This window comes from Melanerpes formicivorus, unplaced genomic scaffold (assembly GCF_026170545.1).
Source record: "Melanerpes formicivorus ecotype bairdi unplaced genomic scaffold, bMelFor1.0.p_v2 SCAF_22, whole genome shotgun sequence".
Taxonomy (NCBI): Eukaryota; Metazoa; Chordata; class Aves; order Piciformes; family Picidae; genus Melanerpes; species Melanerpes formicivorus.
In genome coordinates this window covers 4,405,013-4,678,716 of record NW_027142374.1, presented here as the reverse complement: position 1 = coordinate 4,678,716, position 273,704 = coordinate 4,405,013, and the positions used below count along the sequence as shown (strand labels likewise).

Genomic DNA, 273,704 nt, shown 5'->3' with positions numbered 1-273,704 from the left:
ATCAGGTCCATGTACTTCCTACATTGAGACCACAGTCCTCCTGCCAGCAGTTAGGAGGTTGGGCTGTGCTATGAAGCTGAGGGTATTTTCTTTCTGTCTGTTTGTGGCTTAGGGAGCATGGAGATCACACTGGCTCAGGTCTGACCTGGACCAACCCTGCCACTGAAAGCCCTGGACTGCCAGGCACTTTGGGCCATGGTTTAGTGGCCCTGGTGGTGTAAGGTTGATGTCTGGACTCAATGATCTCAGTGGTCTTTTCCAAGTGAAACAATTCTCTGTTTCTAGATCTTCCAGGGTATTTTCATGCCATTGATCTTCTCTGCAGCTTTGGACAAAGAACTTGATTTTCCTTTGGGCTATTTTTACCTGACAGGATGCATTGGGTTGGAAGAGACCCTGGAAGGGAAGCTTGTCATCTCACATTCGTGTCTCTTCTCAGTGAGAGCTTCTGTGGGGCCTGCCTCTGCCTGGCAATATGTGGTGTAGATAGAGTAGGCTGAGGAGGGGATCTCATTAGTGCTGATCAATACTTCAAGGGTAGATATGAGGAGGATGGGCCCAGGCTTGTTTCAGTGGTGCCCAGTGACAGGACAAGGCACAAGGGGCACAAACTCGAGCGTAGGAAGTTCCATCTAAACACGAGGAGGAACTTTAATTTAAGGATGGTGGAGCCCTGGAGCAGGCTGCTCAGAGAGGTTGTGGAGTCTCCTTCTCTGGAGAGCTTCCAAACCCACCTGGATGTGTTCCTGTGTGACCTTCTCTAGGTGAACCTGCCTTGCTAGGGGGGTTGGACTGGATGAACTCCAGAGGTCCCTTCCAACCCCTACCAAACTGTGATGCTGTGAGGGTCCTAAGACATCTCACTGCTCTTGGGTGCTCAGTTCCTCTGAGCTGGGAGATCTGTTCTGTAGGCTGATTTTTCTCATCCTATTTAATAGGGTTTTTTTTTAGACTTTGCTGCTTCTGTGACGCTTTTCTCAGCTTCAGAGCATCAATTAAGGGGCAGAAGTGGCACTTCCGAGGCAGCCCCATGGTGCTGATGGGAGCCCTGCTGAGTGCAATTAACGGGCATGAGCTGGTGCTTTGAGGGGGGAGCACACACTGTCCCAACCCCTTGCTGCTCTTCTGGAGAGCATTTCATTATTCCAGAGTGTCTGAGTCCCTATCTCCATGGGGAAGAACTCACTGTGTGCCAGGAGCTCAGGCTTAGGCTTGCATTGTTTGGTTTGCTTCCCCGTGTTAGGGCTTCCAGATGAAGTGGGATGATGAGAAATGTTTGACTCTGAGGGTGGAGAGAGGCTGGGCCAGGCTACCCAGAGAGGTGGGAGCTGACCCATGCCTGGAACCATTGTAGGTCAGGTTATTTGTGGCTCTGAGCAACCTGCTCTGGTTGCAGACGTCCCTGCTGGCTGCAGGGGGTTGGACTGGATGAGCTTTAAAGGTCCCTCTCAACCTAAAGCATTCTGTGATTCTGTCAGAAAGTCCTAACACAAGCAGGAGAAGAGCAGCAGTTCACTTCTGGGGGATCTTCAGCTCAGAGTCCTTTGGCCTCAAAGATCATTTTCCCTTCCCCATCACTGGCTCTAGTGACCCAAATTTCCCCCAAACAGAAAAGGAAACTCTTCTCTCTGCAAAGAAAATCCTTCTCTGAGCCTGTAGCAGGCACCCAAGGAGAGAGCTGTCAATCAGAGAGAGAGCCTCCCCATGGGGAGAAGCTGAACTTTGTGCATCTCAGATTATTTCTGTTTATAAAATCATGGAATTATGGAATGGTTTGGGTGGGAAGAGACTTTTAAAGGTAATCCAGTCCAACCCCCCTGCATCTGCAACCAGAGCAGGTTGCTCAGAGCCCCAACCAAGCTGACCTGCAGTGGTGCCAGCCATGAGGCATCTCCCACCTCTCTGGGCAGCCTGGGCTAGGCTCTCACCACCCTCACAGTAAGGCACTTGTTTAGTTTGTATATGTGTGTGCCTGGAGAAGGGGCTCAGGGACTTAAACACTTCCCTTCAAAGTTTTTCTTGCCCTAAAAGTGTGTTCAAAACCCAGGTTTGCTCTTCATCAAGGACATTTCTCATCAACTCTTACTTGAGAGCCTGGGGACTGCCCTGGGAGGTGGTGGAGTCACCACCCCTGGAGGTGCTCAGGAAATGTGTGGACATGGCCCTTGGGGCCAGGGTTTAATGGCCATGGTGGTGCTGGGCTGATGGTTGGACTGGATGATCTCAGAGGGCTTCTCCAAGTGAAACAGTTCTGTGATGCTGTGCTGCAAAGCAGCTCATTGACCTCCATCCATTCAGGTATTGCTCAAGTCAAACTGAGCCCAAACAACTGGTGCCTGCTCTCCTAGTTATCTCTAATTTCCCTTATTTCATCAAAGAAGGTCAAGATCTGGCACAGATAGAGTGTCTTGGGCCCTCTCTGCCCTCAGCAGTCCTCTGCATTCCCAAGAGGCTCAGTCACAGTGGCTGTGCCAGCAAAGGCTGCTGCTAAATCTGTGGTGTTGGGGACGGATTAACTGCTATGGCAACCCCAGCAGGACCTGGACAGACAAACAACCTTTGATTTGCAAGTGCCCTGCTCAGACTTGAGGCCCTCTCTGTACCCTGTGGAGCAATATGTAGATGTTTATCAGCACAGATGATGCTTTTGCTTTGCAGAGGCTAAAAAATGTCTCTTGAATGGTATTTATCCAGCTGGAGAGCACTGGGAGCTTCATGTGCCACTGTGCCAAAGCAGCTCATCCATGCTGAACTGGCTCTTCAGGGAAGCCTGGGTCCCTTGGGAGAAGGGTGGTTGGACTCAGTCTTAGAGGTCTTCTCCAACCAATATGATTCTAAGGGACCAAGCTCAGCAGGAAGCTCCAGCTAGGCTGGTTAGCTGGGATGTGCAGGTGCAGAGAGTGGCTTGAGCCCAAAACTCACTGCATGGGTGGCAGGAAAGCTGGCTTGGCTCTCCCTCACTGCTGGTTTTCATGACCACTTCTGCTGCTGCAACATCTCAGCAAGAGCCTCTTGAGAGCCCCAGCCCTGCAGCCTTAAAACATAGAATCCAGATTTCTCTCTGTCATTCAGGATGTCAGGAGGAGGCAAGGTGGGTTCAGGGGAGATCTCTCTCTACAACTCCCTGGAAGGAGGTTGGAGCCAGGTGGATGTTGGGCTCTTCTCCCAAGGAACGAGTGACAGGACAAGAGGAAAAAGCTTCAAGTTGCCCAAGGGGAGGTTTAGTTTGGACATGAGGAACAATTCCTTCCCCTTAAGGGCTGTCAAGGGCTGGCCCAGGCTGCCCAGGGCAGTGCTGGAGTCCCCATCCCTGGAGAGGTTTCAAAGCTATGGAGATGTGCTGCTGAGGGCCACGGTTTAGTGATGCCCTGGCAGTGCTGGGGTAAGGGTTGGATTTGATGATCTTAAAGTTCTCCTCCAACCTAAACAATTCCCTGACTCTGTGATGCTTTGCTGGGCCAGGACTTGGCAGGATTGCTTCATCTGCTCCTGCTTTTGGAGTGCAACAACTCCAGCTTTATGGCAGGGAGGGGAATTCTAACACATTGTGGCTTGGCAAAGCAGAACCTTCTCAGACATGAGAGGTCACATTCCGGGGACGCTGCAGAGCCAGGCCCTCAGCTGGCACTGAAGCCAGCAGAGCCATGCTGGCTTCCATCAGCAACACATCTGGCCCAGGGTAGAGGTTTTCATACCACATGAAGCAAAAGCAGTGCAAGATGAGTTTGTCCAGGCACTGAGGACAGCAAACTTGGGGGTTTCCCACCTGGAGGTGCTTCTGTCATGTCTGTCTTGAGATCCAGGATGGGCTCAGAAGAAGATGTGGGCTTTTTGGGGCTGTTCTCCATTTCTGAAGGCTGGGGGATAGGCAGGTTTAGCCAGGAGTTACCTGCAAATGAAGACCCAGAGAAGAAAATCTTAGAAGGCAAGTGAGTGTGAGAGGAGGTGGTGTGTGGTGGCCACTCCCCACAGCTGGTTGCCCGCAGAGCCTAAAGCATCTCCCTGAGCACCCTGCTGGGTACCAGGGGTAGGGGAGTGATCTGGGCAGCATCTGCTTTCCCAGTTCCTCCCAGAGCCCTTCTTAGGGTGGTATTTCAGCTTTGGGCAGTGCCTGTAGCCACCTCCCACAGTCTCCCACCATGTGTTGCCTTTCTTTGAAGCTCTTCTTGTGCCTCTTTCCTAAACCTCTGCATCTCTGGCTTTCAAGGTACTGCTTCATTTGCACTGGATCTGCAAACACCAGGCAGTACCAAAGAGTTTCTCCTAAGCCTTGTGCTCCAGCCCTTCCACCTATCTCCCTCCTGACATTTCTGTGCAGACACTTCAATCTGCCGCATGGCACAGACATAGCTTTGGACCTAAGTGTAGCTCCTGCCCCATAAAAGGGGTTGTCCTTTCCATGGCTGAGCCTCAGAGCTCAATCAACCTCTTGGCATGCAGTGTGATAAAACCAGCAGTGCATCCAGATGTGCTCCACCTCACCATGGGAAGCAAAGGGAGTAACTAGGTGCCCCAGGCTCTGAAAGATCAATGGATGATGGCTTGTGGTTGCCAGAAGGACATCAGGATCCTGCCTTGCGTGCAGCCTGGCCGTGCTGAACCTCCACCATCCAGGACTCCTGGGCCAGATTAGGATGTTGCCTCCAGGAGAGGGCAGCAGAATCCCAACCTGCTCCATACCGGTTGCCACCATCACTAATTGTGGTTTCTGACTCTTTTCTGAACTGCAAGCATGGCCTTCTACTCCCCATAGCAGTAACCTTCACACACAGGCTCTGGGAAAATCCTTGTCGTCACCACCTGTCAGGGGGTCTACAAAGGGTTCTCATTAATGTCCCAAAGGAGTTATTTTTGCCTCTCCCCTCCCCCCCCAGTTGGGCAGAGGAACTGTCTGCAGTCCCAAAGTGAGATGTGAAGGAGCAGGAGGAGGAGGTCTGAGCCAAATTCAATGCCACAGGACCTTGGCAAACCACTTTGGGACCTGCATGGGATAGACAAGGCAGACCTCAGCCAGCAGCAGTGGCAATCTCAAGTTGTTCCAGGGGAGGTTTAGGTTGGACATGAAGAACAATTTCTTCCTGGAATTGGCTGCCCAGGGCAGTGGTGGAGTTTTTATTCCTGGAGGGGTTTCAAAGACATGGATATGTGATGCTGAGGGACATGGTTTGGTGGTGACCTGGCAGTGCTGGGTTAAGGCTTGGACTCAATGAGCTTTAAGGTCTCTCCCAACCATCACAATTCACTGATTCTCTGATGTCCTGTGTTGGCAGACCTGTCCCCTCTCTCCTGAGGTGACAGATGACCTCAGTCACAGGGATGAGGGGCCAGAAACTGTCACCTCCACATGGGACAAAGGAACATGGTTTTAAATTGAGGTCTTGGGACAAAAAGGAGGAGTTTTTGGTGGAGTAAGAACCACAACATTGACAATCACAGAACGGTTTGGCTTGGAAGGGACCTTCAAGATCATCTCGTTCCCATCCTCCTGCCATGGGCAGGGACACCTTCCAGTCACCCAGGCTGCTCAAGGCCTCATCCAACCTGGCCTTGAACACCTCCAAGGAGGGGGCATCCATGACCTCCCTGGGCAACCTGTTCCAGTGTCTCCCCACCCTCACTGTGAAGAATGTCTTCCTAATTTCCAGTCTGTCTCCCCTCTTCCAGCTCAAAGCCATTGCCCCTCATCCTGTCAATACCAATGACAGATGTCCTATCAATTCAGTTGCTGCTCCTAGCCCATAACAGTGGCTGAGTTTCCCCAGGTGCCTTCCAAACACCTGCCCATCATCCAGCAGATGTTTCAGCACATACCCTGGTGGAGTCACCATCCCTGGAGGTGCTCAAGAAACGTGTGGACAAGGCACTTTGGGACATGGTTTAATGGCCATGGTGGTCATTATGGTGGACTCAATGATCTTAGAGGTTTTTTCATAGAACTCTTTGGGTTGGAAAGCCCTCCAAGACCCTTGGGTCCAACCCTCACCCCACCACCACCGTGGCCGTGAGGCCATCTCCCAGAATGCATGTCCACACGCTTGTTGAGCACCTTCCAACCTTCCTGACTCGATTCCATGAATCAGCAGGGGCCAGGTCTGTGTGCTGCTGGCCCCAGAGGCCAGCAGGCAGCAGCTGCCAGCGAGTGGCTGCGCATTAAAGCTTTAAGAGCCAAGCTGTCGGCGCGGCGGCCCAGGGCGAGCTGTTCCCCTTATAGCTCCAGCCCTCACTAATGCTAATAGGATTGGGAGCAGCAGGAGGAGAAACAGCACCAGCTGAGGGGGTAGGGGAGGGGGGCTGTTCTCCCTGCAAGAAGCTGTGTACAGCTTGGGGCACCTATCAAGCACAGAATCATAGAACGGTCCGGGCTGGAAGGGACCTCCAAAGGTCATCCAGTCTGACCTCCCTGCAGTCAGCAGGCACATCCTCGACTAGATCAGGCTCCCTAGGGCTTCATTAAGCCTCACCTCAAGAATCTCTAGGGATGGGGCCTCATCAACCTCCCTGGGCAACCTGTTCCAATGTTTCACCACCCTCATAGTGAAGAACTTCCTCCTGATAACCAATCTAAATCTGCCCTTCTCTAGCTTGAGGCAGCTTGGTTGTTTCCCAGCACCTCTCCTTGTTTCTTGGGGTGGGGGGCTGGAGTGAATCACTCCTGATCTGCAAGGGGAGGGTGCTGGAGCCCTGAAGCAGGCTGCCCAGACAGCTGTGGGACTTCCTCCTCTGGAGAGATTCCAACCCCACCTGGACATTGTGATCCTGAGCAAGCTGCTGTGGGTGCCCCTGCGTGAGCAGGGGTGTTGAACTGGAGGATCTCCAGAGGTTCCTTTCAACCCTTCCACACTGGGATGCTGGGATTCTGTGCTCTGTGTCCTCTGCCAGAAAAACCATATCAGTCCCTGTTTTGTTTCTAATCACAGCTGAATTTCCATTTTTAAAAGGACTTTTCAGGATCAGAATCCTGGATTGAGACCAGACTGGCACAAAGACAGAGTCTCATCTCTTCTATGCAAAGGAAGATGTCAAAATCAAAACCTGTGCCAGTGTCACTTCTTGAATCCCAGAGTCCCAGTGTGCTGGGGGTTGGAAGGGATCTCTGGAGATCATCCAGTCCAACCCCCCTGCTCAAGCAGGGGCAGCCACAGCAGCTCGCCCAGGATCACAATGGCCAGCTGGCTTTGGAAGCTCTCCAGAGAAGGAGACTCCACAACCTCTCTGGGCATCCTGCTCCCGGGCTCCAAACCTCACACCAAATAAGTGTCTCCTTCTTTCAGGTGGAGCCTCCTGGGTTCCACTTTGCGTCCATTGCCCCTTGGCCTGTCCCTGGGCACCACTGAGAAGAGTCAGGCCTCAGCCTCTTGCCTCCCCCTCCACTCCCCCCAGGTCTTTTAACTCTGACTGAGCATTGAGAAGATCCCCTTTCAGGCTGCTCTTCTCCAGGCTAAACAGAATTCTTTTGGTTGGAAGAGACTTTTAAGTTGATGAAGTCTAACCACGAACCCAGCCCTGCCAGGTCCCCGCTAAACCATGTCCCTCAGCACCACATCTCCAACAGCTTTGAAACCACTCCAGGGATGGAGACTCCACCACTTCTGTGAAGAGCCCTGAACCCCCATCTTCACCCACACCCTCACCCATCCCAGGTGTACCCCAGGCCATCCCTTGCTTTGTTTTTACCTGCAATGCTGCAGTGCCTGGACAGCTGCCTGGAGAGTTGGCCTCGCACGACAGGACCTAGAAACAGAGGAGAAGGTGTGGGTCTGACTCTCTGCTAGCAGAAACCCAGGGGTTTTAGAAGGGAATCTTTCCAACATGTCCTGTAGATGCAGGGAGAAGGTAAGGAGTTTATCACAGAATTACTGAAACATTGAGGCTGGAAAAGGCCTCTGAGATCATCAAGTCCAACCTATGACCTAACACCACCACATCAGCTAAACCATGCCACCAAGTGCCACATCCAAGCTTTTCTTAAACACCTCCAGGGATGGTGACTCCACCACCTCCCTGGGCAGTCCATCCCAGTGCCTAATCAGCCTTTCTGTCAGGAAGTGCTTCCTAAAATCCAACCTAAACCTCCCCTGGCACAGCTTCATTCCATGCCCTCCTGCCCTGTCACAAGTTGCCTGGGAGAAGAGCCTGACCCCCACCTGACTGCAGCTTCCTTTTAAGTAGTCATAGGGAGTAGAGTAGAGTAGAGTAGAGTAGAGTAGAGTAGAGTAGAGTAGAGTAGAGTAGAGTAGAGTAGAGAAGAGAAGAGAAGAGAAGAGAAGAGAAGAGAAGAGAAGAGAAGAGAAGAGAAGAGAAGAGAAGAGAAGAGAAGAGAAGAGAAGAGAAGAGAAGAGAAGAGAAGAGAAGAGAAGAGAAGAGAAGAGAAGAGAAGAGAAGAGAAGAGACGAGACGAGACGAGACGAGACGAGACGAGGTTGGAAAAGACCTTTGAGATCATCGAGTCCAACCTATCACCCAACACCATCTAATCAACTAACCCATGGCACCAAGCACCCCATCCAATTTCTTCCTAAACACCTCCAGGGATGGTGACTCCACCACCTCCCTGGGCAGCACATTCCAGTGGCCAATCTCTCTTGCTGTGAGAGTCAGAAGGTTCCCTCTAAGTCTCCTCTTCTCCAGGCTGAACAACCCCAGCTCCCTCATACAACTTTTCCTCCATCCTGGACTGCCTTGATCAATGGAGAAATGATAACCACTTCAGTCTGTAATTAATCTGACCTGGTTTAGGTATCTGCCTCATGCTGCTATAAATTGCTTCCATTTCTCCACAGCTGATGGATCTCTTCCTTTGAGATAAGGCAGATTTTGGAGCAGACCAACTCGGTGGCTTAGGATCTCTCTCCTGGTTCTCTCGAGGAGGTCACAAGCTTGGGGACATCACTACAACCACCTCTCTACTCGAATAGAGTAGATTAGAGTAGAGTGGAGTGGAGTGGAGTGGAGTGGAGTGGAGTGGAGTGGAGTGGAGTGGAGTGGAGTGGAGTGGAGTGGAATAGAATAGAATAGAATAGAATAGAATAGAATAGAATAGAATAGAATAGAATAGAATAGAGTAGAATAGAATAGAATAGGACAGGACAGGACAGGACCAGGTTGGAAGAGACCTTTGAGATCATCGGAGCTGCCCTCTTGCTCCTTGGAGCGCTGGAAGACATCCTTTGGCTCCCACTCCGAAACCCTGTGCTGTAGAAGGGTACAGGCAACCTGTTTTCTGCTTGCAAGGAGAGGAGAACTCTGAGGAACAACCCCAGATGGTTTACTCCTTCATTTGGTTTCACTGCAGAAGAACAGTGGGCTGGAAGATGACATCTCCCCCTTCCCCTCCCTTCCCCCCCGCCTCTTTCTGCTTTCAACTGGTTGCTATTGAAATCTTTCCCTAGAAACCCATTGATGTGAGAGGCAGGTGGAAATTACACTTAATCCTGAAATATCATTTGAAAAGGGGAAATTAGGACCATTTGATTCCAAAGCTGAAGAAGGAAATGCATTTTTCACATGCAAAAAAACAACATAAGAGGATTTTCCCCCCTTTCCCCCCAGCTCTATTTCCTTCTCTTCATGAGAGATTTGCACCTTGCCTTAATTAACCTCAAACCTGCTTGCTTTTGTTTGTGGGAGTTTTTTTTCCCCCCCTCCTTTCTTTCAGTGAATAAATGGTTCACCTGAGCAGGCTTGCAAAGGTCCATTTAGGATTTGTGGCTGGCTCTGCAGCCAGGGAGCAAATGGAGATGATAATTAAAGGCAGAATTAAAGTCTGCTTGGGAGGAGAAAAAAAAGAGAGAAATCAAATTAAACACCCTCCCCCCCGCCCCCATCTTGGGTTAAATCAACAAATTCCTGCAGACTGGAGGAGAGTTAAACACATTTTCCTGAGGGCTTCTTGATAAAGGCCATTTAAGAAAACTCAATAGCCAAAGGGGGGTTGTTTAACTTCCACGGAGCATTAAGGGGCTTATTAAGGCAGCCAGGAGAAGAAATGGAAGCAAAGGTTCATTCTCCACACATAAATAATACAATAATGGGACAGCCCCCAGGGTCCAGCTGAGGAGGAAAGAGTTTTATTAGGGAGAAAAAAAAAGCCAGGAGGGGGCAACCAGCCAAGTGGAGAGAGTTTTTCAGGGAGTGGAATCAGAGAAGGGTTAGGGTGGGAAGGGATCTCTGGTGAGCATAGAATCAATGAGGTTGGAAAAGACCTCAAAGATCATCAAGTCCAACCTGTCACCCAGCACCTCATGACTACTAAACCATGGCACCAAGTGCCACGTCCAGTCCCCTCTTGAACACCTCCAGGGATGGGGACTCCACCACCTCCCTGGGCAGCACATTCCAGTGGCTAACAACTCTCTCTGGGAAGAATTTCATAGTATCATAGTATCAGTCAGGGTTGGAAGGGACCACAAGCATCATCTAGTTCCAACCCCCCTGCCATGGGCAGGGACACCCCACACTAGACCAGGCTGGACAGAGCCTCAGCCAGCCTGGGCTTAAACACCTCCAGGGATGGGGCCTCAACCACCTCCCTGGACAACCCATTCCAGGGCTTCACCACTCTCATGGGGAAGAACTTCCTCCTCACCTCCAGCCTGAATCTCCCCACCTGCAGCTTCATTCCATTCCCCCTAGTCCTATCACTACCTGAGATCCTGAGCAGTCCCTCCCCAGCCTTCCTGTAGCCCCCTTCAGATACTGGAAGGCCACAATTAGGTCACGTCGGAGCCTTCTCATCTCCAGACTGAATTTTCTCCTCACCTCCAGCCTAAACTACCCACAGCAGCTTGCCCAGGATCGCAATGGCCAGCTGGCTGTGGAAGCTCTCCAGAGAAGGAGACTCCACAACCTCTCTGGGCATCCTGCTCCAAGGTGCCAGCACCCTCACACCAAAGAATTTTCTCCTCCTGTTCAGGTAGAACCTCCTGGGTTCCAGTTTGTGCCTGTTGTGCCTTGTCCTGCTCCTGGGCACCCCTGAGAAGGGTCTGGCCCCATCCTCTTGCCCTTCATCTTTCAGCTCTTGCTGAGCACTGATCAGATCCCCTCTGAGGCTGCTCTTCTCCAGGCTCAGCAGCCCCAGGGCTCTCTGCTTTTCTTGCCCCTCACACCTCTTACAGCTTTTCAGTTTTCCTCCAGCATCACTCAGGTCTGATGTGACTACAGCAAATGCCCAGTGCTGAGTTGATATTTCTGAGAAAACAGAAAGAATCAGACAGCATAGGAAGAAGTTCTCCACTATGAGGCTGGTGGAACACTGGAACAGGTTGCCCAGGGGGGTGATGGAGGCCCCAACTCTGAGGATATTCAAGGTCAAGCCTGCTGGGACTCTGAGCACCCTGCTGTAGCTGGGGACATCCCTGCTGACTGCAGGGGGGTAGGACTAGATGACCTTTAAAGCTCCCTTCCAACCCAATGCACTCCATGATTGTCATGCAGCCTGAAAGATGCCTGGGGAAGAGAAAGGGCAGGTGAGGGGTGGCAAAGTCCCAGCATCAGCACAACCCTGTGGGCCAGCCTCTCCTGCTTCTGCCCATCCTCACAGGCTCTCTCCCTGCAGCTTTAGCAGGAGCAGAGTCAAGGCTGGGATGGTTTTTGGTACCTTGTGTGTGTGTGTGTAAGAATTAATCAGAAAATTGCAGCCCACCAGGCTTTAGGGTTGGAGCTAAATCCCTTGCAATCGGTGTCATGGAGCAGCAATCCACCCCTCATTTAAATAATGGCTTGGCTTGGTGATTTTATTTGATATCTGGTCTTCAGAAGAACAAAACCAACACCCCCACATCCTGGGGGTTTGGTTCAGAGCAGATGTAAAACGGCCTGAAACAGCAATCTTGGCTTTGCTGGGTTGCTTCTCCTGGCAGGCAGGGCAAAGCCAGGCTGTCTAAACTCACTTCAAGGCTGATTTTGGTCTAGTGGTGGGTGAAGGGCAAGAAGATACTGCTGGTCATTGAGGGGTGCCCTCAGATGGTCTGGGTTGGGTGGTCCTGTGGTGAGTTTCTCTGTGGAAATAAGGGTGTAGGTGGAGACAAGCAAGGTTATATTGCAGTTATCACCTTATCTTGTGAAGGCATGAAGGAGAAAGTGCCTGGCTCAGAAGAATTCCTCCTTCACTGCCCTTTCTCATGAGCTGGAAAGACCAAGCCATGGTCTTCACAGAACATTTCTTCCCAAAAATGGGTTCTCAGGCATTGGAACAGACTGTCCAGGGAGGTGGTGGAGTCACCATCCCCGGAGGCGTTTAAAAGCTGTGTGGATGTGGTGCTGAGGGAGGTGGTTTAGTGGCAGCTTAGCAGCAGTGGTGAGATTGTGAGCTCTAGGCAAGAGGCTGGATTTGATGGTCTCCAAGGTCTCTTCCAGCCTCAACAGCTCTGTGGTTCATGGCTGCTGGGTGATGGTGGGGTTGCAGAAGATGCACAGAGGAGAGCACACCACCACTGTCACAAGCTGTTCAGCACTTGCAGACCAGGCTGAAGGTCATGGGGGCTGAAAAGCCAGCACCATCTGTGACCCCTTGCAACTCCACTTACAGACATCAAGGCTCTCATTTAGGTGCTTGCAGCTGCCTACAGAGTCCTCCATCCTCTCTTTATTATGTGGCAAGCTGGTTAAATTGAGGTGCTGTGCACACAACCCCCCACCCCAGAAGCTCATTTCCTGCAGGAAGCCAGCAGAGATGCCAGTTCAGATAGGGCTGTGGGTGGAGGTGTGGGCTAATGAGAGGACCTCCTAGGCAGCAGCAGCAGGTGGGTGGGGGAGCACAGGTAGAGAGGAAGAGGAGAAGATGTGAAACAGCAAGAGCTGAGATAAGGCTGAAACAGGAAAGAGTAACATCCTCTCATGGGTCATGCTGCAGGCTGGCCTAACCCAGCAGGGTGGTGGGGACAGTGCTGGGTCTGAGGGGAAAGCACTTCAACTGTTGGACCTGCTGCTTCTCCTCTAGCAGCACTTAGCCATGTCAGGAGATTCAGACTAGATGTTAACATGAAATGTTTGACACTGAGGGTGGTGAGAGCCTGGCCCAGGCTGCCCAGAGAGGTGGGAGATGCCCCAGCCCTGGCACCATGGCAGGTCAGGTTGTTTGGGGCTCTGAGCAACCTGCTCTGGTTGCAGATATTCCTGCTGGCTGCAAGGGGGGTGGGACATGATGAGCTTTAAAGGTTCCTTGCCACCCAAAGCAGTCTGGGATTGTGTGATTGATTCCAGGCTGGGGCTGGCATCCCTTGATAAAATATTGGTGATGCTTCTCCCCTTGGGACACAAAGATCTGACCCCTGGTTTTATGGTCAATAACTCCAGGCAGCAGGATTAGATGGATGGATGATGAATCCTCCCTTCCTCAGTTCACAGATGCAGGATCCTGAGGGATCATCTCAGATGGAGGTGGGGGTTGGTCTGTTCTCCCAGCCAAGCAGCACCAGAATGAGAGGACACAGGCTCAAGCTGTGCCAGGGGAAGTTTAGGCTTGAGGTGAGGAGGAAGCTCTTCACAGAAAGTGATTTGCCATTGGAATGTGCTGCTCAGGGAGGTGGTGGAGTCACCATCCCTGGAGGTGTTCAAAATTAGATTGGATGTGGCACTTGGAGCCATGGTTTAGTTGTCCTGAGGTGTTAGGCATTAGGTAATAGGTTGGACTTGATGATCTCTGAGGTCTTTTCCAACCTGGTTGATTCTATGGTTCTGTGTTTGTCTAACCTTCCACCTTACAGGCAGGAGGTACCAGTCCGACCCCAGAGACTGCTTCCCTGGAGCTGCACATTACTCCTGAAGCTGAAAGGAAGCTTTTAGTAGTGTCCTACTCAAGCCTTCACCACAGTGAGTTAATTGCTTTGAGCCTCATCCTCTCTCCAGTGGCCTCCCAGTACAATTGATTAGCATTTAATGATTAAACTTTGCTTGATGATGGACTGTTTGCACATCCCCTGCTTTCCAGACAAAACAAACCTCTCTAATGTCTCCTAACAAGCTGTGGTTGCTGAACCTCCTCTTATTCTTGCTTCTCCTCTGGACTTCCTCTAGTTCACCAACATCTCTCTTAACCCATCACCCCAAAGCTGCAGGGTGTCCCAGGCTGAGAAGAACAATCTGCCCCATGCCTCCACAGTGCAAGCTCCTGCAAACCCAACAGGCATCATCTTACAGAGCCTCTATCCTTCTGAACCCAGGGCCTTACTCAAGCATGTTGTTCCAGTCCTGCTGCAGAAGCTTCTTGCTGCCTGCCCAGCCCAGTTTAGAGCAGGAAACCTCAAAACAGCAGTGAGACAGCTGGGGAGAAATAGTGAAGAGTGTGTGGTCAGAGAATGTTTGTGTGAAGAAGGCTGCAGAGCTGGGGTCATGCTCTTGGGATGCTGGTATCAGGATGGGCTTTGAGCTAATCTGCTGGATGTGCTCTCAGCTCCATGCTGGGATGCCTTGACTGGGATGGGGTGGGGTGGAAAAGGATGGCTTTTCAGTTGGCACACTTGAAAGGCTGATAGTCATGGTAAGGAGGAGTATGGAGCAGCTCAGGAGCAAGATAAAAATCCATACTCTGGACTTGTGAGTGAGGATTGCCTGCTCCAGCTCTGGACACGGCTCATGGAAGCATCTTGGCCTGGCCAGGGGACTAAAGATCACTTCTCAGAGAAGGGAGAGCCTGAGGATGCAGTGAGCTGATCTTACCCAACTTAAACCAGAGTCCACCTGGAGTACTGTGTCCAGTTCTGGGCTCCCCAGTTCAAGAGGGACAGGGAACTACTGGAGAGAGTCCGGCATAGGCTATGGAGATGATAAAGGGACTGGAATATCCCTCTCATGAGGAAAGGCTGAGAGCCCTGGGGCTGGTGAGCCTGGAGAAGAGCAGCCCCAGAGGGGATCTGATCAATGCTCAGCAAGAGCTAAAGGACTTGGGTCTGGCCCCATCCTCTTGCCCCCCACTTCTCAGTGGTGCCCTGTGACAGGACAAGGGGCAGTGGGCACAAAGTGGAACCCAGGAGGTTCCACCTGACCAGGAAGAGAAACCTCTTTGGTGTGAGGGTGCTGGAACCCTGGAGCAGGCTGCCCAGAGAGGCTGTGGAGTCTCCTTCTTTGGCCCTTGTGATCCTGGGCAAGCTGCTGTGGATGCCCCTGCTTGAGCAGGGGTTGGCCTGGGTGATCTCCCTTATTCTATGATTCCAACAGGTGAACAAGGAGTGAGCAGGTGTTAGCAGACACCTTTATCTTGGAGGAGCACATCCACAGTCTCCTCTATCTGCTGCAGCTTGGGGTGGCTGGCCAAAGAGCCAGGGACTCTATTCTTGCCCATAAAAGCTGCCCCAAGCAGACAGTGTGGTGTGCACTTAGCTGGTGGCCAGAAGTTCTCAAATCTCTGTGCCAAAGAGTTTTCTGGGCATCTGCACAGTCCCAAACCAAGGAGTTTTTAACTTGACTCTGTGGTCTGGGATGGCTCCAGGGACAGTGAATGGGACAGAGCAGTGGTGACTCCTGCCAGATCACTCTGGGAAGCCACCCCCCTCTAGGTGCTGTTTTGTGTTCAGTGCATAAATTTAGCTCTGTTCTGCCTCGTCTGGGATTAGCTTTGGCTGGCAGCAGGCTGGCAGGCTGCCCAGCTGTGGGAGCCACATGTGCCACACAGTGAGACACACCTGGGGCAGAGGGCAAGCCTGGAGCAGTCATCCCATCCCAACCCACTCCATCCCCCTCAGAATCATATAAATCATTAAGGTTGTGAGAGACTTTGGAGCTCATGAAGTCCACCCCTTACCCAGCACTGCCAGGGCACCACTAAACCATGGCCCTCAGCACCACATCTCCATGGCTTTGGAACCCCTCCAGGGATGGGGACTCCACCACTGCCCTGGGCAGCCTGGGGCAGGCTTTGACAGCCCTCACTGAGAAGCTGTTCCTCATGTTGAATCTAAACCTTCCCCTGGGGCAACTTGTGGCCATTTCTTCTTATCCTATCACTTGTCTCTTGGCAGAAGAGCTGAATCCCCAGCTAGCTTTAACCTCCTTTCAGGGAGTTGTGGGGAGGCAGAAGGTCTGCTCTTGTGACAGGGCAAAGGGTGATGGGGTCTGAATCTCAGAGGGAGAGTCAGACTGGAGAGAATGGAGAAATGTTTGACCCTGAAGGTGGTGAGAGCCTGTCCCAGGCTGCCCAGAGAGGTGGGAGATGCCTGGCACCACTGCAGGTCAGGTTTGGGGCTCCAAGCACCCTGCTCTGGTTGGAGATGTCCTTGCTGAGTGCAGGGGATTGGACTGGATGAGCTTCAAAGGTCCCTTCCTACCCAAACCATTCTGGGATTCCTGGAGCAGGGATGAGCCCCAGAAACTCATTTCACCAGCAGCCCAGCTGCTGACCCCAGGGTTTCCAGATTACCCAGGGCTGAGCTCCTGCTGGAAGCTCCCAGACAAAGCAGCTTTCTCAGGAAGTGGTGTCCTGGAAAACGGAGCCAGAGAGAAAATAAACTCCCCCGAGCCACAGCAAAAGAGCCCCAAAGCTGCAATTTCCTCCTGGCTGTCTGGAAAGGGCTGGGGCTGCGCTTTCCCAACAGCTAAAACCACAGGGTAGGGATCTGAGGAGGTTATTTTAGTGAAGGGCTGAACCTCTTCAAATCTCCCCACATGGATCTGTCCCCTAGCCCTGTTTGTGCCGATGAAGCTCCGGGCTGGGCTCCAGGTCACATCCTCCCCCTCGCAGGGAGGGCTCCAGCCTGTAGAAAAACTCTGGGAGAGTGGAAGAGAGGCTGTTTGGCAGGTGGTGCTGAGTGCTTCCAGACACAGAATCAGCTTCAAAGACCTCTAAGATCAGCAAGTCCTGCCTAGGACCACCATGGCCATGTAACCATGTCCCCATGTGCCATGTCCACACCTTGGACATCTCCAGGGATGGTGTCTCCCCCACCTCCCCAGGCAGCCTGTCCAGCCCCTGGCCACTCTTGCAGGAAACTGTTCCTCACTTCCAGCCTAAACCTCCCTTGGGGCAATCTGAGGCCAATTTCCTCTCTTTCAATCCCCTGACAACTAGTGAGAAGAGACCTCACCCCACCTCACTCCAACCTCTCTGCAGGGAGCTGTAGAGAGCCAGGTTGGATAAGAGGAACAATTTCTTTGCCTGGAACTGTTTCACCACCAAACCACAGCCCTCAGCACCACACCTCCACGGTTTTGAAAGCCATCCAGGGATGGGAACTCCACCACTGCCCTGGACAGCCTGGGCCAGGCACTGGTAACCCCTAGTGCTTTACAACCCAACAGTCCTTTTCCTGCTGCAGTGTTGATACATGGAGAAGGCAGTGACCAAGCTCCTGGGACACACTGCTGCTTTCCCACCTGGCAGCTTCCAAGGCATGGGCCATTCTTGGGCATCTCAGGACCTGAGCTCAACATGAACACATGTCACTCTACAGCTGTTCTTCACCCTCTCCAAGCTCTTTATCCAAGATCTTGCTAACATGCTGGAGTGTGTCCAGAGAAGGGCCACGAGGATGAGCAGAGGACAGACTGAAGGAGTTGGGGCTGTTCTGTCTGCAGAAGAGAAGGCTCCCAGGTGACCTAATTGTGGCCTTCCAGTATCTGAAGGGGGCTACAAGAAGGCTGGGGAGGAACTGCTCAGGATCTCAGGTAGTGATAGGACTAGAGGGAATGGAATGAAGCTGCAGGTGGGGAGATTCAGGCTGGATGTGAAGAGGAGGTTCTTCACCATGAGAGTGGTGAAGCCCTGGAATGGGTTCAGGCCCCATCCCTGGAGGTGTTTAAGCCCAGGCTGGATGAGGCTCTGGCCAGGCTGATCTAGTGTGGGGTGTCCCTGTCCATGGCAGGGGGTTGGAACTAGATGATCCTTGTGGTCCTTTCCAACTCTGACTGATTCTATGATACTGAGGTACACAGAGTTATTGATCTTATCACTTCTGCATCCATGCAGAAGGTCATGGTGACCATAGGCTAGCTGGGAGATGCTTAATTTTGGCCATGTGGAACCTCTTCTGCCCTGGAGCTGGTCAAGGCCAGCTTGGATGAGGTCTTGAGTGACCTGGTCTAAGTGGAAGCTGCCCCTGCCCATGGCAGGGGGGTTGGAACTGGATGATCTTGAAAGTCCCTTCCAACCCAAACCATTCTATGAATCTATGATGGGCTGCAGGAAACCTACAGCCCCTCTGTGGTGACTGGCATTAAACCCCCTCCTTCCCTCATGTTGGTAATGCTTGTCAAAGCATAATTTAGTGGGAAATAATTGCTTTTGGTGGAGTTTTTAGTGGATTTTTAATGATTAACCACTCAGAGAAACCCAAAGTGAGAATGTTCAAAGCTAGAGCTGATGGTAAGTAGATGAATGCTTTTAAGTTCATGGAGACTTCAGTGTTCCTGCATCTCCTGCAGGCTCTGCCTGTGTCTTTAAGTCACCTGAAACCCCCTATAGCCTTGCTTCCAGCAAGTCCCAGTGTCACAGAGGGCCAGGGTTGGGATTTCTGGCCCCCAGGACTGGCTGAAGCTATGAAACAGGGCAGGTTAGAGATTGAGTGTGCCCATGGGCCTTCTGAAGCAGGATCAAAGCAGAAGCAGCTGCTGCAGCAGCATTCACTGACTATAGGGAGCATGGCCAGAAAGCTCAGGGGAGGTGAAGGTCAGTGGAAGACCCCTGTCTGTGGAAGAGATGTCCAGCCAGCAAAATACCTTGCTCCAGAAGGAACCAGCACTGCTGGGTGTCTGCCAGTAAAACTAAGAAGAGGAGATTTCCTGGCTCCTGACAACCCTCTGCTTGACAGGAGACAGAGCAGTTTGTCCTTCATATACATCACGCTGATGGATGACCTCAGCTCCTGCAGAGGGAGGAGAACTGCCTGCAGTGAAGGTCCCTGGTGCCAAGACCTCATCACTCTTGGCAAATACAAATAGAACCCTTCAGGGGGAAGCTTCTCTGCTGTCTATGGTCAGCCAAAGCATCTGCTAGGAGCTGGATTTAGCAGCAAAACTAAACTGGGGAGGAGGGGGCAGGGGGGATGTGAGAATGGAGATGTGGTCAGGCATTGGAACAGGCTGCCCAGGATGGTGATAGAGTCACCACCCCTGGAGGTGTTCAAGAGACATGGGGCCATGGCACTCTGGGACATGGTTTAATGGCCCTGGTGCTGTTGGGTTGAGGGTTGGACTCAATGTTCTTGGAGGTCTTTTCCAACCCAAATGTGATTCTGTGTTTGGCAGGAAGCACAAAACCCTTATCACAGCCTCGATGTGCCTTCAGCTTTCCAGCCTGCTGAGCAGTACTTTCCTGGCCTGCTTTTTGCTAGTGTGACTTCTAGAAGACTGGGAATCCTTCCAAGTCAGAACCTGGGGACTTCAGTTCCCCTGGAGCAAAGTGGCAGTTAAAAAGCTGCAGCCTGGGGAGCTCAGTTCAAAGTTTTTTCTACTTTTTTTCCTGTTCCCCTGAGCTTTTGTCCTAAATCCTCCCCAGACCTGCAAACAACAATGGTATTTGGGGGGGAACACCCATCAGGAAATGTTGGCTGGACCTTCAGTTTCTGCAGGTTTGGAGCTGCTCCATGAAAGCCAAGTCAAAAGAGAGCTTTCCATCTGGAGGAGCTGCAAACCCAGCTGTATTGGAGGTGAATTTACACACAAAAAAAACCCCAACCCACAAGCTGTACAGAATCATAGAAACAGAGAATTGTTTGGGCTAGAAGAGGCCTCTAAGATCCCTGAGCCCAGCCTTCAACCCACCACCAGCACGGCCGTTAAACCCTGTCCCCAAGGGCCAACCTCCACCCATCTCTTGAACACCTCCAGGGATGGTGGCTCCACCACCTCCCCAGGCAATGAAGCTGAGTGGTCTCTAGAGGTCTTTCTGCCTGCTCCAAAACTGCAGGATTGCTCCTGGATGGCCCAGGGCAGCTCCCTCCCCATGCCAAGCCAGCTGTGAGATAAAGGAACGAGCTGGCTCCTGGCTGAGCCATGGCCTGGAGTTTTCAGATGCCAGGCTCATTTCTGCAATGGCTACAAGAAGGGCACATGCCAACCACATCCTGTGTGACTCCAGACAGCCAGGAAGCCAGTGGAGACATCCCATCCCTGGGGAGACCTTGGGACAGGCAGTGGCAAAGGGCTGAGCAGCGTGGGGCAGGGGAAGCTTTGGTGACCAGAGGGTTGTGAAACAGCTTCCTGTTTACTTCTCTCTTGCTTCTTTTCTGCCTGAACTACAGACTACCTACCAAACCTCAGCCTACACCAGCAGTGCTGCCCTGTGAGCCCCATTCCTCCTCCCTTGACCACAGAATCCCAGCAGGGAGATAGATGGGGCCCCAATCCTAGAGATATTCAAGGTGAGCCATCACAAGGCTCTGAGCAACCTCATCCCCTCTTCCCCACCACCATCCCCCTTCATCTCCCCACAGCAGCTCCTGCTCCCTCTGCACCATCCTCCACCCTGCCTAAACTGCTCCTGCTCCACCACCCCCATTTTGGCACCCATCCCACAGCCTGGGGCAAGACCCTCAACCAGCCAAGATACCACATAGAGGAGCTCAGCCCCAGTGAGGAGAGTGAGGAGACCCAGCCAGCACCCATGGCTGATATTGGAATGGTCATCAAGTCTCTCCCTAACAACCGGGGGGCCACCAGGCCCCCCGGCCTTTGTTGTCACCACCACCATCACCCAGTGTGCACCAGGGGCACTCACCAGTGGAGAGAGCAGGATCCTCAGCCCAGAGGGGCTCAGCTTGGGGCTGCTGCCCTTCCTGGGGGGGATTAAAAAGGGGAGTGGGTGGGGAGGGCAAAGTGGCCACACCTGGGGTGGGAGGAGACTGCAGCAGAGCCCAGGGGCTCTGGGATTTGAGGGGAAAAAGGGGAGAAATGGGGCAGGTGGGGGGGGGGAAAGGGAAAGCTGTGGTGGGAAAGGAGAGGTGGTGCTGAAAGGAGGGGATTTTAAAAGGACTTTATTTTCCATACATCTTCCACAATGCACAACTGCAGCTCATGGCTGGCTTTGCCTCCATGCAAAGAGAGCAAACCCAGCAATGCTTCACAGAGCAGAGCACAGTGGTGCCTGGGACAACGAAACCTTTCCATAAGTAGCATCTTGCTTGGCAGGAAAAGCTGTGCACCACTGAGAAGAGCCTGGCCCCATCCTCTTGCCCCCCACAGGTCCTTTATCTCTTGCTGAGCATTGATCAGATCCCCTCTGGGGCTGCTCTTTTCTAGGCTCAACAGCCCCAGGGCTCTGGGACCGTTGCTGCCCTGCAAGGACACCCCTGCATGCATGTCCCCATCCTCAGCATCCCTTCCCAGTCCACTCACAGCTGTAGAAGTCCTCCTGGCTCCTTAATGACATTTAATCCTGTGGGTTGATTAAAATAGTCTATTAACTGGGAGCCTGGGACGTAATGGGAATAATGGATCCGGGCCGGGCGGAAGCAGCCAGCGGGACCTGCCGGAACGAGCTGTAATCCCTTCTGCTGCTGCTGCTGCTGCACAGGGCAAGGATTAGAGCATTAGCCTGGGTTTTTTTTTTTCCCCTCTTGCTGAAAGCCTCAGCTTTCAGCTGAGGAAGTGATCCCCAGCTGGGGCAGACCTGTGCAGCTTGGTGGGACGGGACCATGAGCTTGTACCACCACAGCGTCCTCCTGAGTTGGGGCACAGCAGCATCTTTGCAGATCAAGGAGGCTGAGCTGCACCCCATGGCTTTGTCCTCTCTTTAGGGAGTCTCTGTCTTTTAGGAAAAGAGAATCCTGGCTGTCTCATTTCTGCCTGGTCCCTGTCCCTCAGGGAGGTTTTTGGAGGGGGGAAACCATGGCTTTGGCTGGAAGAGACCTTTAAGAGGAAGTTCAGCCCTCCAATGAGAGTGAAGGATGTGTGTGTCTCTGTGGAGACTAAGTGAGAGATCAGGCATCTCTCCCCAGGAGCAAGGATGTTCCTTCTGCCCCTGAAGGGTCTAACCAACCCAGCAGCACCCAAACCTGCTCCTTGTTATGTGGTTTGGAGTGGAGACAGAGATATTCTAAAATGCTGGGGATGAAAGGGCACTGTGGCAGAGAGGTTCACCAGCCCCTGCAGAAGAAGGAAATCAGCCATACCCCATTCAGGTGTTTAAGAGGGGATTGGATGTGGCATTTGCTGCCAAGGTTTAGTAGTCATGAGGTCTTGGGTGACAGGCTGGACTTGATGATCTTTGAGGTCTTTTCCAGCCTTATTGATTCTATGATTCTATGGTGCACCCTCTGTGGTCCTGCTCTGGGACATGGCTGATGCTGAGTGTGGAGAGGGGAACAGCAAAGTCTCAAGCTGGTCATTTTTGTGGCTTCTTTATATGGGAATGTTCCCTTGTCCTCTTCTGAGAGGTCCCAGAGCTGTTCCTGCCCACCCCTCCTTCGTGTCCTGCCCTGCTGGGAGCTCCCAGTGCTGTTCCTCCAATCCCTCCTTCGTGTCCTGCCCTGCTGGGAGCTCCCAGTGCTGTTCCTCTGATCCCTCCTTTGTGTCCTGCCCTGCTGGGAGCTCCCAATGCTGTTCCTCCAATCCCTCCTTTGTGTCCTGCTCTGCTGGGAGCTCCCAATGCTGTTCCTCCGATCCCTCCTTTGTGTCCTGCCCTGCTGGGAGCTCCCAGTGCTGTTCCTCCGATCCCTCCTTCGTGTCCTGCCCTGCTGGGAGCTCCCAGTGCTGTTCCTCTGATCCCTCCTTTGTGTCCTGCCCTGCTGGGAGCTCCCAGTGCTGTTCCTCCAATCCCTCCTTTGTGTCCTGCCCTGCTGGGAGCACCAGTGTTTTACAGCCTTCTCCACAGACTATGGACCACGAGGACCTCTCCAAACCCTCTCAGGCTGGAGGTGATGCCCAGTCCCAGGCTCTGGTGGCCCTCCTGGCCTGGCTGTGTGGTAAGGCTGTGGCTGCCTGCCCTGGAGCTGACTCTTTGGGATGGCTCAGCAGCGATGGGATGTGCAGAACTCCCCGAGGTGCTCTCGAGGCTCCCATGCCCTCCCATTGAGCTTTACTCTGGATTTCATGTTCCCTTGCCTTAAATAAAGGGAAAGTTCTTGTTTGTAGCAACCCAGCCAGTTTGTCCCAGGAATTCTCCTGCTGCCTTTCCACTGGGGACTCTCGTGGTTTAACCCCCAGCTGACAACAGCACAGGAACTTTCCCTCTGCCAGAGGTACCACCACCTCCCACCAGACCCAGGCAAAAAGCAGAGACTTGCAGCAGGGTTTTGTGGCTGAAGCAGCTCTTCTGCAGGCCCACAGCTGGTTCTCCTCCATTAGCACCATGGTGTGGTCACATCTGCCAGGCAGCTGCCCATTCCAAGGTAGATTTCTGGCCCAGATGCCTTGCCAAGCTCTGAGTATTACCTTTAACCTCTCTGATGGTTACCAGTTGGACTTGGGGATCTTAAAGGTCTCTTCCAACCAAAAGGCTTCCATGATTCTATAATCTTGGGGGCCACTTGACCACATTTCTTAGTCAAACAATGGTGGGACGAAGAAAAAGCAAGGGAGCTGCCACCCAAGGCAGAGGTGCAATGAATGCTCTACAGGCTGAACAGATAAGCCTCAAGCATCTCAGCATCCTTCACCATAGAACTGTTTTGGCTAGAAGAGCTCTAAGATCATGGAGTCCAACCATCAACCTAACACCATCATGGCCATTAAACCATGTCCCAGAGTACCTTGTCCACAGGTTTCTTGAACACCTCCAGGGATGATGACTCATAGAATCATTTTGGTTGGGAGAGACCTTTAAGGTCATCAAAGCCAACTGTTCATCTTCCAGCTCTGCTCAGTCCCCCTATCTGCCTCCACAGGGGACCTGGAACTTGACTGTGAACCTGCCTCTGGTGTCAGCAGGCTGCTTGCCCATGGAGCTTGCAGAGGGCAAGGAGCCCACAGAGTCTGTTTCCTTGGCTGGTTTTGTTGCTGTGGGCAGGAGAAAGAGGATCTGAGAATGTCTGGTAGGGTCTTCATGGTTTAAATACTACCAGGGTGGAGTGAAACTGGCCCACAGTATCACCAAGGTTGGAAGAGACCTCCAACATCATCAAGTCCAACCTGTCACAGATGCAGATCCTTCAAGAAAAGGGAGGGAGCATGCTGTCTGATGTCACACAAAGCTTTCTGCTTAAGAGACTGAGCTAAAACCATCTAGACACTGGGAGCAGCTTCATCAACGTTGAAGGGCCCTGTGCTTCTAGAGAGGGGTGAGCAGCCTACAAACTGGGCTTGCTGGAGGCTGGGAAATGGAGACTGGGCAGCCCCAGCTGCACTTGTGAAATGGCCCTCAAATTATACAGCTCCCTTCTGTATGCTTGTGGTGGGAGGGAGGCTGATCTTCCCAGCCCCAAAACCTGTGGTGGGCACCAAGGAGTTCACTATCAAGGTCTCCAAAAGCACCCTGAGCTGCTGTGGTCTGGGCAGCTGCACCAGTCTATGTCTTCTGCTCTGGTGGCTTTGATATGGTTCCTCCCATAAGGCATGGGGGGCTTGGACTGAGTTGTGGCATCAGCTGGGGATAACATGCCAGGGACCTTGGGTCTAGGGAAAGAGGGTGCAATGTTCTACCCCTCTTAGAGGACAGAGGTCCTGTGAATGATGATGGGAGAGGACCATGACAAGGTGAAACACTGGAACATGTCACCTAGGGAGGTGGGAGATGCCCCATCCCTGGAACATGCCCTGGTTGTTTGGGGCTCTGAGCAACCTGCTCTAGTTGCAGATAGGATAGGGATAGGGATAGGGATAGGGATAGGGATAGGGATAGGGATAGGATTAACCAGGATGCCCCAGGCTGGACTAGATGAGCTTTAAAGGTCCCATCAACCCAAACCACTCTATGATTTTGGACAGGGTCTAGGAAACCATGGGGCTGTGTAAAGTTTTCTGTGCTCCAGAGGAGTTTGTGAAGAGCAAAACCTCTCTCTGCTGGCAGGTTTGTCCTGTTGCCCCAGCGTGCTGGGGTCTGGATGGGCTCTTTGGGGGTCACTTCTAGGACACTATTGGCAAAATGAACTCTGCACCACAGAAGTGATGGACGTGGAGGAAGAGAGCTCTCCTCCAGAGCTTGGAGGAGGAGGGAGGGTAAGGAAGGAGAGGGAGCAGCCATCTGGGATGCAAAGGCTGTGCTGAGTACTCCAGTATGATTTAGATGCTATCTGGCTTGGTCTGTTTGCAGGAACATATTTCAGTCAGACGTGTTCTGCTCTGCTCCCAGAGGAGGTGGGGGATGATCATTCCCAGCCATCCCTCACCTCCAGCTAGGCAAAGCTCTCAGAACTGCAAAAACCTTTTAAGCAAACCATCTGCACGTTACCAAGTCCCCAAGTCCAACCTGCTTCAGCTCAGAACAAGCTGTCAGCCCAGGCTGAACAAGCTTCATCTGGCAAAGCGCTCCTGCAGCTCTCCTCCTCCTCCGGCAGCTGCTGGAACGTCTCACCCCACCCAAAGCATCTTCTTGGCTCTCACCACTTCCAGCAAACACAAACACTGAGTGCTCAGCTGTGTTTCCTCTCCTGCTTCTCCCCAGGAAGGAGGCCCAGAGGTCTCTCCAAGGCTGGCCAGAGCAGTACTCTGTGTAGCGTCTCACCTCCTGCACGTTGCAGCCAGCTGATGTCAGATGCTAAACTGAGCCTGAAAACCTGTGTTTTGTTAAACTCCTTCCCACAGAGACCATCCAGGCTGCAGTTTCTCCACCAAGAACTGGAGAACATCCCTCTCTTGGGATAGCTGGCTATCCATGTCCTTCCTGGTAGCTTTGGAAGGTTTCTTTTTCAGATTGGAAGTTCCAGCTTCCACCTCCTGCTATTTCTGCCCTTCCTCTGCTCCTTCATCAGGAAGTCCTCCATCTACTGCTGCTTCTGCCCTTCCTATGCTTCCTCATCCACAAGTCCATTATTTCAACACTGCCATCAAATCAGTCTTCATCTTTGTGGTGTGCTGAGCTACCTGAGCTTCCCAGGTCTCCCATGGGTGGGATTTCTGGGCTGGGGATGAGGTTTTCTGTTCTCCCCTCTAGCCTCTCTTAGCTGGACCCTACAGGAGCCTGCTTGTCCTCTGCCCAGGATCGATCTCCTCTATCCTTATTGTCTCCTGGCAGGATGGGGAGAGCTCAGCTTCTGAGCAGGGCAGGACTTTTCTGCCCCTTGAGGTGGTCCCCCTAAAAGAAGGGTTGAAGATAGACCTAGGAGATTAAATGTTTTCATATGTCCTCTCAGGGTGACGGAAGAGTTGGAGGCAGCTGGGGTTTGGTTTTCCCTTAGGAGGAAAGCTTCATTCCTGAAGTTGTTTTGTGGAGATCTGAGATGCTGAGTGAGCAACCAGCAATTTGTGGGCAGGATGCTCTCCTGGGAAAACAGACCCAGCCCAAGCTCATGTTCTGCTTCGTTGGAATGAGGGGTACTATTTTGGGATGGATGATTTTCTGGAGATCTCTAAATGAAAGGGTGAATCCCATCAGCCTTCCGAGGGAAAACAACCTCTGAAAGCTTAACTGTCCTTATCAAAACATTCACAGAATCACAGAATGGTTTGGGTTAGAAGGCATCTTCAAGATCACCCAGTTCCAAGCCCCCTGCCATGGGCAGGGACACCTCCCACTAGCCCAGGTTGCTCAAACCTAGCCCTGAACATCTCCAGGGAGGGGGCATTCACAGCTTCCCTTGGGCAGCCTGTTCCAGTGTCTCACCACCCTCACTGTGAAGCATTTCTTCCTGACAGTAGGGTTCCTTGGTCTGCGGTGAGCTCAGCAGCTGCTGAGCTTCCCAGCAGGACCAGACACCTTCCTGAAGGACACTCACCTGCACTGTGGTCTGTGCACTTCCATGAGGGACTTGCTACCACACAGAGAACCCCTTGAGAGCTTCTCACACTGCCCTACAAACCACCTTCAAAGCCGAGGCGGTGGTAGGCGGTGTGGGGATGGGCCAGCTCTCAGACACAACCCCCACCTCTCATTCCCAGCAGGACTCCTTCCAGAAAAGCTGATGACTGCCCAGAGCAGGTCAGATTAAAATAATCCCGGGATCCTTCCTGGCCCTGGGCTTTGGCAGCCAATGTGACTAATCCCCACCACACATTCAGCCCCATCCGGGGCTCCTACAGGTGTGTCCTGCAGACGGCCTGCCCGTGAACTGTCCTCATGTCCTTCCTGGGAGGCACTAACCTTCCTACACCAGAGCAAAGCCACCCAGGGCTGAGCTCACATCCCCTCCAAAGCCCTGGGCTTCACATGCACATGGAGGATCTTCACTTACAGCTCTTACATAGGAGCAGGAAGCCACCAACACCTCTACTGCAGGTAGAAGAGGAGGCTGAGGGGAGAACTCATTGTTCTTTGCAGCTCCCTGAGCTGAGATTGGAGTTAGGTGAGGGTTGGTCTCTCCTCCCTGGTATCAGGCTCAACACAAAGTATTTCTTCACAACCTAGCAGGTTCCTGAAAACCATCAGCCCCTCAAATGCTCCAGATGAAGTCCTCTGCTCTGATCCTATTTCACTTGGGGTATTGGGTTAACCAGCCTGGATCACAGAACCCAGCAGATCAAACCCACCTCCAGCCTGACTTTGCCATTATGGTTTCTCCCTCTGGTCTCCTCCTCTGTGATAATTTTTTTTTTGGGGGGTCCAGTTACAGAGAGGAAAAAACAAAGGTCACCTCCCCCCCTCCTCAGCCTTTCTCACAGGGCAGCAACTTGTTCTTCTGATCACCCCCAGGGAATGATGATGAGGAAAAGCATTATTTTAAGAAAACACAAGTTTGTGCCCCCTCCCCCTCTGTTTCAGAGGTTTTAAGGTTGTCCTCCAGCCTCTCTCTCTCTCCACCCAGAGCTCAAGTTCCTTTTTTAGTCTTTTGGTTGTCATTTCCTCTCTGAAAAGCTGTTGCAAAGAGGAACAAACCCTCATGCAAACACCAACTTCACCTTCCTCTTCTTCAGGAGTAGAGGCACTGCCTCAAAACCCAGCTGCAAACCATCCTCCCCAGTGACCTCCCAAAGAGAAATGTCCCTTTGGCTGGCAGCCAGCTGCTGAGGAGATCTTTTTAGCTCCCTGCACCAAGAACTTTGTGGGGGCTGCCTGAGAAGCACCCAGAGGTGGAGGATCAGGGATGCTTGGATGGTAGCTGTAAGTGGTGACTCAAGCTTGTAAAGCAAGCGAGGAAGCAGGCAGGTGCAGGCAGTGGCTGGGGGCAACCTGCTGTAGCTGCAGATGTCCCTGCTGCCTGCACAGTGGTTGGACTAGATGACCTTTAAAGGTTCCTCCCAACTCAAACCATTCCATGATTCTATCAGGGCCAGCTAGTTCTGCAGGTGTTGGCACCAAGAGCTGTAGGCTGACCTCTTGAGCCAGAGCTGGCAAGGTTCTGCCTGAGTGATAGATGGGCAATCATCTACAAGCAGGGCAGGACTGCAGGATATGCACCTGTTGGAGCAGCAGCAGAGGAGGCTACAGCAATTACAGGAGGGTTGGAAGCCCCCTGCCATGAAACCAGGGTGAAAGAGTTGGTGTTGTTCAACCTGGAGAAGAGAAGGCTCCAGGGAGACCTTCTGGTGGCCTCTCAGGACTTCAAGGGGACAGAAGCAAGCTGGGGACAGATTTTTAGAGCAGGGCCTGGGGTGATGATTTGAACTCAAAGAGGGAGATTCAGAGTGGAGAGAAGGGAGAAGTGTTTGACACTGAGGGTGGTGAGAGCCTGGCCCAGGCTGCCCAGAGAGGTGGGAGATGCCCCATGGTTGGCACCATTCCAGATGGGGTTTTATAGGGCTCTGAGCAACTTTCTCTAGTTGCAGATGTCCCTGCTGACTGCAGGGGGGTTGGACTGCATGAGCTTTAAAGGTCTCTTCCCCCCTAAACCCCTCCATGATTTCATGACTTGAATCCCTATACTACAGCAAGTTGCTCCTTGGCTGTTGCCCCACTCAAGCATCACCTCTGGGCTCCCCCCACACCTCCCCAGCCCTGCCACCCTTGCACCACCAGGGAGGAAAGTTGCTTTTGTTCCTTTATTACATATTGTCCAGGCATGGTGAAGCAGCAGCAGCCAGCCCCAGGCCCTACAAGTGGGGCATGGAGAGCTGTGGTTGCAGAGGCCTTCACAAGATTTTGGGGCAAAATTGCCTTGAATCTGTGAAGTTGGGGCTGCAGCTGAGCCCAACCCAGAGCAAGCCAAGCCCAGCCATCTGAAGCCCATGTCATTGTCATTCTCCACAGAGAAGATGGAGGATGAAGGAACTTTCTTTTGCCAGACCTCCAACAGGTCTGAGAGATCTAGAAGCATTTTACACCCTACGGCATGTCAAACCTTACCACCTTCCCTCCCACTTCACAGCCACAAACACAGCATCTGTTCATACTCCCCTCCCACCCCTCCCCAAAGGACCCCCCCACCCAGCAGTGATACCTCAGATCAGGGCTGCAAACACAGGGTGAGCCTTTCTCAACCCTTCCCAAGCTCTGACAGCCCAGCACTAAGCTGCTTACATGGGCTAATGGCAAGGTATCTGCGCTGAGAGGCTTCATCCTTCCCCCACCACCCACCCCCCTCCCTGCTTCCCACCTTTCTCCATGTCCTTAAACCCCTCAAAACCCCACTTGAACCCCTTGGTAGATCACATAGAGCATCTGCAGCACATTCCTGAGGAGCTGCACAGTGTACAGGGCATGAGAGCCAAGTTCAGTGTCCATCCTGGACAAGCTCATCCAGCTCCAGGAACCCCAGCTCAGAGTACAGTCCGGCGTCCATCCCTCCCACCATCACCCACCCACCTCCCTGCTTCCCACCCTTCTCCATGTCCCTCAACCCCTCAAAACCCCACTTGAACCCCTTGGTAGATCAAATAGAGCTTCTGCAGCATGTTCCTGAGGAGCTGCACAGCGTACATGAGAGCCAAGTTCAGTGTCCACCATGGACATGCTCATCCAGCTGCAGGAATCCCAGCTCAGAGTCCAGTGTCCATCCCCCCCCCCACCACCTCCCACCCAAAACATGTACACAACAGTGTCCAAGTCCACACATCCAGGGAGGGTTGGGAGCTACAGGTGGCTACTGCAGACTTTGGAGAGAGGGGAGAAGGTTGGTGGTCAGCGGCTGCGACAAGGAAGAGCCCAACAGGTTCAACGTGGAGGAGGAAGGAGGAGGAGAAACTCAAGAACAAACTCAAAAGGAGGCAAAAAGAGGAATGCTGGGATTCAGGGGGCGGATGTCTACCTTCTAGGAAACAGCCAGCAGAGGGAAGGAGAGGGATAGTCGCCGTTTGGTCGGTGGGTTGGGTGGGTTTGGGGTGGTTTGTTTTGGTGTCACTCACGATAGAAAACATATTCGGTGTAAGAGGTCCAGATCCTGTCGTCTGTCTGGTCATGGGCAAAGGCACAGGTGCCTGTGGAGTTGCAGGCCACCATGTGGAAGCCAGCGTCGGCCAGTTTGTCAAAGGCTTGCTCCAGGAAGGTGAATTTGAGGTAGTACCTGGAGGTGTACCTCTCCGGGGGCCTGTCCGGGTCCCTGCTTTCGTTCAGGGTATCTCCAAAGACCTCCTTGGCCAGCGACGTCTTGCCACAGACCATGATCCGTGCCACCCTGCGGAACTTGGCGTCCGTCTGGCTGTCCCTGCCCAGGGTGTAGGAGCCCCGGTAGCCGATGGTGATGAACCCTGCCCTGCGGGCATCGGCTCCCGCGCCGGCGGGGCCGGCACCCCCGGAGCCAGCAGCAGCGGCGGCGGGAGGCGCGGCGCCGGCAGAGCTCAGGCTGCGGCCGGCATCGGCGCCGGGGGAGAGCTCCTCGGGGTCGCTTTGGCACGGGTCATCTCCCAGCGAGTTCTGCTTGCTGAGCTTGGGGGCCAGCAGCTTCACCAGCTCGGGCAGCATGAAGTACTCGGCCTCCCGCTGCAGACGGCTCCTCTCCGGGAAGTGGTCGGGCAGCACCAGCTGCTGGTCCCTCATGTAATCCAAGATGTAGCGGAAGAGGAACCCGTCCCGGTCCACGAAGAACCTGCCCTTGCTGTCGCGGGCCAGGGAGCGGACGTTCTTCTGGGTGAACATCTCCCAGAGGAGCGACCCAGGCACGCTGACCAGGGTGGGGTGGCGAGTGATGTAGACTTGCCCACCCACATTGAGTTCGATGATGTCGGGGAAGGGGAAGTCCTCGCTGGGTTTGGCACAGCCTGTGTTGTCTGCCAGGGCCATGGTGAGCTGCTGCTGCTTTCCCACCTGCCACAGAGAGCAGTCAGGTGCCAAGGTTGAGACCACCAGCAAATGCAGCCCCAGCATCCCACCCATGCCACTCACAGAATCAGTTTGGTTGGAAAAGATCTTTGAATCCAACCATTCTCTAACTCACAGAATCACCAAGGGTGGAAGAGACCTCATGACTAGACCATGGCACCAAGTGCCACATCCAATCCCCTCTTGAACACCTCCAGGGATGGTGACTCCACCACCCCCCTGGGCAGCACATTCTAATGGCAAACAACTCTCTCTAGGTAGAACTTTCTCCTCACCTCCAGCCTAAACCTCCCCTGGCACAGCTTGAGACTGTGTCCTCTTGTTCTGGTGCTGGTTGCCTGGGACAAGAGACCAACCCCCTCCTAGCTACAACCTCCCTTCAGGTAGTTGTAGACAGCAACTCTACCAAGGCTGGGGCTAAACCATGTCACTCAGTACCTCATCTGTCTTTTATACCCCTCCAGGGATGGGGATTCAAGCACCACCCTGGGCAGCCTGTTCCAGACTTTGGGAAGCCTTTCAATCAAGAAGCTTCTTCAACTATCCAACCTCAACCTCCTCATGTGCAGCTTGAGGCCATTTCCTCTTGTCCTATCACTTGTCCCTTGGGTGAAAAGGCCAACCCACACCTGGCTCCAACCTCTGTTCAGGGAGTTGTAGAGAGCCAGCTCTCCCTCCAGCCTCCTCTTCTCCAGACTAAACCACCCCAGTTGCCTCAGCTGCTCCTCACAAGACCTGTTCTCCAGACCCTTTGGGTCAGTGAGCAGTACAGGATGAGGTCCCTGTATCTCCAAGAGTCTGGAAGCTCTCTTCCCCAACCCTTGGCTCTTGGAACAAGCATCATTGTCTCCTGCCACCTCCCTTCCCTGACAAAGAGGGAAGAGCTTTCCCTGTGGTCTCAATGCACCATGCCCACCTCCACTCTCCCCACAGCCAGCTCCTGGGGCTGGTGCTCAGCACCTTTGCTGAGGGAGGTGCAGTGATGTGTCAGTGATGTCAAGAAGAGGAAAGGCAGGTCTGTCACAGCTGTCCCTGCCTGGGCCTGTGTCCTGCTGAGCATGCCAAGGGAGGTCTGCATTACCACGGGGTGTCTCCCACCCAGCTGGAGGGAGTTTATGGTCCTGTGTACCAGGAGCTCTGCCAGCAAAGTAATGCCAGATACCACCATAAAGGACAAAGGGATGGTGCCCCTTGGCGCTCCTGCTCCATCCTTGGTGCTGTAAAATGCTTGAGGCCAAGCTGAGAGCAGGTGAGAGGTGGCAGCATCTCTCCAAGGATCTGGGAGCAAGACAAACACTGAGCTGCTGGCACAGCTTCGGGCCAGGAGCCACGTTTTGGGCCATTTTCCAAAGATGAGCTGATTCTCAAGCATCTCTTGACACTGCAAACCAGCACTTACATAAACCTGGCTCAGCAGATGATGGATTTCTGGATCCAGCCTGGCCAAGCCATGCAGGAATCTGGGAGACCACAGAGAGAAAGAGGTCTCCTGGGCCACTCCTGACAGGGTTGGTGTTGAGCTCTGTGTGATGTTAGTGCATCCCTGGAGCTGCTTTGAAGTTGGCAGCAGCTGCCTGGACACCCCCTCCCCAAGGAACTGGTCTTACAGCCAAGAAACATCCCTGGGTCTCTTCCTATCCTCGTGTCCTGCCAGGTGGCTTCACAGAGGCAACATGGACAGGTCCTAACACACTCCAGGCAGGTGGTGGAGTCACCATCCCTGGAGATGTTGAAGCAAATGTGGCCATGGCACTTTGGGACATGGTTTAACAGCCATGGGGGTGTTAGGTTGATGACTGGACTCGATAATCTTGGAGGTCTTTTCCAACCAAAAGAATTCTATGACTCTATATGTTTTGGAGAAGCTCAAGAGCCAAGACCAGACTCTGGGGGCACTTTTGGGTGGTGGGGAGGGCTGAGCTGCCCTCCACAGCCACAACCTTCTCCCAGCTCACAGGAATATGCAAGGGTAATGGGTTCTGAGCAAGGATTGACTTGGGTGAGCCAAGGCTGGGACTGCAAAGCTCAGAGCATGGTCCAGCTGGCTTCCAGCTTCTCCAACCCTCTCCTGCAGTGGCTTTCACTGGAGATGCGCCCATTCCCCTGCCACAGGGAGACCAGGCAGCACAACCTTGCCAGGCAGGAACCACCACTCCCCTTTGTCCCTTTTGGGGGGTGGCAGCTAGGGACAGCTGCTGGACAGCCCAGGGATGAAGGGGACCCCTAAGAAATCTCACTCCCCACCCCTACACCCCCTGCACACACACCCAGACTGCAAGCTGGGAACAGGCACAAAGCCAGTGGGGCACCTCGGGGGCAGGGACAGGGGCACCGAAGTGGGGGGTGAGGGGCAGGACAGGGAGGTAGGGAACTGATGAGGACACACCACAGGGACACGACATAGTGGGGTGGGGGGAAACACTGACACCCCGGGGAGGGGACAAGACCCGGTGGGGACACACGCCGAAAGTGTGTGTGTGGGGAGGGACAGGCACCAAAGCAGGCAGGGGGGACAGAGATGGGGACACTAGGGAGAAGGGACACAGGAGGGGGGCGGGAGGGCGCGAAGACATGGGGACACACACCGGGGAGTAACGCAGAGGGGCAGAAACACAACGAAGGCGGGGGGACGACGACGGGGGTCAAGACATGGCGAGGGACACACGCAAGACATGGGGAGGGGAGACATGACACGGGGTGGGGGGTGAGAGAAAACGAAGGGAGAGGACAACGCTGGGGGGACACGACATAGGGACACACACTCACTAAAGGGGGACAGGACACGAGGGGTATAAGGCACACCAGAGGGGGGTACCACGTGGAGGGGGAACCCCGGGGCTAGACGACATAGAGAGGACACGCACGGGAGGAGGAATACATACGTCAATGAGGGGGACAACACACACCGAGACGGGGGACACGCCGAGCTCCAGCAGCCCTCCCCGGTACTGCACCGACCAGGGGACCCCCACCCCTATCCTCATCCCAAACGGGCTGGGCCCCCCCACCGAGATCCCTCCGTTACCTCCGCGGGGTGGCCCGGCCGCTCCGTACCGGTCCCTCCCGACCCGTGCCGGCCCACGCCAGCCTCCGCCGGTCCGGTCCGGTCCGCTCCGTACCCCCGCTCTGCCCGCCGGCTCCCGGTTCTGCCGTTTTATAGCCGGGGGAGGCGGTGCCGGTCCCGACCACGCCTCCCCCCCCCCCCCCGCCCCCGTCACCGACTCGGTGTCCGTCACCCCCCCCGCATCCCTCCCCCCCCCCCCCGTATCGGGGCCAGGCGAGGCCACAAGGGGATTCCTGGGAGGGGGTGGTGGCTCCTCTCCCTCCCCCGGCAAAGCAGGATTTGGGCTAATGCCCTTGTCCAGCTGGGAGAAAGCCTGGAAGCATCTCGGCTTCCCCCGGTAGTTCCCACTCTCACCCCCGCGGCACGTCCCGCTCTGACTCCTCCGGCAGATCCCACCCCACCTTCCCCAGTAGGTCCCACCCCAATCCCCCTATCTGGTCCCACTCAAGCAGGACCCACCGAACCTCCCCAATAAGTACCACACCCCTCCCCCCCATAGGTCCCACCCCAGCTTTCCTCTATGTTCCACCCTGACCCCCTCAATAGGTTCCACCCTGACCCCCTCAGTAGGTCCTTCCCGGTTCCCCCCCCCCCCCCAAGTCCCTGCCCAACCTCGCCCTGACCTCCCCAGTAGGTCCTACTAAGGCCTCTCAGCAGATCCCACCAAGATGCTACTTGGCAGGTCTCACATTGTCCCCCCCCTAGGTCCCACCCTGACTCCTCTGGCAGGTCCTGCCCCTATTCCCCCAGCAGGTCCTGCTCTGTCCCCTCACAGCAGGTCCCACCATAACCCCCTTTGCAGGTCCCACCCTGTCCTCCCCAGCACATCCCACCCTCAACCCTTTAAGCAGGTCCTACCCCAATCCAGGTGTCCCCAGCTTCAAGGTGTCCCCAGCTTCAAGGTGTCCCCATGCCAACCTTTACATAGGTGAAGACAGAGCAGAAAGGGCTCCAGCCAGCAGCAGCTCTCTGGCCAAGGATCTGTGGTCCTTGAGCACCTTGCCCTGAATCATTTCACCTCCCTCTCCCCCAGGTACCTGAGCTGGCCAGCCAGAGATGTTGCATTCCCCTGAAGGCCTGACCCAACATGACTGCAAGTTCACTGGAAAATTCCCAGTGAACCTTCAGCTCTACTGGGCTCCAACTAGCTCTGATCCCAGCCATAGTCAGAGGTACCTCAGCCCTTCAGCCCATCCTCCTTTCCACCCAGCCTGACCCACTGGGGACTTGCAGAGAAGCAAAGGACATGGAAAAAAAGACCTGTCTGTACCAGCTTCCATGCTTCTCAGAATCACAGAATCAACAGGGTTGGAAAAGACCTCAAAGATCATCAAGTCCAACCTGTCACCCAACACCTCAGGACTACTAAACCATGGCACCAAGTGCCACGTCCAGTCCCCTCTTGAACACCTCCAGGGATGCTGACTCCACCACCTCCCTGGGCAGCACATTCCAATGGCTAACAACTCTCTCTGGGAAGAACTTTCTCCTCACCTCCAGCCTAAATTTCCCCTGGCACAGCTTGAGACTGTGTCCTCTTGTTCTGGTGCTGGTTGCCTGGGAGAAGAGACCAACCCCCTCCTGGCTACAACCTCCCTTCAGGGAGTTGCAGACAGCAAGAAGGTCTCCCCTGAGCCTCCTCCTCTCCAGGCTAAGCAACCCCAGCTCCCTCAGCCTCTCCTCACAGGGCTGTGCTCAAGGCCTCTCCCCAGCCTCATTGCCCTTCTCTGGACACGTTCAAGAGTCTCAATGTCCTTCTTAAATTGAGGGGCCCAGAACTTCTCCTTGGCCAGCAACCTACTGCAGTCTTGTAAAACCTTGTCTGGTGCCACCATGGACAGATGTGGAAGGAGGAGTCCTCAATGTGAAGGAAGGGAAAGCTGGAAGGGGCCAGTTGATGAGTCCACCAGCATTTATGTGCTGGAAGCACCTCTGTCCAGTTCACCATTTTGTCCTGCTCTGTGTTGTGATCTCTTTGAGATCTCTGAGTATTCCATCAAACTTGAAGTTGCTCCAAGAATTCCAAATACATAGAGAGGAGCAGATGCAAGGGCCAAGGTCTCCTCCTCAATAACCTGGCTTTGCTAATGCATTTGGAAAGCTACAACAAGAAGCCTGCCATGAAGGGGCTCACCAAAAATGCTCTGCTGGGTGTCCTTGGCAAGGCAGCATCTCTGCCTGGAGTGGGAGCTGTGGGACTGGAGGGAAGAGAACCCTTACTTTGGGGTCAGTGGAGTTTGGAAGCTCTGCAGAGAGGAGAAAGCTCTTCCCAGAGAGAGTTGTTAGCCATTGGAATGTGCTGCCCAGGGAGGTGGTGGAGTCCCCATCCCTGGAGGTGTTCAAGAGGGGATTGGACGTGGCACTTGGTGCTGTGGTTCAGTCATGGGGTCTGTGGTGACAGGTTGGACTTGATGATCTTTGAGGTCTCTTCCAACCTTGTTGATTCTGTGATTCTGTGAAGGAGACTCCACAACCTCTCTGGGCATCCTGCCCCAGGCCTCCAGCACCCTCACTCCAAAGAAGTTTCTCCTCATCTCCAGAGGGAACCTCCTGGGTTCCAGTTTGTGCCCATTGTCCCTTGTCCTGTCACTGGGCAGCACTGAGAAGTGTCTGGCCCCATCCTCCTGCCTTCTGCCCTTTATCTCTTGCTGATCATTGCTCAGATCCCCTCTCAGGCTGCTCTTCTCCAGCCCCAGTTCTCAGCCCCTCCTCACAGATCTCCATCATCTCTGAAGTCAGTGGTGATGGCGGTTTCAACATTGCCTCAGACAATCTGCCTGTAGTGACACCACCAAACCCAAACCACCATCCTCATCAACTCCCACCTTGGGGGAGGAGCTTGCAACCCTGATCTTCATCCTGCTGCTGACTTCTGAGGGCACTTTGCTGAGGAGTCATCTAAGCTTTCATAATGAAAAGCCAATTAAAGCGCACCATTAAGCAGAGCCTTTTTCCTTCCTTGTCCAAACCTATCTGGCAGCAGGAGGGGACAACAACTCTAGTGCAAGCTGGCAGATGCTGCTAAAAATGGGAAAGATGAGATGTGCAAGTAAATTATTGAATGCCCAGTCTGAAGTCTCCACCAGGACCATGACAGCTGGGGACACATCCACGGGGATCTTTCCCCTCAGATCTGCAAAGCTAGCTGAGCTCCTCGCTGAGCAGAAGTTTCCCCTTCAGATCTGCAAAGCCAGCTGAGCTCCCAGCTGAGCAGAAGCAGGTGAACTACTTTCTATAGAAGCCAGCAGTGGTTGAAGTTTTCAGGCTACTCCTCTGGATGCAGCAAGTCTGGTTGATCAATGGTGCAGGGTCTAGTTGGGGGCCTGAAGCCAGTGGTGCTCTCCAAGGGTCAGGACTAGGAGCAGTCTTCATAGAATCACAGAAGGGTAGGAGTTGGAAGGGGTGTCCAGAGATCATCAAGTTCAACCCCACTGCTGAAGCAGGATCACCTAGGGCAGGCCACACTGGAACACATCCAGGTGGGTCTTGAAAGTCCCCAGGGAAGGAGATTCCACAACCTCTCTGGGCAGCCTGCTCTAGGGCTCTGTCACCCTCACACCCAAGAAGCTTCTCCTCCTGGTCAGGTGGAACCTCATGGGCTCCAGTTTGTGCCCACTGCCCCTTGTCCTGTCACAGAACACCACTGAAAAGAGACCAGCACCCACCCTCCAGGTATTGATAAGATCTCCTCTCAGTCTTCTCTTCTCCAGACTAAACAGCCCCAGGCCTCTCAGCAATATTGTTCAGCATCTTCATCAATGACATGGACATTGTGATCCTGGGGAAGCTGCTGTGGGTCATAGGAACATAGGATGTTAGGGCTTGGAAGGGACATTTGGAGGTCTTCAAGTTCAATCTCCCTGCCAGAGCAGGACCACAGAATCCAGCAGAGGTCACACAGGAACACATCCAGATGGGTCTTGAAAGTCTCCAGAGGAGAAGACTCCACAACCTCTCTGGGCAGCCTGTTCCAGTGCTCTGTGACCCTCACAGTGAAGAAGTTCCTCCTCATGTTGAGGTGGAACCTCCTGTGCTGGAGTTTCTACCCATTACCCCCTGTCCTGTCCCACGGTGCAGCTGAGCAGAGCCTGTCCCCTCCCTATCAGCCCCCAGCCCTCAGATATTGATAAACATTCATTAAATCCCCTCTCAGCCTCCTCTTCTCCAGACTGAACAGCCCCAGGGCTCTCAGCCTCTCCTCACAGGGCACATACTCCAGTCCCTTCAGCATCCTGGGGTTGTCTGCTGGCACCCAGGGAGAAAATTCACTCCTGGAGAACTTCTGGTGGTGGTGGTGTTGTTAAAACTTGTTCTCTGGATCTGCAAAGCACAGCTTTTCCTGCCAGGCAAGATGCTACTTATGGAAAGGTTTCGTTGTCCCAGGCACCACTGTGCTCTGCTCTGTGAAGCATTGCTGGGTTTGCTCTCTTTGCATGGAGGCAAAGCCAGCCATGAGCTGCAGTTGTGCATTGTGGAAGATGTATGGAAAAGAAAGTCCTGTTAAAATCCCCTCCTTTCAGCACCACCTCTCCTTTCCCACCACAGCTCTCCCTTTCCCCCTCAAATCCCAGAGCCCCTGGGCACTGCTGCAGTCTCCTCCCACCCCAGGTGTGGCCACTTTGCCCTCCCCACCCACTCCCCTTTTTAATCCCCCCCAGGAAGGGCAGCAGCCCCAAGCTGAGCCCCTCTGGGCTGAGGATCCTGCTCTCCCCACTGGTGAGTGCCCCTGGTGCACGCTGGGTGATGGTGGTGGTGACAACAAAGGCCGGGGGGCCTGGTGGCCCCCCGGTTGTTAGGAAGAGACTTGATGGCCATTCCAGTATCAGCCATGGGTGCTGGCTGGGTCTCCTCACTGGGGCTGAGCTCCTCTGTGTAGTATCTTGGCTGGTTGAGGGTCTTGCCCCAGGCTGTGGGATGGGTGCCAAAATGGGGGTGGTGGAGCAGGAGCAGTTTAGGCAGGGTGGAGGATGGTGCAGAGGGAGCAGGAGCTGCTGTGGGGAGATGAAGGGGGGTGGTGGTGGGGAAGAGGGGATGAGGTTGCTCAGAGCCTTGTCAAGTCTCGCCTTGAATATCTCCAGAGATAGGGCCCCAACTACCTCCCTGGACAATCTGTTGCAGTGTTCCAGCACCCTCCTGGTAAAGCATGGAGCTGGGAAGTGGGAAACCTTTGCAACCTTGCTTCTGGAGATGCTCTCTTAAAGAGCTTCCCTCAACACCAGACACACTTATGTGCTGCTCCCAAAGGTTCCCCCCTGTGGCTGTCCATAATTGCTCTTACCTTGGAGGAGGAGGTGCAAGACCAATCTGTTCACCATCATCCAAGTTGGGGTCCTAGGACTTTTCCCCATCCAGCATCAAGTCCTGGGTGTTGGACCCCAGGTGGTAGGAGCTCCCATCAAGGGGGGCTGCTTGGTATCACAGTGGCATTGGAAAAGATGCTTTTGGACTGGGGGGGTATCTCCAAAGGAGGCAATCATAGAATCAGCCAGGTTGGGAAAGATCTCAGAGATCATCAAGTCCAACCTAACACCTCCTGACAACTGAACCATGGCTCCAAGTGTCACATCCAATCCCCTCTTGAACACCTCCAGGGATGGTGACTCCACCACCTCCCTGGGCAGCACATTCCAATGACTAATGACTCTCTCAGTGAAGAACTTCCTCCTCACCTCAAGCTTAAGCTTCCCCTTGGCACAGCTTGAGACTGTGTCCTCTTGTTCTGGTGCTGCTTGCCTGGGAGAAGAGACCAGCCCCCACCTGGCTACAGCCTCCCTTTAGGTAGTTGTAGAGAGCAATAAGGTCTCCCCTGAGCCTCCTCTTCTCCAGGCTGACCAACCCCAGCTCCCTCAGCCTCTCCTCACAGGGCTGTGCTCCAGACCCCTCCCCAGCCTCATTGCCCTTCCCTGGACACATTCAAGTATCTCAATGTCCCTCTTAAATTGAGGAGCCCAAAAGTGGCCACAATTAGGTGTGGCCTAACCAGTGCTGAGCACAGGGCAGAATGACTTCCCTGCTCCTGCTGGCCACACTATTCTTGATCCAGGCCAGGATGCCATTGGCCGCCTTGGCCACCTGGGCACCCTGCTGGCTCATGTTCAGCTGGCTGTTAACCAGTACCCCCAGGTCCCTTTCTGCTGGTCACCCTGCTTTAGGAGGAGGGTTGGACTAGGTGATCTCCAGAGGTCCCTTCCAACCCCCCCCACGCTGGGATTCCAGGATGCTGTGGAATCACACTTTGGGCACTCATTTTCAGCCTCCACAACGTTTGCTGATGGTGACCAGACCCTGTGTATCCACTGAACTCATTTCATCATCTGGAGCCAGGAGCTGGATGACCACTTTGAGACTCTTCATCCCTAAAGCACAACTGTCTCACATCATGTCTTGATGACCTCTTTTTATCTGGCAAATTAAAATCCCAGCAGAATCTGAGTGGTTTGGGTTGGAAGGGATCTCCAAGATCATCCAGTTCCAACCTTGCTGCCATGGGCAGGGACACCTCCCACTAGCCTGGGTTGCTCAAGGCCTCATCCAGTCTGGTCTTGAACATCCCCAAGCAGGGGGCATCCACACTTTCCCCTGGCAATCTGTTGCAGTGTCTCACCCCTCTCACTGTAAAGATTTTCTTCCTAACTTCCTGTCTGAAACCTCCCTTTTCCAGCTCAAAGCCATTGTCCCTTGTCTTAGCAGTACAAGGACTTTTAAGAAGTCCCTCCCCACTTTTTTTACAGAGGAGCATGCTGGAGTAGGCCTGGAAATACTTCACCACCTCTTTATTTCTGGCCATGGCAGAAGCATCTCCTGGGAAGCAGCAGAGCCCCTCTGAGCGAGGGAGACATCGGTAAGCTCAACACTCTCAATGCATCTTTGCCTTGAGATCTCTCTGGAGGACTTTTTTGCCTCCAAAGTGAATTCTCCAGACCAAATTCTGCCCTCAGCAGAGCTGATAAGCCAACCAGTTGAACTTTTAGCTGTAGCATGGCCTTTGTCTTGCCATGATGTCACTCTCCAGGAGGTGCCTGGGTGCTCACTGCCAAAGCAAACACCCTGCCCACCCTGTTTCTAGGCTGCAGATCGCTTGGACAATGAGATGGAAACAACCTGGGCAATAAAACTTACCACGTACACCTTGACTGCCACACACAGAGGGCGTGCCTAGGTGCTCTCCAGTAAGCCCCAAGCCTGCATCATGCAGCAGGGAGACATAAGAAGAGGAGCTGAAGCCCAAAGCGAGGTAGCTAGCAGATGGGCTGCAGGAGGAACCTGTGCCAGGCTCGCTGCAAGACGGTCTGGATGTCTGCACCCATTACTGTACAGCCTCATCTAGGCAAACCTGCTTTAGCAGGGGGGCTGGGCTGGATGATCTCCAGAGGTGCCTTCCAACCCCCACCACACTGGGATGCTGTCAGCCTGGGTGCAGACGGTCTGTTCTCTAGGCTCTGCCAACGCGGTGCCCTGGGGTGAAGATGCCATCTGGCTCAGCAGAGCAGCCAGCCTGAGGATGGGGCTGGCGTGAGGAGGATCTACTCCAGCACATGCCTGCTTTGGAGCCAGCATTTCTGCAGCCCTGACTGGCTGGTTGTATCCCAGCATGGGGCTGAGGCTGGATCAGGGCAGGAGAACATCACATCAGACAGTTTGGGTTGGAGGGGACCTTAAAGATTGTCTAGATCCAACCTCTACTAGACCAGGTTACTCAAGGCTCTGTCCAGCCTGGCTTTTAAACACTTCCAGGGCTGGAGCTTCCACAACCTCCCTGGACAACCTGTTCCAGTGCCTCACTAGCCTCATGGCAGGGAACTTCTTCCTAATGCCTAATCCAAATTGAGCTTCTTCCAGTGTGAAGTCATTGGCCCTCATCCTGTCACTTCATGCCTTTGTGCAAAGTCCTTCTCCAGCTCTCCTGTAGCCCACTTCAAACACTAGAAGGCTGCTCTAAGGTCCTGGAGGTTCTCTTCTCTAGGCTGAACACCACCAACTCTCTCAGATAACATGGGGGAATCCAGAAATGCCAACCCATCTGCTCTTGGAAACATTTGAGTGTTGTTCTTGAAGGAATTAAGCTGATGCAGATCTCTGTGGACCATCAAAAAAGGCTGCTTGGTCCGGGGTGCAGGGCAGCAAGTCACAGCAATAAACCCTGGGTATCCCCAAAGCAAGCTCTTGTGATTGTCCTGCTGAGACACCTCTGCACATGGGAAAGGTCTTGACCCCAGAGATCTCCATGTCTCCCAGCTTAGACAGCTCTCCAGTGCTGTATTAATATTGCAGATAAGCCCCAAACCCCTAGGTGCTCAGCATGGCATGAGGACACCCTGCAGATCATGTAAGGACAAGAGGAGCAGAAGACCAGAAAGCTCACTTTCAATGTGGGATGCAAAGGAAATGGCCCCAACACTCTGAGATCCACCTGGAAAGCTCTTTGTCTATGTGCTGCAGACCCTTGGAAACTGGAGACTCCAAGGTTTTGGTCTGCCTCTGGTAGCAACATCATCTCTCCCATGGTGACAGCAATGCAGTGCTGTAAATCTGCCAGGAATATGACCTCCAAGGTCATCTAGTCCCATCCTGTGCTGTCACACCAGCCTCAGCACTCCAACCTGAAGGTATCAAATTCCACCTAGACAGTGGCCAGGGTTTTGACCTTCACTGAAAGAGGTCATGTGAGAGCCTTCTCATCTCCAGCTCACACCACCACCAGCCTTCAGCTCAAGCAGGTCTTGGCCCTTCTGCCCCTGTACAAGAGGCCTGATTCAGCAGGTCAAAGCCAAGTCAGGACAGAGACCCAGAGTGACCTACCAGCCATGGGCTAAAACAAGCCAGAGCTGGAGGTGTGCTGGAAACATCAGAAGGTTTGGTTCCAGCCCTCTTGACAGTGCAGGGTGGATTTGCTGTCCCTGGTTTATGAGAAGACAGAGGCTCAAGAGCATCAGTTTGACTCTGCCAACTGTGGGAGCCAAGGGTCACTTCTGGCAAGCACAATCTTACTCCAGCACCATGGTGAGGAGCCTTGCTGGCCCTGTGCTTCTGGCTGTGTGCCCTGCATGCCTCATGACTTGCAGTGTGCTGGTGGTGCCAAGGCTCAGCAGAGAAAGATGGGCTCTGAAGAGAGATTTCCTCGTGCTTAAAAGCAGAGCACAGCTCTGACTTCTCCAGCTCAGCTCCTCAGATCTAACTCCAGGTCAGGAAAGCTCTTCTCATGAAGCTGGTTTTGAAGACCAGATCCTGCTGAGGACTTAGAGGCTACCATGCAGGGCTTCCAAGCACCCTTCAATGGACTGCAGCATGGCATGGGGACAGGGTGATGGAAACTGCCATCTGAACAGTCAGTTTAGCCTTTCAAAGCTGCCAGGACAGAGGGTGGGCATGCAGGTGACACTCAATGCCATGAGGCTGCTCTGGCAGCTCAAAACCCAACACTAGGAGAAGTTGTGCAGGAGAATGTTCAGCAAGAGGATAGCAGAGGACTGGTTCCAGTTCCTGCAGGCTGCTGGAGCCTCCACACCATTCTCTTTGCCATGGCAGGGACCAAAAGCAGACAGGATGAGACCAAAACATCAGCTTCCTTCCCCTGTGGAGTTAAACCACGGAGGAGCTGCAGTTGCTCTCTTGCCCTAGCAGCACAAGCAGAGAGCAAAGTGGAATGTGAAGTTCACAGTTCTTTCCCAGAGCTTTCCACCTGGGAACCTCAGATCTTCCCTCCTTCAATGGATGAATCCATCTTCCTTATTTTCCTCTCTGCAAGCAGGAGCTGATGGAGAACATGGAGCCTCACCTCTCCCAAGCCCAAGCTCAGTTTCTATTCACCCTTTTCCCATCCAACCTTTGGGTTCCTCTATTAGCAAAGTGCCCCCTGAGGGCTGTTTGAGTGGATTCCCCTAGAAGTGATCAAAGCCCCAAGAGATCCATTGCCAATGTGGAATTGTTTGTTCCCTGCCATCTGCTGACTGCTTGCCATCGTGTTTCCATAGCGAGCATGGTGACAGCCATGGGCCGTGCTCCCACTAGAGCAGGTGACTCACACCTTGCCCTCACGTTACCTGCTGCTGCCTCTCAGCTGTCAGCCCTGCTGTGCATTCAGCTTGAACTAGGGCCAGGAGTGGTGCCATGGCAATGCCAAGGCAACCTGGAGACAACTGTGAGGGGTAATGACGACCTTCAGCATCTCCCATCCCCCAAATGCCAGCAGGTTGCCCAAACACAGCTCCCTGACCTCTTTTGCCCTCACAAACAAGAAAGTGGGCTCACCATTTACACCTTGAGGGCAGATCATGCTTGATCAAGCTGAGAGCCTTGGACAGTGGTGTGAGTGGTCTGGCCCAAATCTGCTCAGTAAAACTCTGACAGGTGTGGAGGGCATGAAAGGCTGAGAGCCCTGGGGCTGTTCAGCAGCCTGGAAGGGGATCTGAGCAATGCTCAGCAAGAGACAAAGGACCTGTGGAGGGCAAGAGGGTGGGGCCAGACTCTTCTCAGTGGTGCCCAGCAACAGGACAAGGAGCAATAGGCACAAACTGGAACCCAGATGACTCCATCTGAAGATGAGGAGAAACTTCTTTGGTGTGAGGGTGCTGGAGCCCTGGAGCAGGCTGCCCAGAGGGGTTGTGGAGTCTCCTCTGGAGAGCTTCCAAAGCCAGCTGGCCATTGTGATCCTGGGCAAGCTGCTGTGGCTGCCCCTGCTTTAGCAGGGAGGTTGGAGGGGATGGTCTCCAGAGGCCCCTTCCAACCCCCCCCTACCATACTGGGATTCTATAACTTCTCCAAGATCTCACAGTCTGCTGGACAGGTGAAGGAGGATGCAGGAGAAGGCCACCGAAGCTACCAGCATCTCTCTTGTACCCACAGCATGCCCACTCCAGCTCTGGCTGGGAAGAATATTTTTGTGTTTTTCTTATTATTTCCCTCCTTCTGAAAATCCAAACTCTGTGTCTTGGGCAGAAGCCTAAGCTGACACTTGAACTATTTAAGGAAGCTTGAGAACAAACACGCTCAATGGCATCTGCATCCAGAGGAGAGTGTCAGGCGTCAGGCCAAAAGCACAGCAGCTGTTGAGGCCACAGAAGTGTGACCAAGGAAGCATGGAAAAATGCTGAATGGGCATTAAATGGGAGGCAGGAGTTGAAAGGAAGCCAAATGTGATTGCCCTGCAGCACATCTGGCTGTAACAGCTGGCTTTACCCTCCATCGTCACTTAGCTCCTGGCATACCCTCGTTCTGTGAGCTCTTGTCTCCTCTTGTCCATTTCAGCTGAAAAGGGGTTGGAGTGAGGTGGGGGTTGGCCTCTTCTCCCTAGTATCAGGTGACAGAGTGAGAGGAAATGGCCTGAAACTGTGCCAGGGGAGGGTTAGGTTGGCAATTAGGTAAAACATTCTTTGCTGCAAGAGTGGTCAGGCACTGGAACAGGCTGCCCAGGGAGGTGCTGGAGTCCCCATCCCTGGAGCTGTTCAAGAGGTGTGTGGCCATGGCACTTGGGGGCATGGTTTGGTGCCCATGGTGGTGGTACATTGAAGGTTGGACTCTATCTTGGAGGTTTCTTCCCATCTAAACATATCTATGATTCAAAGTGGTGCTCTCCTCCCTCCCAAACTTTGAGCTCTGCTTTGGGGTGACTGCAGCCTAATGGACAACCAGGATCACTGTCCTTGTGCTATAAACAGGCACTGAGGGCACACACCACAGAGGTCACAACTTCAGAGGCTGTGGAATGTCCTTCTCTAAAGAGATTCCAAGCCCACCTGGCCCTTGGGATCCTGGGTAAGCTGCTGGGGGTGCCCCTGCTTGAGCAGGGGGTTGGACTGCGTGATCCCCAGAGGTCCCTTCCAACCCCCACTATGCTGGGATTCTGGGAATCAGGATGATGGAGGAGGAGGAAATGTCTGGCAGTCCTTTGGGGATTGAGAAATGTTGCAGTTCAGCACTGAGCAGGAGCCAAGATCATGGACTCATGGACTTGTAGAACATTTGGGTGGGAAAGGACCTTTAAAGCTCATCTAGTCCAACCCCCATGCAGTCAGCAGGGGCCTCTGCAACAGGAGCAGGTTGGTCAGAGCCTCAGACAACCTCACCTGGAAGGGGTCCATCTCCCACCTCTGTGGGTGACACATCCCAGTGTTTCACCATTGTGTTTTGGATTCATCCAGGCACAAAATGTAAGACCTTCCCAGACTGAAAGCTTCCATCCTTGATGTGAGCCAGTTCTGATAAGCATCTGGGCCTGGCTCTTCTGCAGGTCCAAAGTAGCAAAGGATCAGCTGCCTACAAGAGGCTGGTGCTGCTCTTGAGCAGTTCTTCCACTCTGAGTCCAAGACAGCTTCACCAAGGAGATGTCCCTCAAAACTTCTGCTCCAACATAAAAACCTTGCTGTCTGTGACTCATTTGCTTGAATAAGTCCCAACCACCTCAGAAAATGGACCAGGGCCACCACCTGAGCCACAAGGCTCTTATCCTCCCCTCCTTCTCTCATAAAGTTCATCCCTTGCTGCCAGTGAAGGTTTGGCATCACAAACGAGCCCCAGCAATGCTGATGGCAGCAACTGGAGCAGGAAAGCAAGGACAGAGAGGCTGTCCCACTGCAGAGGGACACAGTTTGCTGCCCTCTGGCACCACGTGGACCTCCTGTCAGAGAACAGCAAAGCAGCTGCTGTCAGGGATCAATGGAAGCTTAATGAGCAGGAGCAAAACTCCATGGATGGGATGTTGAATATTGTTTAGCCTGAGGAAGAGGAGGCTCAGGGGAGGCCTTACTGCTCTCTACAGCTACCTGAAGGGAGGTTGTAGCCAGGTGGGGGTTGGTCTCTTCTCCCAGGCAAGCAGCACCAGAACAAGAGGACACAGTCTCAAGCTGTGCCAGGGGAAGTTTAGGCTGGAGGTGAGGAGAAAGTTCATCACAGAGAGAGTGGTTTGCCACTGGAATATGCTCCCCAGGGAGGTGGTGGAACCCCTGTCCCTGGAGATGTTCAAGAAGGGATTGGATGTGGCACTTGAAGCCATGGTTTAGTAGTCATGAGGTGTTGGGTGACAGGTTGGAATTGATGATCTTTGAGGTCTTTTCCCACCTTTATTGATTCTATGATTTCCTGTCAGTGGTTGAGCAAAGAAACTGATTTTGCCATGCTGGTGGAGTCCCCATCCCTGGAGGTGTTCAAGAATCATGTGGACATGGCATCTGGGATGTGGTTTGATGGCCCTGGTGGTGTTGGGCTGATGGTTGAACTCGATGACCTTAGAGGGCTTTTCCAACCAAAGTGATGATTCTATGAAGTAGCTTTAAGGCAGATGTGATCTTGTAGTGATTGCTTGGCTGGGAGGCACCTGGGGTCATGGCTACACCACCTCCATCAGCTCCTGCACATCCATGCTCTCACCTTGACCTGTGCAGCCGACAAGGAACCATCTCTAAAATGCAGCAGGGATATGAAGGGGGCTTTGCACAAGGCAGCCAGTGGTGAAGGACATGTGCTAGGATGTGTAGGCCCAGAGGTGTCCCTGGGATCCCACCGCTTGCCCTTGTGCTGTTGTCATTCACATGATGTCAGGCTGGAGCAGACAGCCCTTGGTGTGGGGTAGACCCTGTGTCTGGGGGCAGGGTCTGCTTCAAATGCTCCACAGGGATCTTTTAAAAGCCATGGAGATGTGGTGCTGAGGGACATGGTTTAGTGGTGACCTGGTGGTGCTGGGTTAACAGTTGGACTCCATGGTCTGAAAGGTCTCTTCCAAACAAAATAATTCTGTGAGTCAGTGACCAAAAGCTGCCAGTGGTCAGCAGCTGGACATGGTGCTTGTTCCTACCAGGAAGAGGACAGCAACCTGGAGCCTCCTAAAGCCCTGGAGCAACCTGCATGTGTGGTCCCTACCACACCTGGCACTTCAGAGCAAAGGCAAGGATTGCACCATGAGGCAGACTCCCTCCAGCTCCCCACAGGACATCTAGGTAGGTCTGTCAGGTCATGGGAGACGTGTAGGACCTCTGAGTCTGTCTTCTAAGATGGTCCAGAGGTGGGCAGAAGCCTCACTGTTGCTATTTGGTACTGAAGTGGAGAAGGAACTTCTTGATGAGGGACAGGCTCTCATTTTGCTGGGGGTGAAGTGGGTTGGGGCTGTGGCTGCTCCGTAGCCTCCATCCCTAGCTCGGACTCACTTGGCTCCTTGTGTTTACTCAAGGGCATAAAGGAGGAGCAGGTTCCTGAGGTCTAGATGAGCTTGTTTGTCCTGCTGCTGGGGACAGCCTGTAGCAGCGACACAACACTCACGGTGCTGGAGAGAAACCAGCAGGGAAGGGAAGACAGAAAGGAAGCAGAGAGCACCAAGAGCTCTCAGGGATGTTTGGAGGCCTCGGAGCAGGCAGAGCCTGTTGGTGTTTCCCAGCAGAGTTGGGCAGCACCCTCTAGTGGGATCTCCAGCGAGGCCAGCTCTGCACAAGCATCCTCTATAAACACTGTCCAGGGAGGAGGAGGATGTGCAGCCTTTTCACCCCCTGCTGACTTGAAGTCCCCCTCAAGAACTCACCAAGCTCTTGAGTGGAGCCTCGAGTCACCAGCAGTGGGTGAAAAGGCTGCACATCCTTGGGATGGCATGTCCCAGCTTCTGCAGCTTCTCCATCTGCCTGGGCATGTTTCCTTCTGGCTGCAAAGCAAGAAACACAGAGGACTCAAAAGCCACCCTCCAAGGATTTGATCCTGAAGGACATCAGGAGAAACTTGTTTAGTGTGAGGGTGCTGGAGCCCTGGAGCAGGCTGCCCAGAGAGGTTGTGGAGTCTCTTTCTCCACAGAGCTTCCAAACCCAGCTTGGCCATTGTGATCCTGGGCAAGCTGCTGTGGGTGACCCTGCTTTAGCAGTGGGGTTGGACTGGGTGATTTCTAGAGGTCACTTCCAACCCCTACCATTCTGTGACATGGGACAAAATACATCCCCACTCCTCCCATAGCAAACCAGGGCCTCACTTGGTCTGATGTTCTCCATCACTAACATATTACAGACTCCTACAATGGATTGGAAGGGACCTTATAGATAGTGTCATTCCAACTCCACTGCCATGGGCAGGGACACCTCCTACTGGACCAGGTTGCTCAAAGCCTCATCCAGCCTGGTCTTAAACACTTCCAGGGATGAGGCATCCACAGCTTCCCTGGGCGGCCTGTTCCAGTGTCTTACTATGCTGACAGTGAAAAACATTTTCCTAATGCCTGATCTAAATCCACCCTGCTCTAGTTTCAAACTGTTGTCCCTTGTCTTATCACTGTGCTGGGTGCTGTCCTACCATCTTGAGTCCTGTGTCCAGTTCTGGGCCCCTCAGTTTAGGGAAGATGTTGAGTTGCTGGAAGGTGTCCAGAGAAGGGCAACAAAGCTGGGGAGGGGTCTGGAGCACAGCCCTGTGAGGAGAGGCTGAGGGAGCTGGGGTTGCTTAGCCTGGAGAAGAGGAGGCTCAGGGGAGACCTTCTTGCTGTCTACAACTACCTGAAGGGAGGTTGTAGCCAGGAGGGGGTTGGTCTCTTCTCCCAGGCAAGCAGCACCAGAACAAGAGGACACAGTCTCAAGCTGTGCCAGGGGAGGTTTAGGCTGGAGGTGAGGAGAAAGTTCTTCACAAAGAGAGTGGTTTGCCATTGGAATGTGCTGCCCAGGGAGGTGGTGGAGTCACCACCACTGGAGGTGTTTAGGAGGAGGCTGGATGGGGTACTTGGTGCCATGGGTTAGTTGATTAGATGGTGCTGAGTGATAGGTTGGACTCGATGATCTCAAAGGTCTAGTCTGGTCTAGTCTAGTCCACTAGATCAGTATGTCCACCAAGGTCAGCTTCCAGAGAAGAGCCTGCCCACACCATCCATCCCTACTGGGTTATCTGGGACAACTGAGGAAATATTTCTTCCCCTTGAGGGTTGTCAAGGCTGCCCTGGGCAGTGTTTGAGTCCCCATTCCTGGAGGGGTTTCAAAGCCCTGGAGATGTGGTGCTGAGGGCTGTGGTTTGATGGTGACCTGGCAGTGCTGGGTGAATGTTTGGGCTGCATAAGCTGAAAGGTCTCTTCTAACCAAAACAATTCTATCATTCCCTCTTTAGGGACACTTGTACTGATCTTCCTAAGCTGTGGAGCAGTTTCCCTGAGCAGAATCCTGAGGCATCAAGTTCCCTGGGGCAATTAGATGTGCCCTACAAAGGGGGTGGTTTGTGTCCTTTAATGCTTTGCCTCTTTGTTCACCTTTTGTTCCCAAGCTGCTGCTGAGCACCGCTGCCACATCGACCCACAAATAACTGCTGGAGGTTTTATGGGACAGAGAGCAGCCCAAATGGCCTCACCTAAGATACTTTTCACCTGTCATAAATCTTGATTATGTCCATAGGTCCCTCCTGGACACGGCCAACTGCTCTGAACCCAGAGAAAATGGCAGCTTTGGTGGCTTTGTTCTTCAATCCTACACGAAATTGCTCTGTGGGGAAGGGAATGAAGCAGAGCTGCATCAGCCATGTGATGGCTTTGCAGGGACAGCCCTTGGCAGAGCAGCTGCTGGGGTAGGGACCTGCTCTGCTGGGTCTGGACATCCATCACTGCAAGGAGTACAGGAATAAGAGGTGCTGGTGGGGCTGCACCTCAAATCCCAGGCTCAGTTTGGGGTCCCTCACTTCAAGAAGGACATTGAGGAGCTGGAGCAGGTCCAGAGAAGGGCAATGAAGCTGTTGATGGGTCTGAAGGACAGATCTGGTGAGGAGCAGCTGAGGGAGCTTGGATTGTTCAGCCTGGAGAAAAGGAGGCTGAGGGGAGACCTGCTGGCTCTCTATAACTCTCTGAGAGGAGGTTGGAACCAGGTGGGGTTTGGTCTCTTCTCTCAAGGAACAAGTGACAGGAGAAGAGGAAGTGATTTAGATTGGATATTAGGAACAATTTATTTGCTGCAAGAGTGGTCAGGCACTGGAACAGGCTGCCCAGGGAGGTGCTGGAGTCACCATGCTTAGAAAGATGGGGGTTGGTTTCTTCTCCCAATGTCACTCCAACCTCCTCTCAGGGGGTTGTAGAGAGCCAGAAGGTCTCCCTTCAGCTTCCTCTTCTCTAGGCTGAGCAGCCCTAGGGCCCTCAGCCGCTCCTCGCCATACCCTTCACCACCTTTGTTGCCCTGCTCCTGCCCCTCAATGTCCTTTTGGGAGTTAGGAGCCCAAAACTGACCTTAGGATTGGAGGTGTGGCCTCCCCAGTGCTCAGCAGAGAGGCAGAGTCCTTTCCCAGCCAGCAGCGTGTGTGTCCATCCATCTTCTTCGAGAGACGGTGCCAGCTCGGCGTGCAGGAGGGTGATGAATTAAACATCATGCCCTGCTTTCCCCCACTGTTCTCACCTCCTGTGCTCTCCTCTCACATTTTTGCTGGGCTGATGGGTTTCTTACATGCCCCAGATAACTCATGGAGCTTCATCTCCCCTGCTCTCACCACCCTCCTGCTCTTCTTTCATTTTTTATGAAGCCTCTTGCCTGCTCTGCTAACATCCTTTTAATCTCCCTGGTAAATCAAGGGGGCTGTTTGTCTTTAGCTCTCTATTTGCTTTCCTGAAGATGAAGATAAATTCAGGCACTGTGCTGGAGCTAGACCAAGACCAAGAAGGAAGCTGAGTTGCTTCCCCTCTTCCCTCCCCAGCTGTGCACCAGGCTGCGTTTGGCCTCTAGGAATGCTCCATTTCCTGGGGTGAAATTGTTAAATGGAATGGCCAAGAAATGACCTCTCCCAGGTTCTGCTGGGGGAAAGCAGGCTGCAGGAGGCTCTTAGAATCACAGAACTGTAGAATTGTTTTGGTTGGAAAATACCTCTAAGGTCACCGAGTCCAGCTTTCAACCCAGCACCACCATGGCCATCAAACCAAGTTTCTTGAATGCTTCCAAGACTGGTGACTCCAGCACCTCCCTGGGCAGCCTGTTCCAGTGCCTGAGCTCTCTTGCAGCAAAGAAACTGTTCCTAATCTCCAACTTAAGCCTCCCCTGGCACACTTGAGGTCACTTCCTCTTGTCCTGTCACTTGTTCCTTGGGAGAAGAGACCAACCCCACCTGGCTCCAGCCTCCTTTCAGGGAGTTGTAGAGAGCCAGAAGGTCTCCCCTCAGCCTCCTCTTCTCCAGACTGAAGAACCCCAGGTCCCTCAGCTGCTCCTCACCAGCCCTGTTCTCCAGACCCTTCACCATCTTCATTGCCCTTCTCACAGAATCACCAAGGTTGGAAGAGACCTCAAAGGTCATCAAGTCCAACCTGTCACCACAGACCTCATGATTAAGCCCTGGCACCAAGTGCCACATCCAATCCCCTCTTGAACACCTCCAGGGATGGTGACTCCACCACCTCCCTGGGCAGCACATTCCAGTGGCTAACAACTCTCTCTGGGAAGAACTTTCTCCTCATCTCCAGCCTGAACCTCCCCTGGTGCAGCTTGAGACTGTGTCCTCTTGTTCTGGTGCTGGTTGCCTGTGTTGAAGGGGGACTAAGGAGACAGCATCTGAACAGGTTTTGGACCACAGATGTTCTTCACTCAGCACGTGGAGTCTCTTGAATGGAACAGAGAGGAGATGGAGGATGGTTTGACCTTGTTTTGGTTTAATCAAGCCCCACTTCATCTCCTGCTGCTCTCAGCCCCACCTGAGCTCCACAGGGTTTGCACCAGGGATTTGCTACCCTGACCTCAAGCTGGGTGGCTTTGCTCAGGTTCTTCAGGTGCTTCCTGCTTTTCTCCTCAGGCTTTCATTTTACCAGCCAACTGCTTCCTGCCCTGAGGCTTCTGCAGCTGCAATCCCATGCTTCATCCTCAGCAAGACATGGCTGGTAAAGCCTTGGGATGCTCTGCCTTCCTCTAGAGCTCTACTCCTGACCAGCAGCTCCCCTGATGGATGAGGTGAACGTTTGAGGAGGCTTCACTGAGATCCTGAAAGTGTCTCAGGGAAGTGGGGGGTGATTAAGCAGCTCTGCTAGAGACATCTTCTCAAGGACAGTGGTGGGAGGTGCTGTGCTCTCTGCATTAATGCCTTTGGCTTTCAGTCATTGTCCTGTTGTTCAGGTGCTGATAGAAAGGAATTAGGGAGGTGGGAAGCAAGAGCTGGTCAGGTCTTTGGGCTGGCATCTGGAGCTGATGCCATTAGGGACTAGTAGGGATGGAGAAACCAAGATAGAGAGGGACCATTTGTAAGAGTGGTGCTAGGACAAGGGGCAATGGTTTGAAACTAGAGCAGGGTCGATTTAGGTTGGACATTAGGCAGAGGTTCTTTACTGTGAGGGTGGTGAGATACTGGAACAAGTTGCCCAGAGAAGCTGTGGATGCTTTATCCCTGGAGGTGTTTAAGACCAGGCTGCATGAGGCTATGAACAGCCTGATCTCTAGTGGGAGATGTTCCAGCCCATGACAGGGAGCTGGAACAAGATGATCTCTAAGGTCCCTTCCAACTCAAGGAGAGAGTACCTCCAGAGAGATGCTGCTGGGGCAGAGCCATTTCAGCAGCCAATTCATTTCATTGTACTTTTTGGGTGGGGGTCACAGATGTGGTAGAAGAAGGTGAAATAACTACAGATGGGACTTGGAGCTTGGTAACTACCTGGCTGAGCTGAAAGCCCCATGGCTGTGGGGAGGAGCTGCTGGAGGTTTCAGCTGGTGCCAGTCAGTAAATTTCAACAGCCACAACTTCCTGGTGGCAAACTGTCTCCAAGTGCCTCTCCCAAACATTAGTCTTCCCCACAGGCTGGGGTTTGATTTAGATGTGATTATTTTCCACCAGTCTAGGTTACCATCAAAATATTATTGTTGCCCTGCGCTCCACATTGTTACTTATTCTGCAAGTGTTGGTGTTAAAGGCAACCTTGTAGCTGGAGCCCCCTGGCTTCTCCCATCACCACCTGGATGAGCCAGCAGTGTGCCCAGGCAGCCAAGAAGGCCAAAGCATCCTGGCCTGGAGCAGGAACAGTGTGGCCAGCAGGAGCAGGGAGGTCATTCTGCCCCTGTATACTGCACTGGTTAGGCCACACCTTGAGTCCTGTGTCCAGTTCTGGGCTCCTTAGTTTAGGGAAGATGTTGAGATGCTGGAAGGTGTCCAGAGAAGGGCAACAAAGCTGGGGAGGGGTCTGGAGCACAGCCCTGTGAGGAGAGGCTGAGGGAGCTGGGGTTGCTTAGCCTGGAGAAGAGGAGGCTCAGGGGAGACCTTCTTGCTCTCTACAACTACCTGAAGGGAGGTTGTAGCCAGGTGGGGGTTGGTCTCTTCTCCCAGGCACCCAGCACCAGAACAAGAGGACACAGTCTCAAGCTGTGCCAGGGGAGGTTTAGGCTGGAGGTTAGGAAGAAGTTCTTCATAGAGAGATGAAGATGAATAAAGTATGTGAAACCTGTGAGTGCTTTCACACTCTGCATGGGGTCCTCTCCTGCTGCTGCTGGGTCCAAGCCTCATGGATTGAGCCAAGGTGGTGGGGAAGGCAGGTCAGCTGTTTTGGGAATACATCTGCTCTGATATGCATGGCTCCAGGAGAGTAGTGGAGGACCCACGGTCCTTCTGGCCTCAGGTCTACAACAATTCCTTCATGTTCGTGATGTCTGCAAGACAAAACCAGTGTGAGGGTAATGTATCCTACAGGAGGTTGTGTGAAGACCATGTCTCCATCTCCTCTTGAGTTTCACGGGAGGTGACAAGGAGGATCAGTAGGGGGCTGCTTCAGGTCTCCCCATGGCTTCTCTTTGGAGCTTGCTGGAGAAAGGTCTGTTCAACCAGCTGGAAACCATTCATGTTTGGAAGGCAAGGAAGAAGAAGATGATGTTCATTCTTTCCATTGTGGGTGAGAATCCTAGGGGTTGATGGGACACAGTTTGGGTTGCAGACCTAGGAAGGTTTCCTGCAGCTCTGGTCAGAGGCTTTGGGCTCTTTTTGTTCCTATTTAGCAGAAGAAAAAGGACCACTATTGGAAATGAAAGATGAAATGAAGGACTTTTCAGTCACAGATTAGTTGCTGTACCAGGTCAGTGTGACTTCTCAAGATCTGGCAGTGTGACTTCTCAAGATGTGGCAGCAGAAGCACAATTTCCCTCTTGAGGGGGGCTAGAAGAAAGCTGGACAGGGACTTCTTAACAAGAGCTTGCAGTGATAGGAAGAGGGACAATGGCTTTGATCTGGAAAAGGGAAGATTTAGACTGGAGAGTAGGAAGAAATTCTTTGTAGTGAGAGTGGGGAGACACTGGAACAGGTTGCCCAGGGAGGCCATGGATACCCCCTCCCTGGGAGTGTTCAAGGCCAGGTTGGATGAGGCCTTGAGCAACCTGCTGTGATGGAAGGTGCCCCTGCCCATGGGGTTGGAATGAGATGATCTTGAAGGTCCCTTCCAACCCAATCCACACTGTGATTCTAAGACTGTTGGCTGATTTTGGGTGGCTAGGGTGAGCTGTGGTCTGCAGGGTTGCTCCTTCCAGCAGTGTAAGATCACAGGGTTTACCCTTTGCATCAAATCCGTCATTAGAGGTCAGCAACAACCCATTCTGACAGGACAAGACATTGCAGCCTCACTCTGTCTCTACAGAGCTTTGGAGACCAGACATTGTCTGCAACCAGACAGTTCAGGAGCATGGAGCTGCTGGGTTAGGATCAAAAGGTGCCACTGCTCTGGGACATTTTCCATCGCTTTCGACCCAGACTTTTCCTTTACCCCTCAGAAGCTGCTAGCATGGATTGCTTGGAGAGTCTTGCAGTGCAGAGAACTTCCTGCCAATGAGCTCCTAGACAGGGTAGTCACCTTTCTGACAGCCTTAGCAATAGGGTTTGACCTGCAAGATGTGCTTCAGCCTCCTCTGTCGTCAGTGGAGAGCAGGACTATCTCCAGGGGATCCCAGAGTCCCAGTGTGATGGGGTTGGAGTCTGCTTGAAAACAGAGAAGGATTCTCACTCCTAGGGAAAACACTTGACATTTAACAGAATCCCAGCATGCAGAGGGTTGAAAAGGGACCTCTGGAGATCATCCAGTCCAACCTCCCTGTTAAAGCAGAGGCACCCATAGCAGCTTGCCAGGGTCACATCATTCAGGTGGGTTTGGAATACCTTTAGAGAAGGAGACTCCACAATGTGCTCCTGTGCTCCAGCACCCTCACAGTGAAGAAGTTTTTCCTTATGATGATGTAGCCACCTTGTAAGTGGCACCTAAAGCATGAGTTGCCCCTGGAACTCTCCTTCCTGGAGATGTCTAGCTCATGTGGAAGACCTGAGTGATAACAGCCAGAATGATGCCCAGTGAGCACATCCCAGATGAAGCAGGAGGTGGGGGTGAGCTGGCTGGCACTGATTTTTGATGGGATAGATCAGTGTGGCTCTCTGTCAAACAATGCTCTTGGAGCCTGTTTAGGACTATCAATGTGGAATTTAACCATCAGAGCTTGTAGTGATAGGAAGAGGGGCAGTGGTTTTGATCTGGAAGAGAGGAGATTTAGACTGGAGATTAGGAAGCAATTCTTCACAGTGAGAGTGGGGAGACACTGGAAGAGGTTGCCCAGGGAGGTCATGGATGCCTCCTCCCTGGAGGTGGTCAAGGCCAGGTAGGATGAGGCCTTGAGCAACCTGGGCTAGTGGAAGGTGTCCTTGCCCATGGCACGGGGATTGGGACTGGATGAGCTTTGAGGGTCCTTCCCAACTCAAACCACTGTATGAATCTGTGATACTGCACTAGGTCACCCTGATCCCATCATGTTTGGATCCTGCTGAAAGGTCACTTGCCCCGTGCCAAGTGACCTGGTTTGAAACTCATGACATTGTTTGGAATCCCTCCATGGGCTTCAAACTGCTCTGGATTGGAGTCTGGAGAGCACATTCCATGTGTAAACACTCAATGAAGGCATAAATCAGGAGAAACCCTGTAGCATCCACCTTGTGAAGTCAGTGTCTGTGAAGCCACCTCTTCCTGACCACTCACTCTGACCTCCTGGTGAAGTTCAAAGTGGAGCCAGGAGAGCAGCAGCACAGCTGTCTGCTGGTGGCCTTTAGACCAGCTGAAGCTGGGGGATGGCAAAACTCTCAGTCAGGTAGGGTTGATGCTCCTTCTGTGGCAGTGGCCAGAACTGATCACAAATACAAAGCTAGAGAGACACAAGCCAGGATCTGCAGAGGGATTTGTGTCTTCTGGAGCTCAGCCCACATGTTTAGGTGGTGGGAAGAGCAGTGTTGTGTGTGGGGGGTGTGTGATGTCTAATATAGAACGGGACCAGCCTGAGTGACATTGTTCCATAGACTCATAGGATGGTTTTGGTTGGAAGAGACCTTTGAGATCATCAAGGCCAACAATTAACCCAGCACTGCCAGGTCAAAAATGGTCAAAGCTTTCTGCCTAGGTTCAATGCTCTCTGCTTTCCCTCAGAGTCCTTTTCCAGACTATGGTCAAGTGAGGTCCCTCCATCCTACACCAGTGATCTTAGGCTTCTCATTTCCCTCATTTATCCCAGGGAGGGGCCTGTGCCCATGATGCTGAGGCTGGAGTGATTGTCTCTCTCCTGAGTCATGCCTCCTGAAGTACAGAAATACCAGGCTGGCCAAATTCCTGCCCAGGGTGAGCAGTGGGTGGGTGACCATTGTGTGGACATAGCTTCTGTCCAAATTCATGACAATAAGGTGCTGGAGTGGGTCCAGAGAAGGGCAACAAAGCTGGGGAAGGGTCTGGAGAGTAGATCTAGTGAAGAGCAGCTGAGGGAACTGGGGGTTGTTCAGCCTGGAGAAAAGGAGGCTGAGGGGAGACCTTCTGGCCCTCTATAACTCCTTGAAAGGAAGTTGGAGCCAGGTGGGGGTTGAACTCTTCTCCCAAGGAAGAAGTGAGAGAATAAGCCCCAAGGGAGGTTTAGGATGGACATGAGGAACAATTTCTTCCCCTTGAGGGTTGTCAAGGCCTGGCCCAAGCTGCCCAGGGCAGTGGTGGAGTCTCCATCCTTGGAGAGGTTTGCAAGCCCTGGAGATGTGATGCTGAGGGATGTGGTTTGGTGGTGATCTGACGGTGCTTGAGGGCTGGTTGGACTTGATGACCTTAAAGATCCCTTCCAACCATTATGATTCTATGCTTCTGAAACTGGTGGTCAAACTCTCCTTGCTCCTCAGAGGACATGCTGAAGCTCCCTGCAGCACCCTTCAGAGGCTGCAGAGATGAGCTGTCAGGCTCTGCTGTTGTCAGGTCTCCAGCTTTTGCAGAGCACATTGTCAGACCCATCTGTCAATCCACGTTGACAAAGCTTCCTGACATGCATTTGCTTGGGGTATTTCAAGATGCATTGGAGGTGTTTACCCAAAGGAGGACTGTGGAGAGCTGGAACCAGCTATGAGTCTGAGCTTCTAGGGTGATGTGGAAGTTTTGGGGAAGGAAAGCATGAACAAGACATTCCCTTTGTGCTGCTGGGGCTGGCAGAGCGTTGTTAAAGTTGTCCTAATGAGTTTTTTGTAATGAATGTGGATGTTCCAGGGGCTTTGGCACGGTGCCTGGGCTTTCACAAGCATGGAAATGAAAGAGGAAAAGAACAGCTTTCCACTTCTCCATCCAGGACAAATAAAGTCCATCTGCACAGCCTGTCTGAGGGGGAACATCAGCACTGCAGGTCTGCAGAACATCATGATCCTACAGGCAGAACTGAACTGTGTCTCCTTGTCCTGCATTTCCATGTCCACAAGGAAATCCAAGATTTGATTCTGTAGGAGCTTGCTTCCAGCAGACAAACCTGGTCCTCCACCAGGTCTTCTAAACCTGGTCCTCCACCAGGTCTTCTACTCTGTTAGAGGGGAGGAGAGCTCTGCAGAGGGACCTCAACAGGCTGGGCAGATGGGCAGAGTCCAAGGGCATGAGGTTGAACACATCCAAGTGCCAGGTTCTACACATTGGCCACAGCAGCCCCATGCAGTGCTACAGGCTGGGGTCAGAGTGGCTGGAGAGCAGCCAGGCAGAGAGGGACCTGCAGGTACTGGTTGATGGTAGGCTGAACATGAGCCTGCAGTGTGCCCAGGCAGCCAAGAGGGCCAATGGCATCCTGGCCTTGATCAGGAACAGTGTGGTCAGCAGGAGCAGGGAGGTCATTGTGCCCCTGTACTCAGCCCTGGTTAGGCCACACCTTGAGTCCTGTGTCCAGAGAAGGGCAACAAAGCTGAGGAGGGGTCTGGAGCACAGCCCTGTGATCTGGGGTGAGGCTGAGGGAGCTGGGGTTACTTAGCCTGGAGAAGAGGAGGCTCAGGGGTGACCTTATTGCTCTCTACAACTCCCTGAAGGGAGGTTGTAGCCAGGTGGGGGTTGGTCTCTTCTCCCAGGCAAGCAGCACCAGAACAAGAGGACACAGTCTCAAGCTGTGCCAGGGGAGGTTTAGACTGGAGGTTAGGAAGAAGTTCTTCTTAAGAAGAAGAGAGAGATTTGCCATTGGAATGTGCTGCCCATGGAGGTGGTGGAGTCCCCATCCCTAGAGGTGCTCAAGAGGGGATTGGATGTGGCATTTGGTGTCATGGTTTAGTCATGAGGTCTGTGGTGACAGGTTGGACTTGATCTTTGAGGTCTCTTCCAACCTTGGTGATTCTGTGACCTTCCCCTGGGGGCCACTGGAGGAGCTTGCTTCCAGCAGACAAACCTGGCTCCACCAGGTCTTCTAAACTTCTTTGGCTCCTGAGGACTTGGGATTAGAAGATACCTCCAGAATTTTGCAGTCCTTTGCCTCTCCTTCGCCATCCTAGTGAGATAAATGGATTATGCTCCAGATGCATCCCAGGTGGATCATTCTCCATCTTCAAGCACTGGAGCTGTCTCTTAATGGGAGGCAAATGGAGAGCTTGGCTGTCCCCACAGCTAGAGCTTTCTTATGACCCCCCAGCCTGTGTCCTCATGTCCTGCCCATTTGTGCTTGTGCTGTGGTTGTCCTTAGGTTGTCCAACCCAAGCTCTTCTCCTCTGCAGATAGCTTTCAGATTGCAGTCACCTCCACTGTCAGCCTTCCTTCTGGCAGGCTGAGGAGACTGACCTCTTGGTCTCATCTTCTGCATTGACTTCTCTCTTCCCTTCATCATGCCTGGAGCCCTCTTCTTTGCCTCTTCCAGGCTGAATTCGAAACCATAATCAATCCATATCATTTCTAGAACAGGATCTATTCATCAGCTGAAGCTGCTGCACCAGGTGGCCTGGCAAAGGAGAGGTTGAGCCAGCAGGTTTCAGCCAGGGCATGTTGACATGTCTCATGGTCTTACCACAGAGACCCCAGCAAGCTCCCCAGTGCAATCCAGTGCTCCAGTCAGTACTGTCCTCTTGTGTTGCATAGCTCTGGCAGGCCCCTGGGCAACAGCCCAAGGGCTCTTCTGTTGCTTAGCAGACTGTGTTGACTAAATACTGGAACAGGTTGCCCAGGGATGTGGTTGAGTAAGATCAGACTTACTGTGGGCCTGGGCAGCCTGATCTAGTTAGAGATGTCCCTGATCACTGCAGTGGGGTTGGACAAGATGACTTTTGAGGGTGCCTTCCATCCTGATTCATTCTGTGACTGCAGCCAAACCCCTGGGAGGTGCCAGGCGGAGCAGAACCCATGGGAGGTGCTAAGTGGAGCATCTGTGATATTACAGTGCAGCTGGGACTATTTCAGGGCAGCTCCTGGGAGCCTATTTCTGGTTTTTTGTTTGTTTGGTTTTTCCTCTGGCTGTTCCCACTTCTGGATTGAAGAGAAGTTATAGATTTCAGGTTGAACAAAGATTGCAGAGGGGTCAACATTCAGCAGAAGCAGCGCGGGCTTGGTCACCAGATCCGCTCTGGGAAGCCCTCAGCTCCCTGCCACCAGCAAAAGCCTGACACTGCAGGGCCAGCAGCTCTTGGAGCTACAGCTCCCTTGACCAAAACATCATTAATATTTATGAAGCAATTAACAGCTGCCTCCCTGCTTTAATAGCTGCTCATAAAGCACGTTAGGAACCACGCGCCGTAAATTCCCCTGCCCTGCGCCGCCGCAGGGGCTGCAGAGCAAGGCAGAAGGAGGGGCTGGGGATGGATTTCTTCCAGGGGTTTGGAAAGCAGCCCTGGAAGTATCCTGGGACTGCGTCAAGCCTGTTGGGATGATTGGTAATAGATAATTAAAAGCTCAAGCTTCTGAGTGCTCCAGAAGGTGAGAGCAGGCTGTGCTGCAGAGCTCGTGAGGTGCTGTGGGAAGGGATCAGAGAAGCATAGAATTGTTTGGGCTGGAAAGGGCTCTAAGATCATCAAGCCCAACCATCAAGGAGCTTCTTGCTGTGGGATGATCCCAGTTCAAACCCCCTCCCTTATTTAATCCACATATATCTCAGGATCCCAGCATGGTGAGGGCTGGAAGAGACCTCTGGAGATCATTCACTCCAACCCCCTTGCTCAAGCAGGGGCACCCACAGCAGCCTGCCCAGGATCACAACCTGGTCTAGCAGGAGGTGTCCCTGCCCATGGCAGTGGAGTTGGAATTACATCATCTTTAAAGTCCCTTCCAATCCACTCTAGGAGTCTATGATATGTTAGTGATGGAGAACATCAGACCAAGTGAGGCCCTGGTTTGCTATGGGAGGAGTGGGGATGTATTTTGTCCCATGTCACAGAATGGTAGGGGTTGAAAGTGACCTCTAGAAATCACCCAGTCCAACACCATTTCTAAAAGCAGGGGCAGCCACAGCAGCTTGCCCAGGATCACAATGGCCAGCTAGGTTTGGAAGCTCTCCAGAGAAAGAGACTCCACAACCTCTCTGGGCAGCCTGCTCCAGAGCTCTGGCACCTTCCAAGTGAAGAAGTTCTACCTCTATCACTCTATATATCCATACACTGAAGAAGTGTCTTGTGGCTGGAGCTACCCTCCATGGGGCCATGTCCTTTGATTCTATGATACATCTATCCATGCTCAATAAGGTTGGAAAAGACCTCAAAGATCATCAAGCCCAACCTGTCACCCAAGACAGAGGTGTTAACTCTTATTGTGGATTAAAACAACATGAGGAGGTGCCAAGGCTGCTTTTGTTCCAGCCCATGCTGCTGTTATCTGGGGTGAGGCTGAGGGAGCTGGGGTTGCTTAGCCTGGAGAAGAGGAGGCTCAGGGGAGACCTTATTGCTCTCTACAACTCCCTGAAGGGAGGTTGTAGCCAGCTGGGGGTTGGTCTCTTCTCCCAGGCAAGCAGCACCAGAACAAGAGGACACAGTCTCAAGCTGTGCCAGGGGAGGTTTAGGCTGGATGTTAGGAAGAAGTTCTTCACAGCAAGAGAGATTGGCCATTGGAATGTGCTGCCCAGGGAGGTGGTGGAGTCCCCATCCCTGGAGGTGTTCAAGAGGGGATTGGATGTGGCACTTGGTGCCATCGTTTCGTCATGAGGTCTACCAAGTCAGGTGCTAAACCCTGCCCCTCAGCACCACATCTCTGCATCTTTTAAACCCCTCTAAAGACAGGGATGCAATCACCTCCCTGGGGAGCCTGTTCTTTGAGAACCCTTCCTGTGAAGAGTTTCTTCTAATGTCCAATCTAGGCCTCCCCTGGTGCAACCTGAGGCCATTTCTTCTCATCCTAGCTTGAGGAAGCCTCTTTCTGTTGCTTTTTCTCTGGGTATTCCCAGTTCCTGAGTGACTCAACGTCCAAGTTTTCAGGTTGGATGAAGGTTGCAGAGGGAAACATCTGCAGTGGGAGGCAGGGTGGCTGCTGGGCTTATCCCAAATTCTCAACCTTAGCTGATTGGAGCTTTCTCAACAGCTCATCATTACCCTGCAGAGCTTATTGCCACAGGATGCTGTAGACGCCAACACTATGAATAAGTTCAAAAAGCCATTAGAGGAGATCAGGGACAGTAGGCCCTTCAAGGGCTGTTGAGCACAGAACTGTGGATACAACCTCTGGCTAAGCAAGCTGCTAGATCAAGGGCTGCTGGAGGCTGGCAGAAGGTCCTGAGGGCAGCATAGCTCTGGGTTTGCCCTTTGAATGCTTTCTCTCCCAAGCATCTGCCAGTGGCCACTGTCAAAACTCATCAGTGCTCACACCCCAGGAGCTGCAGGAAAAGGTGGGTGGGTGAGGGGGGGGTGGTTATATAATCCAAACAGAATCCATCATGCTGGAGCAGGACGCTGGGACTGCTTGGTGGCTGTGTCTGACTCATAATGAGTGTTGTGGTGTCCACTTCTGGGGTCAATATTGCTGACCAATCCTTTACTGTCAGTGCTTTTATCCCATCTGGGATTGTTTACCCAGTGCCATGACCATAATACTCAAACCCCATCCAGTTGCTTTGGGATGGCAGCAGAAGTCCAGGGGGTGACTGTTGGAGTCATAAACTCAGCCAGACATGGCTTGGGGCACATTCACAAGGCTCTGGAGTACTGGTTAGAGACAGGAGCTGTGTTCCACTCCTGATCAGCTGCAAAAGACTTGGTGAAGAAATTATATATCCTTAGAATGGTTTTGGCCTCAGAAGACCTTTAAGCTTATCAAGTCCAACCCTTAACCCAGCACTGCCAGGTCACCACTAAACCATGGCCCTCAGCACTACAATTCCACAGCTTTGAAGCCCTCCAGGGATGGTGACTCCACCATTGCCCTGGGCAGCCTGGGCCAGGCCTTGACAGCCCTTTTGGAAAAGAAATTGCTCCTTGTGTCCAACCTAAACCTCCCTTGGAACAACATGAGATCATTTCCTCCTCATCCTTTCAGTTTATCTGCAGGGGGATGGATGAGTTGCAGTTATACAGAGAAACCACCTGCTGTCAGGGTGGGAAACCATAGAGTCTTGGAATTGTTTCAGCTGGAAGGGACCTCTGCATTGAGTCCCTGGAGACCATGTCAAGGTCTCCCTCGACTGAAAGACTCAAACTTCTGACAAGTTGCCCTGGGCATGGTACAGTTGGTGTCTATCACTTCAGGAGCTGTGAAGGTGCAGGGAGATTTAGCCCTTTTTAGCTCTTCCTCAGGCCAGAATAAGAGGACACAGTCTCAAGCTGTGCCAGGGGAGGTTTAGACTGGAGGTGAGGAGAAAGTTCTTCCCAGAAAGAGAGATTGGCCATTGGAATGTGCTGCCCAGGGAGGTGGTGGAGTCACCATCCCTGGAGGTGTTTAGAAAGAGCCTGGATGGGGTGCTTGGTGCCATGGTTTAGTTGATTAAATGGTGTTGGGTGATAGGTTGGACTTGATCTCAAAGGTCTTTTCCAACCTAGTTAATTCAATTCTGCTCTGCCCTGCCCTATCCTATCCTATCCTATCCTATCCTATCCTATCCTATCCTATCCTATCCTATCCTATCCTATCCTATCCTATCCTATCCCATCCCTTAAACAAGTTGAGTTGCTGGTGCTCTGCAGGAACTGTCCCTGGGTGGTGGTGGGAAGGCAGTGATGATGCCCATGCTGTTTGTCTTCCCCTCCATTTCTGCTGTGTCCTGTGGTGAGGGTTAGTCCACCAGACACCTCATGACTGTGAGAGCCCCCTAGGTTGTCAGCTCATGACATGCCTGGTGTGGTGTGGCCAGCCAGCAGCAGCAGGACTGGCAGAAGCAGTGGGGACAGGTCCCACCATGCTGCCACGAGGACCACAACATATCCATCTCAAATGCCTGCTACTTCATGTGGGTTTATGTGAACTTGAGCCTGGGAAGGGAGAAGAAAGAAAGGTTGGGTAGGAAGGACAAAAGCTGCTGAGTTGAGATGAAAGTGGGGGGGTGATGAGGAGCAGAAAGGGTCCTCTGAGAGATGGGGATGTCTGGAAGAAGAAGAAAGGGCCAAAAATGATCCCTATGGAAGAAAAAGCATTAACAAGGGGGGGGGTGGAAAGAAGAAATGGCACTGGAAGGACCCAAAAAGCAAAGAAGAAACTGTAGCTAGAGACCCAAACTCCTGTGGTCTTCTCCTGCTTGCTGCTGGCACTTTGTGACTGTTTCCCAGCTGTGAATATGGGATGAGAGTCACCAATCAATCCCCATTAAGTTGCCTGAGACGAGAGGTGCTGCTGAATACATTGCTTTAATGCCCTCTGATGAACAAAAGTCACTCATTGCTAATAGAAATTAACTAATGAGCTGTTTCCATTTCCCAGGTTTAATCTGTGCCATTAAGCACCATTCATCCTGCTGAGCTGGACCAGCACAGGAATATATTGAAATGGTTTCCCCTCCATCCCAGTGATCACACCTTGTCCTCCTCTCACAGCTCCAATGCCCCTCTGCTCAGCCAGCTCTTCTGGGTTCCCACCACACCAGCAGCAAGAGAGCTCTGACCTGCTCTGGAGGCGTGGAAATCATGGCCAAGGCACCTGGCAGGCTGCAAGCTCTGATTCTCACATTGGTATTCCCATGGACTTGCAGCATCCTAGCACCTGCTGGAACACCAGCAGCTCCCTCCAGCTCTGCCCTGCTTCCAGCAGCACGGTTCTTACCCACCAGAGGTTCTCCAGAGAGCCCTTTCTGCCAGCACTTGGTCTTCCTGGTGTCACCAGTGATGCCTGGCTCTGGCAAAGCCCTGTGGGGCTGTTCAGCACTAATGAGATGATCTTCAGGCGTGGTGGTGGCAGGCTTGCAGGAGGTTTATGGCTGTAACTGAGGAACATTTAATAAGCTGTGAAGCTCTGGGCAGAGCTGGGGTCACTGGTGTGAGGCTGGAAAGCAGCAGTCCCAGAGCAGGGCTGTTTGCTCCTCCCCAGGTCCCTCTGGCCAGCTTTTGAAGGTTGGTTGGGCTACAGGTGAAAGGAGCACTTGCTTAGGAGGGTTTGGGGATCAAAAGCAACATGGGCAGCAGGGCAAGGCTGAAAGGGTTGGGGTTGTTCAGCTTGGAGAAGAGAAGGCACCAGGGAGATCCTCTGCTGGCCTTTCAGGACTTCAAGAGGCCAGAAGAAAGCTGAGGACAGACTTTTGAGCAGGGCCTGTGGTGACAGGACAAAGGGTGATGGTTTGAACTCAAAGAGGGAGATTCAGACAGTGGTTCTAAGCTGGCCTGAAATGGCCCTGACAGCTCTGTGGTATCACACATGCTTCACCTAACATCTCCCAGTGGCCCCATTCCCTACCAGGGGAAGGTCACAGAATCACCAAGGTTGGAAGAGACCTCAAAGATCATCAAGTCCAACCTGTCACCACAGACCTCATGACTAAACCATGGCACCAAGTGCCATGTCCAATCCCCTCTTGAACATCTCTAGGGATGGTGACTCCACCACCTCCCTGCGCAGCACATTCCAATGACTAACAACTCAGGGAAGAACTTCTTCCTCACCTCCAGCCTAAACCTCCCCTGACACAGCTTGAGACTGTGTCCTCTTGTTCTGGTGCTGGTTGCCTGGGAGGAGAGACCAACCCCCTCCTGGCTACAACCTCCCTTCAGGCAGTTGTAGAGAGCAATAAGGTCACCCTTGAGCCTCCTCTTCTCCAGGCTAAGCAACCCCAGCTCCCTCAGCCTCTCCTCCTAGGGCTTGGGCTCGAGACCTTTCCCCAGCCTTGTTGCCCTTCTCTGGACACATTCAGGTCTCTTCTCCCAGTCAGCCCATTGACAAGCTGTGTGCACAAAGCCATGGACTGCACCATGAGGAACTGCTGCCCTACACCCCTCTCATGGCCTGGCTGAGGAACACCACCCCAGCTGTGTTCTGTGATCTCCCCAAGGCATGGCTGAATTCATGAACAAATGCTGCAAAGCATCCAGCAGCATCAGCTTAGGCAAAGAAAGTACTTATTAGAAATTATTATATCAGAGAGAAATTCTTCACAGTGAGGGTGGGGAGACACTGGAACAGGTTGCCCAAGGGAGGCTGTGGATGCCCCATCCCTGGAGGTGTTTGAGGCCAGGTTGGATGCAGATTTGAGCAACCTGGGCTAGTGGGAGGTGTCCCTGCCCATGGCATGGGGGGTTGGAACTGGGTGATCTTGAAGGTCCCTTCCAACCCAACCCACTCTGTGGTTCTAATAATCTATACATTTATGACTAGAACTTGCTTTCACCAAGTCCACACCACCCACAGGCTCCCAGCCTTTGGCCCTTCCAGGGTAGCACATGGCCAATTTGACCACAGGAAGCTGGTCCTCTGTGTTTGACAGGGAGCAGCCTGGGATGGGGTGGCAGGTCTTGTGTTGCAGGAAAAGGTCTGAAATGCTAACATTTGCTCTTTTTGCCTCCATCTGGCCATTTCTTTCCTTTGCAGGTTCATGGCCAGAACCTCAGCAGACTCTGTGATCAGGAAATCAAACCCTTCTTTGAACGTGCCCAGACCTTCTTGTTAGGAAGAAGCAAAGGAAGTGAGTGATTTACAGACATGACCTTTGTGTTCCTGCCAGTGATTTGGTTGCAAGGAGGGAACATGGCAACCAGCCCCTCTCACAGGTATCTGCCCCCAGCTTTCCTGCCACCAATGTGCTTTCTCCTCCATGGGTTGGGCCTGCAGTTGGCAGCACAAAGCCAGCCTGGCTTTGCACCAGGCAGTGTTTGTCTGAGTCTTGGCTGCGTGTGTCAGCCAGTTTGGCTGCTTCTCAGAGCTGTAGCTTTTGTGCACCTTCCCTTTAGAGGACTCAGCAATCACAGAATGGGTTGGGCTGGATGGGACCTTTAAAGCTCATCTAATCCAAGATCTGGAGGTGTTTAAGCCCAGGCTGGATGAGGCTCTGGCCAGCTTGATCTAGTGTGGGGTGTCCCTGTCCATGGCAGGGGGGTTGGAACTAGATGATCCTTGTGGACTGATACTATGATACTGACAGGTTGGACTTTATGATCTTTGAGGTCTTTTCCAGCCTTGTTGATTCTATGATTCTATTCTATGATTCTATGATCATAGATGAGATTATAGGCTGGAAAAGAGTTCTAATACCATGGAGTCCAACCATTAACCCAAAAATCAGAATTACAGAATGGTTTTGGTTGGAAGAGACCTTTAAGATTGAGTCCAACCCTTCACCCAGCACTGCCAGGTCACCACCAAACCATGTCCCTTAGCACCACATCTCCATGGCTTTGAAACCCCTCCAGGGATGTGGACTCCACCACTGCTATGGGCAGCCTAGGTCAGAACTTGACAACCTTTCTAGTGAAGAAAGGATCATGAGGAGCTGTAAGAGAAGGGGATGTGGAACTGCCTGGCTAAGTCTGGTCCAAATTTCATGCAAGCAGAGCTCATCATGAACTCCTCAGAGACACTTTTCCCTTAAGATGATGGCACCAAGCCTGACCCTGAAGACATGGGCATATTCACAGGGATATTTGTGAGGGCAGAATGATTTCATGGTGAGCTGACTGTGGGGCTGCATGGTCCCAAGGTGATCATTGCAACAGAAATCACTGCATCTGACTCCAAATATTCCAGTCAGGTGTTCCTGAAGATAAAAAGAGAAGCTGATCTGTCTTCTTTGGAAGCTTTTGACTGCACAGGAATCACATTTTCCTTCGGCAAAACAAAGCCCTGTAATGGAAAGTTCCATGCCAGCTTGGCCCAGCTTGAATGTCATAAACCACTTCTCCTGGTGTGTTTAGTCTATCAGAGCCTTAGCTCAGCTCCTTCCAGCTTTGCACCTACTTCATCAATCTTGTCCAGACTCTGAAGCCAGAGGATGAAGGAAACAGGGCTGCAGGATCATAGACTCACAGAATGGTTGGGTTGGAAGGGATACCTTCCACTACACCAGCTTGCTCCAGGCCCCATTCAACCTGTCTCAAACACCTTCAGGGAGGAGGCATCCATGACCTCCCTGAGCAACCTGTTCCGGTGTCTCCCCACCCTCACTGCAAGGTATTTCTTCCTAATCTTCAGTCTAAATCTCCCCTCCTTAAGCTTCAAACCATTGCCCCTCGACCTGTCACAAGCAGCTCTTGCAAAAAGACCCTGCTGAAGGAGCTTGGCAGCAGTGGGCACTGCAAACCAGCAGGGCCCCTCCCAGCTCCTGGGGCCCTTCAGAAACTCCTGCTGAAATGTTTTTCTGCCAGACTGGTTGCTCTCAGGCTGTTTTGCATAGGTTAGGTATGATGAAGCTCTGCAGGAACCTCATCCAAGGTCTCCCCTGACGCTTCACCTGCTCACTGGGGTGAGCTGCTGCATGGATGAGAGCCCAGGCTGCAAGGACACTTGCTTCAGAACATCTCTCATCCCCCCCCACTCTCCCTGCCTCTTTCCTTTCTCCTGACAGTGATGGCAGTGCATTTTTTGGGTTGATTCCCTGTCCTCATAAAGGATTATTTAGGTGGAACGCTTCAGAATGCACCATCTGATGATTTATTGCCTTGTTCCAGCATTAGGGGAGAGCTTAGAAGACAAATCCCAAGCTGGTTGTAATTAATTAAGAGCCTCGTTTGCTCATTCCCTTTGCAGCACTAAAATTTACAGCCTCATAAAACTCACAGAATCAGAGAAATTTTTTTTTGGTTGGAAGAGACCTTTAAGCTCATCAAGCCCAACCCTTAACCCAGCACTGCCCCAGCAGCACCAAACCATGGCCCTCAGCACCACATCTCCACGGCTCTGAAACCCCTCCAGAGACGAGGACTCCACCACCGCCCTGGGCAGCCTGAGCCAGGCCTTGACAACCCTTTTAGGGAAGAAATTGTTCTTTATATCCAACCTAAACCTCCTCTAGTGCAACTTGAGGCCATTTCTTCTTGTACCACCACTTGCTCCCTGGGAGAAGAGCCTGACCCCCACCCTGTCTCCAGCCTCCTGTCAGGGAGTTGGAGAGAGTCAGGTCTCCTCTCAGCCTCCTCTTGCTGTTTTGTGTGGGGGGGGAGATATTTTCTCCTGGTTTTCCAACTTCCCAGCTAGTGAAATGATCCTCACCCATCATGTCAGGTTGGGAAAAAGAGATGGAGAAGCAGCTCATTAATTTTCTCCATGGCTTCAGCAAGGCTGAGGTCAGGAGCAGGGCTTGCTGTCATCTCTCATCCCCGCTCAGCGTGTGGAATGTCTGACAAATCCTTTCCAAAGGTAAAAAGCCCTGCAGGTAGTGGCTCAAATAAGAACATTTTTAGATGGTAGGAGACATGAAGAAGTGGCCTGACTCAGATGGGATCTCTGGGGTTGGTGGAATGCTCCCAATTTTGAGCGTTAATTAGTTCACGAACTGGAGGTTTTCCCACCGGTGTCCTTCCACACTGAGGTTTTCAGGCACATTTCAAAGGGATTTTTCAGCTTTCCCACTTAAGCTGGTGGTGTTTGAAATGGATCCTCCTAGAGAGGATCAGACAACAAAGGAGAACAACAAGTCTGTCAAAATGAGCAACAGAGCGGGCGAGGACAAGAGGGATGGAGATACCTAACCACCTACCACCATTCCAGGCAGGGCTTCAGGAAAGCTTGGAGAAGCTGCTGGAGAGCAGGCAGCAGTCTCACTGGAGTCTCCCTGGGAGCAGGGGATGGGATGGGATGGAATGGAATGGAATGGAATAGAATAGAATAGAATAGATTAGACCGGACCAGGTTGGAAAAGACCTTTGTGACCTTTGAGATCATCAAGTCCAACCTATCACCCAACACCATCTAATCAACTAAACCTGTAAGACCATAATCTGAACTTAGATGTGATGATCTGAACCTACAGACCGTGGTCTGAACTCAGAGACAATAGTCTGGACTCAGAGACCATGGTCTTTAAGTCAAGCCAGGGAGGAGATGGCAGTTGATATCTCTATGCAGTGAATGGAATGGAATGGAATGGAATGGAATGGAAGGAATGGAATGGAATGGAATGGAATGGAATGGAAGGAATGGAATGGAATGAACCAGCTTGGAAGAGACCTTTGAGATCATCAAGTCCAACCTGTCATCCAACACCATCTAATCAACTAAACCATGGCACCAAGCACCCCATCCAGCCTCTTCCTAAACACCTCCAGGGATGGTGACTCCACCACCTCCCTGGGCAGCACATTCCAATGGCCAATCCCACTCTCTATGTGAAGAATTTCTTCCTAACATCCAGCCTAAACCTCCCCTGGCACAGCTTGAGACTGTGTCCTCTTGTTCTGGTGCTGGTTGCCTGGGAGAAGAGACCAACCCCCACCTGGCTACAACCTCCCTTCAGGTAGTTGTAGAGAGCAATGAGGTCTCCCCTGAGCCTCCTCTTCTCCAGGCTAAGCAACCCCAGCTCCCTCAGCCTCTCCTCACAGGGCTGTGCTCCAAACCCCTCCCCAGCTTTGTTGCCCTTCTCTGGACACCTTCCAGCAACTTGGTTAATTCTGTTCTATTCTAAGAAGGGCATTAAGGGGGTTGAGCAGGTCCAGAGAAAGGCAATGAAGCTGGTGAAGGGTCTGGAGAGGAGCAGCTGAGAGGCCTGGTGTTGTTCAGCATGGAGAAAAGGATGCTGAGGGGAGAGACCTCCTGGCCCTCTGCAGCTTCCTGCAAGGAGATTGGAGCCAGCTGGGGCTTTGTGTTGTCCTGCTTCTTGTGTCTTGGGAGAAAAGAGGAAACAACCTCAAACTGGAGGTTTAGGAGGTTTAGGCTGCACATGAGAACCAATTTCTTTCCTGTGAGGGTGGCCAGGCACTAGAACAGGCTGCCCAGGGAGATGGTGGAGTCCCCATCCCTGGAGGTGTTCAAGAAAGGTGTGGACGTGGCACTTGGGGACGTGGTTTAGTGGCCATGGTGGTGTTGAGCTGATGGCTGGGCTTGATTGAAAAGCCCTGCTCCAACCAAGCCCCTTCTGTGATCCCAGGCTGGGCTGAGGCACCGTGTGGTGGCCTTGAGGACCTGTTGAGAGCCCACCCTGGGTTGCGTGCCTGCTCCTGTCAGGGGCTGGATCCTCTTTGCATGGCTGTCTGGGTTAATCAGCCCAGCACAGCTTCACCCTTCCCCAGGGGCTGCTCTGTTAACTGAGCTAAGAGCATCTGGCTTTGCTAACTCCAACAGACATCCCTCTTCCTCCCAGAGACGATGGCTCCTCAGAGCCCTCCTTGCTCTGCTCCAATCTGGTCTAAAACACCTCCCAGACTGGGAGCAGCCTCAATTATTTATGGAGCCTGTTCCTTTCAATTTGTTTCCAGTCTTCACTGTCAAACATCTTGTAGGCTTGCCCGGATCATCATCTTATCCTACCTGCAGCCCTGCTGTGTTGATGGCCTCAAATTCTTCTGCTGGGAGGGAAGATATCATTCCACAGCTCCCAGCAAAGCAAAGCATGTCAGCTATGAGGATCCTTGGATTAAATTCTGCTCTGGGACTTCCAGAGTCCTGAGATGGCCTCCTCCAGCAGACCATGTAGCTCTTCAGGTTTGAAGACAAATCACCAACATCAGGTGATGTTGCAAAGGGGCTTAAGTATGTAGGAGCCCATTTCTGGTCTTGAAATCAGCTTATACACTCAGGAACCTCTTTCTCTCCCCAAATCCTTGGGATTTGGAGTATTTCTCTATATATTGCAGCAGAAATACCCAAGGCAGCAGATTTTTGGGCTGCAGGCACAGGGAGGTGGACAGGAGCCTCTCCTCTTCTCTCCTCTCTTCTCTTCTCTTCTCTTCTCTTCTCTTCTCTTCTCTTCTCTTCTCTTCTCTTCTCTTCTCTTCTCTTCTCTTCTCTTCTCTTCTCTTCTCTTCTCTTCTCTTCTCTTCTCTTCTCTTCTCTTCTCTTCTCTTCTCTTCTCTTCCCTTCCCTTCCCTTCCCTTCCCTTCCCTTCCCTTCCCTTCCCTTCCCTTCCCTTCCCTTCCCTTCCCTTCCCTTCCCTTCCCTTCCCTTCCCTTCCCTTCCCTTCCCTTCCCTTCCCTTCCCTTCCCTTCCCTTCCCTTCCCTTCCCTTCCCTTCCCTTCCCTTCCCTTCCCTTCCCTTCCCTTCCCTTCCCTTCCCTTCCCTTCCCTTCCCTTCCCTTCCCTTCCCTTCCCTTCCCTTCCCTTCCCTTCCCTTCCCTTCCCTTCCCTTCCCTTCCCTTCCCTTCCCTTCCCTTCCCTTCCCTTCCCTTCCCTTCCCTTCCCTTCCCTTCCCTTCCCTTCCCTTCCCTTCCCTTCCCTTCCCTTCCCTTCCCTTCCCTTCCCTTCCCTTCCCTTCCCTTCCCTTCCCTTCCCTTCCCTTCCCTTCCCTTCCCCTCCCCTCCCCTCCCTTCCCCTCCCCTCCCCTTCCCGCTGTCTCTTCTCTCAAGAAACAAGTGACAGGACAAGAGGAAATGGCCTCAAGCTGCACCAGGGGAGGTTTAGGTTGGACACAAGGAACAATTTCCTTCCCAAGAGGGTTGTCAAGCCCTGGCCCAGCTGCCCAGGGCAGTGGTGGAGTCCCTATCTCTGGAGAGATTTCAAAGCCATGGAGATGTGCTGAGGGGACATAGTTTGGTGGTGGCCTGGCAGTGCTGGGTTAAGGGTTGGACTTGATGACCTTAAGGGTCTTCTCCAGCCAAAATGATTCCATGGTTCTCTATTGGCTAGTGGCATGGCACCTGCATCTCATCCAGCTGTGACTGGTGGGACCTTGCAGTGCTGCCAGACACAGAAATGGCCTCACAGGGCAGCAGGACCTCAGTGTGTTGCCTGGTAGAGAATAATCTCAGAGGCAGAGGTCATCAGGCACATTGCCTGCTGCCAGGGAGGTGGGGAACCTACTGCAGCTGCTTGTCACAACTCCTCCTGGGACATCCTTGCTGCTTCTTCCCAGTAAGTCACCCCAGCCTGGGCACCGCCCTTGGCTGTGCTTTGAGAGAGAAGACTAACACTGAGTGGTTAAAATATCCACACTCTTAGTTGTTTGGGGTTTGGTTTGTTGGGTTTTTTTTGGAGCAGCTCCAAGTAGTTGGACTTTTATGTCCTTGAGGTCAAGGTACAGCTGTGCTGGCAGCTCTGGTTTCTAATCTCCTTGGCTTTTCACCCTCCTCCTCCTCCTGTGACGCTGCTGTTCCCACAGCTCAGCTCCAGGCTGCAGGAAGGGGATGGGCATAAAGGAACCACCTGGCACCAGCTTGCCCAAGCTCTTGGTATTCTCTTGCAGGTACTCAGCTGTCTTTATGGTGTCTGATCTCCTTGCAGTTTGCTGAGGGGCTGGTGTGGGAGGAGAAGGTTGGGAGCTACAGGCTTTGCTGTGAGGGCTCTGCAACTTGGGAGTAGCCAGGAAGAGTTCCTGGGTGGGAAGGACTTTGCAGAAGGGACCAGGTTGCTTGGAGGTGAGGTTGTTAACTTGCAAGGAGGTTGGAGCCAGATGGGGGTTGGTCTCTTCTCCTAAAGAACAAGTGACAGGATGAGAGGAAATGGCCTCAGGTTGCCCTGGGAAGATTTAGGTTGGACATGAGGAACAATTTCTACCCCTTGAGGGTTGAAGAGGCCTGAACCAGACTGCTCAGTGCAGCAGTGGAGTCCCCATCCCTGGAGGGCTTTCAAAGCCATGGAGGTGTGGTGCTGAGGGACGTGGTTTGGTGGTGACCTGGCAGTGCTGGGTTAATGGTTGCACTGATGATCTTAAAGGTCTTTTCCAACCAAAACCATTTCATGATTCTAAACATCTGCAGCAAGGAGGACCAGAGACTTTCTGCTGCCTCTGGTAACAGCTTCAGCCCATGACTGATGCAGCCACTGGGAACAGCCCAGGACATGCTGCAACCCCAGCTTGGCTTAAGGACTATGAGGTCCTGGTCCAAGCAAGCTCCTCTGACCCCAGTGAGCAGATGTCCAGGTAAAACTGTGCCTGGGCTCACGATGAACTTGTTCCTGGGTCTGCTGGGATTTGAGATCTCCCCTTGTCAGCCATTTCCCATGGACTCTGCTGCAGAAGAGCAATGCCAGAGGGTAAGAACCCACCATAAAACACCCAGAGGCACCATAACCCCAGGCTATGGAGTCCTTCATGCTGCAGCTCCTTAAACCTCTAGCATCAGTCTTAACCTCTGCCTGCTGGTGTCAGCTTATGGTCCATGTTCTACATCTACATTATATAGGCAGCAGAAGGGTTTCTGTCCCCTTGCTGGAAGGGAATAACGGAGTCCCTTTCCATGGGGACACCAAGCAGCTGCTTCAGCCCTGCTGCCTTCTTCTCCCATGACTATTCTTCCCCCCAGAGATATTTCCCACCACACTGCCAGGATTCACCTTCTCTCTCTGTCTTTGTTCCACTTGGATGAGGGTCCACACCTGGACATGAGGGAGGCTGGGAGGACACCAGAGAGGGCTGGAGGGAAGGGTCACACTCTTGGTCCATACATGGTGCACACAGGTTTTTGTGCATTGGGAGCTCAGCAGCTTGGTAACACCAGCCCTCAGCATGGGCACCCAGCTGGTCCTCCAAATCTGGCCCTCACTGGGTCTCTGGAATGTTCAGGTCCCACCAGAGCAAGCCAGGGGTCTGAGGCCCTTTCAGGGAGGAGAATTTATTGCTTCTGTACTTGTGCCACCTGCAGGCCAAAAGAAAACCTCTCTGATCTCCATTCACATTCTCCGGGTCCAATCCCTGGAGCACTTCCCTGAGTAGCTGGATGCTCCTAAACTTCATGCTCTGGTTCCCAGCCCTGAGATGATGTCCTGGAAGGAGAAGCAAGTGAGTCCACCCCCATGTTTCATCCAGCGCCTGGACCACCTTGTGTTGACTGTGAAGAGCATCGAGGACACTGTGGACTTTTACTCCAAAGTCTTGGGCATGCAGGTGGTGACTTTCAAGGTAATATGGGGCACAGGCTCAGCTTGGGTCTAGGGGTCCTCCAGCTGCAGTTCTAGGCCAGAGTGCCCCAAATTGAGGACAACCTCACTCTGGTTTGGAGGTAGCTGCTGTGGCTGTAGGATGTTCTGGGGTCACTCTTGCTCCATGGGAGCCTTGCAGCGGTCAGCTCTTGTCCACAGCAAGAGCCCAGAGTTAGCAGGACTACAGCCAGCTCCTCAGGACTGTGAGGGCTGTGCAGATGAGTAGATGCTGAGGGCTTCCAGCCCTGTGAGTGCCATCATATTTTGAGTCTCTCCTTTGGGACAGGGGAACCGCAAAGCTTTGCACTTTGGCAACCAGAAGTTGAACCTGCATGAGGCTGGGAAGGAGCTGGAACCCAAGGCTTGGTGTCCAGTCCCTGGCTCTGCTGATATCTGCCTTATCACAGAAGTGGCCCTGGACCAGCTGCTGGATCATCTGAAGGTGAGGAAGGCATAGTGTCCCCAAGAGGCATGAAGCCAGAGCCTCCTGAGTGACACCTTGGGGGTCTGTGTCTTGGGGGAATGTCAGAATTGTCTTCTCCAACAGCTTGTGTTCTCAAGGCTGGGGTGAAGAGCATACCACACCCTGGCAGGACCACCTGAAGCATTATCTCTCTTGTATCTCCTGTTATATCTCCTGCCAGGCCTGTGGGGTGACTGTTGAAGAAGGTCCAGTGGGTAGAACCGGTGCCATAGGCCCAATAACATCCATCTACTTCCGAGACCCCGATGGGAACCTGATCGAGGTCTCCAGGTACTGTAAAGATGTGGCTGCAGGCAACAGGGGTGAACCCTGACCACAATCTGTACCCTGCCCCTTTGCCAGCAGAAGCCACACTTCTGGTGGACATCTTAGAGGCTCAAGCTTTTATTTGGCCAACCTAGGACAGGTTTCAAATGCCAACCATCAAAGTAGGAGTTCTGCCTTTAATTAATAAAAAGCAATTTCTCAGACAGTGTCTTCCCAAACAAAGAGTTGTCAAAGTCTGACCCAGGCTGCCCAGGGCAGGGGTGGAGTCTCCATCCCTGGAGGGGTCATGAAGATGTGGTGCTAAGGGACATGGTTTTGTGGTGGCCTGGCAGTATTGGGCAGTGGTTGGACTTGAACATCTGAAAGGGCTCTTCCAACCCTAACATTTCTAAGATTCTCAACAGCAAAAAAAAAGCCATTGAAGGACTTGGGAGTTCTTCAAGAGGAGCAGTTCCCCAGGTGGCCACGCTGTGGTAGCCCCGTTAAGAAGGGCTGGAAGGCAGAGAGGTCTCTTCTGACCTCTACAGTCCAAAATCTCCTCTAAAATGGAGATAGTCTCTGAGCTGTACTTTGGTTTTATCTCCCCCTGTGGCCTTAGGGATGAAGCTGCTTCCGGTTGGGATTGATCCACTTTGGGGATTAAAGACCAGAGCTGCCCTGGGACAAAGGCACATCTCAGAACTTGCACCTTGGGAATGGAGCTCGAGGAGAGATCCCCAAAGAGGGACCCCAAGGGGAGTGGAGCTGCCGGCTGCTGTCCAGGGTGCTGAGAGAGGGGTCCCGTCCTGATCCCCAAGGGTGGGTCCCAAGGTCCATGGGTGTGTCTTGCCTATGGGAGAGGGTCAGTGGCCACGGGAGAGGGCTGACATGGCATCCTGCTCCCACCAGCCCTGCCTCACCTTTCCCACTGCTCAGGGCTTCTCCTTGGCCAAGGGCTTGCGTCAGTGGAGTCTTTCACCTAAGGAACAAATTCCTGACTAGAGCGAGCAGTGAGTGAGAGAGCATCCTGTGGACACAGCTTTCATCCAAATTCATGACATTGGGGTGCTGGAGTGGGTCCAGAGAAGGACAACAAAGCTGATGAAGGGTCTGGAGAACATATCTGGTGAGGAGCAGCTGAGGGACCTGGGGTGGTTCAGCCTGGAGAAAAAGCAGGCTGAGGGGAGACCTTCTGAAAGGAGGAGAAGAGAGCCTCTGAAAAGAGATTTGATACAGGTGGAACAAGTGCCAGGACAAGAGGAAACAAGATTAAGTTGCCCTAGGGGAGGTTCAGGTTGGACATGAGGAGCAATTTCTTTCCTTTGAGGCCTGGCCCAGGCTGCCCAGGGCAGTGCTGGAGTCCCCATCCCTGGAGGGGTTTCAAAGCCATGGAGATGTGGTGCTGAGGGCTGTGGTATGGTGGTGCTCTGGCAGTGCTGGGTTAAGGGCTTGACCTGATGAAGTTAAAGTGTTTTCCAGCCAAAACAACACTGTGAGCTTCTGATTCCATGAACCTCTGGTGTGGGATTGCAGTTCCTGGTTGATTACTAACACAGACCGAGCCTGGCTCTGCACTGGAAGTGTCCTTACATTTATTGAGTTCCTACCATGAATGTGTTTGGGGAGAAACATTTCCTTTTCTCCATTTTCAGTGTCATTTACCTTGGAAGAGCAGCAGCACGAAGGACAGTGACTCTTTTCTTATTCACCCAGAGAGGAGAAGTCAGGGGCTCTGGTGATGCCATATTAATCACTGAACACCCTTGGTGTCACACGGGCTGGTCTCGACTCTCACACAGGCCATTGATTCCCTTGGCTCTTGTAAGGCTTCACTTCCCTTGCCAGGGGTTTGAGCCTCCTAGCTCCCTACGGATGTGACACATCTGCTGTTTGAGACTGGAAATAAGGAGTGAGACATTTCCCTGGGCTGGGATGCTGGAGGTGTTTCCAGGGCCCTGAGTTTTTAGAGGAAATACCATGACTGAAACACAGCTGAGGTATGTCTGCAGCTCCTGCTGCCCAGTGAGAGGACAAGGTACAATGGGCATAAACTGGGACCCAGAAGGTTGTGTCTGAACATGAGGAGAAACTTCATTGCCTGTGAGCCCCTCCACAGCAGCTTTGTTTCATATGAGAGGTTTAGCTATGGGGAGACATGGTTCTGGGCTTCCCAGGTCAAGGGAGACAAGAAGCTACTGGAGAGAGTCCAGTGCAGGCTACAAAGATGCTGAGGGGCCTGGAGCATCTCTGTGAGGAGGAAAGGCTGAGAGCCCTGGGGCTGTTGAGCCTGGAGAAGAGCAGCCCCAGAGGGGATCTGAGCATAGCAAGAGATAAAGGATCTGCGGGGGGCAAGAGGATGGGGCCAGGCTCTTCCCAGTGTCCTGCCCAGGGACAGGACAAGGGGCAGTGGGCACAAAGTGGAACCTGCAAGGAGTTCCATCTGAACAAGAGGAGAAACTTTGTTGTGAGGGTGCTGGAGCCCTGCAGCAGGCTGCCCAGAGGGGTTGTGGAGTCTCCTTCTTTGGAGAGCTTCCAAACCCAGCTGACCATTGTGATCCTGGGCAAGCTGCTGTGGCTGCCCCTGCTTGAGCAGGGCATGGACTGCATGATCTCCAGTGGCCCCTTCCAACCCTCACCATGCTGGCATTCTGAGTTTCTGTGAAGCAGAAGGTAAGTTCTCTCTGTTGAGTGCTCATGTTCAACCTCAGGCTTTGCTGGGTAACAGCTGCTGTTCTCATCAGGACCAGCAAGAGCCTGAAGTGCTTGGGGTAAATATGTGGCTCTGGAGAATTCAGTGGCCACAGGCCAGCCTTCTAGCTGGTAGTGTCCAGCCTCTGCTGGGCTCCCACCTCTTGAAACAGCCCTTATTGTGCAACTTCTGAATCAAAGTGAAAACCTGATGGTCTACAGCACACAGCATGAGACCTTAATGCAGAAAGTGAATTTCCTTCAGTTCTTTATTCAGAAAGATTCAGTGTGGACATGATGGACAGTAGGAGAGTGGACAAACACTTTGGCTCTGGCTGGGAAGTTCTCTGCATAGACCACTACCAGCAAGCTGAAGAGGAACCAGCCCATGTTCTCTCTTGCCTGTCTCATCCCACCCTCCCTTCAGCAACAGGTTCCATTCCTACACCATGATCATCATGGAAGCAAGTCTTTTGAGTCAGCAATCACAGTGTTTGGTTAATGTCCAGGGGAATGTTCTTATGCTTCTCCATCTCACTGCTCAGAAAGGACATGGAGTGAGGAAGCCTTTTGGTGGAGCACAGGCACCAATTTCAGCCTAGATGAGCTAAGAGCTGAGCCTCAGTCAGCTGTCCCTCCTCTTATAATGTCACTCACAGCATGCATGTGCCCAAGTCACCATCCAGAGGTGCCCATTGTACACCAACTACAGAGACCCCCTCTGGTGAACCAGGTCTGAGGAAATGCCTGGGCAAAGCCAGGAGAGATGTGGCCCAGCCCTAGCACTGACAGGGATCACCTCAAGGGAGGCATGGGATGTGGGTGTAGGAGTGAAGGTGGGCTCTTTGCCTGCCTATTGCCTTTCATTCAGAAGAGACAAAAGGTTTCAAGACTCCTTGTACCAGCAGAAAGGTGGCAAACACTTCCCAAGGGCTGGGGAGCTGGGAGGATTTGCTGGAAGAGGAAAAACCTTCCCTCTCTGCCTGAGAGTTTTGCAGGCAGAGCAGTCTGCAGTCTCTGATGGGTTGTCCGTCTGGCCAGCATGACTGACCAACCATCTGAGGAGTGCCCAGAAGAGTGCTGAGAAAAGCACACGCTAGGCAGCCCAACTTCCTTTCCTCCCCAGGTCTGGTGGCTCTGCATAGGGAAAAAACCCTTTGAATGCACCTTCCAAAACCATCTAGAGACTATTCCTTCTGGGGAACCAGCTTCCAGATGATCCCTCAGGATCCTCAGAGATTCCCATGGGGTTTTGGTGGGGTTTTTTTTTGGGGGGTATTTGTGGTGGTTCTTCAGCTACTCAGCAGCCCCCACGAGTAGAAATTTCATCTGCATGCTCATTACTGCTCCAGACACATCTCCTGCCCCTTGGGCTCCGCTGCTATCGAAGCATCTACTTTGACTTCATGGGGTGGGAACTTTCCTGTCGTTGGAAACCAAGAGTAAAAGCACCAATGAAGAAAGGAATCAGAGGTTGGCCGGGATGAGTCTCTCGTCAAAGCCCCGCCTGCCGCTCCATCACAGGCTGCAGGCCAGCTGGGAGCTGTCTGACAGGCTCTCCAGGTTGTCCACCGTGGCGATGATGGTTTCGATCTGCTCCTCCGGGAGCACGTGAGAGGCGTTGGACCGGAACTTCTTCAGGAGCGACTCTTTGCTCAGAGGCTTCCTCCAGTGGCCGTAGAAAGTGTCGCACTTGCCCGTCAGGACGTCTCCGCTGTGCAGGAGCAGCGCCACCTCCCCGTACATCTTGTCGAAGTTGGCCGCGTTGTCTTCGGGGTGCTCCACCACCACTTTGTCCAGCAGCTCCCTCAGCTCCCGCCGCTGGATGCTGGTCTCCGCGAAGGAGCCGAGGCCCACCTCGCCGTCCAGCAGGGCGGCACAGGCGTTGAACTGGAAGGAGTGTCTGGCCTGGTGCTCCGAGCTGGGGAAGGGGCGGTTGATGTACTTGGACACCGGGATCTTCAGCACGATGGTGCGGATCAGGGAGGGGGAGAAGGACCCTGCGTAGTTGATGAAGAGGTTCCGGACCGACAGGGCGGCGTCCACCACCCAGTGCATGCCCAGGTGGGCCGGGAACCTCTTGAAAGCGACGTCCTGCTTCTCCAGGAGGAACTCGTGGCGCTCGCTGGGTGCGGAGAGCGGCTTGGGCTGGTAGACGCCGTAGAAGACGCTGAATCCGGAGCAGCCGGGGATGTCGTCCAGGATCAAGGGGCTGGCCTCCATCCCCCGGGCAGCCAGCAGAGCCGCCTCGAAGCCCAGGCGGGTGGCGTTGCCGATGTGCAGCGGCTTGGCCTGGGTGGCGGCGTTGGCCATGGGTGCCCCCGCGAGCGAGGCGGCGATGCCCAGAGCGTGGGTGCACTGCGCCCTGCTGAGGGACAGCAGCTTGGCCGTGGCCGCAGCACTGCCCACGGTGCCCACCACTGAGGGAGGGTGGAACCTGAAGGGGAAATGGCAGGTATGAGCATCTCGAGAACCTCACCGTGGCAGCACCCATGGCCCTCACCTACCAGACCTGCCCTATGGGAATGGGAAGCTGAGCCAGCCACTGGCGAGTCCTCATGGCCCTGGTGCAGGTGGAATTCACCTGACTCGAAATGTAGCCATCAAAACCCAAGTGTCTACTTGTGACCCCCACAGGAGACAGAGAGTGAGCTCAGGTCCACACCCCTGAAGCCAGCAGGGACATCTGCAACTAGAGCAGGTTGCTCAGAGCCACAACCAACCTGACCTGCAGTGGTGCCAGGCATGGGGCATCTCCCAGCTCTCTGGGCAGCCTGGTCCAGGCTCTCATCACCCTCAATGTCAAATATTTCTCCCTTCTCTCCAGTCTCCCTCTCTTAGTTCAAACCATCACCCCTTGTCCTGTCACAACAGCCCCTGCCCATGATGATGACACTGTAGACTCAGTGGTAGTCCTCTTCGTGGTTCTTTCTGAAGCAGGACCACTGGAGGCCACCAAATGAATGTGTGGTTCCCCACCAGCTCTGCTAGAACTGGCATGTGGCTCTCGATAGGGCTCTGCCCTAATCCTGAGTGGTTGACACCTTGAAGAGGCCACAAGAGCCTCACCAAGCCTCTTTCTGCTGGGTGAAGAAAAAGAGGTTTACCTTCTTGGGATGTCATGAGCCTCGGTGGAGAAATGCATGAGCCTTCCCTGAACTTCCAGGCCCACATTGAATGCCAGCAGGAAATCCATGCCGTTGGGTTTGGTGCCTGGAGGTAACATCTGGGAAGCTGCCAGAAGAGCTGGCAGCACAGCTCCTGAGGGGTGAGTAGCAGGGTGCCAGGTATCATCAAAGTCCATGGAGTGAGTCTGTCAAAGAAATGGAGATAAGAACATGCTGGTGGGAGGGGCTGGAAGCTGAGGGAGCTTAGGGTCCTTTCTGATAAGTGTTGTCTGCAACAGATTGAATATGAGGGACAATTTCTCTGCTGAAAGAGTGGTAGGGCACTCTGGCAGGGGGGCTGGACTCAATGATCTTCAGAGATCCCTTCCAACCCCTATCATTCTGTGATTCTGTGACTGACTATGAGCATCCCCCAAGTTGCCTCATGGTCCCCATGGGGGCTGTTTGGTCCCTCTAAAAGGATTTCTTTCCCCCCCTGCCCCTCCATTTCCCCTACCACTCACCCATCTGCTTCCTATAGTACTAACTGGTGTCTCTGAAGGCACCTCAGAGCAGAGCTGCTCCTGGAGGAGCCTTGCCTTACCGCAACTCCATTGGTGAAGGCAGCCAGCGTTGGGGACAGCTTCACACCGGGCTTGCCATAGACTGAGCTGACAGCAACTGGAGAGTAGAGCTCCTGTCAAAGGGAGGGGGACAGTCAGGTGAGGACCTTGGGAGAAGCAGTGAGTGTGTGGTACCAGATAAAGCCGTGGTGGTGGTCAGGGTGGTAGGGGTGGCGGTGGGCGTAGAGATGGTGGTGGCTGTGGTGGTGGTGGTGAGGGGGGTGGGTGATGGTTATGGAGGTGGTGATGGCAGTGGTGGTTGTGGTGGCTGTGGTGATGGTGGTGGCAGTGGCCTCGGGGTGGAGCCATCACCACAAGGTGAGGGAGGCTGTTCCTACCCGGCAGTACTGCAGAGCGATATCAAAGACAGGTGTGGTGCTGCCCACAAGGCCAACCCCAATGCTGTCCAGGATCATCCTCTTGCTTCTGTGACAAACAGTTTTGGACAAGTGCTCAGGTCGAACTGCATGGATGAAGGAGGCAAAGCTGCTGGTCACAGTCTCCTCTGGCACGCTCCTGGCCACCACTGCAGCATCAAGAGAGAGGGAAGAGGCTAAAGACACATGGGCCATGTGCTGATGGCTCTCAGGTCTTCACTACCTGGTCTCACTGAATTTATGCAAGGGCAAAGATAGACAAAGGGAGCAGGATCAGGTAGCTATGAGGTGACAGAAAGAGAGGAAATGGCCTGAAATTGCTCCAGGGGACGGTTAGGTTGGAGATTAGGAACAATTTCTTTCCTGCAAGAGTGGTCAGGCACTGGAACAGGCTGCCCAGGGAGGTGGTGGAGTCACCATCCCTGGAGGTGTTGCAGAAACGTGTGGCCATGGCACTTTGGGACATGGTTTAAGGGCTGTGCAGGTGTCAGGTTGATGTCTGGACTCAATTATCTTAATGGTCTTTTCCAACCCAAACAATTCTCTGATTCTATGAAACTCAGCAGCTGAATAACCCAGGATGAGGGAAGCAAGAAAACAAAAGCCCTTTGTTTCAACATCTTACAGGAAAGCTCCTCCAGATCAGCAGGTACAGATGACACTTAGTGTTTTCACACCAGAAAAGAAGGCAATTAACTAATAATGAAAATAATGACCCTTCCCTCATTCCCCTTGCTCAGATTCACTCTAAATGTCATGCCAACTGACTCACAGTTTGCTCTCCAGTGGATTTGGACTCACCTAGAGCCCAGGAGTCTAAAAACCACTTGTAAACACAGCTGAGAATGTCATCACCACCGTGACTCACGGGGAGAAAATCCACCCCTTGCAGCAGCTCCATGAAATACATCTCTATAGGAACCCCCACAGCCCAGCAGAAACCCCCTGCTGCTGCAAATCAGTGTCCTCCTTGAGAGCTTCTTCACAAAGGAAGGCACCGAGCCCCTCGAGGAGAAGGAAACAGTGAAGCCAAAATGGATTGGAGAGGCTGGAGGAAAATCAGCTCAGAGAAGCTGCACTCAGAAGACTGAGAGTCCTTCCTTCACCCAGAACACTGAGAGCCCTTCCTCCACCCAGACATTGAGAGCCCTTCCTTCACCCAGACATTGAGAGCCCTTCCTTCACCCAGACACTGAGAGCCCTTCCTTCACCCAGACACTGAGAGCCCTTCCTTCACCCAGAACACTGAGAGCCCTTCCTCCACCCAGACATTGAGAGCCCTTCCTTCACCCAGACATTGAGAGCCCTTCCTTCACCCAAACACTGAGAGCCCTTCCTTCACTTAGAACACTGAGAGCCCTTCCTTCACCCAGACACTGAGAGCCCTTCCTTCACCCAAACACTGAGAGCCCTTCCTTCACTTAGAACACTGAGAGCCCTTCCTTCACCCAGACACTGAGAGCCCTTCCTTCACCCAGATACTGAGAGCCCTTCCTTCACCCAGAACACTGAGAGCCCTTCCTTCACCCAGACACTGAGAGCCCTTCCTTCACCCAGAACACTGAGAGCCCTTCCTTCACCCAGACACTGAGAGCCCTTCCTTCACCCAGACACTGAGAGCCCTTCCTTCACCCAGACATTGAGAGCCCTTCCTTCACCCAGACATTGAGAGCCCTTCCTTCACCCAGACACTGAGAGCCCTTCCTTCACCCAGACACTGAGAGCCCTTCCTTCACTCAGAACACTGAGAGCCCTTCCTTCACTCAGAACACTGAGAGCCCTTCCTTCACCCAAACACTGAGAGCCCTTCCTTCACTTAGAACACTGAGAGCCCTTCCTTCACCCAGACACTGAGAGCCCTTCCTTCACCCAAACACTGAGAGCCCTTCCTTCACTCAGAACACTGAGAGCCCTTCCTTCACCCAGACACTGAGAGCCCTTCCTTCACCCAGAACACTGAGAGCCCTTCCTTCACCCAGACACTGAGAGCCCTTCCTTCACCCAGACACTGAGAGCCCTTCCTTCACCCAGACATTGAGAGCCCTTCCTTCACCCAGACACTGAGAGCCCTTCCTTCACCCAGACACTGAGAGCCCTTCCTTCACCCAGACACTGAGAGCCCTTCCTTCACTCAGAACACTGAGAGCCCTTCCTTCACTCAGAACACTGAGAGCCCTTCCTTCACCCAAACACTGAGAGCCCTTCCTTCACCCAGGCACTGAGAGCCCTTCCTTCACCCAAACACTGAGAGCCCTTCCTTCACTTAGAACACTGAGAGCCCTTCCTTCACCCAGACACTGAGAGCCCTTCCTTCACCCAGACACTGAGAGCCCTTCCTTCACCCAAACACTGAGAGCCCTTCCTTCACTCAGAACACTGAGAGCCCTTCCTTCACTTAGGATACTGTGAGTCTTTCCTTCACCCAGGACATTGAGAGTCACTTTGAGCAGTGCTAATAGGGGGGATCAGATGTATGAGAGAACCAGAAGGTCAGAGACTCACAGAATCATGGAACCACAGAATCATGGAATTACAGACTTGTGGAGCCATAAAACCATAGATTCATGGAATTACAGAACTGTAGAGTCATAGGATCATGGAATCATAGGATGTTTTGGGTTGGAAGGGACCTTTACAGAACAAACAACAGAACAATTTGAGGATCTGAGCAGTCTGTTGATAGCTACAGTTTCAATACCTTATATTTATGGTCAGAGAGGAAGAGTTTGGAAAGCCTGGTTCTAAAGCAGGTGGAGGTTTGGGTTTAGCACTGCCTTAACCATCAACATCTCCCCCACCTGGTACTTCTCTCCTTGTTTGTTTTAGCAGCTGAGGGCAAGCACCACCGCGAGTCCCCATCCCCCAAAGCATGCTTCTCCTCCAGCAATCTGGGCAGTTTTTCTCACTGCCCTAAGCCCAGAACTTGTTTGGTGGGGTTGGTTTGTTTGTTTGGGTTGGGTTTGTGTGGGTTTTTTTTTTGTTGGTGGGGCTGTTTTTTTAGCAGGGAGATGGATTATTTTGGGATGGTCTCTAGGAGAAGCCAGGGGTTGCTGTTCTGCAGAGGGATACGAACCGTGAGCAGCAGTTTTGTGAAGGTGCCGGGAGGTTGCCAAGACCGTCTGGGATTTCTGGAGGAGAGAGAGAGAGAAGGGGGGGGGGGGGCAAAAAAAAGAGAGAACATTGGTCACCAGAGCTGCCTGAGCTGTTTCAGAGCTGTTTTACTGGTTGTGCCTCTAAGGTGGCACCTCGCAGATCAAATGAGAGGATTAAGCTACAGATTTAAAGGAGGGGGGAAAAAAACCAACAGAAATCATATTTTCCAGAGCCAAGTCCAGCAGAAGTGCCAAGAACAGCCAGGGAAATCGAGCAGTACAGTAGGACAGGCAGCACAGCCTCCTCAGACCATGAAATCCTCCCACAGCTGCGAGCAGGACCAGCTCAGAAGGGATACTAGGGGAAAAGAACCATCCAGAAGATCCCAACAGCACAGAAGATCCCAACAACACCACCCCCCCTGCCGTGGGAACATGCAAGACATCTGTTGGGGATGCAGAAAAGGCACAGGCATGGAAGGAGCAGGTCAGTGAGAAAAGTGTGGGGGAAAACATCTGATCTTGTTTGTATTGGGACAAGTCCTCCTCTCACGTTGTGATAATTGGGACCAGTTGAGGAACAACCCAGAAAATTACTTTCTCTCCTTAAAGTGGAAAAAGAAAGTGAGGAACCACCTGCAATAGGACTTTCCCTCCTTAAAGTGGGAAAGAAAAGTGAGGAACCACCTGGAACAGGATTTTCTCTCCTTAAAGTGGGAAAGAAAAGTGAGGAACCACCTGGAACAGGACTTTCTCTCCTTAAAGTGGGAAAGGAAAGCGAGGAACCACCTGGAAAAGGACTTTCTCTCCTTAAAGTGGGAAAGGAAAGTGAGGAACCACATGGGAAAAAAATGGTTTTATCTCCTTAAAGTGGGAAAGGAAAGCTCAGAGGTGGGTAGGTTTGGTCCATGCAATGGTAGTTACCTGCAAGGTTAAGTAGACCATGCTGGTAGCTGCTCCCAGATCTTTGTCCCCAGCGTTGCGTGGCTCGGTTGGAGGGATGGGAGAGGAGAGGTGGTGTCTGCAAGGTGCTTTGGTGGCAGGGTTTATATATGCTCCTGAAAGGCAATTTGCTTTTTTGTTTTGTGTGTTTTTGGTGCAACTGAATTTTTCGGTGTGATGACATCAGCCCCTGGGGATGGAGAGGGTGGGGGGAATAGATGAGGAGGGGTGGTTGTTGCTCTGCTGAACAGAGGAGAAACCCCCCCTGGTTTCAGGAAATAAGGGGAGGGGGGGGGTTGAAATCATAATAATTCAGGACAATAACTGACAAAGTTCAAGGAAATTCCTGTCTCCAAAATGCTCCAGGTGCCAATGTGTGAAGCAACCAGCCCCAGGCTCCTCCTCCAGAGGAGGACTATAAAACCGGTCCTCACCAGGAAATGAGAGGGACAAGAGCATCCTCCCATTGAGCTGAAGTGTCACCAAACCAGGTAAATCCAGGCTGCAGAGGGAGAATGTGGCACTGGTGGCTTTGCTTTGATGCTTTTCTGGAACCCACTCAGTGTGTTGTCCCTGGGCTGGATCTATCCTTGGCTCTCCTTCTTCTCAACGCTCTGCTCTGTGCTGCTGCCGGGTCAGGGAAGTGTTAGTGAAGAGGTGAAGCTACAGAGAGATTCCAGGAGACACTGGGACATTCCCAAAGGAGTGCTTGGGTTTGGGGGAATGCTGTGGCTGTTTGCTTTGTCCAGCCATGAAACCTGGGGACACTTCACATGCTGCCTATTATTTTGTGTAGAGAAACAGCATGGTGGGACTCACCTGGCTTCTAGACCCAGCCTGAGCTCTCTGCTAAATATTAGGTTGGATATTAAGAGAATTTTCTTTGTTTGTAGTGTGGTCAGGCACTGGAGCAAGCTGCTCAGGGAGGTGCTGGAGTCCCCAGCCCTGGAGGTGTTCAAGAAGTGTGTGGACATTGCACTTTGGGATATAGCTTAGTGGCCATGGTGGGCTGAAGATTGGACTTGATAATCTCAGAGGTCTTTTCCAACCTTAATGATTGTATAATTAGGCTTGGTATTAATTCTGAACCCTAAAATAATTCTACTAATTGATAAATAACTTAGGCACTGTGAACATCAAAATGTATCTCAGGCAACTTGGAGCTGCTTTTCTGCCAAGGAGAGGCAAGGCTCTGAGGGTTCTTCTTCTGGTGGTGTGCATCTTGCTGGGTGCTCGTCCCAGAAGAGCTGCTCTCTGTGCTCTTCATTTGTTCCTCTTGACATGTGCAGGATTTCCTCAGAGCTCTATATACATTTGCTCTCATTTATAAGGTGGAAAACTAATTGCAAAGCACCACCAGGGATGTCTGAAAATGTCCCATGTTGGTATTCAGACCGGTGTCCCAGGGCATGCTGAGCCTTGCTCCAACCTCCTGGGGAAGCAATGTCCATGCACCAGCCTAGTCCCATTTATATTGGTCAAGGTGAAGGGCAGGCAGCAGACATCAAGGCAAAGCAGATGCTTGTGGGGATTCCTTCAAAGCCCAGCATGGGAAGGGGGTTCAGAGGGAAAGACCTTCTCTGGAGGGGGTGAAAGGAAGCTGTTGTCAGCAAGCTGGTGAGTGTAGAATCACAGAATGGTTTGGGCTGGAAGAGACCTTAAAGATCATCTAGTTCCAACCCCTCTGCCATGGGCAGGGACACCTCCCACTAGACCAGGTTGCTCAAAGCTCCATCCAGCCTGGCCTTATTTAAAGGAAAAGGTGTTCAGAGCCTGCAAGCTGGCCAGGTGGGCATGGCTCAGAGGTCACACTGAGGGGAGAAGAGCCAGGGTGAAGGAAGGACCTCACAAATCATCCCTGCCAATCCCAGGATGAAGAGTATCAGGGGCAGGCAGGAAAAGGGAGGTGGCTGGGCGAGTGAGGGGGTGGCTTTGGCTTTGCTCTTGATGTATGAGGTATTTGTTTGAGGGAAGGATCACCCCAAGCTGTCCCATCAGCTCTGTGAGAGGTCTGGCAGCTCCCCAGGGTGCTTCCTCAGCATGGCAAGGTCTCCATCCTCATTGCTGTCTGTACAGTGACACAGTTAGAGTAGGAAGGGACATCCTGTGGGTTTCTCTGCTCCCACACTGCCCTACATCAGCTGTACCTTCTCTGCCCAAAGAGCTACTTTGCATTGGTCCCAGCCTGCAGACCTGCAGAGGAAGGTCTTGGTGGGCAGGGAGCATATCTGTCACCTTATCAGTTTTCTACAGTGATGTGGAGAAACAGGTCCCTACAAAGTGCCAGAGGCAGTGACTGCACAAAGAGGACAGTGACAACAGTGATGAGAGGTTTTGCCCCAGGGACAACTAAGGCTTGGGCATGCTTGGAGCAGAAAACACCTCTGAGTGCTTCCACACAGACCCTGGTTCCTCCAGGTCTTGGTGCAGACCATGACATGTTGAGTGCTGCTGCCCATAAGACAGTAACTGGAGAAGATTCAATGTTAGATATTTCAGGGAATAGAGGAGGGGAAGCAACAAAGAAGAGGTCCCAGGACAGGGAGTGCTGTAGGCAGGTATGAGCAAAGCAGGTCTGCAGCTGTCTCCAAAACCTCCTCCTTCCATGGGAAGCTCCTTCAGCCTCCTTCTTTTCCATACCTTGGTCTAAATCTTCTCAAAGCCTTTCCCTTTACACCTCTGTACAGCATTTTCTGGTCTTTCTCTTCCCCCTTCTCAGATGTCCAACCAGCCCTCTTAAGTTGTGTCTCTAGGCCCTTCTCAATGGCCAGGCATTGGAACAGGCTGCCCAGGGAGGTGGTGGAGTCACCATCCCTGGGGGTGTGGAAAACACATGTGGACATGGCACTCTGGGACATGGCGGGGTTCAGGTGATGGTTGAACTTGATGATCTTAGAAGTCTTTTCCAACCTTGGTGATTCCCAAACCCAAGCTCTATGCTGCAGGCTCCCAACCCCCCAGCACAACGCATTGGCCAGGACCGAGCTTTGGCACACTGGAAACTACTTCTGTGAGTCAAGCAGTCACCTGGCCAACCCATCTTCCTCCAGAAACCCATCTCTTCCTCCTCTAGAGACCGCCCCAAACCAGGGGCTTGTTGCAGCATGCCTAGAAAGCCACTGTCTGAGCTATTTCAGAGTGAAACATCTGCAGGAGCTTAACATTGTGGCCCACCTCCAAGTACAACCATTTAAACCAAACTGCTTATTTATAGCTGAATGGCAGTGAAATGAAAGAGACAGCCCTGTAGACTCCACAGGTACCTGCTCAGCTCCTCCTAAGGCTGCACCATTTCTCCTTCAAGTCATGGAATCATAGATGTTTTTTGTGTTGGAAAAGACCTTTAAGATCACTGAGTCCGACCATCAACCTAAGACCACCATGGTCATTAAACCACATCCCTAAGAGCCATGGCCACATGTTTCTTGAACACCTCCAGGGATGGTGACTCCACCACCTCCCTGGGCAGCCTGTTCCAATCACTGGTTTATAGAGTGTTCCTCCTATAGAACTAAGGCGTGGTGCATCTCTCTTTCTGAACCAAGAAACCAAACCTTTCTCATCACCAAATAACTGCATGAATCAATTGTCCCCCAAAAGCTCATAGATTCATAGAATCTAGGACAGCCTTCACTAAATCAGCTTACTCAAGGCCAAATTCACTTGGAAGTTTTTCCTAGTCCTATATTTCACTGAAACTTGAGTGGCTGAAGCAGTTCAGAGCTGGAGGAGTGGATTTGTCAACTCAGTGCTCTGGTTGCATAACGTGGAGAAGAGGAGGCTCAGGGGAGACTTTCTTGCTCTCTACAACTCCCTGAAGGGAGGTTGCAGCCAGGTGGGGGTTGGTCTCTTCTCCCAGGCAAGCAGCACCAGAACAAGAGGACACAGTCTCAAGCTGTGCCAGGGAAGGTTTAGGCTGGATGTTAGGAAGAAATTCTTCACAGCAAGAGAGATTGGCCATTGGAATGTGCTGCCCAGGGAGGTGGTGGAGTCACCATCCCTGGAGGTGTTTAGGAAGAGACTGGATGGGGTGCTTGGTGCCATGGGTTAGTTGATTAGATGGTGTTGGGTGATAGGTTGGACTTGATGATCTCACAGGTCCTTTCCAACCTGGTCTGGTCTGGTCTGGTCTGGTCTGATCTGGTCTATTCTATTCTATTCTATTCTATTCTATTCTATTCTATTCTACCCTTTTCCTTTTCCTTTTCCTTTTCCTTTTCCTTTTCCTTTTCCTTTTCCTTTTCCTTTTCCTTTTCCTTTTCCTTTTCCTTTTCCTTTTCCTTTTCCTTTTCCTTTTCCTTTCTATTCTGTTCTATTCATTTGTGTCAAAACTCCTTCAGAGAAAGAAAACTGAGGGGGGGTTAACAAAACGAGAGTGCAGAGGCCATTGATGCATGGACAATGTCCATGTCATGTTTAAGAGGAGACGATGGGCTTTGGGTTCTTTAATATTCCCAAGCCTCTTTCTTCACTGGGTGGTGCTCCTTCTTCACTCCTCCTCACTTCTCATCTCAACAGTAGCTCCGTGAGCTTCCCCTCCTGCCCAAAAGGCTTTTTTCTCTTGGAATGGCTGAGGACAGGATACATCACTTTCTCCTTTTCCAGCTCTTTTAGGTCATCAAATGGTTTAAAAATACCAAAACAACAGGAACATTGCTGGTTTATTTTCATCTGTCTTCCCTAACCAAAAGAAAGAAAACAAGCCCAAAACCCAAACCAACCCAACAAAAAACCCAACCCCACAGAGAGCAAACTCCAGCTGATGGTCCCCAGGAGTGGAAGCGTGGGGGCTGCCTGCAAATAGAAGAGTTCATGGTCGAAGTATGAAGGGTTGGAAAACAGACTATTTAGTCACTGGGGGTTTGAAGAAAGGGATGGAGCTGGAAAATTCCATCTGGAAGGGAGACTGAGTGAGCTTTGCCTGCCTGTTTGTCTGCAAGAGTGGATAAGAAATGACCTGGAATGGCTCAATAAAAAAAAAGAAAGAAAGAAAGCAAAAGCCCTACCTTGTGGGTTTTGCTGAATGTTTGTTGGTTTGTGTTGGGCTTATTCATTCCTCACCATCTCCAGCAGCTTGGAGGAGAGGAGGCAGGAACCATCCCCACCACCTGCAGAGCTTCGGGGCACCTCGAGGTGTTTTTGCCAGAAATCCTTGTCTCCTAAATAAGGTTGTGTGTGTGTGTTTTTTCTGGATGGGGCTCTGGAAAGTAGGCACCTAAAGCCCTGCTTTGAATAGAGCCTTTGTCTGGAGCGAGGAGAGGGGAGGCACCGTGGAAACACCTGAGCCTGTCACCAGTTTCTCTCCTCTCCTTGGAGAAAGGGGCATGGCTCTGAAGGTTGGCCATGTGCCCAAGCCAAGGCAGCCTTGGTCTAGACAGGGAGGTTGTGGGGACAACCACCAATGCTCTTGTTTTGTCTGGAAGGGCCATGGCGAGCGCCGTGGGTTTCGCCGCTGTCTTCTACAGTGAGCCGGCGGTGCTGGGGCTCCTGGCCAACGTGGTCAGCGCCTTCCTCCTCAGCCTGCAGAACTTCACCGTGGTGCACACCGGCCTCAGGCCACAGGCAGCAGAGGACATCCTGGCAGGTGGGTGACTCATAGATTCATAGGATGGTTTGGGTTGGAAGGGACCTTAAAGATCATCCAGTTCCAACTCCCCCATCGTGGGCAGGGACACCTCCCACTAGCCCAGTTTGCTCAAGGCCTCATTCAGTCTGGCCTGGAACACCTCCAGGGAGGGAGCATCACAGTCTCCCTGGGCAACCTGTTCCAGTGTCTCTCCACCCTCACTGTAAAGAATTTGTTCCTAATCTCCAGTCTAAATCTGCCCTCTTCTAGCTTCAATGCATTCCCATTCAATCCATGATGATGTTCATGAGTGGATACTGGAGCTGCTGGTCAGAGGTGAACATCAACTGAGAGAACCAGGCAGGACTGACTCTTCAAGAGTCATCTGCATGGGTCCATAGACAGCATTGGTGGGACAGCTGGGGGAACGTGGGCTTTCTCCAGTGTGCAGGAGGCCTGTGAGGATGGCTGCTCCTCCTTCCTCTGCAGCTCTCCCAGGGATCTACTGGTTCAAATCATAAAACCATAGAATAGTTTTGGTTGGAAGAGACCTTGAAAATCAAGTCCAACCATTGAGCCAGGTCAACACTAAGTCATGTCCCTAAGCACCAAAGCTCTCATGTGCCATTACCCTACCTTCATACATCCAAACTCCTCCTGGACCTGCTCACCAGACTGAGCCTACCAAGGGGCTCAGCACCACCCACCCAAGGCTCAGCAGCAAAATCTGTCATCAGGGTGGGAAGGGAGAGTGAGACAGAGACTGTTGGGCTGGTCACCAGGAGGCTGTGTGGAGTGTCCCTCAAAGTTTGGAGAGGCATCTCTGCTTCTTTCGACTCAAGCCTTTTCATGGCTTGCTTCCTATCTGACCTCTTCATGTGTCTCTCAGGTGTCCACCTCGTCCTGATCGGAGGCTTTGTCCAGCTCCTGGCCGGATTTCTTGCCTTCAGGAAGTATGACCACCTTGGAGGTGCAGCCTTCCTCACCTTCTCTGCCCTGTGGAGTAGCTACGGGGCGACACGCATCATAGCGGCTGCTCATCTCTCCCTGCAGAACACAACGGTGCCCCTGGGGAACGCCAGCCACCTTCTGCCCACCAGCCTGGCCCAGCTCTCTGCCAGCCAAAGTGCCGTGGCCGGGCTGGTGGCCTACATCGCCATCTCCTTCATCCTCTCCTTCTGCTCAGCCACGGTGAACTACATCATGCCCTTCATCTTCGGGGCCATCGCTCTTGCCTTGGTGTTTGAAGCAGTTGCCCTCTTCGGCCAGTGGGCCCTGGTGGTGTCGGGTGTCATCGAGCTTCTCATCGTCAGCTGCGGGCTGTACGGGGCCGTGGCTCTCCTCTTCAAGGGCATCACGCAGCGGTACGTCCTGCCAGGCTTTGGTCACCCTCTCTTCAATGTCCTACTGCTGGGCTCAGCACAGAAGAGCTCTTCCAAGGCCGTGGGAGAAGAAAAGAAGAAGAACACCAAATACGCCGAGCCGATGGCCCTGGGCAACATCTGCGACACCGTCGCCTCCTTTCTGTTTGCCTTTTACTTCTTTGGGTACGTGAAGACCTTCTGTGTTGGAGCAGCGTGGGTATCCATCATCTCTGGCTGCCAGCTGCTGGCCAGCTTCTACAGCTATCTGAGAGAGGATGTCTACCACACTACCAAGTTTGGTGTCCACAGCCTCTACTGGTTGGTGATGTCTTGGGAAGAGTTTACCCTCACCACCCTCCTGGGGTTGGCCAAAGCTCAGGACAGCAGGCTGGGGATGTTTGGAGGGTGGTTCTTCCTGGCCCTTGCCTGCATGCTCCTTCTGATGTCAACCCACAAAGATGCCCTGGAGATGCTGCAAAACGCCTCCTTTGTCATCCTCACCACCGCCTGCATCCACCAGATCCCACTGCCGGGTGCTCACCTGCTGCTTGGGGCAGCCTGCAGCCTCTGCACCGCGCTCTCCATGTACTCCACCTTCGCCAGCCTCATCAACTCCATCGGGGAGAAGGCTTTGATTCCAGTTGGTGCCCAGGCTATGCCCAGCTCAGCTCTTCAAACCGCACTGATGGCTGCCAAAATCTTCTTCACTCGGTCCAAGGATTGCCCAGGTGGCACCAGAGCAGAGGTACCTGATGCCTTGTTCTACATCTGCAACGGGCTGGCTGCAGCCTCTGCCATCCAGGGTAGTGTCAGTGACCTCAGCAGCCAGCAGCTCTCCATCCCCTCTGTGCTCATCCCAGGAGCCATTGTGCAGCTCTATGTGTGCAGGATCCAGGTTCAAGGAGGGAGAAGGTTTGGCTGCACTCTTCCATTCTGCTATGCTGCCTTCTGGGGAGCGTGGACCTGGCTTAGGTTTGCAGGTAAGGCCAGGGCAGGGCTGCTGTTTTGCTGCTCAAAAAGAAAAGGTGGTGGTGGTTTGAGAACATTTCAGTTTGTCTTGTCCAACGAAATTCCTTCTCCCAGGAGATTTGATGACCCTAGGCTTACTAATATTACTCCTTGTAGAAAGATAGGGACCAAACATCTCAGCTTGTATTCGAGTAATTGATTGCCCTCGCTGCACTCGCTTGGTGCTCTCACAGCTCGAGGTGTCCAAGCTGTGTCTTTCACTCCAACACAAGTCAAGGTTTCCCCACTGAACTGCTATGAGACAGCACTTGGGCTCTCAGCTCGGAATACCACAATGCTTTTGAGGCATTGGAAGACTCCAGCTTCTGGATTTATCCTTCAGAAGCCTGGAAAAATTCATCCTAGTCGGTCAGGGCCATGGAAGAAGATCTGAGCATGCTGAGCCTGGGCTTTAAATAGCCTCCTTGAGCTCCAGGTGGACAGCATGTCCACACAGCCTTCGTGCCAGGTCCTAGTAAAACGAGCACCTGCAGGGAGACTTAAAGCCATTACTTAAGAGGAAGCCACTGATCTTCTCAGCCAGACCTTGTTTAACAAGCTGGAGTTAAAACCCTCAGCGTTTTTGGACAAGCACCACCAGTCCTTCAGTTCATAGCTCAAAGGCTTGGCGCTGTCGAAGCAGCAGGGTTCCATCTGGGAGGTTTTCTTTACAGTGGTCACCCTCAGTTAGCTGGAGCTGCAGCTCTGTCACTCTGCTGGTAGGCTGTTCCTCACACCCCGACCTGCTGCTCCTGTTTCAGGCCACTTGGTGCCCGTCGGCGTGGGGAGGAGCGAAGGATTCGCCGCCGGGTCCGTTGCCTTTCTGCTGCTCAACGCTTTTTTCATGCTTTTAGGTGAGTCTGGGTGCCACCAGTCCATGGAAGGGTAGCTGGGGGTCAGCTCACGAATGGCACCTGTGGTCGCTTTGTGGTGGAGGTGCACAAAGGAGGGAGTCTCAGCTGACTCTGTCAGGGTGAAGCAAGTACTGAGCTGTTTTGCCCACAGCCTGTAACAGGAGCTGAGTTGGGCTTGAGAAGAAAGACTCAGGAGGGAAGGGAAGAACATGTCAAAGAAAACAAAAGGTTCAGTTAAGGTGACAGTGTTAGAGGGACTGGGCCACTGGCAGATCTCCACAGCCATCTTCCAGCCCAGCTGCTGGACTCAGAATCTTCTTGGCTGCCCAAGAAGTGTTTTCCATGCAAGCAGGGAGTGCTGGCAGAGGAAGGGCTTGGCAGCTCCTGCCGTGCAAGCTGGGGGCTGAACAAACCATGGTTGTACCTCTCTGTTCCTCAAGGAGCAGGGGAGTCAGATGATGGGCTGCCCAGTTTAACCAAACAAGACTGGCTTGCTGTTCCCATACATTTTCATGAGCCATTCTCTGATGTGGTCCCTCTTGTTTGTGTTCCTTTTCACAGCTTCCTCTCTGAATGTGGTGCTTCTCTGCATGACCCTTGCCATGGAGCTCTTGGCTGTTTGTTTTCTGCTCTTTACACTGGAGAACCTCCCACTGCTGTTTGAAAGTGAGTTCTAGGTGAACTTGCTCCTCCAACCTTCACCCGCAGAGCGCGGTGAGCAGGTCCCAAGTTGGAGAGCAATGCTCTGCACAAGCTCAGTATGGAAACAAGCAAGAAGATTGTGTGATCTTGCCCTAGAGGAGGGGTTCATAGATTCATGGAATGGTTTGGGTTGGAAGGGACCTTAAAGCTCACCTAGTTCCAAGGCACTGCCATGGGCAGGGACACCCTCACTAGCCCAGGTTGCTCAAGGGGACACCCACAACCTCCCTGGGCAACTTGTTCCAGTGTCTCCCCACCCTCACTCTAAAAAATTCCTTCCTGGTGCATGGTTTGACTCCATGACTGGAGGAGGAAACCTTTCTACATATCCCCAGGTCCTTGAGCTCCCTAATTAGCATTTTGGTGACACTGCTGAACCTCCTGAGGTTCTGGAGTCCTGCTTAGTCCTACTTTCTAACAGCCATTCAGTGAGCTAAGGCTTGAGATGGACTAAACATGCCCTCAGTGTTGCGGTTCTGCTGAAGCTTTGGCTTTGTAAGAAGTGAGAATTTCACTTGCAACTACACAGAGTAGCTTAGCAAGATGCTTTGTAGGTTTTCCACCAGGACCCCCTCCCAGAAAAAGCAACCAAGTGGCCAAAGGTGCACAGGTAAGCAAACCTGGAAACACCCTGGCCTTGTTGACCCACATGTGCTGCATGACAGGAAGGACTGAAGCAAGTTTGCAATGCTGAGAGGTCATGAGAGACAGAAGAAAACACAACTTTGTCCTCACCCTTCCTGCCTTTGACTCTCTTGTGTTTTGTTCTTGCAGCTGTGATGCTCAGCATCTTCAGTATCATCTGCTTCTATGGAGCAACAGCATCCCTGGCAAACAGCATGTTTGGGAGAGATCTCATGATGATGGGACCTCCTCTCTTCACAGTAAGAGATTTGTTGCATGATGGTGTAGCTTCCCTGCTCAGGAAGAGCACAGAATGCACCAAGTCAGGAAAGGACCCTCGAAGGTCATCTTGTTCAACCCCTCTGCCATGAGCAGAGACATCCCCAACTAGATTAGGTTGTTCAGGGCCCCAGCAGGAGGGTTATGCTGAGGTCCTTGGTCTTGCCTATGGGAGTCCAGATTTCCAGTTCTTCCTTTGAACCATAGAATCATGGAATGGTTTGGGTAGGAAGGGACCTTTGAAGGTCACCTACCCTAGTGCCATTCAAAACCCCAGTCATGAGGTCTCCTCCATTATGAACAACATGTGTGGAAACTTGGAGGAAGGGCAGGGACATTTAGAAACCTCCCACCTCACTCCAAAAGACCCATCTCCATGGTCCTGTGGAATTAGGCACCTCCAGTCCAAGAACTGTTGACCAGCTGAAGTTCTGAAGGCCATAACTTTGGGGGCAGGGAAGCAGGGACTCAAAAGTCTCCCAAAGTGGACAGCAAGAGCTCCCCATGGTATCTGTTAACTTCAAACCTCTACTGTCATGTTTGTCTGACCAAAGTGGTTTCACCTAACCAGGCTGACTGACCTGATAGCTCCAGGTCCTGCTGCAGAGCAACCTTTCTGTCAAACCATTGTTTCTAGCCATGAGGAAGCCCTTTGAAACTCAATCTTCCTCAAGTTCCTCTGGGTTTAGGATTCCTTAGCAGCTTCCTTAGGGCATTTTGGAGAACAGCCATTTCTCCAGGCAGGAATCCCTGTGCTGGATGGGATTGATCTCCTGTAATCTGAGGTTCAGATGTCCACATCTGAGCTTGTCTCTGATGTTAGTACTGGGACAGAACTTAGTTCTTCTGCTCTGTAATTCATCTCACCTGGTTTAGGTGAAAAGTGTCCCCAGAAGTGGTTCTCCTGCCCTTGGACTACCAAGGCAGCATGGCACAGTGAAATGTGAGTGCACAGAATCACAAAATCACAATCATAGAATGGGTTGGGTTGGAAGGGGCCTTTAACTCTGCCTACTTCCAGCCCCCTGCCATGGGCAGGGACACCTCCTACTAGACCACATTGCTCAAGGGCCCATCCAACCTGGCTTTGGACACTTCCAGGTTTGGAGCTTCCAGAAATCTACTTCACTGCATGATAATGCCACCCTGGGTTTCCCATGGCTCTTTGTTCCCACCATAATGGATTTGTTGCCTTGTGGTTGTTGCCAGGCTGAGCACTTGAAGAAGGACACTGAAGATCCTCCACCCTGCCTCTGCCCCAAGTCCCACTGTACGAGCGGCTTGAGGACCATTGCCGAGCTGCTGAACACAGGAGCAGTGTGTGGGGTCCCAACAGACACTGTGTATGCTCTGGCAGCCTCCTGCAAACACCCTCAAGCCATCGAGAAGGTCTACAGGATCAAGGTGTGGGCACAAGGCTGTCATCATCACCCCCATGCAGTGCTACAGGCTGGGGTCACAGTGGCTGGAGAGCAGCCAGGCAGAGAGTGACCTGGGGGTACTGGTTGATGGTAGGCTGAACATGAGCCAGCAGTGTGCCCAGGCATCCAGGAGGGCCAAGGACATCCTGGTCTGCTTCAGGAACAGTGTAGCCAGCAGGAGCAGGGAGGTCATTCTGCCCCTCTGCTCAGCACTGGTTAGGCCACACCTTGAGTCCTGTGTCCAGTTCTGGGCCCTGCAGTATAGGAAGGAGGTTGAGTTGCTGGAAGGTGTCCAGAGAAGGGCAACAAAGCTGGGGAGGGGTCTGGAGCACAGCCCTGTGAGGAGAGGCTGAGGAAGCTGGGGTTGCTTAGCCTGGAGAAGAGGAGGCTCAGGGGAGACCTTCTTGCTCTCTACAACTACCTGAAGGGAGGTTGTAGCCAGGTGGGGGTTGGTCTCTTCTCCCAGGCAACCAGCACCAGAACAAGAGGACACAGTCTCAAGCTGTGCCAGGGGAGATTTAGGCTGGATGTTAGGAAGAAGTTCTTCATAGAGAGAGAGATTGTCCATTGGAATGTGCTGCCCAGGGAGGTGGTGGAGTCACCATCACTGGTGGTGTTTAGGAGGAGACTGGATGGGGTGCTTGGTGCCATGGTTGAGTTGATTAGATGGTGTTGGGTGATAGGTTGGACTTGATGACCTCGAAGGTCTCTTCCAACCTGGTCTGGTCCATTCCATTCCATTCCATTCCATTCCATTCCATTCCATTCCATTCCATTCCATTCCTCTCCCTCGGATCCTGTTTATGTCCTACAGAGGAGTTCTGTATGGAAGCAGAAATTGAAGCTCCTTGTTTCAGGTTGTCCTAAGACTCAAAGTTTGACCATGGATGGACCTTATAAGTAGCCCCAGCAAGACATCACAGACCAGCAGGATCCCGGAGCAGGGTACACAGAGATGTTGGCCGTTGGAATGTGCTGCCCAGGGAGGTGGTGGAGTCACCATCTCTGGAAGTGTTTAAAAAGAGCCTGGATGGGGCACTTGGTGCCATGGTTTAGTTGATTAGATGGTGTTGGGTGATAGGTTGGACTTGATGATCTCAAAGGTCTTTTCTAACCTGGTTAACTGTATTCTGTTGTGGAGTCTCCTTGAGTGGAGTGATTCTAAACCCAGCTGGCTGTTGTGATCCTGGGCAAGCTGCTGTGGGTGCCCCTGCTTGAGCAGGGGGGTTGGATTGGATGACCTCCAGAGGTCCCTTCCAACCCCCACCCTGCTGGGATTTGGGGATTTTCTGAGCTGAGGAACCTGAGGTAGAGCATGATGCCGGGAGATGAAGTTGAGATCCCAGCCCCGGAGACATTCCAGGTCAAAACTTGACGCGGTCCTGAGCAACCTGATCGGGTTGTTGCTGACTGCAGAGGGTTGGACAAGAAGGCCTTGGAGGGTCCTTTCCAACCCAAAGCATTCTGTGATTTATGATCGTTGTTGGACTTGATGATCTTGGAAGTCTTTTCCAACCTGAATGATTCTATGACAGTTCTATTATCCGCTGTGGCCATGGGGCCACAAACCTAAACAGGAACAGTTCCCACACTGGTCACAGGTGGGTCCAAACCTCTCTCTGTCCTCCCTGTCTCACAAAGTGCTGAATCAGAATCCCAACTCTAAATTTCTCTAGACTTTTGGAGACCATCAGTGCTGGACTCAGGCCCAACATTTGCACCTTCAGTACAACTTCTGCAGCCTGGCCCTGTCTGCTCTCCATGAGGCAATTTCCTGGCTAGGCTGGAGAAATCAAGCACAACAGACTATCTCAGCTGGCACTTGGTGTGAACATCAACCACAAAGGCAGACTCTTCTGGCCTGCCACCCTGCCAAGGTTGACCTTCTCTGGCCATGAGATCACATAAACAGAATGTAAATGCGTGCCCAGTTCCTGAGTCACTTGGCCCAGCTGAAACTGATGTCAGTTGAGGACTGAACTGACACCACTTTGGGAGCTCTTTTTGTTTTCCCTTCCTAGCTCTGCTCCTTTTGGAGTGAATTTATTGCAAGCACCAAAAAAACTGCAGAAGTGGTCATGTAGGTAGAACCACAGCACAGTTTTGTTTGGAAAAGACCTCCAAGACTGTCAAGTCTAAGCACTGCCAGGTCACCACTAAACCATGGCCCTCAGCACAACATCTACATAGCTTTGAAACCCCTCCAGGGATGGGGACTCCACCACTGCCCTGGGCAGCCTGGGCCAGCACTTGACAACCCTCAAGGGGAAGAAATTGTTCCTCACATCCAACCTAAACTTCCCCTGGGTTAACTTGTGGCCATTTCCTCTCATCCTGTCACTTGTTCCTTGTGAGAAGAGACCAACCTCCACCTGGCTCCAACCTCCTTTCAGGGAGCTGTAGAGAGCCAGAAGATCTTCCCTCAGCCTCCTTTTCTCCAGGCTGAGCAACCCCTGGTCCCTCAGCTGCTTCTCACCAGCTCTGTTCTCCAGACCCTTCCCCAGTGTTGTCATCCTTGTCTGGATCTGCTCCAGCCCCTCAGTGTCCTTCTGGGAGTGAGGGGCCCAAAACTGACCCCAGAATTCAAGGTGTGGCCTCACCAGTGCCCAGTCCAGGGGGACAATCCCTGCCCTGGTCCTGCTGGCCACACCATTGTGAGTCCAAGCCAGGATGCTGGTGGCCTTCTTGGCCACCCATGCACACACTGTTTCATCTTCAGCCAGCCATCAACAGCACCCCCAGGTCCTTCTCCACCAAGCAACTTTCCAGCCACTCTGCCCCAAGTCTGTAGCATTCAGAGCGTTGTGACCCAAGTGTAGAACCCAGCACTTGGCTTTGCTGCACTTCATACCACTGGCCTTGGCCCAGTAAACCACATGTTGCTTTCCAGGGGGATAGACTCTCCCTGCACAACCTGGTAGGTCTGACCTGGATTTAGAGCAGCATAAGTTGGAAGAAAATTGGTTCCCTGATAGTAAAAGCACCAAGAATGTGCAGAGCTTTGCTGTCCCTCCCTTGGTTGTGTCCAGATCAGAAGATCTGGATGCATCCCACCAAGAGTCCAAGAGCAGATCCCAAGTGCAGCCCCTTCCTGCACTCAGCAGGTTGTGCAGACTGAGCATCTCTCTGGCTTGGAGCTCCTGGTCCCTGGGAAGCACACAAAGTAGGATTCCAGTGGGCTTAGATCTTCTTGACCCAAACTTGCCCTCTTCATCATAGAATCAATGAGGTTGGAAAAGACCTCAAAGATCATCAGGTCCAACCTGTCACCACAGAGCTCATGACTACTAAACCATGGCACTGAGTGCCACGTCCAGTCCCCTCTTGAACACCTCCAGGGTTGGTGACTCCACCACCTCCCTGGGCAGCACATTCCAATGGCCAATCTCTCTTGCTGTGAAGAACATCTTCCTAACCTCCAGCCTAAACCTCCCCAGCACAGCTTGAGACTGTGACCTCTTGTTCTGGTGCTGCTTGCCTGGGAGAAGAGACCAACCCCCACCTGGCTACAGCCTCCCTTCAGGTAGTTGTAGAGAGCAAGAAGGTCTGCCCTGAGCCTCCTCTTCTCCAGGCTAAGCAACCCCAGCTCCCTCAGCCTCTCCTCACAGGGCTGTGCTCCAGACCCCTCCCCAGCCTCGTTGCCCTTCTCTGGACACGTTCAAGAGTCTCAATATCCTTCGTAAACTGAGGGGCCCAGAACTGGACACAGGACTCAAGGTGTGGCCTAACCAGTGCTGAGTATAGGGGCAGAATGACTTCCCTGCTGCTGGCCATCTGTGTTTTTCCCTTCACCTCTCTCTGTTTTGTGCAGGACAGGCCTCAGGAGAAGCCCATCTGCATCTTCATCTCCAACCTGGACCAGCTGCGGGCGGCCGCTCCCCCCATCAGCCCCCTGCTCTGGGAGTTCATGGAGCACGTCTACCCGGGGGGCATCGGCTGCATCATCAAGAAAGGAGAGTGGCTCAAGAAGTTAGGTGAGATCCCCGGGCCAGACCTCCTGGCCCTCTTCTTGGGTTGCCCACCCAAGTGTTTGGCCGTGGGTGGGAACAGGCTGTGTCCATTTGCTCCTGAGCAATCGTCTCCGGAGCGCTTACGGAGCCCGGGGAGGGCTGGGCAGAGGGCGTTGTTGAGCTGGGATGACTCACTGGCCTGGGTTTGTCCTCCCTTGACCTACAGCACTCACGACCCAGCACAATGGCTGCTTTAACTCAGAGCTGAGGGAAGGGTGGGTCATCACCATGGGAGGGTCACCTCTTCCAAGCCCATAGCTCTTAGCTCCTCTGGGTGGAGGGTGAAAGACAGAGGAGAGGTCCTGGGGAGGTGGGGTTCTCAAGGGCATCCTTCTCATTGCCTCTTCCTTCCTACCATATATACAAGGTCAGGGCATCATGACTGAAACTTGGCTTCTGTGAACCAAGGAGGACATTAGAGCCAGGAGGAGTTGAGTGCATTTGACACAGAGGGGTGAGATGGAAGGTGGGAGGGGAGCAGGGGGCAGAAGAAGGTAGACAGTGTGGCAGACCTGTGATCTTTCAGTCACTCTTCAGTGGTGCCCAAAGACAGGACAAGGGGAACAGGCACAAACTGGAACCCAGGAGGCTCCACCTGAACAGGAGGAGAAACTTCTCTGGTGTGAGGGTGCTGGAGCCCTGGAGGAGGCTGCCCAGAGAGGTTGTGGAGTCTCCTTCTCTGGAGAGCTTCCAACCCCAGCTGGCCATTGTGATCCTGGGCAAGCTGCTGTGGGTGACCCTGCTTGAGCAGGGGGTTGGACTGGGTGACCTCCAGAGGTCTCTTCCAATCCCACCATGCTGGGGTTCTGGGATTTTGTGATACAGGTAGATCCCCTGCCCATGAAGGCACCCACACTCCATCTCCAGCTGTTCACCTCTTCCTTCTGCAGTTAGACCTAAAATGATGCAGTATTTTGGACTGCTCCTGCGGTCTTCTGGTCAAGACGCTTTCCTGGAGCTCTACCCAGAGACTCATGATTTTGTAGGGGGTGTTGATCAGGGTCAGCTGCAAAGAGTCTCTCCCTCTGCTGCCACTCCAGATACTGCACCAGCCTGGCCTCTGCCAATGTCCTCTGCCTGTCTTGCCAGGGGTTGGAGCAGGTTACAGCCGAGTGGGAACTCAGGACAGCATCATGATCAGAGTGCCTGACCTGACTGTGCTGGTGCACCTCATTGACATGACAGGACCCTTGGCAATCACATCTGCTAATCCTAGTGGAGAGGTCGACAGCACCCACCACGACATGGTCATCTCGTGAGTACTCTGTGCACTGGCAAGGCAGAACACCTCCCAGGTGGCTGGCAGCACGTTCAGGTGCTGTGTGGACCACAAGCTGATGTCCTGCCCTGAGGAGAACTTCAGCCTGATGCAACATGAAGCTCTAGGTGGTGGTGGTGTTTCTTTATGTGGTGGTGGTGTTTCTTTTCTCTCCTCCAGGCGCCTTGGTCATAAGCTGGAGGGTGTCCTCTGTGATGGTGAATCTGATGAGGTGGTGGCATCCACTGTGGTCAACTGCACAAAGATTGATGAAAGTGAGTGTAAGAACCACCCTTTCCATGTCAGCACCTCCATTTTCCTGGGACCTTTCCATCCCTCTCAATAGTATCAGGCTGGCAGGACAGTGTGCTCCAAGAGCAACAGCTCTTGAGTGCCTGGGCATTTGCAAACATGTTGATGAAGAAGGAACAAGCAAAAGGTGTCCTTGGAGGACCTCTGTGTTGACAGAGAACAAGGCAGTGAGGAGAAACAGGGTTGTGCAAGCAAAATCTGCCTTATAAGAGCAAAAAGGCTTCAAGTGGGAGGGTGGATGCCTCTGAAAGGAAGGGTGTGTGCTCCTTGTAGCCCACCAGCAGAAGGTGTTACAGGAGCTCATCCACAGTGATGTAAGAGCACAAGCCAAGGTGTTGTTAGTTGGACCTGGGTTGTCATCTGAGTGGAAAACTAAACTCTTGAACAAAGTGTGAGGTCAGTGTTGGTTGATGGGTTTGATTTCTGACAGTCTCTGGTCCTCTTGCTACAAAGGGTGATTATTTGGAAGTCCTGAGCATTTGGATAGCTTTACTGGTCCAAGATGTCCCTTTATCACAGAATCCCAGCATGGTGGGGGTTGGAAGGGACCACTGGGCATCACTGAGAAGAGTCTGGCCCCATCCTCTTGCCCTCACCCTTTAGCTCCTGCTGAGCATTGCTCAGATCCCCTCTCAGGCTGCTCTTCTCCAGGCTCACCAGCCCCAGATCTCTCAGCCTTTGCTCCTCACAGAGATGCTCCAGGCCCCTCAGCATCTTTGAAGCCTCCACTGGACTCTCTCCAGCAGTTCCCTGTCTCTCTTGAGCTGGAGAGCCCAGAGCTGGATCCAGTACTGTAGCTGTGGCTCACTAGGACAGAGTAGAGGAGGGCAGAGCACATCCCCAGCCCTTTCCTTCACCCTTTGAGGATCATCCTAACTCTCTCATTCTCCCCCTGGCAAGGTGGCATCACCATTGTGAGGGAAGGCTGCATTCCAGCAGGCAAGGTGATGCAGATATTTGAAAGAGTGAAGAGCAGAGCAGTCTGAACCCAAAGGAGACTTCTCCTGAGTGAAGGAACAGCATCTGTCTTCACTGGGGGACATGGGACATCCCATGGCTTACTAGAGCAGGTGACCTCCTGAAAGCCATACCTTCTCTATTCAAGCCTCACCTCCCTGGGAAGCAGCAGCCTCCCAGCCTCTCTCCTGGGAGCTTCCTGTGGCTGTTTATGGTTTATGTCCAGCTCAGGAGCTGAAACCACTGGGAGATGTGCCCACAGAGGAGCAGCAGGACCTGGAGATGATGATTTCCTGCAGGAACTCCCAGAGTTTCCTGAAAGCCTTGACCTATGAATGTTCTTCTCTCTCCCCTTCCACCACACTCAGAAATGTGTATTTTCAGCTCCTAAAATGTGCTCAATAAATCCTGGGTTTGGAACATCAGGGATGGGCTTTGAGTTTCATTTGGTGTCCACCAAGCTATTTGTACCTCCAGAAGTTGGAAAGCCTCATGGCTTGCACTGGAGGCAGGAACAAATATTGGAAGGTGTGGTTCTGACAGAGGGTTGCAGCAAGGAGCTCACCCCCTGGCCTTCCCTGGCACCTTCACAGCTGTTTCCTGCTCGGCCAAGGTGAGCTCCCAGCTGATCCTGGGCAGCTCAGCTCATGCAGAGGCTGTTGTGGGGCCATGGCCAAGATGGGAGCTGCTGGAGGCATCCCCATGCACGGAGGCATCCTCATGGCAGTCCCCAACCACACAGCCCTGTGTTACCCAGCGTGGAGGGGAAGGAGTTTTCTGCCAGGAGCAGAGAGCAGAACTTTCCTCTCGTAAAGGAAAGCAAACAAGAGCTGGTGAGGAGTCAAGGATGAGGGAAATTTGCTCTTAGTAAGGACAAACCTCAACCAAGGTTGGTGACAATGAGATGGAGCCTGAAAGCAAGAGGCTGCCTTCAAACCTCTGAGCCGTGCCTTGCAGGTTTGGAGGGCTCCTGTAATGTTTTTTCCTGCCCTAGGAGCAGTGTCCAAGCAGCAGATCTCTGCCAGTTCCCTCCAGTTTTTCCTTCTCCTCCCTCCTGCTCTGGGCAGGGAGATTGCTCCCAGTACCACCTCCCACCACCCAAGGGACAAGTCCCTTCTCTTCTTCCTTATCATTGTTTTGGAGCATTTTCTGTCTTGCTGATGAATTTCTGCCTCAAACCACATCCCCCTCTGCGCATCCAGGCAGGAGCTCAGTCCCTCCCGACACTGGGGCGTGAGCAGCCAAACCTGAGAGCTTCTGGGGCTGGATTCCTCCCACACTTCCTCACTGACATGTAAACAGAAAGTCCACTTTTAACCATGCTCAGCTTGCTTTGGCTCTGGGCTTGTTGTCCAGCAGAACCTCCAGGAGCTGTGACCTGCTGTTTACTCTTCGCTCAGCAGTCACCATAAATAGCAGCTTTGACTCCAGCCCTGGGTGAGGGATGTTGTTCGGTTCCAGCAGCTCCCCAGATTCCCCATTCAACCCCCTTGGCAGCCCTTCCTGAGGTCTGGACACGGGTTCTCCTTCACCCTGCAGCTTCCTGACCTTGCAAACCCACCTGCAGCCTCTGCTCCTGGGCTGAGGGCAGCGGCTGCTCGCTCCGCTCGGGCATTCCCAGCCTCCTGCGGTTTCCCAGCCTGTGCCAGCATCTGTAAGTGGAGTGAAGTCATCCTCTCCTCCCTGCACATACCTTAGCCCAGCTGAACAAGCCCCAGCACACACTGGGACCTTCTCTCCACACAAGCACGTACTCTGCCTCGCTGAGCCATGGGCCAGGGCGGTACCTATGTGATCAGTGCATGTCTCAAGAGCTCCCGGTCCTCCCTGGACAGCACATCCTCATCACCCCCCGGAGTGCTGTCCCTCCTCCCTTGCCGCCTGCAGAGCTGGAGCAAACAGCTTTGAATCACAGAATCGTTTAGGTTAGAGAAGAGCTTTCACATCGTGGAGTCCAGCCCTTAACTCAGCGCTGCCAGGTCACCACTGAAGCATGTCCCTCAGCACTGCATCTGCAGGGTGGGCAGCAGGTGGAGGGAGGGGATCCTGCCTCTCTGCTCTGCTGAGACCCCAGATGCAGTGCTGGTAGTCCACAGCACAGACATGGAGCTGTTGGAGCAGGGCCAGAGGAGGCCACAGCAATGCTGGGAGGGCTGGAAGCCCTCTGCTGTGAGGCCAGGCTGAGAGAGTTGGGCTTGTTCAGCATGGAGAAGAGAAGGCTCCCGGGAGACCTTCTGGTAGCATTTCAGTGCTTCAAGGAGCTGGTCAGAAAGCTGGGGACAGACTTTTGAGCAGGACCTTTTGTGACAGGACAAAGGGTGATGGTTTGAAATCAAAGAGGGAGATTCAGACTGGAGAGAAGGGAGAAATGTTTGACACTAAGGGTGCTGAGAGCCTGTCTGAAGTCATCCAAAGGGGTGGGAGATGCCCCATGCCTGGCAGCATTGCAGGTCAGGTTGTTTGGGGCTCTGAGCCATCTGCTCTAGTTGCAGATATCCCTGCTGACTGCAGTGGGGTTCAGCTGGATGACCTTTGAAGGTCTCTTCAACCCAAACCATCCCATGATTCACCTGTATCTGGCAGAAGGGGAAGGTCAGCAGCATCACATTGCCAAGGTGAGTTGGACTAGCTAGGAGGGGAGCAGGAAACCAGAGGATACTGAGCAAGCTGAAGATGGCTGTGGGGATTTCTGAAGGACTTTTCAAACACCATGGTCATCCCTGGCTTGGGCCCAGAAAGGCACAGGACAAAGTCATCCATAAGCCAGTGCAACAGAGCTCTGCTGCTTCACTGGTGATGCCAGCTGCAGATGCCACCATGGAGTCTTCAAGTTCACTTTGGGCTAAATGTCCAGATAAATGAGATGAAATTGCACCATCAGGCAGATGAGGTGAGGAAGCCACCACTAATCCCTGGCTGTTAGAGCAGAGCAGAGCTGTTCACCTTCTGCAAGCTCCAGCACAGTGAGGCACTTATTCAATAAACACCTTTTGGTGCCAGCTGAGGTCCACCACCACCCAGCAAAGGCTTAACTTTAAGCATGTGGTCAAGTCCCACAACATGGAGCTCCTCTCATGTTTTAATGCTTGAACAACTCCTTGAGCTTTCCAAGCAGAGGAGGCTTCTTAATGTTGGCCCTAAACTGCTGGGAGAAAACAAAAGCAGCAGGTCCCTTCTTGACTTGTCACCTCTGTGGTGTGGGTCTGTTAGATCATCTCCATGGTGGTGCCACAGGGCATTTCAGATCCATGGAGAGATGTGGAGCTCTTCAGCTTGTAGACATGGCACTTTGGGACATGGCCATGGTGGTCATAGGTTGGGCTTGGTCATCTCAGAGGTGTCCTCCAACCAAAACAATTGCATGATCCTGTAGACATGGCACTCCAGGACATGGTTTAATGGCCATGGTGGTGTTGAGTTAAGGGTTGGACTTGATGATCTTAGAGGTCTTTTGCAACCTTAATGATTCTATGATTCTGTGATCTGCTTTGGTCACACACCAAAATGCCCAGGGTTTGGTGAATCAAGGCAAGTTTTGGCCTGGATGGCAAAGTTACTGGTGGGAGCTGTGGGACAATGCAGAAGTAGTTCTTGCCTCCTTCTGCTGCTGCTGTCTGGCAGGTGAATCTAGATGAGACCTAATTGTGGCCTTCCAGTATCTTAAAGGGGCCCATAAGAAAGCTGGGGAGGGACTTTTTAGGGTGTCAGGGAGGGATAGGACTTGGGGGGGATGGAGCAAAACTAGAAGTGAGTAGATTCAGATTGGATGTTAGGAAGAAATTCTTCCCCATGAGGGTGGTGAGATGCTGGCACAGGTTGCCCAGGGAGGTGGGGGAAGCCTCATCCCTGGAGGTGTTTGCAGCCAGGCTGGATTTGGCTGTGAGCAACCTGCTGTAGTGTGAGGTGTCCCTGCCCATGGCAGGGGGGTTGGAACTGGCTGAGCCTTGAGGTCCCTTCCAACCCTGACAATTCTCTGATTCTGTATCCCAGCCCTTGAGGGAAGCACCTGAGAGCATCTTGGTGGTTGGAGAATCAGGGGTTAAAAAAAAGAACCTATTTTGCAACTTCAGAGCTATGGAAACCTCTGTAATTTAGCTTAGAAATGGAGCAAGATAAGAAGATTACAGGAGCCTCCTGGCTTCAGAGAAGGCTTTGTCTCAGGGAGAGCCATGAATGGTATTTCCTTTGGCAACCTGCAGAGAGCTACCTAAGGGCAGAGCCCAAAGAAATCAATTCACTGTCTGTAGGTATGAGCAGGGTGGGAGCTGGAGATGGAAAGAGGGAGAATCTTCTGTGCATGAATGGAATTTCTCTGGTTTACTCAATAAGGAAGCAAAAATGTAATGTTACAGGGGAAAAAAAATCACCATAATCAAAGTGTCTTACCCTGAGGCTCACTGTCGAGCTCCCCATGAGCCAGCAATGAGCTCCTGTGGCCAAGAAGGCAAATGGTCTCTGAGGTGCATGAAGAAGACTGTGGCCAGCAGCTCAAGGCAGGTTCTACTCTCCCTCTACTCTGCCCTAGGGAGCCCACACCTGGAGTCCTGGGTCCAGTTCTGGGCTCCCCAGCTCCAGAGAGACAGGGAACTACTGGAGGAGAGTCCAGGGGAGGCTCCAAAGATGGTGAGGGGCCTGGAGCATCTCTGTGAGGAGCAAAGGCTGAGAGCCCTGGGGCTGATGAGCCTGGAGAAGAGCAGCAGAGGGGATCTGATCGATGCTCAGCAAGAGCTAAAGGGGGAGTGGGGCAGGAGGATGGGGCCAGACTCTTGTCAGTGGTGCCCAGTGACAGGACAAAGGGCAATGGGCACAAACTGGAAGCCAGGAGGCTCCATCAGAACAGGAGGAGGAAATTGTTTGATTCTTTGGTGTGAGGGTGCTGGAGCTCTAGGGCAGGCTGGATGGAGAGGCTGTGGAGTCTTTCTCTCTAGAGAGAACTGGTTATGAGAGCTTCCAAACCCAGCTGGAAGCTGGGCAAGCTGCTTGAGCACAGGCTTTGGACTGGAGGATCTCCAGAGGTTCCTTCCAATCCCCACCATGGTGGGGTTCTGTGAAGTTGTCTTTATGATGGCAAACCCAGTGGTGTCACCACCAGTAGGCTGCCCAGAGAGGTTATGGAGTCTCCATCTTCCAGATGTGATCTCCAGATGATCCCCAGTGCTCCCTTCTGGGTTTCTGAGATTCATGCCTGGAACTGTAGCAAGCCACTCTGTCTGCTCCTGCATTAGTCCTCCTCCACCTCTGCTGCCATTTCTACATCCCAGGAGAGACTCTCCCAGCACCAGTTAGGACTTGAGTTATTTTGCAAGTGAGCAGGGCTCCTGGCAGCCGCCAGCAAGAAGGGCCTGGAGCAGTTGTAGGGGGGTGATAAGAAGTAGGACAGGGGCTGCAGTGCCCCTTGGGCCATGGGAGATCTGATAACCTGTTGTGGGAGAACACAGACCTTGGCAAGGTTGCAGGGAGAGGGATGCCAGAGGCTGTTAGGGGTCTTACAGGGATTCTGAGCACGTGAGGTGAGCTTGGTCAGGGGCAGTGTCAGTGCTGCTGGGCTTGAGCCATTCTCCAGCTTCTTAGGAGAAGATCAGTGGGAGGAAATTGGGGTACAGCCTGCTCATTTAGGGTGTTGCCACCGACTGCACGAGGTCATGGTGGAACCCATGGCAGTGAGGAACTGGTTATGAGCATTCATCAAAGAGCAGTTGTTCGGTGTGAAGCAGTGGTCAGGACCAAGGAGGGAGGTTGTTGCAGAAGCTCCCACCCTGGGTGTTGTATCAGAGGTGGAATTCAGAGCTGGTTAGTGACTGAGACTCAGCAGCAAACATCTCACCAGGAAAGGTCCACCCTGCTTCCTGCTGGGTGGACAGGGTCTGAGAAACCTGGTTTGGTTTGGTTCAGTTCTATTCTATTCTATTCTATTCTATTCTATTCTATTCTATTCTATTCTATTCTATTCTATTCTAAGTGCTCAGGGAGAGAATGTCCTTAAATTCAGGATGTGCTCCTACAGCCCCTGCTCCTCTGAGAGCTGCACAGAGCCTTGGCTTGTGAGATGGTCAAAGAGTTTACTGCAGCAGCACTTGGAGACTGTGAGGTTCCTTAAGGGTGCCTGGTCCTGCAGGGACTGCAGTGTCTCTGTCCCACAGCTCTGTCTGTCTCAGGATAACCATCTGAACCCTGACATCCATCCCATGGCCAGAGCAGAAGAATGTGCTGAAGTTCCTGCTTTTGGGGTATCTTGGGGGAGATTCACAGATAATGACATGGGCAAGATCTTTTGTGTTTTCCAGGAGGGATGAAAAGGTTCTCTCAGGAGCTAACTGAGCCTACTCATTATGGCTGCTGGACCATGGCCAGAGGCAGGGCTGAACTGGACCTACAGGACAGACCTCCCAATCCAGCCCCCCAGCATTACCCCCTGACCTGACTGCTCTGCAGCTCTCTCTGCCTGTCTTCTGAATGACCTTCCTGTAGCAGGGAGGTTGAACTAGGTGATCTCCAGAGGTCCCTTCCAACCCTCACCATGCTGGAATTCTAGGGCTCCTCCATCCAGTCCATGGGGCTGGGGAGTTGGGGACTCATGGCAGTGCTGCTGTGGGATCCCTTGGGTGCTGAGACAGGAACCAGTGTGGGGAGCTGGATCCTGGGCCTGGTTGTCTTTGTGCACAAGCATCCCATGCTGGATCTGAACAGAGAATAGGTTTGGGCATCACTGCTGACAGAGCAGGATTGCCTCCATCAGAGAACACAGATGCATACCCTGGAGCTACTAGGCTGAACTCAACCCTCAAGCACATGGTTGGCTATTAACTGATCTCTGTTGGTAGTGAGATGCCACCAGCCATGGCAGGACAGCGATCTGATGAGCCCACCAGTCCCTGCTCAGAGATGGAGCTACTATGGAGCCCTTCCAGCCCCATCTCCTGTTCTGGCAGTGCTGGACATAAAGAGTTGGAGAAAGTCTTGGAGCCACCAGATGGTTTTCTAAGTGGGGCAGAAAAGAACATGATGGAGTCATACCTGGAAGTTAATATTAACTTCACATTGATTGAATATGAATTTGCAGACCCAGGATTGTTTTACACAATCAATTAAATTCCCTGGGTGGATAAAGTCTCTGTCTGCTGGTCCACACCAGACAACTTCAGGTACATCAGGAATTAACAAGGCAGACCCAAAGCAAAAGACAACCACAACATGTCTAAGGAGGTTGGAGCCAGGTAGAGGTTGGTCTCTTCTCCCAAGGAACAAGCAGCAGCACAAGAGGAAATGGCCTCAAGTTGCCCCAGAGGAAGTGAGGAAGAATTTCTTCCCCCACAGGGTTGTCAAGACCTGGCCCAGGCTGCCCAGGGCAGTGGTGGAGTCCCAGTCCCTAGAAGGGTTTCAAAGCCATGGAGATGTGGCGCTGAGGGACATGGTTTAGTGGTGACCTGGCAGTTTGTGGTTGGACTTGAGGAGTTTAAAGGTCTTTTGCAACCCAAAAGACTCAAAGTTAGAAGCAGCAGCAATGCTGGGGACTCCCAAAAGGCTGCAGAGCATTCGAGGCTGGCCAGCTCCGGGCTGGGCACCGCAGCTCAGCTCCCAGCTCTGTAAACCCCAGCTGTGTTTCATGGGGCAGCTGAAGACCTTGGCCCAGGGTTTGAAACCTGCTCTTTCTTTGGTGTTCTTGGTATTTCCCCCAAAAGCAACAAACCAGATTGTCTGGTCTTTTTGTAGCAACAACCCCAGGCCCCCGATGGCAAAGGGCACCAGGAAGAATGCAGCAAGGTGAGTGTGACAGAATACCACCATGGCTCCTGCTTGCAGATGCTGTGCCCTCAACAGCACCAAGATCAAAGGGGCTGGCTTTGACTGATGAGCACCCAGTTAAGCATCTGCCTTTTCCTCCACATAGAATCATAGCATCCTAGAATTGTTTGGGTTAAAAAAGACCTCTAAGATCATCAGGTCCCACCAACAACCTAAGGCCACTATGTCCCAACTCAAGCTATGGGCAGACTTTGACTTTCATACTGCAGGAACCCAAGAGGAGAAGGCTCCATCTCTCCAGTGTTCCCAGTTCTGCTGCTTCCTTACATTAGAGCTGGTCAAGGGGCAGACTTTGACTTTCATACTGCATGGGGCCCAAGAGGAGAAGGCTCCATCTCTCCAGTGCTCCCAGTTCTGCTGCTTCCTTACATTAGAGCTGGTCAAGGGGCAGACTTTGACTTTCATACTGCATGGGGCCCAAGAGGAGAAGGCTCCATCTCTCCAGTGCTCCCAGTTCTGCTGCTTCCTTACATTAGAGGTGGTCAAGGGGCAGACTTTGACTTTCATGCTGCATGGGGCCCAAGAGGAGAAGGCTCCATACCTCAGACACCCCCCACGCCACCCAGTTCTGGTGTTTGCTTAAGCTGGAGGTGGTCAAGGGACACTGATGAGCCTGCCCATGTCTGAATGCTTCTGCTCAGCTGGTGTCACTCAAGAGGTGGTTGTGATGCCACCCTTCCTCTGTGAACCACTCTGCCCACTCCAGCATCAGGTCCACCCACTAGACCAACACGCACCCTGGAAGACGCCGTTGAGTCAGTCCCTGTTCCTGTGGCCCAGCTCTATTCTCAGGAGGGTGAGCTGGCTCCTTCCTGCCACTGGCAAAGCCACCACTCCATTTTCCATTCTTTTTTTTCCCCCTTTTTTTTTTTTTCCATTGACACAGATGTCTGGACTGCACAAAGGGCAAAATCAAGGTGGGACAGCTCTCCTTCCCGGGTTGTTTGCAACCCCAGTGGGATTTAAGTGGTGGCCATTTCACAAAGAGACCCATTCAGGAGATTGTTTTGTCTCCCAGGGTGACCTTTCAAGCCTAAAGGCCTCCAAGTCGTTGACAATGCTCCCAAAAATTGGCCTTTCTCCCAGGGCTTGGATTTTTCCTCAGCCATTTCAAGTTCCTCCTGCAATGGAGGGCTGAGGACCTGGCATCCCCTCCGTGCTCCTCATCTGGACACTGCAATGGAGTGATGCCTTCCCACGAAGCAGGACAGGAGATGGGCACACACAGAAGGGCTCAGTGCAAGCCTCCTCAGAGGAAGGCTGGACAATGTTTTTCGACCAGAAGCCTACATTTGGAGTGATGAAAAGAGATGACACCTTCTTGTCAGCACCTGAAGATGGATTTCATCTGTGCTCTTGCAGAAGACACGCTGGAGAACCATCACACCTTTGTCCCAACCCTTTCAGAGATTCAGAGAATGGTTTGGGTGGAAGGGACCTTCAAGACCATCAAGTTCCAACCCCCCTGCCATGGACAGGAGCACCTCCCCCTAGAGCAGGCTGCCCAAGGCCTCATCCAACCTGCCCTTGAACACCTCTAGGCATGGGGCACCCATGACCTCCCTGGGCAGCCTGTTCCAGTGTCTCACTGCCCTTTTCACCACTGCTTTCATTCCAAAGTGGTTTGGATTTGCCGCTTCCAACAGAGGCTTTTCCTCCTTCTCCACTTCTCCAGGTGTGTTGCTTCACCTTGAGTGTTGGGAGAACTCTGAAAGATTAGCAGTGTGTTGGCCTTCATGTCACTGAACCACCCCATGCACATCCCCTCCTCCCCAAACTCTTGCTTTCCAGTTTGCTTGCCCACAGGAGAGTTGTGGCTGGGGGAAAACAAGGCCTGATCTGAGCTATCTCCCCACCTTGCACCTCACTCAGGAGAGTGAGAAATGGTTCCTCAGCATGTCCTCCCCATGTCCTGATACTGTGATCAGAGCTCTCTGTAGGCACTATGGAGAGGGCAAGAGAGAGACCAGAGCCAGGTGTGGCATCTTATGCTAGAATGCATAGGTACCCTCAAAGCTCACCTTGGTCAGGCCCTCTGGATCCAATTGGATCAGCTTGCTCAGGACCCCATCAAGTTTCACCTTGAATGTCTCTGGGGATGATGCTTCCACCCCATCCCTGGGCAACCTGTTCCAGTGTTTCATTACACTCATTGTGCAGAACTTCCTCCTGATGTCCAACCTAAACCTATGCTGCTCCAGTTTCAAACCATTGCCCCTCGTCCTCTCACCACAGGCCCTCCTAGATAGTTCCTCCTCAACCTTCCTGTAGCCCCCTTCAGGTACTGAAAAGCCACAAGAAGGTCTCCCCAGTGCCTTCTCTTCTCCAGGCTGGACAGCCCCAACTCCCTCAGCCTGTCCTCATAGGAGAGATGTTTCAGCTTCTCTTTCTCACCCTGGGAAGTGATACAATTTGATTCCATAGAATAGAATAGAATAGAATAGAATAGAATAGAATAGAATAGAATAGAATAGAATAGAATAGAATAGACCAGGTTGGAAGAGACCTTCAAGAGCATCATGTCCAACCTATCATCCAACACCATCTAATCAACTAAACCATGGCACCAAGCAACCCATCCAGTCTCCTCTTAAACACCTCCAGTGATGGTGACTCCACCACCTCCCTGGGCAGCACATTCCAATGGCCAATCACTCTCTCTGTGTAGAATTTCCTCCTAACATCCAGTCTGAACCTCCCCTGGCACAGCTTGAGACTCTTGTTCTGGTGCTGGTTCCCTGGGAGAAGAGACCAGCCCCCACCTGGCTACAACCTCCCTTCAGGTAGTTGTAGACAGCAAGAAGGTCTCTCCTGAGCCTCCTCTTCTCCAGGCTAAGCAACCCCAGCTCCCTCAGCCTCTCCTCACAGGGCTGTGCTCCAGACCCCTCCCCAGCTTCGTTGCCCTTCTCTGGACACCTTCCAGCAACTCAACATCTTCTCTATACTGAGGGGCCCAGAACTGGACACAGGACTCAAGGTGTGGCCTAACCAGTGCAGTATACAGGGGCAGAATGACCTCCCTGCTCCTGCTGGCCATGCTGTTCCTGGTACAGGCCAGGATGCCATTGGATTATCTCTCCATGGGCAGGAACATGCTGAAATCCCTTTGACCCATCAGGATTTTTATGGGTTCATAGATTGGTTTGGGTGGGAAGGGACCTGCAAAATTGTCCAGTTCCCACCCCTTTGGCAGGGACACCTCCCACTAGAACAGGCTGCTCAGGGCCTCATCCAGCCTGGCCTTGAACCCCTCCAGGGAGGTGATCACAGAAGCATCCTGGCTGGAAAAGACTTGAAGACGATCAAGTGCAACCGTCACCTAACACCTCCCTGTACACCACTTCCCCATGCTGCTCATCCAGACCTCCTCCCAAGACCTGCAGCGATGCTGCAGGTGCCAGCAGAGCCCCACAAGGCAGATGATGAATTGGAAATCTTTTATTGCTTTCTAAAACCCAGTTGGAAGAAAACCCCCAGGAGATACAGTTAAATAGGCAGCAAAAACGAGTGCCCCAGACTCAGCCATCTGGAGCTCGCTTTCTCTGCAGGAAGAGAGCCAGCTCTGTGAGAACAAGCTTGAGAAGATCTCTTTGTGGCCATGGCTGGTAGAGGTTGAGCTCCTCTGACTGCACAGCATTTATGTTTCAGCAGAACCTCAAGTGAAACCAACACAAGCAGCTCCTTGGTTTCAGCTGGAGTTGGGTCAGCACCTTGCACCTGACTCAGGTGAGAATAAGAGCAACAGTTTTCAGCGGTCAAACAAGCCACCAACAGCAAGAATAACTTCTCATGTGGCTTTGGAAGTTCTATCCACCTTCTCCTGGTCAGCAGCTACCACTCAGCACTAAACCTGCAGCCTGGAGGAAAGGGACCATGAGATGTGGTTGTGCTGTCAGGGAAGAGACCAGCTTCTAGCACCCTCAAATGCAGTGCAGATGATTGTCCTGAAATGGAGACTCTGCAGCAGAGAACATGGGAAAGGAAGGTCCTCCAGAATGCTCACAGCTTCTAAGGAGATATTATGGGAGTCTTCAGATGAGGAAGTCCACCCTGGGTGTGAAAGAGGGAAAATGGTGTCCCAGCTAATGGCAGCTCTTTATGATGTTGGGTTCTGTGGCCTCTAGTTTGACAAGATCAGTAGATAGCTCCAGCTCATTGAATTCCAGAATGGTTTGGGTGGGAAAGGACCTATAAAAGTCATCTAGTCCAATGCCTGCAGTCAGCAGGGACATCTGCAACTAGAGCCCTAAACCACCTGACCTGCAATGGTGCCAGGGGTGGTGCATCTCCCACCTCTCTGGGCAACCTGGGCCAGGCTCTCACCATCCTCAGTGTCAAACATTTCTCCCTTTTCTCCAGTCTGAATCTCCCTCTTTGAGTTCAAACTATCACCCCTTGTCCTGTCACATCAAGCCCCGCTCAGCAGTCCGTCCCCAGCTTTCTTTTGGCCCCTTGAAGTCCCTCAGGGCCACCAGAAGGTCTCCCTGGTACCTTCTCTTCTGGAGGCTGAACAGCCCCAACTCTCTCAGCCTGGCTTCACAGCAGAAAGCTTCCATGCCTCCCATTATTGCTGTGGCCTCCTCTGGGCTCACTCCAACAAGTCCATGTCTCTGCTGTGCTGAGGACTCCAAAGGTGGACTCAACTGAAGAACCCCAGGCTGAGTCTTCTGAGGCCTCCTGAGACCCTCCATGGTGTCCACCTGAGTACATCCTCCCTTCTCCCGCTCCCAGTTCAAGTTTCTTGCAGTGCTTTCCCTCCTAATGTGTGATTATCAAAACCCTCATGCTGTGGCCCAAAGCAAAGTCATTGAGTCTCAGTAACAAGAGCAAAGCTCTGGGCCACCTGTCTCCAGCACACCACCTCCCTTGGTCAGTGAGAGCTGGCAGTGTCCATGAGTGAATGTTTTACCTCTGGGTGGCTGTGGCTGATGCCAGCTCCGCACTGGGATGTTTTAGCAGTACCAACAGAAAGATGAAGAAGTCACCCCTGGAGCTGGGACACCTCTCCCATTCCCCAGTTTGTCATTGTCCATCCAGCATTTTCCTGCTGAGGATGGAACTTGGCCTGCACCAGAGTCAGAGCCGGGTGTAGCTCTCATGGCCATCTTCAGGGGCCTGAGCTGGTGATGTCTCTCCCAAGGCAGCCAAACCCACCCCGTTGTGCACAGCATGGCTGTGGTTCAGATGTTCTCCCTGGCCTTTGGTGGTGCAAGGATCACTGTTAGGGACCAATGAGTGCTTCTTCTGCACCTGCTCCAGTATCTGCAGCACCTGGAACGAGTAAACACTGGCCGTGAGTGGGTTAGTAATCAGAGGAGAGCACCAATTGCCTCTCCACATGTTTAACTATGTCCTGTTCTCCTTCAAGCTGTGTGGCTGAAGCCTTGGGGTCACACTCACCCTCTACAGCTCCCTGAAAGGAGGTTGGAGCCAAAGGGGGTTGGTGTCTTCTCTCAAGGAAGAAGCAATGAGACAAGAGGAAATGGCCTCAAGTTGCCCCAGGGGAGGTTTAGATCGAACATGAGGAACAATTCCTTTCCCCAAAAGGCTGTCAAGCCCTGGCCCAGGCTGTCCAGGGCAGTGGTGGAGTCCCCATCCCTGAAGGAGTTTTGAAGCCCTGGAGACGTGGTGCTGAGGGCCATGGTTTGGTGGTGACCTGGCAGTGCTGGGTGAAGGGTTGGACTTGATCTTAAAGGTCTCTTCCAACTAAAACCATTCTGTGATTCTGATTGTTGCTCAAAGGCCTCTGGGATGTGTAAAGGGAGAGCTTGCCCCCAAGCAAGATCCATGACCTTGGATCTCAGAGCTCTTCCTATGCATGAATCAGTCCCACCTCTCCCATTTCTTAGCACAGAGAGGTGCCACAGTGGTCAGGAGGCAGGATCAGGACACAGACACCACAGAGCTCTGGCTTTGTGCTCCCTCACACCACCTTATGAGAACTCCTCATGCTATCAGAGAAGTCTTCAGGTCCTAACTGAACTGAGAAACCTCCCCAGTCCAAACCCCACTGAACAGAGATGGAAGAGAGGAAATCAGGAGGGGTTGTACCTGTGCCTTGGGGATGATCCCAACTCTGAAGAACCCAATGTTTCCACTGTCGATTTTGGTGCAGTCCACCACGGTGGAGGCAATGTTCTCTGGGGAAGGCCCATCACAAAGGACTGCATCCACCTGAAAAGCAGCAGAGGGTCACACCAAGCTCCCTTCTGGCCTTTGGAGACAGAGAAGGCAGTTTCCACCCCTCAATAGCAGGCAATCATCATCTGAGCACCTCTGCTCCATCCTGCCCCATTGCACTGACACTGAGAGCTGGATTTGGAAGGAGTTAACTCAGTAAAAGCAGAAAGAGTGAGAGGTGGGTGGGAGAAGGTCAGCAGCACAGCAAGGGCAGCTTTGATAGAGTCATGGAATTGCTTAGGCTGGAAGAGAACTTAAAGACCATGGAGTCCAATCTTAACCCAGCACTGCCAGGTCACCACCAAACCATGTCCCTCAGCACCACATTTGCACAGCTTTGAAACCCCTCCAGGGATGGGGACCCCACCACTGCCCTGGGCAGCCTGGGCCAGGCCTGGACAACCCTGTGGGGGAAGAAATTGTTCCTCATGTCCAACCTAAACCTCCCCTGGGGCATCTTGAGGCCCTTTCCTTTTATCCTGTTGTTCTATGGGAGAAGAGACCAACACACATCTGGCTCCAACCTCCCTTCAGAGAGTTTTAGAGAGCCAAAAGGTCTCCCATCAGCCTCCTTTTCTCCAGGCTGAACAACCCCAGGTCCCTCAGCTGCTCCTCACAGGAGCTTTGAAGTCCCATCCACAAAACACATCTGTAGAAAAAGAGGGGTCAGAGGTAGAAGATGAGCATCACCTTTGGTCTGAAACTGCTCTCACCTAAGCTGCCAGGAACACAGCCAGTGAAGCCTACTCAGGCTTCAGCAGTGAGATGAAAGCTCATTGGACCAGCCATGACCAGGGTCCATGCAGAACTTCTGCAAGTTCTAAAAGCCAGGAATATTTCAGAGCTTGGCACCAGTTTTAGCCCAGCTTCAGCTTGAGATGAGAATTCTCCTGTGTTGGGACAGCTGAAGGCCAGCTGGAGCCCTGCTGTAAGGCAGGGGACATGGTTTTGTTGCTCACATCATTTTGTGTTGGAAGGTGAATGATCTCCCAGCCAAACCACAGCTCCACTGGATAAACCACAAGAGTTTTGGTTTCCCACCACTGTTGTGTTACAACACCAACAGGAGGAGCATCCAAGAGGTGCTTCCCCACACTCTTGATACCATCTATGGATTTCCCTAGTGGAAACAAAGTGGTTGTGCTCTTAGAATAGAATTAACCAGGTTGGAAGAGACCTTTGAAATCATCAACTCCAACCTATCACCCAGCACCATCTAATCAACTAAACCATGGCACCAAGCACCCCATCCAGTCTCCTCCTAAACACCTCCAGGGATGGGGACTCCACCACCTCCCTGGGCAGCACATTCCAATGGCCAGTTTCTCTCTCTATGAAGAACTTCTTCCTAACCTCCAGTCTAAACCTCCCCTGGCACAGCTTGGGACTGTGTCCTCTTGTTCTGGTGCTGCTTGCCTGGGAGAAGAGACCAACCTCCACCTGGCTACAACCTCCCTTCAGGCAGTTGTAGACAGCAAGAAGGTCTGCCCTGAGCCTCCTCTTCTCCAGGCTAAGCAACCCCAGCTCCCTCAGCCTCTCCTCACAGGGCTGTGCTCCAGACCCCTCCCCAGCTTTGTTGCCCTTCTCTGGACACCTTCCAGCATCTCAACATCTTTCCTAAACTGAGGAGCCCAGACCTGGATACAGGACTCAAGGTGTGGCCTAACCAGTGCAGTGTACAGGGGCAGAATGACCTCCCTGCCCCAGCTGGCCACACAGCTCCTGCTCCAGGCTAGGATGGCATTGGCCTTCTTGGCTGCCTGGGCACACTGCTGGCTCATCCAGGTGGTGATGGGAGAAGCCAGGGGGCTCCAGCTACAAGGTTGCCTTTAACACCAACACTTGCAGAATAAGTAACAATGTGGAGAGCAGGGCAACAATAATATTTTGATGGTAACCTAGACTGGTGGAAAATAATCACATCTAAATCAAACCCCAGCCTGTGGGGGAAGACTAATGTTTGGGAGAGGCACTTGGAAACAGTTTGCCACCAGGAAGTTGTTGCTGTTGAAATTTACTGACTGGCACCAGCTGAAACCTCCAGCAGCTCCTCCCCACAGCCATGGGGCTTTCAGCTCAGCCAGGTAGTTACCAAGCTCCAAGTCCCATCTGCAGTTATTTCACCCTGTTCTACCACATCTGTGACCCCCACCCAAAAAGTACAATGAAATGAATTGGCTGCTGAAATGGCTCTGCCCCAGCAGCATCTCTCTGGAGGTACTCTCTCCTTGAGTTGGAAGGGACCTTAGAGATCATCTTGTTCCAGCTCCCTGCCATGGGCTGGAACATCTCCCACTAGAGATCAGGTTGTTCATAGCCTCATGCAGCCTGGTCTTAAACACCTCCAGGGATAAAGCATCCACAGCTTCTCTGGGCAACTTGTTCCAATGCCTCACCACCCTCACAGTAAAGAACCTCTGCCTAATGTCCTGGGCACACTGCTGGCTCATGTTCAGCCTACTATCCACCAGTGCCCCCAGGTCCCTTTCTGCCTGGCTGCTCTCAGCCAGTCTGACCCCAGCCTGTAGCACTGCATGGGGTTGCTGTGGCCAATGTGTAGAACCTGGCACTTAGATGTGTTCAATCTCATGCCCTTGGACTCTGCCCATCTGTCCAGCCTGGCAAGGTCCCTCTGCAGAGCTCTCCTACCCTCTAAAAGATCAACTCCTGCCCCCAGCTTGGTGTCATCTGCAAACTTACTGCTGATGGACTCAATGCCCTCCTCCAGATCATCAATAAAGATATTAAAGAGCATGGGGCCGACCAACACATCTCTTGGGACCAAACAGAATGAAGTTACCTTATCTCCCAGCTTGGCATACACTTGGTTGTGGTGTGTGGTATCTGCCTCTCCAGTTGGGTTGGCTGATGTGACCACGATGGGGCCAACCTGGTGGCAGAAAAAGGGGAATAAGAGCAGGTTTTGTTGCATAGAGCAGATGAGATTGACTCTGTGAGTCTTTGTGAATCTAAAGAGAACTCAAGTCACCCACCCAAGGAGAAACCTTTCATGGAGGCAACTGCAGTCCCACCAAATGTGTGTCTGAGTGTTGAATTGGGGGGTGATTGGGGTTTACTGGTGTGGAGCAGGAAAGAACATTGGGTTTTCTGGCAAGAGAAATTGCCAAAGGCCTACAGTGTCTGTCCTAGAATTGAGGAGAACAGGCAGAGTTCCTCTGGCCCTTCTGAAGTTGTTCTGGCTTCAGATAAGCCCATGCTTGCAGCACAGGAGTTCTGTGTAGGGAACCAGACCAAGTGTCAGTGAAGTGCCTCTTTTGTGCCTCTCTGACCTGGTGGTCCCTCCTTTGAGCCTCTTTTCTGCCACAACATCAGCTTCAAGCTTCCTGCACCCCCCACCCCTTCTTCATGGTGGTGTTTTGTGTGTGTGTATGCAGGAGGTACTCATTTTAGCTCACTTCAGTCACTCTCCACTCTCCAAACCTGCTAGGACCTTCACCTCATCGAGAAAAGAAAGAGGGGAGGAGGAGAGGGGAGGAGGAGAGGGGAGGAGGAGAGGGGAGGAGGAGAGGGGAGGAGGAGAGGGGAGGAGGAGAGGGGAGGAGGAGAGGGGAGGAGGAGAGGGGAGGAGGAGAGGGGAGGAGGAGAGGGGAGGAGGAGAGGGGAGGAGGAGAGGGGAGGAGGAGAGGGGAGGAGGAGAGGGGAGGAGGAGAGGGGAGGAGGAGAGGGGAGGAGGAGAGGGGAGGAGGAGAGGGGAGGAGGAGAGGGGAGGAGGAGAGGGGAGGAGGAGAGGGGAGGAGGAGAGGGGAGGAGGAGAGGGAAGAGATGACATCCCAAGAGGGCTGGCAGAGATCTCCAGCCCCTCACTTATTCCCCTCCAGGAAGCCAGAGGACTTGTCAGCTGGTGCTTGAAGCACAGGGAGGCAGCTCTGGCCCCCAGCACGGCTGGGCCAGGTGTCACTCACCATGTCAATGAGGTGCGTGGTGACAGAGCAGTCGGGGATGCGGATGGCGATGCTCTGAGGGGTGCCCACGTATTTAGCAGAGTCCTTCATTCCCAGGAAGTCCACCCAGTCACCTGCACAAGGAAGAGGTCACCCAGGGATGTGCATTCTTCACAGTGAGGGTGGGGAGATACTGCAACAGGTTGCTCAGGGAGGTTGTGGGTGCCCCCTCCCTGGACGTGTTCGAGGCCAGGTTGGATGAGGCCTTGAGCAAGCTGCCTGTGGCAGGGGGTTGGATCTAGAGGATCTTGAAGGTCCCTTCCAACCCAAACCATTCTAGGATTCTGTGACTTTTCTTGTCTTCAAAGAAAATGTGTACACATGGCACTTTAGGACATGGTTTAATGGCCATGGCAGTGTGAGCTCCAGGGCTGGACTCTGCTGTCTTAGAGGTCTCTTCCAACCCAAAGCAATTCCGTGACTTCACCTTGGAATTTCAAAGCCAAAGCTCTCCCAGAGAACATGGAAGCAACAAGATTTCCTCACCTCTGGGAATCACCAAGCTAATAGGAGATGGCCAGGCAGCCTCCATGAAGTCCCAGAGGAGGGGAGTGAACAAATGCTTTGCAGGTTCCAGTTGCTTCAGGCTAGAAATCCAGAGTGACATTGGACGATCCTGAGCCTGGCGCTTGGACCTGGAAAGGAGGGAAGAAAAAGGAGCCTGGAATTAAGGTGGGGATTTGCTTCCAAGCTGAGGTGAGGCCCAGAGTCAGGACAAGGTCTGCAGGCTCTGCCTGGATCAGCAGTCTGGGGTCAGAGCAGGACTGGTCAACAGAGGACCTGACTGGAATGGATGTTCATGCCTACTCCAAATCAAGACTGTCTACTCCAAACCAAGAGATCAGTTTCTGGTGATGGGTAGAAGATGGGTAGTCATGGGCAGTGATGGGTAGTGGTGGGCAGTGATGGGTAGTGATGGGTAGAAGACCCAGATGCCCAGGTTCTGAGGAACTCCCACCAATATGAGGGGTTCTGGCCTCTAAGAGGGTTTGGTTAAACACAAGAGGGTTTGGGTTGGAACAATAAACACCTCCAATTATGGACAGCAAGTCCCTTCCCTGCTTGCCACTTGTTTGGGTTTCCTTATGAAATCCAAGCTCCATCACTTGCCAGAAGCCTTCCACATCCTAGCAGACAACTCTAGCTCAATGGCCTCCTTTCCTCATTCAGAGCTCCTCCCCCAAGCTCATCACTTTGTTCTCCTCATGAAGCCTAGGCTATAGATAGCACTCAGCAGCAGTTACCAGTCCTAGAGGCAACAAAGCTGGTGAGAGGTGTGGAGAACAGGTCTCATGAGTAGAGGCTGAGGGACCTGAGGATGTTCAGCCTGGAGAAGAGGAGGCTGAGGGCTGACCTCATTGCTCTCTACAGCTCCCTGAAAGGAGGTTAGAGCCACGTGGGGATTGGTCTCTTCTCCCTAGTAACAAGCAATAAGACATTGGAGATAGCCTGAAATTGTGCCAGGGGAGGTTTAGGTTGGAGATTAGGAACAATTTCTCTCCTGCAAGGGTGGTCAGGCACTGGAACAGGCTGCCCAGGCAGGTGCTGGAGTCACTATCCCTGGAGGTGTTCAAGAAATGAGTGGCCATGGCACTTTGGGACATGGTTTGATGGCCATGGGGGTGCTGGGTTGATGGTTGGACCTGATGATCTTAGAGGCCTGTTCCAACCAAAGCAATGCTGTGATTCTATGAGTCAGAGCAGCCAAGAAAGCCCTCACTGGAGCAAGCCAGACCAGATACTTACTGGTGAGCCTTCTCCACAGCATCAGGGCGGTGACAGGCTGCCACAAGCACGTACACAGTGTCTGTGGGGATGCCACAAGTCCCGCCGTTCCTCAGGATATCTGTTGGCACAGGAACAGGGCAGAACCTCTTGAGTGGGGGGCTGTAACTCATGGTGGAGCTGTCACAGACACAACAGCCAACCTGGTGCTCTCCCCTCCTGTTCCCAGCTAACACAGCACTTCCTCTGACAGGGAATTTTCTAGCCCTCATCCAAGAGGAGATCTGGCCTTTAGAGGAGCTCTGGGTGACCTTCATCAGGGCCAGAAGGCATTCAGCTCCATGGAGAGACCAAGCACTGTGGGTTTGCCCTGCTTTGTCTATACAAAGCTTTGGGTGGTAGCACCAGCCTGGAGGGCTGAGGACACAGTCTCAAGCTGTGCCAGGGGAGGTTTAGGCTGGAAGTTAGGAAGAACTTCTTCCTAGAAAGAGAGATTGGCCATTGGAATGTGCTGCCCAGGGAGGTGGTGGAGTCAGCATCACTGGATGTGTTTAAGAAGAGCCTGGATGGGGCACTTGGTGCCATGGTTTAGTTGATTAGATGGTGTTGGGTGATAGGTTGGACTTGATGATCTCAAAGGTCTTTTCCAACCTGGTTAATTCTATTCTCTGTCAGACTGGGTGAGCAGGGAGGGATGTGACACGGGAGGTACATCAGCAAATTCACTGCTGAACCCAGCTCTTCTAAAGGAACTGGAGAGGGGTCTGGAGCATCTCTGTGAGGAGCACAGGCTGAGAGCCCTGGGTCTGTGGAGCCTGGAGAAGAGCAGCCCCAGAGGGGATCTGAGCAATGCTCAGCAAGAGCTAAAGGATGGGGGCAAGAAGGTGAGGCCAGACTCTTCCCAGTGGTGCCCAGGGACAGGACAAGGGGCAACAGGCACCAGCTGGAACCCAGGAGGTTCCATCTGGAAATGAGGAGAAAATTCTTTGATGTGAGGGTGCTGGATCCCTGGAGCAGGCTGCCCAGAGAGGCTGTGGAGTCTCCTTCTCTGATCACATTGTGATCCTGGGCAAGCTGCTGTGGGTGTCCCTGCTTTAAAAGCAAGGATGTTGGACTGGCTGATCTCCAGAGGTCCCCTCCAACCCCCACCATGCTGGGACTCTGTGAACTGGTCTAATCTTCCCCACAGTCTATTTAGTTTCTAATGACTCATGTAACTTAGGCCACTTCATCAAAAATGTCACCCAAGGATCCTGGCTTCCACCTCTGCATTGGAATTTTAATAGTCTTCTGCTTCCAACCCCCCCAGAGTCCACCCCCACAGCATGCCCTTACCTGCAATTCTCTTGACTGAGGAAGCTTTCCTGGCAGGCAGGTGAAGGCACTTGGTGGTTCCTCCCCCCACACCACTGAGCTGCACAATGGGCCTGCCCATTGACAAGCAGGAACCCTCAAAGGTGCTGTTGAAAAGGGCAGAGAGGAAGCAGTAAAAGCTGACCAGGCCAAAGAGGAGAGTAGCAGCAATGTCATAGCCAGCTGGAAGAGCATGGATGGCATCCAGCAAGAAGCTGGCAGAGATCAGCAAGAAAGTGAGGGAGTAAAGGAACCAGGCAGTGTTTAAGAAGAGTGTGCAGAAGACGATGAAGCCATTGAAGAGCATGAAGGCAACGATGCCTGCAGCTGTGTGGAAGCTCCTGGCAGTGCCACAGAGGCCAGCATACCTGGTCAAGCCCCAGATGATCCACATGACAGCATAGAGAATGAAGGCACTGCTCTCCAAGGTTTTACCCCGGGCAAAGGCCACCGAGCCACCTAGAAGCTTAAGGATCCCACCAGCTACCACCACCCATGGGATTACAACAGTAGCCAGTGGAGCTTGGGGGTCTCCTGTCCTTGTCATAGCAAAAGAAGCGAGGACACTGCAGGCATAGCCCAGGACTTCTGCATCTGCATACTTGGAATAGCCAAGGTAGGGAGCATGGAGCTCTGCTCCTTCCCGCAGCTTCAGCAGGCTGCTGTGAGCGAGCAGAGCCCTCACAGCCCCCTCCCCCGTGGGCACCTTGGCACTTGCTGCCACATTGCACAGGTGAAGCAGACTCAGCAAGGCTGAGGCCACAAAGATGGCCACATCCACACCTTGGGGCACTCCTTCAAAAAACCCCTTGGGACAGCAAGCTAAGGCAATGCAGTAGGCCACGTAGAAGAGCAAGTAGAGGCCATCCACCGGGCTCTTCAGAGTGAGGAAAAGAGCCAAGACAACAAAGAGGATGGAGAAAACCAGCAGGAATGGAGTAGGGAAAGATGGCTCCTCTGGCTGCCAGATCAGGTACAGGAGGCAATAGCCTCCAGCAAACTTCAGGATGGAAGTGAAACCAAAGAAGGTGGCCATGAGAACATCCATTGCTCGGTAGGACAGGATGCAGATGCCAAGCTGGTAGACCCCAGCTGCCCACAGCCAGGGCACTTGGCCAATAAACAGCTTGCCAGTGATGCCCAGGAGCCTACAGCCAAAGACACTGGCAGAGAGCATGTTCAGGATCAGACCAGTGACTGCAAAACGATTCATACTGCCACTGGAGGACTGAAGCCGTTCAGGGGTCGTCTTCTTGGCCAGCTCTGTGCCAGGGAGGACAATTTTCTCTTTGGTTAGGAAACAGAGAATCCTTCCCAGGGCAAAATAACCACCAACCAAGCAGATGACCATGTAATTGCAAGCCACAGCAGAGGAACCAAAAGCTGGGCTGGAACACAGGGCAACTTCGTGAGCGCTGGCAAGAGAGAGAGCAGAGGCAATCAGAGCTAAGATGACCTCTCTGCAGAGGAAGCCCACCACTGCAATCAGCAGCAGTGCCAAAGTGAAGGTGACCAGGCCAGGCACCAAGGCATTGCAGAAATCATCAGTGGCACTCAGAACTCCTTGCCCTTCCAGGATGAAGAGTACTCCACAGCCACACCAGAATGCTGAGACGGTCAAGCAGAGAGTCAGGAACACGGAGCAGTTTCTTAGGCTTCTCCAAACTCCTGTGAAACAAAGGAGAGAGACAGGACTGTGATTTTGAGGCAGTTAGTTATGGAGTGGGTCCAGAGGAGGCCACAAAGATGGTGAGGCTGTGAGCACCTCACCTATGGGGATAGGCAGAGAGCTAGGGCTGTTCAGCCTGGAGAAGAGAAGGCTCCAGGGAGACCTTAGAGAAGCCTTCCAGTACCTGGAGAGGTCTACAGGAGAACTGGAGAGGGCCTTTTCACAGGGGTTTGTAGTGTCAGGATGAAGGGCAGTGGCTTTGAGCTGGAAGAGGGCAGATTTAGACTGGAGATTAGGAGGAAATTCTTTATAGTGAGGGTGGTGAGACACTGGAACAGGTTGCCCAGGGAGGTTGTGGATGTGTTTAAGGAGGTGTTCAAAGACAGGCTGGACAGGGCCTTGAGCATCCTGGTCTAGTGGAAAGTGCCCCTGCCATGCCAGGGGGGTTCAAACTGATGATCTTTAAGGTCCCTTCTAACCCAAACCATTCTATGAATCTATGGCTCTGTGACAGTGGTGGCTAGGACAGGCAGCTGTGTGTTGGAAGCATGGTCACCATGCTAGCATGGAGCTGCACAGGTCCTGCATGATGTCAGACAAAGCCTTCATGAATTTGGGTAGGTCTGCACCACGTCCCATTACACTGTGCAATAAAGATTCCATCAGCTCTCTCTTTGTACTCATCAGAATTCTTGAGGTGAGCTCAAAAGACTTTGAGCTCCTTCAACTAAGTACCAGGCCTTGCCCCAGTGAAGCTGAGGTGCAGCAAGTCTTTCCTTCTCCATGATGCCCAGTGGTAAGATGGTAATGGTAATAAACAGAATTGTAAGGGTTGGAAGGGACCTCAAGGCTCATCCAGTTCCAGCTCCTCTGCCATGGGCAGGGACACCTCACACTACAGCAGGTTGCCCACAGCCACATCCAGCCTGGCCTTAAAAACCTCCAGGGAGGAGGCTTCTACCACCTCCCTGGACAACCTGTGCCAGTGTCTCATCATCCTCGTGGGGAAGAACTTCTTCCTAACATCCAGTCTGAATCTCCCCACTTCTAGTTTTGTTCCATTCCCCCTAGTACAATGTATTAAAGCAAATCAGGTCCTGGGAACCTTTTTCTTTTGGGTTGTCTGATGGTTTGGTTTGATCCTGCAGGTCCAATGCTTGAACTACAAGTGTCCTACAAGCTCCTAGATCCTTATAAATGGTCCTCATGAATAATTGGCCTCCTCAGGAGACAGTGCACAGGAGGAGCAACACTCATTCCTTCTCAAGAAGATATCTTTGGTATCCTGTTTGTCAAGTCCTGGAACAGGCTGCCCAGGGTAGTGGTGGAGTCCTGAGCCCTGGAGGGGTTTCAGAGCCATGGAGATGTGGTGTTGAGGGACATGGCTTAGTGCTGGGTTAATGGTTGGATTCCATGATTCTATGGTTCTGTGTGTTCAGTCTGTTAGAACTCTCAGAGCTGCTGGTGAAGGATTTGGTTCAAAGCTAACACTGATGTCTTTGCTTGCCCTTCTGACTGCACTTTGAGAGAGAGAACACAGATTCATGGAATGCTTTGGGTTGGAAGGGGCCTTAAAGATCAGCTAGTTCCAACCTCCCTGCCATGGGCAGGGACACCTCCTACTAGACCAGCTTGCTGAAGGCTGCATCCAACCTGGCTTTGAACACTTCCAGCCTTGGAACCTCCACAGTTTCTCTGGGCAGCCTGTTCCAGTGCCTCACCACTGCCATAACACTTGTCTGGTGAGGCTGCCATGTTTGTATCAACCTGTTGGCAAAGCAGCCCAAATAGATGTGAAGGTGGAGGAGAAGGCCTTGAAGCTGGCCACCCTCTGTGTCTTACCTGCATATGCCAGAAGAGATGACAACATCAAGAGGAGGACTCCAAGAGTGGTGCTGGGGATCAGAGGGGCAGCTCTGGGCAAACTGTAGAAGTGCACAGCCAGCAAGAGTGATCCTGTGGGGGGAGAGGGGAGGTGGGAAAGGAGAAAGAGCTTGTGAAGTGTGCCCCAAACCCCAGGAGACAACCAGAGTTAATAGCAGAGTTAAAAAGAACTGCAAACAGTGAAACTGAGGGAGCTGGGAGGGGAGGATTGTAGCTTGTGTCCATAGTTTCACCTTGCTTGAGTTTAATTGCCTAGTTTTAAGAAACTTGGAGCTAATCAGCTTTGAAGGTGGTCTCCTGCTGTCAGCTAAAGATAAAAGTCAGCTCTCCAACTCCACTCACCCAAAAGGCAGAGAGAAAACATGCTCAGCACATCACAGGACAGGGACTTGCTGGAAAGCATACAGCAAAGGGCTCCAAAGATGCTGAGGGGACTTCAACATCTCTCTGATGAGGAAAGGCTGAGAGAATTGGGGCTTTTTAGGCTGGAAAGGAGCAGAGTGAGGGGGATCTCATCAACACTGATCATCATACTGGGTGTGAGGAGGATGGGAGCAGACTTTTTTCAGTGGTGCCCAGTGACAGGACAAGAGGTAACAGACACAAACTTGAACAGAAGAAGTTCCACCTAAACATGAGCAGGAACTTCTGTAATTCAAGGGTGCTGGAGCCCTGGAGCAGGCTGCCCTGAGAGGTGGTGGAGTCTCCATCTGTGGAGAGATTCCAAACCCACCTGGCCATTGCAATCCTGGGCAAGCTGCTGTGGGCAAGCTCCTTCAGCAGGAGGGTTGGACTGGATGATGTGCAGAGATCCTTTCCAACCTCTGCCATCCTGTGATTCTGTGATCACATAAGCTTTGTGCCTGCAGAAAGTCAGCCTAAAAATTACCATGGGCAGCACTCAGAAAGATGAAACAGATTAAATTTGCCTCTTTGCACAGGAGGAGCAGATGAAAGGGAGTGAAGACAAGCAAAGAGAGCAGGGGAAGCAGCTAGGAAAAGAAAAGAGAGGCAAAAGCAGCCAACTAAAGATCAGTGATGAAAATGAAATACCCAAAAGCTTGGACTTGCTCCCCACCCAGCATGGAGTGAGTACAAAAGTTCAGGCCAGCACTTCAAAGCCAAGACAAATATTTTGTTGGCAGCTGACACAGGCACAGGGATCTCTGGATCGAAAAGCTGCACCCAGGCTAAGAACAATCAGCATCAACACCTTCTTTAAACCCCCTCTGAAAAGGAGGTTGTCCATGAAAGCCTTTCCCAACCCCACCCTGCCATGCCAAGAGGAGTTGATCCCTACCTGAGGAAATGCCCAGGAGCCCTATGGAGGAATGCAGTGACTCAGCTCTTCTGTCTGCCATGGCAGAGTCCTCCCCAGAGCTGCTGTGGCTCAAGTGCTGTCTCTCTTTCCTCCCTAGCTCTTTATAGCCAAAGCTGCTCTGCTGGCCTGAGGTCCTCCCCGCTCTCCACCCCTTTTTCCCTACAAACAGCTTCTGTCAGTGTTCCTCTCCACACGAGGGAGGCAATGCAAACGAGAGCTCCTTGGCTGCAAGAAATTTTGGTCTGTGAGTCAGCTTGGGCTCCTGGTTGCTTTCCCCCACCCCCTCCAGGGGCCTCTCTGTTTTACTGTTAGAATCAGAGAATTGTTTCAGTTGGAAGAGACCTTTAAGATCATTAAGTCCAGTCTCCAACCTGTTGATTAACCCTTGTTTGAGAAGACACTTGAAAAAGAACAGCCTGGATTTAGGGCTGTCACTGCCTTCCTGCTTCTGCCAGTGAGGAAATGGCACTGGTTAAAACAGAGGGTTTGAAAGAATCCACCTTGCTGGAGCAAACAAGCACTTTGCAAGCCCAGGAGCTCCTTGGGGACCAGTTATTTCTCCCAGCACTGGCCCATGGTCCTGCTGTTTGTCCCTGCCACAGCTATGAATGCCTGGCACCTTCTGTTCCGTGCTGGGCAAACCCAGGGTAGAGTCAGCACCATCCCCTTAAAGAAGACTTCTCTCCATGGGTCACTTCACATCTACCTGATCCAGCCACCTCAAACACAATCCACTTCTCCTGTGTGGCTTCCCTGAGCAAGAGGTGAAGGTGAACATGCAGCCTGGAGAACATCAGTGTGGGGATCAGTCTGGAGGAACCTTGCTGGCTTTCCAGGAGCAGTGTGCAGGCACTGAGTGCCAGTTCTTGCTGAGCCCAAAGGTGAGAGCAGGGTCCTACTCACAGCTCCCTGCTGCTTCTCACATGTGGTCAGGGTGTAAAGGTCTCTACCAGCAGACACTGTCCTCAGGATCATGTGGTGGCCAAGAAGGGCAACAGCATCCTGGTCTGTACTAGCAATATAGTGTGGCCAGCAGGTCTAGAGAGACAGGAGCAACACCTGCCTGCACTTGGGTACATTCCTCCATTGTTTGGTTTCTGTGCAATGGACCAGTGTAGGACCTGTTCCCACACAGAACTCAGCTCCTGTCCCCATCAGCTTCAGCTAAAGCAAATTCCCACCTCTCAGCCTCCTGGCAAGATGAAATGTGAAGAGCCTCACACAAGTGTTACTGGCCTGGTCAAAGGTGACTCTGCAGAAGCCCTGCAGCAGCAAGTTACGATGTTCCTCTTGGCAGATCCAACTCTCATCTTCCCTTGTAAGTCATGCTCCCACAGCCAGGACTGGAGGACAGAGGTGACCTGCCTTGGGAAAGGAGACCAACCCTGACCTGGCTTCAGCCTCCTTACAGGGAGCTGTAGAGAGCCAGAAGGTCTCCCCTCAGCCTCATTTTCTTCAGCTCCCTCAGCTGCTCCTCACCAGCCCTGTTCTCCAGACCCTTCCCCAGCTTTGTTGCCCTTCTCTGGCCCTGCTCCAGCTCCTTCTTGATCTGAGGGGCTCATAATGGACAAGGAAGAACAAGTTTCTGCATCAACAAGGTATGAATCACAGAATGCCAGGTTGGAAGGGACCCCAAGGATCATTTGGTGCAACCTTTCAATCTTGCTGCTGTTTGCCCCTGCAGAGGTCAGGGCTCTGCCAGTTCCTGGCACAGCCTTCCTGCCAGATGGAGAAATTCTGCTGTAGATGAAGAATCAAGGGATCAATTTCTAACCTCAGGGCACAAAGGCCAGGAAACAACCACAACTGAGTGCAAAATGTCTGCTCTTGAGAGAGGGGATGAGGGGAAGAACACTGAAGAGCAGAAATCTCGGTGTTAAAAGACTGAGGTTGTTTAAGGCAGCAGAGAGAGGAGAGCCCTGGCTTGAACACTTGCTGTGGGAGGGCTTTCTTCGATACCATCTACTGTGCAAAGCCCTTGGTGCTTCAGTCTGAAGCAGAATGGAAAACAGACAACTGAGAAGGAAAAACACAGCTACTGTGCTGAGCAGGTCCTGTCAGCTGGAGATGCTTTGGAGACAACGTGCTGGGAGGAAGATCTGCAAGGCTTGAGGAAACAAAGAGTATTTCTGTGCCTTGCCTGTGGTACTGGGAAGAAAACCTCCTTGCCAGGGAGAAACTCAGCCCAACCCTCCTGGCTCCACCTGCTCCTGGGGGAGGGACACATCTATAAAAGCCTTCAGGCGGGGAACAGAGAGACGCAGCAATCTGGGGCTCTCCAGGGAGTCCTTCTGCTCTGCTTGTGACCATGGGGAAGAGAGTGGCTGTAGTGCTGGCTGGCTGTGGGGTGTACGACGGGAGTGAGATCCATGAGTCTTCTGCTGTGCTGGTGCATCTCAGCAGGGAGGGGGCACAGGTAAGAGGCACCCTGGCAGGCTCCTCTCCCATCTCTGCCTCCTTTTGCTGGGCTTTTGCACTCCTCCTCCTGCAACAGGTACCTCAGGAGCTGCTTTTTGCTCTCCCCCTCCTGCAACAGGTACCTCAGGAGCTGCTTTTTGCTCTCCCTCTCCTGCAACAGGTACCTCAGGAGCTGCTATTTGCTTTCCCCCTCCTGCAACAGGTACCTCAGGAGCTGCTATTTGCTCTCCCCCTCCTGCAACAGGTACCTCAGGAGCTGCTTTTTGCTCTCCCCCTCCTGCAACAGCTACCTCAGGAGCTGCTTTTTGCTCCCTTCCTCCTCTGGAAGGTACCTCGGGAGCTTTGGAGCCTGCTAGAAAAACCAAGCTCCTCACTGCTGCTAAAGGGGACATAGGTAAGAGGCACCTTGGCAGGCTCCTGTCCTATCACTGATTCCTTTTGCTCTGCTTTTTGCTCTCCCTCTCCTGCAACAGGTACCTCAGGAGCTGCTTTTTGCTCTCCCTCTCCTGCAACAGGTACCTCAGGAGCTGCTTTTTGCTCTCCCTCTCCTGCAACAGGTACCTCAGGAGCTGCTTTTTGCTCTCCCCCTCCTGCAACAGGTACCTCAGGAGCTGCTTTTTGCTCTCCCTCTCCTGCAACAGGTACCTCAGGAGCTGCTTTTTGCTCTCCCCCTCCTGCAACAGGTACCTCAGGAGCTGCTTTTTGCTCTCCCCCTCCTGCAACAGGTACCTCAGGAGCTGCTTTTTGCTCTCCCCCTCCTGCAACAGGTACCTCAGGAGCTGCTTTTTGCTCTCCCCCTCCTGCAACAGGTACCTCAGGAGCTGCTTTTTGCTCTCCCTCTCCTGCAACAGGTACCTCAGGAGCTGCTTTTTACTCTCCCCCTCCTGCAACAGGTACCTCAGAAGCTGCTTTTTGCTCTCTCCCCCCTGCAGAAGGGATCTCAGGGGCTTTGGAATTCGCTGGACAAATCACAAGCTCCTCACTGCTGCTGAAGCTGTAACTGGAGGCAGAGCAGGCAGCACAGAGCAGGAGCTGCTCAAGCCAGCCTGGAGTACTCAGTGCTGGGCTCTCACAGCTCTGCTCCACCAGAGGATTGCTTTCTGCTTCCTGTTGAGAGCATCCAAACTCTGAATCGAATTTTCCTAAGTACCTTCTCTGGTCTTTTTACAGCTTGCACCTCCTCTTTTCTGCTTTGCCTGCTCTGTTTGAAAGACTCCTGGGGTTTGGCTGCATGAAATGAAGTCCTTATGAACTTCTGGAGATTAGGAGGGAAAACAAACAAACAAGTTCTTGTGAGTTGAGCTTGGATTGGGGTGAAAGCCACAGCCCTCAAGCTTTACTGTGCCATTAGTCATGATGGTCACTCTGGGAGATTGCCAGAGGAGGAGAGAAGCCCTATGTGACATTACCCTCAGCTCTGAGCCACCCCAAAGCTGGCTCAGAGCCCTTCTCCTGGGAATGGGAATTGCTTCACTAAGGCACAGTGGGGAGGAACACGTGCTGTGGAGCCAGCCCACCTAGTCCCAAAGCCTTCAGAGCTGGCTTAAAGGTGAGAAATATCCAAACCCTTTTCTCCACTGGGTGTAATTTTATCCCTTCTCCCCTGGAGCTGCTGCTGTCGCTTCCCTCCTGCCGTACCCTCGACTGTGGGCTCGAAGCGCTGACCCACACTCATCACTTGACCAGCAGGGACCTCTTGTGGAGGGAACTGAGATGTTACTTCAACCTCTTACACCCCCCACCCCCCCACCCCCCCCCCCCCCCCCCGCCCCATCTAATTTATGGCCATGATTGCCCGAGGACATCAAGAGCAGCACAGAACAAAACATTTCCGTTGGAAGGGACCTACAGTGATGATCTGCTCCAACTCCCTGACTGCTCCAGGGCTGCTCAAAAGTTAAAGTAGGTTGCTAAGGGCATTATCCAAATGCCAAGGGCAGCCTTTTGGACACCAAGCCCCCCTCCAGACAGCCTGTCCCACCCTCTCAGTACAGATCTCTTTCCTAAGGGCCAGTCTGAGCTTCTCCTGATGCAGCTCTGATCCATTCCCATATCACCACCTCAGGGAGAAGATCTCAGCACCTCCCTCCCCATGTCCCCTCCTCAGGAAGCTGTACAGAGCCAGGCTGTCATCCCTCAGCCTCCTTCTGTGAGGCAAGCCTGAAGTCCTCAGCTGCTCCTCACAGGACATTCCTTCCAGCCTTTGCACCAGCTCTGTTGCCCTCCTCTGGTCACTTTAACAACCTTCTTAAATGGTGTGGACCAGAACTGAAGAGCTTGTGGAGTCCCCCAAAAATCCATCACCCATCTGTCTGCCACCCTTCTCCACTCTTCATTTCTGCCTGTCACCTTGAAACAGCTCTGAAGGAAAGGGAGAGACATCTTCCAGGGAAAGAAATTCTCTGGGCTTAGGAAAAACAGTGGCTGGGGAGAAGAGAGTCCAAGTCCTGTCTATGTGGGAGGTGTGGGTTTGGCAGCAGTTTGCTGGGTAGTCACCATCCATAAGGGGATGAGTGGTTTGTGAGGGCAGCTGGGGCAGGGCTGGAGATGCAAGTGGGTGGAAGCCTCTAAGGAATGGTTTCACCAGTGGCTCTTGGGATCCCTGGTTTCCCTGGGAAGGACTCACTGCTCCCCCTCCAGCACTTCAGCCACCAAAACAAGCAGGGTAGGCTTTGCTGTCACTTTAGTTTAGGCTGGAGGTGAGGAGAAAGTTCTTCCCAGAGAGAGTTGTTAGCCATTGGAATGTGCTGCCCAGGGAGGTGGTGGAGTCATCATCCCTGGAGGTGTTCAAGAGGGGATTGGACGTGGCACTTGGTGCCATGGTTTAGTCATGAGGTCTGTGGTGACAGGTTGGACTTGATGATCTTTGAGGTCTCTTCCAACCTTGGTGATTCTGTGTGTGATTTACACCCAACTCATTCCTTCAAGGTCAGGACCACTGTTCCTGTGCAGAAGCTACCAAAGACCTGCAAAGTGGGAATGGTTTGAAACTAGAGCAGGGGAGACTTAGATTGGAGATTAGGAACAAATTCTTTACTATGAGGGGGGTAAGACACTGGAACAGGCTGCCCACAGAAGTTGTGGACACCTCATCCCTGAAAGTGTTTAAGACCAGGTGGGATGAGCCCTTGAGCAGCCAGGTCCAGTGGGAGGTGTCCCTGCCTATGGCAGGGGGGTTGGAATGAGATGATCTTTAAGGTCCCCAATAACCCAAACCATTCTATGATGATTCTATGACCTTTCCTTCCTCCTGTGACAAGAGCCTTCCTGCAGCAGTACTAGATACAGGTGGGCCTGAAGGTCACCACATTGACCAGCAGAGCTCTTTCCTATCTACCGAAGCCTTTTCATTCACTCCTGCTGATCTTTAACATGCTTAGCATACTGACTGCAGGGTGATGGAGCTTTTCTTTCTTTCCCTCCCCAGGCAGAGGTTTATGCTCCCAATGTTGAGCAGATGCATGTGGTGGACCATGTGAAAGGCCAACCAACTCAAGAGAAGCGCAATGTGCTGGTTGAGAGTGCCAGAATAGCCAGGGGGAACATCAAGGACCTTGCTGAGCTGGATGTCAAGGGGCTGGATGCTCTCATCATTCCAGGTAGGGTGGTGTGCCCAAAGCCCTGGAACAGTGAGGGTGGGGAGACACTGAAACAGGCTTCCCAGAGAGGTTATGGATGCCCCCTCCTTGGAGGTGCTCAAGGCCAGGTTGGATGAGGCCTTGAGCAAGCTGGGCTAGTGGGAGGTGTCTCTGCCCATGGCAGGGGGGTTGGACTAGATGAGCTTGAAAGGACCCTCCCAAACTAAAGCATTCTGTGATCAACACTGGACCACTGCTGCCATCCACCCAACCCACATTAGCATCCTGCCAAGCCACACCTGAATGAAGTCCTGCTCTGAAGCAGTGGCCTTCTGGTCTATTTTCTCTGTTCTCAGGTGGCTTTGGAGTGGCTAAAAACCTGAGTACTTGGGCTACCCAAGGCAAGAATTGTATCATCTCCCAAGAGGTGGAGAGTGTCCTGAAGGCATTCCATGCTGCCAACAAGCCCATTGGCCTCTGCTGCATCTCCCCAGTGCTGGCAGCCAAGATCTTCCCAGGCTGTGAGCTGACTGTGGGTCATGATACAGAGTGTGAAAAGTAAGTAACCTTGGAGAGCTGATAACAAATGACACCATGAACATCACAAGACCAGCAGTGCCCCCGTAGGTACATCCCATCTCAAATCTCCTACCTAGATAGGCCCAGGTGACCAAGAAGGCCACCAGCATCCTGGCTTGGATCAGTAATAGTGTGGCCAGCAGGACCAGGGCACGGATTGTGTTCCTGTGCTGGGCACTGGTGAGGCCACACCTTAGATCCTGGGGTCAGTTTTGGGCCACTCACTCCAAGAAGGACATTGAAGGGCTGGAGTTGGTCCACAGAAAGGGCAACAAAGCTGGTGAAGGGTCTGGAGAACAGGTGTGGTGAAGAGTAGCTGAAGGAAGTGGGGTTGTTCAGCCTGGAGAAAAGGAGGCTGAGGGAAGACCTTTTGGCTCTCTACAGCTCCCTGGAAGGAGGTTTGGAGCCACCTGGGGGGGGGGGGTGGGGGGTGGGGGGGTGGAACAGGGGCAATCTCTTATTCCAAGGAACATATGATAGAACCAGAGGAAATGGTCTCAAATTGCTTCAGGGGAGGTTTAGGTTGGACATGAGGAACAATTTCTTCCCCTTGAGGGTTGCCCAGGCTGTCCAGGGCCCTGGTGGAGTCTTCATCCCTGGAAGAGTTTCAGTGTCGTGGAGATGTAGTGCTGAGGGACATGGTTTGGTGGTGCCCGGGTAGTGCTGGGTTAATGGTTGGACTCTGTCTTGGAGGCCTTTTGCAACCCCAAAGGATTCTGTGATTCTCTGATATCCTAGAATCATACCTGCAGACTCAGGATGACCTGAAGGTTGTTTCTGAGAAGAAATGATCCCTGTCGTGCGTTTGTACAATGAACCTGGGCTGCTACGCTAAACAAGCAGGGGGTTTGATGAACCCCCTGGCACTTCCACGTTCCTCTGCAAGAAGAGATCTGATTTTCTTCGGCAGAGTCTTCTGTAATTTGGGTATTTTACCATGTGGGGGCGCAAGAGACTGCAGGAACTGTTGAGGACTAAATGAGGCTGGCAGCCAGGACGAGGTTCAGATTTCTGGAAAGGAGAAATAGGTCCTTCCCTTGCCTGAGGAGGAGGACACTCGAGGGGTTTATAATGGCACTTGTAGGTAGCTGGTGGAGGAAAAAACAACCTACAAACCTAAGCACAAAGTGTGGAGCTGGCAGAGTTAAGGAGGGGAACATCTATAGTGGAACACCAACATTTTGGCTTCACTTCATATCATAGTATCATTCAGGGTTGGAAGGGACCACAAGGATCATCCAGTTCCAACCCCCCTGCCATGGGCAGGGACACCTCACACTAGATCAGGCTGCCCAGAGCCTCATCCAGCCTGGGCTTAAACACCTCCAGGGACGGGGCCTCGACCACCTCCCTGGACAACCCATTCCAGGGCTTCACCACTCTCATGGGGAAGAACTTCCTCCTCACATCCAGCCTGAATCTCCCCACCTGCAGCTTCATTCCATTCCCCCTAGTCCTGTCACTACCTGAGATCCTGAGCAGTCCCTCCCCAGCCTTCCTGTAGCCCCCTTCAGATACTGGAAGGCCACAATTAGGTCACCTCGGAGCCTTCTCTTCTCCAGACTGAACAGCCCCAGCTCCTTCAGTCTGTCCTCATAGGAGAGGTGCTCCAGCCCTCTGATCATCCTTGTGGCCCTTCTCTGGACACGTTCCAGCACCTCCACATCCCTCTTGTAATAGGGGCTCCAGAACTGGACACAAGATGTTTACCTCCCTGTAATCTGGAGGGTTTCCTGGTTTGATGGTCCCAGAGGAACTCCTCTGGCATGGACAGGTTTGGATTCCCTTGAGCAGGATTCCTGTAGGGACCACCCCTCTGCAACCAACAGTCTTCACTACACCACTGTGTGCCATGATGGCTTCCACACAGGGCTCATTTTCTCCTCTTCTTGTAGATGGCCTTATGCCAAGACTGCAGAGACCATGAAGGAGCTTGGCTGCAAGCATGTGAACAAACACGTCACCGAGGTCCACGTGGACACGAAGAACAAGCTGGTGACCACCAGTGCCTTCATGTGCAACGCCCCCATTCATGAGATCTATGATGGCATTGGCAACATGGTCCAAGAAGTGGTCAGGCTTGCTTGAAAGTCCCAAAGGCACAGCATCCATCTCCCACATTCTTCTACTTTTACACCCCTGTGTCAACAGGCAAACTGTCCCTCAGTCCTATCCCTTCACCAGGCTGCTGGGCTGAAGGGGTAGAACTCTGGAGTGATGGAAGGGCAAACTGGCAAAGAGTTGTGGTGTTCTGACAGCAAACTGGCAGTAACTGGAGTGTGGCCATGCACTGAGCAGAAACCAGCCCTCTGCAGGGCTCAGACCAACCCCTAACTTCTGAGTTCTGAGTGGCTGAGGAGTTGCCTGGGTCATGGCAACCATAGAATCATAGAACAGTTTGGGTTGGAAGGGACTTCATAGATCATCTAGTTCCACCCCCCCCTGCCATGGGTGGGGATACCTCCCATTAGACCAGGTTGCTCAAGGTGCCATCCAACCCAGCACTGAACACCTCCAGGCATCCACAACCTCCCTGGGCAACCTGCTCCAGTGTCTCCCCAACCTCCCTGTAAAGAATTTCTTCCTAATGCTCAGTCTAAATCTCCCCTCCTCAAGTTTCAAAACATTGCCCCTCCTGCTATCACAATAAGCCCTTGTGAAAAGTCCCTCCCCAGCCCATGACTGGGCTGACCTGATGTGCACCCCATGTACCATGAGGAATTGGTACTTTCCTGAGCCTCCTACCACATCCATCTTTGCCAGCACTCCAAAGCTCCACATGTACCTCTCTGCTTTGCAGAACACATCAATTAGCAGCAAATAAAAAGGGAACATGGCTCTGTCACCAAATAAAAGCTGACACTGTGTATGTGGGCTGGATTCTGCTCTATGTTTTTGCTTTTCACTCTGGATTAGGACATCAGCAGCTGGGTGATACCAAGCTCTATGTGCTGTTACAAACTCCCTCTGCGGACCCAGGGCAGGGATCGTCCCCATGTGCTTCAGCATTGGTGAGGCCACACCTCGAGTCCTGGGTTCAGTTTGCTGCCCTTCACTCCAGGGACATTGAGGAACTGGAGCAGGTCCAGAGAAGGGCAACAAAGCTGGGGAAGGGTCTGGAAAACAGGGCTGGTGAGGAGCAGCTGAGGGAACTGGGAGTGTTCTGCCTGGAGAAAAAGAGGCTGAGGGCAGACGTTCTGGGTCTCTGCAACTGCCTGAAAGAAGATTTGAGCCAGGTGGGAGTCAGGCTCTTCACTTCCAGCCTAAACAATTCTATGATTCCATGGCATACACGTATTTATGTTGCTATTACTTTATTCCCCGGGTAGTGCTGTGCTCTAAGCACCAGGGAACTCCCTGTATTTCTCTCTTGCACTGATGTTCCCGGTGCTGTCTGTGTCATGCTGGTGGAAAGCCTCCCGAATCTCCTGCTGCTGCTCCTCAGTCAGCTCTAGCTTGGGATTCGCTTCCATCCTCTGGGTCGCGGTTCCTAAAGCCGGCTTCATAAAGCTGGAGGACTTGGCACAGCACCACAGGAACAGAAGTCGCTCAGGCCGCCACCAGGAACAGCTGGTGGGGGCCGCAGCAGAGCGGCCGCCTTAACCCCCAGCCTTCACTGAGGTCCCGGGGCTGACAACGGCGAAACCGGAGCGGAAAGGCGCAGGAGTGAGCCCCAGTCCCGCCGGGCAGGGCAGGGCAGCAGCAGCAGCGGCTGTCTCGGGCCACTGCCACCCATGGCAGGCAGGGTCTCAATATCGCCCCTTCCCATTGGCTATCGCCGCTACACCGCTGCTATGGCAACTCTCACTCCCATTGGCTGGCGAGCCGGGGGCTGAAAGCAGTGGTCCGGAGCTGTACGATGGCATTGGCAAAATGGTCCAAGAGCTTCCCGGCCCAGAGAAGAGCTCCGCCCTTCCTCCATGCGATTTGTCGATGGGAGGATGGTTCAGACCAATCAGCGCTCGCTGTGCGGCTGGCGCGATGCTCAGCCCAGGGCGTGCGGGAGGTGAAGGTGAGTGCTGGGCGGGGCCTGTGGAAGCGTGCGCGGGGATTGGTAGGCGGCGGGCCCGGGGGCGGGGCCCAGCGCTGGTAAGGGCGGGTGCGGAGGGCCTGAGGCGGCAGCGGAGTGGTGAGTGGGGAAGGGTCCGGGGGGCGGGAGTGGGAGTGGGGTGTAGGGGATGCTGTGAGGCCTGGGAATAACCAGTGGGAAAGAACCTGGCGGGGGGTTGCGGCTGGTCCAAGAGCGGTTGAAGATGAGCCAGTGCTGAACAGCATCCTGGCTTGGATCAGCCACAGTGGGGCCAGCAGGACCAGGGCCGAGATTGTCCCCCCTGGACTGGGCACTGGTGAGGCCACACTTTGAATCCCGGGCTCAGTTTTGGGATCCTCACTCCTAAAATGACATTGAGAGGCTGGAGCGGGTCCAGACAAGGGCAATGAAGCTGGTGAAGGCTCTGGAGGAGCAGCTGAGGGAACTGGCGTCCTTCAGCCTGGGGAAATGGAGGCTGAGGGGAGACCTTCTGGCTCTCTGCAGCTCTCTGAAAGGAGGTGGGAGCCAGGTGGGGGTAGTCTCTTCTCCCAGGGAATAAGTGCTAGGACAAGAAATTGCCACAAGTTGCCCCAGGGGAAGTTTAGCTTGGACATGAGGAACAGTTCATTCCCCTTGAGGGTTGTCAAGTGCTGGTCCAGGCTGCCTAGGGCAGCGATGGAGACCTCATCCCTGCAGGGGTTGTGAAGCTCTGGAGATGGTACCAAGGGATGTGATTTAGTGGTGTCCTCTCAATGATGGGTTAGTAGTTGGACTTAATCATCATCCCTGGAGGTATTCAAGAGGGGATTGGATGTGGATGTGGCACTTGAAGCCATGGTTTAGTAGCCATGAGGTGTTGGGTGACAGGTTGGACTTGATGATCCTTGAGGTCTTTTGCAACCTTATTGATTCTATGATCATAAAGGTCACTTCCAACCCAAACCATTCTGTGCTGCTCTGATTCTGAACCACCTTGAAGGCACTGCAGAGATTCTAAAGGATAGGTAGATGTGCTCCTCAGCCTTTCCCTCTGGAGCCCATAGCAGTTTTCTCTAGAGCACTGAAGGCACACTTGAGACCTCCTTGAAGCCTCACAGAGCACAGCTTGTCCCTTTCTTACGATCTGTGTGACTTAGCCCACTCCATCCTTCTGCTTTAGAGTAATGTCTTCAAACCTTCATTGCTACAACTAGAAACATGTTCTCAAAAGTCTTGTGAGTAAAGCAATGTCCTCCTGTTTTGAAGGGATCAGCTTGGCAGAGAACCGGCTGCAAAATGGCTACGCACCTCCGATCGGTAAGTGAAGGACTTGAGAGGAGAGGAAATGGCCTGGGATTGTGCTGGGGAGGGTTAGCTTGGAGATTGGGAACAATTTCATTCCTGCAAGAGTGGTCAGGCATTGGAACAGGCAGCCCAGGGAGGTGGTGGAGTCCCCATCCCTGGAGGTGTTCCAGAGAACTGTGGCCATGGCACCTGGGGATATGGTTTAATGGCCGTGGTGGTGCTGGGTTGCAGGTTGGACTCAATGATCTTGGAGGTCTCTTTCAACCAAAACAATTCTGTGATTCCATAATTTGAAAGAGGCTTTGTGGAGGTTTGTCTAGCAAAAATGTGCTTTCATAGATGTGTTTGGGGACACAAACTGGAAGCCAGGAGATTCCACCTGAACAGGAGGAGAAACCTCTTTGGTGTGAGGGTGCTGGAGCCCTGGAGCAGGCTGCCCAGAGAGGTTGTGGAGGCTCCTCTGGAGAGATCCCAGTTCCAGTTGGACATGGTGATCCTGGGCAAGCTGCTGTGAATGCCCCTGCTTTGGAATAGATGATCTCTAGAGGTCCCTTCCAACCCCTCCATGCTGGGATTCAGCCTGGGAAGATGACCCTGGTGTTTGGAGCCAGGCAGAGGGCGTTGTTCTCCCACACATTGAAGTGCAGCATGCAGCTCAAGCATCATCTTTTTAGGCAGATGGAGTGAGAAAGGTGAAGAAGAGCACCATAAAAATCTTGATGGAGTGGAGCAACTGCCTTTTGAGGAGGAGCTGAAAAGGCTGCACCCCTCAAGGAGGACAGGACAGTGCAAAGGGGAGGGATGTGATGGCATTTAGAGGATCAGGAAGCTGAGGGGTAAAATACCAGCACTTTGAGCAGAAGCTTTGTTGAAGGGTGTAGAAACCGGAAGCTCCCTCAACAGTCATCACCTTTGTGTGGCTTGCTGGGGTTCAAATTCCCTTCAGCTCAAAGTGCAGCTGCAGGGTGGGGTTTGTGAACTAAAGTAAGGAATACAGTTTTCCATCCAGGACAGAAAAGCTTCCTCAGACTCACTGCTTGGACCTTCTGTGTTAGTGGAAGATCTTCAGTCTCAGTTCAGTTAGACCAGTGACCAGACTGGAACCTGTTAATTAGCAACTGCAGCCATTTCAGAAGGCTTAAAATAGAAAGGAAGGACTAATGACTAACTAAAAGGAGACAACCCTTGCCTTGACCTGTTTGCTTTTGTGTCTCCAAAGAAGCCCGAGTTTTACATGGTCTGAAAATGGATTTATCCTTACTGAGGATGACACTTTGAGTGTACTGAGTTACCTGTGGTCTGTGGCTGAAGTAGATCCTGTTGGCTTTGCTCTCAAGGCAGGGTTTCTTGCAGGCAGTTCCTCTTTCTTCCCTACTACAGGATCCACTTGGTTGTGACTCTGAGTCCTGCCAAAACAAAATCCCAGCATGTGAAGACCTGGGGCTGTTGAGCCTGGAGAAGAGCAGCCCCAGAGTCCCCAGAGCCCCCTTCTCAGCTGTCAGCAAGAGCTAAAGGGTGGGGGGCAAGAGGATGAGGCCAGGCTCTTCTCAGTGGTGCCCAGCGACAAGGCAAGGGGCAGAAACTGGAAGCCAGGAGGCTCTATCTGACCAGGAGGAGAAAATTCTTTGACATAAGGGTGCTGGAGCCCTGGAGCAGGCTGCCCAGAGAGGTTGTGGAGCCTCCTTCTCTGGAGAGCTTCCAAACCCAGCTGGCCTTTGTGCTCCTGGGCAAGCTGCTGTGGGTGCCCCTGCTTGAGCAGGGGGGTTGGACTGGATGATGTCCAGAGGTCCCTTCCACCCCCTGCTGGGATTCTGTGATCCTGAGAGGTTCAGCTCAGTCTGTTGCTGTGTCTCTGCTGCTAAAGTGCTTTTTTCCCCCTGTCTCTGCAGGCTGGTAAGAAATGTACAGTGATTGGTGGGTCAGGATTCTTAGGCCAGCACATGGTGGAGAAGCTCCTGGAGAAGGGCTACGTGGTCAACGTCTTTGATATTCAGAAGAGATTTGACAATGACAGAGTCAAGTTCTTCCTGGGAGACCTTTGTGACAAAGAGGTACAGAGTGACAGCAGCACATGGCATGGGCAGGTGGAAAGGGTAAAGAAAGGGTGCTTCAAGCAGCACCAAGCCCTGTGTCTAGAGCACAGGTCTTGTGTGGAGCAGCTGAGGGGCCTGGAGAAAAGGAGGCTGAGGAGAGACCACCTGGCTCTCCACAACTCCCTGAAAGGAGGTTGGAGCCAGGTGGGATTCCGTCTCTTCTCTCCAGGCACAAGTGATAGGACAAGAAGAAACAGCTTCAGGTTGCTCCAGGGGAGGTTTAGGTTGGACATAGGGAACAATTTCATGCCTTTGAGGGTTGTTAAGTGCTGGCCCAGGCTGCCCAGGGCAGTGGTGGAATCCCCATCCCTGGAGGGGCTGCAATGCACCCTGTGTTGCTGAGGGTCATGGTTCAGGGGTGACCTGGCAGTGCTGGGTTGATGGTTGGACTCTATATCCTTAAGGTCTGATCCAACCAAAGCCACTCTGTGATGCTCTGATTCTAAACCACCTGAAGGCATTGCACAGGTTTTAAAGGGTATGTAGATGTGCTCTCCAGCCTTTCCCTGTGAAGTCCACAGCCTAAGCAGTTTCCTGTAGAGCCCTCCTCTGGAGCACTGAGGATGTACTCAACATCTGCCTGGAGCTGCACAGAGCACAGCTTGTTGCTCTCATTTGCATGGCTGTTAGCCCAACTTTACACTCTAATTACAGTCCCTGTTGGTAATTGCTTGTGGGTGCTCTCCTGGCCAACCTCAGCTGCAGGAGAGCAGAACACATCATTCCTTAACTTAGCCATGCCTCTGAGCCTCTGCAGAAGCATTTGTTTGCCCTGTGAGGAGATGTCTCCCCAGCAGTATGAAGTGTCATGTCTGAGCTTTGTGCTGCAAGGACAGACAGTGCCATGAGGCTCTGCTGGATGTTGGACCTGCTGCCTGCTGAGTTTCTTATCTCCAGGGCATGTGGAGTCTCATACTTTGCTCTGAAGGCTACTGCAAGTTGTTCAGTCTAGGTAGCCTCCAGGTCTCTGAAGGTTCCCAGGTTCTTCTCCAGGAAGGAAAGGTTCTGCCTCACAAGGTGAGGACATTGTGAAGGTCCTGGATGTTGATCCTATTCCAGCTGCTCACCTTCATGGAAGGATCACAGAATCACACAATCCCAGACTTGTTTGGGTGGGAAGGGATCTTCAAAGCTCATCCAGTCCAACCCCTTGCACCCAGCAGGGACATCTGCAACTAGAGCAGGTTGCTCAGAGGCCCAAACAACCTGATCTGCAGTGATGCCAGGGATAGGACATCTCCCACCTCTCTGGGCAGCCTGGGCCAGGCTCTCAACACCCTCAGTGTCAAACAATTCTCCCTTCTCTCCAGTCTGAATCTCCCTCTTTGAGTTCAAATCATCACCTCTTGTCCTGTCACAAAAGGTCCTGCTCAAAACTCTGTCCCCAGCTTTCTTTTGACCCCTTGAAGTCCCTCAGGGCCACCAGAAGGTCTGCCTGGAGCCTTCTTTTCTCCAGGATGGATTATTCTGGGAGTTGTCCTGACTCAAGTACAGGACCCTGCACTTGTTGAACCTCATGACCTTCACAGTCCCACTTCCCCAGCTTGTCCAGGTCTTCCTGGATGGATCCCATCCCTCTGGCATGTCACCTGCACCACTCAGCTTGATGTCATCTGCACCCTTGCTGAGGGGGCACTCAATCCCACTGCCTACATCACTGATGAAGATACTGAACAACACTGGTCCCAGTGTGGCCCCCTGAGGGACACCACTTGTCACTGATCTCCATCTGGACACCAATCCATTGACCACTACCCTCTGGATGCAACCATCCAACGATTCCATTGTCCCTGAAGTATCCCACATCAAGTCCACATCTCTCCAATATAGAGAGAAGAATGTTGTTGGGGATCATGTCAGAGGCCTTACAGAAGTCTAGACAGGCAACAACTAGAGCTCTTCCTGGGAGCATGATCTCTACAAGTCACTTCCAACCTCAACCACTCTATGATTCCCTTGTCCACTGGTGTAGTGACTCCATCAGAGAGAGACACCAGGTTGGACTTGCCCCTGTAGGCTGTGGTTGACTTGAAACTTAGACATTTTCTTTCCATGCAGTAAAGAACTCTTATTTCCTTCCTCTTTTTCCTGCCTGAAGGGAGGTTGTAGCCAGGAGGGGGTTGGTCTCTTCTCCCAGGCAACCAGCACCAGAACAAGAGGACACAGTCTCAAGCTGTGACAGGGGAGGTTTAGGCTGGAGGTTAGGAAGAAGTTCTTCACAGAAAGAGAGATTGGCCATTGGAATGTGCTGCCCAGGGAGGTGGTGGAGTCACCATCACTGGAGGTGTTTAGGAAGAGACTGGATGGGGTGCTTGGTGCCATGGTTTAGTTGATTAGATGGTGCTGGGTGATAGGTTGGACTCGATGATCTCAAAGGTCTCTTCCAACCTGGTCTGGTCTATTCTATTCTATTCTATTCTATTCTATTCTATTCTATTCTATTCTATTCTATTCTATGCTATTCCTCTCTGAGTAGAGAGTGCTGCTGTTGTCACCTCACTGCTGTCTGATGTCCTGTGTCTTCCAGGCTTTGCTCCCAGCTTTACAAGGTGTGTCAGTGGCTTTTCACTGCGCGTCCCCAGCGCCTTCCAGCGACAACAAGGACCTGTTTTACACGGTGAATTTTATGGGGACCAAAGCAGTCATTGAAGCCTGTAAAGAAGCTGGAGTCCAGGTAAGAGCAGCCCAGGCTGGAGCATCTCTGTGAGGAAGAAAGGCTGAGAGCCCTGGGGTTGGTGAGGCTGCAGAAGAGCAGCCCCAGAGGGGATCTGAGCAATGCTCAGCAAGAGCTAAAGGTCCTGTGGGGGTAAGAGGATGGAGCCAGGCTCTTCTCAGTGGTGCTTAGCAAGAGGACAAGGGGCAATGGACACAAACTGCAACCTGGGAGGCTCTACCTGACCAGGAGGAGAAACTTTGATGTGAGAGTGCTGGGGCCCTGGAGCAGGCTGCCCAGAGAGGTTGTGCAGTCTCCTTCTCTGGAGAGCTTCCAAACCCAGCTTGGGGAGTCTCCTTCTCTGGAGAGCTTGCAAACCCAGCTGGCCATTGTGATGCTGGGCAAGCTGCTGTGAGTGCCCCTGCTTGAGCAGGGGGGTTGGCCTGAATGACCTCCAGAAGTCCCTTCCAAGCCCTGCCATTCTATGCCTCTGTGATTCCACGCTGCCCATGTACAAATAGAGAAGGGTTTGGAATTGAGTGATGTCTCACTTCAGCCCCACAATCTGGTTTTTGTTGGGTGTTCCCCTCTCTGTGCAGTAAGCTCTTGTAGGAAAGAGGCCACATGGTGTTTACCTTCAGGCTTAGTCTGGCTCGTTGTCAGAGTGAGGAGCTAAGTCTGGCTGGAGCTTCTTGGCTGCAGTCATCTGCTCTGTTACAATGTAGACCTTGTTTCAAACCACGTGTGGCTGGTTTCTCAGATACATCATCACTGCCTTCCTGTTTTGAAGCCACCAGGGGTACCTTTTATAGCCAACAAAAACCAAGATAAGAATTCTTTCTGGGCTTAATCTGGGTGATATTGTGATTGTCAAGATGAGCAAATCTTCCAGGCACTCATGACTTCTCACAAGCTGGCCTGAGCCAAGCCAAGAGGGCTCTCTGATTTTTCCTGGAGGGGTTTTTTCCTTGACTGGCTGCCCTGGGTGTTTCTGGAAGTGTTTTAATCTCCTTCAGGTAGCACCAAACATTGTGGCAGAGTCAATTAAAGGAGGAGGAGCTTTCCTACCTGCAGCTTCACATCACAGAATGGTTTGGGATGGAAGGGACCTCCAAAGGTGATCTAGTGCAGCCCCCCTGCAGTGAGCATTAGATCATGTTAGCCCACGTGCTTCTAGATGTGGTTGATTAGAGAATCATGGAATTGTTTTGGTTGGGAAAGATCTTTAAGATTATGGAATCCAACCATTCTCTAACTCTGCCATGGCTGGGGCTAAGCCATGCCCCTCAGCACCACAGCTCTGCCTCTCTGAAACACCTCTGGGGATGGGGATTCAACCACCTCCCTGGGCAGCCTGTTCCAGTTTTTGAGAACCCTTTCAGTGCAGAAGCTTCTGATGTTCCATCAAAACTGCACCTTGAGGCCATTTCCTCTCATCCTATCACTTGGTGCTAGGGAGGAGAGAGACCAACCCCCACCTGGCTTCAGCCTCCTTTCAGAGAGCAGCAGAGAGCCAGGTGGTCTCCCCTCAGCCTCCTTCTCTCCAGGCTGAACAACCCTAGTTTCCTCAGCTGCTCCTCACCAGCCCTGTTCTCCAGGCCCTTCATGAGTTTCATTCCTCTTCTCTGGACCTGCTCCAGCCTCTCAATGTCTTTCTTGAAGTGAGGGGTCCAAAACTGACCCCAGGAGTCAAGGTGTGGCTAAGTACAGGGAGACAATCCCTGGCCTGGTTCTGCTGGCTGGTCTAAGCCAGGCTACTGGTGGCCTTCTTGGCCACCTGGGCACACTGCTGGCTCACCTTAGCTGCTGGCAGCCAGCACCCCCAGGTCCTTTTTCACTGGGCAGTTTCCAGCCACTCTGCCCCAAGCCTGGAGAATTCATTGGGCTGCTGTGACCCCAGTGCAGGATCCAGCACTTGCATTTGTTGAACCTCAGCCCATTGATCCAGCCTGACCAGATCCCTCTGCAGAGCCTTCCTACCCTCAGGAGAGAGACCAGCACTCCCTCCCCTCTTACTGTCATCTGCAGTCTTCCTGAGGTTGCCTCAATCCCCTCCAGATCATTTTCTGTAGCAGGAGTTGATTGAACACCATCACTGTCCTTACTCAGCCTCTGTGATTAATGTCCCCTTTGTCTTGGGCTCTGAACAACCCTTGTCTGTCCCATCTCTTGCAGAAGCTGGTGTTAACTAGCAGTGCCAGCGTGGTTTTTGAGGGCACAGACATAAAAAATGGTTCTGAGGACCTCCCTTATGCCAAAAACCCTATTGACTACTACACAGAGACCAAGATCCTGCAGGAGAAGGTATTTGTCATCCTATGGTCAAGGTTGGTATGCTCAGTGCCTACAGCTGCCCCTGTGAAGTAGGGCATGACCTGGGGGACACAAGGGACTCCTCAAGACTGACTCAGCAGATCTCCCTTGTCCTCCAGAATCTCTCCTCATGAAATGAGATGTCTCCTCCTTGGAGTCACAGGGAAAATCTGTGGGGAATCACACCTAGCAATGGCTGCCAGAGCTGGCAGGGACAATTCCCTTTGCTTAGAGGAATCAGCCTGACCTCAGCCCTCCCCCTCAGCCAGCTCTGGGGTCATTTGTTCTGGTCACAGAAGGATGACAGGTGGCTGTGTGGCTGCCACTTGCATCTTTCCAAGGTGATCCATGTCTGTTTCCTGAGGCAGGCTGATGGCTTGCTCCAGGGGCTGCTTTCTGAGCAGCTCCCTAGCACTCCACATAGTTAAGCACTCAGTTATGTGTCCTGTGGCTGGTTCTACTGGTTTCCCTGGGATGGAATCCTAGGACTGCCTTGGGCTGTAGGCCATTAGCACTTCTGATCAAGCTGTGAGGGGCAGAAGCCAGGACAGGTGCCCTGAGTTGGCTCCAGCTGTATCCCAGAGCATAAACATCATGTCCAGCACAAAGGGGGAAGTCTGGGAGGGATGGGAGCTTCTCCTCCTGCTATTTTCCCTCCTTCCTTCCCCCCCTCCTTCCTTCCTTCCTGCCTGCCTTCCTTCCTTCCCCCTCCTGCCTGCCTTCCTTCCCCCTCCAGGGCTGCCTTGTTTTGGGGCTAGGACCTTTCTCTCCCCTGATGTTTCTGGGGCTTTTCTCCTGATGTTGGGTACCTTTTCTTTGTCCCCTCCAGGAAGTGCTCAGTGCCAATGACCCAGCCAACAATTTCCTCACTACTGCTATTCGTCCCCATGGAATATTTGGCCCGAGAGACCCTCAGCTGGTTCCCATCCTCATCCAGGCAGCTAAGAGTGGCAAAATGAAGTTCATCATTGGGTGAGCAAAGCTCAGGCAGTGAGCAGCTTTCAGTAAAACTGATGCTGAACCTGTGAAGCCCTTGTGGAAGGGGAATAAGGTGAAGGCAGGAGTGGTGCTGTGGGGTGGAAAGAGGGATATTTGGTTGGTTTCACTTAGGGGCCATTTTCCACTTGTGGGGAAGGAGAAGGAAAAGGAAGGGCAAAGGAGAAAGTTGAAGGAAGAAGTGGGAAGGAAGGAAGGGGGAGGAAGAAATAGGAAGGGAGAGGAAGGAAGGAGGAGGAAGGGAGAAGGGAAGGAAGGAGAAATGAGTGGTGCATGAGGAAAACTGAGCATTCTGCATGTAAAATCTGAGCAGTTCATGCCCTCAGAGGGAGAGTGCTCATCATGCCAAAAGATGAGTGGCTTGAGCTGCCTGTGCCTTGTCTAAAGAGCTGTGCTTTTAGATAGGAGAGAGCTCAGACTGCCTGCTGCTGATTTAATGAATAGACACTTGTGGCATTGGAGGTTCTTGCAATTAAAAAGCCTTTATGGCAGGCTGTGCATATTCCTGAGTGCAAGATCAAAGGCATTGAGCCTTGCAGAGCTTCCAGTGGACCAGGGAAATTTTAGAGCAAGAAATAGCCCAAGCTTTGCTACTGAGAATATTTGTATTCATTGGTTTATGCTCTTGAAATGTGCTCTTTCATTTAGAGAAGATTTCTGTTACATGCAGAGAGCTGGTTTGTTGGTGTCTGCACATGGGGATGTGTGCCTGGGGTAGAGGGAAGGAAGGGAAGAGAGAGTTTGGGTTTGGAGAGGTTGGTTGGGCTTTTTTTTTTCCTGTTGCTCTAATTCTTCCAGTTCAGCCCTGCATTGACCTCTCAAACTGATCAGCTAGCAGCTGTCAGGGGTCAGGGTTGGGCTGCCTGGAACAACTCTGATTCCCAAAGGGAAAAGAAAGGGAGGAAAGGAGAGAGAGTGTTGGGATGGGAAAGAAACTAAACCAGCTGGGATGGAAAGAAGAGTAACCCCATGAAATAGAAGCAGACCCAAACCAACATGGAACCAGCCCCTGCTGGCAGTTATGTCACTATTGGCACCACTGGTGCTGGGGGCAGGCACTGGGCAAGTCCCAGACTGGACTCAGCAGCAGATGGGAACCAGGTGCTGGGTTCTGGAACTGGGACCAGGATGGAAGGCAGAGGGGGCAGAGTCCTCCTGGGGCACTGGCCAGCACAAAAAAGGCTTGGCCCTGGTGATCCCTCAGCTGTCTCCTGAAGATGCCCTCCATGGGATGCAATCCCTTGTTGGGCACTTGAGGGTCACCTGTCCTGTCTGCTCCTCCCCACTGGTGCCACAGCTGCCTTCCTGGTAGGGCACAAGATGTGGCAGTGCCCTTGGTGTGCCCAGGAGCGAGGCCAAGGCAGAGCCTTTCTGCAGCCCAGCCCTTGGCAGGAACTCTGCCCACCAGCTAGAGGCAGCCCCTGGCTGTGCAAGCCTGCCCTGAACTTCAGAAAGTGCCTCACTGAGCAGAGCCTGAGCTGGGAAATCACATCCTGACCAGACTCAGCTCTGCTCTGGCTCAGAGGAGGGCACTGAGAATGCTTGGCTGCAGCAGTCCTGGGTGTATGGCCAAATGATTAGGGTGGTGGTTTGGTACCAAACCATTTGTCTGATGTAGCTGGACTCTGGGAGGTGACAGCAGATTGATTTTTCTGTGTAGATATAGATGTCTCAGAGTGAGTTAAATCTGCTGCAGCCAGGGCTGAAGTTGGCTTATTGAGGGACTGAGTTAGAATTCCAGGAGCCAAGACATTTGTAATTGAAAGCTTGTCCCGAAGTGACTTTCTTTCTGCCACTAACCAACTCTCTCTCTCTCTCTCTTTGTTCTGCTTCTGTGGATCACTTCCTGCTGATCCCAAGACCTGTAGGACCTTCAGCACCTAGAAACTGGGGAACTTGAGAGGTTTAAAAGTGGTGCTGCTATTGGAATGTAAATTTTGAGGGCCTTGAGAGCTGAGGCAGTAGGAGCCTGTCCTCTCTAAAATGAGCAATTCCATCTCTCTGATGAAGTTGCAGAAGCTGCAGCATGAGAGAGTGGGGGAAGGTGAACCTTGGAGTAAATAGACCTTGTGTGAAACTTCCTTCCTTTGGCCACAGCAGGTTTTTCAGCTAGAGTTCTTCCTGTTCTCCATGCAGGGATGGCAACAACTTGGTAGATTTCACCTACGTGGAGAATGTGGTCCATGGGCACATCCTGGCTGCAGAGCATCTTCAGAAGGGCTCTCCCCTGTGTGGCAAGGTAAGGAAGGACCTAAGCTGGGGGAGGGGAGCTGGTGTCCACTAGCTGAACTTGATCTGTAAGCCCTGCTCTGTAATTTCTGCTGGTCTTTTGTCTGTGCTGCAGAGCCATGTGGAGATGAGGGCAGCCAGCACACGAGGATGGGGCAGGGTTTTTCTCTCTGTGGGCATAATGAGTGGCTCCTCATCTGGTGACTGTTGTGTGCAACCACATGGGCCTCAAGTTGCCCCAGGGGAATTTTAGGCTGGACATGAGGAACAATTTCTTCCTGGAAAGGGCTGTCAAGGGCTGTCCCAAGCTGCCCAGGGCGGTGGTGGAGTCCTCATCCTCGGAGGGGTTTCAGAGCCCTGGAGACGTGGTGCTGAGGGTTAATGGTTGGATTTCATGACCTTAAAGTTCTTTTCCAACCTAAATGATTCTGAGATGTATGAAGAAACTTTTAGCTTCTTTCACAAGAGTTTTACAGCATGGAAATCCAGATGGATTTGTGGGCAGGCAAGAGGCCTACCTAAGAAGGATGGGACTTGAGCTTTTATGCTACAGCTTGCAACAGGAGAAACTTCTATAGATGGTCATGGCATCTCCATGCTCTCGGGGTGTGTCCTAATGTGTTTGCTTTGTGTTGTGTCATTCAGTTTGAGCATTTATGAGTGATCTGAGCTTCTGCAGTGTCAGAAGTGTTGGAGTGTCTGGAGTATTGGAGCTGGAGGAGGGCAGATTTAGGCTGGATGTTGGGAAGAAGCTCTTTAGGGTGAGAGTGGGGAGGCACTGGAACAGGTTGTCCAGGGAGGTTGTGAAGGTGTTGGATGAGGCCTTGAACACCCTGGTCTAGTGGAAGGTGTTCCTGCCCATGGCAGGGAAGCTGGAGCTAGAAGGTCCCTCCCAAGCCAAGCCATTCCATGGAGCTTCTGGATTCCTTAGCAAAGGAGGACTTCATCACCTCCCAGCCAGAGGTGGTTAATGCAAAGCAGCCTCTCATGACGGCGTTCTCAGGCAGCTCAGCAGGGATGCCAGTCTCCTCAGCATGAACATGAAGATGGGCCACCAGGGTGACAAGGTGATGAAAACCACAGTGGTTTTACCCTCTGGCTTTTTGTCTTGCTCTCTTGCAGGCTTTTCACATCACCAACGACGAGCCCATCCCCTTCTGGGCTTTCATGGCCCGCATCCTGACCGGCTTGAACTACGACCCTCCCAAGTACCACATCCCCTACTGGCTGGCCTATTACCTGGCCCTCTTCCTCTCTCTGCTGCTGTGGCTGCTCAGGCCACTGGTCACCATCAAGGCCACTTTCACCCCCATGAGGGTGGCCTTAGCTGGGACTTTTCACTACTACAGCTGTGAACGGGCCAAAAGGGCCATGGGCTACAAGCCGGTGGTGAGCTTGGATGAAGCAATAGAGAGGACTGTGCAGAGCTACCCCCAGCTACGCCGGGCTAAGGCCTGACAAGCCCTCCATGGATTCTTTGCTCCTTGATTTTGGTCATTCCTTTGACATGCCCTATGAAAACTGCAGCAAATTTCACCAGTAATTCTCTGGGCAAAAGGAGTCCTCCTCAAGTCCTTCCTCCTGCTCTCTGTTCTCAAGGTGATTTTGATCAGGGTTAGATTTCCCCCCCCATGTTGTGTCTGTGCTGACAGTTATGTCCTTTGATGTGTCTTCTGGGTGTGAAGCAGCTGCTGAACCCTGTGGACTGTGACCAAACACCCTGCTGTGCCCTCTTCAGTCCTCAGCATTCCTTCACCTTCTCTCCCCACCCTCCTCTTGTTCTGTTGCTCTGGGGATAGCAGCCACCTCCTCCAAGAGCTGCAGGCTGGGGAATGAAACACTTCTCAGGACTGGTTCCTCTCTGTGGCTTGGCAGTTTTTTGCTAGACAAGAGGCTCATGCCAAACCAAAAAAAAAAAGCAGTTCTGCCACCATCTCTTCAATCACTGAAGAGATTTTGTTATTCCCTCCCAGGATTCTTTGGCTTCTTGCTGCAGCATCAGAAGGAAACCTGAGAAGAGGCCTCTCTCTGCAGGGAGGCATGGGCCTTTGTTTCTGCAGGAGCCTCTTTCTGCTCAGAAATAACCCAAATAAATCATGAAGAGATGACTTCCTGCTGTTGTGGTCCATCTTTGAGAGGGCAGAGCCCATTCTGAGCATCTCAGCATGAACAGGACTTGAAGCATTCCTTCTGGGAGGGAGAAACCTTTGCTGCGGTCAGTCGCCGCTTCTCATTTCCCCATTGCTCTCTTCCCACAAGAGCTGCATGGGTTGGGAGATCCTCCTGGGCAAAGCTCTCATCTTCTCTGCCATCTTATTGCTGGAAATGGTGATTTTATTTTTGTTGCTTGGACCACTTAGTACATGGGAAAAAAAGATCCTTCCCCCCCCCCCCAAGAAAAGGGTTATCAAATCCACCAAGCTGCTTAGTTTGACATTTAGATGATGTGGCCTTTAGCCTGTAATTTATTTTAAGTGCTGCAGTTCTGATTTGGTTTCAAATGAAGGGTTTAGAGTAGAGTTGGAGCTTCCCTCGGTGCCACTTCCTGGCTCCCCAGGAGTTTTGGTGTTTCCAGTTGCAGAATTGCCCCCCTCAAGGAGCTTTAACCTCCTCTGGGAGCTCCATGTGCTGCAGGAGGCCTGGAGCAATGAGGTTTGGAAAGTTTTTTGCTGAGTTTTTGTCCTGGTTTGAGCTAAGCCAGAACCAATTCTCTACATTTAGCTCAGCCTCAACCCCTGACAGCTGGTTTTATTTGCTGCTTCAACAGCTGGCTGGGTTTACCAACCTTTGCCTTGCCTAATCTTGAGCTAACTACTGGCCAGTTGCCTGGACAGATCTGGTTTGCACTGGTCAGTCACCTTGACCAGTTCCTCCCCCCCACTCCCCCAGTCTGTAGGGTTAAGTCTTTCAGGTTTGAATTGCAGAGTTCAGTTCTTCAGAGACTTGCTCAAAACAAGCCCCTGTGGTCCCTAGGTTTTCTGCTGTCAGCCCCCAGTTGGAGACAGAGGCAGAGACTGCTCTCAAACATCTGAGCTGCATTGGCCTCTGGGAGCAGCATCACAGATTCATAGAATGGTTTGGCTTGGAAGGGACCTTGAGCATCATCCACTTCCAACCCCACTGCCATGGGCAGGGGCAGCTTCCACCAGCCCAGGCTGCTCAAGGCCTCATTCAACCTGGTCTGGAAGACCTCCAGGGTAGGGCCATCCACATCCTTCCAAGGCAATCTGTTCCAGTGTCTCACCACCCTGGTACCTGAGACTGGCACAAACTTGGTGTTCATGGAGAGACCTTTTTATGGCTCCCTGTGTCTGTAAATGGGTGCCAGTGCCCCACTGAGAGCAAAATAAATGAGTTGTGACATGAGAACACCTGTGGGGAAAAATGAGGCCACAGCTGGAGTGCTGGGTCCAAGGTCTGGTTTCCTCAGTTCAAGGAGACTGGGAGCTACTGCAGAGAGTCCAGGAGAGGCTATGGAGATACTGGAGCACCTCTGTGAGGAGGAAAGGCTGAGAGACCTGGAGCTGCAGAGCCTGGAGCAGCCTGAGAGGGGATCTCAATATTCAGCAAGAGCTGGAGGGTGGGGGACAAGAGAATGGGGCCAGACTCTTCTCAGTGGTGCCCAGTGGCAGGACAAGGGCTAATGGGCACAGACTAGAACCCAGCAGGGTTGGTGTGAGGGTGCTGGAGCCCTGGAGCAGGCTTGTGGCCTCAGCTGGAGAAGAGGGCAGGTTGTGGCCTCTAGATGGCATTTCCCAGCTAGATCTGCCCTGCAGCTTCCATCAGTCCCCGGAGCTGCTGTCCCCCAGTCCTTGGACACGGTGCCCATGGAGGGTTACTCATCACCCTCTGTCTTTAGAGGACTCCCCCAGGTACAAGGGGAAGGTGACAACCAGTAGGTGCCACAGAAAGAAGAGGCAGTGGCAGTTCAAGCCTGCTGGATGCCAAGCAGCAGGCAGGTTGGTTTCCCTCACGTGTCTGCTCAGCCCAGAAAGGGCAAGGCAGAGGCTGGGCGGTGTGGGGGTGAGCAGAGCTGGGCACAGAGAGAAGCCTTGCATCATGCTGGGGCTGGCTTCTCCTGGTGCTCCCTCTATAATTAGGTCAGTTCCCAGCCTTTCTCCTGGCAGCCTGAGAGACTTCTGTTTTCCAGCCCAGAAGTAAACAGGCTTTGTTGCTGTGGTGGAGCCCAACTTGCTGTGCCTCAATCGTGGCCACTACAGAGGAGGAACCTCACTTTATCCTGAGCTTCTACCCCTCACCAAACCTTTTCTCAACTCCTTCTCTCATCTTAATCAGCACCTTCATGAGCCCCATCTGGTGTTTTCTGGGCAAGCCCACAGAGGTCCATCTGTACTTTTCAGGCACTGGAACAGGCTGCCCAGGGAGGTGGTGAAGTCACCCCCCCTGGAGCTGTTCAAGAAATGTGTGGACATGGCACTTTGGGGCAGGGTTTAATGGCTGTGGTGGTGTTAGGTTGATGATCTTAGAGGTCTCTCCCAACCAAAACAACTCCATGATTCTGCTTTCCTGTCACCTCTTCCCAGCCTTCATCTTCTGAGTGTGTCAGCAAGCCAGCAGCAGGCTGCAAAGCCAAACTGCCATGATCACCAGCTCCTTCCAAATGGCCAGATGCAGTTGCCATCTCTTGTTCCTAGTGATGCTTTCCAGGAGCTGCCAGAGACTTCAAAGGCTCTTGTCAGCGTTCTTATCTCTCTCACTTTGCCCTCCTGGCTTTTTCTTGCTGCTGCTCCTAATTTTGCTGACCTGAGAGTGCTTTTGGTTTGATCAGCAGTAGGAGAGATAATGGAGATAGCTTCTGTTGCTTACCCTAGAGAAAGGAGAGGGAAGGAAAGGGAGAGGAATAAAAGTGGGTTTTATGGGCCCTGTAGAGGCTTTAATGGGGCTTTGAGCAGCCTGGGAGAGTTGAAGATGCCCATGGCAGTGGGTGGTGGACATTAGGAAGAAGCTCTTTACTATGAGGGTGGTGGAACAGGTTGTCCAGGGAAGTGATGGAGGCTCCATCCCTGGAGACATTCAAGGGCAGGCTTGATAGGGACTCTGAGCAACCTTAACTAGTTGCAGGTGTCTCTGCTTACTGCAGGAGGGTTGGACTAGATGAGTGCTGGAGGTCCCTTCCCACCCAAACCATTCTATGATCTTTGACATCCTCTCCATGCCAAACCAGTCTGTCGTTTTCTAGGTGGAGCTAAGGTAACCAAGAACCCACTTCTCCTCTTACAGAGAGACTGCAGAGGGGCCAGGCAGAGGAGGAACTCTATGGTCTGAGAGGTACCAAGGGAAGCTGCTCTCCAGACACGCCTCGGTGCTAAAGAGGGAAAACTGTGGCTTGTCTCGATTCCTTCCACCAGATAAGAGGAACCATTGATGTCAAAGCAGGTCAGAAATGATCTTGCACATCCAGTGGGCAAGAAGGCAAACTTCAGCCAAGCCCAAGGTGGGTGTGTGGGAAGTTTCAGGTGGAGGAGAATGTTTGCACCACACGTGGCTATCACTGCGGAAGCTCAGTGCCTTCGGTGTCAGGAACCCGGGGACCTCGGAGGCAGCCCTCTCTGGGAGGTTCTCCTCTTGATCCTTGTGTGTGCTGTTCAGTGCTGATGCTGGTGATCAGCAGGAGTTCCACACCTGTTAGCCCTGCAAGGCTGGCAGGAGTGGGCTGTCTCCTGCTGCTGCTGGATGGAGAGAAGTGTTTACCGAGTTTCGCTGGGGCTTGTGCAAGCCTCTGCCAAGTGCCAGCTCCACTGATGGGAGCGATGGTGCAACCCGCTCTTTGTTCTGCCAGAGGAAAGCAGCTCCTCTGCCTCAGAGCCTGGAGCAAGCCTGCTGAGCTGGTGCTGAGAAATAAATAAGCAGCTCCCTAATCACAGGATGGTTTGGGTTGGAAAAGCCCTCTCAAACCACCCAGTCCAACCTTCAGCTCAACACCACCATGTCCCCAAGTGCCATGGCCAGGGCTGGTGACTCCAGCACCTCTCTGGGCAGCCTGTTCCAATGTCTGACCACTCTTGCAGGAAAGAAACTGTTCCTCATGTTCAACCTGAACCTCCCTGGCACAATTTCAAGCCATTTCTTCTCTCTCTATTACCTGATACGAGGGAGAAGAGACTGACCCCCACCTCACTGCAGCCTCCTTTCAGGAAGTTGTAGAGAGGAGTCAGGTTCCCACTCTGCCTCCTCTTCTCCAGACTGAACACCCCCAGGTCCCTCAGCTGCTCCACACCAGACCTGGTCTCCAGACCCTTCACCAGCTTTGCTGCCTCTGAGACTGCAGTGAGGTTTCCCCTCAGCCTTCTCTCCTCCCCTGCTTGCAACAGAGCCTGGCTGGGGTGTACCTGGTGAGTGTGTGTGGTTTGCTGTCATAGCAAAGCCATCAGGCTTGGCCACAGCCTCTCATTTTGCCCCAGTGCTGAGAGCTCCTGACCTCTGCAGATTTGTCTTCATGACTGTGGCTGAGATTCATTCAAAGAATGGCTTGGAAGGGACCTTAAAGATCATCTAGTTCCAAATCCCCTGCCATGGGCAGGGACACCTCCCACTAGCCCAGGTTGCTCAAGGCCTCATCCAGCCTGGCCTTGAACACCTCCAGGGAGGGGACATCCACAACCTCCCTGGGCAGCCTGTTTCAGTGTCTCCCTACCTCTCAGCAACTAGCCAAGGGTTCATGGCTGTGTCCTGCCTGCTGTGAGGAAGGTGAAGCCAGGCAGCCCTTTGTAATGACACTTCATGAAAAACCAGTTTGATTCCCTCATAACCAATGGGTGTAGTGGTTTTACACCCTGCTACTCATCACAGCTCTGCTCCCTCACTACTGAGGCTTTGGTTTTCTGTCCCCTTGGCAGAGGCCCAAAGGATTGAGAGGTTAGTCACCTTCCTTCCACCTTCAGTGCAAGGGTGGGGGGCAGAGGTAGACAGGAGAAAGTGGTATTGAGAAATGAGGAGGTCTCCCAATAGACTTCAGTGCTTGAGGATCTCTTCTTCCCCTTCAGCCTGCTTTGAGGGCTGCTTCTTCCCCTTCAGACTGCCTTGAAGGTCTCTCCTTCCCCCCCTCTTCAGCCCTGAGGGTCTCTTCTTCCCCCCCCTCTTCAGCCCTGAGGGTCTCTTCTTCCCCCCTTCTTCAGCCCTGAGGGTCTCTTCTTCCCCTCCTCTTCAGCCCTGAGGGTCTCTTCTTCCCCTCCTCTTCAGCCCTGAGGGTCTCTTCTTCCCCCCTTCTTCAGCCCTGAGGGTCTCTTCTTCCCCTCCTCTTCAGCCCTGAGGGTCTCTTCTTCCCCTCCTCTTCAGCCCTGAGGGTCTCTTCTTCCCCTCCTCTGCAGCCCTGAGGGTCTCTTCTTCCCCTCCTCTGCAGCCCTGAGGGTCTCTTCGCCTCTGATCTGGCGTGACCTGGTGGCCCTGTGGCTCTTCCAGGTGGCACACAGACCATCTTAGTAGCAAAAAAAGTTCCTCTTCAGCTTCTGGCCCCTGCTGTGATTTTGGGATTGCCACCTCATTAAAGGGCTAAAAGTGCTGCTGGAATTAGGAGGAAGAAAACCACTCATCAGGGTTTCTGTGCCTGCTGGTGGGAATGGTGTCCAGCTAGACTTTGGAAAGGGAGAGGTTTATCTAAGAGCTTCACTGGGATAAACCCACAAAGGCTTGTTTGGGACTGGCTGTCCTTAATTGTTTGAGCTGCTGAGCACCACAGGGGTGCTTACTGGGCTTTGTTTGCAGTGTTCACAAACTGGGCTGGCTCCACAGCTCTGGAGGTCTCCAGGTCAAGGTGAGCTGTCTGCCTGGTTGGCCAGGGTTATTTTCAGCTCAGCAAAGTTTGAAAAGCCTTTTCTACAAGGGAAGGAAAGAAAAAGGACTGGAAAGGTGTCCCTGTCCTGCTCTCTTTGCTGGGAAATAGAGGGCAAAGCTGTGGTTTACATTGGTGTACATTGGGTAAGGTATGTATGGGAGTTGGACAAGAGGAAATGGCCTCCAGTAGCCCCAGGGGAGGTTAGGTTGGTCAGGAGGAACAATTTCTTACCCTTGAGGGTTGTCAAGGCCTGGCCCAGGCTGCCCAGGGCAGTGGTGGAGTCCCCATCCCTGGAGGCATTTCAAAGCCCTGGAGAGGTGGTGCTGAGGGCCGTGGTTGGTGCTGAGGGCCGTGGTTGGTGCTGGGGGCCGTGGTTGGTGCTGGGGGCCGTGGTTGGTGCTGGGGGCCGTGGTTTGGTGCTGGGGGCCGTGGTCGGTGCTGGGGGCCGTGGTTTGGTGCTGAGGGCCGTGGTTTGGTGCTGAGGGCCATGGTTGGTACTGAGGGCCGTGGTTTGGTGCTGCCCTGGCAGGGCTGGGGTGAGGGTCGGACTGATGCTCTTCAAGGCCTTTTCCAGGCAAAATGATTCTGTGATGCTATGATTCTCCATCTGCCGTGGTAGCACTAGTGTCTCAGTGCCTCCCTGAGCAGAGGGTGAGCTGAGAAGTCCCATGCTGAGCAGAGGGAGCTCTGGTCTGGCTGAGGCCGGCCGGAGCAGCCCTTCCTGTTGCGGCTTTCCTCCGGCTTGGCCTGGCCACCTCTGCTGAGCCTACGTGCCCCACAGCGTGTCTGTCACCCACACCTCCCATGGCCCACTTGTTGGGATGGAGCTGCCAGCTTGCAAACACCTTCCCTGCTGCTCTTCCCTCGCTGCCACACCCCTGCCTTTGAGACCTGGCTTTGGATGCTCTCTACATCTGCTTGGACCTGCATTTTCAAGCTAATAACAAAATATGACTTCATGCTGCACCTATCTCCTGTGAGTTAATTAGAAAAGCAGTTCTTGGCTGGGTTCCTCTCTTCTGAGGAGGAGGAGAACAGCACTGATGGCCAACTAATGGTTTAGCCTCAGATGATGCCAACTCAACAAAAGAGTTGAAACCCCCCAAACCCAGCACTCAGCCTCGGGGTGTGTGGGTTTAGGACCTTCTTAAGCAATTCTTTGGTGTGGAATGTTAAAAGAATCACCTCTGGTGGGCATGAGGCCATGGCTGCCCCCTCCCTAGGGGTGTTCAGCCAGGTTGGATGAGGCCTGGAGCAGCCTGGGCTAGTGGAAGGTGTCCCTGCCCATGACAGGAGTTTGGAACTAGAAGGTGTCTGAGGTCCCTTCCAACCCAAAGCATGATGTGGATCTTGTTTGAATGCTGGTTGTGGAGCGGTGCCTTCACGCTGGGGACAGCATATCCTGGTCCTTTGACCCTGCAGTGTCCTTTCTGCTTGCTTGGCAGAGAACCTGCTGTACCCAAAAGCCTACCCAGGTTCTTAGTCACTACTGTTCCAGGAAAGAACCTGAAGGAACCTTCAGCAAACTGAGGGATGACTCAGGGCTTGCTGAAAATAAAGCTGCCCTGTCAGCTGGAGCCCTCAAGCAGAGGATGCTTCAGAGGTAGGGTCTGGGCTGCATTTGCAACAGCTCACTTCAAACCCTTCCAGAGCTGGACACCCCTCCATGCCCACTCCCAGCTCAGGGTGTGCCTCTGTGACTATGACATCTCCTCAGCTTATCTCAGCTGGGATCACCAACAGCCTCTGGGGAAGAAAGCTCAGCTGAGCCTGGGCTGCTGCTGACTGGATCAGGGGGAATAGCTGGGGTTGGAACAACAAGGTTGACATCAGGGCTTCTGAGATAAGATCTTCACTGTGCTGCTGCCAGCCAGGGCTGGGTTATCAGCCCTGTTATAGCACATCCCCAGCTGGTTGTTTGCCCACCATCCTGCAGCAGATCCCTCACCAAGGTTTGAGGAGAGCACAGGAGCATGTTTCTCCATCAGCTCATCTCCTGTGTGGCCTGAAATTGTGCCAGGGGAGGTTTACATGGGATGTCAGGGACAATTTCTTTGCTGCAAGAGTGGGCAGGCACTGGGACAGGCTGCTCAGGGAGGTGCTGGAGTCCCCATCCCTGGAGGTGTTCAAGGAAAGTGTGGACATGGCACTTGGGGACATGGTTTAGTGGCCATGGTGGTGTTGGGTTGATGGTTGGACTCAATCTTAGAAGCCTTTTTAACAAGCAAAACAATTCTGTGATTCCATTCTATGGTTCTACAGACCTGGAGTTCCTTCTGGTGGGTTCATAGGAGCAGGGGAACTGTGTGCTGCTGGTTGCAGTGCTGGAGAGAGAGGTCCTGAGAGATGCTTGCTTGGGTCTTCATCACCTTCTAACCAACCTGGGGCAGCCTTGGACTGACTCAGAAGGGCTCTAAACTCACATCCCCAACATCTGGTCTTTAGGAAGAGGCAAAAAATGGATCCAAGAGTCTTGCTGCATCCACTTAGAGCCTCACTGCAGCTGGACCTCAAGGAACTGGTGGTATCCCAGGGTCATAGAATCATAAAGGACTTTGCCAGCTGAAATGATTCTAAGATCATTGAGTCCCAACCATTCTCTAACTCTCCCAAGGCTGGGGCTAAACCATGGCCCTCAGCACCACAGCTCTCACCTCCAGGGATGGACATTCAACCACCTCCCTGGGCAGCCTGTTCCAGACTTTGAGAACCCTTTCAATGAAGAAATTCTTCCAGTCTGAAGTCTTGCTGTGTCCCTCTGGGGCCTCCCCACAGCTGGGTCTCAGGGATCTTGAGGTAACCAAAGGGTTTGTGTCCCTTTGGGGCCTCCCCACAGCTGGATCTCAGGGATCTTGAGGTAACCAAAGGGTTTGTGTCCCTTTGGGGCCTCCCCACAGCTCGATCTCAGGGGTCTTGAGGTAACCAAAGGGTTTGTGTCCCTTTGGGGCCTCCCCACAGCTGGGTCTCAGGGACCTTGTAGTGAGCACAGCAGTTAGAAGAGGAACTGAAGCGAGGAAGAGCGGAACACGTGGCAATTTCCTCTGCAGTGAGCAGCAATAATCACAGCCCTGCACCTGACTTAATTAGAAGGAGACAATCAGTGCTGAGTGCTAATTACAGCCCTAGTTCCTGCTGCTGTAAGCAGCTCCCTCAGGATCTGGGAGGCAGGGGCACCTGTATGGCCCTGGGGTGCTGCTGCCCCTTGCTGCAGGACAAAGCTGCAGTAGAAAGTGTGGGGGGGGAGAGCAGGGGAGGGGACTGCCCTCTGTTGTCCCACAGCAGCACTGGGCTGGGGAAGGTGGCATTGGCTGGAGAATGTGAGGAATGCAAGAGGAGAGCTTACAGGGAGGGGAGACCTTGTCCTCTGAATGGAGAAACCTGTTTGATTCCCCTCAAGGGCAAAACACACCCAAGTCTCCTCCTCAAAACAAGGCTTGGCTTCCAGGAGCCAGCCCTCTCTCGGCAGGTAAAGGCTGCCCAGCTTCGCCCACAGCCGCCCTTGCTGCCAGGGAGGCTGGGAGATACCTGCTGCCAGCCCTTGGGGAGCCTCAAAGTGCCAGGAAATTGCTGCTTGGGGACTGCTCCACATCGCTCTTGCTCTGGGAGGAAGCCACAGCTGAGGAGCCTCCACAGGTAGGGCTGGGCAGGGAGGCTGGTCCTCTGAGCTTTGTAGAGGGCAGTTGGAGTGCTGCTGCTGCTGCTTCTCCCTGCTTCTCCTGCTCCCTCTGCCTGGGCAGGGAGGAAGAGGAGGGTTCTCCTTTCCTAACCCTCTAGAGGGGATGGGAGAGACTGGAATCGACTCCTTACATCCTTAAAGCATGAGGCGATGGCTGCCCAGAGAGGTGGGCAATGCCCCATCCCTGGCACCCCTGCAGGTCAGGTTCTTTGAGGCTCTGAGCCACCTGCTGTAGTCCCAGATGTCCCTGCTGACTGCAGGGGGGGTGGACTGGATGCCCTTTGAAGGTCCCTTCAACCCAAACTGCTCTGTGAGTCTATGAAGTTCTCTTCTGTGGGCTGTGGGACTAAAGTGTGGCTCCACAATGGTAGCTGAGTGCTACAGGGAGGGTCTGAGGATCCAAATGGGGCAGACGTGGAAGGTTTGGGTCCAAGTCTTTGTTCCTTGTCCCTGTGGTGTCACTGCCTCTCACCCCATGTCCAGCTACAATCTGTTCCCCACCCCTTAATTTACGAGTTGGAGGAGGGGGCATGGCAGTGGGCAAAGTGGGAGTGGTCTGTGTGTGGGCAAGGTGAGTCAGGACAGCACTGCTCAAACCTCAGCCTGTAACCTATGGCAACCTCTCAGGAGGCTTGGGGCGAGCTGCATCCCTCCTGCATCTCCAACCCCCCACCCCCTCCCCTGTGAGGACCTGTGTGGGATGGGGGGGTGCAGCTAAAGAGTGTTGTCTCTCCTGCTCCTCCTTGCCTTGTGTCTCTCAGAACTGGTATGAAATCAGCTCCCAGGAAAGAAAGGGCTGGGAGTGGTAGAGTTGGTGCAGAGAGGAGCACCTCCCTCTGTCCTTGCTTCATCCTACTTTTGGGCTTGGTAAATGTTGTCTCCAGCACCCCATCCCCACCCCTCTGATGGACAGGACAAAGCCTCAGCTGGGCTCATCTGGAGAGACTGCTTGCTCAGATTGGGCAGGACCTTGTACTTAGCCTGATTTATCTTGGTCAATCTGCCAAAGAAAAAGACATTCAACCTGTTGCCAAGAACTTCTCCTCCTGGAGCTGGAGCTCCTGGTTCCCACAGCTGGCAGGGTTTGGGTTTCTTACACTAAAATGCCAAAGGGGGGTTTGGGGGCAGGATTTTGTACCTCCTCTGTGATGTCCGTGAGCTCTCTCTTTCCTGCAAGAGTGGTCAGGCACTGGACCAGGCTGCCCAGGGAGGTGCTGGAGTCCCCATGCCTGGAGGTGCTCAAGAAACCTGTGGACATGGCAGCTGGGGACATGGCTTAGTGGTCATGGAGGTGGTGGGTAGAAGGTTAGACTTGAGGAGCTTAGAGTCCTTTTGCAACCTTAATGATTCCATGATTCTGGGGTGAGGTCCCTGCCATTCTTGTGGGACACAAGGAGACCAGCTCACCACATGAGCTAAAGGGTGGGGGGCAAGAGGATGGGGCCAGACTCTTCTCAGTGGTGCCCAGGGCCAGGACAAGGGGCAGTGGAACCCGAACAGGAGGAGAAGCTCCTTCGGTGTGAGGGCGCTGGAGGCCTGCAGCAGGCTGCCCAGAGAGGTCACAGAATCTCCTGCTCTGGAGAGCTTCCAAAGCCAGCTGGATGCTGTGATCCTGGGGAAAGTGCTGTGGGTGCCCCTGCCTGAGCAGGGGGGTTGGACTGGGGGACTTTGGAGGTCTTCTCCAGCCTGACCGATTCTGTGACTCGGGGGGGTTTTGGGTCCTGCGCCGCTTGTGGGTCCGCGATGCAAAGCCCAAGCTCTGCCCTTGAAAGCAAAACAAACTTCTCCTTCCTCCTTGCTTTCATCTCCAGACATCGGTGCTTAAGGTCAATGGCATGTGGGTGCGGTAAAAGGGCTCTCACATCCTCCTTCCTTTTCAAATACAGAAATTAGTGGAGCAATTAGGAATTATTGCCTTGTAATTAGACTAATGAAGCTGTGCTAGAGCGTTTTTCACTCCAGTGGGTTTAATTTCAGGCAGTAACAGCAGAGAGTGTTGGTGGGTTGGGGGGGGGGGGGACAGGGGGATGGGGGGGGGGGGTGGTCATGCTGTAGAGTTTCAGCACAGCTCCCAGCACAACAGGACCCCCCCAGATGGTCTCCTGGGACAGGCAGGTTTGTGTGGTGCTTCTGATGAAGCTGATGCACCACTTGTCTAGCTTGAGGAGCTCATGGCCTTGCCAGCCTGTGGTTGGATTAAGTTGTTTGGAGAGGGGTGTGGGTGGTTGCACGTGCATATGAAGTTGTCATGGAGCCTTGGTAGCTCTGCAGATGTTGTCTTGGTTGTGGCTGAAATGTGTCTAGGTTGGTCAAGTTCTGGGCAGTTCTAGGTTGGATGTTAGGAAGAAGTTCTATACAGAGAGAGTGGTTGCCCATTGGAATGGGCTGCCCAGGGAGGTGGTGGAGTCACCATCACTGGAGGTGTTCAGGAGGAGACTTGATGGGGTGCTTGGTGCCATGGGTTAGCTGTTTGGGTGGGTTGGATTGGTTGATGGGTTAGACACGATGATCTTGAAGGTCTCTTCCAACCTGGTTTGGTTTATTCTAAATGAAGGTTATTCTAAAATTGCAAGGTTTCATCTCTCTCTTTTCCCCATGCTCAGGGAGGAGGAGACGTTCACTGTCCCCAGGTAGCAGTGACCAAAGAGATCCTACACAGCCATCCAGGCTCAGCTGTAGCTCCAAGTGCCTCTGTGGTTTGTATCCAGGGTCATGTCAGACACCCTGATGGAGATGGGTGTGCAATTGGATGGCCTTTAAAAGTCACTTCCACCCCAAACCATTCTGTGACTCATTCTGTGGAGCAGTTTCTTCGAGTAGCATCAAAGAGCTGTGAGAGCTCTTGAGAGCTGTGGCAGAGGCATAAGATGGGACCACAGCAGGACAATTATCCATCCTCTTCATCTGACAGCTGACTCTTCAGGCACCTCTAGCAGAGGTTCTTGTGGAAAAGAGCCTGGCTTCTCCTTAGGGCTCCTTCAAGCTTCTCCTTCTGCTCTCTGTATGTGTAGAACAAGGTAGCCATGAGCTTCATGTCAGGTTGCTTCAACTCAGGCATTCCTGATTATTCACAAGCTTGGCTCTAGAAAGCTCCTGGTGCTTCCTGATCTCACCCAGCTCATATCTGACTGTGTCAGTGTTGAAGAGTTGCTGCATGGAAGAGGGGGAAGACAAGAGTCAAAACCTGGTCCTTCAGAGAAGCTAAAGGTGGTCTAAGATATGAGGATTTCTCACCCTGCCTGTGTAGAATCAGAGATTCATTAAGGCTGGAAAAAACCACTAAGATCATTGACTCCAACCTTCTACTCAACATTTCCATGACCATTAGACCAAAATGGACAATGATGGAGCTGGGGTTGAGCTTTGTGAACCCTTCTGGTGTTCAGAGACAGTGAGACATCAGTTTGGCTTCATATGAAAGCCCACAGCCACCCAGCTGCTCCTAACACTGAGCCAGTGCTGGGACACTCATCACTGAGGCTCAACCCAAGTCCTGGAGTGTGCCTCAAGCTGTGGGTCTGGGCTTTCAGAGACTGCCTGCCAAGGTCCCACTTCAGCCACCTTCAGCCTCCTGTGTGTGTGAAGTGGGATGAGCCTCCTGAATTGCAGGTTCTGAGCTGGCAGGGTGAATCCCTGGGGGTTCATGGGGAGATGGGTGGCAACAAGAATTACTCTAGGGGCAGAGAGTGGGGTGGAGGTGTCCATCCTTCCCAGGCATGGAATGTTCATGGATTCATCAAATGGTTTGGGTTGGAAGGGACCTTCAAGATCATCTAGTTCCAACCCCCCTGCCATGGGCAGGGACACCTTCTGCTAGAGCAGGTTGCTCAAGGCCTTATCCAAGGTGAGATGAATCTAGCTTGAAGATGTCACAAAGTGCTAACCCAGTTAGAAGAACCACCCCTTTACAGGTGGCAACCTGGTGAAATGGATGCAAAGGGTTAATTTAGGTCTGGCAGGGTTTCTGCAGGATCAGGTTAGAGCCTCTCCAGCCTGCTCTGGCTTCACAGCAGATCAGGTAGCAGCTGACACAAAAGCATTGCCCTGGCACAAAGTCTGCTTTGTGTGCTCTGGCTAAGGCAGGAGAAATAAAGCTCTGTGCCCAGCCTCCCCTAGATCACTGCTGGGCAGCCTGGAGCTGGCAATCCCACGCCTGAATCCAGCCTGGATGGGGCAGGCTGGCTGTGGCTCCACCTAATCTACCTGGAGAAGCTTCCTCTGCCTGACCTCCATTCCTGTGGGGATGTAAACATCTAGGTTGATCTGCTGAGTGCTAAACCAAAGTGCTGTGAAAACACCTTTTGCCACAGGGGCTGGGGAGCAGGGACGTGGACACTGATTTCAGTCTAGATCCCAGAACCCCAGCACGGTGGGGATTGGAAGAGACCTGGAGAACATCATCCACTCCAACCCCCCTGCTCAAGCAGGGGCACCCACAGCAGCTTGCCCAGGATCACAATGGCCAGCTGGGGTTTGAAGCTTTCCAGAGGAGACTCCATGACCTCTCTGGGCAGCCTGCTCCAGGCCTCCAGCACTCTCACACCAGAGAATTTTTGCTTCCTGTTCAGGTGGAAACTCCTGGGTTCTGGTTTGTGCCCATTGCCCTTGTCCTGTCACTGGGCACCACTTGCAGGAGTCTGGCCCCATCCTCTTGCCCCCCACAGGTCCTTTAGCTCTTGCTGAGCATTGCTCAGATCCCCTCTGGGGCTGCTCTTCTCCAGGCTCCCCAGCCCCATGGCTCTCAGCCTTTGCTCCTCACAGAGATGCTCAGCACCTTCCGAGCCTGTAGATGACAAAACTCACAGCAGTGTTTAGGCAGCTGAAATGAGGAAGTTTCCAACCTTTTGCAAGCTTTAAACTGCACTCTAATTCTTTTTCCATGCCCTCTAATTTGAGGGCTGTGCAGGTCACAGCAGACATCGGTGATCATTAAACCAGGAGGCTCTGCCGCGTGACTGCCCTCAGCCCTGCTCGCAGCCAAGGGCCAGCATGCAGCTCGCTGGCCAAGCCCTCCATTGCTACACGAGTTCCTAGCTGGTCAAATGAGGTTTATGCTGCTCCCCAGGAGCAGCAGTGTGACAGCATGGGTGGTCTCTGCTAGCAGGCTGGCTGTGGGTCCTGGACCTCTGTGGGTGGGCCAGGGTGGCTTTGAGGTCGGTCGCATGAGCGATGCCACCCGGGCTTTGGGCTGCGGGGAAGTAGCGCTGGGGCAGGGACACAGTTTGTTGGTTAATGACCTTCCTGAGGCAGCAAGAGCTTAATTGCATGCTGTATGGCCTGGGGAAGGTCAGCTCTGGGTTGCCTGTGCAGAGAAGATCTGACACTGCATAGATTTGTCAAACAATTTGGTTTGGATAAGACCTCTTAAGATCATTGAGTCCAATCCTCAACCCCAAACCACCATGGCCATGAAACTTGACTCTGTCAGTGTTGAAGAGTTGCTGCATGGAAGAGGGGGAAGACAAGAGTCAAAACCTGGTCCTTCAGAGAAGCTAAAGGTGGTCTAAGATATGAGGATTTCTCACCCTGCCTGTGTAGAATCAGAGATTCATTAAGGTTGGAAAAAAAACACTAAGATCATCTACTCCAACCTTCTACTCAACATTTCCATGACCACTAGACCAAAATGGACAATCATGCAGCTGGGGTTGAGCTTTGTGAACCCTTCTGGTGTTCAGAGACAGTGAGACATCAGTTTGGCTTCATATGAAAGCCCACAGCCACCCAGCTGCTCCTAACACTGAGCCAGTGCTGGGACACTCATCACTGAGGCTCAACCCAGAGTGCCATGGCCACACCTTTCTTGAACACCTCCAGGGATGGGGACTTCAGCACCTCCCTGGGCAGCCTGTTCCAGTGCCTGACCACTCTTGCAGTAAATGAATTGTTTCTAATCTCCAACCTAAACCTCCCCTGGCACAAGTTCAGGCCGTTTCCTCTCCTTCTATCACCATTCTCTAGAATCCCAGAATGGTTTGTGTTGGAAGGGACCTTAAAGATCACCTAGATCCAACCCCTTCCCATGGGCTGGGACACCTTCCACTAGACCAGGCTGCTCAAGGCCTCATCCAGCCTGGCCTTGAACACCCCCAGGGAGGAGGCATCCACAGCCTCCCTGGGCAACCTGTTCCAGTGTCTCCCTACCCTCACTGTAAAGAGTTTCTTCCTAACATCCAGGCTAAATCTCCCCTCTTCCAGCTTACCCAGTTCTCTCCTGGCTTTCCATCTTTTCCTGACTTCTCCTGTCTTTTCCTAGCTTTCCAGCCACCCTCACAGCAGCCTCCTGGCTCAGCATCTTCCCTTGCTTGCAGCCCCCACAGCCAGCAGCACAGTAAGGTGAGCCTGGTGGCCTTGGACATCAAAGGCCTTTGACCAAGGAGCGAGGCACTGAGAACAGAAGTGGTGCCACCTGAACTGGTGGCTGTGGGGACACTTCAGGAGTGTAAAGGCAGCCTGTGGGCTCTCCAGAAAAGCTTCATTTCCAGGAGGCTTTCATCTCAGCTTCGTCTCCCAGGGCACTCATTTAGTCCTCAGAAGTAGGTCCAATGCCGGCTCCAGCTCATCACCAAGTGGAATGGAGAAGTAAGGTGACTCTTAGGCACAAAGAGGAGATTACCCCAAGTGCCCTGCAAACTCCTGGGCTCCAAAATTTGGGATTAACACTTGAAAGTTGCAGTGGAGGCATCACAAAGGAGGAGGGTGGCTGGCAGGTTTTTCCTCTGGGGTTCTGCAGGTAATGGGAGCTGCAGTTGGCTTGTGAAGAGCATGAAGTGTTTCGTCTGCTGGGGTGTAATTAGGGCTTTTTAAGTGTCTTAGACAGAAAGCAGGATCCTTCCCAGGGAAGTGATGGGCTGCTGATTGCAGGCACTTGGAGGAGTTATTGATGAGGAGTGCAGGTCTGGCTGGACAGCAGCTCCAACGTGGAGGGCTGGGGGTGTGGGCAAGGGTGGGTCATAGAATCTGACTTGTGTAGGCTGGAAAGATCATAGAATCCCAGCTTGGGGTGAGGAGTTGGAAGGAGCCTCTGGAGATCATCCAGTTCAAACCCCCCACTCAAGCAGGGGCACCCATAGCAGCTTGCCCAGGATCACAATATCCAGGTGAGTTTGGAAGCTCTCCAGAGAAGGAGACTCCACAACCTCTCTGGGCAGCCTGCTCCAGGGCTCCAGCACCCTCGCTCTGAGTAAGTTTCTCCTCCTGTTCAGATGGAACCTCCTGAGTTCCAGTTTGTGCCCATTGCCCCTTGTCCTGTCTCTGGGCACCCCTGAGAAGAGTCTGGCCCCATCCTCTTGTCCTCTGCCTGGCAGGGTGAGGCTTTTCATCAGGAGCTGCCCTTTGAAGTGCTGCTGAGGCAGACTCTACCCCACGAGCAGCAGTATCTTCATATCTTTATCTCAAAGGACCTTGAAGGTCCTGGAGCAAGGCAGGGACCACTGCAGCAGCCAGGAGCATGCAGAGGGAGAGCTGAGCTGGCTTGGTGCCCGCAGACAGGCACACCCTGAAGATTAAAATCTAGCCAAGGTTTCAGCTCCCCTCTCCTTCCCCAACAGCCTCTAATTGCTTTCATTCACGTGATGAGGCTCTTCAGAGGTGGTGTCTTCAGTGGGAGGCAGCCTATGGGCAGGCTCTGTGCCCTTCCTGCCTGCAGGCAGCAGGTTGGCTCCCAAGCAGAGGTACTGTGTCTATCTGGCTCTGTAGCAAAGCTCCTTGTGCAGCCCAAGGGTGGACATAACCTATATGTGATGTGGAAGGTGCTGGTGGTTCTCCACACCTATCTGGGATCTCTGCTATGAGCATGAATCCTCAGGACATGGTCCAACAGCATTGTGGTCGTGCTGGGGTGCTCAGGATGGATGCTTAGACAGCAGGATGGCCTGGGATATCCCAGTGTTGTATCCCAGAGGCTGGGTTTGAAAGCCAAGCTCTGGCTGCCACCAGCCAGTGTACAGGTTGAGTGTTCTGGCCATGTTGTGCTAGAAAGATGAGTCTGAGCTGGACTGGGAGTCATAAATGACCTAAAATACCCCAAAGAGTACCCAACTGTCAGGAATTGCCCAGGGATGGGCAAGAACAGGCTGAGTGGAGACCTCATTGCTCTCTACAACTCCCTGAAAGAAGGTCAGAGTGAGGTGGGGGTTGGCCTCCTCTCCTGAGTATCAGATGACAGGAGGAGAGGAAATGGCCTGAAATTGTGCCAGGGAGGGTTCCTTTGGAGATTAGTGGTCAGGCCCTGGAACAGGCTGCCCAGGGAGGTGGTGGAGGCAGCATCCCTGGAGGCATTCAAGAAACATGGGCATGGTGCTTGGGGACATGGTTTACTGACCATGGTGCTGTTGGGTTGAAGGTTGGCCTTGATGATCTTGGAGATCTCTTCCAACCAAGATAATTCTGTGCTTTCTCACCTGCTCCTAAACCTCTGCTTCTTCCTCTAGAGGATCTCTGCTAGGAGGCTAACCAGCTGTCAGTCACTGTGAGGCAGGTGACAGCTCTCCATCTCCCAAACCTCTCTATGATGTGACAATATGAGGCCTGCACCTCCTTTTTCCCCTGATTTGCCCTAGATTAGAGCTGTGTCCTCTGGTTTCACAGAATCCCAGCGTGGTGGGGATTGGAAGAGACCTTCTGGAGATCATCCAGTCCAACCCCACCGCTCAAGCAGGGGCACCCACAGCAGCTTGCCCAGGATCACAATGGCCAGCTGGGGTTGGAAGCTCTCCAGAGAGGGAGACTCCACAACCTCTCTGGGCAGCCTGCTCCAGGGCTCCAGCACCCTCACACCAAAGAAGTTTCTCCTCCTGTTCTGATGGAACCAGCTGGGTTCCAGTCTGTCCTATTGCCCCTAGTCCTGTCACAAGGCACCATGACAAGAGTCTGGCCCCATCCTCTTGCCCCCCACAGGTCCTTTAGCTCTTGCTGAGCATTGCTCAGATCCCCTCTGGGGCTGCTCTTCTCCAGGCTCAACAGCCCCAGGTCTCTCAGCCTTTCCTCCTCACAGAGGTGCTCCAGGCCCCTCAGCATCTTTGGAGCCTCCTCTGGACTCTCTCCAGTAGTTCCCTGTCTCTCTCAAACTGGGAAGCCCAGAGAAGGACCCAGGACTCCAGGTGTGGGCTCACTATGGCAGAGTAGAGGCGGGGGGAGAACCTCCTTTAACCTGCTGGCCACAGTTTTACCCAATCCTTTGGAGACTTTCCACAGCCATAGAAGACAACTCTGCTGCTTCCATTCCCATCTGCAGAACAGAGCCAATGGAGCGTGGGTGGGAAGGAGGTTTGGGAAGGGTCAGAGCAGAGGTGGGCTGTCTGCTCATGTTGCAATTGCTGTTTGGCATGTTGGTGAGAGGGAACCTTGGGGTAAGAGCTGAGGGCTTGTTCTCCATCACAGTGCAAGGTGGATGAGGTAGATCTTGGGCTGAGAGAAGCCTTGAAGGAGCAGGTGTGCCAAGAAGCTGTGTGATGAGATCAGAGCTCCGCGTACCTCATGGGCCTGTGGCTCCGCAGCAGCACCGCAGGGACAAGCCCACCAGCAGATAACAGCAAGCTAAGTTTAGACTCACAGCCTCCCAAAGAAGCTCAGGTGGTTTTTTCATGAACATCAGAGTCACTGAAGAATCCAGGCTCAGCAGATAGTTTTGGTGAGGGAAGAATGGAGGGTGGGAAGAGCTGGAAGCTGCTCTTGCTCTTCTGCTCTGAAGCGAGGGCTTGTCCTCATCTCAGAACATCTCTGAGGTTACTGCCTTGGAGTTTCTTCCAGGAGTTTCTCCTTGCTGCTCTGCTGTGGTCCTTTGAAGGAGGGACCCAGCTACCATCAGAAGAAAGAACAAAGTCTTGCCTCTGAGCCAGGCAACGAAATGTTCTCTCTGCTGTATCTTGAGGTTGTAACAGGCACCTCTGCCAGCTGGCCTGTGTCAAGAGCCCTTCTCTTCTGCTCCCACTGGACCAAAATCCCAAGGTCCAGCTAAGCAGCCTCAGCTGCTTGAAGGTGCTGGGGCCCTGGAGCAGGCTGCCCAGAGAGGTTGTGGAGTCTCCTTCTCTGGAGAGCATCCAAACTCCCCTGAGCATTGTGATGCTGGACAAGCTGCTGTGGGTGCCCCTGCTTTAGCAGGGAAGTTGGACTGGATGATCTCCAGAGGTCACTTACAACCCCAACCATGCTGGGATTCTCTGAGTCCTAGACACTCCAGAAGGTCCATCCCACCCCAGTGGGTCTGGGCACCTTGGCTAAGGTCTCCTCCATCACTTCCTTCCCAGATCTGGAAGGACACATCCTCTGTGGCCAGTCTGAAGACTTACTGGTGTGGAGAACACACCCATGCTGTGATGGGGCAAGGGGTGATGGTTTTCACCTGAAAGAGAGTAGAGATTAGATGTAAGGAAGAAATTCTTCAATTTGAGGGTGATGAGACACCTTGTCCAGGAAGGCCTTGGGTGTCCCTTCCCTAGAAGTGTGGAAGGCTGCCTTGGATGGTGCTTTGAGCAGCCTCAAAGTGGAGGATGGAAGGCTGAAGTGGGAGATGTCCCTGCTTGCTGCAGGGGGATATGATTAGATGACCTTCCACCCCAAACCATGATTGCATGATCTGATTTTTCCTGTCCTTGATGTTGAAAGTCCCTGGCATGGGGAGAAATCCCAACCCTGGTGCAGAAGCCACAGTCTCCCCATCCTCCAGCCTCTGTGGCTGGGATGCTGTTGTGATGTTCTTCCTCCCACAGAACTTCAAAGTTCTTTATAGCCCAACTGCTCATCTGCTTTGCTTATTTCTTCCAGGGCTTTGTTGTCTTCAAGCAGTAGCTGAAGAAGAAGGAGCTTCTGAGAACCATGATGTCCCTGGGTGTCAGTAAAGGTAATTCCAGTGGGGGATCTCTCCACTGTCATGGCTTTCCTCTGCCTCCTCTGCTCAGTTGTATCTGCTGTAACATCTCTGCTCAGCTCTCCCAGTGCAGTGTGTCCATGGGCAGAGGAAACCTCTTCCTTGTCTGGGGCCTGCTACAACCTGCAGCTCCAAAACGCTGTGTCAGGCTCTAATTGCATGAGCTGAGGTTCTGAGGTGAGCAGAACACTAATAACCACAAACTTCCAAACTCTTTTCAAGATCTTCCTTAAAGTTCTCTGCCTTTAAAGAACCTCCTGAAAATACAGCAGCTGACCAGGATGGCTTCTGTACCTCTGCTCTTTAGCCTGGGGAAGAGCAGCCTGAGAGGGCATCTGAGCAATGCTCAGCAAGAGCTGAAGGTCCTGTGGGAGTAAGAGGATGGGGCCAGGCTCCTCTCAGTGGTGCCCAGGGACAGGACAACAGGCAATGGGCACAAACTGGAACCCAGGAGGATCCATCTGAACAGGAGGAGAAACTCCTTTGGTATGAGGGTGCTGGAGCCCTGGAGCAGGCTGCCCAGAGAGGTGGAGTCTCCTCTGCAGAGCTTCCAACCCCAGCTGGCCATTGTGATCCTGAGCAAGCTGCTGAGGATGCTCCTGCTTGAGCAGGGGGTTGGACTGGATGATCTCCAGAGGGCCCTCCCAACCCCCTCCATGATGGGGTTCTGAGATTCTGTATTTCCTCCAGCTCTAGGGTGGCCTCTTTTTCCAGGCTATCAGAGAAAGCTGACAGCTGGGTGTTTGCATTCATGGCTTGCCTCTAACCCCCAGCTCTTGACTCAGCTCCATGCTTCTCTCCCACAAACCAAACCAGCCTCATACTGGAGCTGAAGTGATGGGAAGAGCTGGAGGGAAGTCACTGCTTTGTCAATATGTGCTTAGGGCACCCACTGGACAGCTTGGGTCTCCCTGAAGATGACTCCTTAATGTTAAATAATCCTCTGGCAGGGGAGGAAAATCTGTCTGAAGCTCTATAGAGGAGGTGAGGCACCAGGGTAGGCTGATCCTGAAGTTTAGATGCCAGCTTGCTTCCATCTCTCTTCAGAAGTGTTGCCACACCTTCAGTAGTGGAACCTCTGGCTGACAGGAGACCCGTGCCTCTGCTCTCTGAGGTTTCCCCTTGCTGACACTGAATTCTAGCCCTTTCCCAGCAGCCTTTCTCCTTCCTTCCCCTCTCCCTCCCCTAGGAGGTGTCATTGCACCCACGGATGAGGACCGCAGGAGGATCATCAAGCAGATGAAGGTTCGCACCACCCTGAAAGGAGACAAGAGCTGGATCCAGCACCACAACTCCGACTCGGAGGATGAGAAGAGCAGCCCGCGGTAAGTGTGGCCACCAGCGAATGCTGTCCTCCTTCTCCTCCTCCCCCCTTCTTCTCCTTCTCCTCCTCCTCCTCCCCCCTTCTTCTCCTTCTCCTCCTCCTCCTCCCCCTTCTTCTCCTCCTCCTCCTCCTCCTCCCCCCTTCTTCTCCTCCTCCTCCTCCTCCTCCCCCCTTCTTCTCCTCCTCCTCCTCCTCCTCCCCCCTTCTTCTCCTTCTCCTCCTCCTCCTCCCCCCTTCTTCTCCTTCTCCTCCTCCTCCTCCCCCCTTCTTCTCCTTCTCCTCCTCCTCCTCCCCCCTTCTTCTCCTTCTCCTCCTCCTCCTCCCCCCTTCTTCTCCTTCTCCTTCTTCTGTACCAGGGAACACCACAATCTGCACCAGCTCCTCTTTGGTTAGAAGCAAACCCAAGCCCAAGTTGGTTCTTCTCTTAGCACCACTCTGAAAGCATCCCTGCCACGCTCAGCAGGTCAGGAGCTGATGAGGTCATTGTGTTTTGTCTCTGCCCAGGGCTGGACGACCTGGTGGAGGATCCCCAGCCTCCAAACCCCCTGCTCCCCAGAGCAACAGGTAATTCTGGGCACACACTCTGTTCCTTCCCTTCTCTCTTAGCTCCTGGGGTCAATGCATGCTTTCACTGGTCCTTCAGCAATGTCTGCTCCTCCTTCACCTCCCCATCCCCACTCCCTGCTGGCACCTTGAGGAGAGCCTGGAGTGTTCAGTGTGATGTGTTCTTATGAGCTGTCACCCCATACAGAGTGTGGCTTAGCTGCTGCAAAGCCCAGCTGGATGAATGAGTGGGTTGATGTCTTCAATACAGGTGATTAGATGCCTTCATGCCCATGATCCCAGCTGCACACCAGCTCCTGTGCTGCTTAGAGCAAGCAAAGCCCTTTGTGGGGGCAGAATTTGCTTCAGGGCCAGAGCATGAGGGTTCTTCAGGGAGCCAGGAGCTTGTAGGACCAGTGTCCTCAAATCCAAGATTCTTGGGGGAGGGCTTGGTCCTGTGTGAGAGCTCTTGGCTGGCTGCAGGGCTATTGCTGGGAGAGCTTTGCCCTCTCCCATGACCACTTTCTTGATTCTTCTCCACCTTTGTGCCAGCTTGGGTCACTTCTTGTTGCAGCTGGGTTGGTTTCCTGCCTCCTTTTGCAGCACAGGAACAACAGGGGACATTTGTGACATCTGAAGCATTTCCTCCTGCTTTTTGTTGACTCATGTCTGTCCTCTGCACAGGTCTCCTGCCTCCAAGCCTCAGTCTGGTTACCTCATCAGGTTGGTGGAGAGTGGCACTTACTTGGCTTGTGGGGGAAGGAGAAGTGGGTCAGGAGCAACAGGGGTGGAAGATGTTGCTCTTTGTTGGGTTGTCCTGTTGGTTAGGAACACTGAGGTGCTCAGGGGGTACCCTGGGGAGGAAACAGCCCTGAGTGTTCTGTGTCACAGGAGTTGTGATGGTGACAACAGGAACTCAGATCTCCTCTGCATGAGATGATGATCACACACAAGCTGTGACAATGTTCCACCATCCCTGTGATCAGCACAGCACCAGTGATGGGCTTGTGTGCTTCAGCTTCCTCTGACAGGTGGGCTGCAGCCCATGGAGACTCTGATGCCAGCTTGGCAAGCCCTGCCACCCCACACCTGGTTTTTACCTCTTGTCTAAGGCCAGGGAGAAGGAATCACAGAATGGTTTGGGTTAGAAGGTTAAAGATCATCTGGTTCCAACCCCCCTACCGTGGGCAAGGTCACTCCCACTAGAGACAGGTTGCTCAAGGACCTATCCAACCTGGCCTTGAACCCTTCCAAGGCAGGAGCATCCACAACCTCCCTGAGCAACTTGTTCCAGTGTCAAGAGGTTGCCCAGAAAGCTGGGACTTGCCTCAAGATGACTCCTCCAAGGAAGGATCATCTGAGTCTCAGTGTCCTGAGCCAGCACCTTCCTCCTGACAGGACACACAGACACTGCTTGGCCAAAGAGGGGCTGCAAGTCTCTTCAGTTTAGTTCCCAGCTCTGTCCTGCCAAAATAACAAGTTCCACCTGTTCCTCTTCTCCCCAGAGGGGTGTTCACCAAAACCATTGATAAGACTTCTTCTGGACCAGGCTCTTCCTCTTCAAATGGAGCACAGAAAAGGTAGCTGTGTGTCTTCCTCTGCCTCATGAAGGAGCTTTTAAGTCATTGGTTGGCCTTCTACTCCTCTTCTAGCCAGTACTGGTGGCTTTCCACTGAGCTCCACTAAAGCCTTACTAGATGCTTGGGAGAGGTGGTTGTTCCACTCAGCAGACACAGGGAAAAGACAAGGCATCACTGACTCCCTGCTTTCCTCCTCAGAGCAGGAGGTGGTGGTGGGCTGAGAAGATGCTCCTGGGTTTGGGTTTAACTGGGCAAAGAGTTGTGAGTGGAGGACAGCTCACAAGGAATCCTTGCAAAGCTGTAGCCTGGAGAACCATGGAATCATTTGGGTGGAAAAGATCCCCCTGACTGTGGAGTCCAACCCCTACCCCAACACTGCCAGGGCACCACTAACCCATGGCCCTCAGCACCACATCGCCATGGCTTTGAAACCCCTCCAGGGCTGGGGACTTCACCACTGCCCTGGCAGCCTTGAGGTGGATCTTTGGGGTCAGGCTCTGTTCCCCCATCATGAGCTCACATAGGGGAGAGGGGGGTGGTGGGGAGAGCTCAGCAGGGTCACCTAAGAGCTGTGATTTGTGTCCTCTGCAGCACTGCCACAAAGGGACCCAGCGTGGGACGGTCATCATCTGGCTACAGGATGACCACTGAGGACTACAAGAAACTGTGAGTGTGCCAAGGGAGCAGCACTGGGTGCTCAGCAGGACATGGTCAGCATGGATAAGAGCAGCCAGAGAGGGGGTCTGATCAATGCTCAGCAAGAGCTAAAGGGCCTGTGGGGGGCAAGAAGATGGGGCCAGGCTCTTCTCAGTGGTGCCCAGGGACAGGACAAGAGGCAATGGGCACAAACTGGAACCCAGGAGGGTCCATCTGAGCAGGAGGAGAAAATTCTTTGGTGTAAGGGTGATGGAGCCCCTGGAGCAGGCTGCCCAGAGAGGTTGTGGAGTCTCCTCTGGAGACCTTCAAAACCCTCCAGGCAACATAGTCTAGTGGGAGGTGTCCCATGGCAGGGAGGTTGGAACTGGATGATCTTCAAGGTGCCTTCCAACCCAAACCATTCTGTGATTCTCTGAAGTGGATCTGAGCAGTTTTGTTGAAGCTGCCCCTGGTGCAAAGAAAAGAAAGCTCTCTGAGGACATGGACACGAAGAGGACAAATGTCTTCCACACTGGTGTGCAAGAGTTGGAGGGGTTCAACCCTTTTCCACATCTCCACAGACTGACTCCAGCCCTGAAATAAATTCAGTGGAAATGTATAGGCTAATTCCTGCCAGCCTGGTGGATTCTCATCTTCTACAACATCCTCTACCACTAGCCACCCTCTAGACAAGGGGAATTCATTCCTGACTGGAGTCCTCCAGTGACAGAACAAGAGGAAATGGTCTTATGTTACAGCAGAGGAGGCTTAGATTGGATGCTAGGAACAATTTCTTTCCTGCAAGGGTGGTCAGGCATTGGGACAGGCTGCCCAGGAAGGTGGTGGAGTCCCCATCCCTGGAGCTGTTCATGTCTAGACATGGCACTTGGGGACATGGTTTAATGGCCATGGGGGTGGTGGGTCAGTGGTTGGACTTGAGGATCTCAGAGGGCTTTTCCAACCTCAATGATTCTGTGGTTCTGGTTTGGGCTTTGGTCATGCTGCTTCTCCCTCAGACTACAGAGGCCATCTCCTGACCTCAGCTGTCCCTTCCCTTTCTCTTCCAGAGCTCCATATAATGTCAAGCAAAAATCAGTGGACTTGGATGAGGAGGACGTGCCCTTCACTCCAGATGAACACAAAAAGAGGTATGGCCTCCAGGCAACCACTTCCTGCTTGCAGGGGCAGTGAGAAGTGGACTTACCTGGTCATTAGAGGTCACTTTGATGATGGGTCATTAGGGCTGATTGCAGGAGAACCCTCAGCAGCAGATCTTTCTCCCCAGAGTACCTCCAGGCCCCCAGGCCACCACGTTCCCAGCACAATATAATTAGCAGCCTGATGTGATTCAGCCTGACAGCATCCCCCAATTAATCTGGCAGCTGGAGATGGGTTGTGGAATCCATCAGCTGTGTCAGGAGACACAGAGAGACATACAAATGGGCTGGCAGTGAAGGGGGGAGCCCCCTCCCACAGCCTGTATGTCCATCTCCAAGCCTGGAGCACCTCACCACCTGACTCCAGATCCAAATGGATCTCTCCTTCTACCAGCAGTAGAATGTGTTTTGCCTGTGTGGTAGAGCTGCTTCTGGTGAGACTGGGGCACAGGCTGCCCAGGGGGGTTATGGATGCCCCCTCCCTGGAGGCAAGGCCAGGCTGGATGGGGCCTTGAGCAACCTGTGCTAGTGGAAGGTATCCCTGCCCATGGCAGGAGGGTTGGAACTAGATGGTGTTTGAGGTCTCTTCTGACCCAAACCACTCTCTCCAGAGCACAGGAGCTCTGTTAGGGTGAGAATAAACCTCTGCTGGGTTGCTCTTCTTTTACCTCTAAGTGCATGAGCAGAATGTGACCCTTCCCCTCTCTCCTTTCCAGGACAGAGGCAGCTAACAGTGTCCTGAGGAGCACTGCCAGCAGGGAACGTGCCTATGTGCTCTCAGCAGCCAAGAAGAGCAATGGGTGAGTCTTCAGCCTGCAAGGGTGGGGTAGAAGACAGGGAGGAGGCTCCTGCAAGTGGTCTTACAAGGCTGGTGGACCCAAGCCTCTTTGAAGGTCCTGGGTGCCTTAGCAATGGGTGGAGAAGATGCAGCTGTCAGCTCTCTAGGCATGCTGAGAGTACCTACAGGTTTTAGATTGGGTTCTGGGAAGGTCCTCCAAGGGGCTTGGGAAGTCTTCTGAATTCTCATCTCACTCAGTTAAGGAGGAGAAAAGCTGTGATGGTCCCAAAGTCCCCGAGTCCTGCAAGCAAAGTTCAGTTTTCAGACTCAGGTCTCTGTTCTCCAGTGTTGTTTTCTGCAAAGGGAAACCAGAGCAAATCTGAGCTGGCCCCAGCCCAGCATGGATCAGCTTTTTGGGCCAGTTTGTGTGGGCAGTGGGCTTGAACAGCAGCTGGATTTACAAGACTCACAGAACCAGAGTAATTCTGCTTGGGAAACACCTTTCAGATCATGGAGTCCAACCATCAGCCAGCACTGCCAGGTCACCCCCAAACCATGGCCCTCAGCACTACATCTCCAGGGCTCTGGATGACCCCCTCCTAGGGATGGGGACTCCAGCACTGCCCTGGGCAGCCTGGGACAGGCCTTGACAACCCTTCAAGGGGAAGAAATTGTTCCTCATGTCCAACCTAAACCTCCCCTGGGGCAACTTGAGGCTGTTTCCTCTTGTCCTATCCCTTGTTCCTTGGGAGAAGAGACCAACCCCACCTGGCTCCAACCTCCTTGCAGGGAGTTGTAGAGAGCCAGAAGGTCTCCCCTCAGCCTCCTTCTCTGCAGGCTAAACAACCCTAGGCCCCTCAGCTGCTCCTCACCAGCCCTGTGCTCCAGACCCTTCACCAACTTCTTTGCTCTTCCCTGGACATGCTTCAGCCCCTCAATGTCCTTCCTGGAGTGAGGGGCCCAAAACTGAAGCCAGTGTGGCCTCACCAGTGCCCAGTCCAGACAGACAATCCCTGCCCTGGCCCTGCTGGTCACACCATTGCTGATCCAGGCCAGGATGCTGGTGGCCCTCTTGGCCACCTGGGCACACATTGGCTCATCTTCAGATCCTGATTGTGCAGTTGCAAAACAGCTCTGTGGGGAAAAAGAACCCAAGAGCCACATGTGGATGTGTAACAGGAGTGTGAAGGATGTGAGGGAGCCCCTGGTGTTCAAGGCTGTGTTCTCCACCTTTCATGAGAGGGAAAATAAAGTCAATTCCCAAGGTCTCCAGTCTCCCAGGAGCCATGACAGGGACTTTTCTGCAGGCCACTGTCCATCCTCCTTCTCCTGACATCACTCAGGCTGACACAGTGAGGCACCAGGAGGTTGCTGGCGCAGGAGGAGGCAGGGAGGGGATGCCCCAGGAGCACTTTGCTGTGCCCAGAGCAAGAGAAGGGCTTGAGTGGGACGTGCAGGGATGTTGTGGTTTGCTCCAGCTGTGAGCTCCTCTGAGCATCCATGGAATGGAGTCAGGTTTATGGCCAGGAAGAGCAGCCCTGAGGAAGGGCCAATTATAAAGGCCCTTTGGGGAAGCTTCTTCAGGTCAACAGGTCCCTAAGAAGCTGCTCTTCCTATTTTCATCTCCCCTGCTCTGTCATCTGCTCAGGTTTCACCACACCAGAGTGTGGTCACTGCCAGCTCTGCCCAGGTGGTGCAACCCTTAGAGCCTTGCACCATGTGGGTCAAGGATGGGTCAGAGCCTCCCTGGGAGCTGCCCCTGCCCAAGGTGTCTGTCCCTACAAACTTCTCACCATTGCATTTATGTTTCCTTCACAGCAGCCCAACACAAGAATTTCCACCCTTGGTTGCCAAGAGGTAGGTCACTGACCCTCAGGAGGTGCTGCTGGGGTTGTGTGTCTGGGTTCTCTACCAGGCTGGCTCTTGAATGCTGGGGTAGGACATCTCTAGATGAGGAGGGACACTTTAAGGCACATTTGCCTTAGGTAGGATGCTCTGGGTTGTATCACTCTTTGAGTGCCCACCGTGTTGGAGAGCTGTTTGCTGATGATACCAAAGTGGGAGCCTGAGGCCAAATCCAGCCAGAGCTCCTGGATTGTGACTTTGTCTCTCCTTTTGTCTTCTGAAAGGATTGAGGTAGAAGAAGAGGAAAGCCAGCAGAGGAGAAGTTCAACTGTGTCTGGATCATGCAGCTTACCATCAGATGACAGCAGGTATTAACCTCCTCCTGGAGCTGTGTGGTGGCTGGCCAGGGGGGGTTAGGCTGGATGTTAGGAAGAAGTTATTCCCAGAAAGAGAGATTGGCCCTTGGGATGTGCTGCCCAGGGAGGTGGTGGAGTCAGCATCACTGGAGGTGTTTAGCAAGAGACTGGATGGGGCACTTGGTGCCATGGTTTAGTTGATTAGATGGTGTTGGGTGATAGGTTGGACTTGATGATCTTGAAGGTATTTCCAACCTGGTCTATCCTATCCTATCCTATCCTATCCTATCCTATCCTATCCTATCCTATCCTATCCTATCCTATCCTATCCTATCCTATCCTATCCTATCCTATCCTATCCTATGGCTCAGGGCACACTCACCTGTGCTCTCTGCAGACAGTTGCATTTACCTGCAAGGGAGCAGCTCTCTGAACACAAAGGGAGATGGAGGCTCCTCTGCACAGAATCATAGAATCACACAATGGTTTGGGTTGGAAGGGACCTTGAGGATCATACAGTTCCAACACCCCTGCCATGGGCAGGGACACCTTCTGCTGCAGCAGATTGCTTAAGACCCTCTTCAACCTGGCCTGCAGGGAGGCTTCTCAGAGAATCCTGATCACCCCTTTCTTGCTAAAAGGGAAAGATCCAGAATGAAAAGTGACATGGGCAGGTGTGGGGACAGGGCCAGGGAGTCAGAAAGAACCTAAAGGACAGCCCTGGGGGTGACAAACTGTGATTAGCTGCAGCCCAACTCCAACATGAGTTGCATGGAGGAGCCACAGAGCCCCTCTCCTGATTGTGCTCCCAGTCACTCCTGGAAGGGCCCCTGGAGCAGGCTGCCCAGAGAGGTTGTGGAGTCTCCTTCTCTGGAGAGCTTCCAAAGCCAGCTGGCCATTGTGATCCTGGGCAAGCTGCTGTGGGTGTCCTGCTTGAGCAGGGGAGGTCAGACTGGCTGATCTCCAGAGGTCCCTTCCAACCCCACCATGCTGGCATTCTGTGAAATGCAAATGTTTCCCCTAGCAGGGAGAATCTTTCTCCCTTTTCAAGCAGGTTCATTTGGGATTCAGCTCCTGTCCCTGCTCTGAGGGGGGCATGGTGCCAGGCAGCACCATTTATTAGCTTCTCTGCCACTCTCCTCCTTAGCAGAGCCAGCAGGGAGGCCAATCACAGGGGCCCCCCAGCCCCAGAGGCTTCATTTTCAGGATGAAGGAGCTGCCTCAGGAGTTTTGCTGACGATTCTGTGGTGCTGCTTTGAGGCAGGGCTGAGGGGCAGCTCAATTCCCTTGCTGACATACCCCACACATGTAGGTGGTGACATCAGGTATGTCACCTCACTGAGCTTCAAACCATGCATTTGAGGAACTGGTTTTCAGTGCAAACTCAAGACACTGGGAGTAGAAACAGCTCCAGCTGTGGGAAACAGGACAAAGCAGTTCCTAAAGGCACTGTTTGGGCAGAAATTGGTCACTTCAGTGCCACAGGGAAGAGGGAGTGTGAGCCTTTGCCCAGCAGAGCTTGGCTTCACTGACCCAAAAGGTGTGGGCCAGAAAGCAGGATGTGTCCCCTCCCAAGGAGAAGGCACCTTAAAGTCTTCTGTCCTTCATGCTTGGTTGTGGTTTTGGCTGGCTGGTTGTGAGGCTTTTCTAATTAATTTGTGTGTCTTATTATCTTTCCCAGTACCAATGGGCTGAGAAAAACCTCCCCTGGCTCCTCCTGGAATGAGCAAAAGCCAACAGCAGTGTCTCCTTCCAGGTAAGTGGTGTAACACAGCCAGGAGATCTTTGGCAGCTGGAGCTTAGAGACTGCTGTGGGCACCTCTCTGGAGGTGAAATGAAGCAGATTTGTCACCTGTGTGCATGGGAGACCTCTCTTGGAAGCAGGCAACTGCTGTCAGGTCAAGGGAGATTCTCCTTCCCCCTCTGCTCTGCCCTAGGGAGGCCACATCTGGATTATTGTGTCCAGTTCTAGGCTCTCCAGTTCAAGACAGACAAGGAACTACTGGAGAGAGTCTAGCAGAGGCTCCAGAGATGCTGAGGGGCCTGGAACATCTCTGTGAGGAGCAAAGGCTGAGAGCCCTGGGGCTGGTGAGCCTGGAGAAGAGCAGCCCCAGAGGGGATCTGATCAATGCTCAGCAAGAGATACAGGGTGAGGGGCAAGAGGATGGGGCCAGACTCTTCTCAGTGGTGCCCAGCAACAGAGCAAGAGGCAATGGGCACAAAGTGGACCCCAGGAGGTTCCACCAGAACAAGAGGAGAAACCTCTTTGGTGTGCTGGAGCCCTGGAGCAGGCTGCCCAGAGAGGTTGTGGAGTCTCCCTCTCTCGAGAGCTTCCACACCCAGCTGGCCATTGTGATCCTGGGCAAACTGCTGTGGCTGCCCCTGCTTTAGCAGATGGTTTGGACTGGATGATGTTTAGAGGTCCCTTCCAACCCCCACCATGCTGTGACAGCACCCTGTTAGTAGTGCTCAAAGCTTGAAAGGGAAAAACCCAAACACTGAACTGCTCCTCAGCAGAGAAGTGCAGTGGAAGCAATCTGACTGGCTCTCAGCTTTGTCTCTGCATTCCTGACTCTGGGTTACAAAAAAGGCTGCAATGTTTTTGCCACAGCCCTTGGGCAGCTGACCTCATGCTGCTGTTTGCAGCCTTTGCCTGTTGTTGGCAGGATCAGTGTTTTTAGTTTAAAAAGGGCTTCTGATAAGACACCTTTGTAAATGCAAACATTGATGTCTGGTGTCCAGCCTGCTTTCCACCCAGAGGCCACCTCAGTGCAGGAAGGTTTTGGTCAGCTGCAGTGAGGAGTTGGTTTCTTCAGCCCTGAGTGACATTTCTTTTCTCTCTCTCCTCCCTTGCAGCCCTGACACAGGCAGTAAGAGTCAAACCATCACATCCTTCACTGAAACCACAGAGACAATCTCCATTTCTACTAAAATCAGGTAGGGCTCTTACTCCTGCATCATCCTGAGGGACAGCAAAGAGCAAACTGCTCTAGTGGGTGGCCACATCAAGTCTGACCCTGAACGCCTCCAGGGATGGAGCCACATCCCTGGGCAACCTCTTGCAGTGTTTCACCAACCTCAATGTGCAGAGTTTCCTCCTGATGTCCAACCTAAATCTGCCCTGCTCCAGTTTCCAACCCTTGTCCCCCACCCTATCCCCACAGCCCCTCTGAACAGTCCCTCCCCAGCCTGCCTGCAGGTCCCCTTCAGATATTGAAATGCAGCTCTAAGGTCTCCCTGGAGCCTTCTCTTCTTCAGGCTGAACAGCCCCAACTCTCCCAGCCCGTCCCCACAGGAGAGGTTCTGAAACCTCTGATCATCTTCATGGCCTCCTCTGGACCCTCTCTGTCAGCTCCAGGTCCCTCTTGTCTTGGGACCCCAGAGCTGGCCCCAGCCCTACAGGTGAGGCCTCCCCAGAGCAGAGCAGAGCAGAGGGGCAGGATCCTCACAAGAACTTCACAAAGCAGAAGCAAAATGAGAGGAGTTGGACCCAGATGGGAGCTGTGGGCTTGCCACAGCTTGGTCATTACCCAGCTCTTTATTATGAGCCCAAACATTGCAGACATTTCCATCTCCTGACCTGCTCAGGCTGTCCCTCCCATCCAGCCCCCACACTGGGCCAGGCTCCCAGCAAGCACCTTGCTCAGGAGCTCCTGCACCTCACATTGTGTTCCCTCATCCTCTGACCTCATCTCTCCTGCTGTTCCCTTTGCAGAAATGGTGAGAACAGGCAGGCCCCTGATGGGAAACCCTCCTCTGAAGCAGTGTCACAGCATGGGGATGGGTAAGGAGCTGAGAAAGTCTGCTCTGTGCTGCTGAACAGAAGGTGTAAGGTTGGCCTTGCTCAGGAATTGTCTGTAGCTGCTGGTGGTCTCCAACAGATGGGATCTCTCTACTCCTGGGCTGCACTCCAAGAGCCTCATCTGCTGGCTGAGCTGCAATGTGTCCATTTGCTCTGCTCTTCCTCCACCTCCCTCAAGGATTCTCCTCCCTGGCTCAGTCCTGAAAGAGTTGATTCCATGGGGTTTATTTTTACCACTCCAGTTGCCTTCCCACCACCATTCTTTGGGGAGCTTCTTCCACCTACAAAGGATGTGTTGAAGCTTGGATGCTGATGGCTTCTGTTAATGCTGGTCCTGGTCCTGTGCACCCTGCAGGAGGTCTGAAGGGGTGGCTGAATGGTGAAGAAGTGTAAAAAGCTTTGTTGGATGGAGGAGAACATGAAGGAAGGAGCTGGCTGGGAACCTAAAGGCTGGGGTAGAGGTGCTGGGCACAGGAAGGGGCAGAACTCTGACACTGTAGCTGCACAGGGGACAGGGAACTTGCAGCTGAGGGACAGAGATCAGTCCCTCCTTGTAGGCTTCTGAGCAGAAGTCTTTGTCCTCTGGACCACACACAAAGGCAGGTCAGACTTTTAGGATATCTTAGAATCAGAGGATGCTGGGAAGGGCCCTTTAAAGGCCATCTAGTCTAGCACCTCACAGCCAGCAGGGACATCTGCAACCAGAACAGGTGGCTCAGAGTCCCTAACATCCTGACCTGCAGTGGTGCCAGGCATGGAGCATCTCCCACCTCTCTGGGCAACCTGGGCCAGGCTCTCCCCACCCTCAGTGTCAAACACTTCTTCCTTCTCTCCAGTCTGAATCTCCCTCTTTGAGTTCCAACCATCACCTCTTATCCCAGTGTTAGCACTGTGAATTTTGGGCTGTGTCTAGTCTGCAGCAGGCAGAGCTGGACATGTGGCCTCACTTTTTGTTCTGTGGTGCTGCTGCAGCTCTAGAGGACTTGGATTGAGCTTCTGTAGCATCTACAGTTAATTGTAGCTCGCTCTCCACTTCCACCAGTGAAGATAAAGCCAGAAATGTTCCCCAGCTGATTTCTGGGCCTGAAACAAAGTCCATAGGGCTTGTGAAAAGGTAGAGGCTGTGCTTGTGTCATGGCTGTTCCACTGAGGCCCATAAATACATCCCTGTGTGTCACTGCAGGGACAGCTTGGTCACAACAGGCTCATTGTCCTCAGGGTCACTGGGGTCACATAGCTGCTCCTCATTGTGAGGCAGCATCCCTGGGAAATTGGAGGATGCCTCATTACTTACCCCCCCTCAAACTGGAGAGAGAGGAATGGGCAGGGAAAGGAAGGAGACCTGCTCAGCCTGACAGGTCTGGATGAGTGAATAGAGGTGTAGGACCCAGCCTGGGGACCTGTAGAAAGGTGTTTCTGGTCCATGAACAGTGAGACAACAACTGTTGTTGGGTTCTTAACACCCAGCTAGGCAAAGAGGTTGGCAGTGCCTGGCTGCAGGGAGCAGCACAGCTAAGCAACCCCTGAGCTGCAGTCAGGCCCACTGTGCTGAGAAGGCTGGGCCTTCACAGAGTCCCAGCATGGTGGGCTTGGAAGGGACCTCTGCAGATCATCCAGTCCAACCCCCTGCTCAAGCAGGGCACCCACAGCAGCTTGCCCAGGATCACAATGACCAGCTGGGTTTGGAAGCTCTCCAGAGAGGGAGAATCCACAACCTCTCTGGGCAGCCTGCTCCAGGGCTCCAGCACCCTCACACCAAAGAAGTTTCTCCTGTTCAGATGGATCCTCCTGGGTTCCACTTTGTGCCCATTGTCCCTTGTTCTGTCCCTGGGCACCACTGGGAAGAGCCTGGCCCCATCCTCTTGCCCCCCACAGGTCCTTCAGCTCCCGCTGGGCATTGATCAGATCCCCTCTGGGGCTGCTCTTCTCCAGGCTCCCCAGCCCCAGGGCTCTCAGCCTTTGCTCCTCACAGAGATGCTTCAGGCCCCTCAGCATCTCTGGAGCTTCCACTGGACTCTCTCCAGTAGTTCCCTGTCTGCCTTGAACTGGAGAGCCTAGAACTGGACACAGTACTCCAGATGTGACCTCCCTAGAGCAGAGGGGGAGAAGAACCTCCCTCAACCTGCTGGCCACAGGCTTCTTCATACACCCCAGGAGACCATTTGCCTTCATGGCCAAGAGGGCACATTGCTGGCTCATGGGGAGCTTGCACACAGCCTGGAAACAAGAAAGCAGAAATATGTTTTATGGATCCAGACCCTGAAGCTCCCCATTTTTGAAGCTCCCCAAGGCAGGCCAGAGGAGTCAGGGCTGTCCCTTCCCCTCTGTGCATGCAGATGGAGGGGCCTGTGCTGCTGGAGGACACCCCACTGTTCTGGGAACAGCCCTGGCTTCACTTTCCAGATGGCTTCGTGCTGCTGGCATCTGTCATGTGCTGATGATGTTCAGAGTTACTAAATGCTCCACTGAACTTCATCTCTTCTGAGACTCCCCAAAGTGTTCTGCCTTTTCACCTGCAGGAATGGACTGAGGAATGCCTCTGGGGTGTTTTAGGGGGTCCCTCCTCTCTCTGTAGACAAGAAGATAGTTGTAGAGCATGACCCAAACCAAAGGTTCTAAAGTTGGTGTCTCTCCTTTGCAGTCATCCTGAGCACCCAGCAGCCAGCAATGGATTTCACCCACCAAAGTAAGTGTGAAGGTCACATTTTCTCCTCAGTTTTAGCATGGAGGAGCCTTGCCCTGAGCTAGCACTGCCTAAACAACTCTGCTCTGGGAGCAGCACTTACAAAGATGAGGTGCACCTGATCCACCAGCTCAGGATGGACCAAGATCTTTCAGCTTCTCTTCTTGAACTAATGGGAGTTGGTTGTATTAGAATCAGAGGGTGGTTTTGGGGAGGAAAAGAACCTTTAAAGTCATCAAGTCCAACCATTCCCTAACTCTGCCAAGGCTGGAGCTAAACCATGTCCCTCAGCACCACAGCTCTGCCTCTTTGGAACACCTCCAGGGATGGAGATTCAACCACCTCCCTGGGCAGCCTGTTCCAGGCTTTGAGAACCCTTCCAGTGAAGAAGTTTCTTCTAATGCCCAAAGTGAACCTCCCCTGGGGCAACTTGAGGCCATCTCCTCTTGTGCTATCCCTGGTTACCTGAGAGAAGGGACAGGCTGCCTAGGGTGATGCTTGCATCCCCATCCCTGGAAGTGTTTCAGAGAGGCAGAGCTGTGGTGCTGAGGGCCATGGTTTAGCCCCAGCCTTGGGAGAGTTAGAGAGTGGTTGGACTGGATGATCTAAAAGGTCTCTTCCAACTGAAACAAGTCTGTGATTCTGGAGTCAGAGAAGAGTTGCTGCTGTTGACACACACACCAATGTGTGTCTCCTGCTTTCTTCACCTGCTTTACTCCATTATCATGGGACTTGCCTCCAAGACCTCAAGGTGAGAAAATTGCCTTCAACCCTTCCAGCTGAGGTGAGGAGGATCACAAGGCACCCAGGAGGATAAGTGCAAAACCCAAGACCTAGAGCTGCTGCTGGGGAACACCTTCCCCAAAGTTCTTCATGGTGTGGCTTATCCTCTGGCAGGCCAGAGGAGTTGTGGCTCCAGCCAAGACTTGGGAGCTGAGGCCAAGGAACCACATTAGTTCCACTAGCAAGCCCCTTTTCTTTTTGATTAGAGAGAGTGGAAATGTCTTTTTGCTGGAGGAAAATCAGCTCCCTGAGGAAACCAATTCACGTTTCCTGGTCTCAGCTGAAGCTCTTTGTCATTTCCCAGAAGCTCCCTTTGAGGCCTTTGGCAAGAGGCTGAGATGCAGATTCCTTCCTCTCTTTGACAGGGCAAACTTGCAGCCTGATGCCCCTCCTCCTCCTACTGGGAGCACCAATCTGCACCTAGAGAACACAGAATATTCCTTCAGAAGGTAACAATGGGGTGAATGTAGGGGGTGGATGAGTGAAACTGAGCATGAGGGGAAGCCTGGATGGGCAGGCCTGGCAAAGGGCTGCTGTTGACAGTTGTTGTCCCTAGGATGAAGGCAGCTCTGCTGAGGGTTAAAGCACAGCTTGTGAAATAGAACAAGAGGTTTGGTTGCCTTCTCCACCTTTGATATGAACCAAACACTCCAGCTTTAATTCTCCTCTTGGTGCTCCTGTGCTTGGTGGGGTTCAGTCACCACCTTCTTCTTCACTGGCAATGAATTGCTGCAGTGAGGTGGCAGAAAGGGAGCAGAGGGGTGGCTGAGATGCCTCAAAATGCATCTGAGGGCTAAAGATGGTCCCTAGAGAGGAATGCTGGGGTGGGACAGTGAGGGACAGTGGTTGACACAAGCCCTGCCTGGTGAGCAGCCAGCAATCACTGGAGCACTGGTTCCTGTGCTGGTGGTTGAAGGTGTAACAGGTCTGTCTTTGATGTTCAGGTCTGTCCTGGGCTATGAGGAGAGAAGCAGCAGCCAGGAGAGCAGATACACGAGTCCTGGGGTCCCACCATACAGCAAGCCCTACTGGAATGAAACAATGTAAGGACCTGGGCTGCTGCTCCCTTGTTAGCTGTCCTCATCTCATTGCTGAAAGCCTTGGATGTTCTGATGGGTCAGGAAACATCAGGCACAAGAAGAGCATCATAGTGAGGGCCATTTGTCTGGGCAGCTCTAAACTGTCCTGAGGAGCCTAAACAGAAGTGTTTGTTGCCCATGGCAGTGGTGGAGCTCCCAGCCCTTGAGGGGTTGCAAAGCTGTGAAGGTGTGGTGATAAAGGACATGGTTTAGTGGTGACCTGGCAGTGCTGGGTTAAGGATTGGACTTGAGCTTATCCAGCCTAAACCATTCTGTGACTCTGAGGGCTGAGTGGCATCACTGGGTGCACTGAATGAGTGAGTCTGGCCACAAAATCCCTTCAGGAGCATAAGGGAAACATCAAGAGGCTGGAGCAGGTCCAGAGAAGGGCAACACAGCTGGTGAAGAGTCTGGAGACCAGGGCTGGTGAGGAGCAGCTGGGGGAGCTGGGGTTGCTCTGCCTGGAGAAAAGGAGGTTGAGGGGAGACCTTCTGGCACTCTACAACTCCCTGCAAGGAGGTTGGAGCCAGGTGGGGGTTGGTCTCTTCTCCCAAGGAACTAGGGGCAGGATGAGAGGAAATGGCCTTAATCTGCACCAGGGGAGGCTCACACTGGACACGAGGAACAGTTTCTTTCCTGCAAGAGTGGTCAGGCTTTGGAACAGGCTGCCCAGGGAGGTGGTGGAGTCTCCATGCCTGGAAGTGTTCAAAAACATTTGGACATGGCACTCTGGGACATGGTTTGGTGGTTATGGTGGTGTTGGGCTGATGGTTGGACTCGATGACCTTAAGGGTCTTCTCAAACCTTCATGATTCTTTGAATACTAGGAACAGAGAGGAACACTCCAAGCCTCAAAGGTACTCCCAGACCTTGTCCCAGGTGTGATGCCTGTCCTGGTGTCCACATCCTAATGTGAGATATGGCTACAATGAAGAGTTCAACCCCCTTGCAGAACAACTTCCATGCTAGGAAGCAGCAAGTTTGTCTGGAGAGAGCAGGGCTTGGTCTGGTGTTTCAAAGAGCTAAATGGTGTGAAAATGTGGCTGCTTGGCCCATCAGTTGAATTCCCAGCAGTGCTTTGGGCCATGCTGAAGCCAGTGCTGGTAGCAGCCCATGGAATGTCCTCCACCAAAGCCCTGTGGCTTGCTTTCTTCTCAGTGAGGATAGGATAGGATAGGATAGGATAGGATAGGATAGGATAGGATAGGATAGGATAGGATAGGATAGGATAGGATAGGATAGGATAGGATAGGATAGGATAGGATAGGATAGGATAGGATTAACCAGGTTGGAAAAGACCTTTGAGATCATCAAGTCCAACCTATCACCCAGCACCATCTAATCAACTAAACCATGGCACCAAGCACCCCATCCAGTCTCTTCCTAAACACCTCCAGTGATGGTGACTCCACCACCTCCCTGGGCAGCACATTCCAATGGCCAGTGAGTTCCAGGGGTTTGTGCCTGGCAGCCACAAGTGGGTTTCTCTTCCTTTGCCAGGTCTTCCCAAGATTTCAAAGAGGGAAACACTCCTAGAGAAAAGGGCCATGAGAGCACAGGGACTTCTGCTGGCTCCAAACCAGAACTGGTCCATGAAGGGTAAGTGGTCAGGACTCACCCACAGGATCTGCTCCCTTCATAACTCTCCATGTTTGATTCTACTCCAAATGCAGCTGATGGCACAGAGCAGCTCCTCTGCTTTGCACCCAGCAGTGAGGATGTTCTAACAGCACTGTACAGCAGGTGATCCCACCTGCACTGATGGGAAAAGCCATCTGGATGAGACAGACTCACTCTGTAAGTCCAGGAGACAGCTTCAGCTGTGCTGTAGCTCCTTTGGCATCAGCAGTAGCTTCTGCTGCCCACAGATCTCATCAAGTGCAACCTGAGCATTTATGAGCTGTGCAAAATCATCCCTGAGGTGGTAGAAGCATCTGTCAGCCCAAGGAATTGGGACACAAGTGCTTTCTCCTGGGCCTCACATCTTCTGTGACAGGAGAGGGATTTCTTACAATGGCATGGAGTGACAGGATGAAGGGAGATGGCTTCAGAGTGGAAGGAGCTTCAGTGAGAGGAGACAGTAGGAAGAAATATCTCTTCATGAGGGTAGTGAGGCACTGGAACAGGTTGCCCAGAGAAGGTGTGGAGGCTCCAAGCCTGAGGATGTTCAAAACCAGGTTGGATGGGGCCTATGGCAGGGGGTTGGAACTAGATGATCTTTCAGGTCCCTTCCAACCCAACCCATTCTGTGATTCTATGATAATTTCAGATGAAAGATCTTCAGCTGTGACCCTGCAAGCTGAAATGGGATTGGTAGATGTGATTCCCCCCAGTTCTGCTACCAAACAGTGTCTCCTGCTCCTTACCTGATGGCTCCTCTCCGGGTTTGTTGATGACTTCCCACCACTGCCTTAAGCATGGATCTTTATTTCAGGTTTTTGGACTCAAAGAACCACAGTGAGAAGGGCCAAGAGTCTTCTGACCATGATGTCCACCCAGAGCCTCCCAGGCTGAAGGAACATTCTGAGTATGACCCCAGCATGAGTAGGTAAGGAATCAGATCCTTACCCTTGTGCCTTTTGCTGGAGAATGAGGGTTAATTCCTTCCCACATCCATCTGCTGATCAAATCTTCTCCCAGGCTCCTCTTCTGGCCCTGTTACTAGTGCTGCTTCTACTGAGTCAACCTTTTACCCTGGTTTTATATGAAAGCCTGGGAGAACCCATCATCAGTAGCTGAAGGCATCAACCACTGGCCAGTTGGACTGTTAGGAGCTGCTGCTTAGACCTTCAGTTTGGAAGCAGAGACTGAACAAACCTTGCCTTAGGTTAATATGGGCAGGTGTGAACCCAGGGTGGGGCTCTGCAGTGGGTTGATCTATGGAACCTTCTGAGATGGTACCAAATGAGGCCAGGTCATGCTCTTAGCAGTCTGAGATGTAAGATGGAGCTGCTGGATAACCCATCACAGTCATAACTCAATGACCAGAGTTAAGATGTCAGGCTTGGAAAGGGTGAGCAGGTAACTGATGCCCCTCAGGAGCTTCATTTCCCTTTCAGCCTTGTTTTTGAAGAGCCCTGGGGTTTTCTTCTGGGGTTTTTTTCCCATATCTTTGGATTGTGTGGCACAGAGCACAGAGCTGTGCAGGGATGTTGTCCTTTTCTGGTGGCAGGAGGGTCACCAGGGGTTGTGCCTACATCTTAGGGTAGCTCTATGTTCAGTGGCATGTCTACAGACTACAATGGTCTTGTGTCTTGGCAGGTCCAGCTCTCTACCTAGAGAAAGCTCCACTGCTGCTCCAGAGATTCAGCCTGCAAATGAATCTGACCCATCCCAGGAAAGGTATGGAGCCAGGAGACCAAACATGGCTTTGCCACTGCCTTCTACCCCACCTTGTCTTCTCCATGTTGCTCATTTCTTGTCTAGCAAATCCTAACCCAAACATCCTCATGATGTGCCAGCACTTTCACACCACAGTGGGCAGGTTTAGACACAAGTGCTTATGCTGCTGACAGGCTTTTTCCTCCCCAAACAGGATCACTCCAGCTTGTGAAGAGCAAACTCACCCTGCCACAGAGAGTCACCAGGAGAGCACAGCAGACTGGAGGCAAAATGAGTCCAGCTCAGTGGCAACCAGGTACAGAGGGGTGATTCCTTTGGTTCTCCCCATCAAAGTCTGCCAAATCCTCATCTTCTGCCATTCCTTAAGATCCTGGGGATAGGTAAATGTGCACCAAGCAAATGGTGCTGACAAAGGGGATACTGCATTTGGGATAGAATCATGGAATGGTTTGGGTTGGAAGAGACCTTAAAGATCACAGAGTCCAACCCTGAACCCAGCACTGCCAGGGCACCACTAAACCATGGCCCTCAGCACCACATGTCCATGGCTTTGAAACCCCTCCAGGGATGGGGACTCCAGCACTGCCCTGGGCAGCCTGGGCCAGCCCTTGACAACCCTCAAGGGGAAGATATTGTTCTTCATGTCCAACCTAAACTTTCCCTTGGGCAACTTGTGGCCATTTCCTCTTGTCCTATCACTTGTTCCTTGGGAGAAGAAACCAACCCCCACCTGGCACCAACCTCTTTCCTTGGGGCTGTGGTCCCCCCTCAGCCTCCTTTTCTCCAGGGTAAACAACCCCATTTCCCTCAGCTGCTCCTCACAAGGCCTCCAGACCCTTCTCCTGGTCCTCCAGACCCTTCCCCAACTTTGTTGCCCTTCTCTGGACCTGCTCCAGCCTCTCAATGTCTTTCTTAGAGTGAGGAGCCCAAAAGTGACCTCAGGATCTGAGGTGTGGCCTCACCATTGCCAACTACAGTCCCTGCCCTGGTCCTGCTGGCCACAGCATTGCAGACACACTCATGTGTGGCTGTCCATATCTCATTTCAGTTCAAAATTACCTTGGACAGCTGCTGAACCCTGCAGCATGTTGCTGTGCTGGGAAATCAGCTGGTGTGGGTGAGGAGAAGCAGTGCAGGCCTCTGCCCTGCCCCTGACCTTGAGGCCCTCTTAAGGGCAGGGTGTGCCAAGTGTTCCTTGCTGCAGTAGAAAGGGGCACAGTCCAGCCTTGGCAAATTGTCACCACCTGTGTGAGCTGGGCACAGCAAACAGTGGCTTTGTGGCCACTCTCATTCTTTGCAGGTCTAACTTCAGCTCAGCTGAGAGTTCTCTTGGTGTGTATGAGGCCCAGCACCCCATGCCAGACTACCTGGACCGCCATGTGCCGGCTCCCAGCCACAGGATCCCATCCTATGTGGACAGCCAAGCATTCAGCACCAGGAGGTGAGGGGCAGGGGGTGGGATGGAGACAGGGAAAGCTGCTGGGGTAGAGAGATGTGACACAAACTCTGCTCACAGACTCCCAGCATGGTGAGGGTTGGAAGACACTGCTGGGGATCATCCAGTCCAACCCCCTGCTCAAGCAGGGCACCCACAGCAGCTTGCCTAGGGTCACAATGGCCAGGGAGGGTTGGAATCTCTCCAGAGAAGGAGACTCCACAGCCTCTCTGGGCAGCCTGCTCCAGGGCTCCAGCACCCTCACACCAAAGAAGTTTTCCTCCTGTTCAGCTGGAACCTCCTGGGTTCCAATTTGTGCCTGCTGCCCCTTGTTCTGTCCCTGGGCACCACTGAGAAGAGCCTGGCTCCATCCTCTTGCCCCCACCCTTCAGCTCTTGCTGAGCATTGCTCAGATCCCCTCTTGGGATCACCCTCACTGCATGAAGAAGCAAGAACAGGACTTTGTTCCTAGAGGGAGCATCAGTATTCCAGGTCTCACAGCACATGGAAGATCATTTTTGGCTCTGAAGGGCTGGAATGAGGAGATTCAAGTTGGTAACTGGTTTGTAACACTGGAGAGCTCTCGGCAGGCTGTATCCAGATCACCTCCATGGTGCCTGCAAATGTGATGGATGTGTAGGGGGCACATCTTCTCTAACTGCAGAGATGATGATGATGCAGGAGCAGTCTGGTTTTCCTTTCTGATGATCCTCAGTGACCTAGAAGGCAAGTTGTCCTCTGATAACTATTATTTTTATGTCTTTGTGTTCACCTTCATGTGATCTGAGTGCAGCCTTCCCATCTTCCACCACTCATGAAGGTCTCATTTGCATTTGGAGCATGGACTAGGGAAACCAGGACAGACTTTCATTGTTCTCCATCCCCTGGAGCTGTGTGACAACAAGAAGGCTCTGGAGGGCAAGAAGCTCCTCATTCTTGCCCTTGGGTTTCTCCCACAGCCCAGAGGTGTCTTGCCCAGAGCAGGCTTTTCCCTGCTGTTGTGTCTCTTGGAGGCAGCTTTGATTTGTGATGGGTTTCAGCTTTGTTTCATGGCCTGAAGATCTCATCAGGACCAAAGTGGTGATCCACCAGGTAAACATCATCTGTGCCCCAGGTCATGGGCAAGAAGACAACAAGCAGAAGCCCCAGGCTCATTTTGAAGGAGCCTGAGCTATGCTCACAGGTTAGAGCCACTCCAGCAGTGAGCTGTCTGGGAAGAGTGGCTAGCTGGTCAGCAGGCCAGATGGGGCAGTGGTGGTTCTGGTGGGAGCCAGGGAAGGAAAAACTAAGGAGGATGTAGAATAGAATCATTGAATGATTTGGGATGGAAGAGAACTTTAAGCCTATAGAGTCCAACCCAGAACTCAGCACTGCCAGGTCACCACTAAACTATATCCTTCAGCACCACATCTTCATGACTTGGAAATCTCTCTACAGGAATGGGGAGTCCACCACTGCTGTGGGCAGCCTGGGCCAGGCCTTGAGAACCCTTAGGGGCAAGAAACTGTACCTCAAGTCTGATCTAAATGAGGCCATCTTCTCTTGTCCTGTCACTTGTTCCTTGGGAGAAGAGACCAACCCCCACCTGGCTCTAGCCTCTTTTCAGGGAGTTGTAGAGAGCCAGAAGGTCTCCCCTGGGCCTCCTTTTCTTCAGGCTGCTCCTCACCAGCCCTGTTCTCCAGACCCTTCACCAGCTTTGTTGCCCTTCTCCTGTGCTCCAGCCTCTCAATGTCCTTCTTGAACTGACCCCAGGATTCAAGGTGTGGCCTCACCAGTGCCCAGCACAGGGGACAATCTCTGCCCTAGTCCTGCAGTATCTATTTATGAGCTTCTTTGGCTTTACTCTGTGTTAGATTTTGAGTCTTTCCTGGCTGGTGAAGTTCATAGACATTGTACAGCTGCAGAACCGGCCCAGAAAGGGGCAGAGCAAAGGAGAACCTGTCATGGTAGTGACCACCGAGCCACAACACTACTTATGCCACGTGGGGTCACCAGTGAGACCCAGTTCAAGGTAATCAGGGCTTTGTGCTTCCTTGCCAGACCTGCCCCAGGTTATGAAGGCAGAGTTCATGACGGGAGAAGCAGCCCCAGGAGCAGCAGATACGACACCGCCCGTGGCCACTGCGACTTCAGCCCCGCAGCCACATGGTGAGGAGGCCAAGGGTGGGCTCCAGGTTCTTTAGCCCAGAGAGCACCCCACTGCTACATGGAATCCTCTGCAGTGTCCTCAGCACTTCTCACTAATCATAGAACCATAGAACTGCTTGGTTGGAAGAGACCTCCAAGATCGAGTCCAACCTTCATCCTGACACCATGACCATTGCACCATGTCCCCAAGGGCCATGGCCACAGGTTTCTTGAACACCTCCAGGGATGGGGACTCCACCACCTCTCTGGGCAGCCTGTTCCAATGCCTGGCCAATCTTGCAGGAAAGAATTAGCTCCTGATCTCTGACCTAAGCCTCCCCTGGTGCAATTTCAGGCCACTTCCTCTCCTATCACCTGATACTAGGGAGAAGAGACCACCCCCCACCTCACTCCCAACCTCCTTTCAAGGAGTGGTAGAGAGGCAGAAGGTCTCCCCTCAGCCTCCTCTTCTCCATACTAAACACCCCCAGGTCTCTCAGCTGCTCCTCACCAGCCCTGTTCTCCAGACCCTTCATCAGCTTCATTGCCCTTCTCTGGAGCTGCTCCAGTCCCTCAATAACCTTCTTGGAGTGAGGGGTCCAAAACTGACCCCAGGATTTGAGGTGTGGCCTCACCCATGCCCAGCACAGGGCATGAACCCTGCCCTAGTTCCCTGGATCCAAGCAGGTGCAGGGAGGTGCTGTTTGTGTGGATGTTGGTGACACAAGGTGGCAAAAGGATGTTGCTGCTAATCAGGAAGATGTTTGGGATGCTTGAGATTGTGTCCACTTCCTTTCCTAGCCACGACTCCCTTCCCAGAGACACCAGCATGTCCTTTGGCCAGAGAAGCCACAGGGTGCCGTTCTACATGGACAGCTTAAACTATAACAGCAGCAGGTAAATGGCTGATCTTTGCTGGTCCTGAGGGAAACCTCCATGAAACTGCTGTGGAACAGAAGCTAAGAGGCAAAGCCAAGAGCTGAGACAGAGAGGGATGACTGCCAGGCAGTGGATGTGTGAGCTGGAGACACAGAGCTACGCTTAACCACCCCTATCAAAAGCTATGATAGATCCACCTCTGGTCCATGGAGATGTTTCACCACGTGGGGTGCCAGGGCTGGTGCCTGGCTACCCTCCCTTGACCATGACCTGGTCTTTGGAGAGGCAACAGAAAAAGACAGCTCAAAGCAGAGAGATGTTGAGAGAGAGGGTCACTGTCTCCAGAATGCTGATGATGAAATGACTGAGCCAGTCCCAGAACAGGGCTGTTGGAAAGGGCAGGAGGTATCCAACATGGAGTAACATTGCCCAGGGCTTTGGAAGAGGCAGGAGGTATCCAATATGGAATGATGTTGCCCTGGACTTCCTGCAGCCACCAGCACAGGTCTGAGTGTTGGGCCCACGGAAGTGATTAAACTTGGGCTAGGAGTAGTTGCGCTGGACTTCAGCCAGCACATCCCCATCTCCTCCTGCTGTTTCTCTCCATAGCTGCTCCTCTTCAGGCTACAGCATCCACTTCAGGTCTCTGCTGACTTGAAGATCTTGTTTGGTCTGTTCTCCCAGGGCCCTGTAAAAGAGAGTCTTCCAAACCCCTTCTCCATGGAAGTAGGTGCAGCTGCCACAAGGAGCCTTTTTGGCCCGTAATAAAGATGAATTCACCTGTATGGTTGAGGGGCCTTAATGTTGCACCCTCCTGGCAGTAGTGCTGGGTCTCTTCTTGGCTACCAGCTGGGATCATGTCACAGCTCCTGTCTCCAGGGCCCACTGACTTTTCTCTCTCTTTCTCCCCAGGCTTCTTTCAAGCTCTAGTGAGAGGATTTGTGGTCCAGCTGCCACCTTGCAGCACAACAGCCCCATGACCTCTGGGTACCAGCTTGACTCCGGCACTGCCGGGTAAGGAGCAACGGGTGGAGGTGACCGTGACCTTCCCACGGGGACACAGGGTTGGTGTGCAGCCATCCTGCCTGCTGAAGACAAGGCAGACTTTGCTGCTTGGCTTCTGGCACATGGGATGTTTCTCAGTCACTTCTGGCTGAGAGCATGGTGGCCAGAGCCACCCAGAAGGGACAGGTGGGCTGGCAGCTTCTCTCCAAGTGCCCTTTGATGAGCCCCAGGATGGAGCTGACTGAAGGACTTGTCTCCCAATTGGCAAAATCATGAATCCTCTATAACTTGTTTTATCTGGAGGGACATGATGGAGCTCCTTGTGCTACACAGCCCCATATGGAGCTCTTGGAAGACTCTTTGCCTTGTTATCAGTCATGAGCAAGTGAGAAACCTACAGCAAGTGTAGCAGGTGTAGGTGGGTCTGGCAGAGGACCCTGATGTGCTGTGAGAAGATCCTTTCCCATCACAGTGCAGCTGTCAGCTCACAGCTGTCTTCTGGGGTTTGGGGTTTCCACAGGCTCCATCTCAGAGCCCCACAGCTTTACACAAGGTGGTGAGAGGTCAGCACAGTCTTTGAAGGGCAACATTTGGGTCCCCTTAGACTTGCTTATCACCTCACCTGTCCAAGGAGGACATTCATGACATGGGAAGGTCTCTGCTAAGTTAGAAAAAAAGCTTTTCTCTCCTCATCTGTGATGCTGCTCATAGAAAGTAGGATCAAGATCAAAGCTGATGGGGCCCTGAGCCACCTGCTCTAGCTGTAGATGTCCCAGCTCACTGCAGGGTGGGTGGCTCACTGCAGGATGACCTTCAAGTCCTTCCAACCTGATGCATTCTATGATTAACCATGGCTCACAGGCAGCACTGTGGAGAAAGAGCCTGATGAGCTCACATCCTGGTTGTGGGGAGCTGGTGGGCATGGTGTCTCCCCTCAGTCTGTGGACAGACAGACAGATGGGGATGCATCATCCTGAAATCAGGCTTGTAGAGATGGAGGGATGAGCAGCAAAGGTCAGCTCTGCAAGCAGGCCTGTTCCCCAAACAAGCAGCAGCAGCTTCTGAAGGGTGGAACTGCTGGAGGTGTTCCAGGGACAGAAGAAGTCCCTGCCAGGAGGGCTGGTGCTGACGGGCAGAACCAGGAGGTCTCAAAGGCTCATTCTCTGCCTAATCCTGACACGGTCTGGGAAAGGCTTCTCCTTGCAAAAGGGGATAAGGGGATGAGGGAGCTGCATTATCCATCCCATTCTTAATTAGCCTGATTAGGTTTGGTGGGTTAATTAGAGGGGTGTTTGGGGTGTGGTTTAGCAGCAATGTTTGATGTTCAGTGTCTGTTCAAGAGCAGCAGCTCACAGGTTTGGTGTCTCAGCACACACACACACACATACGTGGCCTCTCTTGTCCCCAGCCTCCCCAGCTCTGCCCCTTCCTTTCTCATGCAAATGGCCCCAGCCCTGGAGACATGCAAGGCCAAGCTTGATGGGGCTCAGAGCAGCCTGATCTGGTTGGACATAATCATAGAAGCATGGAATAGTTTGGGTAGGGAGGGACCTTAAAGATCATCTAGTTCCAACCCCCCTGCCATGGGCAGGGACACCTCCCACCAGATCAGGTTGCTCTGGGTCTTAGCTCACTGCAGGGGGGTTGGACAAGATGACCTTCAAGGGTCCCATCCAACCCATTCTGTGATTCTGTGTGAAATGCTTCTCCTTCTGTTTCCATCCCTGCCCAGAAGAGGGGTCCTCTTTGTGAAGCAGTACCTGAACAGCAGTGGCTCCTCAGCCTCCCCACGCTATGGCAGGTAGGAGCAGACCCCAGAGATAGTCTTGTGTCTCCTTCATCTGTGTGCAGAGCACTCAGCTGTGCCACCAAACACACAGAGGGGGCTGGGACAACTTTGTGCCTCAGCTAAGCAGCCTGGAGGGGTGATGGTGTTGGGTGGGCAGAGTCTTGCCAAGGCAGCAGAGAGGCCCTGGGGACCTGGAGGGGATCCTGCCCCTCTGCTCTGCTGAGACCCCACCTGCAGTGCTGGGGCCAGCTCTGGTGTCCTCAGCACAGCAGAGACATGAAGCTGTTGGAGCAGGGCCAGAGGAGGCCACAGCAATGATGGGAGGGCTGGAAGCCCTCTGCTGTGAGGCCAGGCTGAGAGAGCTGGGCTTGTTCAGCATGGAAAAGGCTCCAGGGAGATCTTCTGGTGGCCTTGCAGGATTTCAAGGGGCCAAGCAGAAAGCTGGGGACAGGCTTTTGAGCAGGGCCTGTTGCGACAGGACAAAGGGTGATGGTTTGAACTAAAAGAGGGAGATTTAGACCAGAGAGAAGGGAGAAATGTTTCATACTGAGGGTGGTACAACCCTGGCCCAGGTTGCCCTGAGAGATGGGAGATGCCCCATGCCTGGAACCATTGCAGGTCAGGTTGTTTGTGGCTCTGAGCAGCCTGCTCTAGTTGCAGATGTCCCTGCTGACTGCAGGGGGTTGGACTGGATGGCCCTTAAATGTCCCTTCCCTCCCAAAGCAGTCAGGGATTGTGTGGTTCTGTCTCACTGCCCAGATCTGATGTTTCCTTCTGTCCCCAACGGCAGCCTCGCGGACTTGACCGATCTGGAGAGGTCAGCCTACAGCCACCACAGCTACCTGTCCAGTGCTCCCCTGCAGAGGTAGGACAGCTCAGGGCTGCTCTGAGGCTTCCAGCAAACTGTGAAAAAGAACTGACTTCAAGATTTGGCTCCTTTGGAATACTGGGTTGAGTTTGGGGTTGCTCAGCCTGGAGAAGGGAAGTCTCCAGGGAGGCCTTCTGGTGGCATTTCAGGACTTCAAGGGGCCGATCACAAAGCAGGGGACAGGCTTCCAACCCAAAGTGTTAGACGGTTCTGTGAAACAACAGCATAGAAGGAAAATGATCCTGGGAAAAGAGAGTGACCTTGGGTCACAGCCACCCCACAGGCTGGGGGCAGAGTGGCTGGAGACTGCCCAGTGGGAAAGACCTGGGGGTGCAGTTCAAGAGCAGCTGGAGATGAGCCAGTGTGTGTGTGCCCAGGTGGCCAAGAAGGCCACCAGCATCCTGGCCTGCATCAGCAGTAGTGTGGCCAGCAGGACCAGGGCAGGGATTGTCTGTCTGGACTGGTGAGGCCACACCTTGAATCCTGGAATCAGTTTGGGGCCACTTACCCCAAGAAGGACATTGAGGCACATTGAGAGCATTGAGGACATTGACAAGGCCTGGCCCAGGCTGCCCAGGGCGATGGTGGAGTCCTCATCCCTGGAGATGTGTTGCTGAGGGACATGGTTGTGTGGTGACCTGGCAGTGCTGGGTTCATGGTTGGACTCCCTGATCCTCAAGGTCTCTTCTATCCCAAGCCACTCTGTAGGGCCCTGCTACTGGGGTCTCTGCACCCCTGGGCTAACTTGTCTCTGTGCTGTCTCTTGACACAAACACATGTAGAGCAGGTGGCTTATGGAGAGTGCTGCTGGGATTGGGTAAAACACTTCTGGTACCAGCACTGGGACTGGGACCACCTTGGGTCCCAGAGGAGTTCACTCTGCTGTTCCTTCACAGGTCCAGTGACCCTGTCTGCACCTACTGCAGCCGAGAGATCCGGGACTGCCCCAAGATCATCATAGAGCATCTGAACATCTACTGCCATGAGTACTGCTTCAGGGTAAGAACCACACCTAGGGACTTCTGCTGTGACATGGAGTGTGGGAAGATGAACCTTGGGGCAAACTCTGTCCTCAGACTTCCAGAGTGGTGTCCATAGTGTGGGCCAAACACTTGTATCTACAGCGGGACAAGAAAGGTCCTGCAGTCACAGGTAGTGAAGGTGTCCCCCAAAGCTCTTCAGCTGCTCACACAAGGAAAAGTCCTTATTGGTGGTGTCCCCCAAAGCTCTTCAGCTGCTCAGACAAGGAGAATTCTTTATTGGCATCTGACAGAAGCAGCACCCCCATTCCTCACATCTTTGTGCCCCTGTGCAGGTCTTGCTGCACAGTTTAAAAGTCAAGTCTGTGGAAATGGTGACTGTGGGGGGAGGAGGAAGTGAAACCTCTGGTCTCAAAGACCTGTGCTTTGGCATCCTCTCACCTTCATAAAATGACCCAGTGCTGGTTTCCCTGCCATGGGACTTTGGTTGCCTTCTAACCCCCTTTTGTATTCCCCTTGGCAGTGTGGAATTTGCCACAAAGCAATGGGAGATCTCCTGGATAAAATCTTCATCCACCGGGACATTGTCCACTGTGACAAGTGCTATGAGAAGCTCTTCTAGGTGAGTGGACCATGACAGCACAAAATACCTGCATGAGAGCTCAGGGAGCTCACTCACTGAACAGAGTTTAAGCCCCATGCTTCCTGAGTGACCCATTCAGGGCTTGACCCCTGGACTCTGGTGGAAGCAGCAACCCTTGGTGCAGAATGAGCTGGAAACATAGAATCATGGAATGGTTTGGGTTGGAAGGGACCTTAAAGATCAGCTAGTTCCAGCCACCCTACCATGGGCAGGGACACCTCCCACTAGAGCAGGCTGCTCAAGGCCTCATCCAACCTGCCCTTGAACACCTCCAGGGAGGGAGCATCCACAACCTGCCTGGGCAACCTGTTGTGGTGTCTTACCTGTGTCTCACACGTTAGAGCTGGTCCCAGGGGCTGGGTTAGGGCTGCAACCTCTGGCCTTAATGTGATAAAGAGGCTGTGACAGCTTCACAGTGGAGAGACAAGCAGGGGATGGCTTGAGCCATGACAGGAATGTCCCTTGGCGCTTTAGAGGCTTCTCTGAAGGTAATTAAAGTGTTTCCTCCTGGTGTCCTGGGCTAACCCACAGCTTGCAGCCATAACATACCTCCAGGCAGGAGGCAGGATGGTGTGGAAAAGGCAGCTACTGCTTTAGGTAAAGATCTGTTGAGGTGAAACCAAGGAGAAACTAAAGAGTTGTGAGCTCCATCAACAGAGCAGCAAAGAATTGGGTTGGATGTGGATTTGGTCATTATCCAGGACAAGAGGAAACAGCCTCAAGTTGCACCAAGGGTGGCTTAGGTTGGATATCAGAGTAACTTCTGCACTGAAGCAGTTCTCAAGGACTGGAACAGGGAGGTGATTGAATCCCCACCCCTGGAGGTGTTTCAAAGAGGCAGAGATGTGGTGCTGAGGGACATGGTTTAGCCACCAGCCTTAGCAGAGTTAGAAAATGGTTGGACAGGATGATCCTAAAGGTCTTTTCCAAACTAAATGATTCTCTCATTCTATTCTGTGATTATGTTTTGATTATCAGGATGGGGCAGGAGTCACCATGGTGGCAACCAGAAACCCTGCCACTACCCCAAGACCATCAAAAGAGGCTCCTCTCCTCCCCCTGCCCCTGAAGTAGGGGAAGAGGCTCCTGCCCCATGGCTGTTTTGTCCACCCCTAATGCAACATGACCAGGCAGCTTCTTCATCTCCCTCCTGCACCCTCCTCCCCTGACCTCTCCACTGAGGAGCTTTGTGTGGAGCCCAGCTCCTGTGTTCACCTGCTTTTATTTTCTCACAGGCTTTTGCAGAGCTGGAGGAGGGCTGCCAGCAGGAAGCCCTCAGCAGCACGTCTCGGAATACATCCAGCAGCTCCTGGCTGCCTAAGCCAGCAGAATTCCTGCTCCCCCCCATCCTCTCCCCTCAAGTTCTTTTCCCCCTCACTGCTTCATCACACTGAGGGAGTTGAAGATCCACTGGTTTGTGCTGTCAGCTGCAGACACAACAAGTGCCAACGCTAACACAGTGTGGCAGCAGCATCTCCAGAGAGCAGGGGGCTGGTTCTCCAAAGGTGCTCAGCCCCTTCTCCAGCCCCATGAAAAGTCCAGAGTGCTGGGAGCCCAGCAGAGCTCTTTAGCTCTGAGCTAATTCCCAGAAACCTTTTTTTTTTGCCTCCCTTCCCCCTCCCCCTTTCCCTTTCATTTCTGCAGCTTAGTGCGTGCGAGCTGGCACAAAGCGACCAGACCTGAGCAGCCTTCAACCCTGAATTGGGAATCTTGGGGAGGGTTTGAGTTTAGATCTTAGCAAAAGCCTATCTCTGCTTCTCTCACCCCAAAAGTTCTGCCCAGAAAGAGCTTCTGCCTGATCTCCTCTGGCTTTCAGAAGCACTTGGTGGTGTGTCAGCTCTCATTTCCCTTTCCTGCCTGGTGGCTTCTGCAGCAGCGTGCATGGCGGTGGTCTGGCTGGGGAGATAAGGCTCTCTTCCAGCTAGGACTCTGGCTTGGCCTCTGATGGTGGTGCCTCCTGGCCATACAAAGACTGCCAGGGAATGGGCATCTCCATTTTTCTCTCCTGATGAGGAGCACTGCCTTGGCTGAAAGCTGAATTCCACACCCCCCCCCCCCCACACACACCAAGCTTTGCCCCGAGTCCTCTCTTATCTCCCTAAATTATTCACATCACAAAATGCTCCCTCACAAAGCTGAACCTCCAGCAGATGCTGGACTTGCCAAAAGTCAGAACCACTTAATTTTAGCCCTTGCTGAAAGTCAGAATCATTTAATTTTAGCCCTTAATTCAGCTGCTGAGAAAGCAGAACACCAAAACCCAGAAATCAGCTTCTCTTGCCTTCAAAGCCCAGCTCTGGATGTGACCAGAGTTTGTGTTTTCTCTCTGGAGCACCCAGGAGCTCCAATGTGGAAATGGGTGATGACAAAAGCTCCAAGGGAAGGCTGTTGGTGGCCCAAGAATTGTTCCTGTGCTTGCTGGTGAAAGTTAGCACGCGGGGAAGAGCTTCACAAGTTGGTGTCCTGCAGCACAAGTACACTTAGCTTTTTTTAGGTCACTGTAGCAGTTATTTCACCCAGCTGTAGGCATGACCTCAGAAGCAACTCCATGAGGGGAGCTCCAGTCAAAAGCAGTAACTGGCAAGCTTCAGCTTGAGACCTTAAAGCTGTGTCTATGACAGGGGATTGGGCAGCTTTATGGTGAATGTGTGTGGCACAACCAAGGGGCCAACAGCCCCCTGAAAACCCAGAAGGGAGGTTTTCAAAACTGCCTTCTGCTTGTGGCTGCCTGCACTTTATCATCTCAGCATGGTGGGGTTGGAAAGGGACCTCTGGAGGTCATCCAGTTCAACCCCCTTAGTTAAAGCAGGGGCAGCCACAGCAGCTTGCCCAGGATCACAATGGCCAGCTGGGTTTGGAAGCTCTCCAGAGATGGAGACTCCACAACCTCTCTGGGCAGCCTGCTCCAGGGCTCCAGCACCCTCACACCAAAGAAGTTTCTCCTCCCGTTCAGATGGAACCTCCTGGGTTCCAGTTTGTGCCTGTTGTGCCTTGTCCTGTTGCTGGGCATCACTGAGAAGAATCTGGCCCTTTCTAAGTTATCAAGATGCTAAAGAGATGTTACTTTCTGAACAGAAGAGGGTCACAAAGCATCTACTCTGTTCTGAGACCCACAGCCGGTGTTTCCTCACGGGTACCAGTGCGGGCAGTGAGGAGAGGCTGGTGCAGCAGCTGGGACATGTCTCATTGCACCAAAAGCCTGAATCTCACTGTTCAAACCCCTGGAGCTGAAGGAAGATGAGCTATGGAACATAGTCACCAAGTTCAGAGTTCTTCCTGATGGGTATGTGGCCTGAAGGGGGGGCAGGATTTGTCCCTTTATGGCTTGCACCATCCTCCCCTCTAGCAGTTGTTTCACCTCGGTGTAGAGCTCTAATAAACACTCTTAGCTCACGCACAGCTCTCTCGCCCTGCTCCTGTGTGCCCTTTGATCTGATGGGCTGTGTCATTTTCTGCTCCTCGCAGGCCTAAGGTCAGGAGCTGTCGACAGCCACTCGCTTCTTTGTTGCAGGATGTGGCAACGAGAGAAGAAATGGTGCCAGGGAGGCGGGAGGTGGCCCCCTCACCTTGGGACTGCTCAGCCTGGAGGAGGCTCACGGGAGACCTCCTTGCTCTCTACAGCTCCCTGAAGGGAGGCTGCAGTGAGGTGGGGGGCAGTCTCTGCTCCCTCCTAAGAGAGGAAAGGGCCTGAGCTTGCAGCAGGGGAGGCTCCGGTTGGGCACTGGGAACATTTTCTTTCCTGCCAGGCTGGCCAGGCACTGGCACAGGCTGCCCGGGGAGGTGGCTGGATCCCCGCGCCTGGAGGCGTGTAGAAGCCGCAGGGGAGCGGAGCTGAGGGGCGCGGAGCTGAGGGGCGCGTTTCAGCGGCAGCCTGGGCAGCGCAGCGCTAGATGATGACGGCTGGACTCGATGAGCCTGCCGCCCGTTTCCACTCACAACGAGCCCGCGACCGCCTGACCCCCGGCGCCGCTCCCCCGCGCCTCTCCCCCTCAGCCTCGGCTCCTGCCGCGCACGCGCACTGGCCCCCACACACCGGGCGGAGGGAGGTGGGAGGGGGCACGCGGGGACTCGCGCGCACCGCGCGGCCGTGGGCGGGGCCTCCCTGCGCGCGCGGCGGCGGCAGCAGCAGCGGCTCCTCCCCCTCCTTCCCCCTTGCCCCCTCCCCCCCCCCCCCCGTTCCCCATCCTCCTCCCGCCGGGCGGGCGCGAGCGCGGCTTGAGGCGGCGGAGCGGGAGCGGGAAGGGCCGCTGGGTCCCGCCGCCTTCTCCTCCCTCCCTCCCTCCCTTCCATCGGCGGCCCCGGCAGGTAACTGTGGGAAGGGGAAGGGAGGAGGGCTTGCGGTTATTGAGAGCTCTCGCCGTGCGCTGGCCGCACCCCTAGCCCCCCGGTGGGCTTCCGTCAGAACCACCCCCCTCTGCAGCTCCAGCTCCACCCGCCGGGCCGCAGCGTCCCCCCCGGCGGGCTCACAGGCTTCCCACAGCGGCTCGGTGAGGGATGAGACCCCTCTCCCTGCCTTCATCACCCTCAGCACCCCCGTCATCCCCTTCCTTCCTTTCTTTCTCTTCGCCCGTTCTCCCCTCAGCGCGGCCGCACCGGGAGCTGTCCACGCTCCGCAGCGGCTGCTCGGGCCAGGGAGTCTCCATCCACCCGCGGGAAAGCCTCCAACCTCCCCCGCGGGGGAGAACCGAGAGCCTCCCCCCTTCTGCCTCTTCTGAGGGGAGCGTGGCCGGGGCCGGCGCGAGGCCGCAGGCTCGGCGGGGCCGGGCGGGGGAACGGGCCGGGCCGGGCCGGGGCAGCCCCGGGTGGTGTGCGCGGGGGTCGCACCGCAGGCGTTCATCCACCGCCCTGCCCTCATCTCCGCCGTCCTGCCGAGCCCAGTCCGTTAACCTGCCGCTAAGCACCCGGATGTCTGCTTCAGAAAGTCCAAATTATTGTCTCCCGCACGGCAACGGCTTGAGATGGGGCTCCCTTGGCTTTGCCTCCTTTCCCCCCTCTTTTTAACCCTCTTTTTGCAGCTTATTACAGAGTGAAATCGATTTTTGCCTTCTTTCCTCCCCCCCCCATTCTACCGTGAAATTGAGTTTTGCAGCTTTGTATCTTTCCCCCTCCCTTACCATCCTTGCTTTATTTGGGGGATTTTGAGACTTACTACTCATGGGGAAAGGCAGAATGGTTTGGATCTTTTTATTCCTCCTACCCCTGCAAACACAAATGCAGCCTTTGCTGTTCTTCAGCTTCAGAGGAAAATGGATTTTTCAGGTGGCAAATCTGTTCCTTTCCCCTTCCCTTGGCTCCTGGTATTTTTGCTCTGACAGCAGAACTCCTCAACTCCCTGCTGGCGCATCCGTGGTGAGCTCCTGAGAGACGATTTCCAGAGATCCTTGGAAATCAGGAGCTTCTTGTTCCTTCTCGAGAGGTTTTTGGGGTGAGAATGCGTGTGAGGAGGTTTGTGAAGCAGGCATATTGAGTGGGAATCAAACTGCTTGGTGACTGGCAGTTAGAATTGTTTTCCCTGAGTCAAAATGACTTCAGGTGTGAGTTTGAAAGGCTGAAAGGTGTGCTTGAAGCATGCTGCAGTCAGCTCTGCTCACTTGCAGCCCTTTCTAAGTGCTGTTTGTGGCCATTATTAATTCTAATATAAGCCTGAATTTTTTTGTCTAGCTTCTAGAAGACCAAAATAAAGCAACCCTGCTAAATAAAAACTGTGAATGACCCCCCCCACCCCAAACTATTTATTTTGAGCAAACAGACTGAACTTCTGCTGCTTAGTTAAGAAATAGGGGAATATTGAGGGGTGTAGGGGAGGTGTTTGTGGTTTTAACCATTTGCACTTTATACAACACTTCATTTTGGTGCTTTTTCTCCCTTACCTGCTGGCAGTGAGACCTTTAAAACAGGAGAAACTTTGAGGCAGCCAAGGGAAGATCATCTACATCCACACATGAAAAATCATGCTTGAATTGCAGCTGTATCAACTCTTTCACACTTGGAATTAGCTGTGTCTCCTGTCTGTCTGTCTGTCTTCCTGCCAAACACTGTCATTTTGGAGGGGAAATCCATTTGCTTGCTCTGGGGAGCATTAGTTTTGTATCAGGGGCTTTGCAGTAAAGAGTCAGTTCTGTTTCCAGTTCCAATGTGCGCATTCATTTCTGGTGTACATCACCAGTGTGGGGAAAATACCCAGGATTTGGTGATGATTCTGTGTCAGGGTTGGGGCAAAAATCAGGATTTGGTGATGCTTCTGTGTCAGGGTAGGGACGAAATCAGGATTTGGTGATGATTCTGTGTCAGGGTTGGGGCAAAAATCAGGATTTGGTGATGCTTCTGTGTCAGGGTAGGGACGAAATCAGGATTTGGTGATGATTCTGTGTCAGGGTTGGGGCAAAAATCAGGATTTGGTGATGCTTCTGTGTCAGGGTAGGGAGGAAATCAGGATTTGGTGATGCTTCTGTGTCAGGGTAGGGACAAAAATCAGGATTTGGTGATGCTTCTGTGTCAGGGTAGGGACGAAATCAGGATTTGGTGACGCCTCTGGGGCAGGGTAGGGACGAAATCAGGATTTGGTGACGCCTCTGGGGCAGGGTAGGGACAAAATGAGGCTTTGGTGACGCCTCTGTGCTAGGGTAGGGACAAAAATCAGGATTTGGTGATGCTTCTGTGTCAGTGCAGGGACAAAATCAGGATTTGGTGATGCTTCTGTGTCAGTGCAGGGACAAAATCAGGATTTGGTGGTGATTCTGTGTCAGGGTAGGGACGAAATCAGGATTTGGTGATGCTTCTGTGTCAGGGTAGGGACAAAAATCAGGATTTGGTGATGCTTCTGTGTCAGGGTAGGGACGAAATCAGGATTTGGTGATGCTTCTGTGTCAGGGTAGGGACGAAATCAGGATTTGGTGATGCTTCTGTGTCAGGGTAGGGACAAAAATCAGGATTTGGTGATGCTTCTGTGTCAGGGTAGGGACAAAAATCAGGATTTGGTGATGCTTCTGTGTCAGGGTAGGGACGAAATCAGGATTTGGTGATGCTTCTGTGTCAGGGTAGGGACGAAATCAGGATTTGGTGATGCTTCTGTGTCAGGGTAGGGATGAAATCAGGATTTGGTGATGATTCTGTCAGTGCAGGGACAAAATTAGGATTTGGTGATGCTTCTGTGTCAGTGCAGGGACAAAAATCAGGATTTGGTGATGCTTCTGTGTCAGTGCAGGGACAAAATCAGGATTTGATGCTGCTTCTGTGCCAGGGTAGGGACAAAATGAGGCTTTGGTGATGCCTCTGTGCCAGGGTAGGGACAAAATCAGGATTTGGTGATGCTTCTGTGTCAGGGTAGGGGCAAAAATCAGGATTTGGTGATGCTTCTGTGTCAGGGTAGGGGCAAAAATCAGGATTTGGTGATGCTTCTGTGTCAGGGTAGGGAGAACTCAGGATTTGATGATGCTTCTGTGCCAGGGTAGGGACAAAATGAGGCTTTGGTGACGCCTCTGGGCCTGGGTAGGGACAAAATCAGGATTTGGTGATGATTCTGTGTCAGGGTAGGGACAAAATGAGGCTTTGGTGATGACTTTGTCTTAGTGTAGAGGAAGCCTGAAGAGATCCTGCACAGCTAAAAGCTCTGCATACCTTTCCTTGGTCAACACAACCACAGGGTGAACCAGCAACACTTCAAGCAGGAAAAGCAGAGCAGGCTTCATTTCATGGAACTTAGTGAAATATCTAATCTATGGTAGGAGAGATTTAGCTCCTGTTCCCAGGTTTTCACTGTTTGCATCAGGACAGGTGAGGGGTACACCTGCTGCAAAGCAGCTCTGTGGAGAAGGACCTGGGAATGCTGGTGGACAAGAAATGCCCCAGCAATGTGCCTTTGTGGCTAAGAAGGTCAATGGTCTCCTGGGGTGCATGAAGAAAAGTGTGGCCAGCAGGCCAAAGGAGGTTCTCTTACCCTCTGTGCTGCTCTAGTGAGGCCACATTTGGAGTGCTGGATCCTGGGCTCCCCAGTTCAAGAGAGACAGGGAACTACTGGAGAGAGTCCAATGGAGGCTCCAGAGATGCTGAGAGGCCTGGAGCATCTCTGTGAGGAGCAAAGGCTGAGAGCCCTGGGGCTGCTCAGCCTGGGGAAGAGCAGCTTGGGAGGGGATCTGATCAGTGCTCAGCAAGAGATAAAGGATATGTGGGGGAGCAAGAGGATGGGGCCAGACTCTTCTCAATGGTGCCCAGTGACAGGACAAGGAATAAGGGGCACAAAGTGGAACCCAGGAGGTTCCACCTGAGCAGAAGGAGCTTTTGTATGAGTGTGCTGGAACTGTGGAGCATGCTGGATAGACAGGTTGTGGAGAGCTTCCAACCCCAGCTGGCTATTGTGATTCTGGGCAAGCTGCTGTGGGTGCCCCTGGTTTAGCAGGGGGGTTGGACTGGATGATCTCCAGGGGTCCCTTCTAACTGCTGCTCTAGGATGCTGAAATCACTCTGGGAAGCTTTGGGAGCTTGATATATCCCAGTGGGGAAATTAGTTGTGCTTGTTTTCCTGTCCCACACGCTCTGCATTCCGTGTTTGCTGCTAATCCACACGGAATTGTTTCCAAGTTGTTTGCTTCTGTTTTTCCAGGGTAAACCTGGGAATGAACAAAGGATGTTTTCACCATTCTCTTGGTGCTGTCACTACCCTGACGTCAGCACCTTGCTAATGATGCTTCCTGACTTTGCTCAGGCAGTGCTTTTCTCCTGGATTTTGTTTGTAAACAGATGGAAACCGAACTATTGTGGGTGCTGAAATCCCCTTCCTTCCATACAGTTGCATTTGGAGCGTAACAGTTGCACATCCTAGCTGCTCAAAAGCAGCAAGTTGGGTTTGTTGAAATGTTTTGTACTCATTTGAGGCCTTTTTCAATAGATTTGGATGAAACTCAGCTACTTAGTGTCATTACATTTTGCTCAGGAAAAGCAGAGATTTTGGTGTTTAATTCCAGGTTGCCTTAATTACCTGCTGTGGCAGGGGGGTTGGACTAGATAATCTTCAAGGTCCCTTCCAACCCAAACCAGTCTGTGAATCTCCAGAGGTCCCTTCCAGCTGCTGTCATTCTGTCTGCATATCCCATTCCAGCTTGCAGGGTTGCATCTGAAGGTCTTTCACCTGAGATCATCCTGGAATCACAGAATGGTTTGGGTAGGAAGGGACCTTTGAGATCATGTGGTTCCAGCCTCCACTGCCATGGACAGGGACCGTTTCCCCTAGGCCGAGGTTGCTGAAGGCCTCATCCAACCTGGTTGTGAACACCTCCAGAGAGGGGGCATCCACAACCTCCCTGGGCAACCTGTTCCAGAGTGTCACCAGATCTTAGAGGTCTTTGTCAACCCAAACAATTCTGTGCTTCTGTGCTTTTTCTGCTGGACAGCTGAGGAAAAACTCTGACACATGGAAAGAGAGACTTGGTCCTCTTAGAGACAACAAGGGGGGAACAAGGGGAAGAGCCTGCAAAAGACACTCAAAAATTGGGACTCAACAAGTTCATAGATTCACAGAATGGTTTGGGTTGTGAGGGGCCTTAAAGATCATCTACTTCCAACCCCCTGCCATGGACAGGGACACCTTCCACTAGCCCACATTGCTCAAACCTTCATCCAGCCCAGTCTTGAGCACCTCCAGGGAGGGATTCTGTGATCTTTGTGGAGCCTTGATCTGTTCTTCATGCCTTGCAGGGAAACTGTTGTGTTCTGGATGATGGTGGTGCCTGGAAATGCTCCAGTCATCCAACAGGATCATGTTCTGGAGCCCAATTTAGGACGAGACTCCACAGAGGATTCTGCCATGGGCCCTGAGACAGAGACGGCAGCCGGGGAGGTCACCCCGGAGCTGGAGGAAGTGCGGAAGCTGCGGGAGCTTGTGAGGAGGCTGGAAATAGAGAACCAGCACCCAAGAACCAAGGGTGGCAGGAATGTGCTCGGGACAAACGTGCAGGGGGAGATCCATGCTGGTGTGGATAACCATGAGACTGCTCTGAATGGGATGGAAATTAATAACAGCATCAATGCCATCACGGAGAAACGAGAGCTGCAAATCATGGCAGATCTGCACAGCCAGTTGAGCAAGATGAGGAAGGAGGATGGAGAGAACAACTGCCTAAAAAGAGACATGGATGAGCCAACCCAACACACCAGTGCCACCCAGGAATTGCCTTCCACCCTGTGCAAGGTGGATGAGAGCATCAAGTGTTCCTTGCATGTGGATACAAGTAACGGCCCAGAGCTGCTGGGCAGCTTGGGCACTGCAGGGGTGGATCCCTTGGCTCATATAACTGAACAAAAGCCCAGTGAGAAATGTGGAGATGGGGAAGGGCTTTCCAGTCGTGCAGAGCTGGATGAGGTGAAGGTGCTAGAACTTGAAAGCTGCCATGAAGACGACGACAGCTGGTAGGTACCTCCAAACTTCAGTGATTTACAGGGCTTGCCTTGCTGCCCTGGGGAGGTTCTGTGGATAGATGGGCAATATTTAAGAGTATGAAGTGATTTCCATGCAGTGCCTTTGATTTTTGGCAGCAAGAATGCAGCTTAATTCTAAGGCTTCTCTTTTTTTCTTTGGATGCTGCTGTAGCAAGCAGCAAAATCTTCCTTTCCCTGTTTATTGATGTTTAACACAGGCAGGTGAAGCAGCTGGGGATTGTTTAAGCTTTGTACACCACTGGCAAAGCCTGGATTTAAATGAGGACTCTGTAAAACACAGACTGAGACATTAGACCCTCAGGAATTTGTGGGTAGGAGCCATTTCCACTTCCCTCAGTGTTTTTTCACTGCAATTAACTGGTTTCTTTTGTTTAGAGGCACAAACTAAAACAGTTCAAAGCTGTAACCCTTCACTGACCCTACCTTGGAGGACTCCACTCCACCTGCAGCCCTGTTTAGAACCTGTTTTATACATCAGCAGCCTAATTAAACTTACCCTTACACAGATAATTAAAGCTGGAGGCTAATTCCAACTTGTGCCATAGCTGGGACTTTTTTTTTTACCTGAAGTTGTTAATTTTCAGGGCTTTTTGTTTGGATTGCCTCAGGGATCTGCCAGTTGTGTTTCAAGCTGGAGCAGCTGGAGATCAACCTGGCAGAGCTGCAGGGTGGTGGCTGAATAATAAAATCTTAAAGCACCCAAAATTCATCAGCTGTCCTAAGTGTGAGGGTAAACTTCTGTTAGAGGAGTGGAGCCTAGGAACATGATCAGACAGTGAGGGGATGGTTTGGGTTGGAAGGGACCTTCAAGATCACTTAGTTCCATTAGACTAGTTTGCTGCAGCCTGACCTTGAGCACCTCCAGGAGTAACAATGTCATCTTTGGTCTATATTCAAGCATGATTATTCTATTTTTTGCAAGCTTTCTTTAAACCCCAGTACTGGTTCTAACTTGATCACTGAAGCTCTAGCTAAACAGAATTTAGAGCAGATTGCATGAACAACAAAAAAAAAGTCACCAAACAAACCATAAATAGATAAGGGAATGTATTTTATTGATCGCAGCACAAACCCACTCCTGTCCTGGGCTCATCCTCAGCAGTGTAGGCAGCAGGTTGAGGGAGGGAATTCTGCCTCTCTGCTTCACTCTGCTGTGATCCCACCTGCAAAGCTGGGGCCAGCTCTGGAGTCCTCAGCACAGCAGAGACAGGGACCTGTTGGAGCAGGGCCAGAGGAGGTCACAGTAATGATGGGAGGGGTGGAAGCCCTCTGCTTTGAGGCCAAGCTGAGAGAGTTGGGATTGTTCACTGTGGAGAAGAGAAGGATTCAGGGAGACCTTTCAGCACTTAAAGGAGCCTCAAGTTGCTGCAGGGTAGGTTTAGGTTGGAAATGAGGAACAATTTCTTCTCCAAAAGGGCTGTCAAGGCCTGGCCCAGGCTGCCCAGAGCAGTGGTGGAGTCCCCATCCCTGGAGGGGTTATGGAGTTGTGGTGCTGAAGGAAATGGTGTAGTGGTGACGTGGCAGTGCTGGGCTATAGGGTTGGGATGCATGATCTTAAAGGTTACTTCTGTGATTCTTTAAAGTAGCTTTTTCCTTTCAAAATTAAACCAAGCTAAAAAGCAGCACTTCCAGAAGCTTATATAACAGTGGTGTTGGGGAGATGTTGTACAAGTTGTGTTAACAGCAACTACCTTTGATCATGCTGTTTCATCAGATTTGTTTCCCTTTTATCAAACTAAACTTGTAAAACAAGATGCTTGTATCATTGGCTTCTGGTTCTGGAGCTCTTCAGCTGAGCTGGAAGTGAAGAATGAATAATGGATGTGCAGTAGAGGGATGTGCTGTGTACATCTGCACTTCTGTATGCACCAGAGAAGTGCCAGCCTGGGATTATTGCTCATTCCCCTGAATTCTCTCCATAAGCACATCTCACCTGCTGTCCAGGCAGGTATTACTTCAGTCACAGAATCCCAGCATGGTGGGGTTGGAAGGGACCTCTGGAGATCATCCAGTCCAACCCCTCTGCTAAAGCAGGGGCACCCACAGCAGCTTGCCCAGGATCACAATGGCCAGCTGAGGTTGGAAGCTCTCCAGAGAAGGAGACTCCACAACCTCTCTGGGCAGCCTGCCCCAGGTCTCCAGCACCCTCACACTAAAGAAGTTTCTCCTCCTGTTCTGATGGAACCTCCTGGGTTCCAGTTTGTGCCCTTTGCCCCTTGTCCTGTCTCTGGGCATCACTGAGAAGCATCTGACCCCATCCTCTTGCCCTCCACAGGCCCTTTAGCTCTTGCTGAGCATTGATCAGATCCCCTCTCAGGCCGCTCTTCTCCAAGCTCAACAGTCCCAAGGCTCTCAGCCTTTGCTCCTCATAGAGATGCTCCAGGCCCCTCAGCATGTCTGTAGCTTCCACTGGACTCTCTCCAGTAGTTCCTTGTCTCTCTTGAACTCAGGAGCCTGGAACTGGACCTAATAGCCCTACCCACTAGGGGAGAGCAGAGCAGGAGAACCTTCTTTGAGCTGCTGCCCACACTATTCTTGATGCACCCTAGGAGACCATAATAGCAGCAATAGCACCAAACATTGGACTGGCTGGGGAGGGGACTGTTTGGTTTTTCTCTGTTTCATTGATGTTGTCCACTCAGCCTCTTTGGTTTGCTGACCCTTTTGTTAACTATCATCCAGAGGAGAGGATGATTCTTTAACCTTCAGGAACACTCCCAACTCAATTTTGTGGTCTTCTGAAGTATGGCAGAGTTTAGAAGGGGTTGGGGAGCTTGCAAAAAGAGCAGCTTCAGTACTTGTGTCTTTGTATCATTCTAGTTGTAGGAACAGGTCCAAGAATCCCAGACTGGTTTGGAAGGGCCCCTAAAGTTCATCCAGTCCAACACCCCTGCAGTCAGCAGGGACATCTGCAACTAGAGCAGGTTGCTCAGAGCCACAACCAACCTGACCTGCAGTGGTTCCAGGCATGGGGCATCTCCCACCTCTCTGGGCAACCTGGGCCAGGCTCTTACCGCTCTGCATCAAACATTCCTCACTTCTCTGCAGTCTGAATCTCCCTCTTTCAGCTTAAACCATCACCCCTTGTCCTGTCACAACAGGCCCTGCTCAAAAGTCTGTCCCCAGCTTTCTGCTTGGCCCCTTGAAGTCCTGAAAGGCCACCTGAAGATCTCCCTGGAGCCTTCTCCATGCTGAACAAGCCCAACTCTCTCAGCCTGGCTTCACAGCAGAGGGCTTCCAGCCCTCCCATCATTGCTGTGGCCTCCTCTGGATGTGCTCCAGCCAGTCCATGTCCTTTCTGTTGTGGTGCTATGTTTACTCCCCATCGCTTTCCAGTAGGATGGAAATGCCTGGTTAAATCTACCCTTTGGGTTTTTAGCACTTGGACTGAAGTGGTGACAGCAAAGCTGCTGCCTGAGGAGGGCGAGGACAGAAGCACTGAGGAGAAGTGCAGAGAGTTTGTTTCTGTTCTCTGCAGGTGCAAATGAAGTCCCAGTTTCTGTTGAAGTTTCTGCTTTGATTTGGCTTGAACTTGCAGAGCTTCCTGTGCAGCTGCCCCTGGCTTCAGCCAGACTAGCATGAGCTGGGGTTTTGCTTTTCCAAACAAGGATGCAGTGGCTGAGCCCCCATGAAGCATGAGGTGCTTTAGGAGCTGTAACTCTGTCTTCCTCTAGTGCCTGACACCTTTTTGAGTTCCCTTGCTGAAGTAGCTCCTCAAAATTGTCAATGTCCTCAGGCCCAGTCCACTGTAAGTCAGCTTTGCTGTACTGTGATGTTCAGCACCATGCTTAACTTGGTTAAATTGGTTAGTTTGTTAAGTCAGTTTGATGGACTGACAACAGAAGCAGAAGTATTTTTTGGGTCATAATATTAAGGATCAAAGGTCACCTTTTCCCAGAGGTTCCCTCCCAGCCAGTGTCACCAGTGGCGCAAAAGCTGGACACAGGTAGCTGAGCTTTGTTCTGAAGGAGGGGGTGTGAACAGCTGAACTCACTCTGCTCTGGTTAAAAATGGGCAGAATTGTCTGGCTTTGATGGATGTTTGAGTTGTCAGGCTAGCTAAATCCAGTAGGCACTAGGAAAATGCACCTGGGCAAGGGAACAGGCATGGAAAATTCTGCCAAAGCTTTTGGGGTTCCTGAAGAAGACTTACCTTGAGTTTTGGTCCTACAGCTCAGCAGGGTGTGTGTGAGGCAGGTTTAACTGGAGAAGGTTTTACTCTGAGCATTTCACCAAATGCCAAGTGTCACTTGGAAGTTCTTTAGACATTTACAACGTTCAGAAAGTAAATATTTGGGCATAGTCTCAATCTGAGATTCTGCTGGTTGCTGGTCACTCTTGAATTGGGAAGCCCAGAACTGCACCCAGTAGTGGCTTCACTTAGGGCAGAGGGGCAGGAGAACCTTCCTCAACCTGAACTGAGGAGCCAAAGCTTTTGGGTTTTTTGAAGAAAAACCTCTGGAGTCCTGTGTGCAGTTCTGGACAGTTCTCCTCAGTTCAACAGAAACAGGGAAGCACTGGAGAGTAGAGCTCCAGCAGAACCTCAGACTGAGACTGTGCCCCAAAGTTAATCCAGCTAAACTTCAGGGCTGTTTGCTCCTCACTGGTGAGCAGTTTGCTCTCTCCCTGTGGTTCACTCCCAGGGCTGTTTGCAGAGAGGCCAGTACAGAAGAGAACAAACAAGATACACTTGAAATCATGTTATCTTGTTTGTCCACCTCAGTGTTTGTCCTTCTTGGGCACTCCCCATGCATAGGAATTAGGTTGTGGTTTTCTTTGCCTCCAGTTGATAGTTCTCCTGCAGTCAGTTATGTTCAGTACTTTGTCAGATGTTCCCCTGCTGGTCCTTTGGTGCTCTGCCAGTTCAAAGAATCATAGAATGGTTTGGCTTGGAAGGGAGCTTCAAGATCATCTAGTTCCAACACCCCCTGCAGTGGGCAGGGACACCTTCCACAAGACCAGGTTGCTCAAGACCTCATCCAGCCTGGTCTTGAACACTTCCAGGGAGGGAACACTGTGTGGGCAACCTGTTCCGATAGTTGGTCAGCTATTTTTCCTGCTCAGACTTGGGAAGGGAGGATTTTGACTTGGATGTAAGATAAACTGATTCAAACTCCAACCCCTTCTGAACCTTGGAGTGTTCTGATGAGAGGGGAAAGTTTCTTACCAGTGCTCTGCAAAATGGACTTAGCTTGAGTTTTGTGGAATTGTGAGACCATCTCTTTGCCAACAGACTTCTCAGCTGGAAAATCAGGCTCCTCTGGTAGACTACTGAGGACTTCCAACACCCTTGGACACTCTGCTCCATGTGGAAATGGTTCCAGCAGTCCCACAAATGTTAGCATTTTCATCTAGGACCATCCTTGGGAGAAACAGGATTAGAAGCACAGAAAGGAGTTGGGTAGAGCAACTCCTTCCTGAAGCAGAGCAGGATTTTTCCCCTTAACCTAGAATAGGTGAAGAACAGCATGACCTGCCCTGAGGAGGCTGTTGGCCTCTTTTTTGTTTGATGGTTTTCTTGCTCCTTTTTAGGTCTGAGCTGTAAAATAATTCCAGAGAGAGTCAGAGCACTTCTGTTTTCTCTGCTTTATTGGTTCTGAGTGGTTGTAATGCTCAGCTGCCCGTGCAGGAGAGCAGCCAGACGTGCTGGTGGGCCTTCCAGATAGAGAGCATTCAGTGATGGCTGGAAAGCTGCCTGGCACAAAAAGACCTGGGGCTGCTGGTTGCCAGCTGGCTGAACGTGAGCCAGCAGCGTGCTCAGGTGGCCAAGAAGGCCACCAGCATCCTGGCTTGCATCAGCAACAGTGTGGCCAGCAGGACCAGGGCATGGATTTGCCCACTGAACTGGGCACTGACGAGGCTACACCTTGAATCCTGGGGTCAGTTGTGGGCCCCTCACTCCAAGGAAAACCTTGAGGTGCTGGAGCAGGTCCAGAGAAGGGCAGCAAAGCTGGTGAAGGTTCTGGAGAAGAGAGGAGCAGCTGAGGCACCTGGGGTGGTTCAGCCTGGAGTAAAGGTGGCTGAGGGGAGATCTTCTGACTCTCTGCAACTCTCTGAAAGGAGAGTGGAGCCAGGTGGGGGTTGGTCTCTTCTCCCTAGTATCAGGTGATAGAATGAGAGAAAATGGTGCCATGGGAGGTTTAGGTTGAGCATGTGGAACAATTTCCTTTCTGCAAGAGTGGTCAGGCACTGGACCAGGCTGCCCAGGGAGGTGCTGGAGTCCCCATCCCTGGAGGGAGGTGTTCAAGAAATGTGTGGCCATGGCCTTTGGGGACATGGTGTAATGGCTGTGGCAGTGTTAGGTTGAAGGCTGAACTTGACGATCTTGGAGGCCTTTTCCAGCCAAAACAAGGCTATGATTCTGTTGCTTACTGTTGTGGAAATGGTACATCAGTGGCAGGATGCTTCAAGTTAATGAGCTTTTTGTTTTCCTTTATTTTCCCTGTCTCCTTTCAACCCTTCCCAGGCTCTATGTGTCCCCAAGGAAACCTGTTGTAGATCCCAAACCAGACTCACCTTTAAAATGGTGCCGACAGGTGTTGGATAATCCCAGTCCTGAGACAGAAGCAGCCTGCAGGACCCTTCTGAACAGACTGGATCAAGGTATGTAAACCACAGGCATTCCTCCTTCTTCTGGTCATGCTTTATCTCCTTGATTGAGAGGCACTAAAGCCCAGGGATTGTGGAGCTTGTGGTGGCTGTAGTGAGGGATATCACCAGAGATAACCCTTCAGCTATTGTGCTTTTGGTGCCTGTTTGTGCAAACCACATTTGTTATGGTACAAAACCTCCCTGCTTTGGGTTAACCTTGGGGCTATCTCAGCTGCTGAAGGTGAGATCATTCTGTGAAGCTCCCAATCACAAGGAGCAGGCAAAACAAACCCAGCTCTCTGGGTTTTGTAAGACACAGACAGAGGAAATTATTTCAGGGTGTTGTTTTTCCAGTTTTTGTCACTTGGAAGGGTTCAGAGGGCAGCTCAGCAGCCCCTTGATGCACAGATCATTGAGTGAGTCACATCCTTAGTGTTGTAGCTGCTAATTTCCAATATTAGTCAGCATGGATGCACACAGTGGTGCTGCCTGGTTTCTTCTTGGTTGTTTCACCACTTCTGTGTGAGTCTCTGTGCTGGAAAGTACTTCAGAAGGGTTGCTTTCCAGCTTAATTTGCTCTCCTGTTTGATGCTGGTTTGATTGCATCATTTCAAATGTGAAATAACACATGGAATGATCCAAGGGTGGAAGCCCTCTGCTGTGAGGCCAGGCTGGAGAGTGTTGGGCCTGTTCAACATGGAGAAGGGTAGGCTCCAGGGCAACCTTCTGGTGGCCTTTCAGGACTTCAAAGGGACCTACAGGAAAGCTGTGGACAGATTTTTGAGCAGAGCCTGTTGTGATAGGACAAGGGGTGATGGTTTGAGCTCAAAGAGGGAAGCTCAGACTGCAGAAAAGGGAGACAAGTTTGACCTTGAGGGTGGCTCAGGCTGCCCAGAGAGGTGGGAGATGTCCCATGCCTGGAACCGTTGTAGGTCAGGTTGTTTGTGGCTCTGAGCAACCTGCTCTGCTTGCAGATGTCCCTGCTGACTGCAGGGGGTTTGGACTGGATGATGTTTAAGGGTCCCTTCAATCCAAACCAGTCTGGGATGCTACGATTGTTGGACCTGTTCTTCCAACTGGTGTCCTGCCACCAGGAGAGCAACCATTCCATGATTCTCTGTGTGAACATAAAGTCCAGTGGAGCTCTTCACACCGAGGATGGGTGTAGAAGTGACAGGTATTTAGGAAGCCACCCAGCCTGACGGCCAGCATAGGAACTTCCAGAAGTGTGCAGCTTCTTGGAGCCACGTTTCTCAGCACTCATTCTTGGAATGCCTCAGAAGTGCCAACAGAAGTTGAAGAGGTTGAGTCATCAGGGGGACAGGTGCTGCCTTGTGTGCTCCATCTTGGAGCTGACACCGCCAAGATGTGCTCTCTGAAGTACACCTGTGACAGCATGTTCAGCCTCATTTGTTCTGCTGCCTTGCTTTAACTTGTGGTTATTTTTAAGGGTAATTTGATAACCTTTCTGGCTTTTTTTGTATTTTTCCTTCTAGCCAGTAGATGGAAAAACCTGTATTGCAGCCCGCTGGCCTCTCCAAGCGCACATAACTTGAGTACAGAGCCAGGCTCCTCTAGCAATGCACTAAACTCTCCAGGCCATCTCAAATCGACTAACAAAGCACTACTAACCTGTGGCAGCTCAGGTATGGTCTGGCAGCAGAGCAGGGCAAACCTGGGGGCTTTAAAATGCAAGGAGTTAAGGCTAAAAGGGTTGTCCAGAAAGCTGGTTGAAACTCCATCCCTGAATGCATTCCCAGTCAGGTTGGTTGGAGCTCTGAGCCACCTGCTCTAATTGCAGATGGCCCTGCTGACTGGGGGGGGGGGAATTGGACTAGATGGGCTTTAAAATTCTCTTTCAACCCAAACCATCTCATGATTCTCTGCCCTTTAACCATTTGACCTTTAAAATTCCCTTTCAACCCAAACCATTCCCCAATTCTCTGATCTTCAACCAGTTGACCTTTAAAGGTCCATTCAAGCCAAACCATGCCATCATTTTATGATTCTGATGGGCACAAGGAAAATTTGTCAAGGGATGCAAATCTTTCTCCTTTCCCCTTTAGTTCACTCATTGATTGCCCCAGGTTTCATCTGTTACCTGAGAGAAAAACCTCCTTGCATTGTAAATGCCCTGTAGTTATCTCATGGGGTTGGGTTTATAGCTCTTATCAATTGTACTAATTTTGAAGTGACTTAAAATAGAAACCAGCCATTGGGGTGAAGAAAATACTGCTCTTGGTTAATGCTATCATGTGTAGGTGTTAACTTCATCAAGCTACTCTGGCTGGTTGGAAAGTTTGTGGAGTTTTGTTTGAAAACATCAGTGTAGGCAGCAGGAAGAAGCCTTCTGCTTGAAGGTAGAATCTGTAGCCTCCAGGATAAGCTACTGCTGGGCCAAGTGGGCAGCTGCACACATCATCACCAGGGCTTTCCCTCAGACCTCCTTGTGTCTGGAGTAAAATTTCCTCCCCTCACAAGCAACTTACACACACTTGTTGCTGAAGAGCTCTGTATGTAGGGAGGATGATGATGGCCTCAAGTTTGCTCCTGTGTCTAAGCTGCAGCCAAAGTGTCCCTGTTGCTCTTCCAGGAGCTTTCTGTGTCCTCACTGCACTTCACACTCAGTCACCCAGCACAATCTCTTTGCCTCTTGGCTTCATCCAAGGATCCTGCCTTGATTTGTTTGGGGTTTGTGGAAGCTGCTGCATCCTAATCTGCACGTTGGAAAACACAAAGCATGATTAACAGCTCCTGGCTTGAAACTTGATACTGAATTAACCTTTTTTGGCTGTTTTTAATTAAAAAAAAGGAAAGGAAAAAGGTTTGCCTGTGGTTGTTTTCCCAGCTGCAGGTAGCTGCTGTAAATAGGAATTAACAGCTGTGGTTTGCAAGCAAAGGGGTGCATGGAGGTGATTTTTGCTGGTGTCAAGGTTCAGGGCTGGGCTGGCCACCAGATGAGTGTCAGGTGCTCTCCATGAAACCCTCTGCTTCCCAAAGGGAAGAAAAAGGGATGGAATGAGAGAGACTGATGGCATGGGAAAGAAACTAAACCAGCTGGGATGGAAAGAAGAATCCCATGAAGTAGAGACAGACCCAAATCAACATGAAACCCAACCCCTGATGGCAATGACATCGCCATTGGTACTACTGATGCTGGGGGCAGGCACTGGGCAAGTCCCAGACTGGACTCAGCAGCAGATGGGAACCAGACTCAGGAGCTGGATTCTGGAACACAGGGATCAAGGATGGAAGGCAGAAGGCGCAGAGTTCTCCTGGGACATTGGCCAGTGAAGAAGAGGCTTGGCCCTGGTGATCCCTCAGCTGTATCCTGAAGATGCCCTCCATGGGATTCAATCCCTTATTGGGCACTTGAGGGTCACCTGTCCTGTCTGCTCCTCCCCACTGGTGCCACCTCTGCCTTCCTGCCCCCTAAGGTGGGCACAAGATGTGGCAGTGCCCTTGTGCCCAGGAGTAAGGCCAAGGCAGAGCCTTTCTGCAGCCCAGCCCTTGGCAGGAACTCTGTCCATCAGCTTCTCCCTGCTAGAAGCAGCCCCTGGCTGTGCAAACCTGCCCTGAACTTCAGAAAGTGCCTCACTGAGCAGAGCCTGAGCTGGGAAGCCTCATCCTGAACAGAATCAGCTCTGCTCTGGCTCAGACCAGGACAGTTGTGTAAATGCTAATGTGAGTTTAAAGCTCAGCATCAGCTTGAGTGACTCAAATTTGATTTTATTTCTGAGGAAAATGGAGCTTCCCCAACATTCCAATGGGAACCAACAGTGACTTCCTTTCAAGACTAAACAGAAAAGCTTCTCACAACCCCCAGATGTGGCCTGGTTTGAAGTTTCTGTAATGCAAACCAGCAGCAGCTCTTCTTGCAGTGCTGAGCCACCAGTTGTCACTGATGGGAATGTCCCTTCCATGGCTGCTTTAACTAAACCTGCAGTTTGAATCCTCAGAACCAAAGGCAACACACACAAGGGGAATTTTGCTTTTAAAGAAGCTGTCTTTGGGCTGTAACTGCATCAAGAACCCACAGTTTAGTATTGAAGGTGTTGATTTGCAGCTTTTACCCTTAAATGTGTTAAGTACAGCGGGAGGGCCTTGTTTGTTCATTATGCTACATCCCACAGGTACAATCCCTGCACTTCACCTTGCCTTGGACTGCTCACCATGTCTTATTCTGCCACCAGAAGGAAAGAAACAGGCTGATGTTTACAGCCAGGTGGTTAATACTGGAGGTTTTGACTTGGGAGTGACACAGACCCCCTCCTCACACCACAGCCATACTTCTGTTGCTCTGTTGTGGCACTGCCTTGAAGCTGAAGAGGCTTCATGCCTCTCAAAATGAGAATTTAAGTTTTGATGGTACAAAGCAGCTTGCTCAATGTCCACCTAAACAATGTCTTTTATTCCTGGTCTTCAAACTTGTGTTTTCCACATCAGCAGTTTGTACTCTTCAGATCAGGCTGAAGAAACAACAGCACTGGGAAGCTGCTGCTTCTTCCTGCCTGACTGGAGTGAGCCATTGCTTGAAAAGGCTCCTCAACAAAGGGGTTTAGATGTTGAGCTGAAGAGAAAAATGTGTATTTCTTGGTGTCATTGATGAGAATTATTTGGTAGGTGCTCTGCCTTCAGGAGCTTTAGGAGCACTGGAGGCCAAACTGCCTGAGTGATGCTGACCCTCACTGCTGGGTGTTGGAGTCCTGCTCTGCCACAGCCTGCGTGGTGCTTCTCATTTCAGTGCTGAGCTCACATTCCTGCTTGAGCAGGGTTTGTGGTGCCTGCTCCAGCTGAAAGTGATGTTCAGTGCTCTTAGGCTCTTCCATATCTATTATTTATCTGATTTTTTTTTCCTGTCCAATAATGGGGTTTAATTATTCATCTTAATGAGTCTAAATCTATAGAGTACTAATTTCATCCTTGTCTTGGAATTACTTTTACATAACAACATCCTCTCTCCTAAAATAGCTCTGCAAGTTCAATGTTCTTAGGTTTTTGAGGCTTAGTTCTGCCAGGAGCATCTTGTGGTAGTTCAGAACATAAACATGTGGCTATGGAGAGGTTTTACCTTCACTAATCCTTCTGTGCCCCTCAAAATTTCTTCCTTCTCCACCCTTCTTCCTCCCCCAAATGTTTCTAGTGATGTAGGCTGGGGTTTATTTTGGGGTTGGGTTATTTTTAACACAAAGCAGTGTGATAGTCATAAAATGGGGGAGGAAGATGGAGGATGCTCAGTGCTCCTCCATCCTTTGAGCTCCCAAAGATCACACCTCGAGACAAAATTCATGGTAGGAAGATGCTCTTATTGCTGCCTGTATCTGCTGGCCACCCACAGATGGAGACAAGCTAGGTGCTGCTTTGTGCAGGAACGGTCAGCCCAGATGCTGGGAAGAGCACCAAAGGTGGCAGTGATCCCACTTTTCTGTGCAGCTCATGACACAGCTCCCACTTTGCAGGACAAGTGACAGGAGGCCCCCAAAGTTAGGTGCCTTGTTCTCATCTCCCTCTTTAGGTGGCAAGTAGAACTTCTCTTACACCGTGGAGAATATTGACTTGATTGACCTTCACAGTGAGGGTGGTGAGACACTGGAACAGGCTGCCCAGGGAAGTTGTGGATGCCCCCTCTTTGGAGGTCTTCAAGGCCAGGTTGCATGAGGCCTTGAGCAACCTGGGCTAGTGGAAGATATCCCTGTCCATGGCAGGGGGATTTGAACTAGATAGTCTTGAAGGTCCCTTCCAAGCCAAACCTTTCTGTGAACAGGACTTTAAAAGCACCAACAGGTAAATTTTGCCCTTGATGGTGATGCCTTGATGGATGACTTGTAGAAAACTCTCCCAGCATGCTTTTTATGACCTGCTGGATGAAAAAGCTTCTTTCCTCACAAGAGATTTTTGGTTTGTGATGAGAAAGGGGGAAAAAACAGAAGGTTAAAGCTCAGGGAGGAGGCAGTGAAGTGTCCACTCTGCTTTGCACAGCAGATTGCACAACTGATTTCTGTGCTCTGAAAGCCATTTGGAGCCTCTTACTCCTCACCAACACCCTGCCAAGCGCTAGGTGTGACTTTGCTGCTTAAAATCTAGATCCATCAAAATCTCTCTCTGGCCTTTGATCCTGATGGGAACAATGACCCAGCAGCCCTTTATACCTCCTGAACAGAAATCCATCATTTACTTTCCCTGGACATTTTGCCTCCTGGAAGCTGCAGGTTTGGAGGAGAACCTCAAAACAGACTTGAGGACACTCTGAGGGTTGTGTTCTCCAGTTGTGGCTAACTTCTTAATTGCTTTTAGCAACCATAGCTCAGCTGCACTGATTTGGGGAATAAATGCTCTGTGGTCACTCCTGGTTTGCATGTGGTAGTCTGAAGGTTCTCTCTCTTTCTCCCTCTTGAAGGTTACCTGAGCATGCATTCAGCATTGAGCTCCCAGTCATCAGTGGACAGCGAGCTGAGCACATCTGATGACTCCATCTCCATGGGCTACAAGCTTCAGGACCTGACAGATGTCCAGGTCATGGCACGTCTTCAGGAAGAAAGTATGTGACCTCCTTGGTGTGACACAAATGGGGTGGACTCCACCTCCCCTTCCCCTCTCCCCACAAGGAGAGAATTTGAAACATTTGTGCTTTGCAGCTCAAAAACTTACAAAGTCAGTGAAGAACCTTCTCAAGGTGACACCTTGAGACCAGAGGATAGGCATTGTTAAATGGTGAGACCTCTGGAGATCATCCAGTCCAACCGCCTGCTAAAGCAGGGGCACCCACAGCAGCTTGCCCAGGATCACAATGGCCAGCTGAGTTAGGAAGCTGTCCATAACCTCTCTGGGCAGCCTGCTCCAGGGCTCCAACACCCTCACACTGAATAAGTTTCTCTTCCTGTTCAGATGGAACCTCCTGGGTTCTACTTTGCGCCCATTGCCCCTTGTCCTGTCCCTGAGCACCACTGAGAAGAGTCTGGCCCCATCCTCTTGGCCCCACCCTTTAGATATTGACCACCTCTGTGCCAGACCATAGTTGGTTTTCAATGTATGCTGAAGTGTTGGGGCATAAAACTGTAACAAAAAGGACATGGACCTGCTGGAGCATGTCCAGAGGAGGCCATAGCAATGATGGGAGGGCTGGAAGCCCCCTGCTGTGAGTCCAGGCTGAGAGAGTTGGGGTTGTATGGCCTGGAGAAGAGAAGGCTCCAGGGAGATGTTCAGGTGGCCTTTCAGGACTTCAAGGGGCCAAGCAGAAAGCTGGGGACCACAATCACTGCACTGTGTGATGTAAGGAACAATTAACTGTTTGCTCTAAAGAGTAGTGCCATGGGTGACACTGCTCCAGTTTAGAGACTCCATGTGCTGTGTCTCTAGCAGAGTCTCCTTCCAAGGTGAAATGAACCACTGATAATTTGTCCAGAGAGGCTGTGGATGCCCCCTCCCTGGAGGTCTTCAAGGCCAGGTCGGATGAGGCCTTGAGCAACCAAGTCTGGTTGAGAGCCATCCCTGCCCATGGTAGGAAGATTGAAGTAGATGATCTCCAGATCCATCTGATGAGAAGATAAATTGAACCAGAAGCTTCTCTTCTAGCTTTGCTGCAGCTGGGTAGGGAATTGACTTGGAAGCCTGGTGACCTTGAGCTGTGTTGTCTTCCGCAGGCCTGCGCCAGGATTGTGCCTCCAGCTCTGCGTCGGTCTCGCGGCGCAGCTCCAGTGCCTCCCTCCACTCCCTGCGCAGAGGCACCTACAGCGACCAGGAGTTTGACACCTACAGCCTGGAGGATGAGGATGACTACGACTGCTCCCTGTCCTATCGCAGTGCCCACCGCTACTCGCCGTCCCCGCTCAGCTCGCCCCGCTGCCAGTCCCCTTCCTCCACCACAGACTACGGCAGGTCCTCCTCATCCCGCATCCGGCCCCCCAGGAGATCCCTCCAGAGCCCCATGCAGGACCGCCTCAAGTATGCCAACAGCGAAGGTGAGATGCTGGGGGTCTTGGGGAGCTCCCTGGGGGCTGTGGTAGCACCAAGTGGAAAAGGTTTTGTTTTGGTAGCACAGAACAGTTTGAGTTGGAAGGGACCTTCAAGATCATCTAGTTCCAACCCCTCTGCCGTGGGCAGGGACATCTGCCACTAGACCACAAAATCACACGATGTTGGAGGTTGGAAGGGACCTCTGAAGATCGAGTCCAACTCCCTGCCAAAGCAGGATCACCTAAGGCAAGTCATACAGGAACATATTCGGATGGGCCTTGGAAGTCTCCAGAGATGGAGACTCCACAAACTCTCTGGGCAACCTGTTCCAGTGCTCCATCACCTTTAAAGAAGTGCCTCCTCGTGTTTGAATGGAACTTATGGTCAAGTTTCTATCTGTTACCTGTTGTCCTGTCACTGGGTGCACTGGGAAGAATCTGGCTCCAGTCTCTTTCCCCCCACCCTTTACTGTTCATGGTGTAGTGGTGACTTAGTAGTGCTGGATTCATGGTTGGACAGTAAGGGTGATGAGACACAGGAACAAGTTGTCCCAGGGAGGTTGTGGATGCCCTCTCCCTGGGTGTGTTCAAGGCCAGGCAGGATGGGGCCTTGAGCAGCTTGCTGTAGTGGAAGGTGTCCCTGCCTGTGGTGGGGGTATTGGAACTAGATGATCTTGAAGGTCCCTTCCAACCCAAACCAATCTATGAGGCCTTTTCCAAGCCAAAGAACGCCATGGTTCCATGCTGCTGTGGTAGCAGCACCCTCAGACAGAGGTTGCTCTTGGTTGCAGAGGAGATGCGCCACAGCATGCCCAACCTGGCCAGGACCAGCCTTCGAGCCTTGGAGTCCGTGCGGAGCAGCCGCAGCTTGGAGTCCGACCTGCAGGTGCCCAACAGCCGAATTCCAAGAACCCAGCAGCGGTCAGCAGGTCAGTGCCAGCTCTGCTGCACCCACCCTTGGGCTGGGTAAGCCACCTGCCAGAGCCCGGGCCGTCGACGTCCCGTATGACGGAGCGTCGCCAACGGGGTGGTGGTTTTGTCTCCTCCGCCTGCAGGTCTGGCTCCCGGTAAGCTCAGGTATTCCTCCAACGCTGGGCAGCCCCCGCTGACGGTGCGCCAAGCCATGAAGGCAGGGTCGTGCCCCAACTCTCTGCTGACCCCGCGGCAACCGGTGAAGGCCTGCGGCTACGCCGCTCCTGCTGCTGGAGTTCGCAAGGCACAGGCACCTTCCCTCAGCGCCGCCTCCTCCAGGAGCACCACCGTGGGCACCGGGGCAAAAACCACCCCCGTGAAAGCTCGTGCGTCCCTGGGAGGAGCAGCGGTGCCCAGGAGCAAGCCAACGCCACCCTCCAGGAGGTGAGTCTGAGCCTCGGAGCACCACAGACCTCCATGTCTGCTTTTGTTGCAGAGATTCGTCATGTCCATCACGTTTTGAAATGTGAGGGGCTCTGGAGTTGGGTCAGATGGACTGATTGACCTCAGGTAGAACCACAGAATGCTTTAGGCTGGAAGGGCTGGACCTGTAAAGCTCATCTAGTCCACCCGACCTGGACAGGAGGAAGGAATTCTTTTCTAGGAGGGTGGTAGAACACTGGAGCAGGTTGGAGGTGGAACCATTGCAGGTCAGGTTGCTTTGGGCTCTGAGCAACCTGCTCTAGTTGCAGATGTCCCTGCCCATGGCAGGGGAGTTGGAGCTAGATGATCCTTGTGGTCCCTTCCAACCCTGACTGATAGTATGATACTATGTCTCTGCTGCCTGCAGTGAGCTGGTCTAGATGAGCTTTAAAGGTCCCTTCAACCCAATCCAGCATGGGATTCTCTGACCTTCAACTAGCCCCATTTGATCTGATTGTCTTGAGGCACCTGCTCTGCCTTTCAGGTGTGGTGAATCCACCACCAAACTGCCAAGAGAAGGGCAACAAAGTTGGTGAAGGGTCTGGAGAACAGGTCTGGTGAGGAGCAGCTGAGGGACCTGGGGTTGTTCAGCCTGGAGGAAAGGAGGCCCAGGGGAGACCACCTGGCTCTCTACAACTCCCTGATGGAACCAGGTGGGGCTTGGTCTCCTCTCTCAGGGAACAAGTGACAGGACAAGGGAAAAAGACTTGAAAAAGTTGTTTCAGGGGAGGTTTAGGTTGGACATTAGAAGAGGCTTCTTCACTGGAAGGGTTCTCAGATGCTGGAACAGGCTCCTGAGGGAGGTGGTTGAATCCCTGTCCCCGGAGGTGTTTCAAAGAGGCAGAGCTGTGATGCTGAGGGACATAGTTTAGCCCCAGCCTTGGGGCTGAGAATATTTGCACAGGATGATTTAGAGGTCTTTTGCAACCAAAATCGTTCTCTGACATTGCCCAAAGCTGAGTGTCGCAGCCCCCTGTCATCTAACCCCTTCTGTTCACACCAACTCTTTACTGGGGCTTGTAGCTCTTGGTGACAAATCTTTTATCCCCCACCACAGGTTTCTTCATTCAGCTCAGCCCACCGAGGATGACTCCTGGAAGGAGGGGTGCTACTGACACCCCAGACCCCGCCCTGAAGCAGGACCCAGCTGGCTGGGCACAGGAACATTAGCTGAGATGCAAACTCAAGAGCCCATCACACCACAGACCAATGTACATAGTCCCTCTCCTCTCGACCACCACCTGTCCCCACCTTCTGCTTGTCTGCCAAGAGCCCAACCTCACTGTGGTGGAACAGGCACCTGTGCTGCCACTGCTCAGAACCTCACTGAGATACAGGTCTTCACATGGAGACTGGAAATAGCCTTACTCTACACAAACCTCTGCTTGCAGCCCTTCACAAGCTTGGTCCCAAACCACACTGAGAAGGCTGCAGGTTCTCCTTGTGCCAGGTCCCAAAACCATGCCTGTATGGCTGCAGGTTGTCAAAGCTGCAGGTTCTCCTCCCTTGTGCCTGGTCCCAAAACACTGAGAAGGCTGCAGCTTGTCAAGGCTGCAGCTTCTCCATGTGCCTGGTCCCAAAACACGCTGAGGAAGCTGCAGGTTCTCTTCCTTGTGCCAGGTCCCAAAACACTGAGAAGGCTGCAGCTTCTCCATGTGCCTGGTCCCACAATGCTCTGAGGAAGCTGCAGGTTCTCCTCCTCGTGCCAGGTCCCACAATGCTCTGAGGAAGCTGCAGGTTCTCCTGCTCGTGCCAGGTCCCACAATGCTCTGAGGAAGCTGCAGGTTCTCCTGCTCGTGCCAGGTCCCACAATGCTCTGAGGAAGCTGCAGGTTCTCCTCCTCGTGCCAGGTCCCACAGTGCTCTGAGGAAGCTGCAGGTTCTCCTCCTCGTGCCAGGTCCCACAATGCTCTGAGGAAGCTGCAGGTTCTCCTGCTCGTGCCAGGTCCCACAATGCTCTGAGGAAGCTGCAGGTTCTCCTCCTCGTGCCAGGTCCCACAGTGCTCTGAGGAAGCTGCAGGCTCTCCTCCTCGTGCCAGGTCCCACAATGCTCTGAGGAAGCTGCAGGTTCTCCTCCTCGTGCCAGGTCCCACAGTGCTCTGAGGAAGCTGCAGGTTCTCCTCCTCATGCCATGTCCCACAACCATGCTGAGAAGGCTGCAGGTTCTGCTCCTCGTGGCTGGCAGCAGCGTGGTGCCAGGGCCAGGCCGTGTGGCACAGGTGTGGCAGCCTGAGGGGAGCAGGACTAGGGCTAGCTGGTAGAAGGTAACTTTTTACTCTTAATCTTTGTCTGAAACTCGACCGGTTTGGGTTTGTTGGTTTGTTTTTTTTTTTAACTCCTGTACAGAATCTCCCCTCTGCCACTTTTTATTGTCTGTCCTAGGAGCTGGATTTTTCTCTCTGTGGTGCCCCTGGAGCTGTGTGGTGTGGGAAGGAGCAGTACACAATATTTGTGTGGGTCTGGGGGTGGCCGGGGTGGGGTCGAGTCAAAAAGCTGCTCTTTGGCAGCATCTTCACCCTCCAGGTGAAGAACTTCCAACACCGCTTCAAGGAGACCTTTGAAGTGCTCCCCACCCCTGACTGATTGGCCTTGAAGTGTTTCCCTTCCACCTCTTCCAGCCCTCAACTGCCACCCCTTGATGATTTTCTCTTTTTTGTAGAAGACTTTTCTACTCTTGGGCTCTGAAGGCTTCCAGCAACCTTCTCCTCCCCCAGTGCTGGATGCTCTGAGCTCAGGAGGGAACTGATGCACTGACAGTGATGTCCTCCCTGCCACCCCTGTGATTTTGATAGTGTAGATTAATAAAATGTTATGGTGCTGAACTCCAGCTGTTTGATTCAAATTGTGGTTCTGGGCCAGCAAGCAGGCATCTCACAACAGGTCCAGCCCCACTGAGGTCCCCTTCTGCACTGCAGGGCTCCAGAGGAAGGTTCTTAGGGGGCAAGTACAGGTTTTGCCATGAATCCCCTCTGATTCTACCTTTCAATCCCTTTGTATTTTACCTTGGTGATGAGGGTGAGGTGGGATAAAGTGAATTCACAACACTCAGGCCATGGCTTCTCTAAGAGAGCTCCCTGAAGAGAAGACAGTAAGGAAACACATGCAGGAAGGACACTGCAGGATGCTCCACAGCAGAGAAGGTGGCAGGAGGAAGGAGATAAAAAAGGACCAAGTGATGATGAGTTGCTGGTTTAGATCAGTTCCCTACAGGGAGGGAGGTGAGACCCTGGAGCAAGTTGCTCAGGGAGGTTGTGGATGCCTCCTCCCTGGAGGTGTGCAAGGCAAGGTGGGATGAGGCCTTGAGCAGCCTGGTCTAGTGGGAGGTGTCGCTGCCCATGGCAGAGAGGTTGGAACGGGATGATTTTGCAGGTCCCTTCCCAGCCAAACCATTCTGTGGATCAGTTCACCTCTGCTCCTGAGCAGTGACGCCACCTAGCGGTGATGCCAGCACAGGGCTGACCGCGGTATCACCACGGACCAAGGCAGGGGTTGCTCCCCTGGACTGGGCACTGGTGAGGACACACCTTGAAACCTGGGTTTGGTTTTGGGCCACTCACTCTCCAGGAAGGACATTGAGGGACTGGAGCAGGTCCAGAGAAGGGCAAAGAAGCTGTTGATGGGTCTGGAGAACAGGGCTGGTGAGGAGCAGCTGAGGGACATGGAAGTGTTCAGCCTGAAGAAAAGGAGGTTGAAGGGGGAGCTCCTGGCTCTCTACACCTCCCTGAGAGGATGTTCAAGCCCGATGGGGGTTGGTGTGATAGGACTGGAGGAAAAGCCTCAAGTTGCTCCAGGGGAGGTTTAGTTTGGACGTGAGGAACAATTTCTTGCTGAGGTTTGTCAAGGCCTGGCCCAGGCTCTGCAAGGCAGGGGTGGAGTCCCCACCCCTGGAGGGGTTTCAAAGCAGAAGAGAGATGGTGCTGAGGGCCATGGTTTAGTGGTGACCTGGCAGTGCTGGGTTAAGGGTTGGGGCACTCCCTGCCCTTCTGCTGCCCACACCCTTGCTGATCCAGGCCACCTGGGCACCCCCTGGCTCCTCTCCAGCCACTGCTGCCCCCCAGCCCCAGGTCCTGTCCCAGATGTGCAAGGCCCAGCAGCTCAGGCTCTGTACAATCGTTTTATTGAAATCAAATCTTTGTACACCACCGCCTCAGTGCGTCCTTCAAAAGGAAAGGAAGCCTTGTCTTTAAAAAGGTCTTTGTACAGAAGACAACAGAGGACAGGAAGGACCATAGGAACATAGGCAATCCCTACAACATGCACCATCCTACACTGGCCTTGGGGGGCTGCAGGAGCTCAGCGGGAGCAGACCCTGCTCTGAGCTGTACATTCAATGAACACGGAGAGAAACAGAGGCTGGCGACCACCACACCCACCACACCCACCCACACTTGCTGCCCAGCATGATCTGACAGCCCTTACTTGAACTCCAGCCTAAGAGAGACAACTCCACTGAGCAATTCTCTTAGAAACCTGATCCAACTCCCTCTGGAGATCTCCAGGGATGGTGTAACCTACGGGAGGGAGCAGCAGGCTCATGTCCTCATCCTGCCTGTGCTGTGCTGGCACCAACCACACAGTGGAGGTCAGTCACCAAACTGAGCTTCTAGCCTCAGCAGCTTCTACCCACTGTCAGAAGCCACCTCCCTGGGCCACCAAGCTGCAGCTTGCTTTGTGGACCACCTGCTGCTTGGTGAGATTTCACTTGTTTCTGTTTCTTCTCTTGGAAAGAAACCTGTGAGGTACAGGACAATCACAGCCAGGAGAGACCTGAGACACAAATGGTGTCCACAGCCTCCAGGAGCAGGCAAAGCAGGACCTGTCCTCTGCCAGCAGCACCTCACCACCATCCCTGCTCCCACATTTGGTTATCAGCCTCGGGTTTGGTTTTTCTGTCTGGCTACCCCCTCTGGTGGAGCCTTTCTTCAGCCTGCAAGATGATCACCCACCGACTCCACCCCTCTGCCCCTTCTCTCCTTTGCCACACCCCCCTGCAGAGCAGCACAAGCGGCAGACCCCTGCCACCTCCTCAAGCCAGACACACAGATTGGCCCCCAGTGTCACCTTAGCAAGTGAGATCATTAGTATCCATTTTAGTCCACCCCCAGAAGAAGAGGAGGAGGAGGAAGAGGAGGAGAAAGGACAGGTGAGAAAGTAGATTCATCACTGCAACCTTGACTCTACATAACCATCTCATGGGCTGATTCCACTGAGCCAGGAATTAAGGGGGTTGGAGATGAGGAAAAAGTGAAGATGAAGAGCAGCCACTTCAAAACACTGAGGGGACCCAACTCCTCCAGAAGGACCTCCAGGAAGAGAGAAGTCTCCTACAGGGGCAGCATCTCCCTCTTACAGTGCACTAAGCCAGGCTGTTCTCCTCCTTACTACCAGCATCGTTCCACTTCCAACCTCACCCCACTGATGTGCCACAGAAGCACGTGAGGCCAGTCATGGAGAGGGCCTGGATCTCCAACACTTGGAGTAAGTGGAAATTCATTTCCAGCCATCACTGTCAGCTTGGCTCAACCCCTCTGCACCACCCTCCACCACCAACCTCACAGGCAGCAGGACATCTGCCAGCAGAACTCTTCTCCACTTGCACGCTGAGGTGGAAGTGCAAAGCCGCCCCGAGGAGCATGCACCTAACCCTCCAGATGGATCAGAGGACCTCCTCCTGGATGGATCCAGCTGAGAAGGTTGGAGATGGGACAAGGGAAAAAGAAACAACAAAAAATCCCTTCAAGTAATTTGAACCCAGCCCATCCTTGAGGTTACAGCTGCGGGGAAGCAGCCACCAGCTGGGCCTGGTGGGGGTGATAAGGCAAAAAAAGTCTGAAGTCCTGGAGGGATGAAAGGATGAGAAGGTGTCAGTAGTGAAAAGATTAAGAGTTATCCTGTAGGTTGCTTCTTCACACTCCTGGGATTCTCTTCTCCAAGTGACCAGCACCAGCTGCCTCCAGTTACTTCTGCACACAGCTTGGCCAAGCAAGCCCACCACAGGCAGCTGACAGGATGATGTAGATGATGACCTGGTGAAAGCAAAAGGAGTCACCTCAGTTGAGAGTGAGCTTCCAGCAGCAGCCAGCTGCAAACACAAGCATGGAACCACCAGGTTATCAAACCCCAAACAGTGAGTGTCTCACACACAAGACTTGGTGCCAGCAGCTCTTCCTCCCACATGAGAAACTCTTTGCAGTGAGGGTAGGGAGACACGGGAACAGGTTGCCCAGGGAGGTCATGGATGCCCCTCCCTGGAGGTGTTCAAGGTTGGATGAGGCCTTGAGCAATCTGCTCTAGGGGGAGGTGTCCCTGCCCATGGCAGGGGGGTTGGAACTGGATGATCTTGAAGGTCCCTTCCAACCCAAACCACTCTGTAAGTCTGTAAGAATGAGAGATGTTCTCCAGGAGAACATGAAGGAGAATCTGGTGGTAACAAAGGACCTCACATATCTAAGCCACAACTACTCAGCACCCTCATGTTAGCACTGCTGGATTCTACTACAGGCTGGTCAAAAAAAAGGCTTCTCCAGAGTTAAGTAATGAGATACCAACAGGACTGAGGCCTACAAAGCCCTGAGAGAGAGGGCAGCCATGAAACCTCTCTTCTGGTGGAGGTGGCAAGGCTCATGACAGTCACTCTGAAGCCAGGCAGAACTTTGTAACAAGCTTTTCCTCTTGCCTCAACAAGAGAAGCTGCCCTCCCGCAGGACTCTTGTTTCAGAGCTGAGCACACCCAGGTCTGACCACAGCAGCAGCCTGAGTTGAGAGCCCAAGGTTGCTGTGCTCCATACTTACAATGGATACGATGATGATGACGATGGTAAGCTTGAGGTTCTTCATACACATGGCTCTGGCAAGGTTCCTGCTGGTGGTTTTGAAAGTGACTGACTAGAAGAGAAAGCACAACATCCAATTCCTCCCTGAGCCTGCTGCAGCCCCAGGAGCTCAGCAAGGCTCCTCCCCAGCCTCTACCTCCCCACTAACCCCAAACCAGGGAGTTATCTCCTCCAGAACCACTAACTCCAGATAAAGAGGGGGTTTCCTGCTTGGGGGCAGGAGATGGGGAGCAGAGACATGACAGCTGCCTGTGGCTCCATTTCCAGGCTGTCCCCCAGACCTACCGAATCCACCAGGTTCTCTGTTTTGTCGATCAGCAGCTCCAGCTTCTCTCCTCTCTGGGCCACGAGGTCTGCAGAAAGACACAACCCCCCCACATGTGTAGGCAGAACCTCAGTGCCAAAAGAGGGCTTCCCATACCCACCCCAGCTGCGAGGCAGGAGCTCCTGGCAGTGGCCTTTTAGATACTGAGTGGGTGAGAAGCTGGCCAGGAGCCACCCCTGTTCTGGGATGATTCCCCAGCAGCCTGGGCAGCAGGTGGAGGGAGGGGATCCTGCTCCTCTGCTCCTCTCTGCTGAGACCCCACCTGCAGTGCTGGGGCCAGCTCTGGAGTCCTCAGCACAGCACAGACATGGGGCTGTTGGAGCAGGGCCAGAAGCCACAGCAATGATGGGAGGGCCAGAAGCCCTCTGCCAGGAGGCCAAGCTGAGAGAGTTGGGCTTGCTCAGCCTCGGGAAAAGAAGGCTCCAGAGAGACCTTCTGGTGGCCTTACAAAACTTCAAGGAGTCAATCAGACAGCTGGGGACAGACTTCTAAGCAGGGCCTGTTGTGACAGGACAAGGGGGGATGGTTTGGACTCAAAGAGGGAGATTCAGACAGGGGAAAAGAAATGTTTGACACTGGGGATAGTGAAAGCCTGGCCCAGGCTACCCAGAGAGGTGGGAGATGCCCCATCCCTGGCACCACTGCAGGTCAGGTTGGTTGGGGCTCTGAGCACCCTGCTCTAGTTGCAGTGTCCCTGCTGGCTGCAGGGGGGTGGATTAAGACACCATTCCCTGATGGCCATGACAAGCACTTCCCAGCCTGTCAGACATAGCCAGACAACGGTGTCCCACCCCACGGGCCAGGTGTGGCACCAGGGGAAGCCCAGTACCTATGTTCCGAACCATGATGCCTTTCAGTTCATCGATCTGGGCTTGTGTCTCTGCCACCTGGTCAGGGCCTTTGCTCTCTGAGTGGTATTTCTGTAACAGACAAAGAGTTGATGAAAACAAGGACCTCCTGTGTTGTACTTCAGCTCCTCCAGACAGGAAAAAGCAGCTCCTTTCCTCTAAACCTGCAGCTTCTGAAGACTCAGGGCCTTCTGGAAGCATCTCTGTTTGGGTAAGCGGCCATCTGAGGAGACTGACAGCAGAGGCCAGGACTAAAGCACAGCTTCTCTACTTCGTGACCACCCACACAGCTACTTAACCCCCCAATTCTCTTTCCAGTGTTTGATTTTCATCCATTCCTAACAAACAGGAAGCAAGAGGTCCAACACCAACAGCATCCACATCCTCATCTCATGATCCTCGGAATGCAGCAGCACCTTGGAACCTTCTCCTCAGAGGTTCTTTCTTCAGAAGGTGCAGAACTGGCATGCTATCAAAGCTGACCACTGGGTTGACTGGTTTCACCCTCAGCCTCACACTATTTAAACTCTTCTCCTCACCTTCACCATCCCTGGAGCAGGCTGCCCAGAGAGGTTGTGGAGTCTCCCTCTCTGGAGAGCTTCCAATCCCACCTGGCCACTGTGATCTTGGGCAAGCTGCTGTGGGTGCCCCTGCTTGAGCAGGGGGGTTGGACTGGGTGTTCTCCAGAAGGTCCCTCCCAACCCCTTCAAGCCTGTAGTTCTGTGATTTCCAGCATGACCATGAAGGCCTAACCCCCAGCACACCCACCCGCTACAAACAGTTAGCACTGCTAACCCCAACCCACAGTGAGGTGACCCAGCTGCAGGCTGGGTGCCAGGAGAGCTCCCACTCCCTGGGCTTCACACCCAGGCTCAGCACAGTGAGAAGGCACAAGGAGAACCCGTGGGGAGAAGCAGATCTCACCAGCTGTGCAGCCAAGACACTGGAGAACTCGCTGTTCATGGCATAGGGGAGGGCTGTCTGTGCTCTCGAGCCGTAGGTGGTCTGAAACCTCTTCTTGATTTCATTCAGGAAGTTGAAGGCTCTGGAGCGTTCAAAGTCCTGGAAGGAAGAGAGCAGAAGACATCCAGAGCTGTGTCAGGTCAAGGAATGGTGTCTAGTTGATTAGATGGTGTTGGGTGACAGAATAGAATAGGAATAGAATAGAATAAACCAGGTTGGAAGAGACCTTTGAGATCATCAAGTCCAACCTATCACCCAACACCATCTGATCAACTCAACCATGGCACCAAGCACCCCATCCAGTCTCCTCCTAAACACCTCCAGGGATGGTGACTCCACCACCTCCCTAGGCAGCACATCCCAATGGCCAATCTCTCTCTCTATGAAGAACTACTTCCTAACCTCCAGCCTAAACCTCCCCTGGCACAGCTTGAGACTGTGTCCTCTTGTTCTGTTGCTGCTTGCCTGGGAGAAGAGACCAACCCCCTCCAGGCTCCAACCTCCCTTCAGGTACTTGTAGAGAGCAATAAGGTCTCCTCTGAGCCTCCTCTCCTCCAGGCTAAGCAACCCCAGCTCCCTCAGCCTCTCCTCATAGGGCTTGTTGGACTTGATGATCTCAAAGGTCTCCTCCAATCTGGTTAATTCTGTACTCTGTACAGGGCACCCAGCCAGGTGTTGAGGAGCTACAGCTATCAGCTCTGCACAGGAACAGTGCTGTGACATGATGGGATTTAACTGCTGGGCTTTGAGCAGCAGCCAGCTTTCAGCCTCAGCTTCCTGGACACTGGTTGGCACTGGACCTTACAGGGCTATCCACAGCTCCACCTCTGTGTCCGGTAACTTCTTCCAGGCAGGGAGAAATTTATGCTCCAGCACAGCCAGAACGGAGTTACACAGCTCAAGTCCTGCCTCTGCAGCCAGGTTCTGCTGCACTGGGGTTTCCATGGGAGAAAAAATAATGAGTTGAAACCAAGGACTTAACCTCAAAGCCAACTATTCACAGGCATCTGGGTTCCAGGCTTAGGTGAAACCAAGAACTTAACCTCAAAGCCAGCTTCATGGGCATCTGGGTTCCAGGTTTAGGTGAAACCAAGGACTTAACCTCAAAGCCAGCTTCATGGGCATCTGGGTTCCAGGTTTAGGTGAAACCAAGGACTTAACCTCAAAGCCAGCTTCATGGGTATCTGGGTTCCAGGTTTAGGTGAAACCAAGGACTTAACCTCAAAGCCAACTTCATGGGCATCTGGGTTCCAGGTTTAGATGAAACCAAGGACTTAACCTCAAAGCCAACTATTCACAGGCATTTAAGTTCCAGGCTTAGGTGAAACCAAGAACTCAACCTCAAAACTTTCTGAGGTTAACATTTGAGTTCCAGGTTTAGCCTTTAAAGCCAAAGGAGAACACAAGCAGTAGGTCCCAAAGGGGTAAAAGGCATCTCAGATACCTCAGATCTCCAGCAGCTATTGGTTTTCTTGGACATAAAAAAGCCAAACCGTGCAAGCATGGTGAGTGTGGAGCAGCTGTGAGCAAAGCACTTACATCATCTGTGATGCAGAGGTAAATGATCCTGTCCTGGCAGATGTAATGGAACAGGTAGCTGCAGAGAAGAGAGAAAGAAATCAGAAGGTCATATGGAGCTGGAACTAATCTTCTAGAAGACTTTTCAGGGCCTTCAAGGGTTGGAGAAGTAGAGGAGCAGGTTCCAGTTACTCTACAGAACCTCTGAGAGATGCCAACACATCTCAGCCCTGCCTGCTGAGGTGTCCCCATTCTTGTAAGCTACACTGGGTTAGAGGCCACCTCCATGGTGCAGAATCACTGGCCTCAGCTCCTCCAGAGCATTCCATGCTGAACAGTAACTTTTTGGGGCATCTGAATGACCTACAAGGGTCCCTTCTCACCCAAACCAGTCTGGGATGGCACAAAGACTCCAGCAGTTTGATAGCCACAGCTGAGCACCCTCCAGCTCACTGTGGGAGTTGTGAGAGCACAGAAATCCTGACTCTGTACCAGCTCACTGCCCGAGCTGAGCTCAGATCCTGACTCTGTACCAGCTCACTGAGCTGAGCTCAGATCCTGACTCTGTACCAGCTCACTGCCCGAGCTGAGCTCAGATCCTGACTCTGTACCAGCTCACTGCCCGAGCTGAGCTCAGATCCTGACTCTGTACCAGCTCACTGCCCGAGCTGAGCTCAGATCCTGACTCTGTACCAGCTCACTGAGCTGAGCTCAGATCCTGACTCTGTACCAGCTCACTGCCCGAGCTGAGCTCAGATTCTGACTCTGTACCAGCTCACTGCCCAGGCTGAGCTCAGATCCTGACTCTGTACCAGCTCACTGCCCGAGCTGAGCTCAGATCCTGACTCTGTACCAGCTCACTGAGCTGAGCTCAGATCCTGACTCTGTACCAGCTCACTGAGCTGAGCTCAGATCCTGACTCTGTACCAGCTCACTGCCCGAGCTGAGCTCAGATCCTGACTCTGTACCAGCTCACTGCCCAGGCTGAGCTCAGATCCTGACTCTGTACCAGCTCACTGCCCAGGCTGAGCTCAGATCCTGACTCTGTACCAGCTCACTGCCTGAGCTGAGCTCAGATCCTGACTCTGTACCAGCTCACAGCCCGAGCTGAGCTCAGATCCTGACTCTGTACCAGCTCACTGCCCAGGCTGAGCTCAGATCCTGACTCTGTACCAGCTCACTGCCCGAGCTGAGCTCAGATCCTGACTCTGTACCAGCTCACTGCCCAGGCTGAGCTCAGATCCTGACTCTGTACCAGCTCACTGAGCTGAGCTCAGATCCTGACTCTGTACCAGCTCACTGCCTGAGCTGAGCTCAGATCCTGACTCTGTACCAGCTCACTGCCCAGGCTGAGCTCAGATCCTGACTCTGTACCAGCTCACTGAGCTGAGCTCAGATCCTGACTCTGTACCAGCTCACTGCCCGAGCTGAGCTCAGATCCTGACTCTGTACCAGCTCACTGCCCGAGCTGAGCTCAGATCCTGACTCTGTACCAGCTCACAGCCCGAGCTGAGCTCAGATCCTGACTCTGTACCAGCTCACTGCCTGAGCTGAGCTCAGATTCTGACTCTGTACCAGCTCACTGCCCAGGCTGAGCTCAGATCCTGACTCTGTACCAGCTCACTGCCCAGGCTGAGCTCAGATCCTCACTCTGTACCAGCTCACTGCCCGAGCTGAGCTCAGATCCTGACTCTGTACCAGCTCACTGAGCTGAGCTCAGATCCTGACTCTGTACCAGCTCACTGCCCGAGCTGAGCTCAGATCCTGACTCTGTACCAGCTCACTGCCCGAGCTGAGCTCAGATCCTGACTCTGTACCAGCTCACTGCCCGAGCTGAGCTCAGATCCTGACTCTGTACCAGCTCACTGCCTGGGCTGAGCTCAGATTCTGACTCTGTACCAGCTCACTGCCCAGGCTGAGCTCAGATCCTGACTCTGTACCAGCTCACTGAGCTGAGCTCAGATCCTGACTCTGTACCAGCTCACTGAGCTGAGCTCAGATCCTGACTCTGTACCAGCTCACTGCCCAGGCTGAGCTCAGATCCTAACTCTGTACCAGCTCACTGCCCAGGCTGAGCTCAGATCCTGACTCTGTACCAGCTCACTGCCCAGGCTGAGCTCAGATCCTGACTCTGTACCAGCTCACTGCCTGAGCTGAGCTCAGATCCTGACTCTGTACCAGCTCACTGCCCAGGCTGAGCTCAGATCCTGACTCTGTACCAGCTCACTGCCCAGGCTGAGCTCAGATCCTGACTCTGTACCAGCTCACTGCCCAGGCTGAGCTCAGATCCTGACTCTGTACCAGCTCACTGCCTGAGCTGAGCTCAGATCCTGACTCTGTAACAGCTCACTGCCCGAGCTGAGCTCAGATCCTGACTCTGTACCAGCTCACTGCCTGAGCTGAGCTCAGATCCTGACTCTGTACCAGCTCACTGCCTGGGCTGAGCTCAGATTCTGACTCTGTACCAGCTCACTGCCCAGGCTGAGCTCAGATCCTGACTCTGTACCAGCTCACTGAGCTGAGCTCAGATCCTGACTCTGTACCAGCTCACTGAGCTGAGCTCAGATCCTGACTCTGTACCAGCTCACTGCCCAGGCTGAGCTCAGATCCTAACTCTGTACCAGCTCACTGCCCAGGCTGAGCTCAGATCCTGACTCTGTACCAGCTCACTGCCCAGGCTGAGCTCAGATCCTGACTCTGTACCAGCTCACTGCCTGAGCTGAGCTCAGATCCTGACTCTGTACCAGCTCACTGCCCAGGCTGAGCTCAGATCCTGACTCTGTACCAGCTCACTGCCCAGGCTGAGCTCAGATCCTGACTCTGTAACAGCTCACTGCCTGAGCTGAGCTCAGATCCTGACTCTGTACCAGCTCACTGCCTGAGCTGAGCTCAGATCCTGCTTATGCTGCCCAGTGTGGGGTGGAGAAGGCCTTGTTGAGCCGAGTGTGCCTTCCACCTGCCCCTGCCCATCCCACCATGAGCCTGTGGCTGCTGCAGCCCCCCCAGCCCGAGGAGGCCCCTTGACTCACTTGCCATGGGAATAGGTGAGTTTGTTGTTCTCCGATGGGATCTTGGCCAGGATCTGCTCCGTCACCTCCAGGAAGTTTCCCCCACACCAGGCATGCTTGGCGAGGATGGTGGTGCCCCTGGCCACCACGGCGAAGAGGATAGCCATGGCTGCACACCACCTGGGCAGAGAAGCAGCCACCATCAGAGCTGTGCTCCCAGGCAGAGCCCAGCAGCACCAGCCCAGCAGCCTGCCCTCAGCCTAACAGCAGCTCATTCAGGATGTCATCACCAGAAAGCTTCTCTCACTTCCCCTTCCATGTTCTCCTCAGAACCACACCAAGCCCACAACGACCTCCAGGAGGAGGTTTTCCTTGGGGCACCTCCACGCCCTCCTCCCCCAGTGACCCCACAAGGAAGCCTTCCTGGTTTCCACCCAGGTTTCTAGCCAGCAGCACATTTTTGGGTTGCTCCTCAGCTGACCTTTGAAGGTTTTTTTTTCCCTCCCTTGCTTGTTATTGAAACATCTGCCTGTGACCAGCAAGCTCCAGCTCAGAAGGGAAGTGACTGGTCTGAGAGCTCTGCAAACAGCAGCTCCTTACACAGACCAAGCCCACCAGCCCCAACACATGACTCCAGGATGAGGCTTTGACTCTGATTGCTATCAAATGAAGGAGAAAAGCTGCCACTGGCCCAGAGTCACACCAAATGTCCTCTTTTAATGGTCTGGAGACATTTTAAGTCCCAAGCCTTCTGCAGAAGCACCTGGTCTGCGCTTCTCAAAGCCACCCAGCACCTTGGCAGGCTCACCATCCTCAGCAGCCCCCCATCTCTGCAAACCAGCACCCTCCCATCTGTATCAAACTGGACAGGCTGCAGCATGCAAGCGTTTGAAGGCCAGAAGTTTGATCTGATGAAGCCCCCAGGGTTGGGCAAAGAAGCCTGCTGTCATTTGAAAGGACAGATTTAATCAGCTCAAGTATCATGACACTCAGCTACTGACAGAGCCAAGATTTCCCCTGTGAAACCACACATCAGCTCACAGCTTTGACAGCTGCTTGTCCATAAGCCTCTTTTCTGCTTAGGAAGGACTCCAGTAGCCTTCTGACCCTCCAAACCCCCACAATCTCCTCTCTCACTCAACACTCGACTGCCCTCGCATCTCCTGCCCTGCCTTGTGGCTGGAGACATCACACACACTCATTTCCATGCAACCAAGCAGCTTGGAGACCTCTCCAGAGACAGCTACCACAGCAGGGAACTGGTGGTGCAGCTTCAGGACCTGAAGACCACAGGGCCCAGCCAGACCTTCCTCGTCCGGCGCCAGCCGCAGCCACCTCTTGAGCTCTTCTGCCGCGGGGGTCAGCCCTGCCAGGCACTGGGCACATCTGCCCCAAAGAGCTCATGCAGCCCCAAATCCCAGCGTGGTGGAGGTTGGGGATCACCCACTCCAACCCCACTGCTCAAGCAGGGTCACCCACAGCAGCCTGCCCAGCTGGGTTGGGAACCTCTCAGCCCTTAAACTGGCAGGAGGCAAAGCTCATTCAGGACCTCGAAAGGCTGCCATCATCAGAAAGCTTCTCTCACTTCCCCTTCCACTTCCTCCTCACAGCAGAGGCTTTCTTTATCATTTTCAAGTGAGACAAACCAACCTGCTTGTTGCTCTGACCTCACTAAAGCTCTAGAATGAACAATGAGAGGGCAGGTGGAGCTAGAAGTGAAACCAGCAGCCTATACCAGCAGTTCTGCCCTCACCAGCTGAAGGGGACAGAGCAGCTCTTCTTATGGACCAGAACATTCACAGCCTCAGCAAGCACTGGAAGAGGCTTGTGCTGGTCCTTCCAGCACCCCTCTTCACAGAAAGCAAGGGGCATGCCATTCCTGCTGCCTTGAAACACCAAACAACTGCAGATGTTGCAACTCTGCAAGCTGCAATCTGCCTGCCTGCAATAAGAGGATCGTTTGAGTGTGGTGACCTCAGCAGAAAGCAGCCCAGGACTCTCTTTAACCCTTCCTTGGCATCTGCAAGTTGTTGTTGTTCTAAAGGAGCTCCCAACCTTCAGCCCAGTGATTTATTTGCTCACTGCAAGCAAGGAGAAAGGTGACATCCATGCTTCCTCTCTGCCTGCATGGCTGCCACCAGGGACCTCTGCATGGGGACAAATCACTAGGGATCAGGCCAATTTCTCTTACAGGCCCAGCACCTTCTCTGGAGGGTGACAGATCATGGAATCACAGAATCATTGATGTTGGAAGAGATCTTTAGGATCATCAAGCCCAACCATGAACCCAGCACTGCCAGGTGCCACTAAACCATCTCCCTCAGCACCACATCTTTGAAAGCCTTCCAGGGACAGGGACCCCTGGGCAGCCTGGACCAGGCCTGGACAACCCTCAAAGGGAAGAAATTGTTCCTCATGTCCAAACTAAACCTTCCCTGGCACAACTAGAGGTCATTTCCTCCTGTTCTGTCCAATGTTCCTTAGGAGAAGAGACCAACCCCACCTGGCTCCAACCTCCTTTCAGGAAGTGTAGAGAGCCAGAAGGTCTCCCCTCAGCCTGCTTTCCTCCAGGCTGAACCTCTGCTGCTCCTCACCACATCTGTTCTCTAGACCATTTCCCAGCTCCATTGCCCTTCTCCGGGCCAGCTTCTGCCCCTCAATGTCCTACTTGGAGTGAGAAGCCCAAAACTGAATCCAGGATTCGAGGTGTGGCTTCCCCAGTGCCCAGTCCAGAGGGACAATCCCTGGCCTGGTCCTGCTGGCCACCCTACTGCTGTCAGAAGATGTTTTAAAAGGGAGTAAAGAATCAGAGCAGGGCAGCTGTGAAGAGGCAGCTCTCCGAAGCTAGCACGCTCCCCGAAGCGCTCTCGCCTGCAGCATCCCTGTCCTTGGTTATCATTACCTGGACCATCAGACCCACAGAAGCCTTTGCTCCCAGTGGCACCAGCAACACGACGCAGCAACAGCCCCGTGCCCACGGTCCCTTCTCCGACGTCCTCCAGCATCCCGCTCCCACCTTCCCAAAGCCCGACCCCAAGCCTGCCGCCGCTCCACGCCAGCTTGATACCGACCGAGGCGTCTGACCGCCAGCGCAAAGGGAGCCCACCCCCGCCGGCCTCCTCCCACCACAATAGCTCCCGGCCTTTGGGAGCAGTCCGCCCCAGCCCTTCTGCGGCCTGCCGGCCCCGGGGCCACGGGAGACAGAACGCTCGCTCTGAGCGGCGGAAGCAGCTGCCCCGAGGGCCCGGCCTTACTGCAGGGCCCGACCCGGCGTCTCGCCGCCGCTCACCTGCCGCCGCGGCAGGAGGGAGCTGCGCTCCGCCCGCCGCGCTCTGTAATCGGCCCCCCCCGGCCCCGGAACCGGGCCGCCGTGACGCGCTTCCGGCCGCGCACGGCCCGCTGGGACCTCGGCGGGGCCGCGGCGCTGCGCACGCCGGGGCGCGCGGGCCGGCTCCGCGCTGCATGCCGGGAAGTGTGGTCCGGCCGCCATGGCGGAGGAGGGCGAGAGGAAAGCGGCCTTGGAGATGGTGAGTGGCTGAGCGCGGCCCTGGCTGCGGGGGGCGGGCCGAGGCGGGCTCCGCGCCGCCGGCAGGAGGTAAACCGCTGCAGAAGCCGGTAGCCGGGACCTCCCCGCTCCTGCTGCGGCCTGGCTGAGCGGCGGAGCCACCTCGGCATGGGCTCGCTGAGGCGCAGCGAGGGGGAGCTGCGGTGGTGGTGTCCGGATCAATCATCACTAAACCGTGGCCCTCAGCACCGCCTCTCCACGGCTTGGAGACCCCGCCAGCGATGGGGACTCCACCACTGCCCTCTGCAGCCTGGGACAGGCCTGGACAACCCTCAAGGGGAAGAAATTGTTCCTCACGTCCAAACTAACCCCCAACGGCCACAGGTCCCTCAGCTGCTCCTCACCAGGCCTCTTCGCCAGCCTCTTCGCCCTTCCCTGAACCTGATCCGGCCCCTCAATGCCCTTCTTAGACTGGGGCGCCCAAGCCTGACCCCTGGATTCGAGGTGTGCCCAGCACGGGGAGACAACCCCTGCCCTGCTCCTGCTGGCCACACCGCTGCTGATCGAGGCCAGTTTGCTGGTGGCCTTCCTGGCCACCTGAGCACACTGCTGGCTCACGTTCAGCTGCCTGTCCACCAGCACCCCCAGGTCCTTCTCTACCCCTCAGGGACCCACACAGCCCTGCCCAGCATTGTTTTCCCCTGGCATGGGGCAGCTGCTCTGTTAGTGTCAGTGAACAGCAGAGGGAGAAAGAAGCTGAGGAAAGAACCTGAAATAGGAGGGACAGGGGAAAAAAAAAAATCACTTTGGAGCTGGGGTTGTTCAAGTTGACCTGTTTGAGGTTGTCCTGCAGGGAACAGAAGGAGCTGAGGGGCAGGACTGAAGGATTTTAAAACCAGACAGGACTAAGGTTTGCCTAAAATAAGACTTTTTGTTTAAAGATTAATTGCTCAGCACTGCAGCATCAGGCTTGGGGTGGCTTTGCCTGGAGCTGCAGACCCCAGCCTGGCTCCTCTGGCTCCTGCCCCCACTCCAGGCTGCTGGAGCCCTCTGAGAGGATCCGGTGCAAAAGGCACTAGATGGCACTGCAGGTCAGGCTGATAGGGCTGCAGGCTCTCTGTCGGCTGAGCACCGGGACAGCTGGGAACAACCCCCTGCACCACTACAGCTGAGGGGTGTGGAGAAGGACCCGGGGGTGCTGGTGGACAGACAGCTGAACATGAGCCAGCAGTGTGCTCAGGTGGCCAGGAAGGCCACCAGCATCCTTTCCTCAATCAGCAATGCTGTGGCCAGCAGGACCAGGGCAGGGATTGTCTCCCTGGACTGGGCACTGGTGAGGCCATACCTTGAATCCTGGGTTCAGTTGTGGGCTCCTCACTCCAAGGAGGACATTGAGGGGCAGAAGTGAGCCCAGAGAAGGGCAATGAAGCTGGGGAAGAGTCTGGAGAACAGATGTGGTGTGGAGCAGCTGAGGGACAATGACAATGGGATTGTTCAGCCTGGAGGAAAGGAGGCTGAGGGGAGACCTGGCTGGATCAGGTTCAGAGAAGGGCAAAGAAGCTGGTGAAGAGTCTGGAGAAGAGGCCTGGTGAGGAGCAGCTGAGGGACCTGTGGCCAAGAAGGTCAATGGTTTCCTGGGGTGCATGAAGAAGAGTGTGGCCAGCAGGGCAAGGTTCTCCTGCCTCTGCTCTGGTGAGGCCACAGCTGGGGTTCTGGGTCCAGCTCTGGGTTCCCCGGCTCAGGAGGGAAGGGCAACTACTGGAGTCTGGTGGAAGCTGCCAATATGCTGAGGGGACTGCAGCATCTCCCTGGTGGAGGCAGTGGCTTGCTGAGAAGCATCAACACTTCTTATGACCTCAAGCTTCTTATGGCTGATGACCTTACAGCCTAAACTAGTCCATGATCAAGTCCAACCCTTAACTGTCAGGCCACCACTAAACCATGGCCCTCAGCACCACATCTCCAGAGCTTTGAAACCCCTCCAGGGATGGGGACTCCAGCACTGCCCTGGGCAGCCTGGGCCAGGCCTGGACCACCCTCAGGGGGAAGAAATTGTTCCTCATATCCAACCTACACCTCCCTTGGGGCAGCAAGCTCTGCTTCCCCAGTTACTGTGGTGAAGCTCTGGTGTGGCTGCCCTCACAGAGGCTCACAGAATCTCTCTTCTCTCCTCCCCTGTGGCAGGTGCAGGCAGATGGGACAGATGGGAACTGTGTCACCTTCGTGCTGCACGATGAGGACCACACGCTTGGCAACTCCCTCCGCTACATGGTCATGAAGAAGTAAGTGCAGCCTCTGAGGGGCCTGGTTTCACCCAGGGAACCTCTGTCTCCAGCTCTGGCCTTCCCATAGTACCATAGAATTGTTGGGCTTGCAAGAGACCTTCAAGATCCTCGAGCCCAACCCTCAACCAAACCCCACCATGCCCACTCAGTCGTGTCCCGGGCTTCATGTCCTCGTGTTTCTTGAACACCTCCAGGGGCAGTGACTACCTCCTACCTTCTCTGGGGAGCTTCCAAACCCCCCTGGCCATTGTGATCCTGGGCAAGCTGCTGTGGGGGACCCTGCTTGAGCAGGGAGTTGGACTGGATGATCTCCAGAGGTCCCTTCCAACCCCCACCCTGCTGGGATTCAGGGGTTCCACAATCTGTGACTTGTCAGTGTTGGGTTAATCAATGGTTGGCCTCAAGGACCTGAAAGGTCTTTTCCAGTGATTCTGTGATGCTGGGAGTTAATGATCTAGCAGAAATCTGTCAGGTTTGTGCCTACTGAGGTTTCCAGCACCCAGAATCCCCTCTTTGACCTCTGCAGGCCTACCACCAGACCTGTGGTGGTGCCAGGGTGCTGCCTATGGTTGTGCCAGCCCTGTCCTTTACCCTGTAAAGCTCCAGCTGAGCCTGAGCTCAGAGGTGGCTGGGGGGTTGTCAATAAGGTAACACAGGGAGTTATCCCTTCAGTGTACCTCTCCCAGAGGATGCTCAGTCATTTGAGGAACATCCTGAGCAGGGCTGGGGTGGCCTGAGCTTCTCTAGAGCTTTGCTGTGAGCTGGCCTGGCTTTCACTGCTGTCTTCTCCTCTCTCCCCTCTTGCAGCCCTGATGTGGAGTTCTGTGGCTACTGCATCACACACCCCTCTGAAAGCAAGATCAACTTCAGGATCCAGACCCGAGGTGGGACTCATTGAGATAAAGAGAAGCAGGTTTCTCCTCCTTCTCTGCATCCTGTTCCTCAGCTGCAGAGGCTGCTCTGAGCCACCAGCCTAGTGAGGCACTGGAAGGGGCTGCCCAGGGAAGATGTGAAGACTCCAGGTCTGGAAGTGTTCCAAGCTAGGCTGGGTGGGGCCTTGAGCAAGCTGGTCTAGTTGAAGATGTCCCTGCCCATGGCAGGAGGGTTGGGCTAGATGATCTTTATGGTTCCTTCCAACCCAAACCATTCTGCTATTATGCTACAGCTCCTCTTCTTCCCAGCTATTGGGTTGTGGCCTGAGGAGCCCACAGCCTTGCCTTCTCCCAGACACCTGGGTTGGCTGGCATCAGGCATCAAACTGGGGCTGGGGTAGGGTAGATCTGCACCTCCCTCAACTGCCAGAGCTGCTGGGTGCCCCACCTGCCCCTCAACCAGCACAGGGACTGGAGAGCAGAGCTGAAGTGTGCTGACATCTAGCTGCAGTGAGGCTGTAGAGTCACAGAATGGCTTGGGTTGGAAGGGACCAGGAAGATCATCTGGTTCCAGCTTCTCTGTTATGCTCAAGCTGCACCAGGGGAGGTTTAGGCTGGAGGTGAGGAGAAAGTTCTTCCCAGAGAGAGTTGTTAGCCATTGGAATGTGCTGCCCAGGGGGGTGGTGGAGTCCCCATCCCTGGAGGTGTTCAAGAGGGGACTGGATGTGGCACTTGGTGCCATGGTCTAGTAGTCCTGAGGTGTTGGGTGAGAGGTTGGACTTGATGATCTTTGAGGTCTTTTCCAACCTGATTGATTCTATGGTTAACTACAGCAGGCTGCCCAAAGCTCCATCCAGCCTTTGTTTCCTCCTCTCCTTCTCCACTGTCTTGCAGCTTTGAGCATCAGGCTGTGACTTGAAGCTGTCAAACCTCTCATCAGTCCATCCAAAGAGGACTTTGTTCCTTGGTAGTAGAGAGCATGGACAACTCTGAGCCTCTTGCAGGCACTCACTCACCAGTTCATCAACCCCTCCAGCTCAGCCACCTGCCCTTCACCCACGTCCTGCCGAGCTCCACAGCTTTGGCTGCTGCTGGAGGAGGGCTGCTGCTCTGTGCCTCCATCATGGGGCTGTTGCTCTGAGCATCAGACCTGTAGAAGTCACTTCCTGGAAGGAAGCATGTAGTTGGTGCTGGCTTCCTACAAACCCCTGGTGGTCAAGGTGTTTGCCTTGCCAGGGGAACTCCTTCCCTGTGGGATGGCTGCAGGGGAGGTCTCTGCCCTTCCTGCACCACCGCGCCGAGCTCAGCTCTCCGCATGCTCTCCCGAAGTCTCTGGGCCACCTGCTTCCTATCAGAGCTTCTCCCCATCACAGGGACTGCCCTAGGGCATGGTGGTAACAACCACATGTGGGGGACAGGGCTTCTGGAAGCCACCTCCCCTTTCAGTGACTCCTTTCCCTCCCTGCAGGAGCCCTTCCTGCCGTTGAGCCATTCCGCAAGGGGCTGACCGACCTGCTGGGTGTTTGCCAACATGTCCTCAACACTTTTGAGGTAAGACCCTCAAGAAGACCTCAGATGTCTTTCCCCTCTTGGTCTGAGAGGGGGAGAGGAATGAGCCAAGACCTGCTGAAGGGGTTTTTGATGTGAAGAACCTGACAGGATGTATTGAGCTGTTCTCTGCCTGCCCTGTGTTACACCCTGCTGTCCTTGCCCTTGGGCTGACTCTAACCCAGCCACTCCTGGGTGCACCTGGGGCTCTGTCAGAGCTTCTCAGGCCTCTCAGCCCCTTTCCAGGCACTGGGCAGCAAGGTCACAGCACAGCCCAGGGTGGTGGCACCGGGATGGTCACTCAGCCACAGCACTGGTAACGTTTGGCCTTTGCTTTTCTTTGCAGAGCAGCATGAAGGACTACAGAGCACGGAGGGAGGAGGAGATGCAGTAGGGTTTGGAGCTGGTTGTCCCCCTGGATGTGTGGCACAGCAGTGACATGTGGTGACCTCCCTGTGACAAACGTTTTTGGTTTGTTTGGGGACTTTTATGGCTGCTTGGAGGCAAATTCTCTACTTCAATAAACAAACCTCCTCAAGCCTGGTGCTGTGGAGGCTGGGTGGGAGATGACAGCAGCTCCTCCAGTGCCATCTTCCTTTGTTAACCCCCAGGCAAAGGGCAGCCCAAACCACTCCTCCTGAGAGAATTTCAAGGGTACAGCACTGAAACAGAGTGGTAAGGGTTGGAAGGGACCTCATCCAGTCCTGCTCAAGCAGGGCACCCACAGCAGCTTGCCCAGGATCACAATGGCCAGCTGGGGTTGGAAGCTCTCCAGACAAGAGCTTCCAGAGAAGACTCCACAGCCTCTTTGAGCAGCCTGCTCCAGGCCTCCAGCACCCTCACACCAAAGAAGTTTCTCCTTCTGTTCAGATGGAACCTCCTGGGTTCCAGTTTGTGCCCATTGCCCCTTGCCCTGTCTCTGGGTACCACTGAGAGGAGCCTGGCCCCATCCTCTTGCCCCCCCACGTTAGCTCTTGCTGAGCATTGCTCAGATCCTCTCTGGGGCTGCTCTTCTCCAGGCTCCACAGCCCCAGGGCTCTCAGCCTTTGCTCCTCACAGAGATGTTCCAGGCCCCTCAGCACCTCTGTAGCCTCCACTGGTCTCTGTCTCTCTGGAACTGGGGAGCTCAGAACTGGATCTGATACTCCAGGTGTAGGCTCACTAGGGCAGAGGAGAGGGGAAGGAGATCCTCCCTCAACCTGCGGGCCACTCTCTTCTTCATGCTCCCCTGGAGACCACTGGGCTCTTGGCCATGAGGCCACATTGCTGGCTCATGGGGAACTTGTCCAGCTGCACTCCCAGGTCCTTCTCCAGAGAGCTGCTTTCCATCAGCTCACCCCTCACCTCTACTGCTGCAGGAGATTCTTCCTCCCCAGGGGCAGGACCCTACACTTGCCCTGGTTGAACTTCATGAGGTTGTCCTCTTCCCCAGCCTGTCCAGGCCTGGCTGAATGGCAGTACTGCCGGCCAGGATGTCAGCCACTCCTCCCAGTTTGGAACCAGCAGCAAACTGGCCCTGTTGGTCTCTGCTGGCTGCCTCCCAAGGGAAAGCCTTTTGCTGAGTGTAACATGGCAGGAAATCCTAGGAGGTTTCTGCTCCATGCTGGCCTGTAGCAAGTGGAAGCTCTCCAGTTTGCTCCAGGAAGGGGGGGACCCCACTTGTCTCCTCCATGGAGGTCTGCAGCTTCCAAAGGAGCCTGCTGACACTCAGCTAAGTATTTAGGAGACTGCAGCTGCCCTGCAGCTCAGCAGCAAGCAGCTGGAGATCTTCCCTTAGAAACACCTCCATGGTTTATTAATGCACAGAGGAGCACAGGGGAGGAGGGAGAATGTCAGATGCTCTCCAGAAAATGGCTCTTTCCAACCCAAACTGACAGACTTGGGCTGTCTGAGAGGTTCAGGTGGGGTGGGCTGTGCAGGAGTCAGGCACTTCAGAGCAAGGCTCCTTTGCTTGATCATGGAATCATGGTTCTGGGTGGAAGAGCCCCTCAAGATCATCCAGCCCAACCATTATCCCAACCCTGCCAGGTCACCACTAAACACTTCCTCAGCCCCACATCTCCACAGCTCTGAAACCCCTCCAGGGATGGGGACTCCACCACTGCTCTGGGCCAGCCTGGGCCAGGCCTTGAGAATCCTCAAGGTGAAGAAATTTTCCTTCATGTCCAACCTAAACCTTCCCTGGGGCAACAGAAAGCTGTTTCCTCCAGCCACTGCTAGGTCTTATGAACAGGAGGAACAATTTCTTCCTCTTGATGGAGGAAATGTCTGACACTGAGGCTGGTGAGACCCTGCCTCAGGTTGCCCAGAGAGGTGGGAGGTGCCCCATCTCTGGAACTATTGCAGGTCAGGTTGGTTGGGCCTCCAAGCAGCCTGCTCTAGTTGCAGATGTCCCTGGTTGGACTAGATGACCTTTAAAGTTCCCTTGAACCCAAACCAGCCTGGGATTCCATGAAGCCAAGTTTCTGCCCCTCTCTCCTTACCATGAAGGGGAGATGCCATGCTATTGATGTGGCACCAGCCACATGAGGGCCTGGATCTTGCCCTGGCTCTCTGCCCAGGCACAAGCCATCCCAGCAAGAGAGAGAGAGGATAAGGGATGGCATCAAAGCTTTTCTTTGTCCCTTTAGCTGGGAACTGTCACTCATGGTCCTCTCCCTCTCTTCCTCATCCCTCCACCTCAAAGTGACCACATCTAAGCCTTCTTTCCCTTTCCATACATACCTCCCCACCCCATGTGTCCACCCAAGACAAATGACCATGAGTCACTTGTTTTCCTGCAAGGAAATGAAGAATCCTCCATGGATCTGAGTCCACTTCTCCCTCTTCTGGAGGTGACAGGGAGCAGAGAAGCATCAGAGGCTGCAGTCAGAGCTGGCCCTGTCGGAGACCACGAAGTGCCGCAGCTCTTTCCGGGTGGGTCATGACATGAAGGCAAAACCAATTCAGGCACAGCCAGAAAAAGGCTGTGTGAGAGCAATGGAGGAGTCCTGCCACCCTGGCATGGTGTCTTCTCCCCTTGTCCCTGCTGGTGGCACAGCTTTAGGAGGAGCTGTACTTGTTGCTCAAGCGGGAGCTGCTCCTGTCCAGCCCGAGCTCCTGCCCGTTGGCTTTCCACTTCCCAGCAGAGCCCTTGTCCTCGGTGGGTGTGATGCTCAGGGCTGGCCTCTGGCACCAGCAGCACAGGCAGGACTGGGAGGAGACAAGAGGGTGGAGAAAGAGGGCAGCAGGGTGAGCTGTGGGGTGAAGGAGGAGGAAGCAGGCCCTTGGTGATGTTGGCATCGTGCAGTGCCAGGCTGGGGAGTGCAGCCTGTGCTCCTGAGCCTGGGGTCCCGTGGACCTGCTGGGAATGAGTTTCCCAGCATAGGGCTGGTGAGGCCTGGAAATGAAGGTGCCAAAATCTGGGTCACCTTTTGTGTTGCCTTGTCCTTGGGGGAAGGCTTAGCTGGGCTCAACTCTTCTTTCTGCCACAGCAGCTGGGAGCTGTCTTCTTTCCATCCTGTTTTATCCTATCTATCCCATCCCATCTATCTCATTTTGTCTCATCCCATCCCATCTATCCCATCCCAACCCATCCCATCTATCCCATCCCACTTCAGAGATCCCATCCCAACCCATTCCATCCCTTCTATCTTATCCAATCCCATCCCATTGCTCCTGAAAATTCTGCCTGCATAACTTGGATTTGAAGGTTCAAGCAGCCCCAAAGCACTCCCCACCTTCCCTGTCACCTCCTAAGCACAAAAGGCCACTGCAGTGAGGCTTCCTCTGGATGCATCATGCCTGCAGGCTTCAAAGGAGCTCGTGCCCTTGGGGCCAGTGTCTGGGAAGGGTCACCAGAGCCAGGAGCTCTGGAGGGGTCAGCCCTACCTGGAAGCAGTTCTTGAATTTCCGACTGACAAAGTAGAGAGCCACAGGGTTGATGCAGGAGTTGAGGGAGGCCATGTTGATCCCAAAGTAATCCATCACCAGGAGGAAACTGAGATGGGAGGGGACAGAAGAAGTGTTGGAAGCTCTTGGAGAACTGAAGGAGAGTTTCCAAAGTGCCTGCCAACTGCCTGGCCTGACAACCCGCTCCATGGAGGGCCAGTGGTGGATACCATGGAGGTGAGCACAGAGGAGGCCTTCCTGCACAATGCTGCTGCTTGTGAGGAGCATTGCTTGAGGAAACCATGAGATCTGATTTCTGGTGACCCTCATCTCCTCAAACTGGCCTGAAGTTGGGAACAGGCTGCCCAGGGAGGTGGTGGAGTCACCATGCCTGGAGGTGCTCAAGACACACGTGGATGTGGCACCCTGGGACGTGGTTTAATGGCCACAGCAGTGTTGGACTTGGTGATCTTACCACACAGTTCCATGATTCTGTGTGACAGGTAAAGGCAAGAGTGGGACACATCCACCAGCCAAGTGACAGAAAGTGTGCACAGGCTTTGGAGCTCCTGCAGTTCCTTTAGCCCTGCACAGAATGATCCTCAGCCCAGGAGATACCTTTCTTCAACCCATGGCTTTGTAGAGACCCCTCAGCCCAGGAGATATCTTTAACCCATGGCTTTGTAGAGACCCCTCAGCCCAGGAGATATCTTCAACCCATGGCTTTGTAGAGACCCCTCAGCCCAGGAGATATCTTTAACCCATGGCTTTGTAGAGACCCCTCAGCCCAGGAGATATCTTCAACCCATGGCTTTGTAGAGACCCCTCAGCCCAGGAGATATCTTTAACCCATGGCTTTGTAGAGACCCCTCAGTCCAGGAGATATCTTTAACCCATGGCTTTGTAGAGACCCCTCAGCCCAGGAGATATCTTCAACCCAGGGCTTTGTAGAGCTATCTCCAAACCTCATTTCTTCTCTTCTCATGGGCCCCCTTCACCCTCCCTCTGTGCCTACCAGGAGTGCAAGGCCACCTAGAAGGGAGCTATTACAGTGAGATGTTTGGAAGGCATCTCCCCCAGTTGGCAATGAGCCCGGTGGGAGCTCTGCTGGCGCCCCCAGAGGCTCCCAGCAGGGTGCCCTGCTGCTGGTGCCCTACCTGAGCAGCTCACACCTGTTGGGGTCTGTCTGGTCATAGATGGTCTGCTTGAGGATGCGGCTGAGGTGGAGAGGCAGCCAGCAGAGCGCGAAGATCAGCACCAGGCAGAACACCGTCTTGGCCACCTCCCGGCGCTGCAGGAGGAAGGGGGGCAGGAGAGGAAGCTTGGGCTGGCTGAGCACTGGAGAGCAGGTGGAGCAAAGCACCACCTGCCCAAGCTCAGCAGCACCTCTTCCACTCAATCTTCCTGTCATCCGAGTCTAGAGCACAACCTGCCGGTCCCAGGTCCTGCACCGTGAGGAGGACTCTGAGATCCAGGCTGCAGAAATGGTATCAGCAGGGGAGTGATAGGGACTGAGGGGAAGGGAGCAAGACTAGAAGGGAGTAGGTTCAGATTGGATGTCAGGAAGAAGTTCTTCCCCAGGAGGGTGGTGAGACACTGGCACAGGTTGCCCTGGGAGGTGGTGGAAGCCTCATCCCTGGAGGTGTTTGCAGCCAGGCTGGATGTGGCTGTGAGCAACCTGCTGTGGTGTGAGGTGTCCCTGCCCATAGCAGGGGGGTTGGAACTAGATGGTCCTCAAGGTCCCTTCCAGCCCTGACAGTTCTATGATTCTCTATGGACTAGACTGCTTCACATCCCTTCTTACCATCACTCCTGGTGACTGGCATAGCATGGCCAGATGTAAATGACCATGAGGGACTGAAGATGCAGCTGCTCCATGGCCATGAGGAACTGAAGATGTACTGGGTCCATGGCCATGAGGGACTGAAGATGCAGCTGCTCCATGGCCATGAGGGACTGAAGATGCACTGGGTCCATGGCCATGAGGGACTGAAGATGCAGCTGCTCCATGGACTAGTCTGGGGTAGTCCCTGGCTAGTCTGGGGATTGTTGAGCTGAAGGCCCAACTCCCTGGTTTGAGCCATGCATTTGCATCACTGCACCAGTATCTGTGACCACTGTGAGGTTGTATCAGCTCACACATGTCCTCCAGAGGGCCAGATCCATGTCCTCCCCATCAAGATCCCTCCCTCCTTGCTGGGACCCAGCAGAGTCTCTCCCATCCTGGCTTCCTTACCCGTTTCATGTGGTCATTCAGAGCAATTCTCATGCCATTTCTCTTGCTCAACATCTCACATGACATCAGGGTGTAGAAGATGCCAGTGCACAGCAGGGGGAGGCAGAAATAGAAGCCAAAAAGCCACCAGTCCTTCACATCACGGTAGAACTGCAGGCACAAGAGAGAGCAGCTGGCAGCTGGGGCAAGGGGAGGTGGGGAGCTGGGGCATGAAGGGACTCAGCCCCTGGTGCTGGCCTTTCTCAGCCCCTGCTGGTGTCTGAAGGTGTCTCCCTGAGGTGTGTGGTACAGCTCCTGTGCTACCTGCACATGGGATGATCTTCCCCCCCAGGCTGGTTTCCATCTGGTTGCCAGCCCAATCTTGTACAAGAAACAGCTGCAAGGCTCTTATCTGGGCTAAGACCTGATGCTTTCTAAGAGCCTTCATTCCCTTGACCACCCTGAACTGACCCCGTGAAGGGTTACCCACCCAGACTGGTTGTGGAGATGCTCCTGGACAATGTGGTGGGCTCTGAACCTTGCCAAGATGTGTTGTGACCTTCTGACCTGGATGGTGAAGACACAACACAGCTTAACACCTCCCTGTAAGTGTTCAAGTCCAGGTTGGATGGGACTGTGAGCAGCCTGGCCTAGTTGAAGCTGTCACTCCCCATGGCAGGAAGGTTGGACTAGATGATCCTTAAGGTCCATTCCAACCCAAACCAGTTTGTGATTCCATGCCCAAGGACCAGCTGCCTGTTTTCTGGCTTCACATTCAAAGCAAGTCTGCCCCATGTCACTACAATGCTGGCTCTGCTGCTGCTCTCCTTGTGTTCACTCTGAAGGCCAGAAGCAGCCATCTACAGGAGCACCCAATCCTCTAACAGAGGCTGGGGGGTGCCCAGCTGGGGTGGGACCAGGTACCTACCATCATGAAGCTGGATTTCTGCTCAGAGGCCAGCATGCACACCCACAGGTGCTGCTCCCAGTGGCTGAGCTCCACCATGTCAAAGGCAATGGCTTCAGGGACTGCAAGGACAATGGCCACCACCCAGATCAGCATCACCTCCACTGCCTTCCACATGGGGATTCCTATCCCCTGGATCCGACTCCAGGATGCCACCGCTCGGTACCTGCCCCACGTGTGAGAAAGCAGCCATCAGGGAGGTGGCAAAGAAGGTCCAGCTCAGATGTCCCCAAAGCCCCTTTCTCTTATGCCTTCCTCCACCCCTGAACCTTCAGTGGAAGGGGAAAGATCAGACCAAAGAGGTCAGCAGATGAGGGTGATGGTAGGTACCCATGGCCAGTGTCTACTTGCCACCCTTCCCCACCACCCCAGCAGGTGTTCCTCCACTTTTTTTGCAGCAGAATTGAATCTCTGTCCCTTGCTGGACTTCAGCTCTTCATGACAGAGCATCCTGGTCCAATAGGTATCCTGTCCTCATCTCCAACCAAGCCTGGCTCCAAGCTCTCCTGTGGTCTGCCTTCTGGTTACCATGAAGGGACAGATAGTCCTGGTGACCCTGATGTTCTCAGTAGCAAAGTCAGATATGTGCCAGGCTGGGCAGGGCAGTTCTCTTACCTGTCAATGCTGAGAGCACAAAGGCTGAGCACAGTGATGCCCACTGAAGCCTTCTGGATGAAGGGGACCAGCTTGCAGACCTGAACACCAAAGGGCCAGTCCTTTGCCAGGAGCTGGGGAAGAACCAAAGGGTCACCAGGCTGCTTCAGGACAGTGTGTCCAGCTTCCCATAACAGAGGGTGGTTGGCCACCAGGTGTGAGAAGCCCACAAAGAGCAGCTGAAAGCACCCTGAGGTCACCTCCACCAGCATCACACGGTGTGAGGTCTCTGGTGTTTTGTGTTGTACTGGGAGCTCTCCATCTCCCCAAAGGTTTGCTGGGAGAGGAGTTGACACATGGGTGGAAGGATGATGCAGGTGTTAGGTTCTGGATCCATATCTTGGTGGGGGTTGGGGTGGATACCAATCCTGGATGCCAGGGTGGGCTTTGGGTGGCTTTCAGAGGGAACAGTGGCATCACCTGAAAGAGCCAAAGTCTGGCAAGGGTATGCAGACACAGCAACTGGAAACCTTCTACCAGCCACCTCTGCTTGTTCTCACTGTCAGATGACATCCACCTTGTTCCCACTTCAAACTTCATGGAGTCATGGGATGGCTTGGGTTGGAAGGGACCTTAAAGATCATCTAGTTCCAACCCCACTGCAATGGGCAGGGACATCTTCCACTAGACCAGGTTGCCTCATCCAACCTGGCCTTGAACACCTCCAGGGAGGGGCATCCAGCACCATCCTGGGGAACCAGTCCCAGTGTCTCCTCATCCTCCCAGTGAAGAACTTCTTCCTTACACTCAATATAAGTCTAGCCTCTGCCTTCTCCTCCTGCCACCCAGCCTGCTTGCTCCAGGATCCCTCCATTTCCACTTTTCATGCTGAAGCTTGCCTTGGACAAACAAATCTGGCTGAGCTCCAAGTCCTTCACCCTGCAGCAACCCTTCAGAGAAACCTCTGGCTTAAAGCCCACCAAAACCTGGCTCAAGCAGGGGGTGAGTTGTCTACAACTACCTGAAGGGAGGTTGTAGCCAGGTGGGGGTTGGTCTCTTCTCCCAGGCAAGCAGCACCAGAACAAGAGGACACAGTCTCAAGCTGTGCCAGGGGAGGTTTAGGCTGGATGTTAGGAAGAAGTTCCTCACAGCAAGAGAGATTGGCCATTGGAATGTGCTGCCCAGGGAGGTGGTGGAGTCACCATCCCTGGAGGTGTTTAGGAAGAGACTGGATGGGGTGCTTGGTGCCATGGTTTAGTTGATTAGATGGTGTTGGGTGATAGGCTGGACTTGATGATCTCAAAGGTCTCTTCCAACCTGGTTAATTCTATTCTATTCTATTCCATTCCATTCCATTCCCTGTTAAGCCAGACACACCTCACAGGCAGTGTGATACACCTCACAGGTGGCATGGCACATCTCAGAGATGTCATGACATGTCTCACAAGGGTCACAAGACGTCTCACAGACACCATAACACACCTTCTGCTCTTAGCCAGGCTCCCAGGCCTACTGCCCACATCACCCAGCCCTCTCTGCACCAGTGCAGATCTCAGCTTCTCCTGAGGACATCTGTTGTCCCTCTTCTCTCCCATCTGGGAATGGTGGCTCTGACAGAAGCCCTGGTTTGTAGCACAGCCATTTTCCTCCTTCCTTGGTGAGCCTTCACCTTCAGCTGGGATAAAGAAGGTCTTTGTTTGAGGCTGATCCACTGAACTGTGGTGGGACAAGTGTCCTCAGAGGACAATAATTTGGGGTCAGCTGAAACAAATGTCAGGTTGTAACCTCAGGGGACTGCAGGTGAGCTAATTTGTGTGGGTTTAGGTGGGATGTAGAAGATCTGGAAGGTTCTGTGCCTGTTTGTGTGTCCATAACACAGCTGTGAGTGAAGACACCTCTGCTGCCCCAGGAATGTTCTTTGAGCTGTGGGTTTATGTTTCCCTCATCCTTTGGAGCACACAAACACCCTCCCCCCATCCCCTGCAGACAGAGTCATAGAATTGTTAGGGTTGGGAGGGACCTCAAGAGTGGAGTGGAATGGAATGGAATGAACCAGGTTGGAAGAGACCTTTGAGATCATCAAGTCCAACCTATCACCCAGCACCATCTGATCAACTAAACCATGGCACCAGGCAAAGGATCAAGGAATAGAATCATAGAATCAATAAGATTGGAAAAGACCTCAAAGATCATCAGGTCCAACCTGTCACCCAACACCTCAGGACTACTAAACCATGGCACCAAGTGCCACATCCAATCCCCTCTTGAACACCTCCAGGGATGCTGACGCCACCACCTCCCTGGGCAGCACATTCCAATGGCTAACAACTCTCTCTGGGAAGAACTTTCTCCTCACCTCCAGCCTAAACCTCCCCTGGCACAGCTTGAGACTGTGTCCTCTTGTTCTGGTGCTGGTTGCCTGGGAGAAGAGACCAACCCCCTCCAGGTCATTGTAGGCAGCAAGAAGGTCTCCCCTGAGCCTCCTCTTCTGCAGGCTAAGCAACCCCAGCTCCCTCAGCCTCTCCTTGTAGGGCTTGTGCTCGAGGCCTCTCACCAGTTCCACCCCCCTCACACTACATCAGGTTGCTCAGAGCCACATCCAGCCTGGCCTTAAAAACCTCCAAGGGTGGAGCTTCTACCACCCTTCTACCCACATGGAGCCTGCAAAGCGGAGGAGGTACTGCCCAGCCCACCAGGGGAGGGGAGCAGACCCCCGTCCCCACAACCCCCGGGCTGCCGCAGCGCTCGTGCCGCGGTGGGAGCCTACCTTGTAGACGTTGATGGGCAGAGCAATGAGGATGTAGAGGAGGTCTCCCAGTGCCAGGCTGGCAATGAGGACGTTGGGCCCATTCCTCATGCACTTGTTCTTGTAGATGATCCTGAGGAGGGTGGAGTTGCCGATGATGCCCACGACGAAGATGGTGCAGGACACGGCGGTGTTGATGTACTTGAAGACGTGCCGGATGTCGGCAGGCTTGGCGCACACCGGCAGCGGCGGGGGCTCGGAGCCCCCGCTCCCGGGGAGCCTCCCCGACTGGTTGGACACCCTGGCATCCTGGAACACGCCTGGCTGGACCAGACTGTAAGCCTGCTCCTGGTGGAGCACCTCGAAGGGGATGGTGCTCTCCTGGAAAGCTCTTGGGGTCTGGGTTTGTGCCCCTGAGAAGAGGCAGGCGAGGAGGATAGCCAGAGCCGTGGCGGCTGGGATCCTCGCCGTGGGCACCTGAGCAGCAAAGCGGCCTGCAGAGGTCCTCATGATGCTCAGGGGATGTCCTTGCTGGGGTCTTGGTTGGACCTGCAGATGGAGAAAGGGACAAGGGAGAGAACTTGGTTAGTAGAGGAAGGAGGAACTTGTGAGGAGAGAGGCTGAGAGGCCTGGGGCTGGGGAGCCTGGAGAAGAGCAGCCCCAGGGGGGACCTGGGCTGCCCAGGGAGGTGGTGGAGTCACCATCCCTGGAGGTGCTCAAGAGGGGATTGGATGTGGCACTTGGTGCCATGGTCTAGTCATGGGTCTGTGGTGACAGGTTGGACTCAATGATCCTCAAGGTCTCTTCCAACCTTGGTGATACTGTGATCAATGCTCAGCAGGAGCTAAAGCACCTTCTCAAAGGTCGCTTCCAACCTGGTCCATTCCATTCCATTCCATTCCCCTGTGGGAGGCCAGAGGATGGGGCCAGACTCTTCTGAATGGTGCCCCAGTGACAGGACAAGGGGCAGTGGGCACAAACTGGAATGCAAGAGGTTCCACCTGAGCAGGAGGAGAAACTTTTGTGTGAGGCTGCTGGAGCCCTGGAGCAGGCTGCCCAGAGAGGTTGTGGAGTCTCCTTCTCTGGAGACCTTCCAACCCCAGCTGGCCATTGTGATCCTGAGCAAGCTGCTGTGGGTGCTCTGCTTGAGCAGAGGTTGGAGTGGATGACCTCCAGAGGTCCCTCCCAACCCCAGAATGCTGGGAATCTAGGATCCTGTGAGACTGAATGACAGGAATTCTGGAGAAAGTCCTTCTTCAGAGTGATCAGAAACAACTCCAGATGAGATCCCATTGGGTCAAAGTGGTGATATTCAGATGGAACCTCCTGGGTTCCAGTTGGGGCCTGCTGCCCCTTGTCCTGTCGCTGGGCACCACTGAGAGTCGCCTCCTGTGCCCTCTGCTCTCCTTGAGCCAGGACTCCAGAGCCTGGTGTGAACATCCAGCCCCTGGGTGTTTGGTGAAAGATCTCAGAGAATCCCAGACCCATTTTGTTTGGAAAAGACCTCTAAGGTCATCAAGTCCAACCATAACAAAGTCATGTGAGTGACTATCACAGGACACAGCTCCCTGGATCCTGCCTGTCCCTTCCACAGCACTGAAGAACAAAATCCCTTCTCCTCCACCCTGCCTTAGAACCCAGCACTTCAGTGAAAGAGCAGCTTTGTTTGCTCCTCCTCAACAGCCCCTTTCCCCCTGCTCCTCCAAGCTGCCTCTCACATCTCCAACCCTTTCTCAGATGGGCTGAGAAACTGAGGCATGGGAGCACCAAGAAGCTTCTTCAGCGCCCAGCAGATGTAAAGTGAAAGCCAGCATCACCTGAGCCAAAATCCTCTGTGCTTTGCTCCTGCTGCTGAGCAGCTGAGGTGCCTGAAGGGACCATTCCCATCCCACCTGAGGGGATCTCCAACCCCTTCCCACATGAAGGAATCCCCATCCCACCTGAAGGAGTCCCCATCCCACCTGATGGGATCCCCAACCCCTTCCCACCTGAGGGAATCCCCATCCCACCTGAAGGAGTCCCCATCCCACCTGAAGGGATCTCCAACCCCTTCCCACCTGAAGGAATCCCCATCCCACCTGAAGGAGTCCCCAACCCCTTCCCACCTGAGGGAATCCCCATCCCACCTGACGGGATCTCTCTCCTCCTTGATGGGATCTCCAACCCCTTCCCACCTGAAGGAATCCCCATCCCACCTGAAGGAGTCCCCATCCCACCTGAAGGGATCTCCAACCCCTTCCCACCTGAAGGGATCCCCATCCCACCTGAAGGAATCCCCATCCCACCTGAAGGAATCTCCAACCCCTTCCCACCTGAAGGAATCCCCATCCCACCTGAAGGAATCTCCAACCCCTTCCCACCTGAGGGAATCCCCATCCCACCTGAAGGAGTCCCCATCCCACCTGATGGGATCTCCAACCCCTTCCCACCTGAAGGGATCCCCATCCCACCTGAAGGAATCCCCATCCCACTTGCCAGGCTGGGGCTCCTAGCTTAGACACAAGAATGTGGGAATGTCCTTGATGCTGTGATGAGTCCAAATCACAGCTAAAACCAGCAGAGTCAGGACATGGACCTCAAAGAACGTTGCCAGAGTGGAGAAGAGCTGAAGACTGTTGTCATAACCCTGGCACAACCTGCTCTCACCTGGAAGATGCCATACCTGGGGTGAGGGGCTTGGGATTCCTCCTGTTTGGAAGCCCAGCAGAGCTCCCACAGCTCAGGAGGCATCTCCATCTCAAGGCAGCTTCTCCACCATGGCATGCTGCCTGCTTTGTCCTGCCTGGACAGAGCTGGCTGCCCTCAAGAGCAGCTCCCCTTGGGCTCTCCTGCCTGACTAACCCCACCAAACAGACCTTTCCTGCAGATAACCATCTCCTGCAGCAGAAAAGCCATGGGTGGGGGAAAGGGGGGGGAGAAAGGTGGATGAGGACACCACTCCCAGCTTCCTCCCTGCCCTCAACACAACCTGCTCCATAAGCAGCAGGACCACTGAGGTGTGCTGGGTTTCTTCTGCACCTTCTCCCTGCCCACCAGCTGGACCCTGCACAGGTGCTGTGGTCCCTTCAACATCTCCCCCAGGTTGAGGTGGGCCAGAAAATCATGCAACCCCCCCACCCCAACCCCTCACCCAGAAGCAAGACATCATTTTGTTTGCAGAACAACACATGGAAGAGCAAAGCTTCTCACTGGAGTTGTTACCTTCCTCATCACCACCGAGGCTGGATGCTCCTCAGAGGAGTTTCTCTCACAGCTCCATCCCCCCACATGGGCAGCTGGACATGTGCTCCAGGTCCTGGAGTTTGCTTTTCTGCCTGGGTTGGTGCCCAGGGGAATGTTTCTGCTTCTGGTGACTGCCTGAGGTCTCCAGGGGTTATATAGAAAACCGTGGAGCTCCCCCCCCAGGAGCAGCCCCACAGCCAATGGGTGAAGGGTGGGGATGGAGGAGGAGGAGAGTGAAGGAGGAGCAACGTGAGACAGCCCCAAGGAGATGAAAATAATAATAACAAACAAACAAAGCTGGAGGAGGAGAGAGGAGGGAGCTGGGGGGAAGGCTGCTGCCTGCTGCAGACGTTGTAGGGATGGGCTTGGAGAAGCTCCATGGCTCTGCTTTGGTGAAGGAAGCTGCAGCCCCCACCACCTTCAGGGAGAGGAGGCATCAAAGCCACCTCTGCCCAGGGTGTGTAAAGCCAGCTGCTCCATGCCCTGCCTTGAGGAGCTCAGCAGGAAGAGGAGCACAGCAAGCCACGGGGAAGGGACTGTCCTCTGGCAGAGGGGCAGAGAAGAGCTGCTCCTGGAGCTGCTGGGCAAGAACAAGCCTCATCTTCAACAAATCCTGGAGGGGTTTGGGTGGGAAGGGACCTTTAAAGCTCATCCAGTCCAACACCCTGCACCCAGCAGGGACATCTGCAACTAGAGCAGGTTGCTCAGAGCCACAACCAACCTGACCTGCAGTGTTGCCAGGCATGGGACATCTCCCACCTCTCTGGGCAGCCTGGGCCAGGCTCTCACCACCACCTGTGTCAAACATTTCTCCCTTCTCTCCAGTCTGAATCTCCTTCTTTGAGTTCAAACCATCACCCCTTGTCCTGCCATCAGCATCAGCTGGAGCCTTTGTTATCTGGTGCCCAGGGACAGGACAAGGGGCAATGGGCACAAAGTGGAACCCACCTGAACAGGAGGAGAAACTTCTTTGGTGTGAGGGTGCTGGAGCCCTGGAGCAGGCTGCTCAGAGAGCTTATGGAGTATCCTTCTCTGGAGAGCTTCCAAACCCAGCTTGGCCATTGTGATCCTGGGCAAGCTGCTATGGCTGCCCTGCTTGAGGTGGGAGTTGGACTGGATGACCTCCAGAGGTCCCTTCCAACCCCACCATGCTGGGACTCTGGGATATACCCTGTTACAGACACAAGAGGGTTCAGATTCCCTCTCATCTTGAGGTTTGGCCAATGAGAACTTGGCCAGCTCAGCCTTCCTCTGGAGTCAGGGATTGTAACAGGGCAGAGATCATCTCTGCTGGGTGTTTGGGAGCTTTCTGCCTTCTCTGTTCTTCTCCATTGAATCACTGCCATGGGTCCTTGAAGATTTGATGAACCAGAACTGTGGAGAATCCATCAGAGATGACTCCTTGCTCAAAAGAGCAGAGAACAAACCTCCATTCAGCCTCTTCTTTCTTCATCCTGCTAAGCATCCCAAACTGGAGAGTCCCCCATAGGAATGGAATGGAATGGAATGGAATGGAATAGAATAGAATAGAATAGACCAGACCAGACCAGGTTGGAAGAGACCTTTGAGATCATCAAGTCCAACCTATCACCCAGCACCATCTAATCAACTAACCCATGACACCAAGCACCCCATCCAGTCTCCTCCTAAACACCTCCAGGCATGGTGACTCCACCACCTCCCTATTTGGGTCAGTAGTGCTCAGATGTCTCCAACTTGCAAATGTGCCCCAAAGGTGACTCTGGGGCTCAGTGAAGCATTTTTGCACCTTGGTGGTGCCTGTGACACTGAGGCTGGGCCATTGGTCTGGGTCAGGGTGGTGGCAAACAAACTCATGACCACCTGGTGTCTGTGAAGGGCTTCAGGAGATGGCCTCCCACCATTGTCTAGGTGACTCTGCCCCTCTGATCCCCATACAGATCAGGAGATGTGACCCTCAGATAGGTCATCTCCACCTTGGTAGGAGTCATGGTGCATTGGTTGATGGCTCCTTTAACCCTTTGGCTTCCTGGGAGGGCTGCAGCTTCTCCTTGGCTCTCTTCCCACATGCCACCGCTCCTGACCCCAGTGGGGAGGGGTCCTGCAGCCCTATTCTGGGCCAGACACGTTTCTGCATGTGACAGGGGAATGAATGGGGCTTCTTGTTCTGCTGGAGACAAGGGATGGCTCCAGCCCCCTCTGGAGACCCCCAGGAATGTCAAGGGTCACTGAAATGATCAGAACCTTCTGAAATAAGGCATGGTGCAACCCAGCAGCAACCAGCACCACAGCATCGTGGAGGCAAGCAGCAGCTTCCTGGGATCCAGGCTGGATGAGGCTTTGAGCAACCTGGTCTAGTGGAAGGTGTCCCTGCCCATGGCAGGGGAGGTGGAACTAGGTGACCTTGAACCCAAACCACCCTGTGAATCCATCCTGCACCAGCTGTCCTTCCATGTTGAAGGGGACATGTCAAGTTGGCTGTCTGTGCACTCTGGGGCTCTTTGACCACTAACTTTAGGTCCAGCCCTACTAGTTTGTGACACCCAGAGCTCTGAGCTAACCATAGAAGTTGTTCCTGGCCTTTGATCTCCACCCCTCCTGCCTGTCTTGGAGTAAACCATCCCAGGGGAGCTCACTTCTAAATCCTTACAGCTGCAGCAGCAAAGTAGAATAGGAACAGAGCAGAGCAGAGCAGAGCAGAGCAGAGCAGAGCAGAGCAGAACAGAACAGAACAGAACAGAATAGAATAGAATAGAATAGAATAGAATAGAATAGAATAGAATAGAATAGAATAGAATAGACCAGGTTGGAAAAGGCCATGAGGAGGAGATCTTGGTGGCTGAGGGATGTGTGTGTGTGGAACCTGTCTCTAGAGGGAGAAGCTGGAGGGAAGGGAGGCCATCCAGAGGGACCTTGACAGGCTGGAGAGGTGGGCACAAGCCAACCTCATGAGGTTCAATAAGAGCAAGTGCAGGGTCCTGCAGCTGGGTCGAGGCAATCCCAGGCACAAATACAGGCTGGGCAGTGACTGGCTGGAAAGTAGCCCTGAGGAGAGAGACTTGGGGGTGCTGGTGGACAAAAAGCTCAACAGGAGCTCTCAATGTGCACTTGCAGCCTGCAAAGCCAATCAGATCCTGGGCTGCATCAGGAGAAGTGTGGCTAGCAGGTCGAGGGAGGTGATCCTCCCCCTCTACTCAGCCCTGGTGAGACCTCACCTGGAGTACTGTGTCCAGTTCTGGAGCCCCTATTACAAGAGGGATCTGGAGGTGCTGGAAGGTGTCCAGAGAAGGGCCACAAGGATGATCAGAGGGCTGGAGCACCTCTCCTGTGAGGACAGACTGAAGGAGTTGGGGCTGTTCAGTCTGCAGAAGAGAAGGCTCCGAGGTGACCTCATTGTGGCCTTCCAGTATCTGAAGGGGGCCTACAGGAAGGCTGGGGAGGGACTTCTCAGGATCTCAGGTAGTGATAGGACTAGGGGGAATGGAATGAAGCTGGAGGTGGGGAGATTCAGGCTAGATGTGAGGAGGAAGTTCTTCCCCATGAGAGTGGTGAAGCCCTGGAATGGGTTGTCCAGGGAGGTGGTCGAGGCCCCGTCCCTGGAGGTGTTTAAGCCCAGGCTGGATGAGGCTCTGTCCAGCCTGATCTAGTGTGGGGTGTCCCTGCCCATGGCAGGGGGGTTGGAACTAGATGATCCTTGTGGTCCCTTCCAACCCTGAATGAAACTATGAAACTATAAGCTACATCCAGCTTGGCCCCCCAAGCTCACCTTAAGGAAGCAATGGACTCTACCATGGTGACCACCTCCTTGTCTGGTTCACCCCTTTACATCTTCTCTCTCATTTTCTTTGCGCTCCTGCCCTGCTCCATGATCATTCCCTCCAGTTCTGGGCCACTCAGTTTAAAAAGGACATTGAGACTCTTGAATGTGTCCAGAGAAGGGCAATGAGGCTGGGGAGGGGTCTGGAGCACAGCCCTGTGAGGAGAGGCTGAGGGAGCTGGGGTTGCTTAGCCTGGAGAAGAGGAGGCTCAGGGGAGACCTCATTGCCCTCTACAACAACCTGGAGGGAGGCTGTAGCCAGGTGGGGGTTGGTCTCTTCTCCCAGGCAACCAACACCAGAACAAGAGGACACAGTCTCAAGCTGTGCCAGGGGAGGTTTAGGCTGGAGGTGAGGAGAAAGTTCTTCCCAGAGAGAGTTGTTAGTCATTGGAATGTGCTGCCCAGGGAGGTGGTGAAGTCCCCATCCCTGGAGGTGTTCAAGAGGGGATTGGACGTGGCACTTGGTGCCATGGTCTAGTCATGAGGTGTTGGGTGACAGGTTGGACTTGATGATCTTTGAGGTCTTTTCCAACCTTATTGATTCTCTGATTCTATGACTCTCCCACTCTGAGGCAGTCCCAGCTTGGCTCTCTCCTCTAGTTCCTTATCTGTTGACCTGGGGAGCCCAGAACTTGACCCAGTGCCCCAGCTACGGCCTCATCATGCCAGAGGGGAAGGAGAACCTCCCTGGAGCTGCTGGCCACACACTTCTTCATGCACCCCAGGAGACCATTGTCCTTCTTGGCCTCAAGAGCATGTTGCTGGCTCACGGTAAACCTGCTGTCCACCAGGACTCAGCAATCCCCACCCCTGACCTGTACCAGCCCAAGAGGTGATCTTGCATGGACAACACATGATGACACCTCCAGCAGTTTCAGGCTGGATCTCACCAAGCTCTGCTGCTGCTCTCCAGGGGCTAGAGAGCAGACCTTGCTGGATTGATGGTTTCTGCCTGTGTGCAGCCACATCCCTTCCCACCAGTCAGGCTGGCTGAGTGGGGGAACAGGCTTGGGGTGCTGGGGCTTGTCACAGAATCACAGAATCAATAAGGTTGGAAAAGACCTCAGAGATCATCAAGTCCAACCTGTCACTCAGCACCTCATGACTAACTAAGCCATGGTTCCAAGTCCTATGTCCAATCCCCTCTTGAACACCCCCAGGGATGGTGACTCCACCACCTCCCTGGGCAGCACATTCCAATGGCAAATAACTCTTTGTGTGACGAACTTTCTCCTCACCTCCAGCCTAAACTTCCTTCCTGTTGGAGCAAGAGTTGTCCCAGGAATCATCTGCCCTGCACAGCCAGATGCCTGCTGTTCCCACGAGCCCACACTGACCCCATGCTTGAGGCTCCCTCTGCTCATTACTCTCTTATCAGCCGAGGCCAAGCGCAGCCAGGCTGGCTGGAGATGACAGGACATCTGCAGCTCTGGCTGCTGAGGCAGGGACAGTTCCATGACACAAGCAGAAAGGGCAGCTTGCCAGCTGCTTCCCTTTGAAGGCTGTCCACTCTGTCCTGGTGTCAGGGCTGAGGGTGCTGGTGTGTATGTGACTTCCTGCCTGACGTGTGGCAACCTGGGGCTGTGAGGGGCAGAAGCCTCTTTGGCATTTGCAGATGCTTCAGGGGACAGCCCTGGCTGCAAGCCAGCAGGGTTCAGGATAACTGCACCCCCCATGAGTGGGGAGGGACCTGTTAAGATAGGCTGGACTCGATGATCTGGAAGGTCTTTTCCAAGCTGGTTAATTCTATTCCACTCCAAGGTGGTCTCAAATTGTGGCTATGCTGCTGAGGCTGCTGTGATGGGAGAGGTTGATCCCCACCTGGTTTCTCCAGAACCCCACCCCCCAAGTCCTAAGGATTCTTCAGGGGACAGATGGAAGCATCTACCAAGCACTACCCTGGGGTTCAGCCCAACCTGGCATTGTCAATAGATGGAGAGTCTGAGTAGTCTCCAGCCCTCAGCTCTGTAGGGAAGGATGCAGGAAAGCACTGGGAAAGGATATCCAATCCCCCCTGGCCAATCTCTCTTTCTGGGAAGAATTTCTTCCTAACATCCAGCCTAAACTTCCCCTGGCACAGCTTGAGACTGTGTCCTCTTGTTCTGGTGCTGGTTGCCTGGGGGAAGTGACCAACCCCCACCTGGCTACAACCTCCCTTCAGGTAGTTGTAGAGAGCAATGAGGTCTCCCCTGAGCCTCAACTTAGGAGGGGGGTATCCCTCCATGTAGGCAGCAGTACCCCAGTCCTGGTGCCCCCAGCACTGAGGGGTCTGTGGCTTCCTGGAGACAGCAAGGACAAGGGGCAATGGATACAAACTCCAGCACAGGAGGTTCCACCTCAACATGAGGAGGAACTTCTTCACTGGGAGGGTCACAGAGCCCTGGAGCAGGCTGCCCAGAGAGGCTGTGGAGTCTCCTTCTCTGGAGACTTTCAAGACCCATCTGGAATCATAGAATGGTTAGGGTTGGAAGGGCCCTCAAGGATCATCTAGTTCCAACCCCCCTGCCATGTGTTCCTGTGTGACCTGTGCTGGATTCTATGGCCCTGCTCTGGCAGGGGGCTTGGACTTGC

At 53.1% G+C, this 273,704-nt stretch overlaps 12 protein-coding genes across 25 annotated transcripts in view; 7 read left to right on the top strand and 5 right to left on the bottom strand.

Annotated features, from left to right (window-relative positions):
• The window catches only part of LOC137447926 (BTB/POZ domain-containing protein KCTD12-like), a 43,512-nt gene extending 9,247 nt beyond the window's left edge, over positions 1–34,265 (bottom strand). The window contains exons 1-4 of one of the 2 annotated variants that reach the window (XM_068151932.1): positions 34,176–34,265; positions 30,238–31,135; positions 7,675–7,731; positions 3,767–3,889 (exon numbers count right to left, since the gene is read on the bottom strand). In XM_068151932.1, coding sequence (XP_068008033.1) covers positions 3,767–3,889; positions 7,675–7,731; positions 30,238–31,111 — 1,054 coding nt within the window. In that variant the 5' untranslated portion in view covers positions 31,112–31,135; positions 34,176–34,265. Of the gene's footprint in view, positions 1–3,766; positions 3,890–7,674; positions 7,732–28,921; positions 31,136–34,175 lie in introns of those variants that run through there. The other variant, XM_068151933.1, reaches the window with a different exon arrangement.
• A 33,124-nt stretch (positions 34,266–67,389) lies between these two features.
• Positions 67,390–76,657, top strand: GLOD5 (glyoxalase domain containing 5). 3 transcript variants are annotated; one of them, XM_068152238.1, is made up of 4 exons: positions 67,390–67,466; positions 75,528–75,678; positions 75,985–76,140; positions 76,343–76,657. In XM_068152238.1, the coding sequence occupies exons 1-4, from the start codon at positions 67,399–67,401 to the stop codon at positions 76,493–76,495; spliced, it is 528 nt and encodes a 175-aa protein (XP_068008339.1). In that variant the 5' UTR covers positions 67,390–67,398; the 3' UTR covers positions 76,496–76,657. The 3 variants fall into 3 exon arrangements, with proteins under 3 accessions (XP_068008339.1, XP_068008340.1, XP_068008341.1); XM_068152239.1 differs by lacking the exon at positions 67,390–67,466 and adding an exon at positions 73,939–74,022; XM_068152240.1 differs by lacking the exon at positions 67,390–67,466 and adding an exon at positions 73,956–74,022 and having other exon boundaries at positions 75,422–75,678.
• Positions 76,658–80,634: 3,977 nt separating this feature from the next.
• Positions 80,635–87,260, bottom strand: LOC137448073 (cis-aconitate decarboxylase-like). Its single transcript, XM_068152237.1, has 6 exons — positions 87,240–87,260; positions 86,297–86,351; positions 83,185–83,372; positions 82,828–82,920; positions 82,224–82,429; positions 80,635–81,553 (listed from the first exon to the last, which is right to left on the bottom strand). The coding sequence occupies exons 1-6, from the start codon at positions 87,258–87,260 to the stop codon at positions 80,635–80,637; spliced, it is 1,482 nt and encodes a 493-aa protein (XP_068008338.1).
• Positions 87,261–92,684: 5,424 nt separating this feature from the next.
• LOC137448096 (uncharacterized) lies at positions 92,685–105,964 on the top strand. Its single transcript, XM_068152260.1, has 11 exons — positions 92,685–92,841; positions 93,713–95,167; positions 95,957–96,049; positions 96,611–96,715; positions 97,526–97,635; positions 98,864–99,058; positions 102,887–103,049; positions 103,976–104,086; positions 104,175–104,340; positions 104,524–104,618; positions 105,556–105,964. Exons 1-11 carry the CDS (start codon positions 92,685–92,687, stop codon positions 105,639–105,641), a joined length of 2,736 nt encoding a protein of 911 aa, XP_068008361.1. The 3' UTR covers positions 105,642–105,964.
• A 10,881-nt stretch (positions 105,965–116,845) lies between these two features.
• On the bottom strand, positions 116,846–131,549 carry LOC137448095 (uncharacterized). Its single transcript, XM_068152259.1, has 9 exons — positions 131,489–131,549; positions 130,147–130,260; positions 126,618–128,303; positions 125,304–125,403; positions 124,044–124,192; positions 123,519–123,631; positions 122,396–122,485; positions 119,467–119,589; positions 116,846–118,686 (listed from the first exon to the last, which is right to left on the bottom strand). Exons 1-9 carry the CDS (start codon positions 131,547–131,549, stop codon positions 118,492–118,494), a joined length of 2,631 nt encoding a protein of 876 aa, XP_068008360.1. The 3' UTR covers positions 116,846–118,491.
• A 2,232-nt stretch (positions 131,550–133,781) lies between these two features.
• On the top strand, positions 133,782–140,953 carry LOC137447925 (glutamine amidotransferase-like class 1 domain-containing protein 3, mitochondrial). Its single transcript, XM_068151931.1, has 4 exons — positions 133,782–133,925; positions 137,355–137,526; positions 137,862–138,063; positions 139,980–140,953. Exons 1-4 carry the CDS (start codon positions 133,818–133,820, stop codon positions 140,170–140,172), a joined length of 675 nt encoding a protein of 224 aa, XP_068008032.1. The 5' UTR covers positions 133,782–133,817; the 3' UTR covers positions 140,173–140,953.
• Positions 140,954–142,162: 1,209 nt separating this feature from the next.
• NSDHL (NAD(P) dependent steroid dehydrogenase-like) lies at positions 142,163–155,784 on the top strand. Of its 2 annotated transcripts, none has more exons than XM_068151928.1 (8): positions 142,163–142,213; positions 143,360–143,410; positions 145,288–145,449; positions 148,019–148,165; positions 150,320–150,448; positions 151,287–151,429; positions 153,590–153,692; positions 154,805–155,784. In XM_068151928.1, the coding sequence occupies exons 2-8, from the start codon at positions 143,390–143,392 to the stop codon at positions 155,138–155,140; spliced, it is 1,041 nt and encodes a 346-aa protein (XP_068008029.1). In that variant the 5' UTR covers positions 142,163–142,213; positions 143,360–143,389; the 3' UTR covers positions 155,141–155,784. The 2 variants fall into 2 exon arrangements, with proteins under 2 accessions (XP_068008029.1, XP_068008030.1); XM_068151929.1 differs by lacking the exon at positions 142,163–142,213 and adding an exon at positions 142,260–142,430.
• A 9,156-nt stretch (positions 155,785–164,940) lies between these two features.
• On the top strand, positions 164,941–209,050 carry ZNF185 (zinc finger protein 185 with LIM domain). 8 transcript variants are annotated; one of them, XM_068151922.1, is made up of 30 exons: positions 164,941–165,107; positions 175,915–175,990; positions 177,207–177,342; positions 177,846–177,905; positions 178,569–178,607; positions 179,390–179,464; positions 180,056–180,130; positions 181,168–181,248; positions 181,974–182,057; positions 183,857–183,892; positions 184,165–184,248; positions 185,918–185,992; positions 187,093–187,173; positions 187,952–188,020; positions 190,680–190,724; positions 191,870–191,953; positions 192,449–192,547; positions 194,084–194,182; positions 195,018–195,131; positions 195,845–195,925; positions 196,119–196,220; positions 197,226–197,366; positions 199,401–199,508; positions 200,289–200,384; positions 201,279–201,380; positions 203,104–203,172; positions 203,951–204,025; positions 204,925–205,027; positions 205,532–205,630; positions 206,887–209,050. In XM_068151922.1, exons 2-29 carry the CDS (start codon positions 175,966–175,968, stop codon positions 205,628–205,630), a joined length of 2,337 nt encoding a protein of 778 aa, XP_068008023.1. In that variant the 5' UTR covers positions 164,941–165,107; positions 175,915–175,965; the 3' UTR covers positions 206,887–209,050. The 8 variants fall into 8 exon arrangements, with proteins under 8 accessions (XP_068008023.1, XP_068008022.1, XP_068008020.1 ...); XM_068151921.1 differs by having other exon boundaries at positions 183,854–183,892; positions 203,107–203,172; XM_068151919.1 differs by having other exon boundaries at positions 183,854–183,892.
• An 827-nt stretch (positions 209,051–209,877) lies between these two features.
• On the top strand, positions 209,878–234,840 carry LOC137447922 (SLAIN motif-containing protein-like). Of its 2 annotated transcripts, XM_068151917.1 has the most exons (9): positions 209,878–209,956; positions 215,342–216,052; positions 222,548–222,684; positions 224,169–224,318; positions 229,070–229,210; positions 230,313–230,630; positions 231,416–231,553; positions 231,680–231,980; positions 233,077–234,840. In XM_068151917.1, the coding sequence occupies exons 2-9, from the start codon at positions 215,361–215,363 to the stop codon at positions 233,132–233,134; spliced, it is 1,935 nt and encodes a 644-aa protein (XP_068008018.1). In that variant the 5' UTR covers positions 209,878–209,956; positions 215,342–215,360; the 3' UTR covers positions 233,135–234,840. The 2 variants fall into 2 exon arrangements, with proteins under 2 accessions (XP_068008018.1, XP_068008019.1); XM_068151918.1 differs by lacking the exon at positions 224,169–224,318.
• A 1,273-nt stretch (positions 234,841–236,113) lies between these two features.
• On the bottom strand, positions 236,114–248,875 carry VAMP7 (vesicle associated membrane protein 7). 2 transcript variants are annotated; one of them, XM_068151915.1, is made up of 8 exons: positions 248,803–248,875; positions 245,535–245,693; positions 242,527–242,584; positions 240,949–241,086; positions 240,006–240,096; positions 239,137–239,204; positions 238,811–238,903; positions 236,114–238,044 (listed from the first exon to the last, which is right to left on the bottom strand). In XM_068151915.1, exons 2-8 carry the CDS (start codon positions 245,678–245,680, stop codon positions 237,976–237,978), a joined length of 663 nt encoding a protein of 220 aa, XP_068008016.1. In that variant the 5' UTR covers positions 245,681–245,693; positions 248,803–248,875; the 3' UTR covers positions 236,114–237,975. The 2 variants fall into 2 exon arrangements, with proteins under 2 accessions (XP_068008016.1, XP_068008017.1); XM_068151916.1 differs by lacking the exon at positions 248,803–248,875 and adding an exon at positions 248,416–248,475.
• Positions 248,876–248,934: 59 nt separating this feature from the next.
• Positions 248,935–254,298, top strand: LOC137447919 (DNA-directed RNA polymerases I and III subunit RPAC2-like). The gene is made up of 5 exons (XM_068151914.1): positions 248,935–249,040; positions 251,203–251,300; positions 252,111–252,187; positions 253,644–253,726; positions 254,070–254,298. Exons 1-5 carry the CDS (start codon positions 249,002–249,004, stop codon positions 254,115–254,117), a joined length of 345 nt encoding a protein of 114 aa, XP_068008015.1. The 5' UTR covers positions 248,935–249,001; the 3' UTR covers positions 254,118–254,298.
• Positions 254,299–255,487: 1,189 nt separating this feature from the next.
• On the bottom strand, positions 255,488–267,450 carry LOC137447918 (endothelin receptor type B-like). The gene is made up of 8 exons (XM_068151913.1): positions 267,317–267,450; positions 264,137–264,664; positions 261,391–261,503; positions 260,737–260,941; positions 259,830–259,979; positions 258,751–258,884; positions 257,594–257,702; positions 255,488–256,915 (listed from the first exon to the last, which is right to left on the bottom strand). The coding sequence occupies exons 1-8, from the start codon at positions 267,323–267,325 to the stop codon at positions 256,766–256,768; spliced, it is 1,398 nt and encodes a 465-aa protein (XP_068008014.1). The 5' UTR covers positions 267,326–267,450; the 3' UTR covers positions 255,488–256,765.
• Positions 267,451–273,704: the final 6,254 nt, after the last annotated feature.

What these genes read in the sequence shown, in the direction of transcription:
- VAMP7 (XM_068151915.1), bottom strand. Translation starts at nt 245,680, where the DNA reads ATGGCTATCCTCTTCGCCGTGGTGGCCAGGGGCACCACCATCCTCGCC. An exon ending in ACCTCTGCATCACAGATGAT is followed by an intron (nt 241,087 to 242,526) that starts GTAAGTGCTTTG and finishes TCTTCCTTCCAG; the next exon opens with GACTTTGAACGCTCCAGAGC. An exon ending in CAGAGAACCTGGTGGATTCG is followed by an intron (nt 238,904 to 239,136) that starts GTAGGTCTGGGG and finishes TTTCTCTTCTAG; the next exon opens with TCAGTCACTTTCAAAACCAC.
- LOC137447922 (XM_068151917.1), top strand. Translation starts at nt 215,361, where the DNA reads ATGATGGTGGTGCCTGGAAATGCTCCAGTCATCCAACAGGATCATGTT. An exon ending in CATGAAGACGACGACAGCTG is followed by an intron (nt 216,053 to 222,547) that starts GTAGGTACCTCC and finishes AACCCTTCCCAG; the next exon opens with GCTCTATGTGTCCCCAAGGA. An exon ending in CCAACGCCACCCTCCAGGAG is followed by an intron (nt 231,981 to 233,076) that starts GTGAGTCTGAGC and finishes CCCCCACCACAG; the next exon opens with GTTTCTTCATTCAGCTCAGC.
- LOC137447925 (XM_068151931.1), top strand. Translation starts at nt 133,818, where the DNA reads ATGGGGAAGAGAGTGGCTGTAGTGCTGGCTGGCTGTGGGGTGTACGAC. An exon ending in GGATGCTCTCATCATTCCAG is followed by an intron (nt 137,527 to 137,861) that starts GTAGGGTGGTGT and finishes CTCTGTTCTCAG; the next exon opens with GTGGCTTTGGAGTGGCTAAA. An exon ending in CATGATACAGAGTGTGAAAA is followed by an intron (nt 138,064 to 139,979) that starts GTAAGTAACCTT and finishes CTCTTCTTGTAG; the next exon opens with ATGGCCTTATGCCAAGACTG.
- LOC137448073 (XM_068152237.1), bottom strand. Translation starts at nt 87,260, where the DNA reads ATGGTCTACTTAACCTTGCAG. An exon ending in TCACAAAACTGCTGCTCACG is followed by an intron (nt 83,373 to 86,296) that starts GTTCGTATCCCT and finishes TTGATGCTGCAG; the next exon opens with TGGTGGCCAGGAGCGTGCCA. An exon ending in TCGCTCTGCAGTACTGCCGG is followed by an intron (nt 82,921 to 83,184) that starts GTAGGAACAGCC and finishes TCCCTTTGACAG; the next exon opens with GAGCTCTACTCTCCAGTTGC.
- NSDHL (XM_068151928.1), top strand. Translation starts at nt 143,390, where the DNA reads ATGGCTACGCACCTCCGATCG. An exon ending in TGGCTACGCACCTCCGATCG is followed by an intron (nt 143,411 to 145,287) that starts GTAAGTGAAGGA and finishes CTGTCTCTGCAG; the next exon opens with GCTGGTAAGAAATGTACAGT. An exon ending in GTAAAGAAGCTGGAGTCCAG is followed by an intron (nt 148,166 to 150,319) that starts GTAAGAGCAGCC and finishes CATCTCTTGCAG; the next exon opens with AAGCTGGTGTTAACTAGCAG.
- ZNF185 (XM_068151919.1), top strand. Translation starts at nt 175,966, where the DNA reads ATGATGTCCCTGGGTGTCAGTAAAG. An exon ending in GATGAGAAGAGCAGCCCGCG is followed by an intron (nt 177,343 to 177,845) that starts GTAAGTGTGGCC and finishes GTCTCTGCCCAG; the next exon opens with GGCTGGACGACCTGGTGGAG. An exon ending in TTACCATCAGATGACAGCAG is followed by an intron (nt 184,249 to 185,917) that starts GTATTAACCTCC and finishes TATCTTTCCCAG; the next exon opens with TACCAATGGGCTGAGAAAAA.
- GLOD5 (XM_068152238.1), top strand. Translation starts at nt 67,399, where the DNA reads ATGACCTTTGTGTTCCTGCCAGTGATTTGGTTGCAAGGAGGGAACATG. An exon ending in GCAACCAGCCCCTCTCACAG is followed by an intron (nt 67,467 to 75,527) that starts GTATCTGCCCCC and finishes TCTGGTTCCCAG; the next exon opens with CCCTGAGATGATGTCCTGGA. An exon ending in AGCTGCTGGATCATCTGAAG is followed by an intron (nt 76,141 to 76,342) that starts GTGAGGAAGGCA and finishes ATCTCCTGCCAG; the next exon opens with GCCTGTGGGGTGACTGTTGA.
- LOC137447918 (XM_068151913.1), bottom strand. An exon ending in TGTGCTCTCAGCATTGACAG is followed by an intron (nt 260,942 to 261,390) that starts GTAAGAGAACTG and finishes CACGTGGGGCAG; the next exon opens with GTACCGAGCGGTGGCATCCT. An exon ending in AATTCAAGAACTGCTTCCAG is followed by an intron (nt 256,916 to 257,593) that starts GTAGGGCTGACC and finishes GTCTCCTCCCAG; the next exon opens with TCCTGCCTGTGCTGCTGGTG.
- LOC137448095 (XM_068152259.1), bottom strand. Translation starts at nt 131,549, where the DNA reads ATGGCAGACAGAAGAGCTGAGTCACTGCATTCCTCCATAGGGCTCCTG. An exon ending in GCTGTGGAGAAGGCTCACCA is followed by an intron (nt 124,193 to 125,303) that starts GTAAGTATCTGG and finishes CCTCCTTTCCAG; the next exon opens with GTCCAAGCGCCAGGCTCAGG. An exon ending in CCACGCACCTCATTGACATG is followed by an intron (nt 122,486 to 123,518) that starts GTGAGTGACACC and finishes TTCTGCCACCAG; the next exon opens with GTTGGCCCCATCGTGGTCAC.
- LOC137447919 (XM_068151914.1), top strand. Translation starts at nt 249,002, where the DNA reads ATGGCGGAGGAGGGCGAGAGGAAAGCGGCCTTGGAGATG. An exon ending in CGCTACATGGTCATGAAGAA is followed by an intron (nt 251,301 to 252,110) that starts GTAAGTGCAGCC and finishes CCCCTCTTGCAG; the next exon opens with CCCTGATGTGGAGTTCTGTG. An exon ending in ATGTCCTCAACACTTTTGAG is followed by an intron (nt 253,727 to 254,069) that starts GTAAGACCCTCA and finishes TTTTCTTTGCAG; the next exon opens with AGCAGCATGAAGGACTACAG.
- LOC137448096 (XM_068152260.1), top strand. Translation starts at nt 92,685, where the DNA reads ATGGCGAGCGCCGTGGGTTTCGCCGCTGTCTTCTACAGTGAGCCGGCG. An exon ending in AGCAGAGGACATCCTGGCAG is followed by an intron (nt 92,842 to 93,712) that starts GTGGGTGACTCA and finishes TGTGTCTCTCAG; the next exon opens with GTGTCCACCTCGTCCTGATC. An exon ending in AGAGTGGCTCAAGAAGTTAG is followed by an intron (nt 103,050 to 103,975) that starts GTGAGATCCCCG and finishes TTCCTTCTGCAG; the next exon opens with TTAGACCTAAAATGATGCAG.